At 32.3% G+C, this 288,358-nt stretch overlaps 13 protein-coding genes and 2 long non-coding RNA genes across 18 annotated transcripts; 9 read left to right on the forward strand and 6 right to left on the reverse strand.

Moving 5' to 3' along the window:
• Positions 1–1,449: 1,449 nt before the first annotated feature.
• On the reverse strand, positions 1,450–42,556 carry LOC134688438 (2'-5'-oligoadenylate synthase 1A-like). The gene is made up of 7 exons (XM_063549152.1): positions 42,504–42,556; positions 6,836–7,027; positions 5,718–5,876; positions 5,128–5,404; positions 3,267–3,442; positions 2,286–2,461; positions 1,450–1,783 (listed from the first exon to the last, which is right to left on the reverse strand). Exons 2-7 carry the CDS (start codon positions 6,986–6,988, stop codon positions 1,630–1,632), a joined length of 1,095 nt encoding a protein of 364 aa, XP_063405222.1. The 5' UTR covers positions 6,989–7,027; positions 42,504–42,556; the 3' UTR covers positions 1,450–1,629.
• An 11,889-nt stretch (positions 42,557–54,445) lies between these two features.
• Positions 54,446–103,504, reverse strand: LOC134688437 (2'-5'-oligoadenylate synthase 1A-like). Its single transcript, XM_063549151.1, has 7 exons — positions 103,256–103,504; positions 73,892–74,096; positions 73,314–73,502; positions 70,955–71,252; positions 70,489–70,664; positions 58,071–58,246; positions 54,446–57,532 (listed from the first exon to the last, which is right to left on the reverse strand). The coding sequence occupies exons 2-7, from the start codon at positions 74,048–74,050 to the stop codon at positions 57,382–57,384; spliced, it is 1,149 nt and encodes a 382-aa protein (XP_063405221.1). The 5' UTR covers positions 74,051–74,096; positions 103,256–103,504; the 3' UTR covers positions 54,446–57,381.
• LOC134686566 (uncharacterized) lies at positions 61,948–64,535 on the forward strand. Its single transcript, XR_010101623.1, has 3 exons — positions 61,948–62,348; positions 63,494–63,561; positions 64,004–64,535. It is a non-coding gene; the product is annotated as an uncharacterized LOC134686566 (long non-coding RNA).
• A 9,910-nt stretch (positions 103,505–113,414) lies between the features above and the next one.
• LOC134686568 (uncharacterized) lies at positions 113,415–116,674 on the reverse strand. The gene is made up of 4 exons (XR_010101624.1): positions 116,472–116,674; positions 115,628–115,698; positions 114,966–115,129; positions 113,415–113,634 (listed from the first exon to the last, which is right to left on the reverse strand). It is a non-coding gene; the product is annotated as an uncharacterized LOC134686568 (long non-coding RNA).
• An 885-nt stretch (positions 116,675–117,559) lies between these two features.
• Positions 117,560–142,883, reverse strand: LOC134688439 (2'-5'-oligoadenylate synthase 1A-like). 2 transcript variants are annotated; one of them, XM_063549153.1, is made up of 8 exons: positions 142,782–142,883; positions 141,290–141,486; positions 140,840–141,019; positions 137,833–138,021; positions 135,146–135,425; positions 124,267–124,436; positions 122,210–122,385; positions 117,560–119,029 (listed from the first exon to the last, which is right to left on the reverse strand). In XM_063549153.1, the coding sequence occupies exons 2-8, from the start codon at positions 141,446–141,448 to the stop codon at positions 118,882–118,884; spliced, it is 1,302 nt and encodes a 433-aa protein (XP_063405223.1). In that variant the 5' UTR covers positions 141,449–141,486; positions 142,782–142,883; the 3' UTR covers positions 117,560–118,881. The 2 variants fall into 2 exon arrangements, with proteins under 2 accessions (XP_063405223.1, XP_063405224.1); XM_063549154.1 differs by lacking the exons at positions 117,560–119,029; positions 122,210–122,385; positions 124,267–124,436 and adding exons at positions 128,285–130,468; positions 132,628–132,803; positions 134,140–134,309.
• Positions 142,884–148,751: 5,868 nt separating this feature from the next.
• On the forward strand, positions 148,752–152,588 carry LOC134686570 (uncharacterized). 2 transcript variants are annotated; one of them, XM_063546240.1, is made up of 5 exons: positions 148,752–148,861; positions 149,182–149,329; positions 149,698–149,819; positions 150,110–150,224; positions 152,403–152,588. In XM_063546240.1, exons 1-5 carry the CDS (start codon positions 148,822–148,824, stop codon positions 152,542–152,544), a joined length of 567 nt encoding a protein of 188 aa, XP_063402310.1. In that variant the 5' UTR covers positions 148,752–148,821; the 3' UTR covers positions 152,545–152,588. The 2 variants fall into 2 exon arrangements, with proteins under 2 accessions (XP_063402310.1, XP_063402311.1); XM_063546241.1 differs by having other exon boundaries at positions 148,758–148,861; positions 149,185–149,329.
• Positions 152,589–153,937: 1,349 nt separating this feature from the next.
• LOC134688440 (ATP-dependent RNA helicase DHX58-like) lies at positions 153,938–189,998 on the forward strand. 2 transcript variants are annotated; one of them, XM_063549155.1, is made up of 18 exons: positions 153,938–154,011; positions 165,514–165,810; positions 166,431–166,700; positions 167,815–167,913; positions 170,096–170,161; positions 171,566–171,640; positions 172,523–172,588; positions 173,599–173,664; positions 178,595–178,765; positions 179,156–179,238; positions 180,831–181,103; positions 181,536–181,698; positions 182,319–182,414; positions 182,830–183,020; positions 184,066–184,210; positions 185,714–185,947; positions 188,375–188,542; positions 188,878–189,998. In XM_063549155.1, the coding sequence occupies exons 1-18, from the start codon at positions 153,987–153,989 to the stop codon at positions 189,495–189,497; spliced, it is 3,108 nt and encodes a 1,035-aa protein (XP_063405225.1). In that variant the 5' UTR covers positions 153,938–153,986; the 3' UTR covers positions 189,498–189,998. The 2 variants fall into 2 exon arrangements, with proteins under 2 accessions (XP_063405225.1, XP_063405227.1); XM_063549157.1 differs by lacking the exon at positions 173,599–173,664.
• Positions 189,999–194,133: 4,135 nt separating this feature from the next.
• Positions 194,134–197,476, forward strand: LOC134688441 (toll-like receptor 4). Its single transcript, XM_063549158.1, has 2 exons — positions 194,134–194,347; positions 194,988–197,476. The coding sequence occupies exons 1-2, from the start codon at positions 194,299–194,301 to the stop codon at positions 197,360–197,362; spliced, it is 2,424 nt and encodes an 807-aa protein (XP_063405228.1). The 5' UTR covers positions 194,134–194,298; the 3' UTR covers positions 197,363–197,476.
• Positions 197,477–200,455: 2,979 nt separating this feature from the next.
• Positions 200,456–204,548, reverse strand: LOC134688442 (tumor necrosis factor ligand superfamily member 11-like). Its single transcript, XM_063549159.1, has 4 exons — positions 204,073–204,548; positions 203,648–203,711; positions 202,163–202,243; positions 200,456–201,657 (listed from the first exon to the last, which is right to left on the reverse strand). Exons 1-4 carry the CDS (start codon positions 204,295–204,297, stop codon positions 201,218–201,220), a joined length of 810 nt encoding a protein of 269 aa, XP_063405229.1. The 5' UTR covers positions 204,298–204,548; the 3' UTR covers positions 200,456–201,217.
• Positions 204,549–214,263: 9,715 nt separating this feature from the next.
• Positions 214,264–215,275, forward strand: LOC134688443 (uncharacterized). The gene is made up of 2 exons (XM_063549160.1): positions 214,264–214,377; positions 214,778–215,275. Exons 1-2 carry the CDS (start codon positions 214,323–214,325, stop codon positions 215,167–215,169), a joined length of 447 nt encoding a protein of 148 aa, XP_063405230.1. The 5' UTR covers positions 214,264–214,322; the 3' UTR covers positions 215,170–215,275.
• A 6,896-nt stretch (positions 215,276–222,171) lies between these two features.
• LOC134686573 (uncharacterized) lies at positions 222,172–223,423 on the forward strand. Its single transcript, XM_063546243.1, has 2 exons — positions 222,172–222,301; positions 222,940–223,423. The coding sequence occupies exons 1-2, from the start codon at positions 222,247–222,249 to the stop codon at positions 223,332–223,334; spliced, it is 450 nt and encodes a 149-aa protein (XP_063402313.1). The 5' UTR covers positions 222,172–222,246; the 3' UTR covers positions 223,335–223,423.
• An 11,105-nt stretch (positions 223,424–234,528) lies between these two features.
• Positions 234,529–254,433, reverse strand: LOC134688444 (junctional adhesion molecule A-like). Its single transcript, XM_063549161.1, has 11 exons — positions 254,422–254,433; positions 249,856–249,920; positions 247,877–247,951; positions 246,927–247,037; positions 245,801–245,941; positions 244,079–244,147; positions 242,366–242,467; positions 238,387–238,689; positions 237,686–237,994; positions 236,773–236,904; positions 234,529–234,908 (listed from the first exon to the last, which is right to left on the reverse strand). The coding sequence occupies exons 2-11, from the start codon at positions 249,899–249,901 to the stop codon at positions 234,850–234,852; spliced, it is 1,347 nt and encodes a 448-aa protein (XP_063405231.1). The 5' UTR covers positions 249,902–249,920; positions 254,422–254,433; the 3' UTR covers positions 234,529–234,849.
• Positions 254,434–259,349: 4,916 nt separating this feature from the next.
• Positions 259,350–264,411, forward strand: LOC134686574 (uncharacterized). Its single transcript, XM_063546244.1, has 4 exons — positions 259,350–259,481; positions 259,983–260,300; positions 262,396–262,479; positions 263,658–264,411. The coding sequence occupies exons 1-4, from the start codon at positions 259,412–259,414 to the stop codon at positions 264,182–264,184; spliced, it is 999 nt and encodes a 332-aa protein (XP_063402314.1). The 5' UTR covers positions 259,350–259,411; the 3' UTR covers positions 264,185–264,411.
• Positions 264,412–266,289: 1,878 nt separating this feature from the next.
• Positions 266,290–269,926, forward strand: LOC134686575 (uncharacterized). The gene is made up of 3 exons (XM_063546245.1): positions 266,290–266,379; positions 267,346–267,724; positions 269,466–269,926. Exons 1-3 carry the CDS (start codon positions 266,334–266,336, stop codon positions 269,905–269,907), a joined length of 867 nt encoding a protein of 288 aa, XP_063402315.1. The 5' UTR covers positions 266,290–266,333; the 3' UTR covers positions 269,908–269,926.
• Positions 269,927–275,443: 5,517 nt separating this feature from the next.
• LOC134688121 (snake venom 5'-nucleotidase-like) lies at positions 275,444–285,641 on the forward strand. Its single transcript, XM_063548593.1, has 9 exons — positions 275,444–275,755; positions 277,585–277,801; positions 278,566–278,751; positions 279,475–279,672; positions 279,837–279,968; positions 281,261–281,380; positions 282,756–282,911; positions 283,863–284,066; positions 285,262–285,641. The coding sequence occupies exons 1-9, from the start codon at positions 275,444–275,446 to the stop codon at positions 285,639–285,641; spliced, it is 1,905 nt and encodes a 634-aa protein (XP_063404663.1).
• Positions 285,642–288,358: the final 2,717 nt, after the last annotated feature.

Below are 288,358 nucleotides of genomic sequence, written 5' to 3' on the forward strand. Positions count from 1 at the left end.
CTCGTTATTTTAGTATTTAGATTGTGTTCCTTTGGCTTTAAAGATGGACTGATGGTAAGGTAAATGTGAAGTATGTTTGCTTAATAAACGTAGTCCTAACAGTATTTTTAAAATACGTCAAATATTTAACTTATCGAAAACACAATATCTCCATCACTAACACGGCTATATACGACCAATGACTATATAACGCCTACGCGAAAATGTTATACGTATCTTCATTACGCAAAGTGCGCAGATATAGTAAAAAATAGTTGGAGAGAAAACAAAATAAGTAGTATAGTAGTTAAACTAAGTCCTTAGGGTTCCCGATTAGCATGTATCCTGCATACAGATTCCAGACTGATACGTAAAAATTAAATAAAAAATTGTGCATAAATAGTATAATTCATTTGGGTTATGACCTGAAGCAGAAACTGATTCTGATTTTAGAGAACCTTTCCAAGTTGATCAACACTGTTTGAAAGGGATCGATCATGATGCTCAAACTTCGGTTGTCTGTATAACATGTTGCTATCGTTTTTGTTTTTCTTCTTTAATGTTTTTATGACGAGAATGAATGTTGCACGTTGATATAGTATATGCCTTGAAAGTAGGACTCTTTACAACATGTTTTTATGCCCCACCTACGATAGTACTTAACATAGAAAATGAAAGTGCGAAAGGGGCATTCGTGAACTGAGGACACATTCTTGTTCTTCAAATCTGTTTGACGTACATACGATCAAAGTTTGATCTGAACCATATCAAAAGTTTCTTTCCATTGATACTCAAACTTGATTTTCTTGCTTTCCAACATTTTATACACGTAAATTAATGCTTATATATAGAAAATAATAGTGCATTGACTGGACATTTTAACGATATAAGGATGAGGCTTAGAAACGGGGGAAATGCGAGGCTGTCCCCGTTTCGATCCTAATCCTTATATCGTTGATATGTCAAGTCAATGCACTATTATTTTCTTTATACTGTAACCTGAAAAAAAACATTTTCATTTGTTGTTTGATGCTTTAAGGTTATTTATTTGATTTAAATATGGGAGAAATCCCCTTTAAAAAGGTCTCATATCAAGCTAGCGGAGTAATATACAGCACAATGAAATATACATATACATGTTGAAACCCACACTCGATGGTGAACAAAATGGTTTGAGTATGGACTTAAATATCAGCCATAAGCAAACAAAACATTATTAAAAAATGAAATATGTTTTTCCAATAATTGCAAAAGAAACAAGGCTGAGTCGTTCCACGCATCGTTGTATGCATTGGAAACAAGAACAGGTTGAAGAGGTTGTATGAATAATTAAATATTATTTCGGCAACTGCTATTTAAATATTCATGAGGAAAAGTGATATCGGGTCAGTGACTGTATATGACATAGAAATATACAGTCAACATACAAGTTTACTGCTTAAATAGAACGAGTGCAATATAAATTTTATTACAATCATAAAAATATCAATTCAAATAATCAAAGTACAAAGAATACAACAAATTTTTAAAGGTGACCACGTCTTAATATGCCCCCAATATTTATTGATTACACCATCATTGTCTTTAGTGATGTCTAAAATGAATCCAAAATATTATTAAAGAAACTGCAGTTAATGGCTATAACTTTCCTTATAAGTCGCAGAATCGACTGGTAGCATTTCTCATATCTGCCTGTTGAAGATAGTTCCTGGCGTTTAGTGCTACCGCACTCCAATCAGAATTAGAAACGTCAAGAACATTAGAGAATGGATTCACAGGATCTATAATGTGGGGTCCAATGTGTCTAAAAAAAAAAGTTACATTAAAACTAACTATTTTTCATTAGAATGCAATTTACTACTGATTACAATATTTTATTCGATCTTACACCGACACAATGTTTTCTTCGATATGAATAAACTTAAAGTAAAGTAGATTATATAAGAAGTCATATGTCGCATTAACATCAAAGTTTTCATTTTTTAGGAGGGACAAATAACATACATAGACTGGCTGGTCATTGACATTGGGGTAAATTAAATGCTCATCACTTTTGTATTTTGTAATAGCTTAACCGATTCCGAATTACCTCACTGATTCTGTAGTCGTATGAACAAAATGTAGAAAGAACCTTTTTAAACGATGAGGTGCTATTTAATAATACATTTGTCGAAATCAGAACAAACAAACTTGATTCTTACTGAAAATCATTTATGTAGTTTTTAAACTAGTTTTATGTATTTTTGTGTTTGAAAACATGTTCTTTCACACACTTATACGTCTTATTCAAAATAAATTCGGCTTACCTCTGGTGCATGTTATGATTATAGTACTCGAAAAATTCTACTTTGATAGATTGATAATCTGCTAATTTTTCCATAACTCGACGCAGTCCGTTTTCAATCTTAAAGGTTTGTGGTTTACCATCCTGCTGCCATAAATAAATGGCAAGCAATTCGAAAGAATAAGATGAAGGTGGACTCTGAAAAAAGGTATATTGAATTAGATAATAACAGTTGACTTGAACTGTTTCGCCCAATTTTTTTAATTATGAAAAGCGTTCAATTTGAGTTAACAAGTCCATAAAATGCAAATCCGGGTAAGGAGTCTAGCTAAGAACGCACAGTGCACCTGCAATGCCGATCTTTATGTTTTAAAAAGTGATAATAGAGAGTTGAACAGCATTGGTTAATATACATCGAAGTACTATGAAGACCTCTATGGGTAGATACCTTACCTTAATAAAGTATGAATTATATAACACATTTTGCTAAATTTCAATCTGTCTCAATATTCACATCCTTTCCAACATAACACTATGTCATTTAGAATCATGATCTGAACAAAATGTCTAATTGAATTTTAATTGATAATTATAAGGATGAGACAATAACAAACATATAAACCACTAAACATGTTACCACTCTACAACATACATTTTCCCTTGAACAAGACCAATATACATATATAATAAGGATAAGGTTTAATAGGTCTTTATAACCATCAGAATAATTAGTCATATGAATGTTCTTAGAGCAGACTATATCAGTTCTCATCAAAAGCTATGTGTAAAATAAAATCCAACACAATGACTATTGCTGCTCTTGGTAAGTAAATGCAAAGTAAAACAATACTGTTTTTTTTAAATGTATAATAAAGTACACATTACATAAGGCTATTTATCGTTGTTGAAATTTTCATAGATCGAGTAGGAAGAGAAAAAGCAAGGTGGCACTCACATCTGCCGGAATCGCATGAACTATAAACTAAAACGTTATTGCATATACCTTAACTTTTATCATTGAGGTTTTCCAATGTTTAACATACTGAATTAAACGCTTCAGCTGGGCAGGTGTTTCACTTTTAACAAAACCTCGTTGAGTTTTTGTTAGCGATGGTGTGAAAAACTTTCGTTCAGCTACAGGACAATCTCTCATTTGCTGGAATATTTCCGGACGTGTATCTAAAACAACACCAATGACCTAGTTCAATTGTACAAATGGAATTCTTACAAATTTAAAATTTTCTGTTGGAAATGCATATAAAAAACAAAGACCACATCTTCATAACAGTAACTATTTTACTTGTGTATTTCTATAAAAAAAAAACATGTATAAAAACACGAATAAATGATATAATAGCATTTGTTATTTACGGCCGAACATTTTGTATTCTAAGCGTCTTAAACGGAATATCATTATGACATGTTAACAAAATGATATAACATCTCCATCAGCACAAATACTTTAATCTGATTTGACTACATTTTGATGTCCTTTGTGATTTCAAGAGCCTTACGTTATTCATTTGTAGACATAGCTGGGTTTCATTTACCTACATTTTGAACGTTTGTAGACTTGCTACAATTCACTTCCTTTTATTTCTTTCTCTCTAATTTATATGTTTACTGAAAACTGCCAATATACTGATTGCCCTTGCTATAATTCCCCATTGATTTTATTTCTCCTCCCTTATTGAGTATTCTTCGAGGCAAATTTAAAATAGGAAGGAACATGTAGCATGTATAGAGCGTTCCTGATGAAGGTAGATCCCCAAAAACGTTACTTGCATTCAATTTCTCATATTTATTCATATAAATGTAATCATGTTTATATATGTTTTCCTTTTACATACATAATATATTCAATTACATTTGAATAATCTCAGTACAAAAACAAAAGAAAATACTAACAATTAATACAAAATTGTTGTTACTTAGATATAGGAAGATGTGGTGTGAATGCCAATGAGACAACTCTCCATCCAAATAACAATTTAAAAAAAAGTAAACCATTATAGGTCAATGTACGGCTTTCAACACAGAACAACAAGCTATAAAGGGCACCAACATTACTAGTGTAAAACCATTTAAACGGGAAAACCAACGGTCAAATCTATATAAAAAAAACGAGAAACGAGAAACACGTATATATTACATAAACAAACGACAACTACTGTACATCAGATTCCTGATGTAGGACAGGTGCAAACATTTGCAGCGGAATTAAACGTTTTAATGGATCCAAACCTTCTCCCTTTTTCTGAAACAATAGCATAGCATCACAACATAGAAAAACACTTATTCATTAAACGTTAAATTATACTAAAATTTAAGACCCGATTTGATTCTCACTTTTTTGTGAAGTGTTCTTTCACTTCGTAATTGTTTTTTTTTTAGCGCACACTTGAGTCCTTTTATATTCAAAACGCATGTATAATGTGTATTTATCGCTATTTTGTGCATTTTTCCTTTGATCTTTTTTTGTGATAATTTTTCATATCATGCTACTCGTTCGAAATGGAAAATTACCGATAGAAACTAAGCAGGCACGTAGCGTTGCTAACGAAATTGACATGAAATTGACAACGTCGTCATAGCAGAAATAATGATAAACAGATTATCATTGGTCATCCAAACTCGATTGTCTTTCTCGCTTTCGCCAACCCGGCTCAAAGGAGAAAACCAATCTCGTTGAGATGATCAACGAAAATCTATTAGTCATAATACATGTACTAGAAAAGAAATTTGGTACTGTTGATGAATTGTTATAATATTTGTTTGGCATTGTAAGTTTTTAATAATACCAAAAGAGGTAGAATAGTTTCTATCGTGATATCGTCAGTTCAAAATGCTCGTTATAAACATACATTTTTCCAGATTTGCAGCAGGTAATATATCAACATCGATGTAGTGAGTTCTCCCAGAACCTGGCTCGTTACAGGTTACTCTCAACTGCAATGCCTTGGCAGATCTTCCTGTAACCGTGTACCCTGATGCTATTAGAGTACCCTTAATGTCATCCAAAATCTGTGTGTGGTCGACCAGCATTCTACTAACGGTGTTGTAAGTTCGTGCCGGCAAATCGAATACAATATCTACATCTGAAGATCCTTTAAGTGCAGTTCCCTTTCCAGTAGATCCAGCCTAGAGGATTTTTGTTAGAATTAAGTTATAAGTGTTTATTGATTGACCTGTTGTGAGTTATTTATGTAACCCCAAAATCGTCAGTCCTACGAAAATGACCATTCAATTAACTTTATCAGGTCTCGATTCCACAGCTGGGATAACAAAGGTATAAAAAATTAAAACATACCAATTCTTGGGGTCTAATTCTAGTTAGATGTATAACAAAAACAAAAGAACTTCGAAAGTATTAAACATCACTTTAGATTATTAACAAAATTCAAAAACGAATATATATAGAAATATTTTTTTTTTAAAAGACCGTGTTTCTTACCGTGATTACTTCTGCTGGTTGGTATTTAAGAGGTACATTATTCTTTAAAATATTTCCAATACGTTTGATTACAGCGTTGCGCTCATGTCTATAATTTTCATCCGGTAAAAGCAAATCAATAGTTTTGTTGATCTTGGACCTTTGTATTTGTCTTTGAACCTGTTATTAAAAACAAATCAGTCCCAAAAATTAACATAACATACATATCATACATAATCATACATTGCATCATATTCCGCATGCTCATCGTTTGTCGAGCTGATAACATTTTTATTCTTGTCGTTTTTTTTGTGCAAAGTTTTAAACTGCACTTACAGCCACCATGTATCATCGGTTAAGCAGAAATAAGTACTAAAAAAAAGTGAGATCAATTTTTATCTGACACAGTAAGAACATCTTTGAAAACATATGAATAGTCATATTATGTGATTAAGTGATATTATCTAATATATATATGATGTAAAAAATGTAATATGTATTTTGCAACTAATCACTACCCTGAGTGATTATTGGATTGTAACAGGGATAATCAGGAGGAGCTTGGACTCTTGAATGATATTGTAATAAGCCAATATTTAAAATAAATATTTATTTATGTTGTTAAAAAAAAAAAAAAAAAATCTTTGTTGTGTTTACATATCGGTAATAGCAATGTGTACTTCAATCTAAATATACTTTTTTGTTTTTAAAAATGAGTTGGGCGTAGGTTGATCATTAGAAAAGTTTTATAATTTTCCAAAACAAGAACGCTATCTGAAAATATGTGCAATTTTTTGTCAAAAATGTTGGCGCCCATCTCATCCGGTATGATTCTATATTCATTGCAACTGTTTTTCGGATAGAAGGCCACTGTGTGTGCGTAATAAGAATAGCTGTTTCAGTAAGTGACATTGACATCTTTCAAACATATATTATTTTTCGGTATTTTATCCCGCATAGAAGCGTTGTGTACGATGTATAGCTGAACACATAAATCCTCATGAACGGTATATAGTTTTTCAGCTATCTTTAATGGCTATATCCGCAATACCGATGATACACGGTGACAACATGTTATGAAAAAACAAGAACATTATTACGTTATGCAACCAACAAAATAATTTTAATTATCAACTTACAGAAACACGACCATGTCGACTTGTCATCTTATCGTGGCTTTCTTTGCTCAGTAGTTTTTTAAATCTTCTATTAGCAGGCTTACAAAGGTCGCAAACATAGGGGAACTCTGTTGGATGTTCCATTCTGTATGTCCACGAAAATTGCCTCCCCATGTTTACAGATACAGGATAGTTTACGAAAAGAGTATGATTCTGCAAAGTGTAAACAATACTTACAGGACAATAGTTTAAAGTGATAAGAGAAGTTATGATAATTTGATAAAGAAAATAAAAATAATTACAATTTCAATGGGTAATGGTTTAAAAAAAGTCATGTGAAATGTTGCGAACTATCTTGATACTTTTAAATACAATAGCAATGAATGGTAAAATTATTTATTACGCTATTCAACTACCAACACCTTTAAAGTCGAAACTTTTGACTAAAAAGTTGTTCCTGAACCGTTTAAAATAATCAGGTAAGTCACTTAAATAAATGTAGTTTTCTTTGATAGTTGCTATATAATAAACTGTTTTAACAGTTTTCACTCGATTTAATGTCAATATCAAGGGAAAAGGAAATTCACCAAATACTTGTCCTTCTGTTATCAGAATATTAATAATAATAGATAAATTAATTATAGATTTATAAAGTATAATCTCGCGAAAAGTCGCAAAGCGCTTCACAATATTATTACTGTATTTGACTTCCGTATGTTCAATTTGTTTAATATGTGAAAATCTTTTTGTCCGTCGTAACAAGTATCGAACTGAGGTTACATGTCATCATCAATATTTATAATTATAATGATAGGCATCAAACTTGATACGATTATGATTGGCAAATAAAATAATGCGGCTAAAGTTTAAACGTAAACGAAAAGGTATTAATTTGAATAATTTATCTAGTATTTTCATATTATAGAGCACCCGATGATTTCATATCAGTATTACCAACCAAGCAGAAGTTAATCGACTGAAATATAAAATATGGTGAATGAAAACTGGTTTAATAGCTATATAAACCAAACCTCCCACCTTTATAACAGACGCATACAACTCCACTACATTGACAACAGTGTGTGAACAAAACCAACAGACCTTATAGGTAAAGAAAATCAAAAATAGGGATACAGCATCGCATGCAACTTTACATTCCATCATTTCTATACATAATTCTATTATGCAACATGTCTGAACTATTAAGTTTTTCCACTTTATTTTTCATCCTCGTGAACTTTTGACTGACTTGGATCGAAGCAATTCGGTGAAATTTCATAGGAGCAATCTACTTTTACCAAAAAAGTGTGCCGTTATAATTTTGCAACTCATAATCTGTAGGCCACATATGCATAAACCAAGAGTCTATTTTCTTCAGGTCAATTGGTCCGGGATTCTAACATAGAAAATGACACAAGGCCAAAGACTAAGGTCACGTTCTCAATTTTGCTTTTTTTTTTGTTTTTGCATTTTCTTTGACGTTTTTGAAGTTATATTTACTATAGTGATAAATATTTGTTGCATACATGTAGTAATGATAATATTATATATGACTGTGTTCTAACACAATACAATGATTTCTGATAGGACTTATTGCCTCTAAAAATGTTAATTGATTACTGCTTCAGATAAATAAATGGTAAAGCCATAGGGCTTTACAAAATGATAAGTGACATATGACCTTAAACAATGTAAATCGGATTACCATATAAACACATTACATAAATGTATTCAAACATATGACTTAATCAACAGAGTTATTTGATGTTGACAATTGCTTTTGTGATACATGCCGTATTTGTTTTGTTATAATTTAAATAAAATCACACTGAATATTATTTGTATATACACATGCACATTGATAGCTCTAAAATATATCTTTATCTCTGTATTGCACAATGTACTGGTTTTCTCAGATTGCTTATCACATCTTTACCATAAAACCATTTAATGTTATATTTATACTAATTGATATTGCAGTCTTTATACAGGATATTTCTTATATAGTTTTTATGGGCTTTGAACTAATCATCAGTTTCTGTATTTAAAACACACTAATACCAAAACCAAGCTGGCGCGTTATGGCAATGCCAAATACACCGCTTCAATCTAATTTTAAGGACATATATCACCAGTGTCAATCAGAATTTTCCTAACTAAGTTTTTAAAGATGTTCAACAATTTTCAATTATCTCAATATTCTCTGTTTTCCCCCTGGGGCCTCAAATTTCACAAATTGTTCTGCTGTTTCTAGCAATATGAAATATTTAGTACACATTCAGATAAAACACGCTATTGTAAGTTTTTATGGGATATTTTTATATTTCTATCTTGTATTTTTTATGCCGCGGTGACAAAAAAAACATAGTTTGGTGTGACGTCTTACTTTTGGGTTATCGATAGGACGAAAACACCCAACTAATGAAAGTCAGGAAGAATCTATGAGTTTCAATGACTGCGAAGAGTAAACATAAGCACTTCTTAACAATTTAACTTACAAATACTATGATTTTTTTTGGCATTTAGGCCTTTAAATGAACTATGCATACTGTGAACTGTGACTTTATGCTGAGTCATCAATTTTCATGAAATATTTATAAAATTTCATATATGAGTTAATTTCATTAAAATCTGTGGGATAATCCAAATTTGGTTAAATTCTGTATGTTCTTTTATTTCATCCAATATAGGTTCGATTCTGTAAAAATTGACAATACATTTTCCCATAGGAACATCCTTTAAGGCTAAAACTGTACCACTTTGATTATGACTTTTGAGAGTTTAAACTAACACTAAATGTCCTACCTAACCCTACCTCGACTGTAGGGTTACCACGGATTTCAATATAAACAATATTCATATGTATATTAACTGGTAACATTCCCAATATATGTCTCTATAAGATGCAACCTACAACCAGAATGTAGACAAAATTAATTATCTATACTTTTCTTTTTCTCCCAAAAAGAGACGTGGTTTGAGAAACAGCTGTATTTCAAAGAGCAACCTACAGTCATAAAATTTTATCTGATCAAATCTGTAAACTTGATCCTGGTCCAAGAACTGTTCAGAGTACTCATAAAAACTGTAAAAATGTTTGAAAATCAAAATAATTTGCAACACAAGTATATATGCACCTATATGTAGTGACTAATGTTTTAAACTTCTATTTGAATATCATTCCTTGTAAGAAATGTATATATCGAATTTGTAATCTTGCCAACAAATGTTGTTAAATATTTGCTGTGTGTTAAGTGAATAATATGATTATTATATAATGTAAAACTTCCATAAATGTTCATAATAAATCCATACATGTCAAGTGTGCATTGGTATGAATATATATTGACTGCAAAACAAACTCTTTTGAATAGTTTAAGATCAATCGTTAATTGTAATATTTTGTTTGCCAGACTTTCGAAATCCTCTGGTTTTGTCCATGTATTTACATTAAACAGTTTTGCCTACTAGCCCCTAATTTTTTTTAATAATTTTATAACATTAAGTTTAAATAACCATATTTCAAAATTTTATAAAATTCTTGTAATTTTTTCATCGTTTAAAAAAAAAATAAGGTAATATATGAAAATTCTAGAGAGAATTATTTCCCGCCAAATTTTCAACGGCTTATATCTCGAAAACGAGCACACGGACCTTCCATTTTTTCTAGTTTCTTTACTTATATTATGTCAATTTATAATAGTCTTTTAAAAAGCTTGTTATTTTTTAACAAAGTAGCATTCATCCATGATTTATTTTTTGATCGACAGGAAAATTATATTAGCCATTTAAATTGATATCAACAAATATAAAAAAGAAGATGTGGTATGATTGCCAATGAAACAACTATCCACAAAAGACCAAAATGACACAAGCATTAACAACTATAGGTCACCGTACGGCCTTCAACAATGAGCAAAGCCCATACCGCATAGTCAGCTATAAAGTATAGGATTCCGCTCTGAGTATCTTGTTGCCGTTGACGATATTATGTTATCAAACTGTGAAACGGGTAAGAGATATATATATATTATATATAGACTTAACAGTAACGTTATACGTTAAACTCAAAGATGTTTTTGGTATAATATTTATTTGATGTGTTTATCCTTTCGGCAATGCTGCAAAATCATTCTTAAAAAGAAAGGATTTGGTAAATTTAATTTAGATGTGATAATATTCACAATATAAGTGTTTAGTCATAAACTTTAGATGAAAAGATAAATTGTCGAACAAAATTTAAAGCCTGATATCTTTGATGAGTTATTTCTTTCTATCTTTAGATAAACCCCCAAAGGTCTGCACAAAAACCGAATATTAACGTTAGTCTTGGCAGTGTATAAACAACCACAGGAAATGTGACATGCTCCAAGACCACCCTGTATAACCCCGATACAGATGAAACCGGACGTTGACGCGTTCGAATCGAACACACCGTGTAACACTGAGTTCAGACAGTAAATAATTCATACTTTTAAAGACAATCCATTATCTATTCTTCGGATATTTTACTCCTATATATTCTTTGCCATAATACTCATCAGTTGCTAAAAGGTTTTTTTTAAAATGTGACATTTCTATATACAAACATCAAAAAACGCACGACGATATCAACGATAAAACGTGCTTGGTATTTTTAAACATTCAAAACTTAATGTTTCTCGTACCTCATAGTTTTTAAAACATACATTTTTGAAAACTTCACTAGTATAAATTAACAAATTTTTAAAGATCGTTTGTTTATTTTGTATCTAGAAACAAAAAAAATACACGTTTTGAAGTGTCTTTATTTTCATGGTGTGTACGCTTCGTTGTCATTACACGTTTTTATACTGTACGCTGCGTTGACACAATATTGCGTTTGTTAATGATTTCGCATGTATTACATTATGCTTTGATATGATTATAACCAATAGGCATGTTTAAAAATAATAGTTTACCACCATTACATGCAGACAGCAACCCATAATGTCCGTTGTAGTGTCGAAAAACTCTTGGAGGAAATTTTTACATGTAAAAAAAAAATCCTCATGTATACGAAAGTGTGAATTGGTAGGAAAATACAATAACTCGACAGGTGCAACTATGGCTAAGCATACAGAGATACACACGTCCGATTTCTAATTTGATAGCATTTTTGAAAGTGTTAACGATACGAAAGTTTGAACGGTTAGGTGGTGGGTTGGGTGCCCGCTAACATGTTTAATCCCGCCATATTATGTATGTTCCTGTCATAAGCCAGGAGCGTGTAATTCAGCAGTTATATATATATTTTTATTCACTATTTTGTGCATAAACTGGACCGTTAGTTTTCTCGTATGAATTGTACTATATTTGTCATTTCGGTGTGTTTTATAGCGGTGTGGGCTTTGTTCATTGTTCAAGGCCGTACGGTGACCTATAGATGTTCATTTTTGTTTCGTTTGGTCTCTTGCGAAGAGCTGTTTCAATTCCACATCTTCTTTTTGATATAGAAAGCAATCAAAAACAATCAATGGATTATAGGTTAAGTCTTTTTGCCTGAATCTCAGGTCATAAATTACAACAGAGTTACATTACGGCTAAATAATGTGTATACAATGAACATCTTCTTTTTTATATGTTACTGATAGCCATCAATAGTAATACAGTTACTTTAATGTGAAGATATAAAGACGCAATTCTTAATATTAACTGGTTTCCTTTCTTCAATGATGTTTTTGTGTTTGTTTAATTTTTAAGGTATACAGATTATGCTTAAATTCCTCGAACATTACAGTCTTTCTACTGTGGTGCAAAAATCTAAATGATTAGTCAGGTCATTCTGGTTATTATAAGCACCTTAAAGTCTATACCCAACCATAATCATTTCATTCAAATTTTGATTTATTTCGCAGAAGACCACAGGGACCATATTTCTATTCCCCAAGTACCCTTGGCGTCATCGGTAAATTATGGGTTGAGCAAAGCATCAATCATCAACCTAACCTCAGACATTTGCTGTGTTTTTTCTTTCATGTTGGTACTGAACAATTTATGGACCCTTTTATTTATTTATTCATTACACGCGTACGTAATGGCTGATTGTTGGTTGCTTGACGTTGACTTGCAAATATGTAATGCGTGTTCAGGATAATCACAAAGTAGCAACACATACTACATGTAAGTCCTGGAAGGAGGCCCTTCGGAATTACGTCATGGACGTTTGAACTGCCACTGGATAAATTGATGATTATTGAATGACACAAATGTTGCCTTTCAACAGGCCCTTTATGGACCTCTCTTAAGAGTTTTTTCAGGGGTTCGTACAGTGTAGTTAGCGTGGTACTCTCTTTACACGAGACATGTGATTTTATATTCCCATTCGGACTGGACGTGACTGTGTACTTTTACATCCCACACAACTAAATGGGTGGCCAACTTCGGTCAGTTTTTACTGCCGGTCAGAATAAGACCAAAGTGATCATTTCTAATAGTATATTTACCAGTCACCCTTCACCAAATTCTTTCATAAATAAAAAAAAATGGCCACAATATAGAAAGTTTTGCTGTACCTGTTGAATCAAAACATCACTTGACATTATTACAATATATGCACACTTATGAGAACTAATAATAACGTACATCCTCTCGATACTGTGTATATTTGGCATTGCACAAGTTCATGCGTTTTATTACGTCTTTACCTAAAAGCGTAGGATATACTGATTAACACTTTAGATACATGATTTACTTCTTAGTTGTAATTCGCTTTGAAATAACTATCAGTTACTACAATTATGTATATGATTTTTGTGCATTGTACCGACATTTTGAGTTTAGCCAATTACAACTGAACTTTTTTATCATGTTGTGCTGTTACACCAGTGTTCTAGGTTAGGGAGAGGGTTGGGGGCAAACATGTTTAATCCCTCCGCACTTTTTGTTGTCGGTCCAACGTCAGGATCCTGTAGTACATTGGTTATATAGACTATGTCTTTTTTTTTCTTCTTTAACACATAATTCATAAATTATAAATAAATAACCGTTAGATTTGTCGTAGCATTCGGCAATTTAAGTTACGCCTCCTACATGTATGTCTGCTTTCGTCTAGGCGAAATTGGACCAACATCGGCATTTGGAAGAGCCTCAAATTCTGAAAAGGAAGTCATTAAAGTTTTAATGACTGTACTATACTTTTTGAAACTTTATTTCCTCTGGAATATATAAATCAACTGTTCATTTCATCTGGAACAACATTGAAAGTCTCAATTTTCAATAGAAACATTCCAAGCAGATGTACGCTGGTTAAATATTTCAATTTTGGCTTTGTATGACAGATATTTTACGTTCAACTACTTTGACTAAGTTAACAGATACACATTTACAATAAAATACAGAAAAAGGGTCGTCGACATTATCTCGAAAACCTTGACAAGAAAGTGATTTGTGACGGTTTTTGTCAACGAACTGTACAGTGATTATTTCAAAACGCACAACGAACGCGACACATTTGTTGGAACGAACAATACAGTAAGAAAAAAATTATTTTGCATGATATTGTGTTTATTCTAAGTTTTAGGGTACATTTGAAGGCACGTAGTAATTCAATGTATACATATGTAGTTATTTGGTATAGCTTAAGGTATTAAAACGCAAAGGCGTATGCACAAGAAGATATTCAGCATTGTTTATATCATAAACCGTATGAAATTGCACCATGTCTGGGCGTTTTGCATCGAGCAGTTTTATCGAACGTTTTATACTACATTGTATATCTAAAACTTACAACATCTGTATAATTGAATAAATAAACTAACATGCACATTGACATATTTATATACAATGTAGGACTCTAAAGTGCGATGGGGACGCTAAAGTCCGATGGTCACGCTAAAGTGCGATGGTCTACGCTAAAGTGCGATGCCTACACACGCTAAAGTGCGATTGTCCGCGAAAGTATAGACGTAATAAACGTACATCGAATTATGACGTGAACAGTCGTTTATAAATACAAACGAAAAATGAACAAGCCGAAAGATAAAAGCTAAAAATACAAGAAAAAATATTTTTGATTTTAAATAACTTTAAACGAAATGTCCATGCCTTTCTTAAGTTAAACCTAACCGTGCTTTGTTGGCTGAAGTATCGACCATTTTCCTTCGTTATTTAGTAGATTCATGCGTAAATCATAAATTCTAATGCAACAACGTTTGTAACGTTTATTTTGATTGGATAACGTCACTTATTTGCTATGGGACTTACGCGCAAGCGCAGACGGCATATAACAGATTTTAAATACATGTTTTAACGTTGTTTCCTGACAGTTTCATTAGAATGGAGATAACAATATTGTATTTTAAGCTCCGACGGCATCAATTGGGGATTTGATGGTCGCAAATACCCGTTTACTGTCTCCGCTAACGCGTCGCCAGTAAACTTAATTTGCGACCATCAAATCCCGAATTGATGCCGTCGGAGCCCAAAATACAATACAGTTATCTCCTAATTGTCCGCTAAAACATTATTTTGTACAGTGTAGATAAATATAACACGTAGTGATGCCTTTGTGTTGAAGGTCGTATCTTGACTTATAATCGTTTACTTTTATAAATTATTAATGCAGTTGGATGAAAAGTTGTCTCATTGGTACTCATACATCTACCTATATCCAGTTGTACTCATTACGAAGAAGAAAACTATGCGAATATTGCATATATGTAAGCAAGCTAACTAAAGTCTTACTCTACAAGCATTAGGAAATTAGCTCTAATCCCTCGAACCTTACTACATTGGTTCATTGCACTTAAGCGTGATATACAATCGTACGTTCGTAAACAAAACAACCATCGCACTTTAGCGTCGCGCCGTGATACACCATCGTACTTTAGCGTAGACCATCGTACTTTAGCGTGACCATCGCACTTTAGAGTACCATCGCACTTTAGAGTCCTACATAATATACTTAAATAAGTTCCAGAGAGGCATTAGAAATTGTTGTCATCCAAAATGTTGTCCTGATTATCGATTCGAACGCGTCAACGTCCGGATTCATTTGTATCGGGGTTATACGGGGTGAAGACTGTTTCAATGGAGATGACGAAGCTAAAGACTTATGCAATGGTAATTAAAACTTTAGGAATTTTGAAAGCTGTGTTTTGGCAAGGGAACAACTTTTAAGTCTTATGTCATGTAACTTGTCACTGTGTCCCTCAGCAGGCAATATCAACAATATGTTGGTAATATAAAAAAGAAGATGTGGTATGATTTCCAATGAGACAACTATCCACAAAAGACCAAAATGTCACAAACATAAACAACTATAGGTCACCGTACGGCCTTCAACAATGAGCAAAGCCCATACCGCATATAGTCAGCTATAAAAGTCCCCGATAAGACAATGTAAAACAATTCAAACGAGAAAACTAACGGCCTTATTTATGTAAAAATATGAACGAAAAACAAATATGTAACACATAAACAAACGACAACCACTGTATTACAGGCTCTTGACTTGAGACAGGCACATATACATGTATCAATAATGGATTTTTTTTTTAGAGAAATTCGTAATGAAATTATCAGTTTAGTTAGAAAGGCAAAAGATGATTACAAGTGTAAACTGACATCACAACTTATTGACAAAAATATTCCTCCTGGTAAATGGTGGCTCATTGCCAAATCTGTATCAAATTTTACTAAAAGATAGAGATTCCCCCCCTTTTTTGGAACATGATGGCCAAATTTTTATTCATCCATTGGACAAATCAGAGATCCGGAACAATAATTTTGCTGATATAGCTAATATTGATATAGAACCAGAAATTCCTGATAATAATGAGCCTTCTCCATGTCGTTTAAACAAATTTGTCATCACTGAGAAAGAAATTTATTTTAGACCAGTTAAAAATTGTAAAGGTTAATAAACCAGCTGGACCTGATGGTATCAGTCCTAGAATTTTAAAAGAGGTTGCTAGCTTTATTTCTAAACCATTAAGTAAGTTATTTAATATGTCGAAGAAACGGAAAAATACTAAATACTAAACTTGTTCAAAGGGTATCTACACGTCTCAATTTTCAAAATCGGTTATCTAAAAATACTACCATCGCTAACATTTTTAACAATAAAAATCGTGGTTACCCTTCTATTGATAAGTGTCATGCCAAAAAATGACTTACATGTCCCCGTCTTTCCACCAACAATACGGTAAGGTCCACGTTTAATGGTCGCACATTTTCTTTAAATTTTGAAACTGATATTACTTGAAAAACAAACAGTATTATTTATTTACTCACATGAAACAAACCGGGATGTGGTATTCAGTACGTAGGAGAAACTGGAAGATATTTATCAAAACGCACTCAAGAACATCTGTATCGTTTTAAAAGACCTAATAAATTCAAAAGTATCATTTACCAACACCTTAAGAAGCACAACCATCCAACACTGGACACTTTTAATTTGCAAAACACTCATTTGCAAATCCGCCGCCGCCTCAAACAAAAGCTACAATATCATGTATATAACCAAAATGTGCGGAATTACATGGGATTCAATAATTTCATTGGTTTTCTACTGTTTCTTTCATATTTATTTTGCAATTTGAATTATAAAAACATGGGATTTTCAATATCCCATGGGACAGGGCAAAATCCCATGGGATTGACCATTATCCCATGGGATTTTTTTTTGTCCCATGGGATAATTGTAGTCCCATGGGATATTTGTTGTCCCATGGGACAAAAAAAATCCCATGGGATTTTTATTATCCCATGGGATTTTCAATATCCCATGGGACAAAATAAAATCCTATGGGATTAAAATTATAAATATATATATATAAATATAAAGTTATGTGTATGTTACAATGAATGCTGTTTGGTAGTAAAATGTTTTAATTTTTAATATATTTTTTATATATACATATATATATATTTTTTTAATTTTGTCACATACATGTTTTTTATTTGTTTATATGATAATAAAGATTATTCTTATTTTGGAATGTATAATAATATTTACAGTCAAAGAATAAAGTCCCATTGTTCACTGAAACAAAATGATGAAATGTCTAAATAAATGAAAAAATATTGTTTTGAAATCTTTGTCTTATTTATTCTATTATGAAAAATAAAACTGAAAAAATATTTTATATTCTGACTGAATAGTTTACTCTTTTCATGAGGTAAGATTTTCTTTGTTATAGTTTCATTGCAATACTTGTATATGCAAACAATTTGAATTATATATACTTTTGTGGTGTACATAATAGTATGCTTATATTTGCAAATTTATAATATAAACACTTTTTGTTAAAGTTTTTGTTTTCTATATTCACAACTTGCTTTGTACAATTATTCAGTCCACTATATAAGAGTGAAGTCAATAAATAATTTCATTCACTAGAATATTCCTGCAATTCTTAGACAAAACATTTTTTCAATCTGTTCTTCAAAGATCTTCCTCTGTAGTGTACATCTTTATTGAATGGAGAGATTCAAATGAGAAAACAAAGCAAGTTTATTTGGACAACAACATTCTAATATTTTGTTCATTCATTCCATCTTTCATTTGAAAATTGCATTGTTGTATTTATATGATCAAGTTCTTGTGCATCAATGATCGTGATGATATGACTCCTTTTTGTTTATAGTCATCAAGACTCATCATGTTGAAATTTCCTCTTTCAAATAAATGTAGGAAAAACACGTTCCATTTCAAATTAATAAAAAAGTCGCACTATGGAGAAAAATATCAGCTTTAAGTTTTCTGTTCAGTATTGATCTGTGAATGATGACCATGAAAATCAAGATGTCTGACCTACAAATACACAAACTCAAAAATTATCAGTGAAGAGATCAATAAAATGGCTATTTATCATGCTTATGATTATTATGATAAACTTTCATTTGTACTAAAGTACTAAATTACAGAAATCGCTAAACTTTTATAAAAGTTTAGTTATAAAGTGCAGCTTAATTAAAAATTATAATAAACAAGAATTCGTCCAAAGTACACAAATGCCCCACTCGCACTATCATTTTCCATGTTCAATGGACCATGAAATTGGATAAAAAAAATAATAAGCCATTAAAATTAGAAAGACAATATCATAAGGAACATGTGTACTAAGTTTCAAGTTGATTGGACTTCAACTTCATCAAAAACTACCTTGACCAAAAACTTTAACCTGAAACATCCACTTTCATTTTCTATATTCAGTGGACCGTGAAATTGGGGTCAAAAGTTTAATTTGGTTTAAAAATTAGAAAGATCATATCATAAGGAACATGTGTACTAAGTTTCAAGTTAATTGGACTTCAACTTCATCAAAAACTACCTTGACCAAAAACTTTAACCTGAAGTGGGACAGATGGACGAACAGACAGACGAACGAACAGACGGACGCACTGACCAGAAAACATAATGCCCCTCTACTATCGTGGGTGGGGCATAAAAATAAAGGCCACTGATGAGTTAAAAAAAGATATTACATTTCAAATGCCAAAAAATGGCGTTTTTGCACCAAAGGGAGATAATTTAGAGCTTTTTCAATGATATATACATTTTAAAACTCATCTGGGGCCAAACCGAATTGATTGTTTTGAATGATTTGGTGTACCATATGATAAAGTTATAAATAAAATGAGTTATGAAAAAAAAATATTAAATATTTTTCTGAAATTGTTATACCCTAGAGCCTCCTTAAATGTCATTTGATCTCTACTGGAGAAATGTCTCATTGGAAATCAGACTGCTAAGTGTTTCTTATTTTTTTATCAACCCAGCCATATTATACCTGTCCAATATCAGGAGCTTGTACATAGTACAGTGGTTGATGTTGGTTCATATCCGTCATTTTTATTTTTCATAATTTTTTGTTTTTATAAATTAGTCTGGTATATTTGACGTTGGAATTGATGCTCTGTTTCAAATTTGGTTAGTGTTGTCTTTTATAGATTACTATAACATATATAGGGTATGGGTTTTCTCATTACTTACAGGTTATCAATGGCCTCTAATAAGTAATTACAATGGTTACATCCACTAAATTGAACTCTGATAGATAGTTTTCTCATTCATCATACCACATCTTATTTCAATAAATATTTAATCATTATTCACGGACAAAAACTTTTATAACAGTGGACTTACCATTTAGGCTTTGTTGACCTCTGTAAATCTTATTTTGTTGATAATTTCTTCTGTTTAAAGTTTCCCCTTTATCTTTAATGTTCTTGCCCTACACATAAAAGGGTAAACATCATTTAATGACAAAAATAACTACTATATCATAATTAGTAGGCAACTGAAAATTTTGCCTTATTTGTATATAACATCAACTTACTCATCATTCTTGCTGTTAAATATCATGAATATTATCATTATTCTATGAATCAGAGGTCACAGTAAAATTAACCTTGGCAGGCAGACATCTTTTTTTATATGATCATTGATGATACATTGTATTCATTCCATACAACAACAAGTAGACCTATGCTTAGAAAAACTGATAAAATGACAAAACCAAGAAAACTTATCATTGACCAAAGAACAATAAAATGCGGTCATGGTTTATATATGAATCTGCCATTCAGACATGCACAAAGGGCCTTATTGCTTACAGTATCCAGAAAAAAGACCAAAGCACAAAAACTAAACATTTTCAAAGTTCCTTATACCCTGCCATTTTGTTATGGATGTGCCTGTTCCAAGTCAGGATCCTATAATTCAGCACTTGATTGTCGTTTGTTTATGTGAAACATATCTGTTTGTTTTTTTTTGTACATAAATTAGGTTGTTAGTTTTCAATTCTCAACTTGGCTATCATGTGTAAATTCATACAAGTGTTCGGAAAACAGGAAGTTGTGGAGTGATGAATCTGAAAATGCATCACACGGTATAGCTGACTTATTTATTAAACCCTGAAACCAAATTTCAGAAATCCTCTTATTGTAGTTCCTGAGGAAAATGGGACGAAAAATGTTCATTTACTGACGCAAGGATGGATGGACAGACAGGGGTAAAACAGTATACCCCCCTTTTTTAAAGTGGGGGTATAATTTTAATACGGGGGTATAAAAACCCTTGCAAGATGTCAAAACAAAAAGAAGTAACCTAATTCTTACTTGTTAGGGGCTATTTATTTATTGTCTGTTATACAAATAACAATACAACATAAGCTCTGTAGAGCTTTTATCCGACATACATACATGACAAGCACAATACATTTGTACATGAAACATAAAGCTCATCAATGAGATAGTAGTCTCAGATAGAGGAAGACGGGGTCAACCAAACTCCCCTATTCAATCTGAATGTAGGACAGAAAGTCACATTTAAAAAGTCACACACTGTCACAGGAAAAAAGTCACAATTTAGTTTTGAGATTATTTTTCTTTGAACAAGAAAATACTCTTTTTGTATTTTTCTTGAAGTTTTATACATGAACATGATGTAGCAACTTTGTAATTAAAATTTATTAAAAAAAATAAATCAGTGCTTTAGGTTTGCGCACATTACCATTACATTTGCACACAAAAATCATTACGTACAATGTGTGCAGCTTTTGATTACATTTGCACGCATTTTTTGACATGTAAATATAAAAAAAAGATATGGTATGATTGCCTTTTACAGCTGACTACGCGGTATGGGCTTTACCTCGGCTTTGCTCATTGTTGAAGGCTGTATGGTGACCTACATGTATGGTTGTTAATGTCTGTGACGCAACGTTAGATATTGCTACCACTCCGAAAAATAGCGTTAAGTAAATATTTGACGGGAATTTTTTTATAGAAATGCTGAAATAAATATTTCAAATTATACATGAAAATAAAGATTGATTATTAAATTTTCACATTATGATAGAAAAAAGAATAAAAATATAATATTCATAGGCTTAGGAAGAAAAAAAAGAAATTGAAGTATCAGATGTTTATAAGTCTTCATGCCTATTTGATTAAAAAAAAACTTCTTCAAATCAGGACAATAAAAGAATTTGAGTAGGTGGCTTTTTTCTGGGTAGGTAGCGTTTGGGCAAACAAACCTATTATTTATTATGGCCTTAAGACTGTCAAATAGTAAGAACACTTCAGTATCATAAGTATAAGCTATTGTGTGTCACTGCTTGTATAAAATCATACTCGGGTTGAATATATAATGCAGCAATATTCCTCTAAAAACACATAATTACTAACAGTAAAATTGAATATCCTATGTTAATTATAAAATCATTGGATTCTCACGGCATTTATACCTGTGTGTTATAATTTGCATTTACCCAAAAAGGAAAGCAGGAAGAATTAGATAAAGCACGTTTCCAATTTAACGTCATTTTTATGTTACACTAAATGGTAGCAATATCTGACGTTGCGTCTGTGTCATTTTGGTCTCTTGTGGACAGTTGTCTCATTGGCAATCATACCACATCTTTTTTATATTGGCTCATTGTTGAAGGCCGTAAAGACCTATAGTTGTTAATGTCTGTGTATTTTGGTTTCTTGTGGACAGTTTTCTCATTGGCAATCATACCACATCTTCTTTTTTATAATATGAACAATTTCCTTAAATTAAAAATGAATATATGTAATAAAAAGAAGATATATTTCAAAATCTTTTTTCATTTACATTCAAACAATTGTCAACAAATTGTTTGTGACTTTTTGTCCGATCAACTTTATTACTTTATGTCTGAGTCTGACTTTTTGTCCTGTGACTTTTTGTCGGAATGTCCTGTGACTTTCTGTTCGTTTACCTTCCATCTTAATCAGTGAACTGTCCGGGGAATGTTTTAAAAAAGATCTTAAAAAATCACATGTGCAAATTAAGAGTCAACACTTACACAGGGACTACACAATACTTTTTCAGAATGTCAGCCAAAAAAGGATCACTGGTGACAGGGGAGTGTAACCGATGAATTGATTAAGAATCAGATCTATAAGATTTTCCCGGTACGTCTAAACACCGCTCAGGAGGACCTCCTGAGTGCACACATGCAGGGCATACAAAGTGCACTCATGACAGACCCTATCAGAGACATATAATACATGTCTCTCACCCTATATAGTCGTCGTATCTGCACACATGATGAATGTACATATTCGTTATAGATCGTTATACACTTCTCATTTTAGAGTTAAATTTGCAAGTAACGGCCGGGGAACCTCTTCAGATTTTAAAATAATAATGCTACTAAAAATTTATTATTTCCCCCAATTTTCGCAATTTTTTCGCTATAATTATTAAATCTTTATGCGACTGTGCTTTTAGTGAATATAAATGATGACGAGGGCCTCACGAATAAATATAAATATGAAATATACTGGAACATCGATTAGCAAAGATTGAGCAGAAGAGTAAACTTCCACAGAAATTTGATTCAAATGCTAATTACGCACCATTTGCTGAGCAGAGAATCATACTACGCCAGGAACAGTCTATACTAACTGATAACTGTAAGAATAGAAAGTCTCTGTAAAAAGGAAGTCACATCCTAACAGAGAACTGTAACTTAATGATACATGTACATCAAGTTCCAGCACCTCACCAAGCACCCTTGCCTTGCATACTGAGATGGCAAACTGGTGTGTGTCAGTATTTTGATATATAATTTTACAACGATCCTTAAAAAATAACCTAACAAACGTTGAATCAAACGATATGAACCTACGCAGTTTTATCTAAATCTTTGTTAAAATACGATTTTAAATTGTTCAATTCTTTCTATTTCATAATTTTGTCAAAGTCTACTTTTTAAAGTTTTAAATTTTAAAGAAAAAATGAATATTCCATTTTGATTTGAAGAAAATCTTTTTGAACTGTTATGACATGGTGTTGCAATGCTGATTACAGGTATACTAACATACAGTTATTTTCCATTAAGACAGTGCGTGTATTCTCGGGTGTGTATAACGTATAGTTTTCTAGAGAACATCCTGTCTACGTGTAATACAGATTGATGACATTAATATACAACATTTCTTTTGTTAAATGTGATAAGGTATCTGTGTCCATTCCCTATTTCAACACCACAAATTTTTCGACGAGAAAAAAATAATTTATAAGAAATTAAGAAGAAAAGTAGCAAATATATATAAACTTCAGTAATTACGCATTGAGTAAACATAATTTCAATATTGCATGAACAAATCCGTGAGAAAACGTATACATGTATGAATTAAGATGTGTTTAAAAAGACCCATTGGCTTTATTTCACACTAGGACCTAGGATAACTAGAACTACATGTAAGAAATGTTTGATGGTTAAGTGGGGACTCATTGCCTGCCTTAGAGGGGTCACGTCCAGTCATGCTTCCGTGATTCCCTATATAATCTACCATTTGTTTCCCAAGATTTAGGGGGGGGGCTGGAAAAAAACGAAATCCGCCTTTGCTAATTGGGAAGTCATTTGGTCTGATACACACATATATATATAAATATACCTCTGTGGCGGATCCAGCCATGTGAAAAAGGGGGGTCCCAACCCAGGACAAAAGAGGGAGGGGTGGTTCCAACCATATGTCCACATTCAAATGCATTGACCGTTCAAAAAAAAGGAGTGGTTCCAACCCCCGAAACCCTCCCCCTGGATCCGCCACTGATACCTAGTATGCATATGATTAAGAACAGCTTTAAATATATGCATATAAAATAATGGTACGTCTAAAAACCGTTCAGGATCTCTTGGTTGCACACAGGACATTAAGTAACTTAGGACATGTATATATAATAGTGAGAGTTCAGGGTATACATTCGATTGATATAAACTTATTTTATAATTTTGTAATTTTTGTTTTGGTTAAATCAGAGACATATAATACAAGTATTGAGACATATATAATACACGTACATATAATGCATGTGTCTCTGAAAAAATCAAACCATCTTTAAAGAAGTTATTTCAGTTTGAATCGACTGTCTTTTGCATTAGGACTGAGACTACTATGTGTTATAGTAGTCTCAGATTAGGATTCCAAAACGTTAATGTTATTTACAAATGCCAAAACCTGCAAATATATTTTAGGCAGAAAGAAACATTTATATTCGGTGATTTTAACACTAAACGTTTTCGTAATTTGTTTTAAAAATATTAAAAAGTGCATGTACATCGTTTTTTCCAGATTTGTATAGTACCTGGTTTAATTAAGTCCCCTTGATGAAATTTAAATTGCGAGACGCTAATTAATAAACTATCTATCTATCGGCATGCGCCGTTATTTGGGATACGTCACGGATGACCTATGGTCATATTCAATACGATATACCAATCATCATTTGAATTTGGTCAATTGATCTTTAATAATTAGGACTAATTGGTGATGGCAGAGATTATGTCGCTGGTGATGGTTAAAAACATATAGAAGTAAACTTTGTCAAAAAAAAGGTTTCCTGGGAAAAAATTGTGAAAATATATGAATATGCTAAATATTTTTTTTCTTTCCGAAATAATAATTAAAGACGTTTAGAAATAAAAAAGATTCACAGTTGGGAAATTTTCAATTCAAGTTATTTCATTTTGAAAACGTTGAAAATATAGATCTTATTCGATGTACAAAAATGTGGGCCGCTTGGATATCAACTTGTGAAAGCTTTTAAAAGTAGGGTTTGTCTACTTTCGTCTTTTTAAATTGCCAAACATTCTATAATCAAGTTTGTACAAGGCCTGGTTATAGTATAATGAATCTCATCGCCAATATCACCATAATTACATAAAGAACAGATACAATATTGTCCTAAAGAGTTTGCCATCTAACAATTCAAAAAGAAATGTTGAGTCGAAACTGAGATACAAAATCTATAAAAAGAATCACTATTTTAGTCGAAATTAAACTGTATATATTCTTTTTTCAAAACTCCTGAAATAATTTAATATTATCTATAAAGAGCTTACATATGCAAATCTTTTTAGAAGTATGTGAGCGTAAATATAATTTTTTTTTATCCCCCCCCCCCCCTTTTCCTTTTATAAAATTTAATTGTAAACGATTTTCTTTCTTAATTTGTGTTTGCTCATTAACTGGGGTTCATGCTGTCAAAAAACAAAAATATCTCCTTGTGTATAAGTTATTGATTTTTTTTTGAAGCCGCCAGAAGAATAACGGTACGCCTAAACACCGCTTGAAGGACCTCCTGATTGCACTAATGACATATATACGAAGTGCACTCAGGACCCTTTATAGTCATCGCACACAGGATGGATACATATATTCGTTATACCGTTATACGCTTCTTATTTTAGAGTTAAAGGTAGAATTTGAAATCGAACTTAGATAGATATGTTAATTCTTATAAAATAATGATGGCACGTGTCACTGATTACACAACTACTGAGCCATGAACTATCCAATCAACAAAATTGATTTGATTATCTTTATTGTTGTTTATAGATTGTGTTGTTAGTATAGTGTGACTGACCATGCGGGAAGTAATATTGTGACGTTTAAAATGAATATCACGATGTTTTAAGATTTTCGTATTTTATTAATATTTCGTTCCATAAATTTTTAAGTTTTATTCTTAATCTAATTATCCTGTTCTGGACCAGTAATTAATTAAAGAATTTATATTAATTAAAGTTTGTATATGGAATCCGTTCTTAACTGTAAAAGCCGTACTTTTCAAACAATCAAACTAATATACATGTAGTTAGATGTTATTTCTCATTTTTATCGAACTTGTCCAGGAATTTTATTTTTGAGAATGTTTTAAGAAATCCGCATTTATTAGGTTTTTTTCTCTAATTAAAGTCGTTTTGTCCAGTTTCACAAGCCTGAAACGAATTTCAATTTGAACATAAATTTTGAAAATGAACTTGTCTCCGTTTTCGTCTCCTTTTTTGAAAATTATGATATTTTGGGTATAATTATTTCTAATTCTAACATGACGTCCTTCAAACGCTTTGAGTACACACCCGTGGTAAAATATGAATATATTTCATGGGCTGTCCCCATTGTACCACCACGTCATATGTTTTTTAATGAATGAGGAATCCGACGTCATAGAACGATGACGTAAGAATATAAGCATTTTACGGGAAAATTCACGCTTGTGAATCCCAAAGTCATCACAACAAAGAAACGTAAACAAACGATGCTAAAATGTGGTATAAGCCATTTTTGTTATACATTTTAGACATATACGTAAATTATCATTTAAATTCATCCAAAACTATCTAAATACGTTATTCTAAATAGTTTAAACATGTCACTAATTTAGTTTGCTCCGTTTTTTTACGTTACTTTAATAGTGCGTTTATTTATGAGAACGGCAAATATTTGCCTCCACCTAGAGCGCTTTGATCCAAAAGAATTACCGTTTTTGTCCTATTAGAATTGAAATAATTCATGGGGGCTTGAATATATCTAGATTTTACCACGGGTTGTCCCTTTATGCCGATATTTTACCCCTCGCTAACGATCAGGGTAAAATATTTGTCATAAAGGGCCAACCCGTGGTAAAATCACGATATAAAAATTCTAACATGACGTCCTTCAAACGCTTTGAGTACACACCCGTGGTAAAATATGAATATATTGCATTGGCTGTTCCGATCGTACTCCCACGTCATATGTTTTTTTCATGAATGAAGTACACGACGTCATAGAATGATGACGTTATAATTTAAGCATTTTACGGGAAAATACACGCTTTTGATACCGAATATCATCACAACAAGGAAACGTAAACAAACGATGCTAAAATGTGGTATAAGCCCATCTTTTATATACATAGAAAACTTATAAGTAAGTTATCATTAAAATTCATCCAAATCTATCTAAATAAGTTTTGTGAATAGTTTGAGCATGTCACTTATTCTGTTTGCTCCGTTCTTTTACGCCAATCTAAAAGTGCGTAAATTTATGGGAACGGCAAATAATGGCCTCCACCTAGAGCGCTTCGATCTACAAAAAATGCCGTATTTGTCCTATTAGAATCGAAATAATTCATGGGGGCTTGAATATATCTAGATTTTACCACGGGTTGTCCCTTTATGCCGATATTTTACCCCTCGCTATCGCTCAGGGTAAAATATTTGTCATAAAGGGCCAACCCGTGGTAAAATAACGATATATTCAAGCCCCCATGAATTATTTCTTAAACAATATGTAAGTTACATTGTAGTAAGATTCTAACCAAATGATTTTTGTTACAGCGAGAAAGACTTTTTCGAAGACAGTCTATTGACACGAAATCCGTTCAAACCACAACTAAGTCTTCGTGCCCAGATTTCCGTTAAGTTAAACTGAATATTGTACATAATTGTCTTCTCTTGTATAATGGTTTGTTGAGAATGAAGATATACAAATTCAATAAAATTTGATATTGAGTCAACATTGTGTTTGTTTAAAAACTTGATTAAGAGAGAGAGAGAGAGAGAGAGAGAGAGAGAAAAGAATCACACTGAAAAACAAAATCGAGCTAAGTTCGATTCAGGCGGGGATCCAGAGGGGGGGGGGGGGGTTCCGGGGGTTGGAACCCCCCTTTTTTTTGGCCGATCAATGCATTTGAATGGGGGCATGTAGTTGACCCCCCCCCTCATTTTGTCCTGGGTTAGGACCCCCCTTTTTAAAATGGCTGGATCCGCCCTGCGATTTCAAATTCTACCGAAATTTAACTCTAAAATAAGAAGCGTATAACGAATATAAACATCCATCATGTGTGCAGATACGATGACGGTAATGGGTCCTGAGTGCACTTTGTATGTCCTGAGTCAGTCACTGAGTGCACTCAGTAGGTCCTGAGCGGTTGTTAAGACGTAACCGAAGAATAAATCATTTCCTGAACCAAAAATACATTTAACTGTAATTAAAGAAAATTCGCCTAAAATATTCTCTCATATATTTAAACAATTGTAAAATAATTAATTCAACGACTTTCTGTCTGTTTACTTATACTTTTCTTGTTCAGTTTTTGTTTATACCCCTAATAGATGAAGTATTTTTTTTTTGAAAATTTACAACTAGATGAACGGAATTAAGTACTTTTTTAAGGAAAATTTACAACTAAAATTTTCAAAAACAAAATTCTGCACTTTTTACCTAGATTTTTTTCTCTGTCTCGAAGCCACAACCGGTGACCCCGTATCAAACATAGCGACCAAAACCTCACATGACGTATTCTCGATGTTGAGGTATTGACAATATACAATCAAATTTATGGTAAATTTATCAATATACAGCAAGTAAGTAATTTGGTGTTGAATGCCAGTAGATCAGAATTTATTAATTGAACTTTACCTGTTTAAGGGGCACTAGCTGCCAAATTCATGTTCTTTATCGATTTTAATAAAATTCATATAACATGTATATAGTGTTGAATTGTTTATTAAAATGTGACGCACAATCTTGGCTGATATGCATAAAACCTTTATATTTCATGACACTGCATGAAAAAGAAATTAACTTATCGCATAATACCAGAACCAGAGACATATATATTGTATCTAATATCTCTGCCAGAACTAAAAAATAAACTACCGTAAGTCCACATAAGAGGGTATGGATGTCAATTAACAGAATAGAGAACAAAGGACAAAGAAAAAAAGGAATTAAGAATAGTGAAAGAAAGAGAATAATGGAAAAAAGTGTAAGTTATTAAAAATATAACTAAAAAAAAAGACAGAAAAAAAGACACCCCCGCCGAGACGAGCCTTACATGCAACTGTTATTTGCCGCTGCCGAGTTATTTTAAGATTAAGACATGTATTAGTAGTCAGCCCGTAAAGCCTCTTGCACCAATTTGAGGATTTCCCAAGGTTAATTTTACGGCGGCTCATTTTATTTTGGCTTAGAAATAATCATAATTGTTTATTAAAATGTGATTTCTTTCCCCTGCACTTTTGAGCCCACATGTAAATAGCACGGTGATTTCAAATAAGACATTGATACATTACAACACTTGCCCACAGGTACTTGAGGACAGGACCCTATAGGAGCCTTGTGATGCCCCCCTCCCCCTTTTTTTTTTTTTTTTTAATCGAGCAAAAATATCATTATTTTCGCTTATATTCAGCTCTCTGTATGCTATTTATCACTTCAAATGCAAGGAATACTATCAAATACCAGTTTCTAAAATTTGGGGTTTCTGATATATGTATAGGCGGACACATATATCAGAAACCCCAAATTTTAGAAACTGGTATTTGATAGTATTCCTTGCATTTGAAGTGATAAATAGCATACAGAGAGCTGAATATAAGCGAAAATAATGATATTTTTGCTCGATTAAAAAAAAAAAAAAAAAGGGGGAGGGGGGCATCACAAGGCTCCTATAGGGTCCTGTCCTCAAGTACCTGTGATAAAAACCCAGCACTTTGAACACAGCCACCGGCATGGTGTGAATCTGACTATCCAATTCTACCAAAACTTTTGCCTTTCATTTATCAAAAATGAGATATGTTGATATTAATGGTATACATGTATAAGAATTATTGGGGAATTCAAACCATTCCTTATCCTATTGTAAGTGATAAAACTAAATTTATATCAGGGTGATTGAAATGAGGGGAAAAAAGAGGGGATCAGGAGTTCAGGGCCCCCTGTTTGGGAAAAAAATTGATTGATTAAATATGGAATCACTGTGGCATGGCAGGAGCAGGCCCCTCTTAGGCAGTCGGTGGGCCCCCACTTATGAAAAATTCTGGATCCACTACTGTGGTCTTCAGTTGTATTATCTTTTAAAAAAAAATTACACCTGTGTAGTGTATATATATCTAAAGTGTAAATCAAGGGAAAATAATGTAAACTATCTGTGCATTGGGACCTATTAAAAGGGTTTTTAATTTTTTTTGGGGGGAAGAAAGAAGGGAGGGTGAGTCCATGGGAGGTAATCCCCACCCCCTTCAATTTGAGAATATGCTATTATCTTGTAAACAGTACAGATCCCCACCCCTAAATCATATAAATTCTTGAATGGGATGATAAAACAATTGAAATGAAATTAAAAGGAGGTCTTTGGGGGTTACCCCACCCTGTTCAATTTGAGAATGTGCTCTCATCTTGTGAACGATCCAGATCCCCACCCCTAAACATATATATTCTTGTCGGGGACAATAAAATTAATGAAATAAAATAAAAGGGAAGTCCCACCCCCTCTAGTTTGAAAACTTGTAAACGGTCAAGATCCCCACCCCTAAACCATATATATATATTCTTGTATAGAACAATAAAACAAATTAAATGAAATATAGGGAGAGTCCATTAGGGTCACCCACACCCCTACATGTTTGAGAAACTTTTAAATGGTTGAGATCCCAAGTGGTTAGGTGAAAAAAATTCCGGATCCCTGTTCCCCACCCTCAAACCATATATATTCTTGTATGAGACAATAAAACAAATCAAATGAATATAGGACCATCCCCTTTGTCTTGGGTTGGGAACCCCCACTTTTTAAAATGGTTGGATCCACCCCGGCATACCATCTAGCTAGCTATAAAGGCTTTAAAAATATGAAATCAAACAAGGAAATTAACAGTGTAGGCAACTGTTTTGAATTTTAAAAAAAGCCTTTTACATATATAAAAATGTTAAATTTTTTGTGCATTTATATTTGCTTACCGTATTTTCAATAATGGACAAAATTGCATGATTGAATATTGTAATTTAAGAAAAATCAGCATACATGTTATAAAATTGGAAGTGGAAACTGGGAATTTGACAAAGAGACAACAACTCAATCAAAGAGCAGACAACGGCCGAAGGTCACCTATCGGGCCTCAGGCGATATCTTTTTGCACTAAAAAGTAACTCATTTGCGCCACAACTGAATTGCGCCACCTAATTTTCAAAACTATAGGTATCATTTGCGCAAATAAAATAATCATCTAATTGCGCCAATTTTATTTATATATAACAACTAAATGATTGACTTCCCTCCTCCTTTATCCAGGCTTTGGACCAGCAGTTATCCGCAGTTCTCAAAATTTGACGTTCTAACTTCTTGACATTTGTTTTATGAATATGATATAGTTTTCTATTCAAAATAATTGTACACGATTCATCTGTGTATATAAACTTAGCACAACACGACTTAACTGTACATCTCCACTTTATTTCTCCAGTTTTCTTTACAAATGCCTGACGGAAGTTATATTCTACAACAATGATGACCGGTTTTCCTCTATCAGACTCTATTTTCTTGAATGCCGGGTATGATCAGACATCTTGACTCGTGAAAAAATATTCTATAATTACTAAACAATTTATTTTTTTGTGAGTTTTCTTAAATTTAATGAGTGTTCTGTTAAATCTTAAGTGGGAAGATTATTATAGCACATGTACGATATAGGTAAAACATGTACAGAAATGATATAGGTAAAAAAATATTAATACCATCAAAATAAAAGAGAGTGGCGCAATTAATACCTTTTCAAAACTGCAATTGGCGCAAATTGATTCTGCCCGGGTCTTCAATGCAGTGAGAAGATTTCGGCACTGGTCTTCAACTCATAAATATGTATCAGAAATGAAAATGAGATACAGCTTTCAGTTGTATTAATAAAAACCTCACAACAAGTTCTGAATATCAGAATATACAGTATTGCAAGATTCTCTCAAAATGTACACATAGAGCTGAAAAACTGTAAAATTAATCGTGCTTATTTAACATTCATACATTAAAGTCCATGGAGTCCATCTAAATATGCATCCTCTCGTACAAAGGAATATAAGTATGCAATAGACATCAAGTTTTCAAAAATAAGAGTATCTATGCCATTAATTTATGACAAGATTTTCCATCAAGTAATAATTTCGGTTTGTTTAAATATTTTGGAGGTTAGTATGACCTCCTTTTTGGTGATGATATTTTCGTTTTAAAGTTGAGAAAATTGTTTGTACCAACAAAAATAAAAACGCAAAGTCAATCTAGAATTATGTTTTTATCATTTTTTTATGTTTAGGTTGTCAGCAAGATGAAAAGGACAAGTATGCAGTTCAAAATTCAAAATGTGGATAAGCTGAGGTTCAAGGTCCTACCTTTGTAGATTTTCATATTTTGCATGAATGAATTCAAAGGTTATAGGATGGATGGCAGAGAAAGAAAAAAACAACTTTTCAATTATCCTGCTCCTGGATAAATGTAAAACATCTTGTTTTTCGGTAAGTTTATGCTCTGTTTTGATAGGGTTAGCGCATTCATCTGTCCAGTCTTTCCTCTAAATTGTATCCTCTTTAAGTTTTTGGTGAGTGTTCGCCATGAATTTCAGTAAGTAACTTGTGGATTTACATGTATATATACTCAAAATTTAGTACTAATATTAATGGGATTTTAGCATGACATCCTGCCAAATGCTTGTTAATCATGTTTATGTTCCAGAACATATAAGTATTTGGACTGTACGCATACAGTCTGCTCAATTTTAAGAAGTTGGTCAAGTTTATTAGAAACAAATGTACAGTACAGATCAACATAACTGAAATCTTTGACTTTAATAGATTAATACAAAAAGTTTAATTTCAAGTAAAATAAAAACACATGTTTGGTCGAGCTGGTACCAGACAGTACAAGTATACTTAAATGGTCTGACTGTACACATATGTAGGAACTGTAAGTTCTGGACCGTAAAAGTAAGATCCAAATACTGATATGGTCTGGAACATTGATACATGTCTCAAAATTAATATCAAACACATTGGTGTTTTTGAACTTGGTAATAAGTTATTTGATAGAACTATAATGTTTTGGGATATCAAAATCAAAAATATCCCATTTTCACTTATAATAAAGAAGAAGATTATTGATGTATGTATAAATGTATATTAAAATGAGACAGCAAGCCAACAACACAAAAAATAAGGATGAAACATACATAATTTTTTTGTATCAATGTTATAATTTCCAATATGTTCAAAGAGTTCAAGGTATTTTTTCATTGAAATAACACACAAATTGTAATCTGTCAGAACTTCAAAAGCTTAAAGAAATATTGTTTCAGTTGTCTACATTTGGTATAATATATTGCAAATTCTTGTGAATATTATGAATAATGGAATGTTATTATAGTTGTCAGTTTTAACATTGATCTTTATACTGTATATTCATAAATTATTGCGTGCATTTATTATTGCGATTCTGTCATTTTAGACTTAAATGCGATTTTAAATTTTACAATTTTGAGAAAAATCTTGTTTAATCCATATAAAATATTTCATAATGCGAGTTTTAATTTATATTGCGTTTACAACTCCCTTGCATTTTTCGCAATAAAAAAAAACTTGCATTAATTCTGAATTTACAGTATATATATTATGTATATAACTTAGGAAAATACCCAAATGTTATAAAGAAGAACAAATTAATTGATTGTTATATGGTATTAGAATAGGAAGATGTGGTATATTGCTAATTTGACAACCCTCCATCAGAGACCAAAGGATGTAGGCCGTTAGCAACTGATGACACTGGACAACCTTTAACAATCAGTAAAATCCATACCGCATAGCTATTTTTATTGAAAATCATATTATTGCTACATGTATGCAAACAATTTTGTATTATAATAATACAAAATTGTTTGCATACATGTAGCAATAATATGATTTTAACAGTATAATACATTACTTTAGATTTTATTGGTTCTTTTTCAGAAGGATTGAAATTCACCACCTAGAATAAATGGAGAAAACATAAAAACAAGACCAGAATAAATATAAAGACAAAAGTTGGATCAGTTATTATTTTCATCACTCAGTCAATGATTTGAAGTTCTTTTAAATACAAAAAAATATTGAAACCACAATAATGTCAAAGTTCTGTGCTGAATGACCAAAAAGTGGACTATACCACCAAACAATGCTGGATGATAAGAAACTAATAATGTTTTGTGTTGAGGTATATTGTGAAAAAATAGATTTACTTAAATAGCTACTAGTACATGTAGTATTTTAAGCCTAACAATAGAGTTTTTATTTATTTCAAATGGGAAATAATTGTGTTTCAAGAAAGTATTCTATAATTCATGAATAAACATATATTGATACTTACATTATCTGCTTTGTTGTTTAAAAGTTTAGTTTTGAACAGATATAGAACAATATGCTAAATTAACATTTCCCAAGAAAAAAAGATATTCAATGAAAAAGATTCATATTATAATAATTTACTACCAAATAGAATACATTGTAAAATACACATTACTGTATGTTTATATCTATATATTTACAATTAGAATCCCATAGGATTTTAATTAGTCCCATGGGATATTAAAAATCCCATGGGATAATAAAAATCCCATGGGATTTTTTTTGTCCCATGGGACAACAAATATCCCATGGGACTACAATTATCCCATGGGACCAAAAAAAATCCCATGGGATTTAACCAAAATCCCATGGGATAATGGTCAATCCCATGGGATTTTGCCCTGTCCCATGGGATATTGAAAATCCCATGTTTTTATAATTCAAATTGCAAAATAAATATGAAAGAAACAGTAGAAAACCAATGAAATTATTGAATCCCATGTAATTCCGCACATTTTGGTCATATACATGATATTGTAGCTTTTGTTTGAGGCGGCGGCGGATTTGCAAATGAGTGTTTTGCAAATTAAAAGTGTCCAGTGTTATCCTTTTAAATATTTAGCAGTTCAACCTTTAGAAGTAGTAAATAAGCAGCCTGGTGAATCGCATTCAAAGTTTGTACGATCACGGAAAATAATTGAATTAAATTGGATTAAAAAATTACAGACAGTTTACCCTCTCGGTCTAAATGATAATATCATGGGAATTGGTAATATATCTAGAACCAATTCCGTTAACATTTTGGATATTGTTTCTAAAACTGTTCGTAAAAACCGTTCTCACGGTTGTAGAACAAATCGCAATCAAAGAAAATTTCGGGCCAATCATACCAATATTTCGGACCTAATTTCTATTTCAAAAAACAACGGCAGACATTATCTGTTAACAAAACTCTGTTCGTTACCGGTTAATAAGTTAAATAAAATTTTGGAGGATTGCAACACAATTTCATATAGCAGTCCTAAGTATGAAAGTGTTCAAATTATTATGGCATATTGTTATTCTAAATTATTTCCCAAAATTGATCGCCCTGAAGATCATAAAAAACATTTTATTAAAATTAAGTATGTCAATAAAGGCTTTGATTTTGTAAATATTGCCGGTATATTTAACGACCATTCTGTTAAAGAACAAATTCCTGGATATTTTGACAATACTGAGCTACCTCTTATTTGTTATATTTACAAGAAATCTACCCGGAAATTTGTGTTTAATTATAGTCAATTGTGTAAAGATGTTAATATCAGTGAAAATACACCTACTTCATGTAATTGCAGTAATTCCGAATATATTTATGGACCCATTTCCCATGTTATAACAGGAGATCTTAACATCGTTCAAGACCGAGAGTTGAAATCATTTCTCAGTAAAGGACCTAAATATCGTCCCCCGTCAATTATTAATTGGAATGAGTGTCGTAATATCATCCACGACTCACTCCATACTTACTGTATGAAATGGATAAAACGGGAAAAAGCTGACAAAAAATCTTTGGACTCTTTTTTTAATTCAGTAATGAAGATAGTTGATATACGTATTCAACATTTTAAAGAACATTTTACTATAAACAATAACCACAATAAACCTATTTCGCGTATCAAACATAAACTAAAAGAACTAGCCAAGGAATTTGTTTTTGTCCCGGCCGATAAAGCTGCTAATAATATTATTATTGTTTGACGTAAATTTTACATCGAGGTTCTGAAAAAGGAAATCACCAATTCACCAACATTCCAACTGACTCCATTTTCAGAAAACGAAATCTGTAACAAACATAAACTTTTAGCCTCCGCTTTACAAGCAGAGCCAAATACAATGAAAGTTCCAACTATGTATTGGCTTCCGAAGCTACACAAAAGCCCTTACAAATATAGATTTATTTCGTCTTCAAGTCATTGTTCAACTACTAAATTGTCTATTATTCTTACCAGCACACTTGGTACAATTAAAAACCTTATAATAAATTGTTCAAATAAGGCCTTCGAAAATAGTGGAATAAATTACTTTTGGAGTGTCAAGAACTCGTTGGAAGTACTTGATAAATTGCATGCTTATATTGGTGATTTTGAATCTGTTCAAAGTTTTGATTTTTCTACCCTGTATACCACATTGCCTCACATTCTCATTAAGAAAAAATTCACACACCTAATTAAATGGGCATTCAAAAAATCAGAATGTGAATATATATGTTCAAACTCTTTTAGGTCATTTTTTAGTAGCAATAAACAAAAAAACTATGTTAATTGGACATGCTTTGATACTATATATGCCCTTGAATTTTTACTAGATAACATTTTTGTTCGCTTTGGGGATTCCGTATATCGTCAGATTATCGGAATTCCAATGGGGACTAACTGTGCACCACTTATTGCGGACCTCTTTTTGTATTGTTACGAGTTACAATTTATGACAAAAATAAGCAAAGACCCATCAAAACAACATCTGATAAACAAATTTAATAATACTTTTAGATATTTGGATGATATTTTGGCTCTCAATAATGACGACTTCAGTATGTATATTAATGAAATTTATCCTGGTGAACTCACTTTAAATAAAGCTAATACTAACAATGACCACTGCCCTTTCCTCGATCTTGATATCTATATCACTAACGGAAAGCTGAATACTAAAATTTATGATAAAAGGGATGATTTTTCATTTCCTATCGTTAATTATCCGTTTTTAGATGGTGACGTTCCCTTGTCACCATCTTACGGTGTTTATATATCTCAACTTGTACGATTCGCTCGTGTATGTAACAATGTTTTAGATTTTAACGAGAGAAATTTATGTATTACTGAAAATTTTTTACACCAGGGTTTTCGATATCACAAACTAGTCAAAACATTTACTAAATTTTATCATCGGTATAAAGACATCATTCGTAAATATAGCTCAACATGCAGACTTTTTATACGTTCAGGTATTTCACATCCAATTTTTTATGGAAATATTCTTTATAAAGCACAAAGGTGTCAGTATTCACCTCATAAACTTACAAAACCTTTGAATAGACTTATTAAGAAGGGATATAATTACGATACTGTTGTCAAGTCATTAAAGATTGCATATTTTGGCGTTAATATTGAGTCACTGATAAGGTCTTTGCGTCGGAACTAAACACATTGATTCTAAAAACAGTTGTTGGCATGACACGGGTTATGTTCTTCTCATATATGTTATGATGGTATGATACTAAACCCCTTACGGGAAGGATTGTGCCTGATGTTCATATGATGAAATCATAATCTTTCAGTCAGTTTAATTGAAGTCTGGAGCTGGCATGTCAGTTAACTGCTAGTAGTCTGTTGTTATTTATGTATTATTGTCATTTTGTTTATTTTCTTTGGTTACATCTTCTGACATCAGACTCGGACTTCTCTTGAACTGAATTTTAATGTGCGTATTGTTATGCTTTTACTTTTCTACACTGGTTAGAGGTATAGGGGGAGGGTTGAGATCTCACAAACATGTTTAACCCCGCCGCATTTTTGCGCCTGTCCCAAGTCAGGAGCCTCTGGCCTTTGTTAGTCTTGTATTATTTAAATTTTAGTTTCTTGTGTACAATTTGGAAATTAGTATGGCGTTCATTATCACTGAACTAGTATATATTTGTTTAGGGGCCAGCTGAAGGACGCCTCCGGGTGCGGGAATTTCTCGCTACATTGAAGACCTGTTGGTGACCTTCTGCTGTTGTGTTTTTTTATTTTGGTCGGGTTGTTGTCTCTTTGACACATTCCCCATTTCCATTCTCAATTTTACTCTATCAGTTAAACAGGTTCCACTGTTATGGAAAATTGCACATGTTAATCCTATCTTTAAAGGGAAAGGTAGTCCACATTCAGCTCTAAACTATCGTCCAATTGAATATCTGTTACTAGTATTGTTTGTAAGATTATGGAAAAAGTTTTATTTAAACATTTATATAATTATATGAGGAGTAATAACCTTTTGTCAAAGTTTCAATCTGGATTCCAACCAGGTGATTCTACTGTTAATCAGTTAATCGAAATATACAACATGTATCATAAAATTATTAGTAATATGGATAGTGGTAGGAATGTAAGGTTTGTTTTTTGTGATGTATCTAGAGCTTTCGATAAAGTTTGGCATAAAGGACTTTTATTTAAACTGAAACAATCTGGCTTAAATGACCAGCTCTTATCTCGGATAGAAAGTTATCTTTCGGATCGTCAACAAAAGGTAGTTTCAGAAGGCTTTTCGTCAACTCTAAGAAGCATACATGCAGGTGTCCCTCAGGGATCAGTTTTGGGACCCTTTCTGTTTCTTTTTTATATAAATGATATAGTAAATGACATTGCTAATGATATCAGACTTTTTGCAGATGACACCTCTTATTTGTCATAGTAGATGATGATCATGATGAAGCAGCTGCTTCTTTGACTGATGACTTAGATGTTATCTCAAATTGGGCAAAATCATGGGCTGTTCAATTTAACTCTAAGAAAACTAAAAATATTGTATTTACTAGAAGGGAAAGGGTGTATCCACCTGTATTTTTTGGTATAAATGGTGAAGAGGTTAAAAAAATAAATATTCACTGTCATATTGGGATAACATTTCAGTCATCAGCTTCATGGCACACATATATTGATTTTATTTATTAAAAAAAGCATGCTCTCGTCTTTCTGTGCTTCGTCAAGTTAAACACTTATTAGATAGGAGTTCACTTATACGCATTTATTATGCTTTAAAAATTTATTATACCTATATTATAATATGGTGATGTTATTTGGTGCAATTGTTCCCAGCATGAGACTGAGCTCCTTGAAAATATTCAGATAGAAGCTGCTAGAATTATTACAGGATTACGACGTAATTCCTTTAGACAAATACTTTATATTGAATTAGGTTTAGAAACTCTGGAGAATAGACGTAATAAACATAAGCTTATATAATTCTATAAAATATTAAATGGGATGAAACCTGCATACTAATATGAGTAAGTCCAGTCATATCTTCCAAGACAAACCCTTTATACTTTGAGGAATGAAAATAACACTTTTCATCCGCCTCTTGCTAGAACTAGCTCTTATTTTAATAGTTTCATTCCTTCCACTATAAGACTTTGAAATAGTCTTCCTTTGAGTTTACAAAAATCACCAAGTTTGGGTATATTTAGAAGTGGACTGGATAAGTTTTAAAGGACTGATGATAAATTTAAACCTTTCAACTATGGGATAAGGAAACTAAATATTAGTCATTGTCAACTCAGAAATAATGCTAGCAACCTTAAATCTCATTTGTTTAATCAGTTTTTATCCGAGAACACATTTTGCACAAACTGTAACCATCCTGTTGAGGATAACAAACATTTCCTTTTTATTTGCCCTAAGTATGATGATGTAAGACAGATCCTTTTTGATTCCATTTACTCCATTGTTGATAAATAAATAAATAAATAAATAAATAATCTTTATTTCAAGAGGATGATCCCATTAGTTAAAACTAATCTTCCTGAGAGTCCTCAAAATAATAATAACATAGTTATAAGTACAAACAGTATAATAAAGTTATATTATACACAATATACAATTGTATTGAAATAATAATGAAAATGCATATTAATTTGCACAATTGATGAAAAATTTGTAACATTTTGTTTTAAAAGATACAAGTGTATCACTCATTTTGATTTCATTTGGTAAACTGTTCCATATTTGAGAACCTGAATATGTAAATGTTTTCTTTAAAAAATTTGTTTTTGGTTTTGGAAGATTTAATAGTTTTTCATCAGCTGAACGTAAGTTATAGTTTTGATTATTAGTAAAATGAAAATTTTCTTCTAAATAGTTAGGAACCATGCCATTAACTGATTTAAATACAAGTATTGCCTTTTGGTATTGAATTCGTTTTTCCACATTTAACCAGTGTAAACTTTTAAACAATAAACTGGATGATGTCATTATGTCAGCTTCTACTATAACCCTAGCAGATTTCTTTAATAATTTATTAAGTTTATTTATTCCACTTTCACAACAACTTCCCCATATATTGCAACAATAATCAAATAATGGCAGAATATAAGCATTAAAATAGATAATACGTATATGCATAGGTAAATATTTTCTTATCTTTTGTAATAAGTTGATTCTATTTGATATAGTAATTGACATTTTATCTATTTGCTGATTCCAATTTAAGTTTTTGTCAATATATAAACCAAGTAGTTTTTCACAATCTACATTTTCTATTTGTTCATTTGAAATATTTATATCTAAACTGTTTCCAGTTAAACAAAGCCTTTGTTTTGAACCAATAATCATTGATTTACACTTTTTGGCATTTAATTTCATACAATTTTGCAAACACCAGTTTTCAATAACATGAATATCATTTTGAAGGTTAGAAGCTATCTGAATTACATCATTACCTCTACAATGTAATGTAGAATCATCTGCATATAAATCTATTAATGAATGTTCTATATTAAGTGGTAAATCATTGATATATAAAATAAATAATGTTGATATAACAGTAAAACTGTTGATAATGTTGATATAAATATTGAATTACTACTTTTTGGAAACAGATTATTTTCATATGATAAGAATATTTCTATTTTTAAATCTGTTCAGAAATATATCAGTGACACTCAACGTTTTGTTTGAAACTTACTTATTTTTTGTTTTGTCTAGTTTTATTATTTTTTATTCTACACTCCTGCATTGATTCATTTATTCCACTAAGCAAGCTTAGTGTCCCTTTCAAGCCATACTAATGACTAATAAAGGATATTTGCATGTTTCAAGGTACTTTAAATAACTGATGATTAATTGTCTATATATTTTTAATATACTTAGCATTTATTAAGTAACACTGTACACAAGTAGCATGCATGTTCCACTAAATTGCATTATTTTAAATACAGTTGTTGTAATTGAATTATACCTTGTACATGTATTATGGTGAGAGCTTTTATAGGCTGTGTCTGTTGCTCAATCCTTTTCATAATATGTTTAAAATCAAATCAATAATGTGGCGGGGTTAAACATGTTAGCGGGATCCCAACACTCCCCCTAACCTGGGACAGTGGTATAACAGTAAACCTGTTTACTTACTTCAAAATTTATGAGTAATAAATGTAAGGTTGAGAATGGAAACGTACATGTATTTTTCTGACGTATCTCAATTTCCTCAATAAATATATAATCAATTGTTTTGAACATCAAAATAGATATAGGAAGATGTGGTGTGAGTGCCAATGAGACAACTCTCCATCCAAATAACAATTTAAAAAGTAAACCATTATAGGTTAAAGTACGGCCTTCAACACGGAGCCTTGGCTCACTCCGAACAACAAGCTATAAAGGGCCCCACAATTACTAGTGTAAAACCATTCAAACGGGAAAACCAACGGTCTAATCTATATAAACAAAACGAGAAACGAGAAACACGTATATATTACATAAACAAACGACAACTACTGTACATCAGATTCTTAAAACATGTTTTATTTAGTGCTTTCCTAAACTGAAAACAACCTCCTCCGCGGCCATTCAGAAGTTATGACGACAGGTGTAATAATATATGGCCTGCCTGCAATCGAAATTAAATATTATATGTCGTTGTAAGTACTCACACTAACAAAATAGTATTCATTCTCTTATTTTCATGTGAATATTGAGGGAAAAATTGTGTTTATAGGAAATAAAAAGTTACAACAAATAATTAAAACACTTACCTGTTACTTTGCACCTTGATCAACGAAATTATCCAAAATAATACACTACTGTAACAGATTAAAGCTATATTTAGAATAAGTTATCAATACTTATAAATACAGAAATGTGTTTTTCCTTGACACAGATTGTGTTAATAAATTACAGATGGGTGATCAACTGTAATTTTTACTAGTCAAAGTTTATATTTGATAGCTTTAAAACAGGTACAATTGGTATGAGGGTTACAATCAAGTTAACTTTAAATGTTAAGTTTGTCATAGGACTGTTTTGTTAACTGCCAAAAAAGTAAATTTTAGACAGGTTCGTTACTGAATTTAACCTTGAAACTAGTCCTACAATTAGTTTACATTGACTGGTCTGCACAACACTAAATTAGTTTTTTTACATGAATAGTTGAAATAATTTTTTTTCAGTATCAACAATACATATTTTTTTGATTCAAATATCTACGTTCAACAAATCTTAAGTCAATAAAACCAACAAGCTAGCGTGCATTGTATATTTCAATAAGTATAAGATTGTTAATGCTTTGAGATTGTAATTATAATGTTTAAGGTTTGATCCGTACGTAGAGTGTATAAAGTATTCACAATATATAAAAGCAATATTATTGTCGCTTATTCAAATGTATGGTTGGCTTTAAATAAGAGTGCCCAACTTTCTCTTGTTTTATTTAAAAACTAAACAGCCACTTACAATCAGTAATACAAAATAAGAAAGATGAAACATGTATCTTAAGATGATTTGTGTAGAAAATATGTTTGCCAGCATATACCAACACTATCCATATTAGTAGTAAAACTATATGCCAATTTTAAAGGTTAAAGCGCCAGCAATTCTCATGTCATATAACCCTAGTTAAATGTGATGATTTATAACAGGACTCGTCACCGTTAACAATGAGAAGATCACAAAATGATACATTTATAGAATCTTAATTTTTGTCAAACTATCATAAGTTTTGATTCAGACATACCTGCGAAAAGGTTAAAGCACACTTTTAAAAACAGTTATGGTTGGTGTGATAACTTTTGTAAATACAACCAGGAAGATATTTTATATCAACATAATATAACACGTTTACGGAAGAGCTTTGAGTAGAAAAATTAAAAGGCCGAACAAGGTACAAAGTTAAGAACCATTTGCAAAATACAGTCACAGTCCTGGTAGAAACATGTTCAGTATTTATTAAAATAATGAAAGTAGTAAAAAAACGTTAATTTATAAATATTACCATATCAATTATAATAAGTTTTTCACGTGTAAAACCAGTTGTTTAATTAGAACATTTATTTTTTTTCAAATTGGAATCTATTTGAAATACATTATCAGTATGAGACATTGCGACATGTTTTATTCATGGTTTCTTTTTTCATTACGTAACCGAAAACAGTAAAATCACAAAGTCCAATTTGCCAATCTTTTCATTGCAAATTTGTTCCAAGCAATGAATAATAATGCTTTTTAAAAATCCAACTATATCATTGGCACGATGAACATAAATCGCTATATGTTGGAATAATACTGTTTTGTTCGTAACTTACTGTCATTGTGCAAAGTATTGTAGTTAGACTGTTTCACAACTAACATTTGATATTTCACATGCACAACATAATGAAGTTTGGTCATTGTTTTACTTTTTACAATGAATATGCTATACCATAAACCGAACCGTTCAATAAATATAAATAATAATCTTTTAAGTGAACTAATAGTGGTGAATATTGGTAAGAATATTATCAAAAATAGATATGTTTCAACTGGTAATATTTCTATGTTTCCCATTTAAAAGAAAGAGATGTAGTAGATCTATACGAATGATAAGCTATATGATCAACGAAGTTAAACTCATCTTAGATAAAACTTGCATAAAGGAGTAAGAACCTTAGTTTCGCAATGACATATTTGTATAACAATGCAGAATTCAAGACAACTCATTACACAAGATGTCAGTTCCAAGGTATTTCTATTGAGTTGATGATATCCTCAGAAACTTACAGTCAGCAGATTAGTAATCCAATATTCGTTATTGAAAATAACACTGTATATAATTCATTCGAAATGAGTTGAGGAAATTACTTTCATTGGTAAATCTGCGACCATTGGATTTTCCTTTCCTTATTCAATTTCCATTTCCTTATGAATATTGGAAAAGGAAAAAGAAACCGAATAAGGAAATGAAAATCAAATAAGGAAATAGAAACCGAATAAGGAAATAGAAACCGAAAAAGGAAATGAATATTGAAAAAGGAAAAAGAAACCGAATTAGAAAATGAAAATCAAATAAGGAAACAAAAATCCAATAAGGAAATAGAAACTGAATAAGGAAATAGAAACCGAATAAGGAAATGAAAATCGAATAAGGAAAAAATAACCGAATAAGGAAATGATAATCGAAAAAGGAAAAAGAAAACGAATAAGGAAACGAAAAAAACTTGTGTCTGGTCAAAACATTTAGGAATTTTGGTACTCAAAGAACTTCAACTTCGTACTTTATTTGGCTTTTTTTTTAATTTTTTGGATTCGAGCGTCACTGGTGATGCTTTTGTAGACGAAACGCGTGTATGGCGTACACTAAATTTAGTCCTCGTATCTATGATGTGTTTGTTTAGAATTGATATCAAATTATATAATACCAACTTTGTGTAAATACAAAAGATTTTATTGTAGAAAATGAATTAGGAAAACAGTTTTAATGATACTGACCCTAAACAGGGAGATTATAAATTGCATGGGATAAAATAAAAAAGAACAGAAGTGCAGTTAGAATTTTCCGTATTTTATCATGTTTATATTCGATGTTTAAAGCTGGATGGTAAAAGCGAGATAAACCTGTGATATGTATATATCTTTAATGGAGGAATGCCTTTATACATAAACCTGTTAAACCCCGCCGCATTTTTTGCGCATTTTTTGCGCCTGTATCAAGTCAGGAGCCTCTGGCCTTTGGAAATTAGTATGACGTTCATCATCACTGAACTAGTATATATTTGTTTAGGAGCAAGCTGAAGGTCGATTCCGGATGCGGGAATTACTCACTTCATTGAAGACCTGTTCGTGACCTTCTGCTGTTGTTTTTTTCTATGGTCGGGTTGTTGTCTCTTTGACACATTCCCCATTTCCATTCTCAATTTTATTAAATGAAAGTAAAACGATTAGTATTATTTAGTAAGTTAAAAATACGATATGTGCACGTCATTTCAAACTTGTCAGTGACTTTTAATAGCAATGACCGTTTCCATATGTCTGTTACCGTTAACAAAAGGAAGAAGATACAAATAATGACGGACAAATCAACATAAATAAACGATAAACTGACAACACTATGATAAAACATTCAACACGTATTAAACACATGTAGACAACAACGACTAAACAACACCAATTAACCCGACAAGAAAATAGAAGTTATCTTAAGTGTTCCAGGAGGGTGTCAGATGGTACATCACTTGCTTAGTTCAAGCTTATCCAATATAAAGAGATAAGGTATAATTGCAAATGAGACAACAATCTAGCGAAGTTCAGATAAAGTGGATGTAAGCAGTTATAGACAAATGTAAGTACCCATTTGGTAAAAAGTCTCATTATACGATTTATTCATTTTGTAGATACGATAATTGGAAAAACACATGCTTCAGACGTTACAAATATGTTTGATATGGAGTTTGTTTCATATGAATAAAGCAACAAGTTAGCCATAAGAAGAGCACGTTGGAATGCCGATATATGTTGTCTGTAACAATACACATGTTTCCCAATTAAAATTTATCGGGATTTCGATATATATATAGATTCTTACATTGATTCCAGTGGATTATCGGATTTATCCAATCGAGATAGTTAAATTATCAATTTTAACCGCTCGGCGAGGACTTTAAAATTTATAATTTAACTATCGAGATTGGATAAATCTGATAATCCACGAGTAAATATGTAAGAATCTGTTTCTCTAATGATTTAAAAGACATTTTCTTTTTTTGTTAAACGAAAATCCCCTTCGAGTGCCTTTCACATTGCACGAAGTTGTCAATTTCATTAACACCTGTTATCAAATTTTGATTCAGCCAGTTAGCTAAAAAGGTCATAACCCTTAAAATCATCCAATGATCATTTGAGATCACCAGCAACCACACGTTGATTAAATTTTTTTATACAATGGGTTCGGAAAGGGATAAATTTCCATAGAATTAGAGAAAACTGGTTACCGAACTGATGGACGGTGGTGATTTACGTTCATACCTTAGATGTTTGCGAACTAATTTAAAAGTAAGTAAAAAAAACCCGATATAATCTTACATAAGTTATGTCTAATAAATAGAGTACAGATTTCAGTAACTAAGGCGCCATGTTGACACAAAATACATAAACTTGGACACAAAAACAAAAAGTCAAGTGAGATTTGTAGTTCATTTGCTATTACATATCATATTTATAGATATGTATACGCATTCAAGTACATGCGGATTGAAATAGATGTTTTCATATCAGCAAGCAACGTTTAAAATATATGGAAAAGAGATGTCAAATAACATTTTAATGAGATGCTAGAATCAATTTTTATCATTTTTAATGCTGTAACGATACACTTGAAAGGTGGTTTACAATAGAAATTAAAGTAATCATATTAAAAGTTCAATTTATATTATAAAATGAACGCGTTAAAAAGCTAAGCACATATGTTGACTGGTATTAGCATTAAATTTGATGAGCATCAGGTAATTTCGTAAAATAATTAATTATGTATTTTATGGAAACTATTCATTCTTAGTTGGTAGAGATATATTCCTACTCCGTTACATGAGCATTGTAGGTTTTTGTTAACATTTGTAGTAATATGAGTATATATCTATTTTAAAATATGCCATTATTTAAACTCAAAAAACTTAACAAACAACAGTTTTTGTTTTATAAAATGTAACACGAGTCTGTTTTTAATCATAGGACATAGCTACACAGGAGCTCATTCTTCTTTGTATAAATGTTGCCAATGGATGTCAATATTTAGAGGAACACGGATGTATTCATAGATGATTGTATTTGAAGAGTCTTACTCCTGAAAAATATCATCTAACAAATAAGAACAAGGACGGGCTTAATATTTTTCCAGTGGCAATTTTAATGAACTACACAAAAAAGTAAAACTAGTATTAACAAAAAAGTATAACTGAGTTAAACCCATCCCATTCGGCACACTTAAGCAAATTTCGTTAACATACAGCTTACGGTAAGACACCATGCCCAGAGGCAGATTTAGAGGGGGACAAGGTGGAAGTCCCCTCCCTTTCTGAAGGTATAACATGTTAATTATATAGGGAATCAATTATGAATGACTATAGGGGTCCCTCTTAGGCAGTCGGTGGGTCCTACTTATGAAAGAGGGACGAAAGACACCAAAGGGACAGTCAAACTCGTAAATCTAAAACAAACTGACAACGCCATGGCTAAAAATGAAAAAGACAAACAGAAAAACAATAGTACACATGACACAACATAGAAAACTAAAGAATAAACAACACGAACCCCACCAAAAACTAGGGGTGATCTCAGGTGCTCCGGAAGAGTAAGCAGATCCTGCTCCACATGCGGCACCCGTCGTGTATGTGCGACTGAATCCAACCTACATTTGATCGAAACAAAAATTTGGAGGTGTTAAAACGATATCCAATGAAAGAAATTTCCCATATATATCTATTGACTGGATGTTTTTGCATTGTTTGCTGTAAAATAAACTCATCATAGATACCAGGACTAAATTTTATATATTTACAAGACGCGCGTTTCGTCTACAAAAGACTCATCAGTGATGCTCGAATAAAAAAAAAAACCAAAAAACAACCGCCAAATATAGTACGAAGTTGAAGAGCATTGAGATTCAAAATCCCTAAAAGTGTTGCCAAATACAGCTAACTTAGGTAATTTATGCATAAGTAAGAAAAGCCTTAGTATTTCAAAAAAATCAAAATTTTGTAAACAGTTAATTTATAAAAGTATTGCCATTTTAATATGAACATTTGTATTTTATTATAATTGATACATTTGAAAGCAAACATCTTTGTGACATCAGTTTATTAATCATATAAATTTGTTTTTTGCAAAACATTACTTCAAATCGATACAAATTGATTTCATTTGATGAGGCAATAAAAATAATCCACAGACATACTGAGGAAATTCAAAACGGAAAGTCCCTTATCAAATGACAAAATCAAAAGCTCAAACAAATTAAACGAATAGATAACAACTGTGATATCGCTGAAACTCTTTGCACGTTTATTTTAAAATCCTACACTTTCGCGAGTGTATCTTGCCACTGATGATGGAATTGTTTTCCCCCGAAGGTATCACCAACCCATTAGTCAGCTCTTCTGTGTTGCGGTATGGGTTTTTCTCAGTGTTGAAGGCCGTACGGTGACCTATAGTTGTTAATGTCTGTGTCATGTTGGTCATTTGTGGCAATCATACCACATTTTCTTTATATGAAGTATTACTATTGATATATTAATGATAATGAATTAATTCTAATCATTTGTTTTTGAAAATGTAGGGATTTCTACCCCAGGATTAGATTACTTTAGCTGCATTTGAAAAAAAGCTTAGGAATATTTGGTCCCAAATGATCTTAAACTTTGTACTTTATTTGGCTTTTTGAACGTTTTTTTTATTCGAGCGATGAGTCTTTTGTAGACGAAACCCGCGTCAGGCTCATACCCAAAATTTCTATACCGGTATCTATGATAAATTTATTGAATACCTACATTAGAAACTCTTGGCACATGTATCTTGAATATTTACAACAAGGCCTCACGGCAAGTGTATCGTGAGTACCTGAACCAGGTGATTGCGGCAACTTGAATACCTTCATCTGGTACTTTGGTCACGTGTTTCTCTAATACTGTCGTCATGTACACTTTTATCATTTCTTCATCAGGAAGATTCAAAAGCTTTACGGGTGATTGACAGTGACCAGAACAGTAAAACTAGAAACAACCAACAACCGTCTACGGTTTACCGTACAAGATGGAATTCCATCCTGAATGTTATACTGTACAACTCAATCGATAGAATAAAATAATAATCACTCTATGAACATATTGCTTGTTTTATAGTGACAACCGATATTTTAATGATAATATTTCAGTTTATGCGTATGTATATTCTAAATGCATTTTAATTACAGAGACCTTGCAACGAGAAATTGTCTTTTGTCAGAGAAAGGTTCCAGGAAAAAGTAAAAGTCGGCGATTTTGGGATGAACCGATTAACTGGAAGGTAGATTATTATTATTATTAAAAACCTAAAAAAAACATTGACATTGATCGAACATTTGTCAATGGGTAATTGTGAAAGCATGAAGGAATAACAGCACTGTATTTGAAGAGTCAATAGACGGTAGGACGGTCTAAAATGCAGTTTTACTGGCGATGCTTTTCTTTCTACTTCAAAATATCCCATGAAGCCATTCACTGTCAATATTAACAAAACGTATCTTATACTTCTACATCGGCTTCATACTAAATAAATTATCAAAGGTGTGTTTTATACAAATTGCAATTCTCATAATCGATTTTGCACTGTTTAAATTTACTTTCATTATTATTTAAATGAAATGTGTCTGTTTTCTATTGGTCAATTGACTATTTGACCCTTGTATTGTCTTACAACAATTAAAAAAATTACGTCACATTTCCAAGAAACCTGTATCTGTCAATATGGATAAGCATTTACTGAATACACATTCAGAAAAAAACAATCAACGACCACACATTCCGATTATTTAGCTGAACTTAGAAACCATCGGTTATTTCAGAACAAATTTCTACACGAAGAAAGGTACTGCATTAGTTCCTGTTAAATGGATGTCTCCAGAGGCTTTCATCGACGGAGGTTTTACATCAAAGACAGATGTTAGGTAAGTATTGGTTTTGGAGGTAATATAAGAAAAAGGTTTAAAGATTGCAGTCTGGCTATATTCTATTTCACTTGTATGGCTTCAACTTCAGAACAAAGAAGCGTTGTGTAAAAAAACTTGAGGCAAATCACTGTTATAGAAGTCGTAAACTGTGAAAATCGAATTAGCTGGAACAGTTATACACCATATACACGTACTGCTTTGAGGCTTCCTACATATGAATGGAAAGGTTACAATAGGAAAATCAAAATCAGCAGTTTTGTTTCAACTATCTATTTCTTGATATCTAACAAGATATGAACCTAACCGTCTCCTTTCAATTATTTTATTTCAATTTCAACCGGATAAATGCAACCGGCATCAATTAGGATATGTTCCTTATCCTGGAAAGTCAAGCGAAGAAGTGATGCAGTTTGTGAAACATGGTGAACGACTGCCGAAACCAACATTTTTTTTCACTGGTATAATTTATTTCAGAATATGTTTTTCAACTAGAGTTTGATAGTAAATTTATCATAATTTGGAATGAACAAAAATAAATAAAAGATTACATTGTAATATTACCTAAATAAAAATATTTTTTTAAACAATTTGGCGAAATTATGGTTGTCAGACACAAAATGGTATGCGTGAAGGAAGTTGGTCTTGAAAAAATAATACTCTTTGCTTAACAAGTTGAAGACCGTACATTGATCCATAATGGTTTACTTTTATAAATTTTGACTTGGATGGATAGTTCCACATCTTTTATATCTAAGGATTGTCAATAATCGTATTAATATACTGAATAAGGTGACTTTCATTTAATTTAATTTTGTATTGACCAGACATAAATGTTTAATTCCCATCTATATCTTTTTGTTATTATTCCCAATAACATTGCTTGATTAGGGATGTACAATTTTTACGACCAACGACAGAACAAGACGAAATTGACGATCACTTGATAACTTTTAAGTATGACTAGAAAATAGACTCTCTATAGATTCTGATAAAATTACCAGAACGTACGCAAACAATAATTCAATTCTTCCTCAGTTACGTCTCAATGGGGCTTGTAATGGATGCAGCTATGTTGAGAGACATACTATTTACATTATTCATTACATAGACTACCAAATGATCATATAAAGGAACGTAATATCATCTTGAGTTTGTCATGCTTAAAATATAAAAAAGATGAAACATTTTTACGCCATCTAATTCAAATACGCTCAATTTTCAGATATCAGCTTATGACCAATTGTTGGGCGGATGATTCTAGGTCCAGGTCAAATTTTACAACAATCAAAGAGACATTAACCAGTATTGAACAGGTATATTAAACGTATATGAATTTATTAATTCGATTAAAAAAACATTCTTATCCATAAAGGGTTTGTGTATACAAATCTACATAAATAAAGTGTAGTGACATACAAACCTAATACACAATATGGAAAATTCATTATTATTTTAGCTTTAAGATGAGATGGTTGTTTATTTTGGTTTATAGGATGTATTCTTGCTTTGTGCTGTTATACCACAGTCTTAAGTCTTAGGTTAGGGGAGGTTTCGCGGTATCTTATTAGTTTAACCTCGACACATTCTGTATGTGCCTGTCCCAAGCCAGGAGCGAGTTAATCAGTGGTTTTCGGTTAATGTGTTACATATCTGTTTTTCGTCCATTTTTTTATGTTCATAAACTAGGCCGTTAACTTTTTTTCTGTAATTGTTTTACAGTTGTCATTTTAAAGTCTTTTATAGTTTTCATAACGATATGGACTTTGCTCATTTTCAAAGGTCGATAAGAGTGGTCTCATTTGAAATCATACCACATCTTCTTATATCTTTATGTGGTTAAGAAAAAGAGCTCGCATTTAACTGAATTGTCTTTTTTTGTTGATATAAATGTTTGTTTTCTGAAAATCACGATCATGAAGATGGGTTACGTGTAAAGTACAAGAAAACGTATTTACAATTTTGAATTTTCTAAAATTAAATGACCTTTGTTTTATCTTTCAGTATGATAACAACAGTACCTCTAATCCGTATTTGTCAGTCACCTGTTGACACAGCAGCACCATTATATATATATATCACTTACATACAGAAATGTTATGTCAGACATATGAATGCACATTGTGTAATGAACAAGTCATGTTATGATAGAATTGTAATATTTGAAATGTAGATACTTTCAATAAGAATCTTGACATACGTATTGTACATACATGTATGCCATTTGTTGTTTGGAAAACAACATACAATTAATATAAACTACGACTTTGTTCCATTTATACTTTTATTTTTTTCATTACGTATTTAAAATGTTATGAAAGTTCGTTAATGTGTAAATAGAATGTTAAGTATATAAAGTATGAAACGAGTGACTATTGAAAAATAACATTAATCCAATTCTGGAACCAATGCATATCACAAAGTTAGTCCTATATGCACGATTTTATCATTTTGAACGTACACATACCGAATAGTCGTCAGTTAAAGATTTCACTCAGTCTGTTTTGATGACAAATTATAGCAGCTCATTATTTGTCGTGTTTTGAAGCTAAAATTTATCGATTTTTACCTCTGTTAACAATCAACAATGATTGGGGTATGTGCATAACATGTACAATAACATGTAGTTTATTATAATGACAGAGCGATGCGTACTGCCGTTGTTGGATGTATTTTTATTTGTATCTATTTGACGAGTTAATAGATATAAGAAAACGTTGTATGAGTGCAAATGAGACAACTCTCCATCCAAGCCACAATTTGTAAAAGTTAACCATTATAGATAACAGTACTGCCTTCAACACAGAGCCTGGGCTTACAACAAACAGCAAGGCATAAATGGCCTTAAAATGACTGGTGTAAAACCATTCAAACTAGAAACACAACGGACTTATCTATGTAACAAACGAGAAACACTTATAAACCACATCAACAAACGTCACAACAACTCAGCATCAAATTCCTGACTGAGCAAAGGTGGAAACAAATGCATCAAATTAAAACAGTTTTATAAGTACCAACCTTCACACCTACCTTAAACAATAGTGTTTTATTACAACATAGAAACCTACACTATAAAATATCAATGAAATGGCTCAACTCAATCAAATATATATTAACACAAAGATGTGAATGTTCACTGAACGAATATAATCTATGACACAAAATGTGAATACACGAAAATTGAAATAAGGGATGAGATGAAATTTCAAAAAGACAAACAATAACCTTGAACAATATGCCGCTAAATAGAATATTGACACAAGTAAATGATACCAATTTTTGTACAGTAATGGAGAACGGAAATATGTTTAACAAAGAAATTATTTTGTTGTTCATAGTTCGTGAAATGGAGTGCAAATTCAAAGTCATACTAAACAATTATCAAAGCTGGTAAATATTAAAAATAAAGAGACGAGATATAACTTTAAATAGGTAAACACTATACATTTTATCAACTCGTCAATTTAAAACAAAAGTACGATTTGAGAGGATTACTAAAAGCTAGTTGAAAGCCAAAAAAAATTAATACTCCATATTTTTTTAATAAAAAATTGTACATGAGAGACAAAAATCTACAAGAACGTATCATAAGGATTTAGTATTTTTTTTTAGTATTTAAACGTCATAGATAGACAATGTAACATGCCTTGTGCAATGCAAAAAATAAAATTATCGACAGGCAGTAGGATAGTTAGGAGTAAAACTATATAAAAAAAATAACGTGAGTGTGATTATATATCGTTTGAAAAGAATATAATTTTAAGATCTAATTATATCATTGGTAAGATAACCTTTATTGATAAGTTTGTTTCCGCGCTTTTAGTACAATATTACCGTACACGTTAGGATTTGGAATACAAATAATTGATGACCAGACCAGAACTGGACAGAATTTGACCGTTTCTAGTAACAGTTGTATTATCACGAATCATTTCGATACGAAAGAAGGAAAATGGTTTCATTTTTTGTTAAAAAAAAAAGACATCCAAACCAGTAAGTCAAAGATAGACAACCATATGGCTAGAAGAAAAGAAAAAAACTACAGTAAACAAAACATATATAAAACAAGACTTATCAACGGTAACATCAACAACACTGGGAGTGAATTTAGGTGCCCTGGAAGGGTAAGTAGATCATGTTCTATGCGTAAAACCCGTCGTGGTGCTCAAATAAGTGAAACCCCGGTGATTAGTCTAATTTGGTAGCTAACATTCTGGAAAATGGAGACGATATTGTATTTACGACAGTTGGAATATATTGGTCGTTATCTCAGAACAACTTTGTATATTATATTTGTTTTTTTATTGTATAATATTATTATTAATACTATAATTGTCATTGGGTTATTTATCAAAGACAATAATATACATTATACAATGTAAAAGACGAAAAGATGCTTCAAATAGATTGTAAATACAACTAAAATTGTCACGATACCATACTGAATATAACTTTCTTAAAAAGCTTTGATGTGCAGTATTATACACTTCAAAGGCATGGTTCTACATTTTATCATAACATTTTTTCAAGAACACGCCTTACGATACTTTGCTTTAAATTGTCCCTGGTTGGGTTCATGTTATCAACGATCCCATGTATCAAAACTGACAGTCGGAGAAATATTTGAAAACAAAATCGGCATTTCTTGGTGTATGGTCATCTTATTATAAGAAAATTATCAGTGATTTCTTCGTAAAAAAATAAATAATCTTCATTACAGTTTAAAGTCAAGTGTCATTTTTAAAAACAGAGGTCCATGTACTAATTTTCAAGCAAATGACCAAAACCACTCTAAAATGCATCTTTTCCCGATGTGTCGCAGTTGCGATCACGAGCCAGATGCTCCGCAGGGTGCAGCTTTATACGACCGTAGAGGTTGAACCCTGAACGGTTGGGGCAAGTATGGACACAACATTCAAGCTGGATTCAGCTCTAAATTGGATTGTGATTAAATAGTTGACACAGCATAGGTTTCTGACACAGAATGAATGTGGTCTAATGAACTAATTTTTTTTGTTTTGCCTTTGAGGACCAATTCACTATGCTGTTGAATATTAATCCTCTCAAAAAAATGTTTGAAAAATTTTCTTTTTATTTATGAAATTTCAAATGAGAAAAACTGAACCCCCTCCTCCCCAATTTCACATCCCCTATCCTTTATTCCAAAACCGATCTCAATTCAAATTTCTAATGGAGTTTGCAACAATAATCACTCATTTAAATACATCATAAAATATCAAAATGTAAAAAAAGTGCTTGTTATCACTGAATGGTAAAGATTGTTTTAATTTATCAGTTGGTAGTAAAAGTGAATATACATTGTATATTGTATAAAACATTGATTTAAGTTGATTCAACTACTATTCTGGACAAAGAAAGATAACTCCAATTGAAATTTCTTGCTATTGCACAATATTGTGAAATTAGATATTTCTTGCTATTGTGCAATACTGTGCAATTGAAATTACTTGCTATTGCACAATACTGTGCAATTGAAGATTTCTTGGTATTGCGCAATACTGTACAATTGAAAATTTCTTGCTATTGCACAATACTGTGCAATTGAAGATTTCTTGTAATTGCTGAGTACTGTGCAATTGAAAATTTCTTGCTATTGCACAATACATAATATTATAATTTTAGATCCTGATTTGGACTAACTTGAAAACTGGGCCCATAATCAAAAATCTAAGTACATGTTTGGATTCAGCATATCAAAGAACCCAAAGAATTCAATTTTTGTTAAAATCAAACTAAGTTTAAATTTGGACCCTTTGGACTTTAATGTAGACCAATTTAAAAACAGGACCAAAAATGAAGAATCTACATACACAGTTAGATTTGACATATCAAAGAACCCATTTATTCAATTTTTGATGAAATCAAAGAAAGTTTAATTTTGGACCCCGATTTGGACTAACTTGAAAACTGGGCCAATAATAAAAAATCTAAGTACAATTTTAGATTCAGCATATCAAAGAACCCAACCGATTCAATTTTTGTCAAAATCAAACTAAGTTTAATTTTGGACCCTTTGGACCTTAATGTAGACCAATTTGAAAACAGAACCAAAAATTAAGAATCTACATACACAGTAAGATTCGGCATATCAAAAAACCCCAATTATTCAATTTTTTATAAAATCAAAAAGTAAGTTTAATTTTGAACCCTTTGGGTCCCTTATTCCTAAACTGTTGGGATCAAAACTCCTAAAATCAATACCAACCTTCCTTTTATGGTCATAAACCTTGTGTTTAAATTTCATAGATTTCTATTTACTTATACTAAAGTTATGGTGCAAAAACCAAGAAAAATGCTTATTTGGGTCCCTTTTTTGGCCCCTAATTCCTAAACTGTTGGAACCAAAACTCCCAAAATCAATCCCAACCTTTCTTTTGTGGTCATAAACCTTGTGTCAAAATTTCATAGATTTCTTTTAACTTAAACTAAAGTTATAGTGCGAAAACCAAGAAAATGCATATTTGGGCCCTTTTTGGCCCATAATTCCTAAAATGTTGGGACTAAAACTCCCAAAATCAATCCCAACCTTTCTTTTGTGGTCATAAACCTTGTGTTAAAATTTTATAGATTTCTACCTCCCCTGTTACTCTATTATATACCCATAACCACTTAAGCAATACACTTAAATGTTGGACCCTTTGAGTTTGATGACGTACATAAAACACGTTTGAAATGAACCTTTAAGCTAACAAAAGTGTCTCTCCGTTCTAACTCGAATCTTGGTTTTAAAAATTGAATTGCCTAGATCAAGGATATCATTATTCTTACAATCCTACAATTTCAATAGTATAGATACACTAACCAATGTTTTAATGTTGTCAAGTTAAAGTGTCTTATCTGTCCCTTCATCGACCCTTTCGTTAGTGTATTTTAAGTGATGCTCATACTACAACAAAACTATAATTCGAGAAACTGTAGTACTTGTTCACATTCTGAGTTCATTATTAGCTGCAAAATCCACTTTTAGCAACTTTCATGTGTGCCTTTTCAAGGTACTTCTTGGCATGACTCGCCACAACACTCCAATCAGAATGAGTTTCATCAAGTACATTTGAGTAAGGGTTCACAGGATCTATTATGTAGGGTTTAGTATGCCTAAAAATATCATAAACTGACATCAGAAAAATCATGCTTTAGAAATCAAATATAAAAACACTACATCTAATAATTTTTGTATCATAGACAAAATAGAAGCTAGCATTTGTGTTCATGTTATTTTTTCTGTTGAAATAAAGTTAATATCGAAACAAATTTAAAACAAAATCACAGAAATTGCTTAAAGTTTATTAATCAATAAAAAATAGATCGCCGATGAGTTAAAAACAAAATATTTCAATTACAACAAAAAAAAAAAGATTAGCATGTTTGCACCCAAGGAGATCATTTGGAGCTTCTTCTTTTTTTAATGATATAAACATTGAAAAAATCATCTTGCACCAACACGAATTCATATGTGTTGTAGATTTTTTTTACAATATCATTAATTAACAACTTATAGTGTAATAAATAAAGTTTGTAATGAAAAAAAAAGATTGTTTAAATCTTTTATGAAATTTTTGTACCTCGAGCCTCCTGAAGACAGCATTTTATGATTACCGGTTATTCGTTAATATTTGCTATGTGATATACTTGCCTTTGTTTCATGCATTCATAATAGTACTCGAAAAATTCTACTTTGATAGATTTATAATCCGCCAATTGTTCCATAACTCGACGTAGTCCATTTTCAATAGTGAAGCTTTCTGGTTCCCCGTCTTGTTGCCATAAATCAATTAGAAGCAATTCAAAGCTATAAGAGGATGGTGGATTCTAGAGATGAAATATTAAAAGAGGTAAGTTTATTTTAAATGTTTCAATTTCAAGGACAAAATCAGAAAGTTGCAAAATATCTGTACGATCTTAATACGAGCCTACCACAATCAAACCACGAATTCACAACGTTTTTACTGCGATCTTCGATTGCTCATCTCTCTGAATGTAATACGGGTAGAAGTTTTTGCTTCCGCTTTTTATATCAACAGAAGAGGGTTCATTACTAGATATAATTATGGTTAATGATCAGAATATACAATTCTACTCAGAAGTTTGTGAAAACATCCTTGAAAAACAAGATGTCCTATGAGTGCAGTTATAAACATCGAAAAACAATTAATGAAATCCTTGAAAAAGAATTACCATTAGCACTTAGGAGATTATGATTTGTTGAAAAACTAACTCCTTAAAACAAACTGGGAAACTCTAATGGATAATCAAAACATAAATACCGCTGCAGTTAATATTGCGGAAAAAAGTAATAGTGTCAGAAAAAACAATCCCACACAAACTGGTTTAGGCTAGGAAACATGAACCACCGCGGATGAATTCGAATATAAGAAAATTGATTCGAACGCATGAGAGATTACATAAAAAAGCAAAATTAACAAACAATGAAATTCATTGGAGAAATTATTGACAAATAAAAAATAAATGCCTAAGCTTCGTTTGATCAAGTAAAAACTCATTCTGGGAAGAGAAAATTGATAGTATACACAAAATAAGCACAACAGAATGGTTGAAAACCATTAACAATTTGATTGGACTACCAAATAAAAGATCATTCTGTCCTACTTTAATTTTCAATAACCAATATTTACAAAGCTAATTATGTTAACGATTATTTCTGCGCACAGTCTTCTGTTGATATCGAAGTACTGGATTGCCAATAATAGAATATGATGAAATTAAAAAAAAACTAGAGGAACTGATTATAAGTGAGCAGGATATTGAAGATGTGCTTTTAAATCTTGATATTTCAAAAGCTACAGGGCCTGATTTAATCAGTCCAAGACTTCTGAGGTCGGCAGCAACTGTCGTGAAGTATCCGTTTACTAAATTTTGAAATATATCCCTTCTTACAGTGAAATTTCCTGATGTGTGGAAACTAGCAAATGTTATCCCGGTCTATAAAAAAAGGTGGGTAAGAATATGGAAAGCTGCTTTTTTAAATACCTTTTTAACTTTTATTATTATAACAAATTCTTTTGTTATTATAACAAATTCTTTTATTATTATAACAAATTCTTTTATCATTATAACTAATTCTTTTTTAACAAAATTAAAGTCTGGTTTTATCGCTTGGGATTCGACAGTAAACCAACTGCTATGTATAATAAAGATTTTGGTTAAGCATCAGGGAAAAAATAAGGGTGATTTTCTGCGACATAAGTAGAGCTTTTGACCGAGATTGGCATAAAGGCTTAATTTATAAGCTTAAAAAATGGAATTCATGGAAAATTGCTACATTGGTTTGAATGTATTTAAACTCAAGAAGGCAACAGGTTGTCATTGGCGGAGAAACGTCCACCATTGAACATGTCTCAGCTGGGATATCCCAAGGGTCTATATTAGGTCCTATTTTATTTCTCATTTATATTAATGACATAGTTAATGATATATAATGTAATATTAAACATTTTGGTGACGAAACTTCAATTTATTTAGTGTTTGATAACGAATGTGAAGCGGCATAAAAGCTAAATAAAGACGGAAAAGATACATAATTGGTCTAAGCAATGGCTTATCAATTTCAACCCAAACAAAACAGCAATAATAACCATTTTTCAAAAAGCCAAATGAAAATTATCAACCTACCAGTGTATATGAATATTAATATCATAAAAGAAGTTGAAAAAAGAATTTACTATGTGTTATTATAAATGAAGATGTAACCTGGAATGATCCTGTACAGTTGATTCTTGATAAAGCTATACAAAGATTAGCATTATTCCCATAGCTAACGTTAAAACAAAAATAATTTAGAAACTACTTTTTTAATTTTTATACGCCCAGTCTTAGAATATGGCGAAATTGTCTTGGATAACACACATCATTATTTAAAAACATCTCTGGAAAACTTACAACTAGAAGCAGCAAGAATTGTTAGGTAGTACTTAGATAACATCGAGACAGTTGCTGTGCGATGACACAGTTTGGAAACTCCCCAGTCTCGGCGTAATAAACATAAAATGTATCCATACATATAAAAACGATAAAAAATCGAGAGGACTGTCCGGCGTAAATGACGATTATATAACTTTTGTTTGTTTCACATTTTCTTTTTTTTTTTAAATTTATTTAATTTGTTGGTCGCATTTTGTGTGTGTGTCCGCATTTATTCAATTTATCATATGCTACATTAAACTGTATATACCGTTGGCACGTAATATTGTGTTTTAAATAGATGTTTAATTGGTTTTTTTTGGAAACGGATTTATATAAACTTTTCCAAAATTGTTTCCAATCCCATATTTAAAGTTCATGTAGCTTTGTAATATGTTATTCTTGTAATTTTTCATAATACATACTTTTTAGACTTATTATCGTGGTTTGGACGTAGTCGTATTGTAGTAAGAAGCTCATAGTAGCAACGTACTAATTGTCTTTCTCGTCGTAGTATAATCATACAAATTTAATTTCGACGTAGACATGTTATAAAGATGTTGTGAAATTGGGATAGTCGCAGGGAAATCGTAGTCCGGTCGCAACGATATCTTTTTCAATGGCTTCCAAAATGCACCACGTTTCAAATATATGCATCAACATCAATTCCGATAAACATTTCTACGTTTCAAGTATTATTAGTTTTGACCATGATTGCAATACGAACACTTTTAGCCTATTAAAATCACTTCCATTGTACGAATTTACGACGACCTCCAAGATCTTACAACGATGTTCAATAAACTTTTTATAACCTATGCAGTCATCACGAAATCATGGTCATAGTGTGATGGGGGGTATTACACCATTAGAGATTATTTTGATCTCAAATTTCCTTTATTTACTCTATTTATACATATGGTAAGATTATCAAGCAATTTCATTATAAAATTAAAAACATTTTATTTTTAGGTTATTGATGTGCGATTAAATCACCAACTGAATAAAAGTACATAGGAGGTTTATGTCAAGTTTGTAAAAGAGGGACAATTAATAGTACACAAGACAAAACAGAAAACTAAAGACTAAGCAACACAAACCCCACCAAAAACTGGGGGTGATCACAGGTGCCCTGGAAGGGTAAGCAGATCTTGCTCTACATATGGCATCTGTCGTGTTGTTCATGTTAATACAAATCCGGTAAAAATCTAATTCGGTAGCATATTCGTGGAAAAAGAACGGGGTTGTAATTGCGACATAAGGAACATATCCGATATCATCTGTGAAACAGAAATTACATAACGGTCAACCAACTCGCGACGGCGTCCATAAAATTAACGAACGGATGATTACAACCTCACTATTTGGAACTCCTGGTTTGATAGCTTCCATATGAGAAGCAACCCTCTATGAAGGAAATTATGATAGGAAATACTGGCCCGGTAATATAATCCGTATGCATGATAATACTTTAATGTGCGTATTGTTATGCGTTTACTTTTCTACATTGGTTAGAGGTATAGGGGGACGGTTGAGATCTCACAAACATGTTTAACCCCGCCGCATTTTTGCGCCTGTCCCAACGCGGGTAGGTTAATGCGGTTTCAAATCATTTTTGACGATTTTTGGTGATTGCATCGAAATCTCATCTATTACGTCATTTTCGAAACTATACGAATTTTGATTGGCTAAATCGGACGTTGGGAGAATTTGCCATGGAGTGGTGATTTTGTGGCTACACCGAGATCAAAGATTTATCAACTTGTGGTTTTTCGACAACATCATTGCGACATTAACAATATCTTCAAACGTGACCGTTGTTCCCTTGAACACTTACAGTTTTGAGTAAGAAAATCGCCAAAAACTAAGATTCGTCAACGTCCATGTTTAGCTTGTCACGTCACACTCATTATCATCAGCTGTTGAGCACCTTGTCAAAGAAGTCGGCACATGGAAATCACAATGGAAAGGAGGATTTTGCATACATTTTGAGGTAAATACGTTGTAAATTGTAACTCTTTATCATCGGTACCCATTTCTTCTCATTGAATTTGTTGAAGTGAATCAAAACATTCATAATTCGTCATTTATTTCGATAACCGACGACGAAAACCGTTGACCTATGAATCAATCAATGAAGCAATAAAGTTAGCTAAATGGAAAAAATGCTCGGAGAAAGGTTGTTTTAATATTAGTTATAGTAGACTTGATTTTTTCCGATTTTTCCCATGCCAACTGTTACATAATAATTACCTCCCCGGGCCCCCTTTAATTCCCCCTTGGTTCAGTGTATGCAATAAATTAAAACTATTCATTTATGTATACATAGCTCCTTAACTTTGGTAGTAAGGGGTGCACCCCTATATTATCATATATACCCAGTCTACCTCTCCTTAATAGGCTTAGTCCTTTTTTTTGATACTTTTATACACCACCCACACAAAGTCCACAAATGAGCAGTGTTGGTGTTTTTACATGTTAAACAGAAAATGACATTGCATGTTTCAATTCAGAATTATTTGTTTTTAACTGTGATTTAACTCAAGCATGAATGTATTTAAATATAAAACTTGGATTTGTTTCACAAATAGTATTATATATTCATTGTCATTTCTAAGTTTATGAGAAAATACCAGTCACACAAAGACAAAATAATTTATAAATGCATGTACAAACAAATAAAAGGTACTATTAAGTCATATTTCAGTTAACAGGCTACTGAGATTTTACAAAATGAGAGAATTGGCTCATCTCAGCTAATAGATATTATCTAATTTAATTTTTAGTTAAAGATATGAAAATTTTAAATTGATCACCACTTTCATTCAATTGACATTTTAAAGATTATTTATTACTTGTAGGATTTGCTTGATAACTATTAAAATGTTATAATCCAAATAAGTGACTTTAAAAGTTGTCAATCTACATTGATGTAAATATTTCAATATCATACAGATTAAATACCTTACAGGTTTTTTTTTAAATATTTGCCACTGGACGTTAAGCAACCAACAATCAATATTATTTGTTTTTAAATATCTCCTTTATTGCCTATATCTACATGTTTTAAAAAAATCTGTTGGTGTGTTTATTGCTTTTAAAGTTTTGGTTATGCAATTTTATATTTGTCTTTTGCAGAATTTGTATTCACTGGGTTTTTTTACTGCTTCCAAGTGACTTGACATGTAGGAAGTCTGCATTATCATGTAAGCATTCAATTATTATATTATTGTTAATGACACTAATTTTATAGTCACATGAAGTGATATGAAAGCTATTTAAAGATTAATTACTTATGAGTTTAGATTAATCTGTCTATATCTATATTTATGTGTGAAGAAAGTAAACAAACATGGCAATTATTTTATTACAAACATGTAAGTTTACTATTGGTTTTACCAACCACTGCTGATACTAAGGGCTTAGGCTTTTAAGCTTACTAAAATTTGATTATATTGAAGTTCTCTTTTTGTAACAGAATAAGAATAAGATGATTTTTATGTTCAAATATTAATAACAGGGCACTTTTAGAGCAATACATCAAGCACAATGATTGAAGTAATAGATATTATGCATATACTAGTATGTATAGCAATGGGGCTTATAAATTAAATATACTGTGTATAATAATATCATTTTTTTGTGCAGGATTTTAAGATGAATGAGAAACAATGGCTACTTCCAATACAATAGCACATTTGATAAAATGAATAAGACACAAGGACTGCACTTGTCATTCTAAGGAAGATCAACAAATGAAACACAAACAAGGATATTATTTTCATATTAGATTCCTGTACATGAGATATAAAGAGAAAATTAATTTTCCTGAAATGACTCTTTACTTATACATATGTGTGACAAAATGAATGGAACCAAGACTGTTTTAACTGTGCTAAAAGGAATACAAATTAGAAGTTAATTGACTGTATTAAAAATAAGTGAGAAAAAAATTTGCTGTATGAAAAAGCAGGTTCAACAAAAGGAAATAAGTTGAAATGAATGAATAACTAACTGCAATGATTCTGGAACATGTGTTTAATTCATGGTCATTAAAGGAAAAATTTATAAGAAAGTGGAATACAAATAGTATGTGATATTGTGTCCTAATTAACATCACTGAGGAGAGGATGTTTCACAGAACTTTTAATTCATAAATGTGTCACTGTGTACAAATTGTGATTTCGTTCGGCGGATAAAGTATATTTAGCTGCGCTTCATAGAATATTAAAATCAAAATTATTCATATTGTTTATTAATAATAATGTGAAATAAAAGCAAAAGTATTATGAATGGTGAAATTTTTTCACATACAAATCAGCAAATAGATTCATCAATAGGATCACCCAGTCCCTAATTTTTATGATTGTGAAACATGTTTTATAACTAAAACAAAAAAATCTTATGTTATTTGGTTATGATGCTAAGTTTTGTGACACATAGAAAAACATACATTTTGTAGCACATGAAGTAAAATAAGTCATGTTGGCTGCATTTAATACACAATTTCAAATCAATCAATCAGTGAATATATATATTTTAAATTACTTGGGTTAAGTGAAACAACTTTGAGATTGCCCTGTAGTGTTTTCTGTCAGACACTGACCATATATTCCCTTATAAAAACATTCACTCCACCTTTTTAAGAAAGTACCAAATAATGCTTATTGAAGAGCAATTATCAATAATTCAATTATCTAATTATATGAAGCTTAAAAAGATGATAAATATTATAACTTTAACTTTTCAACATGGTTTAAACTGATGTCTGCTAGTTTTATGCTGTTTATCCTTAAAAATAAACACCTCATTGATGGTTAGCATTGCAATTATAAAGATATTTATTATATTGATATAACTAAAATATAGATAATTAAAACAGTTGTCCAAGTTCATGATTTTTTCTAATTTATACAGATTTGGGCCACAGATACACAAATTGGGATCTGAACAGGGGGGGGGGGGGGGGGGGGGTCAATTAGTTGTTAAGATAATTTTTATTTATTAATTTTTATTCAAATATCATCTTTTCTTTACCCTGCAAAATTATTATTATATTTTCTTCAAAAAAACTTTACACCCTATATATACCTGTATTTCTGTGTATAATACCTTAAAAAGAAGGCACATATTACAGCTGATTTCCTATTGGTATGTAGAGCAAGACTTTGGTTACCTTGTTTGCTTTTTTGTATATTGTACAATGATAATTTAAATAACACCCAATTGCATTTAACTTTAATATTTACAGGTTTAAGTTTGTCTATATTTATTGTTTGAAGATGACAATCTTAAGTGCTTTAAGCTTGGGTAAATGTTTATACAAACAAAAAAAGCAGGCCAACCAAACTTTTACTCTACAAGCTTTAGGAAATTAGCTGTAAAAGAAATTTAAAATATTTTATTCTCATAAACTAAATACAAATTTAAGTTACAGAGATAATGGTACATATATATATATACATAGAATAAATACATATTCTGGAGTTTTAAGTATGCTTGATGAGACACAGAATGTTCATTGAATGTGTACATGGTGTAAAGGGAACATGTGTTATGAAAATGTTGCAGGATTTGAAATATAATTAAATTTCCATTAGCTCTTGGACTATCATATTTGGTATAAATTTATTTAATAGTCCCATACTTTAATACTGACCATCATAATTTTTTTTTTTATGAAATCAACATCTATTTTTCTTTAACTATGTTTTCTATCAGTATGTGGTAATTAAATGTATTGAGAGAAAAAATAAGCAGGACATTGAATATATATTCCAAGCTGTCATTATATATGGTGTGATTGCCACTGTGACCAACGACTGAATGATGTACAGAGTATGGGTCTGTATGATTTATGAAGAATGAGCAAGATTCAAGATTTTATTGTACACTCTGACAGTTTACACTGTTACAAGAGGCAAAACCCAAACATGAGAGGCACCTCATCTGACAAAATAGAAAACACAATTCAAAGAACTATCTGATTGATTGAATGGTGTTTAATAACACTTCCCACACTGTTGTGCGAATACACGGAGGTCATGTTTTATTGGTAGATAAAGCTAGTGTCCGTAGAAAAATTCAGTACATAATTTTTTGGCCAAAAAATACCAAACAGAAAGAAAAGGGGCTTCATACCAAGCCGATGTGTAGTTATAATCATTCTGATCTATTCTCCGAGTAAAATATATATTTCTTTTATTAAATAAATTGTTTATGGAGAAGATGCAACAGAAAGTACATTTAAATAAAGATCAGCAACAATTACCCGATGACTGAAAATTTTAGTTCTTTTGACAGAATTACTTCCCTTTGAAAGTCACTTGTGCGTTTGTAAACAATGACGGACCCGAAAACTTATGAAACAAGTTAACTTTGACTCAAAAGTGCTAGCGTGTAGAAATGATGAAATTTCGATTCAAATAAACGTACAGAAAGCTGAATAATAATATTTTACGAAAACTGCTACTCGGTCCATGTTGTTTATTCCGTTTAAGTGTTAGACGATGTAATATCTGAAGGTCATAGTTTTTTTGGCGCAATTTAGTCGAAAATCTCCGTTTATTTAATTAATATTTTCATTCAAAGGAGGCGAGTAGCACTTTTCTAATACTTTGGTATATAAGCTATCCACAGATAACAATACTTAGAAAAACAAGAGTGTCTACACGCTAGCACTTTTGAGTTTACTGTTTTCATGTATATAAATAGATTTTGAGTGTCACGTGATAACCACGTGATAATTTGAGAATGTTATTTTTGAAAATGAAAATTTATATTGTCAACATACTAGCAAAACTAAAAAATATAACACATTACACTAACAATGAGACAAAAAGTCTTTTTATTAAAAGTTGAAATTTAAGTATCATTTTTTCATTTTTTTGAAAATACAGCATTAACCTACCCGCGAAGTCAGGAGCCTCTGGCCTTTGTTAGTCTTGTATTATTTTAATTTTAGTTTCTTGTGTACAATTTGGAAATTAGTATGGCGTTCATAATCACTGAACTAGTAATATTTGTTTAGGGGCCAGCTGAAGGACGCCTCCGGATGCGGGAATTTCTCGCTACATTGAAGACCTGTGTTGGTGACCTTCTGCTGTTCTGCTACACATAAATAACCTATATAAAAATATGTCTAATCCTTATAATTCATGAGACAAATTTTTATATAACATTTTTTTTTGTGTTTGTAATAGCTACTACTATTACAACCAAATGCACAATTAACAGGTCGTTACTAAGGAATTGGCCGCCCTATTGACTTGCAAAATGCAACAGAATCTTAAATGAAATATCACCTACCTCAACAACTTTATGTTAATGATATATTATGCAAAATGTTAAGCGTGTAAGTATTGAAATACTATTTTGCTTAATCATATTCATTGGTTTGACGTCGTGTTTTGCCATGACGGAAATTAGCTCAATCATATATGAGATTTTGAAGACCTTATTTATAGGACCCTACACATGTACGTTTTTGATAATAAAATTAATTGAAGTGTCCTTTGGCATTATAAGGCTCGTCTATGAGGATTCATGGCGAAGTTTGATTTTATATAATCTTATACAACCGTATCTACTTAGTCATTTGTAATAACTTCAAATTGAAAAGAAACCGATGATTCTATCCTTTTCTCTTGATGTCACAAAAATAACGTAGAGAGTTTTAATTTGAAATTATTAAATTATAGTTTATGAACAAGCAAGTAGGTACATGTATATAGGATTTAACCTGCACGGCTCGCGTGACCCTAATTAACATGAACGACGTAGTAGTTCGTGTAAAGAGTCACATGAGCCGTGCCAATTAAATCCTATAAACCGATTTGATTGGTCAATAACTGTTTTAACCCATGACGCATTGCCAATCAGTTTACGTGAACGATTTAGAAATATGGACGATATTCCGCAATCTACAGATCATAGGAAAGTTTTCTTGTAGGGTAAAGAAAAGGAGTTTGGTAAGTTTTGAATTAATAACATTTTTTTTATGTTTACTTATTCTAAAATTGCGATTTAATGGTATTTTTGTTATGGTTTCTGTTAAATGTATTTCCAATTTTTATTTAATTTGGCTAAGTGACGATTAAGGTGGTACCCAACACCTTCACTAAAATTAATTTGGCTAGTTTAAAATTCATAAAACTTTAACAAAGTATTCACTCAAATTGACCCTTTGACAAAAAAAAATTAAAAAAATTGAACCAACCGTTTTATCAGAAAAATTACATTGGTTATATAGCAGTTTGACAAACACTTATTTTGATCGTTGAGAGGCTAAAAATTCCTTAACAACACAATGTAGTTAACACGTTTAGCTGTTTTACAGAGATATCTCCATGTAGTGTGTGGTTTCACCTTAAGATTTTGACAAATTGTGTACTTTCAAATCGATGTATGAAAAATATAATAACTGAAAGGTTTATTAAGTTTAGATTGATAGCTTTAAAATTTAAATTTCATTTTTCCTTCAATGTTATGCTTAGAGAAAGATGAACCGAGTTTTCTTTTGAACCCCCATTTTTTTTATCTACTGTGTTAATTTGTAAGGCACGTCCATTTGAATGAAGTTAGATAGATCTCCAGCTAATCCCCCAGTTTTGAAACAAACCTAAATATGATCCTCATTAAGTTCGATCCATCAATATTCAAAAAGTCGTTAAAAATTCCATTGAGACTAAAGCTAATCCAAATCAGATCTCTATTATTCGGATATTCTTAGTTTGATTTCATTTTTTTTGCAGACATTTTCAATAAATGTTTTAACCAGCTTCCTGACTTTAAAGCAGTAATTTAAGATTTTCGTTGCACACAAAATATCATTTTTTTTGTCTCAGCTTAGAAACGTCGTACGATATAGATACACAAAGGAACGAGAAACCTTTCTTTTGTCCTATTTTGAAACTATGATGTTTGTGCAGGTTCAACTTTGTCGTAATTTCAAAACAGATGGCGTATTCAGGATTTGGTGCGGATAGGTCATTCACCCTTGGATTGGACACAGTATCGTGTTTTAGCAAAACATCGTCAATATTGTTTTTGTCTCGCTACACTCGGTGATAAATTTTTTTTAAATTTTATAGACTGATGACGCCCCTTTCCAAATCCAGGAACCGCCCCTTAAGGTTAAAATCGATTTGAACTGTGCAGTATATCTGAGGTAGTTAATGCACACATTTGCTGTGCATTATCAAGTTTATAGCACAGTAAGAACCAGGAGATTTTACCCATGTCTATGTTTATTTTTAAGTTGTCATTTCGTTGTCATAGTCGATAGTTAATTAGATAGCGTCAAGATTAAACACACACGACAAGAAGATACACATTATCGAGTCCATGGCCTGTAAATTGCTTATTTCAGACTTTTTAGAATTTGGATAAATGTTTAACATGGATATAAATCAAATTTATGAATTTGAGTGAACATGAATTTGACAGCAAGTGTTCCTTCAAATTCCTTCCCTAACACGTCTTATAAATACGTATAATGTTATATATGGATAAGGCAATTTATATAAAGAACATAAACGTGGATGTATATTTACACATTCCAAAAAAAAACCAAAAAGAACAATTGAAAATATACAATTCTATAAAAAATAAAACGTGGTAATTTGTTGTTGACCAATTAGATATTTGGTACAAAGTGAAACCATTTTCAAAGATCTTATTATAACAACAGTAATACGATAACCTTGACTTTTTCGCACTTTTGTGCAATATTACAGTAAAATTTAGGGTTTGAAATACCGTTCTTAATACGTTTTCATCAGGTACAGTCAAATTAATTAATCAAATCGGTGTTTATATATAAAAAAAAAAGAATATTTAAAAAAAAATTGGATTATCAAACGAAAAAATATCATCAAGATAATGATAGGTATTATTGTTGAATGTGTCAACCAAATAAAACAATGACTCGTCGTTACTTAGATGTGTCATAAACTGAGTATTAAAGCAATACAGGAATACATCTGCTTTTAAAGGGGCGCAATTAGCGACCTTATGAGTACCTACTACCTGTCGATAAATGTTTTATATTATCGGTGAGGGTTTAATGAGGGAAATAATTAACTTGAAATGATTATGTAGACAACTTGTGCTGAGTATAATATTGTACATACCTTAACCTGAATACTTGTCTTTTTCCAGTATTTAACAAATCGAATCAACCGTTTCAAGGTTTCAGGTCTGTCTCTTTTCACAAACATTTTTTGCTGTTTTGTTAAGGATAGAGTATAAAACTTCCTTTCTGACAAAGGACCGCTTTTCATTTTATCGTATATTTCTTGAAGATCATCTACAACAAACAATCCGAATTAGTGTTATCGTCTTATTTCATATACTGTTTTAATCCTATGCATATAAAATAATGTAAAAGTACCATAGACTAATTAAATATGATAAGCTTTACAAGTTTGGAACCAACATCACCAACAACAATACTGAATAAAATACTAAACAAATTTCTAAACAGACACAATCGTTGACAGAACGATGACCTTCAACATTACAGTTTGTTAAACCAAATGGTTGCTGACTTATACGCACACATATGATGATTTATATCTAGTAAAATATTTTGTTTACCTTTTTCAATACTTGCGCCTAATTTTCCAAAATTTGCAGCAGGCAAGACATCAACATCGATACCATGAGATTTCCCAGAACCATGTTCATGACATTTTACTCTCAATTTCAAAGCCTTGGAAGTTGTACCAATAACATTGTAATCTGAGCTCTTCAGAGTTTTCTTGACGTCATCTAAAATTAATTTGTGTTCAGAAACCATGCTTTCCACCGTGCTGAAGTTTGTTTCCGGTAAGAAAAATACAATATCTACATCTGAATTGCCCTTTATTGCAGTCCCTTTTCCAGTTGATCCAGCCTGGAATATATTGAGAGAAAAAATAGGGGAGTTGTATTTTATTCCTTATTAGGGTCTTTTGGGTAAAACATTATATCACATCAAATCAACTCCAAATGTATTTGAAATTCTAAATTTCTGACACTATATAAAGTGGTCTAGATTTTTCTAAGTACATGAAAATTCAGTGCCAGACTTTTCTTATGCTTTGAACATCACAAATTAGACATATATTTAATAATAGTACGGACGCACATGTATTTGTTTTTAGTATACCTGATATGTTTACAACGTATTCCATTTGACGGAAGTCGCATTGGGAATTTGAAACAGGTATTCGATGTACCGTGTGACTTTGGCTCGTGTTACTCGTGGTTGCTGAAATTGATAAAAAAAAAAAAAAAGCACCCGCTCCCACCAATCATCACCAAGACCATCTATTGTTTTTATGTGGAAAGTAGTGATATAGTTTTAAGGATTTATTGAAGTTGTATTTCTTGTCTTTTAGATTGGTGTATATTTGTATGTATTAATGGATGGCTGACTGTGTTCGAGCCAGTATGACTGGTTTTATACATAATTAGTAACGAATGAATACAAGCCGATAAAAATGAATTTGGAAACGAACTGTTTGATCAAAGGTTTTTATACATTGGTTAATAAAAAGTATGCTACCCTCACAAAGAGAGCTCATTTCTGATACATGTGTTGATTTATATTGTATAAATATTTTACTATTTACACAAATGGGATGATGCCACTGCTGGAGGATGTTTCGTCCCAGAGGGTATCACCAGCCCAGTAGTCAACACTTCGGTGCTGACATGAATATTGATTTTGTGGTCATTTTTATAAATTTCCTGCTCACAAAACTTTTGTACTTGTTTTGCTTAATTTATAAATATTTTGATATGAGCGTCACTGATGAGTCTTATGTAGACGAAACGCGTGTACTAAATTAAAATCCTGGTACCTTTGATTACTATTATGTCTGGCGAATAACAAAAATAACAGGGTATGTGAATTTGGTTCTGATCTTAATTATCAGTGGATCGATCACCTAACTAAGTACATATACAAATAGTTTCAAAGATGTGAACCGCGCTCCCATCTTTATGTTTAAAGATTTTGGTTTAGTTGAGATCAGTATTAATTATATCAGACACCTGGTGGTATTTTTTTGTTCCTATATACTGTTAGTGTTTAAGTCAAAATTGATGATCGCATTAAATCGCATTTGAAAATTTAACGTTCTCGAATGGATAAAATTTATAAAGTTTTTAACGATATCGGTTGTGGAATCTGTTTCATTAATGATTTTCATTCATTTGTAATCCTTTTAAAGAAAAATCTGTGTTTTTGTCATTTGTAATTAATGTCATTAGACTGAGTCCTGTTTTACAGCGTACTAATTCATAATCCTGGTACTTTTAATAACTATTTAAACCACTGGGTCGATGCCACTTCTATTGGACGTTTCGTCTCCAAGAGTAATACCAGCCCAGTAGTCCACATTTCTATGTTGACAGGAATATCAATAATGCGGTCAGTTTTATAAATGTCCTGTTTACAAAACTTTGAATTGTTCGAAAAAACTGAGGATTTTCTTATTCCAGGATTAACTAAGCCGTATTTGGCAAAGCTTTTTGGAATTGTGGATCCTACATGTAAATGCTCTACAACTTTGTACTTGTTTGGCTTTATAAATATTTTGATATCAGCATCACGTCTGGCGTGCTAAATTATAATCCTGGTACTTTTGATAACTATTACAACGTCAAAAAAGGAAATTCAGTAGACAGCAAGAAAATTTTACGTCATAATCGAATATGAAACGATGAAGAGGATGAATCGGGTAACAATTGCAGAAATGTATTATATAACGAATTCTTTTATGCACCATTAGCTTCGGTTATTTCCACTAGCAAAAATTAATGTATTCTCATTCCAAAATAATCCCAGGGTTTCGGTAATGTTCCGACAATGATACTTTGTGCGCAAACACCGATAAAAATATCCTTGTACCCTGTATTGCATAGCAAATAATGATAAAGTGAGGAATGATTTACATAAAACTGCTACCTTAATGACTTCTGCAGGTCTATATCTTTCAGAAACGTTATTCTTCAGAATATCCCCGATACGTTTTAAAACAGCTTTACACTTTTTTCTATAATTTTCATCCGGTAAAACTTTTGAATCAATTATTTTGTTGACTTTGAACTTATTTTGTTTCTTCTTTTTCTTCCGTCGTGTCTGCTTTCTTTTGACCTGTAATAAATGACAAAAGTTTGAATAACTCAGACTGATTTTTTAAATATCAAAGGAATCAATAACAATATTATATAATATATTTTCTCATATTCCGTTTGTTTTCACGAAGAGATGCAGGTCTTTCGTTTGCATGCCGATTACAAATAAAGTTTTAATTATTGACGGTGTTTATACTATTTCACAAAACGTTCATCATTGTTCATGATATGTTATTTATATTAGACAACATATACATTTAAATTAAATGCATATATCAATTATAAACCTACAAAATTAGAATGTCTCTTCACTCCCAATACAACTTGATTCGTGTACCACAATAACAGGAAAATAAACTCAAACAAATTTAAACATAATAAATGTCTACTAGATACAAATGTACATACAGGCACGAAATTAGGATCATGGCTTTCTTTCATTTCATCGTGTGTCTGCTTGTCTTTTTCTGTTTTAAATCGTTTTTCCTTGGGTCCACAGATTTTACACCAAAAAGGGAAGTCAGTCGTATTGTTCCTTCGATCTTGCCATGAAGGCGTTCTCCCCATAATGCCACAAACATATACAATGTAAGCGAAAAGAGAGTGAAGTTTTCTGAAAATGTAAAATTGTATGTGAATAGTAGTGGTTATCCGACAATGCAACTAGTGAATTTTAGCCCAAATCAGTAATATTTGTCTTACAAGAAATGAAACTATATGATTGAAAAAAAAAAATGCCACAAACATCTATAATACTAAAATTACGATGTCCATTTTTTCAGCCGTCATCACGTAAAAACGACGAATCAAAGAATTCAACTTTATATATCACTAATATAGTACAAGGGTGTAGATTGAAAATTACACCACTCCAGGCCCTTTTGTTTACCACGTAATTAATATTGCCAATAATTAAGAAGTTCCGGGTCGAGTCCGATACCGATACCAATATTATTGTTAAGAATAACACTTGAGGTGTTCCCGCTACCGCTCTCTATTGTACACGACGTCACCGTTGTTGTGACGTTAGCTTTTCAGAGTTCCAATACAAGTATCATTGCAAGTAGACGTTCTTATTTCTAAGCCTTAATTTGTGTCCGATACAACCACTCTACGATATTGGTGCCGTGACCAGGATGAATCTGAAGCTACGTTCGATACGAGCAGGACATAGAAGTGCAGTTTCCAGATTGATAAAGAAATTTGAAGACCTTCAACGATCTCTGTTTCAATATCTCCGTCGTCCAGTTCCTGTACTATGTCCTCATCTAACTTGCGTAATACTTCTTGCTTCCGTTTCAGACTATCCAATATATTTGACAAATCCTCCGTGTCCACGGTTGCACCTTCTTCTTGTTGAAGGTCTTCAAATTCCTTTATCAATCTGGAAACTGCACTTCTATGTCCTGCTCATATCGAACGTAGCTTCAGATTCATCCTGGTCTCGGTACCAATATCGTAGAGTGGTTGTATCGGACACAAATTAAGGCTTAGAAATAAGAACGTCTACTTGCAATGATACTTATATTGGAACTCTGAAAAGCTTACGTCACAACAACGGTGACGTCGTGTACAATAGAGAGCGGTAGCGGGAACACCTCAAGTGTTATTCTTAACATTCATTTGCGGGCCCCCAGAATGTTAATTATATACCTTAATTCAGTCACGGACCCGCGATATCACGGGTGTGTTCTAGTCTATAATACTAAAATTACGAGGTCCAAATTGTCAGCCGTCATCACGTAAAAACGACGAATCAAAGAATTCAACTTTATATATAACTCATTCAGTACAAAGGTGTAGATTAAAAATCACACCACTCCAGGCCCTTTTGTTTTCCACGTAATTAATATTGCCAATAATTAAGAAGTTCCGGGGCGAGTCCGATACTGATACCAATAGTATATTCACCTGTTACCTATTACCTTATCTGTACGTTCCGCATCTGACAGGCACACCACCAAACGTTGTATTCATTATTAATATGCTATATACACGAGTCATAATCACGGGGTTGACACTACTTAATTGTCAAATTGTAACCTATTGTAGTATTTTAATCAGTAAGACTTTCTAAGATAACAATACGAATACTAAAATTCTGGACTAAAAATAAGGCGTATAGGTACAGTTTTCAATTTGTTAGTGGGCATGACGTCATACAACGATTCAAAGAATTCTAATATATCTATAACTAATACTAGGACAATGATGTTGATTAAAAAATACTCCATTCCAGGACCTTTTGTTTTCCAAATAATTAATATTATCAATAATTGATTCGACGGGTTAAAACAGAAAAATATGAAAGGACGGAAAAAAATGTGTATCTTATAATCGGAATGACTTTATCAGATGGCAATGCTACATGTTATACTAAAATAAGGCTAAATTGCGCATAGTTATTTACTTTAAGTCAGTCACGGACCCGCGATATCACGGGTGTGTTCTAGTATTATAATAAAAAGATGCAGGTATAGTCACTAAAGAATGCAAAAACATTAAAAAATAACAGTGACCGCAGAAGTCGAACCCTGAACAGTTAGGGCAATAATTGACCCTAAATTTCATCTTGATAACAGCTCTGAATTTGGGGTGTGATTAAATATTGGACCAGCATAGGTTTCTGACTCACAATTCCATTTTGAAACTTACAAAATTATTTGAATCGATGCTTCTTTTGTTGGGGAAATGATATTGACTAAATGTAATTATGTTTAGTAACATGGAGTCAATATCATTTTTAAAAATAGTAACGTAAAAATAAAGTGAACACTTTAAGTGCAGACTGTGTGTAATGTTACATGGCAGAAAAACTACGTCCATTTTTAACTTAAATACGGAAAAAATATTTTTTTCTTTTTTCAAAATTTATTTCTAAGTTAATACTATCTTATGATCATAAACACGTTTCTCAAGTTCTGTCCAAGTATGGTAGAAATCCAGGATAGTTTAAGAAAGTTATTAAAATTTTTAAATCTTTTACCACAGAGTGAATGTAAAGTTTCGTGCAGAAAAGCTAAATCCTCTTTTAAGTAAAATACGACACAAGTGGAATTTATTCTTACAAAATTTGCTTCTGTCCAAGTTTGGTAGAAATCCAGGATAGTTTAAAAAAGTTATTAAAAATTTTAAAAACTTAAACAACAGAGTGAATATTTGTGGAAGCCTCCGCCCGACGACGACACATACGACAAAAGTCGAGTGCTCGACAAAAATGATCCAAAAACAAATTTCTCAATTCTAAAATGAGTTCTGTTCATTAGAAAAGCTATGTTTTAAAACTCTAATGTATGTTGTCTGCTCTATGGTCGGGTTGTTGTCGCTTTGAAACATTTCCCATTTCCTTTCTAAATTTTAATAGTTCGTGTGCATGTTATTTAGATAATTTACACAGTTTAGTTCCTTTTTGTGATTTTATCATTATAAAATTATATAACAAAACATACCACATTGAATTGGTGTTGTCTAATAATGAATTAAGCTCGTATTTGTTCTTAAATGAAACAAATTTGAATAAACTTTATAATCGAAATAATTCCTTCACTAACGCTTAGTGTTAACTGTCGACAAATAAAATGTCTATCCATGCTAAAATAAACATTTTGCATGCTATAAAAGGCATCATTCCTTCAGATTGTTATAGAAACAAACAAAGAATATGGGATATATCCAACCATGACACAAAAATCAGTACATGTGCATGCACATACAAAAAAAACAACCAAACAATTGCAGCAAAACTCTTTTTAAAACCGAAAATCCTATCTGTCTTACTTATCATAATGTTAGATTTACCAGACTCAAGCTAGCGAACAATAAGCCAGCGAACAATAAGATGAATCAAGCTAGCGAACAATAAGCCAGCGAACAATAAGAAAACGCGCCAACATGATCATGCCTAAAAACCGAAGACTTGCAATAACACCAAACGTACTTTTAAATATGATGACAAATAAATAAATAGGATGACAAATAATTTCCAGTAGGAAGATGAAATGTAATTCCATTTTAACACATACAAAGTTTAATTATTTATTCGTGTATTAAATACAACTTTTTTTAAAGCCGGGATTCTAAAAAACGTTTTAGCTATTAACCCTTTCTCCTTTCTCTCTGATAAGGGATGGGTAATTATCTGTATAATAATAATAACAATTGATAACAACAGGTTACAATAAACTAGTGTAGCGATACAATTAGATCTTCAAGCTTATAGAAATTATTCGATTGAAAAGAAAAGCTGATAACCCTTATATTCACTTTTCGCCTTAGAACTAGCTATTCAGGTAATTATTCAAAAGTAAATAGTCACTCTAGTAATTTATTTATTACATTCTTATAAGAAAAGCGATAAGTGTAAGAACTACACACGTCAAATAGAACGAAACGATTTGACATAAATAAATTGGTTAATCTAAACAAAAAATTATTTAGATTCAAGCCTATGTAAAATAACTATAATCCGTAAACATTTCCCTACGCACAGTCCCGGATGGGGTAGGGTGACCCTACCATCCCCCTTCTTTCCTCCATCAAATTGTCCCTACGGCAAAGCTTATTTGCTCACCAGTTACAACTGATAGGCACTTGCCCAAGGTTGCCTGGGCCCAAAAACTCAGGTTGATAAAGATACGGAACTTTTTATTTTGAGGTCCAAAGTTGGGATCGGGTGACCCTACCATCCCCCTTATTTAATTCATAGCAAAGTCCCTACGGCAAAGCTTTTGTCCACACTAGGTACACTCGATAGGCAATTGCCTAAGCTTGGCTGGACCTAAAGACCCAGGTGGGTAAAGTTACGGAACGTTTTTTTTTAGGCCCAAAGTTGGGGTCGGGAGACCCTACCATCCCCCTTATTTAATCATAGCAAAGTCCCTACGACAAAGCTTTTGTCCACACTAGGTACACTCGATAGGCAATTATCTAAGCTTGCATGGACCCAAAGACCCGGGTGGGTAAAGTTACGTAACTTTTTATTTTGAGGTTCAAAGTTGGGGTCGGATGACCCTACCACCCCCCTTATTTAATTCATAGCAAAGTCCCTACGGCAAAGCTTTTGTCCACACTAGGTTCACTCGATATGCAATTGCCTAAGCTTGGTTGGACCCAAAGACCCAGGTGGGTAAAGTTACGGAACTTTTTTTTTAGGTCCAAAGTTGGGGCCGGTTGACCCTACCATCCCCCTTATTTAATTCATAGCAAAGTCCCTACGGCAAAGCTTTTGTCCACACTAGGTTCACTCGATAGGCAATTGCCTAAGCTTGCCTGGACCCAAAGATCCAGGTGGGTAAAGTTACGGAACTTTTTTTTTAGGTCCAAAGTTGGGGTCGGGTGACCCTACCATCCCCCTTATTTAATTCAAAGCAAAGTCCCTACGGCAAAGCTTTTGTCCACACTAGGTACACTCGATAGGCAATTATCTAAGCTTGGCTGGACCCAAAGACCCGGGTGGGTAAAGTTACGTAACTTTTTTTTTTAGGTCCAAAGTTGGGGCCGGTTGACCCTACCATCCCCCTTATTTAATTCATAGCAAAGTCTCTACGGTAAAGCTTTTGTCCACACTAGGTACACTCGATAGGCAATTGCCTAAGCTTGGTTGGACACAAAGACCCAGGTGGGTAAAGTTACGGAACTTTTTTTGTTAGGTCCAAAGTTGGGGCCGGTTGACCCTACCATCCCCCTTATTTAATTCATAGCAAAGTCCCTACGGCAAAGCTTTTGTCCACACTAGGTTCATTCGATAATCTGGATTGCCTAAGCTTGCCTGGACCCATAGATCCAGGTGGGTAAAGTTACGGAACTTTTTTTTTTAGGTCCAAAGTTGGGTTCGGGTGACCCTACCATCCCCCTTATTTAATTCATAGCAAAGTCCCTACGGCAAAGCTTTTGTCCACACTAGGTACACTCGATAGGCAATTGCCTAAGCTTGCCTGGACCCAAAGATCCAGGTGGGTAAAGTTACGGAACTTTTTTTTTAGGTCCAAAGTTGGGGTCGGGTGACCCTACCATCCCCCTTATTTAATTCATAGCAAAGTCCCTACGGCAAAGCTTTTGTCCACACTAGGTACAATTGGTAGGCAATTGCGTAAGCTTGCCTGGACCCAAAGACCCAGGTGGGTAAAGTTACGGAACTTTTTATTTTGAGGTCCAAAGTTGGGGTCGGGTGACCCTACCCTACCTCTTATTTAATTCATAGCAAAGTCCCTACAGCAAAGCTTTTATCCACACTAGGTACACTCGATAGGCAATTGCTTAAGCTTGCCTGGACCCAAAGACCCAGGTGGTTAAAGTTACGGAACTTTTTTTTTTAGGTCCAAAGTTGGGGTCGGGTGACCCTACCATCCCCCTTATTTAATTCATAGCAAAGTCCCTACGGCAAAGCTTTTGTCCACACTAGGTACACTCGGTAGGCAATTGCCTTAGCTTGCCTGGACCCAAAGACCCAGGTGGGTAAAGTTACGGAACTTTTTATTTTGAGGTCCAAAGTTGGGGTCGGGTGACCCTACCATCCCTCTTATTTAATTCATAGCAAAGTCCCTACGGCAAAGCTTTTGTCCACACTAGGTACACTCGATAGACAATTGCCTAAGCTTGCCTGGACCTAAAGACCCAGGTGGGTAAAGTTACGTAACTTTTTATTTTGAGCTTCAAAGTTGGGGTCGGATGACCCTACCACCCCCCTTATTTAATTCATAGCAAAGTCCCTACGGCAAAGCTTTTGTCCACACTAGGTTCACTCGATATGCAATTGCCTAAGCTTGGTTGGACCCAAAGACCCAGGTGGGTAAAGTTACGGAACTTTTTTTTTAGGTCCAAAGTTGGGGCCGGTTGACCCTACCATCCCCCTTATTTAATTCATAGCAAAGTCCCTACGGCAAAGCTTTTGTCCACACTAGGTTCACTCGATAGGCAATTGCCTAAGCTTGCCTGGACCCAAAGATCCAGGTGGGTAAAGTTACAGAACTTTTTTTTTAGGTCCAAAGTTGGGGTCGGGTGACCCTACCATCCCCCTTATTTAATTCAAAGCAAAGTCCCTACGGCAAAGCTTTTGTCCACACTAGGTACACTCGATAGGCAATTATCTAAGCTTGGCTGGACCCAAAGACCCGGGTGGGTAAAGTTACGTAACTTTTTTTTTTAGGTCCAAAGTTGGGGCCGGTTGACCCTACCATCCCCCTTATTTAATTCATAGCAAAGTCTCTACGGTAAAGCTTTTGTCCACACTAGGTACACTCGATAGGCAATTGCCTAAGCTTGGTTGGACACAAAGACCCAGGTGGGTAAAGTTACGGAACTTTTTTTTTAGGTCCAAAGTTGGGGCCGGTTGACCCTACCATCCCCCTTATTTAATTCATAGCAAAGTCCCTACGGCAAAGCTTTTGTCCACACTAGGTACACTCGATAGGCAATTGCCTAAGCTTGCCTGGACCCAAAGATCCAGGTGGGTAAAGTTACGGAACTTTTTTTTTAGGTCCAAAGTTGGGGTCGGGTGACCCTACCATCCCCCTTATTTAATTCATAGCAAAGTCCCTACGGCAAAGCTTTTGTCCACACTAGGTACAATTGGTAGGCAATTGCGTAAGCTTGCCTGGACCCAAAGACCCAGGTGGGTAAAGTTACGGAACTTTTTATTTTGAGGTCCAAAGTTGGGGTCGGGTGACCCTACCCTACCTCTTATTTAATTCATAGCAAAGTCCCTACAGCAAAGCTTTTATCCACACTAGGTACACTCGATAGGCAATTGCTTAAGCTTGCCTGGACCCAAAGACCCAGGTGGTTAAAGTTACGGAACTTTTTTTTTTAGGTCCAAAGTTGGGGTCGGGTGACCCTACCATCCCCCTTATTTAATTCATAGCAAAGTCCCTACGGCAAAGCTTTTGTCCACACTAGGTACACTCGGTAGGCAATTGCCTTAGCTTGCCTGGACCCAAAGACCCAGGTGGGTAAAGTTACGGAACTTTTTATTTTGAGGTCCAAAGTTGGGGTCGGGTGACCCTACCATCCCTCTTATTTAATTCATAGCAAAGTCCCTACGGCAAAGCTTTTGTCCACACTAGGTACACTCGATAGACAATTGCCTAAGCTTGCCTGGACCTAAAGACCCAGGTGGGTAAAGTTACGTAACTTTTTATTTTGAGCTTCAAAGTTGGGGTCGGATGACCCTACCACCCCCCTTATTTAATTCATAGCAAAGTCCCTACGGCAAAGCTTTTGTCCACACTAGGTTCACTCGATATGCAATTGCCTAAGCTTGGTTGGACCCAAAGACCCAGGTGGGTAAAGTTACGGAACTTTTTTTTTAGGTCCAAAGTTGGGGCCGGTTGACCCTACCATCCCCCTTATTTAATTCATAGCAAAGTCCCTACGGCAAAGCTTTTGTCCACACTAGGTTCACTCGATAGGCAATTGCCTAAGCTTGCCTGGACCCAAAGATCCAGGTGGGTAAAGTTACGGAACTTTTTTTTTAGGTCCAAAGTTGGGGTCGGGTGACCCTACCATCCCCCTTATTTAATTCAAAGCAAAGTCCCTACGGCAAAGCTTTTGTCCACACTAGGTACACTCGATAGGCAATTATCTAAGCTTGGCTGGACCCAAAGACCCGGGTGGGTAAAGTTACGTAACTTTTTTTTTTAGGTCCAAAGTTGGGGCCGGTTGACCCTACCATCCCCCTTATTTAATTCATAGCAAAGTCTCTACGGTAAAGCTTTTGTCCACACTAGGTACACTCGATAGGCAATTGCCTAAGCTTGGTTGGACACAAAGACCCAGGTGGGTAAAGTTACGGAACTTTTTTTGTTAGGTCCAAAGTTGGGGCCGGTTGACCCTACCATCCCCCTTATTTAATTCATAGCAAAGTCCCTACGGCAAAGCTTTTGTCCACACTAGGTTCATTCGATAATCTGGATTGCCTAAGCTTGCCTGGACCCAAAGATCCAGGTGGGTAAAGTTACGGAACTTTTTTTTTTAGGTCCAAAGTTGGGTTCGGGTGACCCTACCATCCCCCTTATTTAATTCATAGCAAAGTCCCTACGGCAAAGCTTTTGTCCACACTAGGTACACTCGATAGGCAATTGCCTAAGCTTGCCTGGACCCAAAGATCCAGGTGGGTAAAGTTACGGAACTTTTTTTTTAGGTCCAAAGTTGGGGTCGGGTGACCCTACCATCCCCCTTATTTAATTCATAGCAAAGTCCCTACGGCAAAGCTTTTGTCCACACTAGGTACAATTGGTAGGCAATTGCGTAAGCTTGCCTGGACCCAAAGACCCAGGTGGGTAAAGTTACGGAACTTTTTATTTTGAGGTCCAAAGTTGGGGTCGGGTGACCCTACCATACCTCTTATTTAATACATAGCAAAGTCCCTACAGCAAAGCTTTTATCCACACTAGGTACACTCGATAGGCAATTGCTTAAGCTTGCCTGGACCCAAAGACCCAGGTGGTTAAAGTTACGGAACTTTTTTTTTTAGGTCCAAAGTTGGGGTCGGGTGACCCTACCATCCCCCTTATTTAATTCATAGCAAAGTCCCTACGGCAAAGCTTTTGTCCACACTAGGTACACTCGGTAGGCAATTGCCTTAGCTTGCCTGGACCCAAAGACCCAGGTGGGTAAAGTTACGGAACTTTTTATTTTGAGGTCCAAAGTTGGGGTCGGGTGACCCTACCATCCCTCTTATTTAATTCATAGCAAAGTCCCTACGGCAAAGCTTTTGTCCACACTAGGTACACTCGATAGACAATTGCCTAAGCTTGCCTGGACCTAAAGACCCAGGTGGGTAAAGTTACGGAACGTTTTTTTTTAGGCCCAAAGTTGGGGTCGGGAGACCCTACCATCCCCCTTATTTAATCATAGCAAAGTCCCTACGGCAAAGCTTTTGTCCACACTAGGTACACTCGATAGACAATTATCTAAGCTTGCATGGACCCAAAGACCCGGGTGGGTAAAGTTACGTAACTTTTTATTTTGAGGTCCAAAGTTGGGGTCGGATGACCCTACCACCCCCCTTATTTAATTCATAGCAAAGTCCCTACGGCAAAGCTTTTGTCCACACTAGGTACACTCGATAGGCAATTGCCTAAGCTTGCCTGGACCCAAAGATCCAGGTGGGTAAAGTTACGGAACTTTTTTTTTAGGTCCAAAGTTGGGTTCGGGTGACCCTACCATCCCCCTTATTTAATTCATAGCAAAGTCCCTACGGCAAAGCTTTTGTCCACACTAGGTACACTCGATAGGCAATTGCCTAAGCTTGGTTGGACCCAAAGACCCAGGTGGGTAAAGTTACGAAACTTTTTTTTTAGGTCCAAAGTTGGGGCCAGTTGACCCTACCATCCCGCTTATTTAATTCATAGCAAAGTCCTTACGGCAAAGCTTTTGTCCACACTAGGTTCACTCGATAAGCAATTGCATAAGCTTGCCTGGACCCAAAGATCCAGGTGGGTCAAGTTACGGAACTTTTTTTTTTAAGGTCCAAAGTTGGGGCCGGTTGACCCTACCATCCCCCTTATTTAATTCATAGCAAAGTCTCTACGGTAAAGCTTTTGTCCACACTAGGTACACTCGATAAGCAATTGCCTAAGCTTGGTTGGACCCAAAGACCCAGGTGGGTAAAGTTACGGAACTTTTTTTGTTAGGTCCAAAGTTGGGGCCGGTTGACCCTACCACCCCCCTTATTTAATTCATAGCAAAGTCCCTACGGCAAAGCTTTTGTCCACACTAGGTTCACTCGATAATCTGGATTGCCTAAGCTTGCCTGGACCCAAAGATCCAGGTGGGTAAAGTTACGGAACTTTTTTTTTTAGGTCAAAAGTTGGGTTCGGGTGACCCTACCATCCCCCTTATTTAATTCATAGCAAAGTCCATACGGCAAAGCTTTTGTCCACACTAGGTACAATTGGTAGGCAATTGCGTAAGCTTGCCTGGACCCAAAGACCCAGGTAGTTAAAGTTACGGAACTTTTTTTTTTAGGTCAAAAGTTGGGTTCGGGTGACCCTACCATCCCCCTGATTTAACTCATAGCAAAGTCCCTACGGCAAATCTGTTATCCACACTAGGTACAATCGGTAGGTAATTGCGTAAGCTTGCCTGGACCCAAAGACCCAGGTGGGTAAAGTTACGGAACTTTTTATTTTGAGGTCCAAAGTTGGGGTCGGGTGACCCTACCATACCTCTTTTTTAATTCATAGCAAAGTCCCTACGGCAAAGCTTTTATCCACACTAGGTACACTCGATAGGCAATTGCCTAAGCTTGCCTGGACCCAAAGAACCAGGTGGTTAAAGTTACGGAACTTTTTTTTTAGGTCTAAAGTTTGGGTCGGGTGACCCTACCATCCCCCTTATTTAATTCATAGCAAAGTCCCTACGGCAAAGCTTTTGTCCACACTAGGTCCACTCGGTAGGCAATTGCCTTAGCTTGCCTGGACCCAAAGACCCAGGTGGGTAAAGTTACGGAACTTTTTATTTTGAGGTCCAAAGTTGGGGTTGTGTGGCCCTACCATCCCTCTTATTTAATTCATAGCAAAGTCCCTACGGCAAAGCTTTTGTCCACACTAGGTACACTCGATAGGCAATTGCCTAAGCTTGCCTGAACCCAAAGATCCAGGTGGGTAAAGTTACGGAACCTTTTTTTTAGGTCCAAAGTTGGGGTAGGATGACCCTACCATCCCTCTTCTTTCCTTCATTAAGTTTTCCCTTAGGCAATGTTTTTTTTACCACTACGTACAAATGATAGGCACTTGCCTAAGGTTGCCTGGGCCCAAATACCCAGGTGGTTATAGTTACGAAACCTTTTTTTAAAGTCCAAAGTTTGGGTAGGGTGACCCTACTAGCCCATTTATTTAATTCATAAAAAAAATCCCTACGGCAAAGGTTTTGTCCCCACTGGATACAATTGATTTGAACTTTTCCCAGATTGCCTGGCCTAAAAGAACCAGGTGGGTAAAGTTAATGAACTTTTTAAATTTAGTTCCAAAGTTGGGGTAGGATTACCCTACCATCCCCCTTCTTTTATTCATTAATCAATTCCCTATGGTAAAGCTTTTGTCCCCAATAGGTAAAATTGATAGGCACTTGGCTAAGGTTGCCAAGGTTCAAGGACCCAGGTGGGTAAAGTTACTGAACTTTTTTTTTAGGTCCAGTTTTGGGGTCGGGTGACCTTACCACCTCCCTTCTTTAATTCATAGCAAAGTCACTTTGGCAAAGCTTCTGTGCACACTAGGAACACTAGAAAGGCTCTTGCCCAAGGTTGCATGAACGCAAAGACCCCAGTTGGTATAGTGATGGACATTTTTAATTGAGGTCCAACTTTTGGGTATGGTGACCCTACAACCTCCCTTCTTTAATTCATAGAAAAATCCCTATGGCAAAGCTTTAATTCCTGAAAATAAATCTGTATGCGAAAACGCCCCGAACAACATCAGATACTTAAACAATTTAAGGCACAAAGTTGTCCTGATTAGATGATGCATTTGAGTCAATCATATCCAAGATGTACCAATAAATCAATATAGGCAATATAGGCAATGTTGACATGATATCGTATCGATATTGATGTTTGCTTCAAACATCCATGACACAACAAGACATACCCAGATGTAAATATCAACAATGTCGACATGATAGGAAATTTTCATAAGACATCTATGACAAACTCAGACATACCAGATGTCGATATCGACGATATCGACATACTCGAATAGATTTCGATTTGATATCGAAGCTAGCTCTATACATCCATCACATAACCATAATTCGATATTGCAAGAATGCTACATATTTGAAGATCCATCAAAGTGGAATGAAATGTGAACCACCACATTCTGGCAATCGACGCACAGTGATATCTGGTCAGACAATTCAGAAAGCAAATCACAGCGATCATAACCTCCATGCGAACTAGGGTTAGGATAAGATACAGATCAGCTTACAGAGATAAAACACCTCACGGAAGGAGAAGAGATCAACCTGATAAAAACAACAGTCAGAAGAGAAATGTTACAGCCAAGGAAGGAAAATATTAAGTAGTCCACTAGTGCAGACACAGTGATATGGAAAGCTTTCGATGATGATCTCGAAAACATCTTAAAAGCAATATTAGCAGGAAAAGGTAAGAGCAGTGACGTGCATTATTTACTTCGTAGGAAAGAAGAGATTTTGGGTTGATTACATCTGGGAAAAGAGAAAGAACACAACTTCAGAGTATCCGCAGACAGTAGAAGAAAAAGGAACTGACAGTGGACTTCAAAAGGTTAAAGAAGAGGTATAGAGATGCTATGGAGTAGGAAAGGTAACAACAGTTAAGGAAGGAAACCTGGGAAAATTTAAAACACTAACAAGAGCAAAACCACATCACATATACTGGTAACGTACAGAAAGAAAGGGGCAAAGGAAAGAGTTCAATTCACAGCACAACCTTTTCTGCATATGAAGAGATTATTTCGAGCAAGAGGATCTGGTTTATTGGGAAACTCAAAGGGTGAAGTCGAAAAACACCAAAGAAAGACACAAAGTGATGAAAGGCGGGAGGAAGATCTGGGAGAATGTGAGAAACTGGCAACACCAGAGAAACCAATATAACTTTTTGTAATTGATGAGTCAGAACTGAAGTTTAACGAAGTGCAGGATGTTTTGAAGAAAGCAAGAGCAGCATCAGTACCAGGGCCATATAGTATTCAGTATCGGGTACAAGAAATATCCCAAGTTAACCTACAGACGATTGTGGAAGTCTTTGAGAGAAGTTTGGAGAAGAAGAAAGATGATAGATGTATGGTATAAAACAGATGGATGTTTTATTCCGAAGGGAGATAACTCCATAAAAGTTAAGCTGTTTAGAACCATCTCTTTAATGAACATCGAGGGTAAAATCCTACCAGTTTTAGCAAAGAACAACAAGGTTTCTGCTAAGTAATGAATGCAAAGACTTATCGGTTCAGAAATGAGGCATGCCAGAGGTATCCGGATGTATTGAACATACTAGTGTTTTGACACAGATCTTAAGAGAATCAAATGAGAAGAAAAGCGACTTTGGCTACATGTATATCTTGCTTATGCGTACGGATTCATTCATCACAAACTGGTAAATTTGACATTGCAGAGGTACTTTGTGCCAACCACAACGTGTTAACAGGACAATGCTGCAGGAATATTTTGATCACAAAGAGAAGTATTTACAGTAGGAGATTTCAACACAGCTTGGCTGAGACTATGAGAAGGAATATAAACGGGACGTACATTGTCCTAATATTGTTTGCCGCAGCTGTGAATCTTCATTATGAAGTCAGTGGAAAAACCAAGAAGAGGACCATTAATGTCACCAGGTAGAAGACAACCACCAATAAGAGCATTTATAGATGACATGACTGTTACAGCAAAGCCAAAAAGAGAGGGGAAATGGACCTTACAGGAGTTGGCAGGAATGATAAGTTGGGCAACAATGAAATTCAAACCCAGTAAATTCAAGAAGTTAATTTATGAGTTAAGGCAAAGTGAGAGATGAAACTTTCGAATTAGCAGAGAAATTCTACCAACAGTTTGAAATAAAATGCTTGGGTAAAAGTTTGACACCAGTAGACAGAAAAACCACCATATAAATACAAAGGCAGCTGGTAAAGGTAGATTGGCTGTAGAAGACAGACCAAAGTGTCTGCCAGGAAGATACAAAGCTTGGATGTATCAACATGGTGTCTTGTCAAGAACACTATGGCCGTTCTTGGTATATGAGTTTTCCGTGTCCAAAGTTGAAGTTTAAGAAGAAAAAAAATAGAGACGTTGGTTTGGCGTAATAAGAAGTGTCAGCAGCCTTGACTTATACAATGCAGTGACTAAACAGCAATTACCACTCATTTAATGCGTGGACTTAAGAGTTTAAAGTTACAAAAACACGACAGGTCGTGATGTAGAGGAACAGCAAAGATGCCAAAGTTAGAGGAGCCAAAGTGAAGATCCGGACAAGAAGAAAGCAGGAAGCAGGAAGTTTGACAGATAAAATGATAGAGCAGGAATAGCAAGGTGGAAGTCATGAAGCAGCAAGGTAGATGGTTTAGTTGGCAAGGAACTAGAAGCGGGGCCTTTTGCCTGGAGCGATATTTGGAGTATGGAGGGATACCGTTTCAGCTTCAATCTGAGATCAGTGTATGATGTAATACCAAGTCCATCGAATCCCTATGGATAGGGGTAGAAGATTCAATGTGCACCTTTTGCAAAGACAAACCAGCATCTCTACAACATGTGTTGTCGTCATCTTGTCAAGTGGCACTGACATTTTTTAGGAACACATGGAGACATGATAAAGTGCACTGAACACATTAGCAGCGAGGTTGTACTTCATCAGGAGGAAGAAGAAAAAGGTAAAAATAACACATCACTTTTGAGAGCATGTCAGCACACCTGAAGGCCATGGGATCCATGCAAGAGCAACAGACTGGAAGTTTACTACAGATATCCAGCAATGTATGAGCTTTCTTGCAGCAATAGCAGCAACATCGCTAAGACCAGATATGGTTTAATGGTCACAGGGAACTGTTCAGACAGTCTTGCTGGAACTGACAGTCCTTTGTGAAGAAAGGATGTATGAGTTACACGAAAAGAAGAGGGTAAAATTCAAGCAGCTTGTATCAAATTGCCAACAGCAGGGATGGAGAACTTGGTGCTTTGCTATTGAAGAAGTGTGCAGGGGGCTTTCGGAATAGACAATATGACAAGCTCTCAGAACCTTAGGATTGGGAGGAGCAGATAGTGAGAAGTTTATTTCAGAATTGTATAGACAAGTGGAAGTGTCATCATAGTGAAGATAGGGGAGAGAGATGAGATCTGTAAAAGTGGCAATTAGAGATATTAAATGATTTGAAGACATTTAGTGGAAATAATGAACTAATGATAGAAGAGACTTTATAACAGCTCTGGTGAAAGCATCATTCAGTGACAGTGCAAAAGTTACATCAGCTGACATATCGGGTGCAGCGTAGGCCATCCAGTTTCAGAGTCAGACTGAGCCGGCACACCTCTGGAGGTTGGTGTTGAATAGCGCCGAAACAGCCGATGATGGAGGCTGCACCTGATAGTCCCCTGATAAAGGAACTGGATCATCGTTGTTACGATGTTTACAAGGTTAAAAAAATATGATTCTTGAAGTGCATTTTGTTGATAGACATTATTAGACTAGTTAAAAACTTCTAGGAGATCGTGCTTTGCAAGATGTTTGCAATTCTTTGTAAGTATCATGAATCAAGAATAGTAAAACTGTGGACCAAATATGTCATAAGGATCAACATCCAAACAACTACTTGATTCCTTCTACAACTCTGCAATATTAAACAGCGCGACAAATTCCCGCAGATGTATGCTTGTTTTCTGCTTGTTCTTTTTATTTCACATAACTTATTAGCATCATCTTTGTGTTTATTTTTACTTTTTGAAACATTAACTATGTTTAATGTCAAGATAGTTATCAAAAGTACCAGGATTATGATTTCATACGCCAGACGCGCGTTTCGTCTACATAAGACTCATCAGTGACGCTCACATCAAAATAGTTAAAAAGCCAAATAAATACAAAGTTGAAGAGCATTGAGAATCCAAAATTCCAAAAAGTTGTGCCAAATACGGCTAAGGTAATCTACTCCTGGGGTAAGAAAATCCATAGTTTTTCGAAAAATTCAAAGTTTTGTAAACAGGAAATTTATAAAATGACCATATAATTAATATTCATGTCAACACCGAAGTGCTGACTACTGGGCTGGTGATACCCTCGGGGACGAAACGTCCGCCAGCAGTGGCATCGACCCAGTGGTGTAAATAGTTATCAAAAGTACCATGATTATAATTTCATACGCCAGACGCGCGTTTCGTCTACATAAGACTCATCAGTGACGCTCACATCAAAATAGTTAAAAAGCCAAATAAATACAAAGTTGAAGAGCATTGAGAATCCAAAATTTCAAAAAGTTGTGCCAAATACGGCTAAGGTAATCTACTCCTGGGGTAAGAAAATCCATAGTTTTTCGAAAAATTCAAAGTTTTGTAAACAGGAAATTTATAAAATGACCATATAATTGATATTCATGTCAACACCGAAGTGCTGACTACTGGGCTGGTGATACCCTCGCGGACGAAACGTCCACCAGCAGTGGCATCGACCCAGTGGTGTAAATAGTTATCAAAAGTACCAGGATTATAATTTCATACGCCAGACGCGCGTTTCGTCTACCTAAGACTCATCAGTGACGCTCACATCAAAATAGTTAAAAAGCCAAATAAATACAAAGTTGAAGAGCATTGAGAATCCAAAATTCCAAAAAGTTGTGCCAAATACGGCTAAGGTAATCTACTCCTGGGGTAAGAAAATCCATAGTTTTCGAAAAATTCAAAGTTTTGTAAACAGGAAATTTATAAAATGACCATATAATTGATATTCATGTCAACACCGAAGTGCTGACTACTGGGCTGGTGATACCCTCGGGGACGAAACGTCCACCAGCAGTGGCATCGATCCAGTGGTGTAAATAGTTATCAAAAGTACCAGGATTATAATTTCATACGCCAGACGCGCGTTTCGTCTACATAAGACTCATCAGTGACGCTCACATCAAAATAGTTAAAAAGCCAAATAAATACAAAGTTGAAGAGCATTGAGAATCCAAAATTCCAAAAAGTTGTGCCAAATACGGCTAAGGTAATCTACTCCTGGGGTAAGAAAATCCATAGTTTTTCGAAAAAATTCAAAGTTTAGTAAACAGGAAATTTATAAAATGACCATATAATTGATATTCATGTCAACACCGAAGTGCTGACTACTGGGCTGGTGATACCCTCGGGGACGAAACGTCCACCAGCAGTGGCATCGACCCAGTGGTGTAAATAGTTATCAAAAGTACCAGGATTATAATCAAGATGTTTCCTGTTGTAGTAGATTTTTTCTGATTAGGAATTTTCGAATGCTGGTGTTGCGAGATGAACTAGACAAAATATATACACTTGCATAAAATGTTTGTGAAGTGAGCATATTAAGGAAGTTCGCTTGTCATGTTTTGGAATTTTTGTCAGAATTTCTGGTTTTATCCATTTGAATGTACTATCACATTTTGCTCATTGATCCCCATTTTTCTTTTTATAAATCTTTAACATTTATCATTATAAGCCATCTGTAAAAGTCTTATATCCCCGAGGGTATCACCAGCCCAGTAGTCAACACTTCGGTGTTGACATGAATATCAATAATGTGGTCATTTTTATAAATTTCCAGTTACAAAACATTGAATTTTTCGAAAAACTAAGGATTTTCTTATCCCAGGCATAGATTACCTTAGCAGTATTTGGCACAACTTTTTGGAATTTTGGATCCTCAATGCTCTTCAACTTTGTACTTGTTTGGCTTTATATATATTTTGATATGAGCGTCACTGATGAGTCTTATGTAGACGAAACGCGCGTCTGGCGTACTAAATTATAATCCTGGTACCTTTGATAACTATTATAAAATCGTTGTTATCTTTAATAGCTTTAGAGAACAATGATAAAGCTATGAAAAGCCAAGAGAGAACATTTTCCCGCTAAAATTTCAATGGCTTATATCTCGAAAGAAGCACATTGACCTTTATTTTATTTTTGCTCTTTTGTTTCCTTTGTCAATCTCCTATCAATATATACTAGTGTTATGAAAAGCTTATTATTTTGAAACCAAGTAACGAACCTCCTTAAGACGAGAATTCTTTTCACATTAATATACGAACTTAGCGAAACAAACATTCTGATTTTAAATCAATGTTGTTTATATTAACAGTTGTTTGATTCTTTGCATTGCCAAACATTTTGTTTCCAATTTGGAAATATAAAACAGAATATGTGATATGATTGCCAAAGAGACAACTCTCCACAAGAGACCAAATGACAAAATAAATAACAACTATAGGTCACCGTACGGCCTTCAACAATAAGCACATCCAATTACGCCTAGTCAGCTCTAAAGGGCCCCGAACTGACAATGTAAAAAAATCAAAAGAGAAAACTAACAGCTTAATTTATGTACAAAAAATGAACGAAAAAACAAATTTTGAAACACAAGAACAAACGACAATTACTGAATTACAGGTTCCTGTCGTGGGACAGGTACATCCATACAGAATGTGGCGGGGTTAAACATTTAAGCGGGATCCCAACCCTAACTAACCTGGGACATTGGTATAACAGTACAATATAAGAACGACCTATCAAAATCATTTAAACAAAGCTTAACTCATCAGATGGATAAAAATACAAATACTGAAAATACAATTGGACGTGGCCTGGTACTTGTACATCCTAAAAACAAGAAAAGACACTGAGTACATACCTTATAGTACTCGCAGTTTCTGACTGTTAGTTCAAAGCCACTAACAACTAATGAAAAAAAACATACATCTGAGACTAACTTATCAATCAGTACACATCCAACATCCAATGGATTTAGTGTAAAAACGTCATAAACGGTTAGAGAAAAACATGACTTTGTGTTATGACGATACAGGTATCGACAGATCGTAGATCTATGAATTGGTATATGTATATAACATACTAGTAATATTTAGTTTGCTTTTAATTTACTGATAATAAAATCGACATTGATACCCATGAAAACAATATACAGTGTTGATTTGGTAACTTTTTACAACAAGTTTATTTGACGGATCGATAAGTATACCAGGATCGTTTCTAAATTTCCGGGAACGGTAAACAATATTTCCGTAAAAATGAGGATGTTCTTTTCCGTTTGAAATAAGTTTCTACAGTTACAACAAAGCTTTTAATCTAGGGAAGAATTAAGTATAGGTTTTAAGTAATTTGGTAAAGAAATCACTGGCTTAATAATTTTACCAGTAATACATAAATGGCAAGTTTTTAAACATGTTCTGTTGTTATTCCCCACTACTGTATTTAAAAAAAAAATGTTTATGTCACATGAATCTTCAGTTCCATACTATAAAAGAAAAACAAATTAGTATTATCAGCTTCACTAACAACATGTTTTTTTTCAGTAACAAGAATGCTTAATCAAATATACGGGGTTATTGGCTAGCTTAGTGGAAAATAATAGTCTAAAGTAATATTATGTATTAATAAATACACATTCACTATCATATCTAACCTGCTCTACAGGGTCAGTGTGAGCTTTTTAAAAAAAATGGTGTCTGTCGTTTGTAATCCGTAGTCGTCCGCCGCCGACATTCGTTTACTTTTACAAAAGACTTTCCTCAAAAATAAATCGCTCATTAAGATCTACTTAGTATTTATTGTCGTCAGTTGACTGTTTATATTGTGCCGATACATTTCTGTGTTATGTTAATGCATCTAAAGTGTAAACGGTGTTCCTATTATTTATCAACTTTCCAACTAGAAATTATGTGTTATGTGAAATGGCTTTCCTTACTTTCGGCATCCTGTCAAGTAGTTCCTAAAATAACATTTTCTGTATATTAAACGTATAGACAATGTAAAAACTATTTAGACGATAGCCTTTCAAAAGAAAAGCGTTTGAGAAAATTTACCTCTGTTGAAAAAGCAGATTTCGTCCTTCTTTTTGTTTAATGACTGAGAACTATATTATGTATCAATGTAGGGTGCGCAACTTTGTACGTTGTTCACCTTACCCCAACTTTGGACCTCAAAAAAAAAGTTCCGTAACTTTACCCACCTGGGTATTTGGGCCCAGGCAACCTTAGGCAAGTGCCTATCATTTGTACCTAGTGGGCAAAAAAGCTTTGCCGTAGGGAAAATTTTATGAACGAAAGAAGGGGGATGGTAGGGTCACCCTACCCCAACTTTGGACCTCAAAAAAAAAAGTTCCGTAACTTTACCCACCTGGGTATTTGGGCCCAGGCAACCTTAGGCAAGTGCCTATCATTTGTACCTAGTGGGCAAAAAAGCTTTGCCGTAGGGAAAATTTTATGAACGAAAGAAGGGGGATGGTAGGGTCACCCTACCCCAACTTTGGACCTCAAAAAAAAAGTTCCGTAACTTTACCCACCTGGGTATTTGGGCCCAGGCAACCTTAGGCAAGTGCCTATCATTTGTACCTTGTGGGCAAAAAAGCTTTGCCGTAGGGAAAATTTGATGAACGAAAGAAGGGGGATGGTAGGGTCACCCTACCCCAACTTTGGACCTCAAAAAAAAAAGTTCCGTAACTTTACCCACCTGGGTATTTAGGCCCAGGCAACCTTAGGCAAGTGCCTATCATTTGTACCTAGTGGGCAAAAAAGCTTTGCCGTAGGGAAAATTTTATGAACGAAAGAAGGGGGATGGTAGGGTCACCCTACCCCAACTTTGGACCTCAAAAAAAAAAGTTCCGTAACTTTACCCACCTGGGTATTTGGGCCCAGGCAACCTTAGGCAAGTGCCTATCATTTGTACCTAGTGGGCAAAAAAGCTTTGCCGTAGGGAAAATTTTATGAACGAAAGAAGGGGGATGGTAGGGTCACCCTACCCCAACTTTGGACCTCAAAAAAAAAGTTCCGTAACTTTACCCACCTGGGTATTTGGGCCCAGGCAACCTTAGGCAAGTGCCTATCATTTGTACCTAGTGGGCAAAAAAGCTTTGCCGTAGGGAAAATTTTATGAACGAAAGAAGGGGGATGGTAGGGTCACCCTACCCCAACTTTGGACCTCAAAAAAAAAAGTTCCGTAACTTTACCCACCTGGGTATTTGGGCCCAGGCAACCTTAGGCAAGTGCCTATCATTTGTACCTAGTGGGCAAAAAAGCTTTGCCGTAGGGAAAATTTTATGAACGAAAGAAGGGGGATGGTAGGGTCACCCTACCCCAACTTTGGACCTCAAAAAAAAAAGTTCCGTAACTTTACCCACCTGGGTATTTGGGCCCAGGCAACCTTAGGCAAGTGCCTATCATTTGTACCTAGTGGGCAAAAAAGCTTTGCCGTAGGGAAAATTTTATGAACGAAAGAAGGGGGATGGTAGGGTCACCCTACCCCAACTTTGGACCTCAAAAAAAAAGTTCCGTAACTTTACCCACCTGGGTATTTGGGCCCAGGCAACCTTAGGCAAGTGCCTATCATTTGTACCTAGTGGGCAAAAAAGCTTTGCCGTAGGGAAAATTTGATGAACGAAAGAAGGGGGATGGTAGGGTCACCCTACCCCAACTTTGGACCTCAAAAAAAAAAGTTCCGTAACTTTACCCACCTGGGTATTTAGGCCCAGGCAACCTTAGGCAAGTGCCTATCATTTGTACCTAGTGGGCAAAAAAGCTTTGCCGTAGGGAAAATTTTATGAACGAAAGAAGGGGGATGGTAGGGTCACCCTACCCCAACTTTGGACCTCAAAAAAAAAAGTTCCGTAACTTTACCCACCTGGGTATTTGGGCCCAGGCAACCTTAGGCAAGTGCCTATCATTTGTACCTAGTGGGCAAAAAAGCTTTGCCGTAGGGAAAATTTTATGAACGAAAGAAGGGGGATGGTAGGGTCACCCTACCCCAACTTTGGACCTCAAAAAAAAAAGTTCCGTAACTTTACCCACCTGGGTATTTGGGCCCAGGCAACCTTAGGCAAGTGCCTATCATTTGTTCCTAGTGGGCAAAAAAGCTTTGCCGTAGGGAAAATTTTATGAACGAAAGAAGGGGGATGGTAGGGTCACCCTACCCCAACTTTGGACCTCAAAAAAAAAGTTCCGTAACTTTACCCACCTGGGTATTTGGGCCCAGGCAACCTTAGGCAAGTGCCTATCATTTGTACCTAGTGGGCAAAAAAGCTTTGCCGTAGGGAAAATTTTATGAACGAAAGAAGGGGGATGGTAGGGTCACCCTACCCCAACTTTGGACCTCAAAAAAAAAAGTTCCGTAACTTTACCCACCTGGGTATTTGGGCCCAGGCAACCTTAGGCAAGTGCCTATCATTTGTTCCTAGTGGGCAAAAAAGCTTTGCCGTAGGGAAAATTTTATGAACGAAAGAAGGGGGATGGTAGGGTCACCCTACCCCAACTTTGGACCTCAAAAAAAAAAGTTCCGTAACTTTACCCACCTGGGTATTTGGGCCCAGGCAACCTTAGGCAAGTGCCTATCATTTGTACCTAGTGGGCAAAAAAGCTTTGCCGTAGGGAAAATTTTATGAACGAAAGAAGGGGGATGGTAGGGTCACCCTACCCCAACTTTGGACCTCAAAAAAAAAAGTTCCGTAACTTTACCCACCTGGGTATTTGGGCCCAGGCAACCTTAGGCAAGTGCCTATCATTTGTACCTAGTGGGCAAAAAAGCTTTGCCGTAGGGAAAATTTTATGAACGAAAGAAGGGGGATGGTAGGGTCACCCTACCCCAACTTTGGACCTCAAAAAAAAAAGTTCCGTAACTTTACCCACCTGGGTATTTGGGCCCAGGCAACCTTAGGCAAGTGCCTATCATTTGTTCCTAGTGGGCAAAAAAGCTTTGCCGTAGGGAAAATTTTATGAACGAAAGAAGGGGGATGGTAGGGTCACCCTACCCCAACTTTGGACCTCAAAAAAAAAGTTCCGTAACTTTACCCACCTGGGTATTTGGGCCCAGGCAACCTTAGGCAAGTGCCTATCATTTGTACCTAGTGGGCAAAAAAGCTTTGCCGTAGGGAAAATTTTATGAACGAAAGAAGGGGGATGGTAGGGTCACCCTACCCCAACTTTGGACCTCAAAAAAAAAAGTTCCGTAACTTTACCCACCTGGGTATTTGGGCCCAGGCAACCTGAGGCAAGTGCCTATCATTTGTACCTAGTGGGCAAAAAAGCTTTGCCGTAGGGAAAATTTTATGAACGAAAGAAGGGGGATGGTAGGGTCACCCTACCCCAACTTTGGACCTCAAAAAAAAAAGTTCCGTAACTTGACCCACCTGGGTATTTGGGCCCAGGCAACCTTAGGCAAGTGCCTATCATTTGTACCTAGTGTACCTAGACCTAAAAAAAATGGGTGTTGGGGTCCAGGCAACCTTAGGCAATTGTCTATCATTCGTACCGACCTAGTGGAAAGAAAGGCAGGAGTTGGTTGGATCAAGATTTTACATAATCTTGGAGTCAATATATTTGTCGTTCAGATTAACAAAAATCTTTATCTTGACACCTTTCCTGTTCTTTTTGTATGTCACTCTTACACTTATCACTCTTCTTATCGAAATATAATAAATAAGTTACCAGTGTGATGACATGTTTTTGAATAATTATAAAATCGATCTTGACAAAAGAAGAAAACTGCGTGTAATATAGTTGTAAGCTTTTATTACTACAGAAAATCTAACAACAACAAAAATACTTGACGTTTTGAATTCTGTCTTGTTTTTTTTTCTTTTCTTTTCAAACATATATATAAGCTAGAAGGTTAAATTGTTTAGTTACACTAGTTAAGTGTGAACTATAATTGTTATTCATTGTTCAAACATAAAGACAACAAACCCATCTCTAATCAGAGAACACTTAAAAGAGAAAGGATAAGCTAAAAGGAATTGAAAAACAATGTTTTAAATACAAGAATAACTAATTAATTTTGTTTGTGTTAAAATGGTATTGCATTTCGTCTTCCTACTGGAAATAATTGTCATTATATTTAAAAGTACGTTTGGTGTTATTGCAAGTCTTCGGTTTTTAGGCATGATCATGTTGGCGCGTTTTCTTATTGTTCGCTGGCTTATTGTTCGCTAGCTTGATTCATCTTATTGTTCGCTGGCTTATTGTTCGCTAGCTTGAGTCTGGTGTTAGATTGATAAAAAATTATATCGAATAAATATAATCATGCATGATGTAAAAAAAAAAAGAACAAAAAGAGTGGAAAACTGATTATTTTAGTGAATATTCTAAATGCAAGGACAAAAGCAACAAAATTCGAAATCGGTCTGTAACTTGTCACGATAAAACCAATAAGTACATGTATATATACCAATTATAAAATCCAAATATAAAGTCAATATCTTCAAGTATAACGAAAAAAGCTGGAAATTCAAGTGAATTTTCTGTTTTGTATTCTCTCTCTTAGTTTAAAAAATTGAGACTTGAGTCTGAGTAGTACATTTAGTACTGCATATATTGTATGCTCCCATATTGTCCAAAATTAGATTTTATGACTTTCAAAAGACAACTTCTTTCCCAAACAGTGCAGTCTCATTGATAATTGTGCATGAATACAAACTGAAAAACTCTCATTTAAACAATTTTCTTGCCTAGAATTTATATATATGTGCACATTTGAGGGCCTATTTATGTATCATCACTGAAAAATGGGGTTGTAATTTAAAGCAGGGATTGACTCTTGGAAATGGGTTTGTAAATTTCAGTCAAATTCATGGTTTATGTTAAATTTCCTAATTTGATGAAAATGACGCATATTTTCCCAAAAAAAAAGGGCAGAGGTAGTTTTGAAAAAAGCCAGCAATATCACTCCAGGTGATCAACTCAAACATGTCTATTCAGCAGCAGTCTCTATCTACATATCTCTTAAGAGGCAGCCACCATTTGATTTTCTGGGGGGGGGGGGGGGGGGGGGCTTGGGTTTTTTTTCTGTGCAAACTTTAGTTTTCGCCTTCGGCGAAGAACAATCTATTTTTTTAGTGACAAACCGAAAACAATTTTTTTATTTCAATTTTAGCATTACATATAGTGTCAGCTGAGGGTGAAACAAGAAAATCAAATGGTTGCTGCCTTAATTTTATATGATAGTCTTTTTCTGTGAAAGCAGTACCTTTTTGGTCACTATTTATGTGTTGCATCTAAATAAAAATTGTAACACTTGTTAGTGACGGAACAGGTTAAACAAATACTTCTCAAGAAACAGAAAAAGAAGACAACTTGGAACAGCACCAGCCATGCCAGTATATGGACCATAATTTGCTATTGGGCTCCGTTTCCTATAACTATAGAAAAGTGATAAAATGTGAATTACTGTAAGAAAAGTTGCAAATACATCTAAAGATGCCATTATTTTTATCAACATACAAGTGTATGCTACTCTTCCCTAGAAAAAAAATTAAAATATACAAATTTCAAAGATTCTACAACCGTATTTTTGTGTCGTTTCTCGCGTTACTTATTGCTTCCGAAGAGCATAACGCTGACTGATTTATAGATAATCGTCACCGGCAAATTCGTAACTTTTGCTTTCAAATAACAAAGAATATCAACCAATAAGAATAGTGAGAAGAAAATGCCGAGAACTATAAGTATTTATGTAGCAGATGTAAGAACAGTGGCGTGATATTTGTGTCCGATTTCGTAACGCAATTTTTAGATGATGTAATCTGCTTTGTTGTAATAGAATTCTTAAAAACAATATGCAAATATGAACTCTCGCGAGATGTTCAAACAGGTAAATCCGAGGTGATTTACATTCTTGTTTTGATCTTCGTAATAATTAAGTAAGAAAATTACGTAGTCGTTATGCGTTACATTTCACACGAAACAGAAGTCCAGTTATTTATTAAAATTGTTTTTGTCCTTAAGTTCTAACCATTTCCGGTCATACGTGAAACATGTGACTAACATGTGATAACGCCATTACGGCTGGATGTACCAAATACTAGGTCTAAACATTGTTTTTGTTTCCAACGGGGTGTTAGCAAACATAATCTGTAGACTTGTTTCGTCTTGTTTAAAAGAGGAAAATACAATTGTCAAAGAGATTGCGCCAGTGGTCTGTTATTTTTCCTATGTGCATAATGTTACATACGATCCTGTGTGAAAATAAATGCCCAATGACTTGACAAAATCGATTTCATATTTGACAGACGTTAGAACACACTTCGTTTCCCGATAATGACGTGAAGAGTCCTTGGAAAAATCAATGGAAATTACGTCTCTTATCATTGTACCAATGCTCGTTGGATTGATTTAACTTCAGCAGTGAATGTTACTGGATATTTTAGGTGGATAAATATAATTTAATAAAAATTACATGTTAATATACCGTTACACTTGGAATGTACAAAGTTGGCATCTTGTCACAGTTTTTAATTAATATTTTTTATTCATGTTCTGCAAACACTTATCAGAAACGCAATAAACTTGTCAAAGGAGAAGTAAACTTTAACCATGCATGACTTGAAAGGAAGTACTTTATTGATTTTAGCCCACTAAAGTAGGTTAAAATGTGGAAACCATGTAGATGGTGTACAGGTCACAAGTATCACATTGTGCCTATTTTAAAGATTTTAATTCCAAGTTAAAAGTTTTTTTCTTTACTGGATTTAAAGAATGTTACATTGCCAATGATTTGGAATAAATTGTATATAACTGGAATATCAAAACAAAATATAAATACATTTTTTTGGCTTAAACATCAAGATACAACGATTATGGTATCCTGTATCAATGGAGAAAAAAATGGAAAATTCTGAATAAATTGTACTAATTGTTTTCAAAACAAGCACATATTTAGGAGTTTTATAATACTGTTACATTTAAGATGGATTTTAAGAAAAAGTATACTGTTCAGATTATTTTAAACAGATTTTGCAATAAAATAAAACTAAAAAAATGCTTTCGGTTTCTTATGGTTTCCTGTCAGGTTTAAAAAAAACTTTAATATAACATTGAAAATAGATTTTAAATATTAACATGAAGCAAGTAACACTAGTAATGGTGATTATTTATGCCTTTTGAATTATATTGTGCAAAATAAAGAAAATAAAGATTGGTTTCCTGTTTGGTTTCATGTCACGTAAACAGTGAATCAAAATGTATTAATTTTTTCTCGAAAAACTCAATTGTTCCATTCATACTATTCTAACACCAACACAACCCACAAAATAAAAGTTAAAATTTTAGAACTTATAAAAAAGGATACAAAAAGAAACCAAAGGCCGAATACCAAATTATGGTCCATATGTATGAATAAAAACTCAGATCAGAATAGCATGGACAATATGTTAGATATGTGTCCTTGTGAAAGGTAAGGAAAGTTATCAATAATTCTGCAGAGAATGCAATTTTTATATCAAGTGTTTTGTACATTTTCAGTGAAACATTCAAAAAGGTTTTAAACTAAATTTTGATAACTGAAAGTTTCAAAAAATGGCAAGTGATTTATTTACAAATAACTAATTAAATTGGAAAACAATCTTTTGACGAACACTGGCACATGTCAATTGTGAATATACTTACCAAATATATTTTTTTTTATCATGATACTATCAAGGAGTGCACATCATATGAAAAAATGCACAAATTACAGATAAAATAGTTAAACCACCCTTTTTTGCGTGCATCTCCTGCAAAATCAGTATTAGTTGAATCTATATACTAGATGAGTAATAATCAATGAAAATATGATAATTTTTTTAAGAAAAAAAAAGAATTGGTAAAAACCACCCCAAAAATGTTGTACCATAACCCCAAAATCAATTCGAACCTTCTTTTTGAGTATTGAACCTTCTAGCACAATTTCATAGAGATCCATTCACTTATACTAAAGCTATTGTCTGGAAACCAAATGTGTCTTCTTGAAAACAGAGACATATGTATAATTGTATTATATGTCCGTTGAAAACAACTATGACATGATTAAGCATTACTCGAAAGCATTATTGTATTTCCCATTTCTATTCTCAATTTTATTTTGCTGTCATAAAATAAAAAAATGAAAAGTAATCTAGCAAAAAATATATGCAAGAAATGACATAAAACTGACTCTGAATTAGTACATGCAATTGTTGTAGAACCCATAAACTGATAAACTGAAAATTATCAGGAATAAGAATGTTTTTTTTATTCGAGTTGGATTTTTTTCATCAAAGCCCTTCTGACAGCGCTATCAATATAAATCATTTAGTAAAAATCTAACACTATTATTAAGGTTCATCATAACAAATTGGCAAATACGACCGTATTTTCACCTAAAAAACTACTGTGTACAGACTTACCTGTGCAGTTTGGGATGTTTTAAATGTTTTACATATATAAAAGATAAATTTATTTTGCATGTCTGACATTGAAAGATAAAATCGTTTTTGGTGAAGATCTGGAAAAATATTTTTTTTGTCCTCTGCCTGAACAGATATTTTTTTCATCAATTTGGAAATTGAATATTATTTTTAATAAAAAAAAAGTACCATACCCCCTCCTGCCTTTTAAGGTTCAATGAAACATTGAAACATTTATCATTCCCTAAACATTTTCCATCTGCACTTTTTATTTTATTTTAGACCAAAACTATATGTTAATGTAGCCTAGGACTTTCGTCCTGAACATGCATGAAATATTTGCAACTGGACGTTAAGCAGTCAACAACCAATCGGTAGCGCCTTCCTCGTATTAATATGGTATACGTCAGTATTAAGATGATAAACTGACAATAGTTTAATTAATTATAATTATATTAGAGAGACAATGGTGAAAGACTTTAGATATGGGTGTATCGACAGATAACACATTATTAATGCTCAATCTAAATATAGAACGCATGCATACACATACACATATAAATAGTGATGTAAGCTATTTCTGGCCGTCGGAAAGCTTCGGCCTATCAATATAATAGGATGTAAGTTAACACAAATACCGCCCTATTACGCATTCCTGAATAGATATATTTCATTTATTTGCAGCTATATACGTTCGGAAATACGTATGAAATGGATGAAGAAAGCTACAACAAAAAAATGTTGATTACTAGCAACACAATAATTCAGAAAATATGTCACGACCCAATATTGAACCCCTGACACCAACATTGCGGTTTAGTGTGCTCCATATTGATATATTTAATAGATGATCGCAGGTTCAAGACGTACGAGTGTAAGACCACCAATCCTTTTATACCAATTTTGTAATTTTCACTGATTTCTTCATATTTTACCTTTAGTTTTTCTTCATATACAAAGGTATATCCTGATTCATTAATCTATCTCCTTTCTACAAAGTAATTTTCGAATCAATGATGAAAATGTTTTAACAATCTGTTACATTAGCGGAGAACTGATGTGCGTATTCGAATGTCAAGTTCATCTAAAAATAACTCCTGGTTTTCTGGAAATCTGAAATTTCTGGAAATTTGAAAAAAATACTATGATGCGCATCAATCTTCAATTTTAAACGTAAACTCATGGACAAGTAAATTTTAGCTTAAATGGTCTAAATGTTATTTCCTCTCACCAAAAGTTGTTTTTATCAGTTGAAATTAAAATTATGACCAAACAAAATTTTTGTCAGATAATTAAGGGCTTTATCGGGGGCTATATATATATATAGACTAATACATGATATTGGTCGAGTGGTATTACCGCATGCGATACGGATTTTTCCACGTATTATTCTGTTCATCACATATTTTAATAGAATCAAATTTTGGGATATCCATTTTTAGTTTTAAATCGACGGTCCACTGACGATACTGTCCAATATTAACATATATCAAATAATTACAAGATACGTATAAATGTTTAAGTTTTATTGTTAAGTTAAACATATTTATTTACAGGGGATTGGGAAACAAGTTTTTGCAACTTATGCCCTTTCCACTTTGCGGATGCGAGTACTGCCCTCTAGCGGCATCAGCATACTCTTTTTCGAAATCTACAAGGGTGTCTTTAACGTGAAAGAGATATAATATATCTCTCTTAACACGGGCCAGCCATTTATCGTCCCCTTACGGCGGACTATCATCGTTTCCTCAAGACCAAACTCGCAAATGGTGTCAAGGTAAAGGCGAAAATTGAGTTTATTGTTTATTTGGCGATGATATCATTCATGATCATTTCAATATGCAGAAGAGGTGAACGAACAGCAAGACAAATATTTCTACATGTATTCTAACCAAAATTTAAACCGTTAAATTTGCATTTGTATTTAATCCATAAGGAAATGAAAACAAACTTCACAAAAAATTTTGACCACATAAACAATAAAACTTCATATATTTCTACATCTAATATTGTGTCTTTTTTATATATATAAAAATCGATCTTAAATGTACTGGGTATTAAATAGTTTTTGGAAAAAAAGTCGATTAAGATAGGACATTTTGTTTTTTGGGACTCATTTTTTTCCTATGCCAGGATCTACAGCAACTGAACGTCATAGTTCAAACGCTGACGTCATTCGAATTGTGACGTCATGGCAGGTATGCGATACATGGTAGGTGATGCAGATTGAAAAAAAACACCTTTATTAGATATATAGAATTGTTGTATTTTGTACTGAACATATGTCTCTTGATAAATACTTTTACATACATTATAACTGGAATGGTAATTTTAAGCCATTTTTCGTAGCCAATGAGAGTTTTTTTTTTTCTAAAATACACACTTTTTTCTTTAGGATTGGATTGGAGTTCCGCGCAAAAAGTTTATTGGTAAACTGTGCAATAATTTCTGCTTCATGAACAATTTGTTTTACATTTGCATCTTTGAATTTGTTTTATTTTCAGAACTTTATATTGAGTATAGTTTTAATTGTAACGTAATTTTAATCCGAAAGCACTACCGTGCTCCACGCTTCGCAAAGTATTGCGTTGTAAGACGTACTATTTAAATATGAGCCAGGCATAACCTGTGAATGGGGACGAAGTCTGTATGGATTTTTTTTTTAATTCAATCATGTTTATAAAAGAAATCGAAATACCGTACGTAACGTTCCCGATTTTGATTCTGTTGTTAGGGAATTAGCTGTGACGTTCTTTAACAGTCGGAAAGCTGACCCCGGTTTGACTCCATTTCTTAAAGCAACAATGGACGTGATGTGATTACCAGATATGGGCATTTTTTTACCCCAAAAAGGGAAGCCCGTTTTTTTGAATTTGTAGCTGTTACAACGAATTAAAACTAATTTGCTTTTAAGTGAACATTCTTGAGTATATAAGGAATATTTTCATTAACTCAATTATGGATTTAACTCATTTTTTTCTTTCATAATATGTCTTCAAAGTGTAGGTGTTGACCAAAAAATGTGGTCAAAAAAAATTTAAATCGTAATTTTCTTTCTTAACTTCTCGGGAAGCTATGCTGAATTTAAATTATGTTATGTAACATAACTTTGACTATGATATATGTCAAATTTGTGCCAGTTGATATGCACAGATACGCAAATGTGCCAGTTAGAAGTGTCGATATTTCTGACGAAGCGGGGCCGACGGTAATTCACGAGTTACGTCCCTTTGTTTGACACTATCATGATAAACTATAATGTTATATGATATCAAACACCATATGCTGTTATTTACAAGTGGATATTATTAAAAATAATCTCTTATATACATTTTTATACAATAAACATGTGCCAAAAAATAGAGAAACACATTTTATCACTTTTCAGAACTCAGTCCCAGTGAAATAGGCCCTAGATGTGTCCCTATGTGCCATACTAGGGTTAATAATTTAATATTAATTTAATATTCCAAGAGTTAATTTAATATTCATGTTTTGGTAGGTATTTTTACTGCTGCAACCAAATTATTTTAACACAGAAATAAATGTCTACTCAATTTATACAAGGGGTATTCTAAATATTCATGTATAATGAATCAAGACAGTATGAAAATGATAAAAAAAAACAGGAGTTCCTTTTCATTTCTGACACTTGCAAGTAGGTCCTACCTTTTTCATTTAAACTTAAAAGAGATCATAATGAAAGTATTCTGAATGTAAAATCTTCATTGTTTTAAATAAAAGGAAAATTATTTGCAATCTTTGTATGAACAAACTAAATATATCAATAAATGTTTTCTCATTGATTTCATGCAAGTTATAGTTTTTGAATTAATGAATCATATTATAAAATGACACACTAAACCAATAAATAAATCATGAACTTGAAAATGAATAAGATTAAAATAGACTCAGTTATATATTTCTTTTTCTATTTGAAAAAAATAATAATTAATAACATTAAAAAAACTATGCATTTTTATATTTATATGAAAGTATTTCAGAGCAGTTATTGGGGGCTAAGTGGACAATTATGTTTTAGATCACAAGTCAAAATTAAGTCACACTTCATGTCAGTATGATAAAGCTTTGAATACGATTGATTAAAATGATACTCTGAAAGAGATTGTTTGGGCAGCAACCATTTGTTTTCAGGGAGGGGGAACTATGAATTCCCCCCCCTGACAAGTTGAAAACAATTCTTCTCTTTTCAATTTTAGCATTTCATTAAATATAAAAAATATGTCAAATAAATCAGATTTTCAGAAAAGGAGAAAAAAGAAAAAAAATGTGGTATGATGATGAATGTGAAGTTAAGTACAGACATGTGAAACAATTGGCAAGGAATTTAAGTAATAATCCTTGGGACAAAAATTTGAGACAAAAAGTTGCCTTAAATAAAAACGAATTTAACAAATTAACCAGAAAAAACCCATTGACTTTTTAAAAATAAATTATTAAAAAATATTTTAGAATCTGAGGACAAGAATCCTTCACAATTTTGGAAGTCAGTAAATCAATTAAAAGAAAAATCGAGTAATGACCCCAGTTGTAATATATCCCCAAAGGAATGGTTGAATTATTTTAATAAATTAATGAATATAGATCATATAAATAGTTATGAAAATGAAGATACTCACACATCTTCTTATAAAAATCAAAACATTGAAATTTTAAATTCTGAGGTTACAAATGAGGAGGTACAGAAGGCAGCAAAGAAGCTGAAGTTTGGAAAGGCAAGTGGGCCTGATTGTATATTGAATGAAATGTTAAAAATTACATGTACTATTAATCCTAAGGTGTTTGTCTGTTTTTTTCAATGCTATATTAAAATGTGAAACCTACCCTGATTTATGGAGAGAAAATTTTATAAAACCAATCTACAAAGGAGGTTGTTTCAATGACCCCTCTAATTATAGAGGAGTTGCATTATCTAGTTGTTTTGGAATTTTTTTTACTAAAATATTGTCAAACAGGTTGGATGATTTTCTTGAGGAAAATAATATTGTTTGTAGTGAACAAATTGGATTTAAAAAACACTGTAGAACTAGTGATCATATTTTAAGCTTAAAATGTCTTATTGATAAGGCCTTCAAGCTATCTAAATCATTGTATGTCTGTTTTATTGATTTCAAGAAGGCTTTTGATACAGTTAATTGTTATCAAAGGTACCAGGATTATAATTTAGTACGCAAGACGCGCGTTTCGTCTACATAAGACTCATCAGTGACGCTCATATCAAAATAGTAATAAACCAAACAAATACAAAGTTGAAGAGCATTGAGGATTCAAAATTCCAAAAAGTTGTGCCAAATACGGCTAAGGTATTAAAGAGAAGCATTATTGTATAAATTGTCCAATTTTCAATATCCCATGGGACAGGGCAAAATCCCATGGAATTTTTTTTTGTCCCATGGGATATTTGTTATCCCTTGGGACAAAAAAAATCCCATGGGATTTTTAATATCCCATGGGACAAATTAAAATCCTATGGGATTCTAATTGTAAATATATAGATAAATTAAGTCAGACTGGTATAGACTGGTATAGAATTAAAATTAAATAGACAGAGCTGATATTTCAAACTTTGTGAGAATTAGAATAAGTAATAGTATCCTGATGATTGAAAAGGGCAGACACAGAAAGATTGATTTAGAAAACAGAATATGCCCTCTATGTAAATTTGAAGTTGAGGATGAATTACACTTCACCATAAAATGTACCAAACTTAATGAGTTGAGAATTAATTTTTTTCAGAATATTTCAGATATTTTACCATCTTTCAATAATCTTTCAGACATAGAAAAATTTCACCTCATATTTCAAGGTAATGATTATGATGTCAGTAAATGTTGCATAAAGGGTATTAGTGAGATGTACAAGTTCAGACGTTCACTAACTTAATTTTTCGTTATTTAGTATATAAATTGTATAACTATGATGTAAAACTGTACCTCCTCAGTCAAATAGATAGATAAGAAAGAAAATATATATTACCATTTTATGTACATGTAATTGATTGTAATGATTACTGTTTGTTTGTTCTTTGTGTATGTGTTGACGACAATCCAGATTTTGGATTTTTATATCAATAAAATCTTATCTTATCTTATCTTATCTTAAATGGCAGCTGAGGGTAAAAGAAACATTTTTTTTCTCAGGGTAAAAAACAAATTATTTTTTATCCAAAAATTGGTTATAAACTTTTTTCTTCAAAACAATCAATACTCAATAGCCACCACCCCCTACCCCCACCAGAAAATCAAATGGTTTGTTGGCTGCCTAAGTTCAAATTTAGGACAATACTTTTTCATTTACCTTTGCAGGATTGAATTTCCTCAAAATCACAAAATGTGTTTTATGTCGGTCATCTAAAGCAGTTAGTGTTTTGCAAAGACAGTATACGATTTCCTTACCTTGTTTTAGTTAAGTCATACATTTCACTGACTTAGTCTAAAGAGAATATATTAATCCAGTCAAATATTCACAGCTGATCCCGCCATTACTTTTTCAAACAAACATACTAAACATGTGTACATTGACTGTGTTTAGATGCAAGGTGACATCAATGTGTAAGACCGAAAAACTACAATGTCAAAAAATGTCTTTATTTTGGAATTTAGTTAAAACGGGGTTTCCCAAGGGGTGATAGAACGTTATACTTGATGCTTTTTTTTTTATTTTGAAATACGTGTTATTAATTTTTTGTATAGAGATATAGTCTTTGTTATTAAATCTATGAAAAAAAAGAAGAAAATAATTTAAAACGACGATCAACGGCCTTACGGGATCGTTAAAAAACGGCCAATTTGACATGTTTGAGATTTTTTTTCCTGTTGATAATATAATACATGCTTAACAAATCGAAATAAATATATTCAAGACCCTAATGGCTAGTAGGAAACTGAAAAAGGGATAAACTTCCAAATTGGCGCCAAAAAAAAAATCCGCGAAATTAACGCAATTTCAGAATGGCGGGTTTTAATATCAGTTCCATTGTTGTCTTAAGAAAGTTGCAACAACGGTCGTTTCTATGGGCTTGCTTTCCGACTGTTAAGTTCAAACTCCGGACAGTGATCGTTTCCGTTCCGGAACTATTTTCCTTTACTCCATCAATCACTGCCACCGGCTTTCGAAATTCGTTCCAAATTTTGGAACGTTTATCTACGCATTAAATTTCCTCAGAACCATTAGTTACCGGTTTGAAAAACCTCAATTTTATAATTTCTTCCCAAAATTTAAATAACTTTTGCTAGATTTAAAAAATGAGCAATAAATTAACGTCCCACACCGGACCTTTATTATGTGTGCATTCTTATCTAAGTTATCTTCCCCAGCCCTTTGGAAAGTAAACATGGAGGGAAACGTGAATGAGATAAATGTATACATGCTAGGCGCATACTCCCTCCTAAGTCCAAAGAGAAAACAAGCCCAAATGCTGCAACATAAACTTGGACAGATACAAATGATGATTTGAATATGCGGTTGTCAACGGAGAAAGTACATTGAATTTGGTCTACCAAAAAATTTATGCAAGCCTTTCCATATGATGTTTCCTTTTCACAGGGACATCTTTTATCCATTATAGTCGGATCCAGGGTGGCCCAGTCCTTCTTTTTTCCCTGGAAAATGTTTGTTTATTAAATATATGGAATCACTGAAGCATAACTGGATCCAACAACTCCCCCTCCCCCTTTTTAGGTCAGTCAGTGCCCCTTCCCATAATATAAGACTTAAGGTTCATATCATTTCCTTTCAAGGTTTGACATTGTTAGTTAGATAACATAAAAATGTGTCATTTTCATTCTTTTCACACTACATCTATGTCAAGACATTCACAGTATGAACATGATGAAGTAAAGAGGTTTTCAGTTCTAGACTACAACCCTACATATATAAACTTTAAAGTTTGCATCATGGACATATAGTGAAACACATGTGTGACTAATTAACAAATGACCATGTTAACTTTCCCTTCAATATGTTCACTAACTTGATTTATAGCACATAGTATATTGGCCATTTGATTTTTACACAATCATTGGGACAGAAACTCTTAACACATTATGTGCTGTAATACATATATGATCATAATGATTAAAATATGGAGTTCAGGAATAATTGCTAATGTGGCTATCCACCAAAGTTAAAATGATATTGATTTAAGAAACTATAGGTTATTATGGTATAACCTGCATGTGCTACAGTCTTATTTAGTAATCTCCATCATTTTGTCATGTCAAACCTTACAAAATGTGACATATTTTCACACGTGTTCCAGATTTTCTTACCTACAATAGCAATTATATTGTTTATTCAGTTTTATTTTATTTGTGAACAACCACACATCCAAGAGTTATTGCAGGCTTGAACTTTTTTCTGACATCAACTCAAGTTTGAATATGGTCAGTCTTTCATTTCATCAATCATGACAGAGCTTGTGGTGTAATAAAAGTTAAAAACAAGAAAATCCATGAAATCAGCATTTATTTACGTTGCATCTATAATAATGTTTTCAAAAGTGAATTGTTAAAATAAGTTTGTTCCTTCCAAAATATAATGCTCTGTTGGCATGGTTGGTTGCTGCTATATATATATATATATACTACCCAGAGATCGAATCCTGAACAATAATGGACACAACATTCAAGCTTGATACAGCTCTCAATTTGGATTGTGATTATCATGATTATAAATATATATTTTACATAGCTTGATTTCTGGCACAGATTAAATGTGGACTAAGAACTTTAAATTTTAAAACTGGATATTTCCTTTATAATATGTATGTTATTTGGATGGAGAGTTGTCTCATTGGCACTCACACCACATCTTCCTTTATCTATGTAATATGGTATAATATCCAAAACATAAATACATGTTGAGATTCAGCTTATCAAAGAATCAGAAGTATTGAACTTTTAATGAAAGCTAACTAAGTTTAGTTTTGGACCCTTATGACTTCAATGTGGACTAATTTAATAATGGGGCTCAAAATCTAGATTCATGGTTAGATTCTGCATAACAAAAAAAACCTTAATATTTATTATTTTTTATAAAAATCAAACAAAAACTTTAATTTTGGACCGGTTGGACCATCTTACACAGATCTGTTCTCTTTTACACTGAGCCACAAATTTCAAGCAGTTGATTAAAAAAATTAATCAATGGAGTTTAAAGTTATGTTACGTTCAAGAGAGAAAACAAACCTGCCCCTTTTAATAGATGAATGGTACATGTAGATGTAATGGTCCTAATAATTATGAATCCTATTCTTGTTCAAGCATTTTACATAGACACCTATGAATTAATTCTTTGAAATACTGAACCTTGCTGCATTAATTTTTATTGTATTTTTATTACTGCTCATCAAAACATTATCTTGACCCCTTCTCTCTTACATTAATATTGTACATATACTCTTTACTTTTACTGCACATTAACCAATTTCAATTATTTAATATACATGATTGGGGACTGGGTTTTAAGCTAACAGATACCTTGGTAGCTGTTACACCCAAGTTATGTCCTGATACTCTTGGCATTAACAATAATTGATATTGTATTGTGTGCATTAAATTTAAACCAATAATGAATATATGTACTGTATATCAATTGCTTATATTTCAAAAACTTTGAGAAGGAATCTGGTCCAATTGCCTGTCTGTCACTGCTAAATTATTGTCTTAAAAGCAATTAAAATCTCATAATTTTTATTCAGTAAGGAAACACAAGAGTGCACACGCTGAAATGTCTCGCTTTCTTTACTAATCATTGATATTATGTTGATAGTCCTAAATATAAAGCTGTATTTAAACTGTCACATAAACTTATCATTAACCAAGAAAACCTAACATTGACCAATGAACCATGAAAATGAGGTCAAGGTCAGATGAACCATGCCAGGTAGACATGTACAGCTAACAATTCTTCCATACAACAAATATAGTTGACCTATTGCCTATAGTTTCAAAAAAAAAGACCAAAGCACAAACTTAAACACTGAGCAATGAACTGTGAAAATTAGGTCAAGGTCAAATAAAACCTGTCATGCCTGTGCAACTTATATTAAGATCATAAAATATTTCCATACACCAAAATAGTTGACCTATTGCATTATAGTATTAGAAAAAAAAGACCAAAACTCAAAAACTTAACTTTGACCACTGAACCATGAAAATGAGGTCAAGGTCAGATGACGCCTGCCAGCTAGACATGTACACCTTACTATCATACCATACACCGAATAAACTCGACCTAGTGCTTATAGTACCGGAGATATGGACTTGACCACCAAAACCTAACTTTGTTCACTGATCCATGAAATGAGGTCAAGGTCAAGTGAAAACTGTCTGACAGGCATGGTAACCTTGCAAGCTATGCACATACCAAATATAGTTATGATAACTAAAAGGATAACTTATAACAAGAGAGAATTTACATTACAAAAAATCTTTATTTTTTTTCAAGTAGTCACTGAACCATGAAAATGAGGTCAAGGACATTAGACATGTGACTGATGGAAACTTTGTAACATGAAGCATCTATATACAAAGTATGAAACATTCAGGTCTTCCATCTTTGTAGTAAAAGCAGTTGTAATACTGCATTGTTTTATGCATAAAATCTACTATTTAATCAAATGTGTTTATAATGTATCCATTTTGAGATCTGGTAAACCCGGTTAGCACAATAATAATTCATTTGTTGGATAATTTTATTCCTGTATTCTTTTTGTTGATAGCAGATCTTTATTTGTTGGGCTATAAATTTGAATATATTCACACCTTTTGATGAATGATGGCCAATTGAAAGTTTTAAACTATTCTGTTAATTGTATTCAACTTTAAGTATTGTGTTTTGTGTTGTTGGGATGCTGTCCAATGAACCTATACCCCACATCTCCTTGTATCACATGTTCATATATTTGGAAAAAATTTAAATCATATTTAACTGTATTATTTGGCTAAAAGTGAGTCTGAGATAAAACTATTCTTTATTTCAATTTTAATTAATAACAACAATACATGTATGTTCATGATTAATTTATGAAGACATGCAATTTTTTGAAAACAAAAATTTAATAAAACTAAAATAGATATTTAAAAATGCACACAAATTTCCATGTGCAGCTAGTATGCACTTCAATTAACTCATTGAAACATAAATTATCCTTGTTTGAGAGTGCATTAGTCTTGTTATTTGTAAGCGTGAGTCTATTCCATTTATGTATACATGTAGAATCTCTACAGGCTTTCAATGCGTCTCATATAACTTGGTAAACTTCCAATGATTAGGTTGACATAATTGTGATCTGAAAATATATAAACATTTTTTTTTACTTTGTAACTTCTGGTTTGATGTACAGTAGGTAAGGGATGTATATGGTATGCCATTGTTTGTCCATCCAACCTTTCAAATGACAACACTTTGTTCACTATCTCAAAGTAGAAGGGGCTAAATAAAAAAGGTTTTTATTTGGCCCAGATATTACTAAAAAAATAACAGTTATCCTTAATATTTCAAAATTTGTCCAAACTAGACTAAGGTACACCATTTTCAGAAAATAATGTTTTTTTTTTAAAACAATTTAAGAGTTACTATGGCAATAAACTTAGACAAAATTTTTCAAATTCTTGATTTTCCTTGTTTTTTTTGTCAAATAAAAATATATTTTAGACTTTATATGTGTGCATCCAAGAAAGTTATACATTTCCAAACATAATGTGTCTTTTTGAAATAGTTGAGAAACATTTTCTATTCTTGGACCAAAAATAGTCCTTAAACTATAGTCTTCTTTGCTTTGAACAATTTCTCATGAAATTTTAACACAAAATTTAGATTCAGTTCCCTTTTAATTTTAATTTTTTGGAGTCTATTGTTCAAAAGTTGCAGGACCTATCAGATTTAGGGTTATTTTTCACGCCTCATATTAAGCTTGAGTTTGCTAAAAGTCAATAATCTCATATCTGTACTGATTGTCTTTCAGTTGTGTGTATACTTGTACCTAGCATGTCCCCTCTTTTTTTAGGTTAAATCTATTTCTATTTGTATCCATCTGATGAGTTAATACTTTTTCAATTATTTTATAATTTGTTCTTATTTTGTACTGTTACACCACTGTTTCAGGTAAGGGGAGCTTTCATGTTTAACCCTGCCACATGTTTATGTCTGTCCCAATTCAGTGGTTGTTGTATCACATATTGGTTTTTTTTCTTTCATTATTTTGTACATAAACTAGGCCAAATTTCTTGTTTCAATTGTTTGACATTTGTCATTACAGGGTCTTTTATAGCTCTCTGTGTGGTATGGGATTTACTCATTGTTTAAGACTGTATGGTGTCCTACTTTAGGCTACAGTTGTTAATTGCTGTCATTTTGTCTATCATTGGATGAGTTTTCTCATTGGCAATCATACAACATCCTCTATTTTATACAGTGTAGTTGTATCTAACAATTTGACCATTAAATTAATATCACCATGATATATATAGGAAATATAGTAATATTTAGAAAAAAAAATTGTATTTGTTTTAATATATAATTTGATCTTGTATTTTATGCTCAAATATATCTAGCATTTGTCTAGTAAAAACTAAATTTTGTGAACAACCAATTTATAACTTTCATAGAAGATATACTTACGGTGTATCAATTGATTCATATTGAAGCTACATGTACACTGTACATGTATATGTAAACTTTCTCACAGTTTCATTCTGTCTGGTTCCAGGTCTTAACAATTACTGTTAAAGTCTCCAAGGAAACTAATTCAATAACTGTGTTCAAAGTCCTTCTGGTTGACATAGCTGAAATTAATAAAGAGATAATAAAATAAGTTTAACTAAAAATAAATTGTTGCATTATTTATTAAACATATATGAATAGATAGTTCGAAAAATATGGGGGAGGGAAGTATAATTGACAATTAAAAACTGAATCCAACCTTTTTTTATAATTCATTCACTCTGTATTATCTTACTATACGAATTAAAGAAAGTTATTGAGTGTTTAACTGCCACATACATTTGTAACTGTAAAAAAGATGTGTCTACATTAATTGATTTGATAAAATATGGCTTCTTGTCAAACTCAGTTTTCATTTTAAGAATTAATTTTAAACATTGAAGTATTAAATGTGAAGTCACCTTATTTACAAACATTTTTGAAGATCAATCTAAGTACATTTAATATATTTATTCCATATGACAGCGAGTCAGGATAATTTAAAACTATTTTTTTTTTATAATTTGATAAAGTAATTAAATAATCCATGCAAATAAAAATATCTAAAAATAAAATAATACCTAATATACACTTTTTGTTTTATTCATAATGATTATGATTCAGTCTAAATATTGTGCTGTTTTGTCACCATCTGTAAGATAAAAAAAAAACAAACATTAGAACTGATCACTGGCTGTCCTAGAATTATAGTCAACACTCAACAGTGCATTTTTTGCAGGTATAAAAGATTTATTAGGAGTACATGTATATATATAAGGCCAAATTAAATAATATCTATGAAAAAAATATGAAAGTAGGTAGGGAATTTATTTTATTCAACATTGGGAAAAGACGACAAAAAAACTCTAAAGCATACAGCTATTTGTAACCTTAAATTATAGGGTAAATGGGTAAATGGGAAACACACATATTTTCTTATTTGCCCTAAATGATTTTTCTTGGGGGGGGGGGGGGGGGGGGGGGGGGTATTATTACATTGTATAAATTGACCAGATACTAATTCAATAAAATATTCTTGAAATAAATAGTAATACCAGGGATTGAAGTAAAAATTTTAGCATTGTAGCCCACAGCTTAAATATACATATATATATGAATACTGAAATGAAAATGTTATTTTTCAAGTAAATACATCCTATAATAATTTTATGATTGTTTTATTTCTTTATTCCCTGAAATTATATATCATGTATATATCTGAATCGAATTTTGAGAAAATTTATCCATAATTTAATCCATATGGAGCAGCTTCTCGGGTAAATTTAACCACTCTCACAACATTTTATGCAAAGTCGATAGTTTTCAACTATAATTGACCACAATCGATTTCTTCGACCTAACGATACAGAATTTTGCAAAGTTTCTATTTAGTTAAATTATTTGGATTGAGTGTATTTTACTTACAGTTATCGTTTTTATTCATGTATAATGGTAAAGTTGATATCAGATATCCTCATTCATCAATGGTCGGCCATATTTGCTTCAGTAGCAACAAAAGGTCATCTCGGGTCAAACCACTTGAAGAGCGCGTAACGAAAAAAAGCCGAAGGCAGTGATTAGTGTAGAGTAGTATTCGGGCCCGTATGCGGATCGGAACTGGAACTGCCGGGGAGTTTGTGTTAAGTTATGACGTCATATTCGATGTAAACAAAAGAAACGCTTTTATCAGGAAACGTTTTTTTTTCATATCAAACAATTATTTTGAAAAATTGAATTTGTATTGAGATCCAATCTTATATTTTACTAGACTGATAAATATAATGTTTTTTTCAAAGTCTCATGCAAACAAGACAGATACCTGCGCAAATGCGGGAAAACCGGAACAGGAAGTAGATCTGAAAAAAAAGTTTACGATTTTGAGTTCATCAGTAGAATGAAAAATTCGTTGTCCATTAACGTTACTTATCAGAAAAGGGAAATTCACAAAGGTACTGAACTCCGATAAAAATACAAAATTGAAAGTCTCTTTTTAAATGGCTTGGTAAATGCATTTGTTTGCGAATTTGTATTGAAAAATTGATATTTATACCAAAAAATTGCAATTTACCTCCTCTATCGATTTTTATCAAATAAATACATACATTTATACAATTAAGATCGTTTGTTTTCCCGTTTGAATGTTTTTACAAAGTCTGGTAATTTGTTCGGGCCCTTAATCCTCTTGCTGCCGGAGGGACACATATGTCCAAACCGGCAGTGCCGGAGGGACACATATGTCCATGGATAAATTTATGCAAGCTTCTCATCAATGCTGTATTTCTTTCAAATAAAATACCAAATATTAAACAGGGTTATGTTTTTCTCCAATGGGTCCCAAATGTAGTGGTCATCATGTCGTGACGTCATATATCGAATGACGTCGTTGTTTGGCATTTTACGTCACAGACGTTGAGCTGTCGCATTTTCCGGCATATGAAATGCAACCTTGATAAACGGTCGGCAGCAAGAGGGTTAACTTGCGGTTCTGTATGAGCTAAGGCTCCGCCTGTTGAAATCTGTACTTTGACGATTTAAGGATTTATTAGAAAACACTCAGACACATAATATACGTGTAACATGAGGTCAAATATATAATACAATGTATGCAAACAACATGATAGAAAACGACTAAACATATTTAAATCAAAATATACAGTTCATTAGAACCAAACAGTGTGAATGACAAAAAAAAAGAGGAAAAGATGTACAAAATAATGGTCGATATGACATAAATCAAAGAAATACATTAACTTTTCTGATTAACAATGATAACTTTTTGTAAAGTTCAGTATTACAATAAGAGAGTAACCCTTCAAACTTGATAGTGCTCGGGTGAGCTGTGTAGTACATAGGTATGTTCTTGTTTCTTAAATATACCTTTTTTAATTTTTACATATAAATAAACACGTAATAGAAAACTTTCAACTTTAGCGGTTTCATTTGTATGACGCAATTTTTTGAAATGACTTAAATGCGCCAAAAAGATTCATAGACTTTCGCGGAATTTTATTTAAGTTTTATTTTTCGATTTCTCCGAGCTCTTGTGCATTACTTCTTTTTATTATGCATACGAATAAGAATACACGTTTTTTTGTCTTTTTTTAATTACTCTTTTTTGAAACAATAAAGTCGATAAAGGGTCTGCAAAAAGGTTCCAATAAGTGTATAGTTACGTTGGAAGTATATTGTAACAGCCATTATTATGTATATCTCTGAATCTGCGCTAAGTATATATTATCGAGAATTTGATCACAGTATGATTTTCAAAGCTAAAGAAGCACATCATATTATAATTAATGTTTCGTTTCGTTCACAGGTTAATCTACCACTATTGGACGTATCAAATGTTGACTAACCTACACACATAAAAACGATAGATTAGATGGCGTCTACGCTAAATTACTCACGAAACGAAGCTACATATTATCGATCCCATGCAGTTAACATTGTTTATTTTGGACTTTTTATGAAATAGATACATGTTTTACATTGTTAAAATCAAATATCAGAAATAAAGTCAAATCAGTGAATAAGATAATGAAATGTAAATATTGTTCTCCATGAAATTAGAATGGTATAATTCGATTCCATGGACAGGCGGATCTACTTTTATTTTTATTTTGATTTCTTATCTTCTTAATTTTAAGTAATTGAGGACAAAATTGTAATAAGAAATACATAATACAGCAGGCTGATGTATGAAATCATAGTTACCATGGTTACAGGCATATTGTCAATTAACTGAAACTAAAAAATATAATTACAAATCAAATGGAAGGTTTATATCAATGTTTTTCCAAATGAAAGTTATATATCAATAATGTATTATATTGAGTTATAGAATAAATTTCGAAGTAGCATTTTTCAACAATGGTTTCTGCAGGAACTTGTCCGCCTCCCGGCTTATCTCATCCCAGCGACATTTTGCAGCTTCATTTGAATACGGATTGACTGGATCAATGATATATGGAACAGAGTGATCCCTTTAAATATAAGAAAAATAGTGTTTTTGAAAGAAGTATCAAATGTAATGGAATGACATATGTCTTCACATACTAAAATAGTCGTCTGATCTATAAATTTGACCGATTTTGTCCAATTTCCAAATCTGATATTTTGACTGATGGTTGATGTGAATTGCGAGCAGTACCTGCACGACAGGAGACACTAACCCTGTAGACGCACCTTGTCTCGGCATTTAGTTTTCAATTTGTGCGATATCCGAAATGTTTTTTTTAGAATCGTTCCTTGTGTGTAGAGATTTTCGTATTGAACCGAGGAGAGGGTATTTATTGCTGTGTATATGTTCGATTTATGTATAGGAAGTTCCTATGGATAAATTGCGACAGTGATTATAGAGAAATCTTGATTAGGTACGAAAATTATCACAAAGATAATGTGTTTTAGAATTTATTCAACATAAGGAATTTAGACTGAGTTTGACCATAAATGGTGCTTCATAACAGAAATAAGTTTGCTATAAAACGGCCGCAATATGCCACAATATGTCCATTCTTTTTGTATCGGATAAGAATTTTAGATTTACTTCAGTGTTTGAATATATGTTCTTTTTTTATAAACATCAATTTGAATTGGTCCGTTGACTTGTCCCGTAGATGTCGATTCGATCTATTCCGGCTTGTCTCCTCAAAGAAGCTTAAGGTATATTAGTCAGCACTATATTGATCTAATTATTGCATTAATGGAGATCAATCTTAAATTCTAAAAACTAAATCAGTAGAGACATATATTATTTAATTATGAAAATTGAATTTCACCGTCACATAATGACTTATGTATTTTAAAAAATAAACTAAAATAATGTTCCATGCACATTTTTATGTTTCTGTGATAATAACAGCATTGTGGCCTTTTTAAGAAAAAGTAAAATAACCAACATATTGAACTCTGAACGGAACGTCCCTAATCAAATGGCAAAATCAATGGACTGTCACATTCCTGACAGAGTACAGACGTTGTCAAATGTAGAAAATGGTGGTTCAACCTGATTTTATAGCACTAAACCTCTCACTTGAATGACAGTCGATCAAAGGAGTAGGTCCAGTAAGACCCCTTTTTGGCCCCAACATAAAGCAGTTTTAAAAATTGTTGAAATGTAAACCTTTAGTTATTCATTGGACAGTAGAATGCTTCTGCTACATAAATTTGGGCTGATTTTGACAATACAATGCACATATATCGGGTACTAGCACCATTAAGTCATGCTAAATTACTGAAATCTTCATAATTTTAGCATTTTAGGTAAATTTTAGACGGTTTCCGTGTAAAACGAATTTCATTTTTGACAAAAACCATCTGAAAAATTACATTTTTCGGCATATTTGGTAGGTTTCTCATATTTTAGCTTGAATCAGTGCGTTTTTTATGACTTAATCAGTTAAAATCCTTCACATAAACTAATTGATTCAAATAAAATAGACACTAAAATGTTTAAAAAGTGGTCAAAATCTTTCGTCAGATGAACATGAAATTTGAGGCCAAAATCGGTCCTTACCGGACCTTCTCCTTTCCTTATTTTTATAACGATGCGTAAACAATTTACAGACATAATAGGTACACTTGTCAAAATAGGGATATAGCAATCATCTCCGTGTCACTTATCAATCGGAACAAAAACACACAAATATTAAACAAAGAATAGTAAATTTACCTGACGATATCGGGATATTGGTATTTAGTCGGATCTTAACATGTACTTGTGATTTGTTAAAACCGGTTTTAATATAAAAAAAAAAAAAAAAAAACCCGAAGAAATATCGAAATGTTCAGGAATTAATTAAATGTGTATTTGGGTAAAATGATGCAAGCATACGATTTTTATTGCGTCTTACACTTTGAGAAGCGAATAATCTTTAACTACTTTATTAAAATATTGTGTAAAAACGTTAATTATGAGCTATGAAAGTCAAGTGGCTTGTTCATTTTTCTGAGGAAGTTTTAAAAAATTGCAAAGAAATATTTGTGCAGTGGGTTAGTTTTCAATAGTTTCACTATCCTATAGATTAACAAGTTTTTGATATATCTATAATTTAGAATCATCATTGAAGGTGGAGCCCGAATGCCCGGTTAATTAATTATATTGATGTGCCATTTGTATGCAAGAGTGACATTCCTTTCTATTATGAGCTGATTCGAAAAAGTTAGGCGAGTAATGTCTCCCTTTAACGGGTTCATTATTTTAGAATTAAGTTTAGGTTTCTGATATAATTTTTGAATAATCACAAAATGTATCAATTCAATATATTTCAGTTTTTGATATTGGTGTATCAAAACATTTATGTACGAATATACTTTCATAAATTTGAAACGTTTAAAATGATAACATACCAATAATAAGAACCGTTCATAATTTTTGAAAAGAACTATAAATGTAAATCCAATTTGTTACCTCCCCTTCATGTTAGATTGATAGGAAAATCAACCAGAGTTATCAAATATTAATCACATAGAGGGACTAAGAAGCATTTTCTAATTGTAGCTTATTTAACGTTTAAATAACTTTCCACTATAAACGAATGTTACTTTATACAACTATAAGGACTTCGTACAAATTCTACAAATTTTATTAGAAATTATGAATTTTTATTGCAATAGATTAATATGCTACAAAGAAGCATAAAGAGTAAAATCACAAAAAAAAACCTGAACTCAGAGGAAAATCAATTCGAAAAGTCTATAATCACATGGCAAAATCAAACATCAAAACACTTAAAAAAACGAATGAACAAGAATTGTCATATTCCTGACTTGGTACAGACATTTTTAAATGTAGAAAATGGTGGATTAGACCTGGTTTTATAGCGCTAACCCTCTAACTTTAATGACAGTTTCATCAAATTCCGTTATATTTACAATGATACGTTAACAAATAACGAAGGATACAAAGGATATATAAAATTTAACAAGCACATGCCTTGTTTACTTATATATGTATTTAAAATCAAACCAAATAATTTAAGTCCTGTGACTGAATGGCAAGTTTAGAGTCGCATGTTTGACGTTAGAATATTACGTTACACAGAAAGAGATCTTTCATGTATTAAGTGATTAGGGAGAACTTGATTATTTGTCACAAACGAACATATTTATTTTAAAAAAACACCCTATTTGCAGTATATAAAATATAATAGCACTGTATTCACCTTTGCTGAAACTCCTGGTTGTAATATTCGAGGAATTCAACTCTTATATTTTGAGTATCAGCAATAGTTTCCATTACTTTCCTCAATGCATTTGTCAGTTTAAATTGTTGAGGTTTGTGATCCTTTTCCCAAAGAAAAATTATCAGTAGTTCAAGTCCAAAAGATGACGGAGACCTCTGGGAAAATAAAAACAAGAGCATTTTTTTTTCAGTTTTTTGTGTTTTTGTGCTTTTCTGTTTAAACTATTTAGAACTAAAAAGAAGCAGCATTCGTGAATAGAACGGTCTTTTTTTTTTTTTTTTTTAGCTCAGAATTGTCAATCTAATTTGTTTATAGTACACTAGCTGTACAGTAAAATTTGTTATTGCAAATTCTATTGATAATTGTGAATGGCTTCTATTTTCCACTGTAGATATTTCCGTTATAGCATTGAAAAAAATATTTTCCAGTGTCAAAAATGAATATTTTCACCACTTTAAAATTAGAAATTAAAAATTAAAGAATGACCTGCTTGTAAAAAATATGACACGTACATGTATGTTTATTTGTTTGGTCAGTTTATATGTATGTTGTGAAGGATGCCACATTCGTTGAACAATTTCTTTGTTGTGATTCGCATGTGTCAATATATGCACTTCAAAATTAACAAAAATGAACTTAAACTTTTCATCATGTAAAATATAGGTTTAAATAAGCGTTAAATGACGGAAAAGCTCTTAAACACACACGAAACCCTATAAATATGGTCAAAAACACATAATTCGGAATTTTGGACATTATCACGACTTTTGATCTTATGATTTGTCAAGTTCATTGATCCACGATGTCATAACAAGACCTCATGAATCAGGACCTTTTGAAGCTATTTCTGTATTTTCTAAAACAGTTAACAGGGGTTAGGCTCCTTAATGACTTGAACATTTTTCACTTTTTACTATTTCTGTACATATAATAGTTTTTGAGATATCGACTGAAACTATATAAGGTCAAAGGTCTAGGTCAACCTAAAGAACCTTTAAATAAAGTAAAAAACACATTTCGCTATCTGGGTAATAGCGTTACCTAGACCTTTGACCTTGTGACCTTTGTCAAGTTTATTGGTCCCAAATGTGTGTTTGTCATTGCTGAAGATCCCATGGATTTAGGACCTTCGGTTATATAGTAAAAGCTGGTGTTTTTTTTTAGAAAGGTCAAATCTTTTCGGTCATAATGTAACAAAGTTGCGCATCATTGATCCAAACATTTTTCACTATTCGATACTTCTGTGAGTATTAAGGTTGCTGACATTATTCCATAACAAGGGTTAAAGTCAAAGGTCAAGGTCAACATAAACATTTGACATTGAAGAACTTTCACATGAATTGATGATGATTGGTGAACATCCTAGTTGTCTACGACTTACGGTTTTTCAGTTTTGGTGGCAAACCATCTCCGGTTAAATTTTCAAAGGGGCATAACCCTACCAGTGAGTCGTTGAATCGTTTTGAACAAAATGTAACGAAGTCTGGTACTGAACAAATTTTACTATTCGCTTTTTTTCGAATATTAGGGTTACGGTGTTGGAACGATAACAAGGCTTTTTGGTTTCGGTGTGATTACTCCAAAACCGACATTTTTTTCTACCCACAGGGTGAGTTCCACGACCAGATAGGTATTCATGACACAGATACAAAGTGTGAACATGAAAGCGACACGTCTTACGGTTAAGTCTGCTAACTTCGTCAAAGTTTGGCGGAGAAAGAATAATAATAAACAGAAGAAATACAGTAAGGGTTTCCTTTTTGAAAAAAAAGACCCTTTAATTAGGAGGTTAAAGTACAAAAATCTGCACTTCATAACTACATGCAGGTTAATCAATTGCATGATAAAGGAAATAAAAAGACGAAACAGAATATAAAAATAGGGGCTAAAATGTTCGGTACTGCAGAAAAAACTACTAGAAAATATTATAAAAAAAGACATCTCCTTTATTTTGGCATGGCGTTGTCATCGTGTCTGAATATGCGCTCGATATCTGCCTTCCGCGTCTTTTTTTTATATAAATTAACTGACGTTACCTCAACACAAACAATCTGCCAGTACTTTACGAATCTGATCAGCTTTTTTAATTGCTCTGTTCTATCTTTCTTGATGAAATCTCTCTGCCATTTTGTTAAAGATAGGGTGTACAGATTTCGTTTGTCTTTTGTTGTTTCTCTCATTTTGGAATGGATACTCCTGATATCAGCTGAAACCAAATCATGATAATATATTATTTGTAAAATAAGCCATACAATCTTCATTAAAGATAAACATAATTGTTAATTGTAACATAAATTTAAAATAAAATGCACATGACTTTTATCCGAACGGATTTCATAAATAAAGAAGACCTCACTTGTAGTTTTACTTTATACAATACTTTCTTAACTTTGTAAGACATACATCTTCTTTGTCATTTGTCTTTGAGTTACAATATTATCTAGTATAAACTTAAGAGCAATAGATATTATTACGACTTTAGAACTGGTTTATATTTGAAAAATCTAACATTTATTGGGTACACTTTTCAGGTACAAATTATGCACTGTCTCTTAAATAATGTCATTCAAAGGTTTTATTTGCCCTTTGAGAAAGGCAATGAATAAAAGGAGAGTCTAATTACAATGCCACCCTAGTGACAATGACAATTAATCATCATGCTGGCTATCCTTCTAATGATTGAGGCTGATGCCTTACGTAAGAAATGGAACACATATTAATAATAGAAATCATTCTTACCATCTCCAAAGTTAACAGCGGGTAAGATGTCAACATCTACATTTATAACATGGGCGTGTCCAGTCCCAGGTTCTCTACAATCTGTCTGGAATGAAACTGCTCTTGGTTGCACACGCACATTCCTGAATTGGCGAAACCTGTGCAGTGCATCTTTGATATTATCCAAGATTGTCTGCAGGTCAGCGTGAAGATGATCAATAGATGGATATTCTCTTCTTGACAATAAGAAAACTAAATCTACATCTGATATCCTTTGACAGCCGTTCCTTTGGCAACCGATCCAGTCTATAAAAAATATTATAAAAGGGATATTTGCCTTCAGAATTATACTTTTATCGTATCAATTATACTTTTATAAGTACCTTTTATTTATAGATCACTGTAACTCTTTAGGTGTAATACCACAAATCATGGTACGTCACATTCGGTTGCATATGAAAGTAGGTCTAAAAAAATATTCCCTTGAATTTGACCGTTGTAGGTAATTAATCCTACATTTTATTGCAGTTAAACTATTTCTGTGTCATAAAAATATGTCTTGGGTATTTCAAAACACCAGGTAATACTTAAATAAATATATAGTTATAAGTTGATGAAAATATTTTTAATGTTGTAACGACAAGTTATTCACTAAAAGAGAAGCCTTTTATGTCCCTCTTTGGAACGCGGCGTAAATTTAATTTTTACGTAAGGACTTATTGAAACCTCCTTGGAGACAGTAAACTTTTATATGGATTGTTCATTCTGCTAAAATGCTTCAAATACTCATTTCTTATAACATTTCTACCATAAATGAGTGAAAGTTACCCCAATATTTTTATTTATTGGCCTAAAAAGTTGAAATTTTGAGGAAATGAGAGGTATAAATTGACCCAAAGAGACCTTATACAGAAGACAAAGAGGTTTATTAGTGGTATGTTATCTTCCTAAAATCATCTTGTGTATCATTTCCAACTGTTTATGGGCAGATAAGATAGATAATTGATCATTTATTGGTCCACACTCTATTCTATCTTGATGTGGCTTGGTTTGGATTTGTCGAAGGAATTTTGCTCGAATCGCTGTAGATGTCGTCTTTCATTATACTAAATTTTTCTCAAACTATTGAACTGATTATGACAAAACTTGACAGAAATGATTGATATAGCCAGTATTACAAAGGGAAAAGTCAAATTCAGTTTATTGAACAAAAAGGTCTTCTTGAGGTGTAATACCAACAAATCATGGTACGTCACATTCGGTTGCATACGAAAGTAGGTCTAAAAAAATATTCCCTTGAATTTGACCGTTGTACGTAATTAATCCTACATTGTATTGCAGTAAAACTATTTCTGTGTCATAAACATATGTCTTGGGTATTTCAAAACACCATTATTTTTTATTTGTGATTTCTATAGAAAATTTTGTAATCTTGAGGTTACATGGTGACTAAACCTTGTACACAGATAGAATAAGGGGAGAAATTTGATTGGTTAACTTCCAATGCTGGTTATTTTCTTATATGCAATGAAATGTTATGTGAAACTTTTTCTATAGAACTGGACAGGATAAAACTTTACTCATGCCAAGTATTTCTTTATTTGAAACAAAGATAAATTCTGCACAAAGTACAAATTTAACAAAGACTAATAGGGGAAAACCAATGGTGGTATTATGCCTGTACCAAGTCAGGAATATGACAGTTCTTGCCATTCTATTGTAATCTTGAGGTTACATGGTGACTAAACCTTGTACACAGATAGAATAAGGGGAGAAATTTGATTGGTTAACTTCCAATGCGTGTTATTTTCTTATATGCAATGAAATGTTATCTGAAAGATTTGGACGAGATAGTGGTTTATCAATTGTGGTAAAATTTCGCTTTATTAGTTTTTTTGTATTTTAGTGAAAAGTGGGAACATATGAAAAAATGTTGACGTCTAAAGACATAATTAAAAAATATCGATTAGAGTTAACTTTTATTTTAAAATGAATTTTTCATCATGCGTTTGAAGATAAAAGATCAAAATGTGGTTTTATTTATAACCTGCATATTATGAATCTTTTATTGTTGATGCGTTTTTCTGTGTATATCGTCATTGTATCATTTTTTATGCAAGCTGCAGGAGTATTCCTGAAATGGAGTCGACATATTTTCATTTGATTATGATTATATATGCTCACCTTTAAGTCTTCATCTGGTCTGTATTTTCCCTTTACATTATTCTTTAGAATATCACTGACATTCTTGATGACACCTTTAAATACTGTTCTGTATGCATCAGTCGTTTCAAAATGGTCTCTTATAAATACTTCTAAATCATGTTCACTCCGATTAGAATCAATTGGAACATTTGCCATTGCCATCGTGTACTAGTTTACATTAAAATAGGAAACACGATAACGATATAATTTAATACATTGATTTATATTCTCATGAATAGTCGATGGTAAACGCTTGTAATTTTTGCGTCGCTAACTAACCTATATTTAAATTTCTCGGAAAGACGATGTGATTTAAGTTTTACTTTCGATTTAAATATCTTAATATATACACAAGGTTACTAAATTTAAATATCAAGTTCGATCACTAGGTGAATAAAGAAACAAATTAAAGGTATACGTTGATCTATCTGCCAATAGTAATCACAATACTATAAACAGCTGAAACCCTGCTCCAGATGCTTGATTTTCTCTATGTGTTGAAGTCAAATTGGTGGCCTTCGACTGTCTTATGCTTCATTTATGGGCATGATGTTTTCTGGTATGTACGTCCGTTTGTCTCTTCCGTTCATCCGTTTTGCGTTCGTTCGACAGTCGCGCGTCAGATGAAAGTTTTTGGTCAAGGCTTTCTTTTAATGAAGTTGAAGTACAATCAATTTGAAACTTGGTACACATGTTTCCTATGATGATATCTTTTAATTTCAATGCCAAAATGAGAGGTTTTTGTCCCCAATTTCACGGTCCGCTGAACATAGAAAGTGATAGTGCGAGTGAGACATCCGTGTACTAGGAACACATCCTTGTTGCTCCTTTGTCAGGTTGGTGTCTCTTTGACATATCCCCCAATTAAATTCTCAATTTTAAAGGTATATTTTGTTTTACTGATTTTACAGCTTCGATCATAATATTTATATATTTCGAACAACACACAATGAGTCTAGGGTACTTTAGAAATCGTGAGATTTGACATGTTCTGGTTATGTCGACTCGTCATTGTATCAGGTTTTAAATATCTTGTTCGCTGGTCTACAAAGTAGCAAACAAAGAGAAACTCAGTTAAATGTCCACTGCTTTATTATCTTACGAAATCTGCATCAATATGTAGACATTCAGAAGATAGCTCACAAAAAAGAGTATTCTATGAATTGTTAACAATACGTGTTTGCCAATAGTACGTATAAAAAAAATTCTGACCACAAAGAAGCAATTGTGTAGCAATAGGGAGTACTTCGTTTTGTTTAGTTTTTCGTTAATAAATAACATAAACGGTACACGTATGTCTCTTCAGTGATGCTCAAGACATTTTAAAAATCCAAAACTCATAGGAACGGAAGAGTTGATGTTTTAAAATGATGGCGTATGATTGTCAATACGACCAATAAAGACTAAAACAACAAAGATTAAACAATAACAGGTCAGTGTACTGAGGGAGACCAAAACCGTATACATGTAGTTATCTATAATAAGCAATGAATGACAACATTTAAAAAGAGAAAACAAACTGACAGTTGTTTACCATATGTTTCCGTCTTAAGTATTTTTGTCATTTTACTTTCTGATTTATTGTAAGAATCCGCTCATTTAAGATCAGAGAAAAAACATTTAGTGACATTATATTATAAAGTATCATTTCCAATTTATAATGGCCATGATAACATGCTTGACCCGTAAATGTTCTTTGTTAATTGCATGTAAACAGTTCATCAAACTAGTAAGATACTATAAATGTAGTCAATTTAGTTTGATACGGTAAACCTCGGCAACAAAACTTGAACTTTATTTAGCTTGCGAAAAAAATTAATTCAACAAATGATATATTATGAGTTGATAATACTTTATAGATTCGCAATTAATACGAATACATGTCACCTACATGTCATAGGAATATTGAAAAAAATATATGTTGAAGTTTAGTCCAGTCATTGTAGCATAAATGTGATCCTAACCCGAAAGTAATTGCAACAGAAGATTTTTAAGTTTTAATCTTTAGCATTATACCCAAAATATACACAGAAAAAAAAACCATCAAATCTAACTTGAGGAAGACTAAAAAAATCACCATTTAAAATTCCTATGGAGATTTGCATTGAAAAGTGAGCTAACTCTTGCAAAAAAGGCAGAAATATCTATAAAAATTGATACAAAATAATGACTTTACCGCTTCTATTCATTAGAATGTATTGAATCTTGAATTTTTAATGGTCTTTAGAGTTTAACAAACAACTCTAAAGGTGTTTTCATACATTTTATCAAGCTATACTCTAGATTTCCATTGACCATTTATTGAATTTTTCAACATGTCCAGGTAAAGAATATCAAATTTAATAAAAAAAATTAAGCATCTATTCTTCTTTTTGTGGTTTAAAGTTTCTTCAGATAAGTAAATTGCTGAAAAAATACAATATACAGATATAAACATTACCAAATTTTCACATTATTTTTTCAAAAAGGTTACAAAGCTTAAAATTTGCAATTTATTTAATGAAAAATGCACTAAAAAATCAAACTACCCTTAACACTTCAGTTTTGAACATTTCCTGAGAAGAAGAGTATATAGTTTAGTCAAATACAAACTTATAACCCCATCAAAGTATCATACTTTACATAAATTTCAATAAAAACAACCGAAAACTGACCCAAAAAGACTCATTTTCGCAAGAGTTATCTCCCCTTCCAATGATAATTTCCATAGGAAATAAAAAATGCTGATTTTCAGCTTTCCTTAAGTTAGATTTTATGGGACTTTTTTCTGTGTATATAAAGAGCATAATGCTATAGATTAGAACTAAAATATTTTTTGTTGCAATTAGTTTGAGGTTAAATCTTAGTTTGACTGGACTAGTTGTGCACATGCTTATATAGAATTGTTTGAGGATTTATTTTTCATTTACCAGACTTGGGAATGTATTTTGTCCCACATAATATTTATTTTGTTCAATCTGTCATTGTCTTTCCATATTTCTATACACATACCACAGACAAAAATTAACGAAAGAAGTAAAAAATTTAGTTCCACTGTTTCATGTGCTTAATGCAGTTTATCGCAGCAGAACGCATATAGCCGATAATTTGATACATAGACGTTTAATACTATATCCAATTCATATCACTGTTTGTTTTAAATCCATGTCATATGTAAATCAAGACAAACAAGGTTAAATGAATTCCGAAGTAGCACTTCTCATCAAGGGTTTCTGTAGAAACTGGTTCGCTTCTCGACTTATCTCATCCCAGCGGCATTTTGCAGCTTCATTTGAATATGGATTGACAGGATCTATGATATATGGGGGGACATGCCTACAAATATAAAATTGTGTTAAATGAGGAAAACGACTGCATAAGTAATTTTACGGTCACCATCCCAAATTGTTTGAGCGGTACGATATGTTTACGTCAAAACTCCCCAATGATATTTATTCGCGGTTTTTATCGTTAGAAACACACACGTGCATGTGTCTTATTACTCATTATAAAAATATACTTTAAGATAGTTTTTGCCTTAGACATGTAAGACCATGCTGAAAGTCTTAAAAATATAATTGTTGCCAATATTTTAACGATTTTTTCTTTTTCAAGCCACAGGTGAAACAATATATTTTCAGTACACATTTGCTTAAACATGGTCGATATACATATAGAAATGCGTGTTATTAAACGATTAGCTTACGAACGCTTTCTTGTTTACAAAAGGATACGTATAAGCTTAACTTGTTCATATCATTCCTCATTTATTTGAGTTTCAACCTCCCTCGTGCCTACAATTGCATGCTCTTTGTAATGTAAACATTCACTCTTGTTGGTCTATTTACTTGTCTCGTTGCTTTCAAACGGTTTTGATTTATTCTTTGTCTTGATTTTGTTTATTTCAATTGTCTTATTTTTCGGTTCATAAATCACATTCGTCAATAGTATCTTATAGCTATAGATTTTGTGTGTGTCCAATTCAAAGTCAATAATATGACATAACCTGTTTGTTTTTGACTGATCATAGTTGTGAGTTTGAATATACATTTACGTTTCAGTCTCGTGGAAATCTCGTTCTGGGATAATTTCCAAAACATGTGATACAAGTGAAAAATATCAGTGTATTCTTGAAATATTATAATCAAACATAACTCTGTGAAAAAATTGTGTATTTACAATGAATGGTTTTAACGTAATCCGGTTTTTAAATTTTACGACCAATCAAGTCAGTCTTTTGAGCCAAAATTTGGGAAAAATTGGTGAGGGGAACTAATAATGATTTTACAAGAATCATTACATCCCATGTCTTTTTTATCTTTTCAAATTTCTTAGACATGTATTTTTTTAAATCATTTATTACAAAGAAGTTGAAATAATATGCATTTAGCTAAAAAAATTAAAAAATCACAAATTTATCATATTGACAGCATGGTAGATTTTACACAAAAAAGTATCAAAATATGATAAAACGTTCTTATATTAACACAAACCTATAGTTTTTTGTTTTAAGTTAAATGTATTCAGATTGGTCCACGTAATATGTATTGAAAGTATAAAAAAAAGTTTAATTGTGTAACTGTGATCATTGTAACTATTATAGCCCAAAAATAGGTAAAAATTGACGAAAATGGGAAAATCGTCAAAATTAGGTATTTTTAAAGAGCTGTAGCAAAAAAAGAAGTGCACCATCGTATGATTGTTTCTTCCCCAATTATTTGTTTACAGTAATATAAACCCAAAAAACAGGTTTAGATAAAAGTTTAATTCTAGAAATTTTTCTCCTCATGAGTGCACATTACACGACGGGTGCCGCATGTGGAGCAGGATCTGCTTACCCTTCCGGAGCAACTGAGATCACCCCTAGTTTTTGGTGGGGTACGTGTTGTTTATTCTTTAGTTTTCTATGTTGTGTCATGTGTATTATTGTTTTTCTGTTTGTCTTTTTCATTTTTAGCCATGGCGTTGTCAGTTTGTTTTAGATTTACGAGTTTGACTGTCCCTTTGGTATCTTTCGTCCCTCTTTTCTTAATAGAAAAATGAAATAAAGAAAATGGGGTCACCGTACATTAAAGCTCACAATCTGCTTTCAAAAAAGCAGACATTTTTGTAAAGAAACTTTTTTCTGTTGAACTAATAGGAGAAATAGAGGTAATATTGAGAGAAAAATAGTACACAGCTTTTCGAAAGTCATATATCGATTGAGAGAGAAAAAGTCCGGTTTACAAACTAAACCGAGGGAAACACATCAACTATAAGACGAAAACAACAAAACAAGAGAAGCATATTAGTGCAAAACAAAAAGGCAAAACAAACAGAAACGAACTTTAAGATAATAACTGCCATTTTCCTGACTTGGTACAGGACTTTTCAAGAAAAATGCTTTGTATTACCTGTTTTTTTGTCTAGTCAAACCTCGTGTTATTATGGCAATGTTAAATGTAACACTAAATTGACAACATGAAATGACAGGAGTGTCAAACAACTTTAGTCACCTTTGCTGAAGCTCCTTGCTGTAATATTCGAAGAACTCAGCCCGTATAGTATTAGGATCAGCAATAGTTTCCATCACTTTTTTCAACGCATTTGTCAACTGGAATTTTCTAGGATCATCTTCCTGGTTCCATAGATAAATAATCAGTAGTTCAAGTGCAAATGATGATGGTGACCTCTGGAAATAGACAACTGGACGATCCATTTCAATTTTTTCAATAAAGAAGATGGAAGCTGTATTTAATTTTTTTATCGTATTTGTGTCTAATGAAGTATTATTTGTTTGTTTGTATTTTTCATTTTGAGCCAAGGTATTGTCAGTTTATATTCGGTCTATAAGTTTGACTGTACCTCTTGTATCTTACGTCCCTCTTTTACAAATTCTGGGAAAAAAACAGTTTTAATTCATTTTTTTTCTTTGAAAATGTGTATTTTCCCCCTTCTAATATTAAAGAAATTAAAACATTAACCTTACTGATAAACAACTGTCACAGGTTAATGCAATCATCTTATCACTTACCCATACATATCATTTGAAAGAAAGGCATGCATTTCCTTCTTTGTGTCCATGTCCGTCTTGGATTTATATTGCTGGTTCTTTTTGTTTGATATTTCATTAGTATTTTCATTTCATGTTTTGGTTTTTCAAATTCTTCGACTACGAGAATCACTAATGCGACATTATAGTTCTCTAAATGCGTATCTTGATCACAAAACGGGTACTGCAAATGTCATTATACAATAGTGATTCAATGAGAAGAAGAAATAGTAAATAAGGATCGCTGTTATATAAAGGTTAAAATCAGTTTGTGGTAAATGATCAATAGCTTCTTAGTCCGATTTTATTTTGTAGTTCCAAGTTTAGTACGTTTTACGCACACACAGACACACTTTAGTTTGCCCATTGGAAGAATAAGGTGTGAAAATAAAAGAAACAAAATAATATTTGCACATTAAAACAACCAGAAGTTTAAAGTCATATGAAACGAGTGAGTGGTGAAAAATAATGCTTATCCAATTCTTGAAGCAACGCATGTATATATCATAAACTTAGTCCTACTCATTAAATGCCGTGTTTTGAAGCCGAAGTTTACCGATTGTCAGCCTATAGTCATCAAATAACAACAAGCATGGGTATTGAGGACGTGTTTAACATGTACAATCAGATTAATGTTTATTTTAATGACAGATCCATGCGTAGTGCGATCACCGGATGTTTACGAGGAAGGTTACGCTAAGGTCACTATGCATACGGAAAATATGTCGGCTAGTTGCTTCCGGGAAGGACGCATTAAAAAATAAATAAACGTCTTATAAATGAGGACACATTAAAGAATTTTCCTCAGAAATAAGAATATGTACATACGTTGTATAATGAAAACTATCCATTTAATTATAAAAAACATATTCATATTTTTTTTTTAATTTAAGGTTTTCTTATGACTTTAATTGATTTCTTGAAAAATGAATGTTCGTCCAACATATTTTTTTAATAATAAAGTAATTGATGATACCTGAACATTTTCGTTTTTCCAGTACTTTACAAATCTGATTAGTTTTTTCAGTTGCTCTGTTCTATCCTTCTTGATGAAATCTCTCTGCCATTTGGTTAAAGACGGGGTAAAAAGATTACGCTTTGCTTCTGATGCTCTACTCATTTTGGAGTGGATGATACTAATATCATCTGAAACCAAATCATGATGATGTTATCTAAGTTTAAGTAACAAGAAATAAAGGAATGGTGAAAGATACCAAATTTCGTTTTGTCAAACTCACATCCGAGGCTATGATGAGGATAAGCATAATCAATCTTAACCTGCCAAATTTACATATTTTTCATGAAGGTAGGACAAGTGTTTAGTGGTATTAATGGACACCTTTTACAATCAATTTCATGATGGACATTTTAAGAAAAAGAATTTTTATAGAACTGACAATTAATTTTTTTAATTCTAATTTGTATCAATGACCTCACATCCTTGATCCATTCGGAAAGTTTATCCACGTCATCTCATGTTGAATAAACCTTAACAGATCTTTGTTATTTTAGGTTAGAGTTAAGCAGTTTTTTGTATTGTTTCAATGAATTGATCGACAACTGAAAGAAAACTTGTCTGCAGTATAAACAGGAGTAATACATGTAGGTAAAAATACATAATTTCTATAAATATAAACATCGTATATGTATGTAGAAACGTATCATTTACCAGATATACTATAACGTTACAAAGGTGAATTGTGTTATATAGTCTCTTAAACAATTTGACTCAAAAATGTTTGCCAAATTTCATTAGAGAGAAGATGATTTCATTTAAAATCCCACCTAAATGGCGTATTTTTGACAATGATAAAAGGGGATTGTACCAGAATTTTAACTTAATATAAATGATTGGGGCTAAAATCTTAAGAAAGAAATGAACCAATCGTTTTATACTTAAGAAAAGATGGTTAGGTATACTACCGAGGAACTATTTGAGTGTTTGAAAAAAAAATCAAACTAATAATACAAATCATTCTTACCATCTCCAAAGTTAACAGCTGGTAAAAGATCGACATCTATAACATGGGCGTGTCCAGTCCCAGGTTCTCTACAATCTATTTGGAATGAAACTGCTCTTTGTTGTACACGAACATTCTTGAATTGTGAACACGTGTTTAGTGCATCATGAATATCTCCCAAGATTGATGGCAGGTCATTGTAAAAGTTGTCAATATCTTGATACTCTGTTCTTGACAACAAAAACACAAGATCTACATCTGATTTCCCCTTTATGGCGGTTCCCTTTGCAGTCGAACCAGTCTAAAAATATGAACAAGGAATTTGCATCAACTTAATATCAAGAAAGATTAATTATATTTCAATTAGTACTAACAACAAAATGATGTACGACAGATAATCGTAAATGTGAAACGACGTTATATTTCTGTAGTTGTTAAAGCAAAATAACAAAGAAAACAAAGGTTTAGGGAGGTGGGATTTAGACAACTTAGAAACATTTCATTCAGCAAAAAATAATTGTTTTTATAAAATTTTGTCATTGTTAAGGTGGTACCTAACACTTTCACTAAAATTAATTTGGCTCGTTTAATTTTCATAAAATTTTGACAAAGTATTTACTTTGATCCTTTAACAAAAATATAAAAAGAATCAAACATTTTCAACCAATTGTTTTGTCAGAAAAATTTCACTGGTTATATAGCAGTTTGTCAAACACCAATTTTTATCATTTAGAAGCTTAATATTCCCTTTACAACACAACGTAATTGAAACGTTTGGCTGACTTTACAGAGTTATCTCCCTGTAGTGTTAGGTACCACCTTAAGTAAGAAATGTAAAAAAAGTCGACCTGCAAAACAAAATTATTTAAAAAAAAAGAAAAAGCGTTGATCTATTTAAAAAACAACAACACTGAAAACATCAACCAGAAAACTGCGTTTAAAACTAAAGATCAGAATGTTTGCATTGATTACCATACAACAACAAAAATGCATTTGACACTAACAAATAGCACAGCATATAAAATACAGTTATTGGCAACTTGTCATGATATGTATACATTTGATCCCGGTTTAAGATGCAGTCAGTTTTAAAGTACAATGTAGCTTAAGGTTCCAAGCATGACTGGTATCGTATGTCATTTGTATGTTATGTTATTCATTATGCAGTGAGAAAACGTTATTGTTTGAGTCAGATCACGAAATAAAGGCTCTTGCCGAATATATGACACGTCTGCCGACGTTATGACTGAATTGCAATATCAACAGCATTATTACTGAAACAGCGAATAATACAATATAACGTTATACTTTATTCATACGGTTTGGTCTTGTCTGAGCGGGGGTGTCCAACGTATGCGGTACAATCAGACATTTGCAAAGTTGTTCCGAAATTATTTGTTTTTGGTACGAAGAGTCTCGGAAGTATTAGAATGAATATGTACAAGAGGAAAACAGGTGTAGAGAAAAAAAAGTCAACTTCTGACAATAATTGTAAACAAGTAGCTGCAATTTCTTTTTGTGATGTCGAATAACTCATATCAAAGATTAAACTTCATTAGCACACAAGGGTTACCACAGTCCAAATAGAATAATCTTGTAATGCAAAAATCACTAATTTCGTCAATATGTACTTGTAAATGAATGACTTTTGTAGAAAACTCAGCTGTCGTCAAATATGTCGGTTAAGTCAATTAGTTAATTTTGTTTTCCAACACATAGCAATAAATAATCCAAAGCGCTTAAAAATACATATAATGAAATAGTAGTTTGTTCATTTGTAGATCCATCAAATTGTCAGTCTGTTATTTCTCAGTAATCCAAAGTAACGTGAGTCGGGTAACAGAAATAAAGAAAAGGTACCTGTTTTATTACGGCGCAGCTAATTTATTTGATGTAGGCGAAACAGGCGAATCGTCAAGAGTGTCATTTTTTAAGCATGGCACTTCTAAGTGTTTTTTAACGGATGATGCAAATGTCAGTTAAAGTTTCGGCTTCGATGGTATCCTCACTGTTGTGTAACCATAAAAAAGGATTTATATGGTTCATTTTACATAAATTATCTTAAAGCAACTGGTTAAAGTATTCGGAACACTTAGCTTGTTCATCCCTGGTAAGATATTACCTAAACAGTATTTGGTACAATAATTTTGGTTTAAAACGCTTTTTTTAACTTCTTTTTTTAGAAGTTTTGTAAATTTTTACCACCACTGGAACGAGTTCCTCTGATAAGTTAAATGTAGAAGAATAGCACGTATAGGGTACAAAATTAAAGGTCGTTTGTATTCGTTCTACATGCTATCTCCAGTCTAGTTGTCGAAACGTTTATGTTGACGAGAAATATCCCTGTTAAATAAATCTGCAAAAAAACTTTTATTAAACTGTTAAACAATTAAGAAAGTACTAAGCTTTTTGTAGCGAAGGTGTAGAATGTCTAAGTTGTATTAAGCACAACTGTTCTATTTTTGTGAAAGATTTAAGGCTTTTGAAAGTCGTCCTTGATTTGTTTTTTTAATCAGATTTGCTTCGCATGACACTTATGTGGAGGAAACGCGCATCTGACTTACATATCATTAGCCTTAAATTGTGGATAAGGTATTACTGCTAATATCATTATTTTATCACTATTGGACTCTAGTTTTCACTTAGCGTACGGTGTATTCAGAAATGAAGTTAATATCTTTTGCTTGATTGTGATTGCATATTCTCACCTTTAAGACTTCATCTGGTCTGTATTTTCCCGTTATGTTATTCTTTAAAATATCACCGACATTCCTAATGACAGCTTTGCATACACTTCTGTAGGCATCATCTGTTTCAACATGGTCTCTGATAAACATTTCTAAATCATGGTCATTCCTAATAGAATTAATAGAACCACTTGTTGATGGCATGTTGTGCTGGAATACATTTAACAAATTATTATCATAGTATAACATTATTATCATGTACAGTCGATTGTTATAACTAACAGGCATATTTGTTTTTTACGTATTTGAAGTTATTGACAGAAAAACGTTATTATAGATTAAGAACTGTTTATGCTCTTCAACTTTTTACTTATTTGGCTTAGTAAATATTTTGATATGAGCGTCACTGATGAGTTTTATGTAGACGAAACGCGCGTCCGGCGTACTAAATTATAATCCTGGTACCTTTGATAACTATTATCTCTATATCCTCATCAAACCCTTTTTTAGTATATAATTTTAAAATCTGATACCTAGAATGGAAAGGACAAACACAAGAATGGACTCAATGTTCTAAAATTATAATATCTCAATACAAATATAAAACAAATAATCTTAACAAAACAGCAATGCAGTATTCCATGCTTGTCTATATTTTTCTCAGACATATTATTTTTCAAATTGAACGTCAAATGATTGTTAGAACACCAATTTTAATTATAATTTGGCAAAGACTGTTAGTAAAGGGTAATATTTATGTGGTTTAGTTTCCTCTAAACAAAATGAAACCATTTGGAATAATATATGAACGATGAAGTACGGGTGTTTGTTCATTGTTGTACCATCGGAGGGAACAGAAAAGAAATGAATCTCAATGAAAAGGTATGTTTATATTCTCTTAAACATTATATGCGTATGACAATATTTTTTTCAGTTATTGTTATGTCTTAAACTTATTCTCACATGAAACAGGTATACCTCTACTCAGAATAAATGTGGTGGTGTAGACACGGTCATCATTTTTAATGCTATCTGATGAAACTTTACTAAAATCACCCCGTCAGGATTGATCATTTAATCACAAAGTAATTGGATCAATTATGTCCTCAAATGATTGTTGTCAATAAAATTGGCCAAGGAAAAACAGATGTGTAAAGAATTAACAGTAAATTTGTATTGTCATTAAAATTCTTACAAATTATGCGTACTCAATTACCAAACATCCATCATGCCATTTATCCACTCTGTCATGCTTCAATGCAATAAGCTGATATTTGAAATGTTGATTATGCCGATTAAATGTTATTTTATGTGAAATCTCATTTAGACGTTTACAGTTGGGAAAAATTCATATGTCTATTAAAATTTTGTTAAAAATAGTTCTACCACATTTCGGATTTAGTTATATCCTTCAACTATTTTAAGGTATCAAAATCTGTTAATGGAAAGAACTGGCACGATCATCACTATGAACAGTAATAATCAGTTTCATTCTGGAATGGTTAAGAATTAATTTAATTCAAGAGCTTGCAGGTCCTACTAAGACTTTGTAAAACGTCATCAGTGTCTGAGTAGAAAGTTGATGAACCAGGAATATGTCAAAGAACGTCTCGTCGTTTTTATAAAAAAAAGTTCTTTGGAAGGTACCAAGACCTTGTTGACAAATATTCCGTATCAACGGGATCAACTTGACAAATAATACACGATAGTCTTGATGTATAGATCTTGCGTACTGATGTTTTTTATCATCTTAATAACGTGTTTTATAGTTGTTTCATTTGTCTTTGTTCTATTATTAATAACTCTTTTACTGTTGAATGGTTTTATGTGATGTCCGTTTTACGTGGCTCGGTACTTATACATCTGGTCAATGTATTTGTAGTGAGTTTCATATTTAGGTGGTGTGTTTTGAATATGCGACTTTGTGTATTACTTTGGTTCTTATAACGTGACTCTGTACTTTAAAAGATCCCGTCGGTATTATATTGAACTATTATATACGTCATTATAATATATTTCTATAATGAATTACAATATACGTTGAACCACAAACGACAAAATCATTCAATCACGTAGTGGAATTAACTATTTGTGAATTCTATTAATTATATATATAACTTTTGAACTAGTTTAAATCTCGGTCAGTTTCTGAAATTTGTTCTTACATATTTTTGATTTTTTAACCCTGTATGCTAACTTTGCCTATGTAAATTTAAAATTGTTTGTATGCACATTGAACGACAAATATATGTGACGTTTAAAATTTTCTGACGTCAGACACACAAATCAACAAATGTGTTTGTAAAACCAGGTTCAATCCACCATTTTCTACAGTTGAAAATGCCTGTACCAAGTCAGAAAGTTCAGTATTTTTGTGATTTCATTTTGTGATTAGTCATCAAGTTGTTCACTGATGGGTCTCAAAAGTATTTTTATCAATATATATTATAGGTTATCGTTTATTATATCAACGAGATTTTTTTCTCGCTTAAACCGGTACGGCGAAAGCGAAGCAAAAACAATCGAGTTGAGATGACCAATGATATTCTGTTTATCGCTATTGTACCTATGATGACGTTGTTAATTTTATGTCAATTTCATTACCAATCGCCTCCTTAGTTTCTAGAGGTAATTTTCAAACTCAAGCCAGTAGCATGATATGAAAATTATCACAAAAAAAGATAAAACGAAAAATGTACAAAATAGCAACAAATATAATTACGAGTCTTTTATATTCCTTCTATTGTAACAGTTAATTGTCTTTCTAATATCATATGACTCATCTTTTTCTACTGAGATGAAGCTGTGGTTTCTAAACTTGGCGGTTGACTGAAAATTTGGCAATTCTATCAACAAACGATCGGGCTTTTAAAGAAACCAATGGCCTCTATTTTATAATAACATAACGTATTTACACCCTCTTTGAAACACTGTAAATCAAAAAAATATGGATATGAATAGAAACACATTCATTAATTAGAATAATTTTCCTCTTTTAAACCTGCTTTTAGCTTTAGAGATGAGTTACCGTTTTTACATCTATCGGGCGGTATACAGGAGAAATACTAGTCCTCGTTGTACACGTATCTTGGATACTTCTTGCAACAGGACTGTATTCATTTCTATAATTCACATTGGGTAAAACTTTGGAGCCGATATTGCTGCTGACTTTAGCCTTCCTCCTTCGCCGTTTCCTTGGTCTTCGTACCTATAGTTACAATGGGTTTAAACTTACTTTTTTAGTTAAAAAAATAGCATTAAACAAAAAAACTTTAAAACAAAATTGATTTTTAATTTTTTTTTAATTAGAAGGTATGCTTTATGTCCTTCAACATATCAATTCCTGACAACGCATTTTTATAATATTTAACGTGTGAACATTGCTCCAAACTCTGGTAAGAACATGTTTCGTGTACTATAATAACCGGAATATAAACTCTTACAATTCACAAATAATAAATTTCTACTGGGTACCTACAGGTACAAAGTTAGGGTCATGTCTTTTTGTCATTTCGTCGTGTCTCTGCTGGTCTTTTGCACTTTTAAATCTTCTATCCTCGGGTCCACAAATGTTACACAAAAAAGGGAACTCAGCTGGATGTGCCCTTCGATATTCCCAGGAAAACTGTCTCACCATAATGATTTAGAATGAAGCCGAAACGAAAGTAAACGTTTCTGAAAAGTGAAAAACAACTTAAAATTGTAAATCAATAATATAGAAACATAATGAAAATCTAATAATAAAAATATTATTATTAATCTGCACATGGGTCAAAGTTGCCTATGCGGTATGGGCTTTGCTCATTGTTGAAGGCCGTACGGTGAAAATGTCTGTGTCATTTTGGTCTTTTGTGGATAGTTGTCTCATTGGCAATCATACCACATCTTTTTTTTTATATTCAAAGAAGGTTTCACGTCAAATAAATGCTACGAATACACAAAGACAAGATGCAGTTACAAATAATATTCAAACTTGCATACAAAAACACAAACACAAAGAAACACTTAAACGTATTAAAACTAGGAAGGTAAGTTTTCTGTTTTTGTCTTCATGTGATCAGTATGATTTTTACTCAATTGGTGTAATTCCTAAAAAAATTAAAATAGCAAAAATATCAAACATCAAGGGAAATTGAAAGCGGAAACTTCCTTATAAATGGCAGTATCAAAGTTCTGTCGAAATACTCAACTAACAGAACGATTATTTTTTCAGTTTATATTTTGATTTCCTTAGAACTTGAAAATTTTAAAACGGACAATTTTAAGAGAAGTTATCTTTATCATGCCAATTTGGAAGAACTGACTAAAGAAAGGATGATAACCTCGGGGACTAATAGTCAATCAGCGGTAGTATGTGCCCAGTACTTGGAAAAAATAAAACAACATTGTATAGATGTATTGCTTGTTACTTTGTACCCGTATAAAATAATTTAACATTCGTTTGAAGTTAAAAGATAAACATGTATATATAGAATATCGGTCATTTTATAGATATAATGCATGTTACTTCGTACCTGGATTAATGCAGTTACCCCTGAATGTGAAATAAAACATATGTATCTAGAATATATGTTGCTAACTACACTTTAAAGTGCAACACTTTAGTATAATTAGGGAAAGAGGGAAACCTTCAGAGGGAGCAATCGATACAGGATTGAGAAGTAAATGAGAACACCTTACATCTCAAAATGTTGTCGTGATGAACACTTTATGAACGGCAGCTGTTTAGAAACGTTACGTGGATAACAAAAAAAATTGATGAATGTTTGAATTGATTGGTGGTGGTAGTGGAACATATTGCATTCATGTTCAGGACGACAACGAATACATTTAAATATTTTATAGAATAAAACACTCATTGTGACATGTCCTTATTTTAATTTTAATATAAATAGTGTTAAAAATATTTTTAATTGTAACATTACAAAACCAATACAATTAATAGAATTTATTAACTCCATATTACTTACTGTCAAACTGTTTAAATCTAGTTTTCACCTGGAATGTTTATTTGTCGCTTCATAATTGTTGTGAGATATTGAATATATGGCGGGTTGTTCTAATTTATTTACTTAATAGATAACATAAAATAATCATACAAGAAGTCAATCATATGACTATTATATGTACGATTCTAATATTTGAGATCCGTCAGCCCCGAAATTTTATTGGGAATATTGTAAACAAATAAACTTATAAATAAATAAGTTGTAACGAGGGCAAAATATAATGTACATCAATATCAAATACTGCTAAATCGTTTAAATCAGCTGTTTACTCCAGACTATAATTTGAAACTGACTATATTTTCTGAAAACGTTTGCAAGGTGTCAAATCAATCAATAAACTTTAAACAAAGAATGTGTGTCCACAAGTGAAACTTAACCAAAATGACCTTAAAGTTGAAAGGTCGGATTTGGATTATTCTTGCCTTATATATATCAAAAGAATAAATGTGCATTTAATAGGATGATATCATATCCCAGTAAAGTAATAAAAAGATGATATCATATCCCAGTAAAGTAATAAAAGGATGATATCATATCCCAGTAAAGTAATAAAAGGATGATGTCATATCCCAGTAAAGTAATAATAAACATTTATTCTCTATAACAAGCAACTGCGTTAAAGTGAAAGTAAGTATGACGTAGCTTCGCAGAAAAGTATATGCCAGGAAAACGAATAAAATGAATGAAAGGAGGCTATAACTATTAAAATTACCGTCCATAATCGTGGTGCGACAGAAGGACGTCTAAATTAGTGTTGTTTTTATTTTCTTTCAAGCAAATACTCACAACTGTTAGTCCCGAGTGCATTGCATGTTATAAGAAGTTTACAAATGTTAGTCAAGAGTTGATAACCATATTATCCAGTACAATTTGAAATGAATTGTGATATCCAAAATTTTTGCAATACTGTAATCAGTCACATTAAGAAGCATCGCACCGAAAAAAGGCCCCCTGAGTTCTAGAAGATTTTCCAGCTCAAAAAAGAGATAAATTGAGTAAAACTGCAGTTAAGACAGAGGGCGGTTTGGGAATTGTTTTAATATCTTTTAAAATACACAGTAGTCAATAACACCAAAAAGGAGAGAAACTAGATAAACATAGCAGCTGCAAGTGTCTGGCAAAATCATCTGACACATCAACTCATATGGTACAAGTATTTCTGATGCTACATTTCACATCCAAACTTTTCAAGGTAGCACGGCAGACAACGGCAAAACATTCGGCCATCAAATATCTTGAAGACTTCGAACGTCTGTTTCAACTATGGCACACGATGAGATTGACGTTTTCAAGGTACAATCTTATTCAAACATTTTATGAATATGAAAAATAATTCGTTTCATATTTTCGTTTGAAATTATCTGTTAGCTTTTTAACAAATTAATTGGAACAATTAATGAGACAATTATTTTCTCAAGAATTACTTTCCATCCCTTGTATACATAAATAAATTGTTCAGTGATACACAATGTACATTGCTTTAAAGTATCAAGATAATAATGAAAAATGGTGTCAATTTAATTTGAAAAAGTAAAAAAAAAACATCGAATCTTTTTTCGTGATATTCGAAAATCGACCGTTGTATACTGAACGACATTCCTTTTTTTTATGGAATGGAAATGGGGAATGTGTCAAGAAGACAACAACCCGACCAAAGAAAAAACAACAGAAGAAGGTCACCAACAGGTCTTCAATGTAGCAAGAAATTCCCGCATCCGGAGGCGTCCATCAGCTGGCTCCTAAACAAATATATACTAGTTCAGTGATAATGAACGATAATAAAGGAATGATATATATTGTCTATGCAAATAAAACAAAGGGAACTGGTATGGAATCATTTTATTTTGTAAATACCCGCCGCATATTGTAAATTGATTTATCTTTGGAATAAAATGTATCGTCTTTGATTATATCGCTTACAAATATTTCCAAAATTTAAGATACAGCTCATGACATGCATGATTTTACACGTTAATAGTATGAACATTTGCTTTGTAGTTATCGTAGGCCCAATTTAAATTTGATCAAAGATTTAAAGTTCTAATATTATATAAGAATGCCACGATTTATTGTTGTAAACCGTATGTTTTCTTTCTTTAAATGTCTTATACATTGAAAGGAATATGATTTTATAAGTTGTAATTGAATTTGAACAAACTTTAACTGAATAAAGCGTACAATATAGTATCTAGGTGTATCCCTGCCGAATTGCTTTAATTTCGGCCTGGTAGTAAATGCATCACCATATCAAAATAAGCATTAATGAAATAAAGATTTATATGTGAAGGTTTAATTTGTCAATTATTTAAATTTATTAAACTTTCCACGATGTTATTATACTATATTACCATAATTTTCCATATTTATGTAAAATGATGAGACGATTATCACCTTAAGTTTAAACAAAGTAGATTTTGGTGTGTTATGAAACTCATTTTGGTATTATCATCAAACATGTCAAATGAAGTATATATCCTTTTTAATTAAAATAACATTATTACGCCATCTTCCCTATTCAAATATGATGATGTTTTTTTTAAATCGTAGCGTTGATATTTACACTGAAAGAGTGACATCATGCAATAAATCTTTTAATGGTAAATAAAAAGACAAAATGCAAGATATAATAGTAAATTAGTTGTCTTGTTTAAAGAGATGTGCTTACCTGTCACTTTGAACCAGGAACAGTTTTAAATTTCACATGTACAATAAAATCTATATTTATGAATGTCAATACCATTCAATGACGTAATAGGTTTCTCCGGTTAATGAAAATTGAAACCGAAACTCAATTGCAAGTGTCATTATTGTGAGAGGGATTCCATCACTGTAGAACACACAAACAAAAATTTGCAAATATTTCATTCTTTTTGAAAAATATTTTCACACCAAAGACATTTACAGCAGTTATATTTGAGGGATTCTAAAACATGACTACTACAACATAACTTTTTAACAATAAAAACACTTGCCGTTCAGAAATATGAGTAAAATATATTAACTTTATTATATCAAATCTTTCCAGAACATATTAATTCAAAAATAAATGATCTTAGATATTGACATATTTGTAGCTGTGTTAGTAGAACCCTATCACCAAAGTTGAAGGGGGCATTTAGTGTGTATTTTAGCCATTCTTCAGTCTGGCAAATCAGTTTTCATAACTTTATTCTTCGTGCTTGCAGATATTCATTTAAGTTTTGAATTTTCTAATAGTGCACAACTTAATTTTTCGTACTTGCAAATATAAATATTTGATCAACGGTTTTCTTTTGGTTTTTAAATATTTGGTTTCCTATGACTAAGAGGCATATCAATATTGATTAGGTTTGCAGTTACTGATTTTCTGCAATATTATAATCTTTGGAGTTTTCTACACTTTTTTTTTATGCTAAAAGATGTTAATTCATAGTTTTTTAATGACAAGTTTAAGATCAAGTGGTAATTTTGTATAGTTCAAATGATTGTTGTCCCCGGATTTTGAAAACTAAAGCAACAAATAAGTTTTCCCTTCTATTTTTCGTCATGCGTAAAGATCTTGCTTTGATATTTGTAATATAATAAACACCAAAAGTTGTAAGTTCTAGTACAATGCATTTTAACCAGTATGGGACTATGTATTGCAATGCAAATACTCTCATCATGCGCCTGTTTTTAAGGTTTTATACTTACCTCACTGTACAATCAAAAGCAAAACGCAATGCATAAGATATAACAAAGGAATTAGATTGTATTGTCCTAACCCACGTATTTTTTTCAAACATTTCAAGTTTTTAAATTAGTAAACATGTTGTCGCTCTAAAAGAGATGTTCAACAAAAACAAAACGTACATAAAAGAAGAGTGAATGATACAAGAGGGACAGTCAAACTCATTAATAGGAATAAACTGACAACGCCGTGGCAAAAAAGATAAGACAAACAAACAAATAATAGTATACAAAACACAACATATATAGAAACTGACGACAAAGCGAAACGAACCCCACCAACAACTTGGGGTTGATTGCGGGTGCCAAAGAAGGATAAGCAGAATATGCTCCACATGTGGCACATGTCGTGTTGCTCATGTTATTACAAACCAGGTTAATAGTTTATACTTTATTCTTGCCTGATACGTTTTTGCGGTTGAATGGAGTATACAATTCTGCGCTCTATATGATCGAAAAAAGAAGCGCTCTGTAATTTTCGTGTTGCCTTTTATGTCTTTCTTAAAATAATAGTTGGAAAGCGGATTCGATATTACCCTTATAGAACATCATCTAAAATCAAAATATTAGATTTAAACTTAGCTGAATGACGAAAATGAAATATCAGATATTTGCATACTTAAAGTTGCATCAAAACTCTGATATCATTTGATCCACTATGAAAAAAGACCAACAAGACTGTAGCGCTGTGTATAGGTTTGGACGAACGACAAATTGAACGTTAACACAATCTGTGATCAAACTACCTTGAAACTGGCCAAGTAAGTGAAGTTATGTCTTTTTTTTCCTTTTTCAATACATACACACAAACTACATAATCGTCCTTTGCCGTCAGGTAATAATTACACAGTAATGTAAATTTTATTAGAAAATTATTACCATGTTCAATAAACTGAGACATTCTTAATAATACAAAATATAACGATTTTATGCCTGTTTAAATCGCTCATCAATGTTTTGACACAATATCCGCATTACAAGTAAATCTGTCAATTTCAGCCTGGAGATACCTTTAACGTAACATGTCTCACAGATTTTATACATAATCATCGTCTACTCTTTTTGCATATGACGAGAGAGGTGTTTTGAAAATACGGGACAACAAACGTGTGACCAAAACATTTTATATATGATAAGTGCTTTGACTTTTAAATATGTTATAAATTATAGCAGTTCAACAGTTTACAAGGCCAACGCTGACAAATAATGGTAAATGAGGAAATTAAGTATACACTTGTCATTTATTCAAACAAATATAATACTTCGGTCTGTTTTTGGTGATGTATATTTGACTTGGCACTTTAACATTGTGTTATTGGTCTAAGATAATGTTTGTATGCTTGTCTTTAATGTTTGCAGATGTGCTTTGTAGATACTTATAAATGCCGTCATTGTGTTAATGTGCTATAATACGTTTTTGTATTCTTGTCTATTTGTTTTGCTAGTATGCTTTGTATATGTGCCTTTTTGTGTTGTTTGATATATATGATAGATGTACTTATACATCCCGTCATTGTGTTATTGTGCTATAGTACTTCTTTATATTCCTGTCTTTCATTTTAGTTAAGGTGCTTTATCTATTTGCCTTTTGTGCGTCTTTGATACATATGAATTTGTTTTATAGTGATTACAATGTTTTAACAGACTGTTTATTGCTGTACCCCTATGATTATTTTGTACCTATTATTTCTCTTTTTTTATGTAACATATTGTCAATATAATCGAATTTGATGCGACTGTCATATTAACGTGTTAATAAGGAATGTTTAAAATGTATTATTGATGATTTCAGTCAAAACACATTGTCAACTGAGATAATGATATCCTCCAAGACTTTCAACAGAGCTATCGAAAAGTAAAATAACCAAAGAAAAACCGAACTACGAGGACATTCAAAATAGAAAGTCCTTAAATAAATGCAGAATCCAAAGCTCAAACACATCAAACTAATGGATAACAAATGTCATATTCCAGACTTAACAAAAAGGGTCACACACAATACCCATGAGGATTTAGTTTTTAACACCAGTATTATCGACCAAGATAACAATAACCATACGAGTTTTGAAAAATTTAATGCGACCTTATCAGCGCAATAGTTAACATATGTTTGTACAAATTAAAAACCCATTATGCATTTTCAAAATTAATAATAATAGTTCATCATCTTCAAAATGTGGGAAGGAAATTGTCCAATTACATTTGATCTTCAACTTCATAAATGTCAAATATCTTTCATATAAAGTGCTGATATTTGGTCAAAGAAAACATTTTACAAATAACGTTATTCGAGATGTTTAAAATATTGCTAGGACTTCTTTGTATCTGTATTGGTAAGTTGCAATCTATTGTTTGTTAATTTTCATGATTTACATAATAGAAATTTAAATCGAAAACTGAAAAAGTTTAAGATGAATAATTATCTCATTAGATTACCTCTAAATTGATTCATAAGTAAAAATTAATATGCAAAGTTTACTCTTAGCTTGTCTTTGACGAAATTACTTAAAGCCTTTTGCCACTTTTTACTTAATAAATAAAAAAGAAAATCTGGTTTGAATCGAAAAAGTAGAAAGTTTTTAATTGGATTTACACAGTCGTAATGTAAATGTTTAAGATATAATACACTGATATTGGTTGTGCATATTTTCAGTAGGGTTGAATGCAGAATTCGTCATTCCAAAATGTTTAGGTGTATTTTTCTGTGCTGAAATTCCTGAACCTGATGGACACTTGACAATAAAGAACGGAACGTCTGGAGGCATCCAAATAAATAAAGATATTGTGACAGAAATTTGTAGGTAAGAAAATCCTTAGGTTCAAAATGTAAACTGATCAATATTTAACCGGAGTAAATAAACCATTCTTACTTTTTTAATCCTTTTTTTGTAGATGATGATAATAGCAGTTAGTTTTGCAAACTCCTTGAAATAAATCGTACTTTAATTATTCAATCATTTTTCTTGTGATGATTGCATAAACATTGATGTTATTTGTTTGTTTTGTCGATGTTTTTTGTTGCAATTGTATTCTCAACTTTGTTCATTCGTATACTTTTTTTTGCTTTACGCTATCTAGACATCTGTTCGCGATGGTAGTCTCAGACCTTTCTAAACAACTTATCATTTTTATAATAAAAGTAAATTTTATAAATGGCATTTCATTACAGTTATTTGTTGAGCATTTCAACATGTATAGATGCTGGTGTGCCTACAACGTGTACAGATTACACAAAGTTATATGCAAGCTTCCAGAATGTTGTCACGACAGCCTGCCATAAGAACATCCAAGGTTTGTTTTATTTATAAAAAGTCTTTTACATTTTATTGGTACATATATAATTCTATTTATGTCATTGAAGTATAGTATAAAGTTAGGATATCAATTAAACCATTTCAGTTGCTCAACGCATATAAACTATATATGCCATTATTTTCATAACCTGAACATCGGTACCAGTGGTAACCAACATAGGCAAAGCATAGCAAATTTTATTATTTGCCAAAGACATTCAGAATTACTAACCAATTTTGCAATCGTACAGTTAAGTTTGTGTTAATACAAAAATAACTTTTTTGTAGATGTTATGGCTGTGATAGACGGTTTCAATGAACTTGATGGCCCTGAACAGGAAGACTTTATGAATTGCATTGGAAAAAACGATAGTGACAACCCTGTCGATGGAAACAAGTGCAGGTAGAAGTTTCAATAATTCATTCGTTGTTTTATATCATAAAAATTATTAATTTGAGACCCATCTTTAAAGCAGGAATGCATTTTTAAACTGTATTGTTTAACGAAAATAATTACATTTAGATATATGTTTCATTATAATACGTTATTCTGAGTGGCTAACTGCACATCACGTGTTATTCCTGAAGCAGTTGCATTACACAATAATACTTATCATTCATAATGACAAGAGGTCCCATAATTAAGTGCACAGATAAATTGAATAAAAACTTGATGTAAATCGTGTTTTCATGACCCTAGCTAAAATGTAAAATATAAGTATTGAAGCTTCTGTTTGTAACTTCATAGAGTTGTAAAAGCGTTCACCGTGTGCACATTTTTAGAGAAAGCGCTTCCGCGCTTCATACAAAATGTACTTCGGTCAACGCTTTTACACCCCAAAAAAGTTACAAAAAGAAGCATTCAATTCTTAAGTAAAATAATCTATATTTGCAAGAAGGTAATGATATACTTTGCAAATTTTGTAAACAAACGTTTCAGTAATCTAAAGTACTTTAGAATGGTATTGAGATTCTTCCTCTCATGCTGCATCCCTCGCTTAGTTCAAATTCAGGTGATGAGATATGATTGCCAATGAGACAACAATCCAGCAAAGTTCAAATAAAGAGGATGTATGTTATTATAAACCAACGTAAATTCACATTTAGTGATAAGTCTCAATCTGCGATGAAATTTATTTATTGCTACGACAATTGGAAATACACATGCTTCAAACGTAACAAATATGTTCGTTTTGAAGTTTGCTTCATAGGAATAATGGAATAAGTCAGCCTAAGGAAGATTATTTTTTTTGAATAAGTTTTTAGACAGAGCTTAACATTTTCGCTTCATAGGAATTCTTTAACGTTAGACTTGATAAGTCTTATGTAGACTTGCGTATTAAATTATAATCCTTACACCTCTGATGACAATTTACACTACAAGGTCGATGCCAATGGTGGACGTTTTGTCCCTGAGGGTATCACCAGCCCAGAAGCCATCACTTCGGTATTGAAATGAATATTAATTTATGGTCATTTTTATAAGTTTCCTGTTTACAAAACTTTAAATATTCGAAAAAAATAAGTATTTGGCACAACTTTTTTTGAATTTTGGGTCGTCAATGCTCTTCAACTTTATACTAGTTTTTCTTTTATAACTATTTTGATCTGAGCGTCACTGATGAGTCTTGTGAAGACAAAACGCGCGTCTGGCGTATAAAATTATAACCCTGATAACTATTTGGCTTTCAGACTATTCTGATCTGAGAGTAACCAATGAGTCTTATTTAGATAAAAAAAAAACGCGCGTGTATCGTATTAATTAATAAGCATCGTATTTCTCTATCCTGAATGTACTTGCATGTATTTGGACTGTAGTCCTGTCATATAACGTTGTCCTTTCATTGTTATATGAAACATTGCCGACACAGCGCGAGGTTTGACTAGCTCCAAAACTAGGTTCAACTTTAATGATGCTGATGTTTCGTTGTTTTCCTCTTATCGTGGATGTTTTACCTATCTTATAGTTGCTGTGTTTCTCATGGTTGTAGTTTGTAACCTGGATTTCCCCCCTCTTAATTGAATTTCGAACAGCGGTATACTACTGTTGTCTTTCTTTACATAAAGTTAACAATTAAATTCATTTTTAAAATCATTGTAAATCACTAAAAACTGGTATCTGTTTAGAATGTGTATAACTCATTTTGGCTGACTAATACAGTTGATTGTCGATATCAATAATTTAATGTTATGTTATGGTGGTGGTAATTGTTGCAATTAGAGCAAATATCACTGAAGTGCTCTATGTTAGACGTTCTACTAAATGTTATTTGTACGCACTGACTAAATAAGTAGTTATACCATGTATTATATAACTTAATGACATGGATAATTTGAGAATTGGGAAAACATTTAACGACAGCGAAACTAAGTAATAATAATCTTCTTAAAAAGTTGAAGTAAGCTTTGGTTTACCAAATTTCTAAGGTTGTGCTATACTACAGGTCATACCTGACATGCTAAATGTTGCAGGGACAAAATTGATCTAATGTAGAAATATTTGTTGTATTGATGCAATATTTTTGTTTTCATTATCGATTACTCTAGATCTGTATATATTGTCAGTTTTTTTTTGTTTTAGTGTTTTACAGAAAATGAAGACATGCAATTATGCTTACTTTAGCTCTAGGAGTCCTGATGCTATGTCCAATATTGACAGCTTTATAGACCAATACAACGATGACATGTGCTACCTGATGTCCTTTTTAGACGGGAAGGAATAGTATTCACTGTATTCGATTTACCCCCTGAATAAAACAATGTTCAATTTAATGTCTTTTTGTAAAATAAAAAAAAAACATCAACTGGCAGCAATATAAAACATTAACTATATTTGAGTGCAGTCGCTGAGTTCAACTGTATCTCACATTCACATAAATTGTTCTGATTTTGTATTTGAAGAATGTAAATGTGTGACTGCAACATAATTAAATAATTTTCAGTATCTAAAACGAATGTTTATACTCAAGAATTGGTATTTTCAATGAAAATTTGTTTTAATTATATTATTATCAGATAATTATGATAGGCTTGGCAATAACTGCAACTTTTTTTAGTTCAATTGTGCATAGGGATAAAGAAAGGGCTTGAGACAAAAGTCATGATTTGTGAATCCAATTTCCCCATTAGTTAAGCGTGTAAATTTAAAAAGTAGTGTGTTTGTTTTCCTCCTTTGAGTTGTCTGAAGTTTCAATACGGTCAGGTTTTGGTAATTAATTTTTTGATCGAAGGAAGTCCAAATGGTGAACTATAGTTGTTTACATGCTCGTCTTTTGGTTCTTTTTGGAAAATTTCCTCAATAATAATCGTACACCCCATCGCTTCTTTTTTATTTATTGTGTAATAAGTTTACATGGAAATGAAATGACCAATAACGTCTTGTCATAATCATCTCAAAATTTGAATGTCCAAGTAAAACATATGATATTCCTATATAAATATATAAACGAAGATGTTGTATGATCATCATTGTCAATGAGACAATTCTCCACATGAGACCAAAATGACACAGATTTGACATCTATATGTCACCGTACGGCCTTCAACAATAAGCAAAGCCCATACCACAAAGTAAGTTATAAAAGGACCTGAAATGTCAATGTAAAACAATTTAAACGAAAACACTGACGACTTATTTTAAGTACAAAAAATGAACGAAAACCAATAATGTAAAACATAAACAAACAACAACTACTGAATTACTGGTAGAAAATCGACACTTTTCATGTTTCCGACTTTTGACTCCAGTTTGTATTATTTTTTGACAGTTTATACCTACGACACCCTGGTACTCGGTCAATTCAGAGCAACGTAAAGAACCAACATTAAACATTTAATCGTTACAATTCTTTGGAAAATATACTGCTTCATATTTTCTTTACACGACAAACTCATCGGAAAATAGTAAAATTTACCCTCAAATCACACCGATTAAATGTTTGATGTTACTTATTTACGTTGCTCTTTATTGACCGAATACCTTAATTGATGTCGTAGGTAACCTGTTAAAATGTCAAACATTTTATCGACTGGAGTCAATGACGCTACATTTTTTGTAATATAAAAATAGTCTATTAATAAATAAGTATATTACAGATTACGGCCCACCATAGATTTTAAATATTCTACTTTCGTTTCAATATTTTTGGAAAATACTGTTTAAAACATGGCGGCTCGATATCCGTTGTTTGGTAAGTTTATATAATCAGGTGAACAATGACGTTTTTTTTAAATACATACACACTTATAACTATTCAGACTTTCTTAATAGCTCCGAACTATTTGTTCAATAATTAAAATGATCGTAACCTATTGTTCATGTTGTCGTAAATGTACCCGGGTTCTAAATTAATTATGAGTTCATTATATAGAAATATAGGTTAAATAAAACGTATATATATATGAAAAGAACCATATGATTATGTTCACCATAGCAGTATGACCATGATCATCTGCGTGTATACTCATATGATATAGACCAAAACATACGGGTATGGTCCGGGTAATTAAGTCAACATTGTAAATGTGTCACATAAATTATGAATATCTAAAAATGAATTGTTGACTTGTTCAATAACATAAGCATTAGCGGATCGAAAGGGGGAGGGGGGACCCCCCGTTTTTTAGACGATCAATGCATTTCAATTGGAGCATATAGTTGGACCCCCCTTTACTCTAGGTTGGGACCCCCCTTTTTTTAAATGGCTGGATCCGCCCCTAGTAGTAATCATTGTAACAATAAAAATTTAATAAATTGAATATTACTTACAAGTAGTAATAACAAAGAACCACTTATACATGGTCATTATCGATTTGTTCGTAAGAAACGCAATACGTTGGATTTTGTCCGGAACATATTCATTTGTTATGGATCACAAGATGTTTGTTTGACTTTGTTAACATTCACAGACCAAAATGTATGGTTTTGCAAACACTAGTATATCTATAATACTAAAATAACGATGTCCAATTTGTCAGCCGTTATCGGGCAAAAACGACAAATCAAAGAGTTCAACTTTATATAAAGCTAATATAGGACAATGGTGTAGATTGAAAATTTCACCGCTCCAGACCCTTTTGTTTTCAACATAATTAAAATTGCCAATAATTAACAAGTTCCGGGTCGAATCCGATACCGATACCAATAGTATATTCATCTGTTACCTATTACCTTATCTGTACGTTCCGCATCTGACAGGCACACCACCAAACAGTGTATTTAAGATTTTGCTATTATACACGGGCCATAATCACAGGGTTAACACTACTCAATTTAATCATTGTCACATTGTTCTCTATTGCAGTATTTCAATCAGTAAGACTTTCTAAGATTTCAATACGAATTCTAAAAATCTGGACTTAAGATAAATTAAGGCATATATAGGTACAGTTTTCAATTTGTTAGCGGGCATGACGTAAAATAGCGAATAAAAAAATTCAGCTTTATTTATAACTTATATTGAACAATGGTTTAAAAAATACTCCATTCCAGAACCTTTTGTTTTCCAAACAATTAATATTTCCAATATAACTGATAAGTTCCAGGTCGACGGGTTCAAGGCTTACGCATAATATATATATTTTAATTCAGTCACGGACCGCGATATAACGGTTGTGTTCTAGTATTTAAATATTTATAATGTCAAACGCCGTAATTGATAACGTCAATGTGGGTGATATGAAAATTACAACAATATAATCAACACTTGCCGATCCACGTATCAATTAAGACACATTTGTTTTTGTTTTATAAAAGTACTTTAAAGAACGATTATGAGATACAATGAAATATACACATACGTATGTACAAATATTGTACACAATTTAATTTGTATTATGACTTTGTACAAATTGTAATTTGTACAAAAAAGTGCTTGTACAAATTACAATTTTTACAGGAATGGACAAAAATTCACTTATAACTTGTACAATAGTTTATAATATGGATTTTGGTGATAAAAGCATTGATAATGTAATAGATGTGCCTTGATTTGCCTAGGTTAATTCCCCTTAATTTGGACAGATTAATAATTTAGTATTTAAATGTTTATTTTAAGTTTAATTTTATTTTAACACAGTAAGATAAAAGTAAAGTTTGTTAATTTAACTGTTTTAGTATTTAACTTTCGATGTTTTTATAATGTTTTATGAATATTTATTTATTCAAATTTTCTTCAGTACCGTTTCAGTTAAAGTTATCCTGTTTAATGAAAAGTTTAGAATATGATTTGATATTCAGTTGGAGTCGGCCTTGCACAGGCCTCATAATACTCGCTGGATAGTATCAGTTCACTTGAGTTTAGAGTTAGCCACCAGCTCTCCAGAGTTAGTCACCCCTTTATGGTGCAAATTTTACTACTTTAAAACACAACGCGAAGCAAATTTACTCTACTTTTAAGACTAACTCTGGGAACACTTCATTTTCATTTTACCTTTGAAATTACTCTATTTTTTAACTTCAGTTTAGAAAGTCTTCTGACTCCTGTTTATATCCGACCTTGTTAAATACATGCAATTATTGTACTTTTGTGAATAAAATATAGTTTCGTTTGATTCATTGTCTGTTGTTCAGCCCTAATCTAATATCAGGTATCCCAATGGTCGAATAGGGGCGAAGTACTGGCCGCTACACGTCCCGGAAGGTGTCGTCACCGACCCCCTCCGTTACAACTGGTGCCGTGACCAGGATATCTGATCCCTCAGGTTTTGGTTTGAATATTATTTTGATTATTATTTCTTTTGATTTTCAAATTATTTAAATTTTTGATTTTCAAAATGATAAAGTTTGAACAGAAACCTTGTACTTTTGACGGTGTTAGTGCTGACGTACAAGAGTATTTTATTCAATTTGAAGCAGTTAGTCTGAGGAATAACTGGAATTTTTCTGAAATGGCTCTTCAGTTAGTTATAAATTTAAGAGAAGAAGCACGAACTATTTTACGTCTTCTTACTCCTGTTCAGTTGCAAAGCTACATTTTTTTGAAAAGTTTATTAATGCAACGCTTTAATCCTAAGGAAAGGATACCTTTTTATCAATTTCAACTGAATAATTGTACAATTTTGCCAGATGAATCTGTGTTTGATTTTGGACATAGATTAAAACTTTTATGCCATCGTGCATATCCAGATAATTTCCATAGTATGGAATTTAATTGTATGGAAATTTTTATTGGCAAATTAGAGAAGGAAATGGGAAAGTTTGTTCGTTTTAAGCATCCTGCAACTTTTGATGATTCTATATTTTTGGCTACAGAGTTAGAGTCTATTAATTTGACAGTGGAACCTGTTGAATGTGAAATTAAGGAAAGTGAAGAAAGTTTAGATTTTAGTTGTTTGAAGTCTGGTTTTGATCAAATTGTCAATGTTCTTAAGAAGCTTGTTTATAGGAGGTTTAAAGTTAAAAAATGTTTTAATTGTTTGGTAGTTGGATATATCAGAGCTTATTGTCCCAATAAAGTTTGTAAACGTGTCAATTCTGTTCATGTTGTTGAACCAGAAAAAAGTTCTACTTCAGTTCATAAGAATGTGAAAAAATCATGCAAAGTTGTGAAAAGAGTTCAAAGTTTATTTCCATCTGATTTGCATAGTTCTTTATCTGATTATTTGATTTCTAGCATGGATGATTTTTCTGAACAGAATGATAAGCCAGTTAAAGTTTTCATATACTATGTTTTATTTGTTTTAATTTGTATATTTAGTATTTTACTTATTTTGTCAGTTTATATTATTGTTTAGTAGGTAATGTTTCAAAGTTTTTGGATTTGTTCTTTTTCTTGGTCACGTTAATGAGCCGGTTTTGTTATCGAAACCACCCTCAAAAACGTTGTTTGATTAGATTGTGTTTTCTTTAGATGTTGGTTTGTTTAGATTGTAGCATAGTTTCTTGTTGGAATAGTTTTATTTATGAGTTTGCTCATTTATTTGGATTTTTAACCTCTCTGAACAAGTTTTATTGTTATAAATTTGCTTCATTGGGTTATGGTATTCCTTTTGTGACTTTTTAAAGTCATGGCAGAAATCTATTGAGTGGCAGATAGTTGAGGTGCGAAGACAACCAGCTGATATAGTAAGCCGTTCTTGTATCGTGAACACCTTTCTTACTTTTGGTACAACGTTTGATCATCTTGAACCCGGAATCACATGTTTAACGTGATTCTGTGAGATCTACAATGGTGGACTAAACCTGGTACAACGATGGACTTTAAGAACCCGAAAACACATGTTAAAAGTGTTTTTTGTGAGATCAACAATTGGTGGACTATACCTGGTACAACTTGAACCATGCAGATTAGCCGTATTTACATTCCGTTTCCGTTTGAAGGACTATTTGTGGAATGCTGTACATATGCTGTGTCCATTTACCGTTGGATATATATGCTATGGATTATTGTACTTTATAAACTGTGTTTACCGCCTATTCCTGGACGTTTATACCGTGTGGAACTTTCCCGACGGTTGGGCCGTGTGTTAGTTTGACATTTTTGTGACATTGTTTTATATTGTTTATTGTTTTCAACACATCTATTTTAAATATTTTTCTTCCCAAATATTAATTTCTTTAATATTTGTCCTAAGGGGGGAGGAATGTAATAGATGTGCCTTGATTTGCCTAGGTTAATTCCCCTTAAATTGGACAGATTAGTTATTTAGTATTTAAATGTTTATTTTAAGTTTAATTTTATTTAAACACATTAAGATAAAAGTAAGGATTGTTAATTCAACCGTTTGAGTATTTAACTTTCGATGTTTTTATAATGTTTAATGAATAGTTATGTATTCAAATTTTCTTCAGTACCGTTTCAGTTAAAGTTACCCTGTTTAATGACAAGTTTAGAATATCATTTGATATTCAGTCGGAGTCGGCCTTACACAGGCCTCCTAATACTCGCCGGACTGTATCAGTTCACTTGAGTTTAGAGTTAGCCACCACTTCGGTGCAGCTCGCCAGAGGTAGTCACCCCTTTATGGTGCAAATTTCACTACTTTAAAACACAACTCGAAGCAAATTTACTCTACTTTTATGACTAACTCTGGGAACACTTCATTTTCATTTTACCTTTGAAATTACTCTATTTTTTTAACTTCAGTTTAGAAAGTTTTCTGACTCCTGTTTATATCCGACCTTGTTTAATACATGCAATTATTGTACTTTTGTGAATAAAATATAGTTTCGTTTGATTCATTGTCTGTTGTTCAGCCATAATCTGATATCAGGTATCCCAATGGTCGAATAGGGGCGAAGTACTGGCCACTACACGTCCCGGAAGGTGTCGTCACCGACCCCCTCCGTTACAATACATATTATAGAATTGCTATTAAACAGGTCGGGACCACTACCTTATATAGAAATGCATAAATTAGCATACTTATGTTTTCGCACATGTAATTGTTTATTTACATGTGACACAATTTATTTTTACCTAGGTTTTTGACCAATCCACTAAATGAGTCACAATGCATGATGGACAATCAACCAAGAACACGTGTTATTTACTGAAATATAACACACTTTTTCGTGCAATGCGGGATTCACAATTTCGCTTAGTTTTTCATTTTGTGTATCCTCATTTATAGTTCGTGATATAAAGTATCAGATTAACGAAGAGTTGTTTCTATGCGAAGAAAAAAGGGTTTGAATTACCCGATATATAGCCACTGTATTTTTAGCATACTGAATATTATGATGTTCTTACTTTTAGTTCAGGTCCTGATAAACAAAATTACACATTCAGTACCGACAAAAGTGTTTAGGGCAATGAACGTTTTCGTGTTTTTCAAGGCAGAAATGATTTTGGAATGACATTATATCGGTTTAAAAGAGCTCAAATGATTTTCTTACTGGACAGTGGTCACTTAAGTAGTAATTTACTCGTAGCAGCCCACAATGCATTGTAGTTCATTGAGTCGATTGGTAAGTTTTTCAAGGCCATATTGGCCTTGTGTTTTGGAAATTACTATGCAAATATATTCTGACGTCAGAAAATCTAGAGTTCTCGACCTGTTAAATGACCACACATTACACCTTAGTTACAAAATTCAAAAAGAAGTTCTTGATCATTTTGTTTGAGCAGGTGATCCATTTGTTGAGTTAACCAATAACTCACCAAGTTTTCTTCATATATATAATCTATCGAACCAATAAATTGCAAATCTGTCTACAATTTTGCAGATTTGGTCAAATAGCTCGACCGATTTTTTATTGGTATAATTATAAATGTGTTTGAACGGGAAATTGAGTTGTGTTGTAAGTCTTTGGTGTATAATGCTGGATAGTTATGGCCACATTAACCATTAGTATGTCTCAGTAGTATTGCTCCCCTCAACAAAAAACAACGGTCATACAAATGAGCGTGTTAGCTAGAAAGAAAGCGAGACCAAACTTTCCATTTGCTAAGGAATGCCTTTGCCAGATCAGGAATATGTCAGTTGTTTTTCTACTATTTTATTAATGTTGTTTTTTTTTGCAAAAAATCAGCTAGGATCTTTGTTATAGAGATATGATAATGTATAAAACTTATAAGAAATCAGATAAGACAATCTAAACTTTAAAAATTACATAACATTTATGCAGAATGGACAACGAACGTTTATTGTTATATTAAAACTAGTCGGTTTAGAATTAATATCAAATAATCAGACTGGATGGCATTGAACCATCAACCTTGGTATTAACAAACAAAAGTGAAGGGGAATCAGTCATTTAAATCTAATCTTTTGATATACTGATCTCAATTGTAAATCATCATTTGTTTCATTAAAGAAATATTTGATGGTTTTCTTGGACTTTTTGAAATAATAGATTAGCGACAACAGATCTTTTAACGTCCTGTTCGTGATCATAAAAATGCTGTACACGATCTTTCACGATCCAAAATATAATTGTTTACAATCATTACTGTTTTTACAAAGTTTCTGAATAAAAAAAAAATCTATTAAATTAACGATAAGAACTATTTAAACAATAATATTGATTGATATTGTTAATAAATAAAGTTTATGCTCTAAAATTTGAGAAAACAAATGTTTGTTTAAAAAATGTTTGTTAACATTTTTTCTCTTCTAAATTTTGAAGAAAAATCTGCCGTTTGACATGTTTGAAGTTGTGAAAATTGATTATTAAAAAGGGTTACTGTGTGGTAATTAAATACAATTCCATCATGTGGATCAAAGCTATTTTTCAACAAAATCTATATTATAAATTATTGTACAAGTTATAAGTGAATTTTGGTCATATATTGTACAAATTGTAATTTGTACATGCACGTTTTTTACAAATAGTATTTTGTACAAAGTCAAAATACAAATTATAATTTTTACAAAATGTAAACTTGTACACAACATATATAACAAATAACTTACCACAACATACACAATGCGTTCGTTGGCGTTTATACAACTGTCAGTTTTCGCGTTCGTTGTCGTGTTCAAGTATATATGACAGTTCTTATCCAATCGTTTGGTGTGCTTGCACCTGTCCTAAGTCAGGAATCTAATGTACAGTAGTTGTCGTTTGTTTATGTAATATATACGTGTTTCTCGTTTCTCGTTTTGTTTATATAGATTAGACCGTTGGTTGTCCCGTTTGAATGGTTTTACACTAGTATTTTGGGGCCCTTTATAGCTTGTTGTTCGGTGTGAGCCAAGGCTCCGTGTTGAAGGCCGTACTTTAACCTATAATGGTTTAATTTTTAAATTGTTATTTGGATGGAGAGTTGTCTCATTGGCACTCACACCACATCTTCCTATATCTATTAACCCCGCCGCATTTTTGCGCCTGTCCCAAGTCAGGAGCCTCTGGCCTTTGTTAGTCTTGTATTATTTAAATGTTAGTTTCTTGTGTACAATTTGGAAATTAGTATGGCGTTCATTATCACTGAACTAGTATATATTTGTTAAGGGGCCAGCTGAAGGACGCCTCCGGGTGCGAGAATTTCTCGCTACATTGAAGACCTGTTGGTGACCTTCTGCTGTTGTTTTTTTATTTGGTCGGGTTGTTGTCTCTTTGACACATTCCCCATTTCCATTCTCAATTTTATTCAAACATTCAAAAGTAAAATCACAAAAATTCTGAAGAAAAAAATCAAAAAACGGAAATTACTTAATCAAAAAGCAAAATAAAAAGATAAATAGATATAGGAAGATGTGGTGTGAGTGCCAATGAGACAACTCTCCATCCAAATTGTTATCCCTTAAAACACAAATTACTTTTCCTAAATATATGGAAAAGTAGGATAGTAGGTAGTTCTAAACTTGATAATATTGAAAATAAATTAGTAGATAAAGTTAAAAAAGAACCTAAGTCTTGTAAATTTTTCTATAATTTATTTCTGGAGGATAATAAAGTATTATCTCTTTCTTCCCGTAACAAATGGGAAATAGACTTAAATTTACAGATTGAAGATTGGAATGCTATTTATTCCATGCCTTTCATTATAACCAAAAATTCGTTTTTACAAAATTTTCAATTTAAGATTGTTCATAGGATTTTACCATGTAATTCCTTTTTATATAAATGTAAATTAAAAGAAACTGAACTATGTACATTTTGTTCAGAAGTTAAAGAAAATATTTTTCACATTTTTTGGGAATGTAATGTAACACAAAACTTCTGGTTATCCATTATAGATTGGATTAGAAATTATGAAATCTTCTTGCCTTTTAGTGCAAAAGAGGTCATTTTAGGTGTGTCTAAGGATTCTGTCAACAGTAAAACAGTTAATAATATCTTGTTGTTATTTAAATACTATATATACAAATGTAGATGTAAGAGTGTATTGCCCACAAAATATGGTGGGATAGAATATTTAAAGTATTGGATTACAATAGAAAAATACTCTGTATGTTTCTTAACCCCTACACAAAAAATAAAAATGGATCAGAAGTGGCAATTGTTAGAAGCAGCATTTAATTAACAAAATCAATTGTAATATTTATATCTTGTTATACCATTATGATTTAATCGATCTGATAAGTATTAATTAACTTTTTATACCTTGTGTCTAATACTGTAATATGTAATTTCACATGTTTCATCTTGAAAAATAAAATAATTACAAAAAAAAAAAAAAAAAAAAAAAAAAAAAAAAAAAAAAAAAAAAACACAGGGTTTCCGATCTCTTCTTCAATGTGTTTTATGTTTAGTGATTTATCATTTGTTTTTGATTTTCATTAACAATGACCATTCCAAATCATAAACATTTATAGGGGTAAATTGGGTAAGGAGAAAATGTCAGATTTTTTATGTTCTTTATTTTGCAGTAACGAATAAAAATTTGTTAACCAATAGATTTGCTATAATTTCATAAACATGCCGTTATATATTGGTATAGTTTTTGAATCTTTTATTTGCGTATTTAAGGCTGTCGAAAGTTTTGCCTTCAAAAGTTAACATAAACATTGACTTTATACAGAAAATTTGCCAGTTTAAAACATTAAATGTTTTACAAATAATACGCGACAACAAAATAAAATCTTTTCTTTAAACACTGCCAAAAAATCGTTCTGATTGATTTAGTGGTATTGTCATAAATTGCGCTGGAGTGAACAGTGGTACAACAAACGTCGAATTCCTTCACACAATGTTACCACACACTATAGTAGTTGTTACTTTAATATATGATACAAATATTTTTCCAAAAAAACAATTTTTGTTGGCCCAAGGTGACTTTTAAAATGTAGATATCATTTAAAAAGCTCCAAATTATCTCCATTTTGGTGCATACTGCCATTTTTGTGCATTAAAATTGAAATATCTTTTTTAACTCATCGGTGACCTTTGGTTGTTAATTTGCTGTTTTTGAATAAGCTATACCTAAACTAAATAATTGTAAAATTTAAGCGATTTCTGTAATTTAGATGTTTTATTTCGATATTACCTCTGTTTCTCCTTTTAGTTCAACAGAAAAAATGGACATTTACAAAAATGTATGCTTCTTTCGATGGCAAATTGTAAGCGTAAATGAACGGTGACCACATTTTTTATTTCATTTTTCTATTTAGAATAAGATAAAGTTCATTTATAGAAAAATGTAGCGAAATCCTATATTTAATTTAGAAAAAAAACACGGATCTAGACCTGCGAGCCCCGTTAACATAAGGACACTATATTGTATACCATTTTTTTGGAATATTTAATTTTTACCAAGAGTCGAGACTGGTCAAGACTGAAATGAGACTAGTCCAGTATTTGTCGAGACCATATTCAGACTATACCAAAATTATCAAGAATGCCATCAGACTTTAATGTTGAAACAAAAGTGGAGTACAGTTAAGTACAGAAACGAACTTTCGAGATTTAGGTCGAGTCCTGTGAAGTTAAATTTGTTCTTAAATATGGTATTTTCAGACAATTACATTTTGAAGTGTATGCATCCTTGTCTTTTAAATTTCGGAATTAAGCTTTCCCAATACAAGCATATGTTGCAAGACGTTTTGTACACATACAATTTATAACGAGTTATTTTCAATCGAAATAACACTTGGTCGATGCATCTGTGGTTGACTATCAGTCATCATAAGCTTATCAGTCTGTATGTTGATGCTGGCTTGAGAAATAACCTTCCTAGAGTTGTCCGTTTACATATATTATAATTGTATAGAAACTACGGTTTCAACTTCCTCAGGCAAAGTTGACCTAACATGGATTTGGCTATTTTAGTTATGTCATGTTTGGTTATACAGCTTTTCAACTGTTCTGGTTCTTAAACATACCTGGCTTTGAAATATGTGGATTTGAGCGTTCCTTTAGCTTTAGCTTAAGAAAAGCGCGACAAACACACATCAATAATGTGTTGTTTAAGTTTGGACAAATTTTAGTATAACAGTTGCTATTACAAGTCTTTTGATATTCAAATTTGAGTCAACAAGGGTCTGGTTGTCTTTCTTATCAACGGATATACATGTCTTTATCTTCAACAGAGTTATGATAAAGAATGGTTTTGCACTACAATGGTTTTACACTAGTAATTATTGGGACCCTTTATAGCTTGCTTTTCGGTGTGAGCCTAGGTTCCGTGTTGATTGCCGTACCTTGATCTATTTTGGTTTCTTTTTATAAATTTTTACTAGGATGGAGAGTTGTCTCATTGGCACTCATACCACATCTTCCTATAAATATTATGAATATGTTTAGCTTAAATATGATTAACTGAATAGTTATGTGTTAACTTGTATATCACAGTATCAGGATACTAGATGGGTAGTAATTTATGTGTGTACTACATGAAGAATACGTGTATTTCTGTGAGTCCCTTTCTTTGCCTATTTATTGGCTTAATGCAGTATGGGAGTAAATATAATAATGAATGTTCTCATAACCGACCTTGACCATCAACAATGTAAACTTATTGACTTGGTATGAGTGTAATAGTAATTTGACTGTTCCCGAGATGCAACCATCGCCCTGAGACAAAGCCGAGGGCAAAAGTTGTATATGAGGTGACAATAAACTTACTATTCAACAAATATCCTGTCAGTAAGTTTGATTATACCGAAAGAGAAACAGACAATAAATGTCGGGACTATATCAACTATTGGGATTTAAACAGAAGAAACGCAGCCATTGTGTTTCATGTTTGATATTCTGAATGTGTGTGTTTGTACATTTCCTTTTAAATCAGCTTCACTTATTACATTCTGATTTCTAAAGAAGTATGAAGTAGAAATACTTTTAATTTTTTTTTTAATTTTTACAGATATACTAAATGAAGATTTTATTACTACAGTGGGACAGAATATTGGAAAAGACTGGGGATCTTTGTTCCTTGAGCTCGGATTAGAAGACGTGGATCTGCATCATTTTGAATATGACAATAGGGGCTTGTTGAATATAGTTCTAGAAGGTTTACATGTGTGGAAGAAAAAACCCTTAATAGACGAACATCAAAACTCTGAATGTATCAAAGAAATATTTGACTTGATTGTAGACAGATTACGAATAAAGGGATGCAATACTATAGCTGATGATCTCCTGTCAAAATTCCCGAGTTCTGGTATGATATAAACTTTCATATTATAAATATGCTTTATTGTAACAAATTGACTAGCCCAACAGAAGTATACAGACTGGAAAATTTACAACACGGGGGTTTTAAACTGAATCGTATTGAATACTTAGTATGCTAGTTTGAGTGACATACGATACAGATAGTTAGATAAGTAAATTCCGTATGAGGCGAGAGCAATACTCGAAACCATATATATAATTTTCTGACCACATGTATAGCGTATAAAGTCACTAGCACACTATGTAACGAATTTATCTTATCAATCACATAAACTTGTGGTATTGAGACTAGTTGCCTATTAAAGTGACCAATACCATTAGTATTAATAACGAACTTTCATTGTACTATATAAAAACAAATGCGAACAAAGAAAATAATTGTTATTAAACTTTAAATTTGTTTGAAGAATTAATTTTAATCGTTCATCATTTTTTTCGCCTGTTGACAAATTTGTACTATGAATACCATTGTTCATCATGGTAAATAATTGTATTTTTAATATATTTTTCATCTACCTGACAAAGGCTATTCGATTGAAAAAACATTTCATTCGACAATTTGACATGAACAAAATCAGAATCTAACAATGTTTGCCTTTCGTTTAGACATCAACCAAATTATTGCGCATCTCAGTCGCTATTTAACAAACGACCAAAGAAGTCTTGTGTTACGTTCTATTAGAATCCCACACGAAAAGATTCAAAGCGCACCAAAACAAGGCCAATCTTTGATGGACGAAACAAGGACTATACTTGAAAGTTGGTATAAAGACCAACATTTCAAGTACTGGAAATGCCAAGAGCTTTTCAAAGTATTCAGGAACAGAGGCGAGCTGTCTTCTATAGAAAATATCACAGACAAATTCATAATTTCAGGTATGTCAAATATTTTTGACAGGCTTTTTTTTTTAGTATACAAGCACACGAATTATCAATGACATCCAGAATGGCTTGACATTTGGTCAAATTCGAATATGCTAAGAATTAAAAGCAATTTAGCACAGAGACGTGAGTACGTATCTAAAGCAGTCTAGGCCTGGGATAAGGAACACTAGTAGTCGAAACAGTTTGTCATTAACAGATATACACATCAAAGGAAATCACCGGTCTAAAGTTTACAATATTATGTTTAGAGATCATTGATATATTATTTTTTTTATTTTATCAATGCATGTATTTATCAACTTATTTATTTATGTATGTCATTTAATAGCAAATTAAAAGTCTTTAATATTATAAACAAGACACACAACGATTTAAACTTGTTCTAACCATTAAAGAAAATCATAGCAACGTTGTTAGCTTTCTGCATATTATTAATAGTTATAAAAGGTACCAGACTAATAACTTTAAACGCCAGACGCACGTTTTGTCTACATGAGACTCATCAGGGACGCTCAGATCAAAATAAGATAATCTAAGCCTCGGATAAGGAAATCCTTGGTATTTTGAAAAATCTCATACTTTTATAAATAAGAAATCAATAAAAATTACCATATAAAGGAGGGACGAAAGATACCAGAAAGGCATTCTAACTCATAGATTGAAAATATACTGACAACGCCATGACTTTAATATAAAGACAAATTGACAAATAATAGTACACTAGACACAACATAGAAAACTAAAGACTTAGCTAACATGAACTCCAACAAAAAACTGTGGTGATCAGTGGTGCTCCGGAAGGATAAGCAGATCCTACTTCCCATGTGGCACCCGACGTGTTGCTTATAATTGATATGCATGTTATTTTGTAATACGCCAGACGCACGTTTTACCTGAGGCGCGTAAACGACTGAGACCGTCTTCAAAAACAGAAAATTGTGCTTTTGAATTGTCAAAGTTATTTTAAATGAGATTTATTTCAAAAGTCAATGAAGAATTGCTGTATGAAAGAATAATATGTTAATAAAAATAAGGCAAACAAGTAGGTCATATTGTATTGAAATATTTGCCACAACATATGTAAGAACATTTCGATTAATTTTAGATGAATCATATGACAGCAAAGTGAAAGCCAAAGTCCAAGTGAATACAGAAGTTTCCTCTCCCACAGAACACATAGGCAATTCAAAGAAACGATTGGTTGGTGAGTGTGCACAAATATGAAATATATAAAATTATTACATTATGTAACACTCTCATACGTGTCAATTCTCCCAAAGGTGGCAGATAATCCTAAAGGTTGCAGATAATAAAAAAACATGGCTACTTGCCCAAATGTGTCCTTGGTCCTCAAAAGTGGTCGATTTCACATCCTAAAAACCTGACCGATAACTGTTATTCGCCAAAACGTGTCCACTTTGATACTCCAGTACGTTTTAAAACTGTGTTTAGTAGAAAAATTTTCGAGGATATTTAGAGTGAACATAAGAATTGCAATTAATACGGTAAGTTCAGCGTTCACTGAGCGAATTATTTTGTACAAATATACTGCGGATATGTCAAACTACATAAATGTGGATATTGTACAGATTTTAATCAGTACTACAAAGTATATACTGGTATAAATATTTTAGTATTATGATAAAACCAACCTTTTAATTCGTAATCGTTCATTACCTTAACATGCTAAAGTTATTGTTAAAATATGTTAAAAGAGGGACGAAAGATACCAAAGGGACAGTCAAACTCATAAATCTAAAACAAACTGACAAAGCCATGGCTAAAAATGAAAAAGACAAACAGCAAAAAAATAGTACACATGACACAACATAGAAAACTAAAGAATAAACAACACGAACCTGTTTGTGATTTAAGCTTTTTCAGCTTCATATATGATGTTCTGAGAAACGTGCGCACCCCCTGTGTTTGTTGTAGGTTGCAATCAATTTTTACAATATATCCCAAATACTTTGTTCTTCTGTCATTATCATTTTAAACAATATCGATTTTCTACCGCACGGCATAGGTAACGTTAATATTTGGCAACACGTTTCAAAATATTGTCTGGTTTACAATGTTAAAAGGAGTATGCGTACATTGCAAGATGTGAATGTCAGTCACTCCAAATGCAATTATCGTTTTAACTGTCACATTAAGTTACATGAATTGTGAAAATTAGAATAAAAAAATACTGAACTCCGCGGACAATTCAAAACGGAAAGTCACTTAAAGGTTATAATCGACTTATATGAAGTAGTGAATTAATTGTCGCCGCTTTAACGTTTTCTGACAAATATTTGATGCATATTTAACACAATATATTGATAAATTGAGTGTTGGTTGCTTAACGTTCAGTGCTTATGCTTTATGTGGACATATCTGGGAGAAAATACACGTTTGGGTGTTTTTTTAGATAACTGTGGCGCCTTGCTCCATCCAGAAATAGTTTGCAGTTTAGTGGCGCTATCTAAGCACGTTTCGGGGAAATTGGACACGTTGAGGGTGTGTGCACGTTTCTCAGTACATCATATATAAAGCTGAAAAAGTTTAAACCACAAACCGTACACATATAAATGATAAGTATTGATTTTGGAAAAAAAAACTGATTGATTGTTGTTTGCTATTCGTCGCATCGACGCAAACAGGCCAGATCGAAGCGAGTTTTAATTGAAAAGATTTTCCTCAAAGTAATCTGATTGTAACTGAGCTTTCCTTGATCAGCAATAAAAAGCTTTTCAAACGCAATATACAATTATGATTGAAAAAGACACCGAACGACATAAATAGAGTCCCAACACATGGCCAAAAGCAAAAAATAAAGTTCATTAACAAAACAATGAATAAAACATGTACACTTGGACAACAAGATTACCATCGTAAACATGTTTGCTCATCTGTTGGAAAATAATTCCTGTTGTTGTATTAAGATATATCCAAACCTGTAAACTTCAAAGTGATTCACTCGTAAATCGACAAGCCAACTATACAATTTAAAACCACATGATTAATACCACTGCTGTCCTCACGTATCAAGTCCCCCAAATACTTCTTCTGTTACTATTTCTTATTGAAACGAGCGGATTTTTTGTAGGTTGCAATCAATTTTTACAATATATCCCACATACTTTGTTCTTCTGTCATTTTCATTTTAAACAATATCGATTTTCTACCGCACGGCAAAGGTAACGTTAATATTTGGCAACACGTTTTAAAATATGTTCTGGTTTACAATGTATTTTAACTTTGAACGTAATGTGCTGAGTCACATTATCAGCTTAATATTCTTCATAAGGTTTTCATCTAATAAAACTGATGGTTTGAACTTGCTCAATCACTAGTGAGCATTTTTAAAAAACGTTCAACCAAAGGTTATTACTAATTTACAGATGAATCTCTAGACGTTCAAGATTCAGGGAGTGAAAGAAAAAAATCAAAACATGGCGATGATATAGGTAAGCACAGGTACAAAGTAGTAGGATACTTTTTTTGTGAAACAGACTGGCTTTTAACTATTTAAATATTGGTAACAAGAAACTGATGATTTGCAATTTATCATCCTTGTAAAGTAACCAATTTCTTTGACATTCATTTAATCAGCTATAGATTTATTTACATTGTTAATATTCGTACTTGCTCAATATATGTTGCAACTTAGTTTAACGTTATGTTGCAATAATATCGACAGTACACATTTTGTTTGCACTGATGCGCGTTTTGGTTAAAAGATGTCTCTTCAGTAATGCTTGAGGCGAAAAAAGATGAAGAGCTGATAACCCAAAACGACAAAATTTTGAAAAAAAACCACAATAATTATTGTATTGCCGGACAAAAAAGAGGTTACAATTATTCTGAGTATTCTGGATTATACTGAGGAACTGTGTTGTTCAAACTAATAAAGAATTAAATATTACGTTGAATATATATATAAAAAAAACTGCTTTATTGATACAATAATACACTGCTGACAAAGTGATTTCTTGTTATTTTTTTGGTATACACCGTATAATTCATTTGTGTCTTGTGCTTTATGCAGCAAAAATACAGAAACATCAATTTCATAATACGTTTATTAAATGATTTTAATTATTCGATTAAACTAAGAAACTTACATTAAAGAAGGTATATAGACTTGTCAGTTTGCATTAAGGATGTTTTTTTGTCCTGTTGGCAGTTGTAATTTCGTATGGTATCATAAATGCATTTTATCAAACAGTATTAAATAGCAAGGAAGAAAACATCAGACAGTTTAACTTTATTTACTCTTGAATAGTCTGCGCTTTGGTGATTGATCAACCGAAATGAAACAGTGAAAGTCGTTCTCGAAATATTTCTGTGGCGAAACGTTACAAATGTATGTTTTGCATAACGATACGCCCAAGGTTCAGTAAGCTCAGGCGTGAGAAAACAAAAACCGAAAGGCCCACATATTAGCCTATGATCTAGTACAACTTTTTTTAGTATTGGCTTTGCCTGCAAAACAGTATTAACTCTTGATTTACATCTACAAGGCAACGCCATCAGTATTGCACATGCTGATTTATCCGTAGTTGGGCTGATTTGCTCAAATCATTGAATAATACAAATTACAAAGGGTGATAAAATAAAACGGACAAAACGTAGATACCAAAGAATTTTAGAGGATTCTATAAACATTCCTTCAGTACGAATGAAATAAAATCGGAGTCAAACGTGTCAGTCATGTCATTTATTTATTCTTTTCAGTCAAAATGGAAAGCTACTTTTTTAAAATAATGATTTCACTAGTCAGCTTCCATTAAATACGAAAATGTATAAACAAAAAATAACATTATAAAGGTATATATATTTATCTACGTATCTTTTTTATTGTATTTCAGACGACACAAATACTGAAGTTAGTTCATTATTAACAGTATCCACTGAACTAAACGTCAATCCAAAACAATGCGCTGGTATGCATAACTTTTTAAAAACAAATACAAGTCTTACATACATGTAGTAGAAAACAAAATCAAAACTCACAACAAAAGGGAAACTACAAAATCAAAATGATAGTTAATTTGAGTGTGAATTCACATTACTATAAGACTTATCACGGTCCTTTTCTATCCCAAATTCATGTATTTAGTTTAGATGTTGCATTTGTTATTCTCATCAGATTTTGTCTAATGCTGACAGCTTAGTTCGTTTCTGTGTGTTTTACATTTTATTGTTGTGTCGTTGTTCGCCTTTATGTTTAATGCGTGTCCCTCGGTTTTAGTTTGTAACCCGGATTTGTATTTTGTTCTATCGATTTATGAGTTTTGAATAGCGGTATACTACTGTTGCCTTTATTTGAATTTTATTGTTGTGTCGTTGTTCACCTCTTTTATTTAATGCGTTTCCCTTGGATTTAGTTTGTAACCTGGATTTGTTTTTTTCTATCGATATATGAGTTGTGAACAGCGGTATAATACTGTTGCCTGTATTAATGAAAAATATTGATTTAGAGATAGACACAAAAAATACAAAAGGACAACATATTATACCGAAGAAAAAATTGTCTAAATAAAACGTAAATTTAGAAACAAAAAGTCAGTGTATGCAATGTTGGTCTGAAGATTGAGTGATTCCTTAATAATTGTCAGTATAGTTTACAGATCATGTCCTTAAATGTGTCAGATTCTTTCACTATGCATGTGTCGCCTAATCCAGAGGTGACACACAGACCTGTAAATGTCATAATGATTAAGTAATGTCCTTATGTTCTTTTTATCTATCAAATGTTTAAATTGGCTTCGATAAAGAATGTATTCGCGAGAAATGCTAAGCTTTAATTTATTCCTTATTAACAGACGAAACAATAGATGTTCAAGATTCAGCAAGTGACAATGAAAAATCAAAAAACGTTGAAGATACAGGTAAGAAAAACTATAATATGCTAGTATTATTCAGTTTTTACTTTATGAAAAATATACTGCCGTATACTGTGGATTCATTAATATTCGTTGGATACCAATTTTCGTGGAATTCGTGGGTACTGGTGAACCACGAATTCAAATGCACAACGAATAGCATATTTTGAATAGGTTTTGTATACAGTAATTGATAAAACCACGAAATAAAATATCCACGAATATGCAAGTTTTCAGCAATTCACGAAAATTGATATCCACGAAAATAAATGATTCCACAGTAATGTATTGTTATAATTTGAACACATAGATTAAATTTGTAACAGTATTCAAATCACGCCTTTGTCAATTGAAAGCATTACAACGAATAAAAATAAAACCATACAAATACTGATAACAAGATATTTGTTAGGATTTGATATCAGCAAAATATTCGTTTCGTATACGTAATCAACAGATAAATCTTATCATCGTTTTCAATTTTCTATAAATAATTGGGCTTTTTATTAAAGATGAATTATTTAACACTTGTGTAATTTGTAATTTTATCGAGTATATTCTTAACCTGATTGTAAAATTTGACTCAGTATTCATTTGTATGGCGGTTGGTGCATGCGTTGCAGAAACCTTTTATAATACTGACACCCCCTCCTTCTTCTTAAACTTTTTATATATCATGTGATTTACTCAGTATATGTAACACTGATTGTTTCAATTTATATAAGAGTTTGAACATTGGTCATCTACTATTACCTATATCTAGGTAAATACTAAATTGCGTGTCAACGCATCCAATAGCGTGCTAAATGTTATTATCTGTACTTACTGATTCCTAATTTGAAATAGGCTTTTATGTCATATATCAAATAATGCAAAATACTCTTTTTCCTCAGATGTTAAAATAATTTCACATCTATTCGTTTGTCAATTATGCCATCATTTCATATAAAATCTGTAAGTCTCTCATATGTCCTTCTTGTCGTATGCATAAATGTTTAGTTATGACTAATTTACAGACGATAAATTAGATGATCAAGATTCAGCGAGTGACAAGAAAAATTCTAAACATGATGATGATAAAAGTAAGTCAAGTTAAAATATGTAAAAAAAAGTTCTCCATTCGTGAAACATACTGCCCTATTTTTCATCGGAATACTCTGAATAAATAGAGTAAATTAAGTAATTATTCAAATAAAGTCATTGTCAATTGTAGGTCTTACAAAAGATAGGTATAACAGTAACTAAACTTTTTGAAAATACTTAGAACAAGAAATTTTGATTTACATCAAGATATTACCGTTGTAATCAGCAAACTGAAACCTTTTAATTTTTTTCAATTTTCTAAAACACAAATGTATTTCTCAATTGAACATTTAAAGATAATCTAATGCTTTTGAAAATCAAATGGCCGTATAACTTGTAATCGTATTCCAAATCATGAAACTATGACCGAGTATTGATTCGCACATATCATTTGATGCGTGCATAGCTAGAAACTCTGCTCATGTCAACGCCCCCATATCGCTCCTTTCTAGCTCACCTGGCCTAAAAGGCCATGTGAGCTTTTCTCATCACTTGGCGTCCGTCGTCGTCGTCGTCGTCGTCTGTCGTCGTTAACAATTTTTCAAACATCTTCTTCTCTGAAACTACTGAATGGATTTAGATGAAACTTAGCATGATTGTTCCTTAGATTATCCTGCACAAAGTGTGTGCTTCGATTTTTGATCCGTCAAAAACATGGCCGCCGTTACTTAAAATAGAACATAAGGGTCAAATGCAGTTTTTGGCTTATATCTCAAAAACGAAAGCATTTAGAGCAAATCTGAAATGAGGTAAAATTATTCATAAGGTCAATCTCTATCAGCCCTGAAAATTTCAGATGAATCAAACAACCCATAATTGGGTTGCTGCCACTTAATTGGTAATTTTCAGGAAATTTTGCAATTTTTGGTCATTATCTTGAATATTAGTATAGATAAAGATAAACCCTAAACAGCAAAAATGATCAGCAAAGTAAGATCTACAAATAAGTTCATATGAACAAAATTGTCAATTGATCCCTTAAGGGGTTATTGTCCTTTAATGACAATTTTTCACAATTTATTCATCATATTTGCTAACTTTAAAAAATCTTCTACTCTAAAACTACTGAATGGATTTGGATGAAACTTAGCATGATTGTTCCTTAGATTATCCTGCACAAAGTGTGTGCTTCGATTTTTGATCCGTCAAAAAACATGGCCGCCGTTACTTAAAATATAACATAGGGTTCAAATGCAGTTTTTGGCTTATATCTCAAAAACGTATGCATTTAGAGGAAATCTGACATGGGGGTAAAAATGTTTATTAGGTCAATATCTATCTGCCCTGAAATTTTGAGATGAATCAAACAACCCATTGTTCGGTTGCTGCTACTTAATTGGTAATTTTAAGGAAAGTTTGCAGTTTTTGGTCATTATCTTGTATATTATTATAGATAAAGATAAACTGTAAACAGCAAAAATGATCAGCAAAGTAAGATCTACAAATAAAATCATATGACCAAAATTGTCAATTGACCCCTTAAGGGGTTATTGTCCTTTAATGACAATTTTTCAAAATTTTTTCATCATATTTGCTAACTTTAAAAAATCTTCTACTCTAAAACAACTGATGGATTTGGATGAAACTTAGCATGATTGTTCCTTAGATTATCCTGCACAAAGTGTGTGCTTCGATTTTTGATCCGTCAAAAAACATGGCCGCCGTTACTTAAAATAGAACATAGGGGTCAAATGCAGTTTTTGGCTTATATCTCAAAAACGAAAGCATTTAGAGCAAATCTGACATCGGGTAAAAATGTTCATTAGGTCAATATCTATCAGCCCATAAATTTTCAGATGAATCAAACAACCCATAATTGGGTTGCTGCCACTTAATTGGTAATTTTAAGGAAATTTTGCAGTTTTTGGTCATTATCCTGAATATTATTATAGATAAAAATAAACTTTTACAGTTTATCTTTATCTATAATAATAATTACAGCAAAAATGATCAGCAAAGTAAAAACTACAAATAAGTTAATATGACCAAAATTGTCAATTGACCCCTTAAGGGGTTATTGTCCTTTAATGACAATTTTGCACAATTTGTTCATCATATAGGCTAACTTTAAAAAATCTTCTCCTCTAAAACTACTCAACCAAATTCAACCAAATTTCATCCGAATGATCAGTAGGGTGTATAAAATAAAGTTTGTGCTTTATTTTTTATTTCGTCAAAAAACATGGCCTTCATGGCTAAAAAAAGAACACAGGGTAAAATGCAGTTTTTGGCTTATATCTCAAAACCTCCAGCAAATAAGACAAGAAGTTAAAGTATTTATTAGGTCAAGGTCTACCTGTCCTGAAATTTTCAGCCGAATTGGGTAACTGGTTTGTCAGGTATAATGCCCCTGAATTGATGATTTTAAAGAAATTTTGTAGTGTTTGGTTATTATCTTGAATATTATTATAGATACAGACAAACTGTTAATAGCAAAAATGTTAAGCAAAGTAAGATCTACAAATAAGTCAATTTGACCAAAATTGTCAATTGACCCCTTAAGAAGTTATTGCCCTTTAAAGACTTTTTTCACAATTTGTTCATCATGTTGACTTTCGTTAAAAAATCTTCTCCTTTGAAACTGCTGTATCAATTTCAGCCAAACTTAGGCTAAATGAGTTTCAGAGTATCTAGTATAAATTTTATATTTCATTTCCTTGTATGTCAAGAAACATAGCTCCTATGGCTAAAATAGAATATAGGAGAAAATGATTTTTTTTTTGCTTTTGAAGAAAATAGGACGATTCAAAGAACTTTTAAATAAATTGAAAAGCCAAAATAATCATTGATGAGAGATTTAACCAAAAAAAATAAGGTGAGCGATTCAGGCTCTTGAGAGCCTCTTGTTGGAGTTCATATGCGATTCACTAATTTTTCGCTTGTTACATTCATTTGTTTTCATCGATTTAGTTTCTTAAACTATACTGCATTTCTACTAAATTTGAACAGAAGCTTGTGTATGTTTATGAGATAGTATCCAGAAGTTAATTTTGTAAAAAAAAAATCCATGTTTTTCGTATTTTACTTATAAATAGACTGAATGTTTTTGCCGGGAAACATTACATTCACTCGGTGGTGAAAGTTTTAAAAATTTTAATAACTTTCTTGAACTACACTGAATTTCTACCAAACTTGGACAGAAGCTTGTTTATGATCATGAGATAGTATCCATAAGTAAATTTTGTAAAAATAAATTTTAGATTTTCTGCTAGGAAACAACACATTCACTCTGTGGTTAAAGTTTTTAAGATTTCAATAACTTTTTTATACTATTTTCGATTTGTACCAAAATTGGATAGAAGCTTTTTTTTAAACCCGGTCACATCAGATCGTACGATTTTTTGTCGTGGAAGATCTATTAAATAGTTGTCGTGCAGAATGTCAAAAAAATATTTCGAGTGGTCACATCAGCTACGACATGTCCACGATGATTCCACGATGCGTACACTACAGACAAATTTGTAATTGTACTGTCGTGGGTTTGTCTCATGTCGGTCGTGCGACAGCCGCACAACAATAGTGAGTTGTGTAGGGCTATGTTTTTAGGTTTTCATGGAATGGAATGCGCGTGCTACTGTCGTGCCACTGTCACTGTCATACGACTGTCGCAAAACAGTCGTGGGTCACATGGCTTAACCCACAAACGTCGGACGTTTCGCTGGTTCCTCTATATTCACGGTCTCGTATCAACGCTAACAGGACCATATTTTGGTCTTGTTGGATTCCGACAAGGCGCCTTTTTAGCAGGACCAAGCCTAATCGTTCCGGTGGAATAACCATCCTCTTTAAACGGCAGACTGTATGTTTTTTTTCCAACCAATCATTCCCGCCGAATTGTATTCTTCTAAATAAAATGGAAATATGTTGCACGACGAACATACCACTGTCGTTCGACAGACAATTAATGTTGTGCGAGCATCGTACGAAATTTGGTATTAGTGAGACAATCGTTCGACTTTTTCACGAGTGTCTTGCGACAGTTGTGAAATTGTCTTACGACTGTCGTACGACAGTCCGCCGTACAATTATTTTTTATTAAAATGATTTATGATGGTACACACGACAATGTGTTTGTCCCACGACTGTGGTAAGGCACTCTCACTACAGCCACAAGACGGGGACACAACAAAAAAATCGTAGAGCAAAAAAGGTGTATGTCCAATTTTCTTCCCACGACACACGACAGTGCCAATATGCACAAAATATCGTGCGACTGTCGTTCGACGATCACAGATGATCCGCGATTTGACAAAATTTATGTCGTGGAGCTGCATAGATGTGTCGTGGGTTCGTTGTGACCAGGGCTTTATGATCAAAAGCTTATATCTAGAAGGAAATTTTGTTAACATTTTGTACCTGTGTATCTGTATTTATTATAAATGGACTTAGTTTTTTTTAACATTACAAACAGACTGCAGTTAAAGTTTTTAAAACATTTTGTAGATTCATAAACTATCCTGGATTTTTACCAAACTTGGACAGAAGCTTCTTACAATCAAAAGATAGTATGAAGAGGACTAATTGTATTGGTTTTTTTACCTCATTTTTGTTGGGCCTGCGATTAACAGCAAAATAAGGCGAGACACTGGGTTCCGCGGAACTCTTACAATTTTTTTAAATTTGAATATACCTTTAAAATCATTCGCCTCTCTTTTACCGAAATGTTTAAAATAAAATAATTAAGGGCATATACGGAAAACAAAGGCTCTAATCAGAAATATTATATTTGTTTCGCATAGTTATGATTTTTGAAAATTAATAAGTAATAAATTCTAAAGTACAGTCAATTTAACAGATTACATGTACCATATTACCAAGAAATAAACGTAATAGATATAGATTCTTATTGCACAAAGATGATTAAAATTCCAGATCACAAAATAGATCTTCAACGATGGAATATTAAACGAGTCTAGTTCATATTTTCAGAAAAAGAGGAAACAACTCCAAAAACTTACGGCGGACTTCGTAAATACCAAGAAGAGTTAGCAGAGAATGCACTTCAAGGCAAAAACACCATAATTTGTGCAGTGACGAATGCGGGAAAAACAATTGTTGCCTTCCATATAATCGATGAGCATATCAAACGAAATCCAAATGGTATTGTCTTTAGATTTATCACATTTGATATAACCTTAATATACATGTTCATCTTGCTTTAAATATATTTTAAATATATAAGGTCATTTTACTACTTTTACTGTGGGTTATAAATACAAACAAGTTTATTGAAATATGATATTAAAACTTCAAACAATAATTGTACAGTGAAACCTGTCTAAACAGAACCTATTTGAGACATAAGATTTTGTTTGGATATTGTTTGGATTTGTCAGATGTTCGATTTATTCAGGTTCATAAACTATACAATTTGTTATGACTGGTCTGAAGAACAAGTTTAGTTTAGTTCAGTGTTTGTACAAGAAATCGGTTCAGACAGGTTGCACTTAAATATATTTACAGGAATGAATTATTTATTCTTTTTACTAGCAAAGGTTGTATTTTTGGCAAGAACCAATCCGTTGTTAGATCAACAATACAAAAAAGCATGCGACATCCTGAAGCGTTTGCAGGTATAGTTTTATTTAAATGCGTCGATAAATAACAGCCTTTGAACTTTGGAAAGCTATTACGAACTAGACTTGTTAGAGAAACATTAGAATATAGTATAAATATATATTAAGAAATTTCAAATCTTCACGGCTGTTTATCTTAAAAAAATGAAAAACACAAAACATGGAGAGGCGCAATAAATGGTAGTTTCTTACATACATATATAAAGAAATTTAGGCTTCTATATCAATGATCCCGTTATCAAACGACGCCAATTACGACAGGAGGTCAACACCAAAATAAAAAAAACAGAAGTATATTCAAAATGTCAAGCTTCAAATCACTCTTAATTTTTATCCCCTCCCCTCAATAAAATAAACAAACAGAAGAAATTTGTTTATCTCTGAAATTAAGAGTGAAACGAGGATGTGTCAAAGAGACAACAACTAGACCGAAGAGCAATACACAGCCTAAGGCCATGAATGGATCGTCAACACATAGCGTGTCTTATACCCGGACTTCAGCTGGCCATACACATAAAGTATAATAGTTCAGTTCTAAACTCCGAAACATGTAAATGAACCAAAATAACAAAAGAAACAAACATACATACAAGACTAACAATGGCCAGGTGTTCATGACTTCAGACAGGCGCAAAAATACAGCGGTTTTAACATGTTTTGTGATATCTCAACACTCCTCCTATACATAAAACCAATGTGGAATAAACAAACACACAGCAATACGCTCAGTAGAATTTAGATAAAAAGTCTGGGTCCTTTGTTTAAATGTTAAATGACAAAATGAAGTAAAATTACATCAATCAACATAAAGACACATGAATAAACTAAGTATTACTAACAGTTTGTATCAGCTTCAGACATCGACTTAACTGATTGAAAGATTACAATGTACGTCTTCGTCATGTGAAAATCCAGCAGAAACCCTCCCGAAAATATCCGAGAAGATCATAATCCGAATCCTGGCTTTGTATAGAATATTATCATAAAAGTTGGGATGCGGAATATCTGAAAGTATACGATGCCTGCACGTTGATTAATGTGTATACGTTTGATGCAATCTAAATAATCTTTCGACAGTTTTGGTATATATCGAGCGTCCTGGTATAATAATTTGTCTTTCTTTTGTTAAAAGAATATCTATATACAAAGTACAACATGTAATGTTGGAACCCCTTCCCCTTCTTGTTCTGTTATCTAAATCAGGATACGAAAGGTACAAAAACAACTCGTAAGATAAAATACATAAACAAGTGCATGTATTAATAAACATAAACTACTCCATATCAACGCATGAATGCAGTTTGTTTGAGGACACTCGTGACAAGTATCAAACTATGCTGTTCAACACTGTTTTATGATATTTTGGAGTGAATAGGGGAGGGAGAAATTACTGTTTATTAAGCATGTTCAAATGTTTAATGACAACTAATCACTTACAAGAAAATGTCTAGTATGTTTTTTTTCTGGTAAATAATGTTTGAAAATAAGGTATTATAGATCGTCAGATCAACTGTAAAGAGAGGTCTCAGTATTTATAATTCTACATATTTGTATTAATAGTTTTTAAATGATGATGATATATCCTTCAGAAAGATAACGACATCAAAACATTTCTGGTCGGCCAAGAAAGCACAGAGGAGTCAGCACGACGGCAGTTTGACAAAGGTCGTCTATTCTTTATGACGCCTCAATTGTTAATGAATAAAATGAAATTAGAAGAGAAGTTCCCTGTGCCAATAACTACATTTTCTATGTTGGTTTTGGACGAATGCCACCATGTTCATGGAAAAACACCATATAACGATATAATGGCTACTTATCGGAAAGCACAGAATGATGCACAGGATATGAAATTGCCACAGGTATGCAAACGATAATAGTCTGTCACTTTATGAGCGTAAATATCCATTTCACATTTTCCACCTATGATTTTATAAAGCATTCTCTTATTTCTATTTTTCCTTATAAAACTGTTCCGAAAGACTTTGCTGAAGTCCTGGTTTCTTTCGAAGTAATTCATCCCAGTTTTTAGTTTTTCTTTTTCATTATACTGGCAGGTGAAATTGTTTCGCCTTTTTGTCTCCTTTTGCAAGGCGTTGCAGCAGTTTTACTCTATTACAATACTATGTTCTCTTTTGAATCTTTAGCCTTGTATTTTATATCTGAAAAATTAACTAAATAACTCCGAAGTTTATAACTGTATTATCATCTTTTTCGATTGTATCAGATAGTTTTTGTCTTTCAGTTAATGTTGGCAGATCAATTTTGTTTATTACATGTATGATTAATTTCAGATAGTAGGTTTAACGGCCTCCCCAGGAACAAACAAAGCTAAAGACGAGTTTTCAGCAAACAAACACTTGATGAAAGTCATGACAATCATGGATGTTATACATCTGTCTACCGTCCGTAAGCATAAAGAGAACCTACAAGAATATACCACCGAGGCGGAACAAGGTAAGTAAAAGTGTATTTCCTTCTCAAAATAATTTTGAACACGATTCGGTTCAAAGGTATATAAGCACTCATTCAGGTCTGGTTCGAAAAAAACATACAAAGAACATATTTTGAAAAAATATAATTCATACGCATAACTGTATCGTTGACAATAGGTTACATATTTGGATAGTTGGAATCAAATAAAAGCTTAGGGACTGTGGATAACCGTACAAACCATTCATGAAAGTTCCTTTCGATAAATAAAGAAGTATATCATATTGTAATAGGAAGGCACATTCGTCCTGTTGTTTATATAAGAAGTATCTGTTGTTGTACTAACAAAATGGCGGAAACCAGTACGCCCTACTGTGCAATTGATATTTTTATCATAAGTGATTATAAGGTATAGTTTTGACGTGAACTGACTGCCATTTTAGTGTTACTAAAGATAAAAATAGACATTAAAACTTTGAATTGCATTTTAAATATAGAAATCAAATTGGGTTGTGAATTAGTAGTGGTCTACCTTAAATACATTGTTAAATTGTGATTTAAGTAATTAGTTGATCTGAACATATTGCTATATTTTGCAAAGTAATTTCCAATAGAACGTTAATTTTTTTTAACTTTCATTTCAGTTGTATTACAAATAAAAGTCCGAAAACACAATCCGATACAAGACAAATTAGAATCATCAATATCTGATGTTGAATTAGAGTTTCAGTCGGAAAAAGGTAAATATTGATTCACATAAACATGTTGAAAATAAAATATAGTATTCCACGAATGCAGTAATGGCTGTATCTCATCTCGTTTTAATTTTATATATTAAATAATTCTCTTATTTATCCTCACAGTGGCAAGATTGTTACTATTGGAAAAACACGATATAAATATTAAGACTCTTTTATCGACACAAAAAAATCGGTTTTCTTAAATGTCAAAGTTGTAGTATGAATGATAATTTTCATTGTTTACTCGAAAACTAACACACCTAAATTCTTTTCAAGTTCAAGGTTATGTATGACCTAGTTTTAAATGTCTCGCATTTAATTTCTTCTTTTTTAAACCTCAATTAAGTTGGGTTTCTCCTAACTATGCGTTTGTTTACTTGAACATTAAGTCAATAAATATTTTCTAAAATTTCAGTACAGACTTTCCTGTCTAACAGTATGCAAGCCATACATGATGTGAAACAAAGCCTGCTAAATATTCCTATTGAGAAATTAGAACAAACATACATTCAGTGGATAACAGAAACTAGATTGAAGGTTGAAAATGTCTTGAACAAAGATGAATATGTTCCAAGACTGATGTTGACATACTTATGTCATTTAGAGGTAAGGAAGTCATGTTAACTGATATAAAAGAATATATGACTTTTCTATGTGTGAAAATACCGGTACCAAACAGGAATGTGAAAGTGTTGCATTTTCCTCGGGAGTGAAGTTGTATGCAGAAATTCGTCCCGGTTCCATCTTTGTGTACGTCAGTTGGGCTATAGATATACAATAGCGTCCGTTGTTTTCGTAATTCGTTCATTTACTTTGTATCTTTAAAGCAAAAGAAAGGCAATATTTTGTTAATGATTGTTAAATTTTAAAAAAGAATTCTTTATAATTTCTAGTAAAATAGTTAAAAATAAAACAGAATCAATAATTATGAAAGTTTCTAAGCAGATTGACACTTAATATTGAACTAGTAAGAAACATGGACATCAAAGGCACATACATGTCGTTTACATTGATAGTGGACTAGAGTTCAATTTTAGTTTCCATGAATACTGTATTTGCAATCAAATTTAGTAGAAATAAAGTGATAAAGATTGATAAAATGTTCGTCATCATTAAAGTTGTGTTTTTATTAGGTGGACTCGAGATGTAATCTTTAATAATGACTTGCTAATTTCGAAATGGTAATGTTTTACTGCAAACATAGTAACAAATGATACCTTAGGAACATTCGAAAACTGCAGTTGGGATCCCGCTAACATTTTCAAACTCGTCACAGTGTGTATGTATGTATCTGTCCTAAGTCAAGAGTTTAGTGGTTGTCGTTTGTTTATGTGTTACATAATTGTTTTTCATTCATGTTTTGTACCTAAATGAGGCTATAAGTTTTCTCGTTTGATATGTTTCTGTCATTTTTGGGCCTTTTAAGCTGACTATGCGGTATGGGCTTTGATCATTGTTGACGGCTGTTCGATGACCTATAGTTGTTAATTTCTGTGACATTTGGTCGCTTGTGAAGAGTTTTCTAATTGACAATTACATCACCTCATCTTTTTTTTAATGAAACACCAAAATACTCCATTAAAATTGAGCTGTTACTTATATTTGTCCCATATGTATTGCAAATCTCATATATGTACATGTAATTGTTTAGATATATGCAGAATGTTTAGAAATGAATTCACTTCTCGACACACAAGCAGTTGTGGACTTGATAACATCAAGATCATCAGAGGAATCAATCCAAAGTCAAAATGCAAATACAACAGAAGAAAGGGACAATATGAAATATTTAGAGGGTGAGTATTGGATTGGATATACACTTGTATCGTATATATTATCTAATTATGAACTTTATCAGGATGTGTCATTCATTTATAAAAATAACACAATTACATTGATATTTGCGAAAACAGCAATGTTTTATACATTATTAAACGCCGATTTAACGTCAAATAAATAGTTGAAATTGAACACAAAATAAACGTATAAAAAAGAAGATGTGGTATGATTGCCAATGAGATAACTATCCACAAAAGACCAAAATGACACAAACATTAACAATTATAGGTCACCGTACGGCCTTCAACAATGAGCAAAGCCCATACCGCAAATAGTCAGCTATAAAAGGCCTCGATAAGACATTGTAAAACAATTCAAGCGAGAAAACTACCTGCCTTAATTATGTAAAAAACATGAACGAAAAACAAATATGTAACACATAAACATACGACAACCACTGAATTACAGGCTCCTGACTTGGGACAGGCACATACATAAATAATGTGGCGGGGTTAAACATGTTAGCGGGATCCCAAACCTCCCCCTAACCTATAGCTAGGACAGTGGTATAACAGTACAACATAAGAAAAAACTATAAAAATCAGTTGAAAAAGGCTCAACTCATCAGATAGACAAAAAATAAAAGTGGACGTGACCGGGTACTTATACATTCCGACACAAAAAGACACAATGAACAGATCTGAGAGTACTTGCCGTTATCTGACAGCTAGTTCAAAGCCATTAACAACTAATAAAAAAATCATGCCTCTAAGACTAAGCAATCAATCCGTACACATCCAACATACAATGTATTTAGTGTAAAGACGTCATAAATAGCCAGAGAAAAACATGACCTCGTGCAATGCCAAGTTGTAGGTATCGACAGATTGTAGATCCATGAAAATGTATATGTATATAACATACTAGTAATATTTAGTTAGCTTTTAATTTACCTATAACAAAGTCAATATTTATACCAATAAAAACAATATTCAATGATCTTATCACAGTGTTGAATATGTAACCTTTAGGAATAAGTTTATTTAAAGGAGCAACAAGTTTATATGGATCATTTTTAAATTTCCGGGCACGGTTAACAACATTTACGTAAAAATGAGGATGTGCTATCCCGTTTGAAATAAGTTTTCTACAGGTACAACCAAACTTCATTTTTACATTTTACATTTTTCATTTACAAATTATACATTTTTACAGTTTACAGTTTGCATTTACAAATTATAGCTGATAAGTGTTAACACAACTATCAATTTTGAAACACGCTAGTTTTATCTTAAAAACTACATTAGAAAAAGAACAATGATAAAATGCGTCTCAGTAAGTTACCTTAAAATACAAGACAAAATAATGACCCAATGCGCAAGTTCATGACGAATTTACTGATCGAGAAAGGTCAATATTACTGCCTTAATGATCAGTGAATGCTTTCGTTCAATAAACAGAGAAACTCAAGGGATTCACAGCTTTTCATGAATACAAAACTTGCAAAATATGGATTTCAGATGTGTGTAAATTCATGTGTTCCCTTGATCCCGAACAAGTTGAATGTAATCCAGATGTACAGGAAATTATCCATAGGCTAGAGAGAGAATATGAAAAACAGGGAGATAATTCTAGGTTCTTTATATTTGTGAAGACGAGAGCTACTGCAAGGGCACTTGCTAAAAGACTTGAACATCTGAAATATTTAAATTGTAAATACTTCACTGGGTCACAAGTTGGACTAGAAGACGGAGGTGAATATGTTTATAACCGCTTATCAAAACCACTGTTTATTTTAAATATTATCTGTTTCTTTATGCGATTATGTCACAGCTTTTTTTATGCTGCAAAATTACCGAAAAAATCATTTGTTAACATGCATTAAAAACAATATTGTGTAACTTTATATCTGACATCTGATAGTTTTTTTGATATTTTTGAATACGGATAGTATATGTATATGTCAATCCGACAGCCACTAAACGATAAAAATACATTAGATTATTTTAAAAGACATCACATGCCCCTCCCCTCTCCCAAAAAAAAAGAGTAAAAAAACAGTACAGTATTATTAGTATAAAATACAAGACTAAGTCTTAAATCTATTAAAATACAAAATTAAGAGAGATCCTAGATTCCGTGAAAACACTTTTGAAATTTAGTGTACACATTAAACAATTAGGAAAAATTGAGTCGTTCAAAAATTTATATAAGAAAAACCCGAAAATCATAATTGTAAAATAATGCTTATTGTGGTGTTGAAAATTATGCATTTATAATAATTTTTATTAAAAGGCAGAAAGATATATATGTCATTTTTTGTCAAACTAAAAACATGGAAACATGCTCTATGCCATACATTGTACAGTTTAAGCTATATTTTGCAAAGTATTTTTTTTCAAGAACAACTTTTAAGGTATGCCTTCATTTTTTTTTAACCTTAAATACAAATCATATACACAACTCAGCTACAACGTTGTTATTTCAAGAAACACATTTTGTTAGTATTATAGCTTTCTTAGAATTTGACGAAAGTTAAGTACCATTGACAAATCATACAGGTGACGAATCTAACATAAGGGACTTTATTTGACTTTTGTTTTTTAAATATGACATTTCTATGTGGTATTTATGAAAACACACGTATAGTTATGTGACTTCGATGACGTTCCTTCTCAACGTTTGCCTATAAAGAACCTTTGAAATGCATGCATGTTCCATTGGAATTGTAAACGAAGGAGATAGATACAAAATTAATTAGCTATTTAAAACATAATCAAGCTCTTCCATAAAATTGAAGTTATAAATCACTCTCCCGACACCAAAACTACAACTTCAACCGAAAAGAACAGACACCAATATACTACACCACCCTAAAAAAACACAAAAAAACCCAACATAAACTAAATATCTGAATTATAAATATAGAAACCTAAAAAATATTATGGTGCTCATTTTATAAGCCTTGTTGATATTTTCGGCTCATCACACATCGCGTTGCCACCCTGTGACGAACCTATTCACCGAGTTGGGTACACCGATGGCTTCTTTCGTCTCCTTTTGTTTTATTCCATAGTCACTGGTAGGTCTTTTGTAAACGAGTGTCGTCTGGCGTTTATACAACATTTTTATCCTGGTATTTATAATGATTTTTTTTTTGCAACCCCTGGATCGATGCCAATGATGGTGGACTTTTCATTCTCCGAGGGTATCACTAGCCAAGTAGTCAGCACTTCTGTTTTGACATGAAACATCATTGATATATATCGTCATATTCATACATTTACTGTTTACAAAACTTTGCATTTTTAAAATACTATGGTTTTTCTATCTCAGGACTACATTACCTTAGCTGTATTTTGCAAATCTTTAAGACATGTTTGGTCCTCAACGCTCTTCAACTTCGTACTTTGTTTTGCCTTTGTAATTTCATTCGATTCCAGCGTCACTGATGAGTCTTTTGTAGACGAAACGAGCGTCTAGCGCAAATACAAAATTTAAATCCTGGTATCTATGATAAGTTTATATTTCAGTGTGTAATTTCGTTTTCTGCCGAAATGTTTACTTAGGGCATTTATAGTATCAGAACTAGTAATATTGCCAGATTGTTCATGTGTTTTCTGCATACATTCTGTTGCGTGTTAAAATTGAATGTAAATACACAAAGACAAATCTATAATTAACTGATCTATAATTCGAGTTCAGGGTCACACCGAGATTTGGTAGTGGGACGTACTCAATATGTCCCTACGTATACTTTGAAGACATAGAACCAATCTCCTATTCCTTGTCGACGACATGGTATATTAAATAATGACATTTAAATAACGGTAACAGTAGTATACCGCTGTTTGAAACTCATAAATCGATTGTGAAAAAAAAACAAATACGGGTTACAAACTAAAACTGAGGGAAACGCAACAAATATAAGAGGAGAACAAATTAAAAGGCTTGTGAATTTTGTTATTGTAAACAAAATATATGAAAAGTGTGTGGTACTCGATGTCTCAGCTGCTCACCCCTACCCAAAATATATTTCGGCAAACTATCAGAAAGCTATATTGTAAGACTATCATAATTGTTAAATGCGTATGTACAGTATACATGATTATTTATATTCATTACCTCAAAGTTAAATTAATTCATTTTGGTAATTCAATTTCCTTTTTTTATATTATAAGGTCTTACCAAACATAAACAACTTGACGTCTTAAAAAGATTCAAAACTGGTGAACACAAGTGTCTTGTGGCTACTGCAGTGGCAAGCGAAGGAATTGATATCCCTGAATGTAACATGACGATAAGATACCGGTTTACAGCAAATGAAATTACAAGTTGCCAAATGAGAGGTTAGTTTATAATTCGTTTTATATTCTAAAAGAAAAAGAAAGAAACCCATGAATAATTAGACCTTTTTATATTCATATTTCAGGGTATATGATACATGTATAATAGTTACAGTATATTTAAATTTAAACAGATGTCGGTATTAGAATCATATCGTATCAACCTTTTAAACAATCTTTGTTACATGCACAAATGCAAATTGTAAGTTGTCAATGTTAGTCCTCTAAGTTTCCTCAACAAACTAACTTTTAACTGATGCTTTTATATACATTATGATATATCATTATCTTTTTACTCTTATTTGAAATTGACACATTTATGATTATATTTCTTTCAGGTAGAATTAGAAGAGCCGGAGGAAAGGAAGTTATCATAGGATCAGAAAAAGAAAACTTACGTGAAACCATTAATGTAGAGAGGATGGTGTTGATGGAAAAGGCAGTGGATGCTGTACTTGCAATGAAAGAGAATGACATTCGAGAAAAGATAGATGAAGGAAAACAACTTCTCTTTAAAGCTGAAGAAGCTGAACGGATGAAAGCGCTCGAAATTAGCAAAAATAAAATTGTCGAACAATTCAAAGTAAGCTGTAGAAAATGTTCAAAAAATATTGTCGAAGGACACAATTTGAAAATACTTAAAGGTTCACTCCATGTCGTGTTTGATAATTCTATTTTTGGACGTATTTCACGCAAGCCAATAAAACACGTTGTTACTGAAGACATACAGCTGACTGATAGAGTGTTCGGCGAATGTGGGCATGAATGGGGACATTTAAACGTGTACAATGACTGTGAATTAGTTGTTTTGGGTCAGAAGTATATTAAAGTATTTAATGTGGCAAAGCAAGTAGCTGTAAATGTAAAGAAATGGAAGGATGTTCCATATAAGATTGACACCATTGATGACGATGATATACTTGCCTTTAAAGCTAGTCAGCTTCCGACTGCAGAATGACACAGCTTGAATAAAAAGGACGGTTACAGTTTTAAAATTCAAATATTTTATGTTTCAAAGATCAAAATCTATTTTCATCTGCTACAAACTTTTGGTAAGGAATCGCACTGTGTGTAGAATGAAATCAAGCGAATACTAAGTCTAATAACTTGCATGCCATCATAGTTGTTAGATAAGATAAATTATAAAGCTCATATGTAGTATAACGTAATCAGAGATCAATATTTTAAATAGATTGTACTGTTTCTACATTAATCCTTTTTTCAAGTTTTGGCTGGTCATTTTGGATAGAAAGTACAGTCACCAATGTTACAGAGCAGGTTACATGATATAATATCATTATTAGTCAAGTATTTTGAACTTGATTGCTTTTAGTAATGTAAGCATGACGTGTGCATCTGGTGAAATAAGGTAACCTATCAATATGGTTTGATATATACCATGCGTTGTTGTCGATATGGAAAAAAAAGTAATTATTAATAAACTTTAAGGCAGTTGAGACTAACAGTTGAGTTGTCCTTGATGAATTAATTTATTTTGAAAAATGTTTTGAAAGTAACGTTATAACCTTTATAGGTATGAATACTCTCGTATGTCAAAACACATTGAAAAATGTTGAGCAACTAACAAAATTTGGGAAGAGTTGAAAACGTTTTGATATGTACGAACATTATTACACTTTCACAGATTGTGTAGACGGATTGTTGATGTCTCTTTAACGTCCCATGGCAAATTCTTCATACATATTTAGGGAACCGAATGTTTAAAAAAATACATAAAAAAGAATTTACTGTGTTCAATGTTTGAACCTAGGCTGTCACTTGGAAATAAGGTATGAGAAAGGACGTAAAAAGTTCTCTTTTAAAAAACCAACAGCGGATCCCTCAATAAGAGTTGCATGGGCTACTTATCAAACCTACTTTTGTATATTGACTAGAGGTATAGGAGGAGAGTTGCAATCTCATAAACATGTTTAACACCACCGTATTTTTGCGCCTGTCTCAAGTCAAGAGCCTTTGGTCTTGGTTAGTGTTGTATTATTTTAATTTTAGTTTCTTGTGTATAATTTGGAGATTGGTTTGACGTTCATTATCACTGAACTAGTATATATTTGTTTAGGGGACGGCTAGGGGACGCCTCCGGGTGCGGGAATTTCTCGTTACATTGAAGACCTGTTGGTGACCTTCTGCTGTTGTTTTTTCTATGGTCGGGTTGTTTTCTCTTTGATACATTCCCCATTTCCATTCTCAATTTTACTAGTACAAAACACTCCCCTCACAAGCATTATGTCAAACACTACATTTTGATCGAAGGCAGCTGTGTAATTATATATCCACTACAATTGACTGACGTCCGATTAAGGTTTGTGTGTTTGTGTTGGTGGATTGGATTGGGTTGGAAGGTGTTGATGTGGTGCCATTCAATCCGAAAACAAAATCGTAGATATAATATCGAGCTCTAATTATAAGATGGAGATTAAATTTATGTATTTTCGTGCTGGCTCATATACGTGTCTTTCATCATTATGCATATAGATCAATGTAGATCCACCATACTGAAATGAGCAAGACTTTAAACACGTATTAATTTAATTAATTGGTCTTGTTGTAACTTCATAACTTTCTTTGCAATTATAACCATCAAACCACGGGTTCCAAGTGGTAAGGTCATCATACGGACGCAATATCCATCATGCGTTGGTTAACGCTATGAAATAGTTTTTTTTACATCGATGGCGACACATATGGTCAATTGTAGAAAAAAAACATGACAAGTATCTTCTTCTGAAAATATATCTTCTCGAAAAAGATTTATCAGCGACTGTGTATTTGCATGAGCAACATGACGCATGTGAAGTCAGGAGCACCTGGGATCACCTTCCTTTTTTTTGGATAGATTTTAGTACCTACAATGTAAGGGCTGTGTTATTATGTTGGAGTGTGTGTATTTGTTTGTCTTGTAATCCTCTTTGCCATGGCATTTGCAGTAGAAAATATGGAGATGTTCTATGATTGCCAATGATAATACTATTCAAATGAAGCGGATTTTAATAGTGTTGTAACAGCACATAAATACCAACTGCAAGTACAAAATCGTTACTACTAGTGAAATATTACCATGAATATAAACATTTAATGTGAAACAAACCCTTCCCTAGTTTTCAGATATAATTACCCATCCGGAGCACATGAGATAACCCCCAGTTTTTGATGTGCTTCGTGTTGATTTATCTTCAGATTTCTATGTTGTGTATTGTGTACTATTGTTTGTCTGTTGGTCTTTTTCTTTTTCAGCGTTGTTTATAGTTTTTCGAATTTTGAGTTTGAATGTCTCCTGGTATATGTCGCCTCTCTTCCTCTCTTTAAAAGCATAAACAAAAAAGTTTTTAAAACAAGCAGCATAAAAACGTAAATAAAAGAATGGCAAAAAGATTTATACATTTACAGCAGAATTAATTAAAAAAAACATATTAAGTAGCAAACAGCTCGGCAAAATCAGAAAAACAAATTCAGTTAAAGCCAGAACAATTTTAAAGCGTTTACGATGAGATACACAATTCTTGCCGGAAGACAGAACACTTGTGACTCAGCACTGATTAAAACCCGCATGGATCTTATTTGCATTTTGTCCAAATAAAATAGAAAATGGGAATGTGTCAAAGAGACACCAAACAACCCGACCAAAGAATAGAAAACAGCCGATGCCAAAATCATTTTTTCCGTGTTATTCTAACTTGAAATAATTCCTTCAGAATACAGAAATTTTAACCAGATGATCTGTACATAGACTTTATATAATGACAGTAAAAGCGTCGCTTAAAATAACAATAAAATCTTGAGATAAAATAACCCTTGGTATGATTTATTTTGTGTTGAACTTGACGCTTTCCAAACAATTGTGCGCACCTGGAGGGTTTGAAAAGCGGACAGATTAAAGAGTTCACAAGTTTACAACTGTTAAATAGTACGGAAGCGTATTAGCGCCACACATTTTTTTTTTTTTAATTTTTCTTTCTATGTTTGCGTTATAACGCAAACCTTTGCGTTATAACGCAAACCTTTGCGTTATAACGCAAACCTTTGCGTTATAACGCAAACCTTTGCGTTATAACGCAAACCTTTGCGTTATAACGCAAACATTTGCGATATAACGCAAACATTTGTTTTATCTTATTTCTTATTTAAGATTCAAAGGAAACAGTAGTTATTAATGGAGGAGGCTGGATATAATAAAATTTATCACCTTTGTAGTAATTGCAAAGTAAACTACTTGAATAATTAGATCATATCAATGACTAATAATGAGCATAATAATATAAGAAGATGTGGTATGAGTGCCAATAAGAAAACTCTCCATCTAAGTCACTATTCGTAAAAGTAAACCATCATAGGCCGAATTACGGTCTTCAACACGGAGCATTGGCTCACACTAAACAACAAACTATAAGGTCCCCAAAAACGATATCCAAGTTACTACTAGTATATATATTACAAAGAAAATTGAGTAAATTGAGGTTATACCTAAGAAAAAAATCAACCCTGCTAATATAGCTATAACCGAATATAAATATACTTACAAAGTAAGCTCTCGTTTGAGAACTGTGTAAAGTAGGTTACATTCAAACAAGCTACCCTTTGGCAATAAATGTATAGAATGAAGATGTTTCATTAATAAAATTATGTTCTCTCTTTTCAAATTGCTACCCAAGCATCTTAAAAATACTTCATTATATTGAAATGAAAATTAAATGACTTTCTATCAAAGAATCTTGATCATATTCTGAGATTTAAAAAAAATGTTTCCTTATTAATAATTCATTTTAAAGCAGAAAGATCATTTTGTCTATTTGACTTGGAGGTTTCACAATTGAATGACATTATTTTTGATCTTTCAATTTTAATATGACTATATACTATATCTATTTTCTTGTTAAATTATATACTTTTCTGATGCACAAATCAGTCTTAATTTATGTATAATTGCACTTCAATTATTCCATTATTCCTATGCATATTTATTATAATGATTTGGCCTTGTATGTATGTTTCTTTTTTTATCTACTAGTAAATCACATCCGAAATGAATGACAGACGGACATATATACAAAACTTAATGAATAATTGAAATAAAGATGTTTGCGTTATAACGCAAAGGTTTGCGTTATATCGCAAAGGTTTGCGTTATATCGCAAAGGTTTGCGTTATAACGCAAAGGTTTGCGTTATATCGCAAAGGTTTGCGTTATAACGCAAATGTTTGCGTTATAACGCAAACATAGGAAGAAAAATAAAAAAAAAATGTGTGGCGCTAATACGCTTCCGTAAAATAGATCATTTGATTGCGTTGAAGCTTTCTTTAAACCTATTGGGATGTTGTGTGCTAAAAATAAATTAAACTAAGGAAAGGAAAGGAAAAAGATATTGAACTGAAAGTGTGTTACGTAAATATTTATATATCAATTTCAAGATTAAAATAACATTGAAAATTATCAACAAAATAGGGAAATACAGAACCAGGTCAAGGTTTTTCTAAATATTTGCCCATTGGACGGAAATAAAATAAACTTAATTTTTATCTACTTAAGTGTTCAAACGTTTATTGATCATGGCATTAACAAATGTACTATCACATTCTATTCAACAGATAATGACACAAATCGATACAACTAAAAAATTCTAAATTGATAAATGATCACAAATTGACAGCTACAGGAAGAAAAAGAATTTCCGTTGTGCTTTCGGTTCTCCCAATTATACAAATTTTAACTTGCCATCAGATAAGCTGCACACAAACTATTAAGCATGATTGCTGCTGAGAGTGGTTTTAGAGGTTTCATCTTGCTTATAGTCGGTGAGTTTTTTTTTCTGAAATGAATATTTGGTTTTCCCGTTTGAATGGTTTTACACTAGTAATTTTGGGGCCCTTTATAGCTTGTTGTTCGGTGTGAGCCAAGGCTCCGTGTTGAAGGCCGTACTTTAACCTATAATGGTTTACTTTTTAAATTGTTATTTGGATGGAGAGTTGTCTCATTGGCACTCACACCACATCTTTGAATATCTATGTTAGTTTTCTCGTTTTAATTGTTTTACATTTGTCATTTCAGGCCCTTTTATAGCTGACTATGTGGTATAAGCTTTGCTCATTGTTGAAGGCCATCTTTCTCATTGGCAATTTTTCTTTTAATTGTTAGCTAGCAGAGTTTGTTGTTTTTATCCTATAAAAATCCAATAATGCTATTTTCATTCAATGGTCTTTGAACTGTGGCGTTGACCAATCGTATGATAGATAAAAAAAATTATCATGACTTTTAAATTATAACTTTATCACTAGTATAACTTAGTTAAATCAATAATTTAGATAAAGAAGTAGTTTTAACTGCCAGAAATTTTATAGTTTAGTACTCATAAAACAATTACATATTAAATGTCTGAATCATGAATTTGAGTGACAATGAAAACAAAAATGTTTAATTTCCAATGAATAATTGTAGGTATCAGCCATGCATCGACTAAGTACAGTCCGAAAACGTCTTCAATTTCAAACACCATATATGTTGATTATTCCAAGAGAAATTTGACAGAAATACCCAGAAATATTCCACGTAACAGTACAATGTTAGACTTTCACAGGAATATAATAACTGACATTCCATCAAATATTTTCCGAAACATGTCGGACGTTACATGGATGGATTTATCCCAGAATTGGTTGAACCAAATTAGAAACGAATCTTTTGCTGGTCTAAACAACTTAACAACACTGAATGTGAGCCATAACCACCTACACATTTCAGACCTTGAACACAATGCTTTTGTTCCTATACAGCAGCTGAGGACTTTGCGTATTGATCATTTAAAGTTTCCACCAAGGAGCAAGTTTCCAGAGCAACTTGTTAACATTAAACAACTTGAAATCTTGGAACTAGCCGCTTTCATTGGCATGACATTTGATGAAAGATTCAAATCCTGGACATGTTTGCATACATTTATCTCAAAAAGTTCATATGGGCTTCATTTGCAAAACTATACGTTTGCAGGTTTAGCAAACTCTCCACTAAGGACTCTTTCAATAAAGATTAAACAAGCTGACGATGACGCTTTGGAACACCTGCCAAATTTACAAATTTTAAATTTATATTTTGGAATTGCAACATTGCAAAATACAATAGAAAATTCGTTTAAAATGGTGTCAAACTTCACAATTTTAACTAGGATACTAATGCAAAGAGTTAATGCCAGAGCGTACATCTTTATCGTAACTGGTAAATATCTGCATTATTTCGAAAACATATGTCTGAAAGAACTTGTCTTTAGACACATGTATTTAGCAGATATTGATGGTACAAGCTTTAAGGAATTTGCTATCAATTCTGTTTGCCTTGAAAGTCTTGAGGTTTCAGGAAATATTGGTTCTCCATGGATAACACTTTTAGTCTTATTCAAAAATTTGAAGCATCTGAAACTATCATCGATCGAAAACAACGCATTTTTAAAACAAGTGCGCATGCTCCCTGCAATGTATCTTAGCCTGCCAAAAACCTTAGAAACCATTGATTTACAAGATATCAATCTTAAAATGCCGTTACCAAATATAACATTTATAAACGGAGATAACGTTTGGTTCCTCACGTGTAGAGCGTTCACCTTAATTGAATGTAACGGGTCATTACGTGGTTTGAAGAATTTACGGTATCTAGATGTTTCAGAAAATCGTTGCGGTAATATGATAAATGAGTACATTTTTCAAAATTTTTCAAAACTTGAGTATTTAATAGCAACACATTCCGACCTTGGAACGGCATTCAGAAATAATAAACGATTGGACATTTTACTTAAACCTCTAAAAAATCTCAAACATTTAGATATTTCTTATAACAATTTTAGAATTGCTGACATTGCCAACTTAGACTTACAGAATCAATACAATGTATTACATTCCTTCAATGGTTCTAACAATGGTTTTAATCAAGTTCCGTCTGTTTTCCGGCATTTCAGAAATTTGTCTTTTATTGATATTTCCTACAATAACTTATCTACTTTCAACCGTGGCGAAAGAGATATAATTGACTCTTTGATTGGTAAAGCAAAAGTGGTTTTGGTAGGTAATCCCTTTAAATGTTCGTGTTCAAATTTAGATTTTCTAAAATGGGCTAAACAAACAAAAGCTAGTTATTTCGGACATCTTTATTGTCAACTAGAAAGCGGTGAAAACACAACATTTTCTGATCTTTTTGTATATCTGGATCGTTTTGAAAACCGTTGCCATGACAAGATATGGTTGATATTCTCGTTATCATTCACAACACTTGTTGTAATACTTGTGGTATTCGTTGTCATTTATCTTCGCTACAGATCTGCATTTCAATATTTCTATCTCAGAATTAAACTGAGATTAAAACGATACGAGGAACTGGACGGTGATTCTTACCTGTACGATGTCTTTATATGTTACAACCATAACGATGTTCCCTGGGTTGTTAATTTCAATCGCAGACTTACTGCTGAAAACTTCAAGACGTGCCTTGACGCTAAAGATTTTATTGCTGGAGAGGCCATCGCTGAAAACATTTTACGTGCTATTGATAGTAGCAGGAAAATTATCTTTATTATCACCGAACATTTTCTCCAGAGTACCTGGGGTAACTACGAAATGGAGTTAACCCGGATGCATGCTTTCCAGGAAGGGCGGGAAAACATGGTCATTGTGATAATGAAGGATGACTTATCAATTCATCAAATGCCTAAAGTTCTGAAAAGATTTTGGTATAAAGTTACATGCATAAAGTGGTATGACCAAGGAATACAACCATTTCAAACAGAAGAAATATTTTATGAAAATGTGTTCAGTTCACTTTCTATTGCATAAGTTCTACATGTAACTAGATTGTTTGGAATATTAGTTCACGTGTTAAAATACAAAATCAAATATACAATGTTCTAGATGATCTCCAACTTCGCTTGACATATTAACCGAATACTTGTGACATTTTTTTAGTTAAACATTATTCACAGTATTATTATACAAATAAAATATAGTAAACAATAATTTTCTTTTCTTTTTTGCGATTCTGCTCTTAGTGTTTGGCATGAGTTTTCGACAATGTGAATAGAATGAAGAAACATAACGCATTTATCGATGTTAACACTTTCAATAATTAGACAATATTTATACAAATCCCGGAGTATCAAACCGTTTGATAAGTACTGTCCTTATTATCAGCACAACTATTTTCAACCGGAAGTAATTGGTATGAATACACCCAGATAAAGGACTCACTCGACAAGTGTTTAAAGCTGGTATCCTTTTTATAGATAAAAGTTGTAGTTCACGAATAACACCTGTTGTTGATCGGGAAGTGTGGTGCTTCAAAATCTCATCCGGAAAGTATCAGTTTCAGTTTCCTTTTGCGAAGTTGTATGATTTGGCATATTCCACTTTAGTATATAATTATGATCTATTTACCAATGTTTTTTTAACTAAATGATTCTGATCATAAAGGCTTCGTCTGATATTAATATAAAAAAAGAAGATTTGGTATGATTGCCATTGAGAAAACTCTCCACAAGAGACCAAAATGACACAGAAACAACTATAGGTCACCGTTCGGCCGTAAACAGTGAGCATAGCCCATACCGCATAGTCAGCTATAAAACAATTCCAATTCATGCATGGTATTGACTTATGTTCCTTTCATCTTTAGAAAGAGTTCTAGAGCATGGAGCCTGGTCAGCTGATAGAACATTTTTTAAAATGCATAATTTTAGTACCCCATGTAGACGTTATGGGAGGGGTTCATAATGTTTTGAGTGCTGAACTCTCATTCTAACTTTGAACATCACAACATAGCAACAAACTGTAAAATCTGTTTGGAATGGAAATATATCTTATCAATTTTAAAGAGCTCACAGAAATATCTAGATGAAAAAAGTCAAATCCTATTAAAATATATAATAAACAAGAATGTGTCCATAGTACACGGATGCCCCACTCGCACTATCATTTTCTGTGTTCAGTGGACCGTGAAAATTGGGGTCAGAACTTTAATTTGGAATTAAAATTAGAAAATCATGTCATAGGGAACATATGTACTAAGTTTCAATTTGATGTAACTTTAACTTCATCAAAAACTACCTTGACCAGAAACTTTAACCTGAACTTCGCACTATCATTTTTTATGTTCAGTGGACCATGTAATCGGGGTCAAAACTATAATTTGGCATTAAAATAAGAAAGATTATATCATGGGGAACATGTGTACATGTTTCAAATTGATTGGACTTCAACTTCATCAAAAACTACCTCGACCAAAAACTTTAACCTGAAGCGGGACGAACGGACGCAAAGACGGACGAACGGAGGCACAGACCAGAAAAAATAATGCCCCTCTACTATCGTAGGTGGGGCATAATAAATACTGTTTTCCAAGACTTAAAGTAAAAATCAGTGTATTAACTAAGTGTACAGAGGCGTGTCTTTTCTAGAGGGTCATTTCCTAAACTTTGAATTTCTTCAGACTATTTGATACGAGATAGTTTAACGTATATATACACATGAAATAATAGAATCAGCATAATTTTATTTTACGCAACACAATTCAGTCGCGATATCGGCTTTTGTGACAATAAGCAATCAACAATCAATCATCACACACAAGTGACTCGTTGTCATTGTTGGGTCTTAATTTTTTTTAGTTAGTTCAGGTATTGTGCTGTTGCAGTCGCTCTTTTACCGATTTTACGGTGTTTGTTGTATTGTCTTTAAAATAAACCCTATATGCAGTACAACAAAACTCAGGTTTTTAAGAACCTCATACATCGATTACATCAAAAACTGTAACGTTATGAATGTCGTTATCATAAATAGATAAATACACATTTTGGTAAATATTATCATAAATGTATAGGTCACAGATAAACAATGACGTGTTCGTCTGACCTTTCTTTCTCTTGTTTCATTTTAACACTGAAAACATAAGGGTATGGGCTTTGTTCATTGTTGAAGGTCGTAAACGCTGATATATAGTTGTTAATCTTTGTGTTATTTTAGTCTATTGTGGAGAGTTGTCTCATTGGTTATCATACCCAATTTTCTTTTTTAAAACACTTAAAGACATAAAGATCAGTCTTTTGTTTATGTGATATTGATGATTATATTTTAAACAGACACAAATCTGACAATAATACTTTTTGGGATAAATTCCACGAATACATAGAAAAAACATTGAGATATTCTCCAAATGTTGCAATAATTTGTGATGTAAATGTAAAATTTCATGCACATATTTGACATTATAAGACTATATGAACATTTTTCTTACGTTGTAATATTACACCACTGTCCCAGGTTAAGGGGAGGGTTGGGATCCCGCCACATTCTGTATGTATGGTCTTTATTCAGGAGCCTGTAATTCAGTTGTGTCGTTTGTTTATGTGTAACATTTGTTTTTCGTTCATTTTATTTCCATAAATTAGGCAATTAGTTTTTTCATGTTCATCCAGCCAAATTCTACATGTGTCTGTCAAAAGATTCATTCAAAGGCCTGTAACTCATTGGTTGTCGTTTTTCGTTTATTGTTTAAAATAATTGTTTTTGTTGTTGTTGTGATTTTGCATCACTGACCAAGGTGAGCAGAAGGTTTCGGAGACCGCTTCGATGGTTAACCCCTCCACATTATGAGGGATTTCTGGTGCGGGGAAATATCTGCATATAAGAAATCTGCGACATATTTTGTAATGCCAAACTGGATTATGTTGGTAGTGAGTATAACAAATCAAGGAAGAAAATGGGTAAAAATGAACACCAACTATTGAAATAATAATGCAACAAATTTCATTCAGAAATACATAAAGAACTTTTTTAATATGAATTGATGAATTAAGAGATAAAGTAGGATGTTTAGTGGGGGGAAGTGAACCTTGCCCTCTATATTCACCTCAAGATCAGAATTAAACACATGAATTGTAAGAAATTTAACTTTATTTAAAAGAAACATGAAAAAAACTGTTAAATGAATAATTGTTGTCTTATTTATAATCATTTTTTTCAATGTAGATAGTCCTAGATTAGTCTGACGCCCAACGGCTGTTTTGCCAGACAAGCTGGGTCCCACGGCACCAGTTGTCTGGCAAAACAGCCGTTGGACGTCAGGGTAATCTCGGACTACAATAAAGAGTACTGTATAATAATATAAATAGTTATTAAAGCACATGAACACAACATAACACTTCGTAAAATATAACTTGTAACACAAACAGTCCTTTACATCCATGTGTTACATTTAAAACAATCGTTTAGGAACTAAACACGATAATTATTAAAGTTTTAAAAATATCTCGTCCTTCTGTAAGTGTGAATGTTTTTTAAACATGTATTGAAAGTTTTACGCTCCCTGTGTTTGTGTTTTTGAAAAATGTAAATAGTACTCTCCGTGTGTGTTTTTAAAACATATAAAGCTTAACCCTCCGTAATCTGTTTTAGAACATGCACAGCATAAATCTACGTGTGTGTTTTTGAAACATATACATCATAAACGGTATGTGTGTGTTTTTGTACAAAGTAAATAATAACTGTCCGTGTGTATATTTTTGTAATTTGTGTATATTATAAAGTCAATCATATATTTATTTTTTATTGTTGTATAGAATGAAAATCATAACTGTCCACTCCGTATGTATGTTTTATAGAGTCATGACCAGTACGTGTTTTCTCTTATTATCATGATTAAATCAAATGTATTCCAAAAACATTCTTTGGTGGACTTGAAGCATATGAAATGTTGGCTACTTTAACATAAATTTCTTCTCCTGCTTCCAGATGAATATCTGCGGAGATGTACGTATCGTATCTGGAAAATATTGCGTTTTCCGATCGCTCATATGGGTGGTGGGTACACATCACTTCCTTCTCGCCACTGTTCTCGTCTCTAATGTTTGATTTATATATTGAATGAATTAAACATGAACTCTTCGACTGTACATCAATGGTATTTTGTGTTGTGTTTCGGATAAACTGGTAGTTAAAGTCTATGGCACTATATACATGATAATATCCACTGACAGGAACACGCACACGGCCATTGTTTAATGTTACACCATTTAAAAGCAGACAGTTGTTTCCCCTATACCACTTCCTGATTGGGAGAATGTTCTTGTTTATTTCATCTACAACGAGATTGTTCATGATACATAACCATGATAACTGTTGTTGAAAAATAATAATGTCGTTATCCTACATGTATATCATATGTGACTATACATGTATGCTCATGTACATTGTAAACACTTATGCGTTGTTCTTACAGAATTCATGTTTTCGTGTACTCAAAACGACTAACGCTGTTTTAGCGAAGATTTTTTATGACCACTGTTTTTGCCATTACAAATACGGACTAATCCTTTTTAACAAATACATATTAAAAGTTGGGCGAGTTGGTTAAAAAGTGTGGCGATTTGGTGTGGAACGTTTTGTCCTGCTTCCGTGGTTAATTAAATAAATCAATAATTTGAAAAATGTATCTCATATTAATTACCAACTCTTATATCTAACTTTATCTATTTCAAATGTTTCGAAAGGTTAAAAACGATTGCTTATAATTACATTCTAGACGAAAGTATAAATTTTGGGAAATCAAGGAAGAACATCAAATCCTGAAGTTCGTACACTCACCTGTAGCTGGCATGTCTCTGTCCTCTCCGATCAAATGTGCAACCGGTTTCACGTCTCCTATGTAACCTTTGTGAATTTTAACTATAAAATATTGATTTTAATACAATTGAAATGCTGCTGCAATGTTAATGAATTTATACGTTAAGGAGTCATATTATATATACATAAACTCATCATAGATACCAGGACCAAATTTAGTATATACGCCAGACGCGCGTTTTGTCTACTAAAGACTCATCAGTGACGCTCGAATCCCAAAAAGTTTAAAATGCCAAATAAAGTACAAAGTTAAAATGAGAATATTCTAAAGTACAATGATAATTGTAAGCGAGATTTCCGACTTGTTTAATAAATAATGTGTAAATTTTCCAAGTAAAAGTTCAACAAATATATTACCCTTACAAAAAAAATGTAAGTCATGCCTCTGTGTCCCCAGTCACTGCTTGTCACACCACAACAGTGGAAGCCTAAATAATTATATTTTCTCTCTCTCTTTTCGAAAAGGTTATGCTTGTTTGTTAATAAGAAAAATAAAAGCTAATGGTTTGTTTTGATAGTTTCTTTGTTAGTCTTGTATGATTTTTAACTTTAGTTTCTTGTGTAAAATTCGGAGTTAAGTATGACGTCCATTATCACTGAACTAGTCTACAATCTTTGTTAGGGGCCAACTGAAAGACGCCTCCGGGTCCGTGAGTTTCTCGCTGCATTGAAGGCCCATTGGTGGCCTTCGGCTGTTGTCTGCTCTATGGTCGGGTTGTTGTCTCTTTGACATATTCCCCATTTCCATTCTCAAATGTATCTCTTAACTTAAACATTTATAAAACGAAGATTGGAGTCCGACAATACTACCTTTAATTCGAGATACATTATGACTATTATGGAGTAGATGTCAAATTGAAGAATATCTACATTGCATTGTATTGTTTAGTAACATAGCAGGATACAAAACGAATTTTCCTCACTTGGAAACTACTGCACGTTCTGTAAACTGAATTAGCTTTACGCAACACTGTGTGTTTGATCTTATTCGTAAAATAAACACGATGAAAAATACATGTTTTTTTTTCTTTTCTCTGACAGTATCTTTCTTAAATTATCTCTGTTCTTTTCATAATTTTGCAACCATGCAGTGTTTAAACGAAAGTGTTTAAACGAAAGTGATTATTGGGGATGGCTTTAGTCCGACTAAGCGTTTCTGGACCAAAGGAGAGTTACACGTTTTATCAGTCAACATGAAGCAATCTAGTTGACGTTAAAAAAAAATTGGAGACAATGAAGTCTGATAGTGTTATATGAGGGAGGCATGTGGTCAAAATATCAGTGATTGAAACAACAATTACATAACCCCAACATCCTCATCAAAGACTTGGATATTGGCCTGTGATAGCTGTCGATAGAAGTGCCTGACGGTACTAACAAAAATAAGGATGTACTTTGACCAGTGAATGCATTTATCCAGTGATACTGTACTATGTCTATACGTACCAACTGTTCTTTCAAACATTGCTGCATATTCGGCAGAAATCTCATTGTGTTTTTTATCGAAGGTCTGAAATTGATAAAAATTGTATTTACAAATGGTTGATCCATTGGTTATAGTCAAAGATCATTTATTCTTTTTTCAACAAAAATTAGTTCAATACATGGTTATATAGTTATCATGGTTATAATTTCTACCACTGACAGGTAGACATTTTATTTAAACATTCCTGTTTCTATGTTGGAAAATCTTGTGGCGCATACGACATAATTATTACTATTTAAATTAATTCAATTGAACTAAATCATTCACTATCATTGAATATCGGTAATTCAATATTTACCTTACAACATTTACAAGGTTCTAAAAATAACTTGCCCCACTTAGTGTTAAGTGCACTTCCTAGTAAACAAACACATTACGAACTTACCTTTTCCATATAGTTTTGTAGAATTACATCTCGGCAACCACAACATATCCCACTAGAGTCGGTCGTGCACTGCAGGCACATATAACCACAGTCCTCCCCGGGGGTACGGGGCTCCGGCATCGCCCATAAAATTATTAAAACTATTATTAAGATAACTACGTCAGCAGTAAACACAAACAAAGTAATTCCTTTTGTCCTCTTCTTCAAACGCTCAAAAAGCGGCATTGTCACATAAACTCAGAGTCAACACAAATAAAACTCAGTATTTTTTCACTTTTGCTTTGAACAATGTTGAAAAATCATTAATTTATATCACTTTCGCAATCAAGTTTTGAATTCGCTATCGCAACTAACATAATTAAGCCTACTGCGAAAAAGCAGCACTGCAAAAGATGCTGTAAACAATAGTTTGATAATGTATTTCACAGGTTCAATGGCTCCATAGCCTGGATAGGCCACATTCAAATTAGTTTGCACAAACAAAGCGCACGCATGCGTGGTCTATATGATATAATATTTTACTTTCGTTTTCCAAAAGAGATCAAAAGAGAAAACAAAAGTAGCAATGATAAAATAATTCAGGTGAAATACCACCATGTTGAGTTGTTCAAAATAAGTGTAATGGATAATAGCGGGATAAACCGTTTAGTTTTATTAACTATCAACACCGGAAACTATACAAGGATGTTTTAATAACACAATGTTATCTTAGCAAACCAATGCATGTGATTTATATGACGCACCCCAAATGAGCGGTTAATTTTCTTGTTTAATACTAGAAATACCCAATACGACACGAAAAATCACAAAAAAAAAAATGAAGCCCAAAAACAGACTGCTTATTTCGAGAGAATATCCGTTTCAAACAGAAACAAATTGAAAATTTATAATAATGACTTTGAATTTATTCATATACAAACATTATTTAAGTTAAAGGAATTAAATCTTGTTTGTATTATACATAAATATAAAGTCACATTTTAAACATGTTTAATGAAATTTTAAACTGACCACAACTTTTTACAATTGATTTTATCTAATATAACAGTTTATTTTCTTTACAATTCCGAAATTCAACTTGACTGATTGAAAAGATCTGAAAAGATGCATGACATTCCTTTGCGATGTATAAACGGTTAAATTATTTCTTTTTGTAGATTGTATGCAATCCAAAATTGTCAGACTAATTGGGCATTTTGGGATGAACAAAAATATAATCAACAATTCATAATAAACTAAATAACTGCATCTTAAGAAACAAATAAAGCAAAAGGGGAAAAATAAGAAGCAGATTTGCCTACACACGACACAAATTACTGGAACAATACACATTGATATTAAGGGCATGCCTACATGTATGGATGTATGTTCACACGATACAAGTTACTAGAACAATACATCTTGATACGGAAGCCCTGGAGTGCCATGCAAAAAAAAATTTCAACTTGTGCGCACAAGTTACTAACTTGCGCGCACAAGTTACTAACTTGCGCGCACAAGTTACTATCTTGTGCGCACAAGTTACACAACTTGTGCGCACAAGTTACACAACTTGTGCGCACGAGTTATTAACTTGTGCGCACAAGTTGTACGTATTCTTATAGACATGCGCTGTTTGGCTAAAGAGACTACTTTATGGAACGCCGTAGCTGCCGAATACAAACGTTTATATACATGAATGCAAATACTTTTCAATGTTTATTTTTATATATGTATTTTCTACTTATACACATACTTTGCATATGTATGAACACAGTTTACTTTATATGCACTTTTATATATATATGCACATACTTTTCCTACATATGCACATCGTTTACCTTATATGCATATACTTTTCTATATATGCACATTTTTTATATATCTATTTCCACATAGTTAACCTCATATGCATATACTGTTTTCTTATTCTACATATGAATGTACAAATGAAGTTCTGCATGTGAATACTTTACTCAGTATATATGAACATAGTTTTTCAACGTGAGAATTACAATTCATATTAATGTTATCTGTGTTTTTTTCCAAACTGAACTAAGCCTAAGGGTTCCAATATCATAAAAGGAATGTTTATTAAGAATTTCATAATGTTGTATGTTGTTCAATTAAGCAACTGTTGGAATCATTTTTATATGAATTCAATATTATTTTGGTATGTATGATGGTATGGCGCTGTTGTCTTCATCTATATATAGTCACTTGGTTTTTATGTCGTTGAAACGTTGAAGGAGTCGATTTGTTTTTATCGGACCACAGATAAATTATCACGTTGTGATTGGTTAAACACCGTCACGTGGTGACCCCCTATGAGACCGTATGGGGTTAGTAAGTTTCATACGGGGTTCGTGACGCGTTAATGGCGACGTCATCCATTAATGTTGTTGTGTTTCATTGCTCATTTTTCATCAAAACGCCGCAGAAAAAGTCCAGCGGCCGATAAATTTGTTATACGGTTAACTTCTGACCCCCTACGGATCCATAGAGGGTGAATAAAATTCATAGGGGACTCGGCCTCCGGCCTCACCCCCTATGGATTTTACTAACCCTCTATGGATCCGTATGGGGTCAGTAGCGAACCATATAACTTATAGTATTAAATTTTAACACATGGATTATTACCACTAACGGGTCAAAAGTTGAAAAATGCATTCTTATAAAACTTAATTCAAATTGCAATTTTCCTTACCAAGTTTAATGTGTTTTCAAAGTATTCAGTATAGTCTAAGATCTCAAAATGTGAATTGTTTTCTATTATTATGGTGTTATAGAAAGGACCAAAGACAGGGATTTTTTTATGCCCTGTCGATAGGCGTTTGGGGCATTATACATGTATTACCCTTAATCGTCCGTTTTACCGTCTGTCATTCCATCTTTCCATTTTATTTTGCAGCACTCTAATTCAACTTTGCCTCTATTTAATTTGATAAAGCTCATACACAAAGGTAAAAAAACTATAAAACGCAAAAGTCACCTGCTGTACTACAGTTCTGCTCCTTTATGACTAGGAAAATTTCATTTCTTTTTTGTTTGTTTTTGCACTCTCACCTTAATCCCTAAATGCTGAAAATGTAGACGCAAAACAAGAAATGCAGAGCTAATCAGACAAATCATAATTTAGAACTGCAGCCCGTCATATCATATTTGATATTCACTCCTTTTTAAAAGCTTTTCAAAACGTTTACTATACATTTTATTTTTACGGCGTCGGCGTTGGCTACGCAATGTATAAGTTTGTGATTAGGTCTAGTTTATGTTGAATCACAAGTGGTGGTTCAATAATATGTTTTATGCAGTTGTATAAGTATTAGAACATCTCATTTCCATAGATAATATTTAGCCCTGTCCCCTTGGTAATTGTCTATTGACTTTGAAAATTTATTGGCATTTGCAAGTCATATTTTTATTTTGGTTTCAACATTTGCATTTTCAAAATTACAAAAAGTCGTTACATAACCATTTCAGTTTATTTTTTTTAATATTTTAAGGAAGTTATATATATACAGCGCCCTCGTGGGAAAATCGTTGACTACTATTCAGACGTTTTATATATATATAATATAATTATTTTCTGTGACTGTATCTTACATTAATTTGTAGGTTCCTTTACTATAGATAATTTAGCTGATCTGTAACAATAACATCTTCATGCCTTATATATCATGTACTGTAGTACGCCGCTAGATTAAAACTGTCGTTGAAAGGTAACACATAGCCAGCGAAAGCTTCATAATTGTAGAGCCCAGGTGGTCGTGTGGTCTAGCGGGACGACTGCAGTGCAGGCGATTTGGTGTCACGATGTCACAGAAGCATGGGTTCGAATCCCGGCGAGGGAAAACCCAAAAATTTGCGAAAGCAAATTTACAGATCTAACATTGTTGGGTTGATGTTTAGACGAGTTGTATATATATATATATTTGACCTACTGCATTATTACATAGAACATATGACAGACGGAAAATTCGAAACATAAGGCTATTACAAACAAAGTATGAAGCATCCAGGTATTCTATGTTAATACCGAATACAAAGCTCTATAGAAATAGTTTTCGCCATCGCTGGACAGTAATACCTTTGTCTCACTCTATAAAATTTTACATTCACTGTTTATAGACTATTCCCACACCGACAAAGTTCAGGGATAAAGAACGCCATACTAATTTTCAAATTGTACACACGAAACTAAAATTAAATAATACACGACTAACAAAGGCCAGAGGCTCCTGACTTGGGACAGGCGCAAAAATGCGACGGGGTTAAACATGTTTGTGAGATCTCAACCCTCCCCCTATACCTCTAGCCAATGTAGAAAAGTGAACGCATAACAATACGCACATTAAAATTCAGTTCAAGAGAAGTCCGCGTCTGATGTCAGAAGATGTAACCAAAGAAAATAAACAAAATGACAATAATACATAAATAACAACAGACTACTAGCAGTTAACTGACATGCCAGCTCCAGACTGACAGAAAGATCATGATTTAATCATATGAACATCAGGCACAATCCTTCCCGTTAGGGGTTTAGTCTCATACCATCATGACATATATGAGAAGAACATAGCCCGTGTCATGCCAACAACTTGTTTTTGAATAAATGTTTTTAGTTCCGACGCAAAGACCCTATAAGTGAATCAATATTAATGCCAAAATATGCAATCTTTAATGACCTGACAACAGTATCGTAGCTATATCCCTTCTTAATAAGTCTATTCAAAAGTTTTGTTAGTTTCTGAGGTGAATATTGACACCTTTGTGCTTTATAAAGAATATTTCCATAAAAAAATGGATGTGAAATACCTAAACGTATAAGAAGTCTGCATGTTGAGCTATATTTACGAATGATACCGATGATAAATTTTAGTTTATGTTTTGACTAGTTTGTGATATCGAAAACTCTGGTGTAATAATTTTTCAGTAATACATAAATTTCTCTCGTTAAAATCTAAAATATTGTTACATACACGAGCGAATCGTACAAGTTGAGATATATAAACACACTAAGATGGTGACAAGGGAACGTCACCATCTAAAAATGGATAATAACGATAGGAAATAAAAAATCATCTCTTCTATCATAAATTGTAGTATTTAGCTTTCCGTTAGTGATATAGATATCAAGGTCGAGGAAAGGACAGTGGTCATTGTTAGTTTAAACATATTTTATTGTCCAAAAACATTGACAATAGGATTAGACACAAGTTTTGCAACTTAGAACGTCTTCTCCATTACATACAAATAATAAATAACCGAACAAAAATGAAATACATAATAATAACATCATAAACAATATTAATATGAAGACATGAAACTAACGAGAATTTAAACGACATGACTCATCTATTTCTAAAAGTCGAATTGACCGTAAATTTTTATGATAGACCTACCTGGTAGGTTGTATTAATCTTGGAATAAATATTCCCTCAAAAGGTAAGTGTTTACTGTATTTTAAACAAATAAGTTAAATTGTTGTTGTCAACTGATGAATTATATACTAAAATCAAATTGATGATCCATGTCTTAGGAAAAAATGAACAATTTCATTCGAAGTCAACAAAAAGTAATAACATTGTTATTGGTATATATTTAACCATAATGTCTATAAACTATGAAAAGCGATTGGTCTCTTTAATATAATTCTGCACTTTTATAAAAATTAGCCTGTTTATGTTAAAAGTAAACAAAGCATTGCCGTACATTAAATTTTCAAAGTCGGTAGGTATATTTTCTTTTCTAAGTTCAAAAAATAAGGTATTCCTTTGCACTGTATAATTTTTACACGAGAGGAAATAATGTTGGGCATTTTCGTATAAATAACCACATTGACACATTGCGTTAGTTTTAATATTAGCGTGATACAGATCCATGTTCAGGGCACTGCATTTGTTCCTTAATCTTGCGTGTAAAACATTTAAATATCTATCGCCAATATTGAAATATGTAGGGGGTGATTTGTTTTTATAATATTTCTGTTTAATTTTCAATTTAAACATATTTAAAGAAAGTTCATTTCTAACACTTAAATCAAGCGAATTCCACAGTTTGATACTAGATGGAATAAATGATTCCTGATAAAGAGACAGTCTGCTAGAGGTTTGGTATATATTTTGACTGCTTCGTAGATTGTAATTGTTTGTTTCTGCAACTGTAGGGGGTATTAAATCTAATAAATATTCTGGGGCATCCTCTTTCATAATTTTGTAAAATAAAGTTAATTTCTTAACTTCCCGTCTAATCCTTAATGTTTCCCATCCCGTCTCTAAATAAAGTGATTGAGTGCTAGCATAGCTTGTTAGATCAGTGACAATACGTGCTGCTTCCAGTTGTAATTTTTCTAATCTTTCAGAAGTCAACTGTCCGCAATTATCCCAAACTTCAGAAGAATATTCTAGAACAGGCCTTATAAAAGTTAAATATATTTTTTCTAAATATTCCCTTTTTAGTCGGAATTTCAAACGTCGAAGAACATTTAATTGTTTTTCTATTAAAGAATCGACATGATTTGTCCACTTACAATCACTGCTAAAAAATATGCCTAAATGTTGATGACTAGTACCTGTATCTACCTGAACTCCGCCAAAATTAAAACTCAAGTTATTTTTTGATTTTTTGTTACTAAATAACATGATATTATTTTTATTTGGATTGAATTTTTGTTATTGTTAGTATTAGCTTTATTTAAAGTAAGTTCAACAGGATATATTTCTTTAATATACATACTGAAGTCGTCATTATTGAGAGCAAAAAGATCATCCAAACATCTAAAAGTATTATTAAATTTATGTATCAGATGTTGTTTCGATGGGTTTTTGCTTATTTTTGTCATAAATTGTTACTCATAGCAATACAAAAACAGGTCCGCAATAAGTGGTGCACAGTTAGTCCCCATTGGAATTCCGATAACCTGACGATATACGGAATCCCCAAAGCGAACAAAAATTTTATCTAGTAAAAATTCAAGGGCATATATAGTATCAAAGCATGTCCAATTGACAAAGTTTTTTTGTGTATTGCTACAAAAAAATGACCAAAAGAGTTTGAACATATATATTCACATTCTGACTTTTTAAATGCCCATTTAATTAGGTGTTTGATTTTTTTCTTAATGAGAATGTGAGGCAATGCGGTATACAGGGTAGACAAATCAAAACTTTGAACAGATTCAAAATCACCAATATAAGCATGCAATTTATCAACTACTTCCAACGAGTTCTTGACACTCCAAAAGTAATTAATTCCACTATTTTCGAAAGCCTTATTTGAATAATTTATTATCAGGTTTTTAATTGTACCAAGTGTGCTGGTAAGAAGAATAGACAATTAGTTGTGGAACAATGGCTTGAAGACGAAACAAATCTATATGTGTAAGGTGTTTTGTGTAGCTTCGGAAGCCAATACATAGTTGGAACGTTCATTGTATTTGGCTCTGCTTGTAAAGCGGTAGCTAAAATGCATTAATATAACTTGTGACCCGTTATCACTGAATTGTTGGGACAAAAACCACTGAATTCAACACGCCATAAGTGATAATAATCCTTGTGTTAAAATGTAATACAAACGACTCATACAAAATACAAAATTATGGCATTAAAACAAGTGACTGTAGATGAAGACAACAGCGCCATACCATCATACATGCCAAAATAGTATTGCATTCATATGAAAATGATTTCAAAAGTTGCTTAATTGAACAACATACATCATTAAGAAATTCTTATAATTCACATTTTTTTTATGATATTGGAACCCTTAGGCTTAGTTCAGTTTGAAAAAACAACAGAAAAGCATAATATGAGTTGTAATTCTCACTTTGAAAAACTATGTCCATATATACTGAGTAAAGTATTCACATGCAGAACTACATTTGTACATTCCTATGTAGAATAAGTCTGTGCATATATAGAAAAAAAGTATATTCACATGAGGTTAACTATGTTCAAATAGATATATAGAAAAGTATGTGCATATAAGGTAAACGATGTGCATATTTAGGAAAAGTATGTGCATATAAGGTAAACGATGTGCATATGTAGGAAAAGTATGTGCATATATATATATAAAAATAAGTGCATATAAAGTAAACTATGTTCATATATATGCAAAGTATGTGTTTACATAGAAAATACATGTGCAACATTGAAAAGTATGTGCATTCATGTATATAAACGTTTGTATTCGGCAGCTACGGCGTTCCATAAATAGGCTCTTTAGCAAAACAGCGCATGTATATAAGAATACGAGCAACTTGTGCGCACAAGTTGTACAACTCGTGCGCACAAGTTTATAACTCGTGCGCACAAGTTGTGTAACTCGTGCGCACAAGTTGTGTAACTTGTGCGCACAAGTTGAATTTTTTTTTTTGCATGGCACTCCAGGGCTTCCGTACCTTGATAAGATATGCTCGGGGATTTACGTTCACTTGACCCACGGAAAGCCAGCTTTATTTACATGTATGTAACCAACGGCATTTCTAGAAAGAAGTGCTTTTCAATATAGCAAAAAGAAATCTGATGTTCATGCAGTGGTTGTCGTCTGTTTATGTGGTTCATACGTGTTTCTCGTTTGTGTGTTGTTTTTTTATAGATTAGATCGCTGGTTTTCCCGTTTTAATGGTTTTACACGTCTAGTAATTTTTTGAACTCTTTATAGCTTGCTGTTCGGTGTGAGCCAAGGCTCCGTGTTGAAGACCGTACCTTAACTATAATGCTTTACTTTTGTAAATTGTGACTTGGATGGAGAGTTGTCTCATTGGTGTATATATATACTGTTCTCTGTTCCTGGAACAAGGCGCGTCTATATAGCTAAGTTTCATCAAGTTTCTAAACTCAAAGAAATAATTCAGATATCGAATACTGTCAACATGGACTGGTATAAATTACAAATAAAGATTAATATAAGTAAAGTTTTAAAATTTACTGACACAAACATGACAAATAAATGACGTAATCCATGCGTGTATCAAATTTCAGGCTTTTTTGTGGTGAGGAATATTCTTGGAACGAGAGGCCAATTTCGCCCTTAGTACAATGGTGTAATGCAGATCGCAAGTCTATTAATACAATGGTTGATAATGAAATTGAAATGAATATAAAATTACTACTTTACGGAAATAAATAAGAATAATTGACAGTCATCGATTCGTTTCATAAAAATCAATTTTTAATTCCTTTTCTTTCATATTTTACGCTGTTTCGTTATGTCAAATATAATTGCTTTATTTGTGTAAATGCAAGTTGAAAATATGATGCCTATATGTATGTCTCGTTAGTTGAATTTTCCTAAATTCAGTCGCTGTTTAATGTACATGCATGTGCTGTCTTTTTTACGAATTGCGTTATGATATTATTATCTTCTTTTGTGAAACGAACAGGAGAATTGGTAAGCAATCGGTTCATCTAATGCTGTGTTAAATTGAACACCGATTAAAATGCTTACTTTTTGCATATTTTTCAATCATTATGATATTTTTTTTTTATATAGATTTGATTGTTGATTTTCCAGTTTGAATGTTTTTTACACTGTCATTGTTGGGGACCTTTGTGGCTTGCTGTTCGGTTTGAGCCAAGGCTCCATGTTGAAGACCGTACTAAAATGGTTTACTGTTACAACAATGTGACTTGGATGGAGATTTGTCTCATTGACATTCTTACCACATCTTCTTATATCCATAGTATGGTAAAACGAGTGTTTGATAGTTATCATTTGAAAAAGAATTAACTTGCACAATTAACATTTAACTATGTTGATGATATTTTTGTTTCGCCTATTTCCAACTGATGAACACAAGCAACAGTTTATATTCAAAGTTTCTGTAAAGAGAAATATACTTGAATCGAAAAGATGCAATTAAAAATATTAAACGAAATGAATAAACGCAAGAGCTATAAAATTTGGCAGGTTTGATTTAAAAAAAAATATATATAAACTAGACAGTGCAAAAGATTTCTAATACATTTACTGTCAAGAAGATGAGATAAAACACGTCAATCGAGAAATATCGTCAAATGACCATCACGTGATTCACAAAACATGACATATCACTTCATGTTTGCAGTTTTATGTTCAAATAGCCATTATAAATGACTATATGTACGTCAGGTCATAATGTCATGGTCAATGTAACTGACCTAAACAATTGTTACAACCAATCGTCTATAGCCGATAATTCCAATAAGGAAATCCTCAACTATATAAATGAAAACTTTGTTGGTTGTTATCATTCATAAAATCTACACGCATTGGTCTACATCAGGATGAAGTCTATTATCTATTCTATCGTTCTCTTACTTTCAATTTATTCTACTCAAGGTATGTAAAATGCATAGAGTTTAGAGAACAACTAAGATACGTCTTATAACATTACTACTTTGTTTCCTTAGCTCTTCGTTTCTTCAAGATGGTTATAGACGAGACTAGTTTGATGGCAAATTATATAAATATTATTTTTTTTTCTATTTTTTTCTTCTTTTATTTTGGTTTTTTAAATACCACATTTATCAGATTAATTCCGTATCAAACGAGCTGTATCCCCTAAAATAATGACAGTCAATTGCAAAAGATATTAAGCATGAAAAGAAAGAATTCGCAATGCATATTTAAACCATGGATAAACGATTAAAGAAGAAAAAAATAGAAATTCAAATTGACTTGTGTAGGCTTCATCTACCTAAAAAAAAAGGAGTCGAACTAATTTTGAACTATTTTGTAGGTCGCAGCTATGGCTACCACAAGAAGACGAAAAAGGCACCAGTTGTGTTACCCAGCATCAAAATTCCACACTGTAACGTCGGATGTACAAGACAGTTTATATCTCTAGAATGTAGACAGGAAACATTCGGATTTGAGAATGGCGTGAGATGTAAGGGATGCGACATTGATATTTGCAGAGGCAGGGGAGATAATTTCAACAGATGGCAGGACAATGAAAGAAGAGAAAATAATGGTCGCTGGAGAAAAAAGGATCAAGGAATCGATGTTGGATTCATTGATAACATTCAAAATGACATTTTAAATCAAGGACAAGGGCTAGATCAAGGTGATAGGTCAAGAAGTAGATTCGATACTAGAATAAATAGACAATCCAGAAATGAATGGAATTGATAATCGGACTTTCGTGTTAGGAAAATATGTTATCACCTAGCATGTTATAATTAGTCATGAAATCCACGTTATATAAGTGAAACATTGTGTCAATGTTTTAATATATTTTTGCAAATAAAATTATGTTTTTTATCAAATATATATCGATTATTTTTGTTTACTGATAACGCAGTATAAACCTCGCTAAATATTCTAGATATTAAGAACTTCCAGACTGTTGGACTTCTCATGGTGGGAGAAGGCAGTGTGTTAGCTCCTTGAACTAGAAATTGAAACAAATTACATTGTTTCTGTGGTGTGACGGATACCAATTTTAAGAGTTTAGTTAAAAAGTTCTTAAATGCTGTATCGTTAAAAATCACTTGCTTTGTGTTTCTGTTAAAAGTTAAATCACAAAAATATTGAACTCAGAGGAAAATTCAAAATAGAAAGTAATCAAAACGCAAAATCAAATGATTAAACACATCAAACGAATGGACAACAACTGTCATATTCCTGATTTTATATCAACCTATAAAGGATTGAAATATGTGAAGTCCTTGACTGCATTTACATCAACTCTTATTCATGTTTATCATTCTATACGATCATTATATAGTTCTGTTTTATTTTGTTAGATTTTTATATTGAATACACAAATTTGAATACGTTAAATGATTGCCAATGAGACAAATATCCACAGTTTCTTAATATTCCTATTGGATCTTTACATTCTGTACACAAAAACAAAAATAGAAAAAAGAATAACAAGAATACATTTTTTCTTCTAATTTAATATATAGCATATTATATATAGAGAATAATACATGGCAAAATCCGTATCTTATGTCGTATCATCCCGAGACATCAATATCAGCCCAAGGGCCTTTAGGCCCGAGGGATGATATTGGTCGAGGTTGATACGGCATGTGATACGGATTTTGCCATGTATTATAGGCTTTATCATATATTTCAACAGAAGAGTATTATATTATATGAACTGTTTTCTGATCCATAGCACTGGGTTACCTTCAGTTCTACTTTTGTCTTGTTTTAAAGGCCTAAACAGAATTGCTCAATTACTTAATATCCGAAGCACCTTACAATTTGCATGCTGTTGTTTTAAAAGAATATTTTGTTTATTATTGTATTTATTTGTGTGTTTTGTAATTTTTATAGTTGCATTTAGTGTGCCAAAAATATGAAAACTTGACGTTCGTGACGTCACATACCAAACAATGACGTCATTAAAAAAAATGACCTATTTTGAGGAAATTTTTCTTGAGCAAAACAAAGAAAACACTTTTTGTAAAAAAAAAAAAAAAAAGTAGGGTGTGTGATAAAGGGTAGGGGTGCGATAAAGGGTATGCGATAAAGGGTAAGGGTGTGATAAAGGGTATGCGATAAAGGGTGTACATCAAAGTTGCGCGATATGGATTTTAACAACAGGCTATTTATCACATAGATGCAAAACTACTGTATTTACTAATAATTCTAATGCAATTTGGATGTAACAATTTTTTTCATTGGCTAACAGTTGCCGTCAAATCCACAGTTGACCAGGCGTAACTAAGGAGAGACCCGCCATTTTGAATTGATGAATCAACAAATGTTCGATTACTACTATATAATCAAAAATAAAACAACACCTACCTCGAATTTGACGTTTTAATGTAATGTTATCCAAATTTGAAGCGTACAGGTAACGAAATAACCTCCAGTTTGTAAGTTTTCGTTTGTATGACGTCACGTTTAGCCATGACGTCTTTGTGCCAAAATTATTCATGAAGTTTCGCGGATTTTTTTTTATTTGACAAATTTAGACATTTTTTCAAGTTTTATCGGATTTTTTTCTTTTTGTAATGCATTAGAATCGGAATAACAGGACTGTAGTTGAAGAGTTGCCACCGTCAATTTTGATTTGACGGTCGCAAATCTGCGTTTTACTGTCTCCGCTCCGCGTCGCCAGTAAAACTGCATTTGCAACCGTCAAATTAAGGAATAACAGTACTGTAGTTGAAGAGTTGCCACCGTCAATTGTAGATTTGACGGTCGCAAATGCAGTTTTACTGGCGACGCGGATTGGAGACAGTAAAACGGAGATTTGCGACCGTCAAATCAAAATTGACGGTGGCAACTCTTCAACTACAGTACTGTTATTCCGATTCTAATGCATTACAAAAAGAAAAAAATCCGATAAAACTTGAAAAAATGTCTAAATTTGTCAAATAAAAAAAAATCCGCGAAACTTCATGAATAATTTTGGCACAAAGACGTCATGGCTAAACGTGACGTCATACAAACGAAAACTTACAAACTGGAGGTTATTTCGTTACCTGTACGCTTCAAATTTGGATAAAATTACATTAAAACGTCAAATTCGAGGTAGGTGTTGTTTTATTTTTGATTATATAGTAGTAATCGAACATTTGTTGATTCATCAATTCAAAATGGCGGGTCTCTCCTTAGTTACGCCTGGTCAACTGTGGATTTGACGGCAACTGTTAGCCAATGAAAAAAATTGTTACATTCAAATTGCATTAGAATCTACAATTGACGGTGGCAACTCTTCAACTACAGTACTGTTATTCCTTAATTATACGATAAACTTTTTATATTGTCAATAGACACAAGTATATTAAAAAGTGAAACAGATATACATTAATTTTGTAATCGAACTCGAAATGACCTCGGTAAGTAACTATGTTTAACATTTGTTTAGGGGCCAGCTGGAGGACAACTACGGGTGCGGGAATTTCTCGCTACATTGAAGACCTATTGGTGACCTTCTGCTGTTGTTTTTTTTATTTGGTCGGGTTGTTGTCTCTTTGACACATTCCCCATTTCCATTCTCAATTTTATTTTCTAATTTTAAATGGATAATTCCTCATTAAATTTGAAAAAACGTTATGGTAGGTAGCTATGACTACGTTAAACGAAGTCGCTGAAATGGTGGTCTTCATTAAAATCTTTCAAAAACAGGTCAGGCAAAGAACGAACGACATGAATATACGTCCCGGCTATTAGGCAAAGTGACGTTTGGGGTATTTCAAAGGACATAATTTTGTAAAACTGACCAATGATTGCATAAGCAATAAATTAACCATAAATAACTCAAACCTTTGTCAAATTCTTTCACATATACAGATATACAAAGATTTGCTATGCCAGTTTGACTGTACCTGTAGCAGTCGTATTACAAACAATACATCACATCCTAATTTGACCGTGATGTTGTTATAAGAGCCTGTCAATATAGATACGACGAACGTAAATGATTGATTGATACATTTTTTTTAATCTTTAAATACAAGTATTGTTTCTCTGGAACCATCATTGAATTTGATTTTTTTATATTTTTTTTAGATAATAAACAAATGCATATGGCTAAAGGTGCATTTATTTATGACGTTCTGACATGAAATGTTTGTCAATCAAAATTTAAGTTAATAATTTAGTTGATTTTAGGGCCACTAGCTGTCAAATTCATGTTCACCGATTTGACTCAAAGTTAAATGTTAAAAAGACAATTAATATCAGAGGGCTGTTTTGTTTTAAACCACTGAACGATAAGGCTCCCAACTTGTTACAACAATATAAAATAGTTTACAAGGTAATCAAAATTATCATTTACTTTGAGCTAATAAAAAACTACTACATGTATACATCAACCATATATTAAAAACATCTAGCTTAGAAATCATTTATGTATCAAAGCCTTGTATATTGGAATGCTATAGGTTGCATTTTGTAAATAAAGCTGTTTCATAAACCATGACTCTTCTGGGGAAATAAATACCATTCATATATATTTTGCTTTATTTACGTACTCAGGCACTGGTTCCGAGATATGATTTATCTCATAGAAACATTACTATGGAAATGACCGGCAATGGAATTGAAATATTAGTAAGACATAAGGTAAAGGAAGGGGTAGTGCAGAGCTTTAGTACAAGTTTAAACTCTAAGTTCGGGACATGTAACTATTGATCTAAGCCACACAGCCCTATGTTTTGATCTTTGAGTAAAACAGTAATCAACTTTCCGTTCTAGGATACACTTATAAATTTAAAAAAAACAATGGGAAATAAAGCATTTAATGACACTTCATTTATTTATACTTGGTGCATGAAAATCTACTTGGTGCACTGCATTTATATACTTTCACCATGCAACTTTACTTGGTGCAGCAAATCTACTTGGTGCACTGCATTATCACCAAGTTCTCTTACTTGGTGCAGCAAATTCTAGTTTAATTTGTAATTTTTGATTTTTATCTAAAATGACAGTTTATTATGAAGTTTCTTTAGAAGTAAACATACATATATTACCTAATTGAAAAGGGTGACATTCCTTTACAATGTATGGATTGTTAAATTATTTCTTTTTAGAGATTTTATGCAACCTAAAATTGTCAGAGTAAGTTGGATGATCAAAATAAAACCGGCGATTCATAATGATTTTCAGTATCTATATATGCATCTTAAGAAAATGTAAGACAAAAAAGGGAATACGAACTTGACCAGATAAGCTCGCTATAAAGTTTGGAAAGCCAACAATATATATAAACAACGGGAATTCTATCCGGAACTAGTGATATTAACAAACATGTACAGTTCTTTTTTTTTGGAGCAAGACGCGTCCCTTTACAGATGAGTTCGATCAATTTTTTTGAACCCCCTCCCCCCAACACAATTCTGATGTCAAAAACTGTCAATATGATCTGAGGAAATCCCTAAGTAAAAGTGACAGCAATCGATTTGCTTAACCATGTGTTCAGTTTTACTTCCTTTTCAGTAATCTTTTATGCTATTTCGTTATATTAAATATACATTTTCCTGTGTGTTAAATGCAAGTTGATAATATAAACTTATAAAGCCTATACACGTGCAGCATAAGTCTGCGTTGATTGGATTTTTCTAATTTCAGACGCTGTTTGGTGGACATCATGTGCATGTCTTTTAAGAAGTTTGTTATGATATTTATATTGTCTTCTTCTGTGAACGTAGATGAGATTAAGTAAGCACTCGGTTGATCTTGTACTATGACAAATGGAACACCGATTTCAATGCTTACTCTTTGCAAATTTTTCAGTCATGGTAATTTTTTTTTATAAAGATTTAAGACCGTTGTTTTTTCAGTTGGAAAGATTTTACACTAGTCATTGTTGGGGACCTAAATAGCTTGCTGTTATGTGTGAGCCAAGGCTCCATGTTAAAGATCGTACTTTTACCTATAATGGTTTACTTTTACAACATGTGACTTGGATGGAGAGTTATCTCATTGGCACTCATACCACATCTTCTTATATCTAAAAGAGGGACGAAAGATACCAAAGGGACAGTCAAACTCGTAAATCTAAAACAAACTGACAACGCCATGGCTGAAAATGAAAAAGACAAACAGAAAAACAATAGTACACATGACACAACATAGAAAACTAAAGAATAAACAACACGAACCCCACCAAAAGCTAGGGGTGATCTCAGGTGCTCCGGAAGGGTAAGCAGATCCTGCTCCACATGCGGCACCCGTCGTGTTGCTTATTACAAATCCGGTAAATAGTCTAATTCGGTAGGTCAAATTCATGAAAGGGAAGGGGATTGTAGTTACGACGTAAGGAACATATCCGATATCATTTGTGAAACGGTTATTCCATAACGGTCAACCAACTCGTGATGGCGTCCGTAAAATTTACGAAGGGATGATTTCAACTTCACCATTTGGAACTCTTGGTTAAATAGCTTCCTTGTGAGCAGTAACCCTCTATCAAGAAAATCATGATAGGAAATGCAAGCACGGGAATATCGTATCAATTGGGAGATATATACCCCGTATGCAGGTGCTGCTGGAATGTTGCTACTTAGAAATGGAAAGTTCACAATTGGAAAGCTGAAATCATCTCTTTTGTCGTAAAGTTTTGTCTTCAACCGACCCTCATTGTCAATTTCTAGATGTAAGTCAAGATATGAAGCCGACTTAACTGTATCTGTAGTATCCTTTATCTCCAATTCGATGGGATAGATGCGATCCACATAGTCACCAAATTTTGAATTGTTTAGTGAAAGAACGTCATCTATATAGCGGAAAGTAGAGTTAAAGGATATTGCTAACTTCTTATCTTTCTTCCTAAGAAGTTCCTGCATGAAGTCAGCCTCATAAAAATAAAGAAACAAGTCAGCAAGTAGAGGGGCACAGTTTGTTCCCATTGGGATGCCGACAGTCTGTTAAAAAACACGTCCTCCGAACGTAACAAATATGTTGTCAATCAAGAAATCAAGCATCTAGATAATATCTGTTTCAGAGAATTTTTTGTTTGAATCAGAATGATTCTTTACAAAGTATGATTTATCCCTCCCCAAGACAAGATACTTGTATCTACGTTGGCCATTCTTTTTTATGAAGCAAAGTAATACCAACTCTTTTAATTTTAAGGTATGGTAAAAGGGTGTTTGGTTGTTATCATTTAAAATAGATTGCCATCGGACTTGCACATGTTACATGTATCGTGGATGCAGATATTATTTTAGTTTCGCATATTTCCAACTGATATACAACAGCAAAAGTTTATATTGAAAATTATTGTTAAGAGAAATACAAGGTATATATAAATGGAACGAAAAGCTGAAATATATTTTTTTATACGAAATGAATAAACGTAAGAGCTAAACAATTTGGTAGGTTTTATTTTTAATATGATGTAAATAAAAGAAAAATCAATAAACTTCACAACAAAAAATGGAAAGAACAGTTGATTTCTAATCCATTGACCTTCAAAAAGATAAAATAAAACACATTTATTGAGAAATATCGTCCAATGACCATCACGTGATTAACAAAACATGACAGATTTATTCATGTTTGCAGTTTTATGTTCAAATAGCCATTATAAATGACTATATGTACGTCAGGTCATAACGTCATGGTCACTGATATAAATTATATATACACATCATTTTTAATAATCAATCGTTTAATTGATAATTCTAATAAGGAAACTATCAACCATATAAAAGAAAGCTTTGATACGTTGATATCATTCATAAAATCTACACACATTGGTCTACACCAGTATGAAGCACATTGGTCTGCACCAGTATGAAGTCTATTATCTATTCTATCGTTCTCTTACTTTCTATTTATTCCACTCAAGGTATGTAAAATGCATAGAGTTTAGAGAACAACGAAGATACGTCTTATAACATTTCTACTTTTATTTCATTTGTAAATTTCCTTCGCTCTTCGTTACTTCAATATGGCTATAAACTAGACTAGTTTAAAGGCAAATCAAATTAAAGTTAAAATTATTTTTCAGTTATATTTGAATCTATTCAGCATAATAAAAATAGCCCGAATAATTCATCGGGTTTATTTTCTGTAGCATATTATAATAAGATAAATTATAGTTTATAAGTGTCACATATTGATCTTAATGTACATTAAAATACATAACAACCTCATAAAAAAGGATCAATACCCAACCTATAAAGACTTACCAGACACTGTTTACACACAGAATAAACGGTGAACATTACACAATATTTATTGTTTTCTTTCATTTCGGTTGATAAAACACCGCTTCCGTATTAAACGAATTGTCTCCCCTGTAATAATGACGATCAATTGCAAAAGAGATTGAGCGTAAAAACCAGAATTACGGGAATACATAGAAAGCATGATTGAATATCATAACCATGAATAAACGAAGAAAATTATGAAATTTTAAATTGACTTTGTGTATGCGTCTTCTAAATAAAAAAGGAGTCGAACTAATTTTGAACTCTTTTGTAGGTCGCAGCTATGGCCACCACAAGAAGACAAAAAAGGTTTCAGTTGTGTTACCTAGCATCAAAATTCCACTCTGTAACGTCGGATGTACAAGACAATTTATATCTCTAGAATGTAGACAGGAAACATTCGGATTTGAGAATGGCGTGAGATGTAAGGGATGCGACATTGATATTTGCAGTGGTAGGGGAGATAATGTCAAGAGATGGCAGGGCAATGAAAGAAGAGAAAATAATGGTCGCTGGAGAAAAAAGGATCAAGGAATCGATGTTGGATTCATTGATAACATTCAAAATGACATTTTAAATCAAGGACAAGGGCTAGATCAAGGTGAATGGTCAAAAAATAGATTCGATACTAGAACAACCAGACAATTCAGAAATGAATGGAATTTGTAATCGGACTTTTTCAAAAATACGCTGTCAGCTACTAGTATCATGTTATAATTAGCCATGAAATCCATGTTAATTGAAACAATATGTCAATATAAATGTTTTTTTTATATTTTTGCAAATAAAAATGTTTTTATCAAATATATATAATAGACTTTTTTTTTAATTGACAATCCAGTATAAAAAAATGTAATATTCTCGATTTTAAATACTCTCAGACTTTCAAACTTATCTTGAATATACAGTTAGTTTGTCGGATATCAGTTTTGAGATTTTAATTATAACATCGAGCATTCTTTAAGGCTATATTATCAACCATCACTTGTTTCGTTTTCATGTTTTCTGTCAATTGTGTATAATTACTTTACAGACATACATTACTTTTGATAGTTTTTTATATTGAATATACAAATTAGACGTAGAATGATTGCCAATGAGACAACTTTTCCACATAGTCAATATATTACTATTGGATCTGTAAATCATGTTTTAGCCTTCTTGTCGAGACGCAAAATGTGGGAGTTTATTAAACCCCATCATATTTGTATGTGTCTGTCCAAAGCCAGGATCCTCGATAGTAGTTGTTATATCATATATTGGAATGTCTTGTGATTTGGAACTTAGTATTGAAACTGGTGAAATAGATAGATCTGTTATAGTCTCTATAGTATTCTCCAAACTTGCTAGGCTTGTAGTGATCTAGAGCTTGTGGTATTTTATATACATTGGTCTATGACTGAACACATTGTTCTGAATGTTAAGTATTTGTGTTGTCGGGCTGCTGTCTCATTGACAAATACTTATAGATTTTTTTTATTTAGAATCCTAATTGTACATTATGGGTGTTTATTGTAATTACAGGGTTACAACTGGATAATCGCAACTTGTAAGAGCAATACAAAATGACAACACAATGACAAACAACGGTTAAGGGGGCTCCTGGGTATAAATCTTTTTTTTAACATAGGATTTCGCAATATTTTTTTATAAATGAACTTTATCATTAAAAAAAAATTATACTTAAAAGAAAAATTGAATTAAAAAATGGGGTCACCGTTCATTTAAGCTCACAATCTGCCTCCGAAAGAAGCATACATTTTTGTTTATGTCTTTTTTTTCTGTTGAACTAATAGGAGAAATAGAGGTAATATCGAAATTAAAAAAATAACCTAATTACAGAAATCGCTTAAATTTTACAATTATTTAGTTTATGTACAGCTTATTTGAAAACGTTAATAAAAAGTATAGGTCTCCGATGAGTTAAAAAAGATATTTCAAATGAAAGGCAAAAAAATTGCATTTTTGCTCCAAAGTGAGATAATTTGGTGCTTTTTCAATGATATAAACATTTTCAAAATCATCTGTGGCCAAACCGAATCGATTTTTTGAGTTAATGTTTTACCATATCATAAAGTAATAACTAATAGTGTAGTAAGTAAAATTTGTAATGAAAAAATAGTGGTTTAGTTTTTATCTGATTTTTTTTTACACACGAGCCACCTTAAGCAACTAAATGACAAAAACAAATGTCTAAATATAGCATATACACTTTAACATTGTAAAAAGATAAGATTATTTAATTATAAATGAGATATATTCAAACTGTAAATGACCTGGTTTAGTAACTATAATGTGCTTATTTTCAATTAATGATTCCTTTTTTCAATACGGACAAAGTCATGGTAGTTCTCACCCAGACACATTGCTACGCTGTAAATGGTCTTCAGTAAAATTTTGCAAGAATATGGCAGACATAGAATGACCGACGTGTATACGTCCCGCTCTTTCGTATAGAGATGTTTGGGATATTTCTAGGGACATCATTTTGTATAACTTGTAATGATTGCATTAGCGATTTAGTCACCATCCCTAAAACCTATTCTAAATTATTTTACAGATACAAAGATTTGCTATTGGAGTTTGATTGTAATTTTAGCATTACAAACAAAATAGCACTTTCAAATATGACGGTGGTGTTGTATTTTAGGACAGTAATTATAGATACGATGAATGTTAACATACTGATGAATATAGCTTTTCTGTCAATACCTATATGTTATGGGGTGGCATTTTTCTATGTGCTTTTCTAGTCAGACTCTTTATGACTTTCTGACACGAAATCGTGTTCTGATTGCTTAAGTAAGTCAAGCAAAATTTGATTCAATCATTTAGTCAAAATTGGATATCTATAAGTACGTCTGAATGAAGCAGGGACGACTCTTCAACATATTTTATCATCCGGATAACCAGCAGTGATGGCGACACAAGGCTGACAGTGCATTATGCATATATAATTCGTCTAATTAAAATATCAATACAACAATATTAGATCTGTAAATTTGCGTAAACAATCTTTTATTTTTTCCCTCGCCTGGATTCAAACTCATGCTAATGAGATATCGTGGCATAACAATCGCATTGGCAATTTGTACTATGCCCGACGCGCTATATATATGTAGTGACGATTGAACGAGTCAAGATTTAATAGTTCTTTTGATTGTATGATATTTCTCCCCTTTACATGGTTAAGGAAACCACATTCTTAAAGTGTCTGACTGAAGCAAGGATCCTGTCATTCGCAAATTGGTTGCTTTCAGCCTTTTTTTGTGTTACGTTTGTTCCTTTATTATTAATCAAGCTATTCTTTCGATAGTTTTGCATTTTGTCATGACGGGGTCTTTTATAGCTATAATACGACATAGGTTTTGCTCATTGCTGCAACAGTGGTCAACAGCCTAATGATCTCCAAAGTGTAAACATTCATATACCACAATTACCAACGTTTATCGAATATACAATGTACTTGTATTAGAATTTAAAGAAAAACAAATAAATCGATTATATACTCTTCTTTTTTTTTTAAACTTCGAATATTATAAGTATTAATATTGATTCACTCTGATGTTCCATAGTCTTAAATTGTACATGAATAGTAATTCATAGGTAGATATTTAACAGAGAACAGATGTTTTTTGTTAATTGAATCAGATGAATAAACACTAAATTAATATTCACAACAATAGCAAATACGACCTATTTTGATTGCACACATCATTGACAAATAAGAGTTTATTAAACACGTCACTTAGGACATACTCATTTGCAACCTTCGTCCAATGACCATCACTTGATTAAACTTTAAAATAGTGGTGAAAAAAGAGTTTGGACACGAAGCAATAATTTATGAAATACGATTTTAATTTTAACCAGCATTATTAACGAGGAATAAAATACAATTCTTTTATCCAGTCTGAATATGCGTCCTTAAAAAAAAAGTGTCGAAGTAATATTTTAACCCTTTTCAAGGTCAAAGCTATGGCTACCACAAGACTTATACAAAGAAAGTAAGAAAGTAGACGTTTAGCGTCTTTCATAAAACGAAGAGGATGCATTGGTAAGCTCATACTGTGTATTCATATTTTTTCAATGAAGACCAATCTTAGTGGATTTCGATGGAACACGAAATCTTTTATCTACGAAAGTGCAAGTTTTCCTTAATCCGCGAACATTGATAACAGCAAAAATAAAAGAAATCCACAGTAGTTAATTTGTCCTTGTAAGGGTTAGTATTAAACAACGAATACGAATTTAATTCAGGGGGTGATCCAGGATTTTGGAAAGGGGGGGCGAAGATTATAAATTTCTCCGAGCGGAGCGAGGCGAAAAATTTTTGAGACCTTTTTTGGGCTAAAAAACATAAAAATAAGTGTAATATGCACTATTTAAACGGTTCCTGGCGTGGGGCATGTATATTTCATAGTTGCTGTAAAGTGTAAGGGTTGGACATTTTTCATGCTGTTTTCTCCCTATTTTAAAATTGTCTATCATAAAATGATAGTATTGATCTAAAGCTATGTACTGATATATTTGTTGGAGGACTTGTCAGTAAAAAATAGTCATGGAAATTCGTTGAAATTTACAATACGACCGACACGAGTTAAAAAAGACCAACAAGCAGTTTTTATCAAAATATGTGACTAATTATGTTTCACCCAACATAACTAAGGGAACCGAAGTGAGGGGTCCCAAATCCACCAAAGACTACGAAAGTGTCTGAAATGACAACAAAGTTATGAATGACGGTCGACAAATGGAGACATAAAGGTCACATCCAGCAGGCAGGTTACAGTCTGGTCTTGAAAAAAAGTATTCAATATATATAAGTCCGGCGAAACAGACATTCCGGTCAGACATGCAAACCCCGGCCACAAAAAATTCGCCCGTCTTTATTCATCATGTTCATTAAATGCTAAATAATTATGTTTGAAATTTTCGTTTTTAATAGCAAAAAAGTGGAGAAGCCTGTTTTTTCAATCCAGATACGGCCAGAATTTTTGTTTAAGGCAAGAATCCGAGTCATTTTTTTTCTCTCTCAAATATCTCAGACTGCCTCCTCAAATCAAATGCTTCGTACCTAAGACTTGAAATCTTTCTAATACTGACTGGGGATCCTTATTCAACTTTGTTATTTATAAAATATAAAATAGGCTGGGGCATTTGGGGTGAGACATGTTTTTGTATGTAAATAATATTGTGGAACATTTTTTTCATGAGAGTATAATAGTCTATAGAGTATTTACTATTACTTTCTTTTTGGTGGAATGTGAAACAGAAGTCAATACGTTCTTGCTCAATCCTGTGTCGCTTTGAAGGTGTCCTGATTGTCATGACATCCTCAGTCTAAGTCCGAGCAAAGGGGGCTCCCCCTGAATCCGCCACTGTAATTTACTATATTTCGTGGCAAACTGTGTATAATAAAATTGTGCTTTAACAAAATGATTATCAATTTTAATTCTTTAATCTTACATGCATAATTATAGTGATTATATGTAGAAATAAAATGGTGAAATGAAATGCTTGTCTGAATGTTTGCGTACATAGTCATACAGATGGATACGCTCTAAATTGTTATTCACAAAACTAACAAATACAAAATATTTCGATTGCACACATCAATGATAAACAATGGAATATTATAAATGACCATTACGTGATTTACAAAACGATGCCACTGCTGGTGGACGTTTCGTCCCCGAGGGTATCACCAGCCCAGTAGTCAGCACTTCGGTGTTGACATGAATATCAATTATATGGTCATTTTTATAAATTTTCTGTTTACAAAACTTTGAATTTTTCGAAAAACTAAGGATTTTCTTACCCCAGGAGTAGATTACCTTAGCCGTATTTGGCACAACTTTTTGGAATTTTGGATCCTCAATGCTCTTCAACTTTGTTTTTATTTGGCTTTTTAACTATTTCGATCTGAGCGTCACTGATGAGTCTTATGTAGACGAAACGCGCGTCTGGCGTATAAATTATAATCCTGGTACTTTTGATAACTATTTACACCATTGGGTCGATGCCACTGCTGGTGGACGTTTCGTCCCCGAGGGTATCACCAGCCCAGTAGTCAGCACTTCGGTGTTGACATGAATATCAATTATATGGTCATTTTTATAAATTTTCTGTTTACAAAACTTTGAATTTTTCGAAAAACTAAGGATTTTCTTACCCCAGGAGTAGATTACCTTAGCCGTATTTGGCACAACTTTTTGGAATTTTGGATCCTCAATGCTCTTCAACTTTGTTTTTATTTGGCTTTTTAACTATTTCGATCTGAGCGTCACTGATGAGTCTTATGTAGACGAAACGCGCGTCTGGCGTATAAATTATAATCCTGGTACTTTTGATAACTATCATTCATGTTTGCACTTGTCTATGTAAATGTTCATAATAAATGACTATGTGTACGTCAGGTCATAACGTCATGGTCATTGTTACTGAGATAAACAAAAAACACACATCATTTCTTATAGCCAATCGTCTAGCTGTTAATTCCAATAAGGACATTCTCAACCATATAAAAGAAAACTTTGGCGATTTTTTATCATTTAAAAAATCTAAAGGAGTATGAAGTCTATTCTTTATTCTGTGGTTATCTTAATTTCCATTTATTCCACTTAAGGTATATAAAATATATAGTATAATAGAAGACAAATATTTCCTTAATATATATCGAATGTGTTTTTATTGACAACCCAGTAAAAAAACCCGCACGTTAAAAGCTTTTCTTTGAGGGAGGTGGCAACATAAAGCCCTTTTGTGGATCTTTGTATTAGAAATTAAATCAAGTTTCATTTCTCAGACGTTCCGATAGATGGAAATCAGTTTTTAGAGTGTAGATAATAACTGCGACCATTCTTAAAAAATCCTGTATCGTTTATTATCACTTGTTTCGTGTTCTTGTTATCTATCATTCATATATACGATTATTATACAGTTATTTTTGTTAGTTTTTCTATATTGAATATACAAGTTAGGAGACGTTGAATGATTGTCAAAAAGTCTGGCGCAAATATAACATTCAATCATAGTATTTATAAAGTATTTATTTACAACCACTGGGGCGATGACACTGTTGGTGCAGTTTTAATTTCCCGATGGTCTCATCAGCCCAGTAGTCAGAAGATGAATTATTATTGACATGGTCACTTATAAATCAACTGTATACATAGATTTTTTGAAATACTGAAGCTTTTCTACTTAAAGTAAAGATTACTTTAGCTGTATTTGGTAACCCTTATAGGAATTTTTGGTACAAAAATAAATGCCCTTCAACTTCTATCTTCATTTGGCCTTCATCATTTTTTGATAGGAGCGTCACTGATGTGACTTTTTGTAGACGAAACGCGTGCGTGTCTGGCGCAAATATAATGTCAATCCTGGTATCCATGATGAGTGTATAGTACTTCGGTGTTATCAACTGGGCAATCAAAACTTGAAGTTCTTAAGAGCCTGTGTCGCTCACCTTGGTCTATGCGCATATTCAACAAAAGACACAGATGGATTAATGACAAAATTGTGTTTTGGTGATGTGTTTGTAGAATTTACTTTACTGAACATTCTTGCTACTTACAATTATATTCATCTTAAATGAACTTGGTCCATTAGTTACAAAGGAAAATATTTTGTTAAAAACAAAACTTAACAAAATTTATGAAAATTATTAAAAATTTACTGTAAAGGACTGTAACTCTTTAAGGGGTCGACTGACCATTTTTTCATGTTGACTTATCTGTAGCTCTTACTTTGCTGATCATTATTGCTGTTTCTCTATCTACAATAATATTCAAGATAATAACCAAAAAACGGCAAAATTTCCTTCAAAATCACCAATGCAGGGACAGCAACCCAACAACCGATTGTCCAATTAGTCTGACAATTTCAGGGCAGCTAGATCTTGACTTTATAACAATTTATTCCCATGTCAGATTTGCTCTAAATGCTTCGGTTTCAGAGTTATAAGCCAAAATCTACATTTTACCCCCTATAAATAATGTTCTATTTTAGCCATGGTGGTCATCTTGGTTGGTTGGCCGAGTCATGCCACACATCTTTTAAACTATATACCCCAATGATGATTGTGTCCAAGTATTGTTAAATTTGGCCTTGTAGTTTCAGAGAAGATTTTTGTAAAAGATAACAAAAATTAACGAAATATTGGTAACAAATGACTATTCAAGGACAATAACTCCTGAAGGGGTCAATTGACCAATTCGATCATGACTTATTTGTAGATCTTACTTTGCTGATCATTATTGCTGTTTACAGTTTATCTTTATCTATAATAATTTTAAAGAAATTAACCAAAAACTGCAAATTTCCTTAAAATTTCCAATTCAGGGACAGCAATCCAACAACTTATTGTTCAATTTGTCTGAACATAACAGGGTATCTAGATCTAGACTTGATAAACAATTTAACCCCTTGACAGATTTGCTCTAAATGGTTCGGTTTTAGAGTTATAAGCCAACATCTACATTATACCCCTATGTTCTATTTTTAGCCTGGTGGCCATATTGGTTGGTTGGTCGGATAACGCCACACATTTTTTTAAACTAGATACCCCAATGATGATTGTGGCCAAGTTTTGTTAAATTTGGCCCAGTAGTTTCAGATGAGAAGATTTTTGTAAAAGATCACAAAATTTTACGAAAAATTGGTAAAAAATTACTATACAGGGCAATAACTCCTTAAGGGGTACATATTTGTAGATCTTACTTTGCTGATCATTATTGCTGCTTACAGTTTATCTCTATCTATAATAATATTCAAGATATTAACCAAAAACTGCAAAATTTCCTTAAAATTGCCAATTCAGGGACAGCAACCCAACAACCTATTGTTCAATTTGGCTGAATATTCAGGGAAGCTAGATCTTGACTTGATACACAAGTTAACCCCTTGTCAGATTTGTTTTAAATGCCTCGGTTTCAGAGTTATAAGCCAAAATCTACATTTTACCCCTATGTTCTTATAAGCCATGGCGGCCATCTTGGTTGGTTGGCCGGGTCACCAGACACATTTTTAAACTAGATACCCAATAATTATTGAGGCCAAGTATGGTTAAATTTGGCCCCGTAGTTTCGGAGGAGAAGATTTTTTTAAAAGTTAAGGACGACGGACACCGGACGCCAAGTGATGAGAAAAGCTCACTTGGCCTGTTAGGCCAGGTGAGCTAAACAAATAGTTGCAATATAAAAAGACAACAATAAAAACAACGAAGAGAAAAAAAAACAAATGTCAAAATATAGCATATACACTTTTACATTGTAAATAGACGCAATATTATTGAATTGTGAAAGATATATTCCAACTGGAAATTACCTAGATAAGCAACTACGTTGTCCCAATTATTAATTCCTGATTCCGGATTTAATTAGGAATAAGTCATAGTAGTTATCACTTAGACATATTAGTTCATATAAGTGGTATTCAGTAAAATCTTGCAAGCATAGAATAGACAAAGAATGAATAAACGACATGTATACATCGCACCTCTTTCACATAATGACATCTGGGATATTTCTTAAAACCTTTACTAAATTCTTTCAGATACAAACATTTGCTTTTGGAGTTTGGTTGGACCTATAGATATCGTATTTCAAGCAAGATATCACATCACAATTTGAAGGTGATGTTGTTTTAGAGCTAGATAATATAGATACAATTAATGTAAGCATACTGATGAATAAAATAGGTTATCAATTTAACACTTTTATCTTGGAATATTGTCTTTTTCTGAGCTAATACTGAATTTGTTTTTTGTTAAGAAATAACCAAATACGAATGGCTACACATTGTTGAACATTTTGGAACCTTTATTCTGTCAATACTTATATGTTACAGTGTGGCATTTTATAGGTTCTTTTCTGATCAAACTGTTTTGACTTTTTGAAATTAAATCTTTGGTTACATGTATAGGATGATCAAGTAAAACGTGGTTTCATTATTATATAAAATTCGCTTAGCTTTAGTTTGTCAACAAATTCTGCATTCCTATGGGAACGAAATATGCAACTCTCGTTGCCGACCGTTTCTTTCACACGAGTCGAAGGTCCATCAGACATTTGTCAAAAAACAGAAAGATAAGATTCCCTTATTTTGCATTCAGATATATTGATGATGTTCTTTCCATTAACATTCCAAATTTTTCTGATTGGGTTCCAATAATATATCCCTCAGAACTAGAAATTAAAAAAACAATAAAAATAAACATGTCTTCAAATTCCCTTTTTTTTTTTACGAATACCTTAAATTTGACAAGACACCGCCAACTCAGTACCAGAACTTCTGACCAACGAGACAATTTCAATTTTGAAATTATCAAATTCTTCCACCTTAGAACTTTATCTGCATATGGGCTATATATTTTCAAATTTGTTTTCGGTAATATCATGAATATAGAGCTTGGACTAGTAAAACATCACCAGTGTATGAGAAGTAAGTTGAAGAACCAGGGTATACCTAGGAACCTATCAACTTTTTTATAAGCAATTTGATCCAATATAACAAGACCGTGTTGATAAATATTCTGTATCAACCTCACAAATAATATACCATGGTCTTAAATAGATTATGGGTACTGATGTTGTTTGTCATCTTATTAATGTGTTAAAGTCTTCTTTATTTTTCTTTATCCATATTTCTTTTACTGTTGAGTCAATTGTTGGTGACATGCATTGTAGGATATGTATTTATACATCATTGAGTTATTGTGCTATGGTATATCATTTTGTATTATCTTTCATTTTAGATCATCTCCTTTGTCTATATGTTTTTTTATGTTTCCTTGTTGCATATTACGTTTGTTTTAATAGTGATAAAGATTATTACTCAATGTTGACTGCTGTATCTGTATTATTTTTTTTACATGTTTACCGATTAGTGTGTCTGTTTGTTTTGTTCACACATCATTGTCACTATAATGGAATTGTTTGTGACTGTCATACAGGTAAGAGGTTTGGATAGCTATAAAACCAGGTTTTATCCACCATTTTCTACATTAGAAATCCCTGGTATTTTGAAATAACATATTTTCTAGCTATATACATGATATATAGATTAACAAACACAAGTAAAATAAATAATATATTACAAATATCTTCTGATTCATTTTCATTTTAATATACAAGTAAATATATAAACAGAACAATAGATATTAATACAAATGAGACAAAACAGAAAACATAACACAATAAGTTAACAAATAATATGATACACAAATCAATCAAACAAGTTTCTTTAATCATTTAACAAATGTGCGTTAATGCTGTTTTTTTGGCTTATTCCAGCAATCTTATAAAATATAGATATTAAGATACTTTGTATAGCTCTGTATTTACATTTCCAAATTGATGATATTCTTCTTGACAAGATATAAATTATGCAAACAATTCACCTTTAATTAAAGAAATACCTAAAGGATAACAATAATTTCAAATAAAAATGTGCAAACTAGAAAAAAAATTAACAGAATATATACAACTTAACAAGAATTTGACCATGTTTAGTTCACTTACAATGCCCAGCCAGTAATATCATATTTATAAATGTTGTTTTGAATACCATTTTAAAAGTTCACATCATAAATATCAAGTGACCTAAGTTTTAAGTTAAAGTGACCACAACTTCCTAGTTAACTACCTAAACAAAAAATTTTACTCTGAGAATTTGCGTGTTTCAATTTTCTGTTAGATAAACCATTCAATCCAAATCAAAACTATCAATTAGCAGAAAATTTACAAATTGTACTACATTTGTACATTTCAAAATTATGTAAGCATAACTTTATTGTAAATTACTTTAACCAAAACTTAACCCTGCATAAGAAACAGACAATATGAACAATGGGAAACAAACACATAATGCCTGATTGTATTCTTAAAAAAATCTGAAGTGCTTTAACCTAGTCAGTAAAGGAAATACTGCCATTCTTCACTCAATTCCCTATATGCATTAGAATTTTCATACTTAATTAAAGTCATAAAAAAAAATAAGAAAACATTTAAACAAATTGACGATAATTGAGAAATTGATATGGCTATCCAATTAAAGAACTGTTGAAGGTCTCTGTTGTGTTGAATTAGAAATAATAGTTACATTCAATATGTTATATCTTTGTATAAAAGCTACTTTAGACACTGGATATATCACAGCACTGATCAAAACATCTTATTACTTAAGGGTTCTCATTATTTTCTAACATTCGAATACCAGATTGATCATGGTTTCCCTCATCTGAAATAATGAAATTAAAAATAAATAAGATAATTTATTAACAGAACTTTAAGTTTCTTATCTAGTTTTAATAAATATAAACAAAACTAAAATATTCATTTAATATATTCTTACTTTCATATAAACACCTCATAGTGCATTCTGCATATTTCTGAACTTCTATCTGGTTACTGATATACAAAAATGGTGTACATGTGCAAAGTATACCCGAGTATAATAAATGTACATTTAATTTCCTTTTACAGTCATATGTAATTAATTAATTGTTGTTTGTTAACGTCCAAAAGGAACTTTTTGATATAAATTGAAAACTTGTACAAATCAAATCAACGTTGAATATATTAGGTGGGTTATACCAGTATGGTAAACCAGGATAAAGAATTGGAAATTTGGACAGCGATACGCCAATAGTACATTTAAATAAAAATAAAGATCCTGTACTCTCAATTTATATCCTCTGAAATGTATTTAATTAATGACAGAGCACTAGTTTAAATAAAATGTTAATGAGACAGGAACCCAACAGCACATTAAAACCAGTTCAGAGGATACAAGAGCATATTTCTCTAACCTAGGTTTAAACCCTGTGTTAACAATGGCAAACAGTTTATAATCTGTTACAATGAGAAATCTGTTTCATAGATTGCCTGAAAAGAAGGTCCGGTAAATACTTATTTTGGCCTAAAATTTAAAAGAACATCTAATGAAAGATTTTTTTTATCAATTTTCAAACACTTAAGGGTCTTCTTTGGTTTATTTAATTGGTTTTTGTAAAAGATTTGAACTGATTTGGTCCTTAAAGATGCCTTATTTCAAGTTTAAAAATGAAAATTCTATCAAATATGCAACAAAACCATTGAAAATGTAACTTTACATACATTTTTTTACTAAAATGGAAGTGGTTGCATTCCTGTCCAGTCTCAACCTTCATATAATCATATATATTTTATATCATCATCAAATACTACATACATTTAAATATCAAGACATGTTCGGCCACTTTCATTTTACGGCAATAACTTCTATAAGGAGCTGTCTGACACAATTAGCATGTTCAGCTATGATAACTTACTGTAAACCAACTTGTTTTCGTGGATACTTTATTTCTCGTTTTTCTTCTTTCTAGTCAACTTCACAGCTATTTAATTTCGCTATTTTCTAATATACTTGATGTAGTTTGGTAAGGATCCAAGATTTATACATTCACAACAATTAATTTTCGAGTTATTTTTCTACTTGCCAAAGTTGCAAAAGTAAATCGCTCACCAAAATAAGTTGGTTTACAGTATCTGTTGATTTTATCTTTTGCAGTTTTCTTTAACTAATGTTAATCTTGCCAAAAATGGCTAAAAATAATTTTAAGGTTGGCAATAAATAACTCCTATATAAGAAGTTGATGGACAATTTCAGCAATGTGATTATGTCTATATTTTTAATGATTTCAAATTATCGTGATTGTTATTCATATGTTATAGTATCAAAGATGATAAACAAAAACACAAGCAGATGGAATAAACATTACCAAAAACTTGTAGTTGACCAATTATCAATGAAAATGAACCAATTACAAATGAACCTTGTCAGATGGCCTTGAACAAATTAAATTTAAACACCTGAAAATCATGATTTTGTAGACATTCTAAATTGTATCAATGGGATCTGATGACAAGTCCCTAAAGATTATTGAAAGTTCTAGACACTAAGTAAAAAGACACTTTTAATCACTTAGTATTGTTTTTTCATAAATATATAAGTCTCTGCATCTGAATTAACTTGTTTACCTATATATAAAATATGAACTTCATTTTTAACAAGCCTAATTTTTTTTTTTTAACTTGTACATATAATAGATAAAAATCCTTACTCTTTTTATTCCTCAAATTTGGGCATTTTCCACTTTTATATATATAAATAATCAATACTATAATTGCTGACAACCCTACACATGTTACACCTACTGCTAGCCCAGCTTTGGTGTTTCCAACAACATTGAGGTCTGAAAAAGAAAATGAACAAACACAAACTTGCAATATGAATTTCTATGTTCGGTGGAACCAGGAATTGGTGTGAACACTTTAATTTGGAATTAAAATTAGAAAGATCATATCATGAGGAACATGTGCACTAAGTTTCAAGTTGATTTGACTTTAACTTGAACAAAAAACTTGAACCTGAAGCGGGACAAACAGACAGAAAAACACAATGCTCATAAATGGGGCATACAAAAATTTGCTGGACTGACTGACTGACTGACAGACAAACAGAGTGCAACCTAAAGTCCTCTTTGATATCCTAGGAACAGGGCTTATTAGAAAGAGAGGTCTAGGGCAACTGTATCAACAGACTATCATAATATAAATCAAGCTATAAATTTTTCTGAGTCAATAAAAGTATTGGATAAATAAACAAAAACATATCAACCATTTGCTATAAACACAATCTCTCCAAATAATAAAAAACAATAAGATTTGACATACCACAACTACAGATGAATTCAATTTACTTGAAGGCTGGATTGAGCATTGATGGTCTTCTTATGGACATTTAACAATTTTGAATGACCTCCATACTCCCTCCATACTCATAATAATGTTGTAAGTTACAAAACTTTTAGAAAACTAAAAGACTTAATAATTACTATAAACCACTTCAAAATTAACTTTATACAATACTGTTTAAGTATTTGAATACAATGAAATAATTTTAAGATTAAACAAAAATGTGTAATAGGTTTTTGTTTATAATCTATGATTGAAATGTCAATCATGTAAACCTACCAATGACTGTTAGTGTTATGTAAGAACTTGTCCCAGTCCCATATTCATTTCTAGCATTACATGTGTAGACTCCTGTGTCATTTTCGTCTGTTATCAAAATGGTCAGAGATGATGTGTTGTAATTTCCACCACTGTATTTCATTATTAAACTGGAGTTAATAACTTCTGAAGTTACATTATCATGTCCAGTCTTTTTTGTCCAGTAAACATCATAGAATACCAGGTCTGAGGTTATGTTACTCAACAAAGTCACAGAGCTTCCAATGTTAACATCGTATGAAGACTGAGAAATAGTTACGTTTGGTGGAGCTAAAAAGCAGAAATCATAGAGGTGAATATATTTTACAAGTATCAGTATACTGTATACAGGAAAGGTAACTCAAAACAAATTTAAAGTCTTTTCGGTTGTTCATATTCTCAAATTCTAACCAGAGGATCTGATGAGGCGTATAAAATTGATGTGATAATCACAAATTAAAGAGATAATTGAACAAATAATTTAAAACAGTATCATTACATAGGGTTCATTATAGGCATTCAGATGATCTTATTTTTGTGTCTTTTAAGTTAGGGTAGCAACCTCAAAACAATAAGTTATGAAACTAAAACACAAGTTTCTTAAAAACTGAATCTTTCATTTGAAATTCAAAACAATGACAATGATTTTAGAATTACAATTTACCATGATTAAATGTACCTACCTAATGTATTGTCATCATTGGCAACCAATGGTTTGCTCAATGAATTATAATGACCAAATGAGCAGGTATACAGGTGGTTTGTGTCACTTTGAGTTAAATTATATATCAGTAAGGCAAAACCATTTTTCTGCCTCTGAATGCCATATTTAGAAATATTTGACGAAGTATTGCCGAAAGCCAAAACTTCATTGTCAGGTCCACCAGTGAATTTCCAGGTTTTACCCAGGTATTTCTTGTAATTTGTACAACATGATAGCCTAACTGTCTTCCCAAACTCAAGCGGCAGAGAAGCTTTCCATTTAACTACAAATACCAAATAAATAATACACTTATTTCCCACATGATTTTTTTTATTGCATAGGTGACATCAGGGCTGTCCCCTCCCCTTTCACTGGACAAATTTGTTTGATTTTGATAATTGTGATATTCCAAATCAATAAAATTAAAGTGTTTTTTTTAGAAAGCACAGGAACATGTGCAAACTGGGCGTTGAATAATAAGGTAGAGCAGAGTTAGAAATTCTTAAATTGGATTGTGTTTACAAAAACAAAAATGCAAAAGGAACTATATTGTAAAGGGAATATAATCTGTATAGTGTTTGGTTATCATGGTTATGGTTTCAAACTAATTAAATACACAACTGTTCAACATACATGTGAGATGTGTCATATAGAAAATAACCTTATATATAAATGCAAATAAATATTAAAAATTTATAAAAACCTCGCAATAATTTCTGAATTTACAGTATATAATGCAAATAAATATCAAAAAATCTCTACGGAAAGTCTGTGACTGTTTGAAAATTAAGTTGTTATAATAACTCTTGAAAACAGACCACAATTCATCTTTCATTTTGTATCTGAACATTCCAAAATCAAATACATTGTAGTCTTATACATGCCAAATGTACACTTGCATAAGGTAATTTTCTATCCAACGCAGCCTGTTACAAGAGCAAAAAGCAACAGAAATTAATAAACTCAGGAAAAAACACATATGCATACAATGATGAGACATTCTATTCATACAAAGGCAAAAAAACATGCAGTATATTATTATGATTATACATTTGTAGTACTAGATTTTGTGTAATACATGTACAATACATCTAAGGTGTTCCCACAGAAACTGCAAAGGCAATGGTACACATAGACAGAAAATGTGTGTGAGAGGGCAATTTTTGAAGCAACACATGAAATTTATCATATTTTGTATATATTATACATGAAAACTAACTTATGTGAGATAAAAAAGAAAACTAAACATTAAACTTGAAGTTATATATCTGCTATAGGAGGACACTTGATTGATTTTCACTTGTGAGGGAACATGTACAGAAACAGTCATGTTTACTAATAACAACAACTTCTAGTGTCTAAAATGATCTAATAAAATAAATATTCCTTTTGCTTTGCTAAAAATAAATTATAATTTACAAACTCTCCTAAAAGCTAGCAAACTTTACATTTAGCCCCTGATTTATCACAAATTCATATCATGGTGATGATGCCTACACCATGCAAAGGGCCATCTCCAATTGCCAGATTTAGATAAACTTACACAATTTGCTATAAAATTAGAGAAAAAAGAACTAGAATAGCTTGCTCAAACAAAACATTGATAACGCTCACCTGAAATTCAACTGTTTGCTCTAAACATCAATACATTTTAATCAAAAAAGTTTTCCATCAAATGTAATATAAAGTAATGCAGAAGGTAATATGATACCAAATGTATGTTTTCCCCCTTTTAGAGAACGCTACATATGGTCCTTGTATGTTCACAGTAAAACAATTGTAGCACAATAAAAAGTTCCTTTCAACAATAAATACAGAAACACCTTGAATGAGTGCCAATAAGACAACTCTCCATCCAAGTCACACTCATAAAAGTAAAATTATAGATCAAAGAACTTAAACACAGAGCCTTGGCTCACACCCAACAGCAATCTATAAAGGGGCCCATAAGGGTTTGATTTTGAAATTTTTAAGAAAGTCGAATAAATGTATTAAACACATTTTTATCCTATTTGAACTCAAAATTTGGACATGTACAAACATGCATTAAATTCATCATGCTATCTAAGGATTAAGCTTATTCATGCATGTTTTTCAAAAAATGCGGGAAAACAAAACTACAATAAACAGCTGCGCCATGAGCGCATGATACGCCCGACGTCTTGTGTGGAAGTTTTATGCAATAATCATAAATAGTTTCTGAGAAAGTGTTAAGCAATAACCATATATTGTTTTTGAGACACGGCGGGACATGTGAAACCCCCTACCCTGTTTTTTTTTTTACAAAAAACTAAACATCACTAAAATAAAATTTTGAATCAAAACCAAAAAGTATACAGATCTTTAGATTAATATAACAAAGAAGTGTGTAAAGTTTTAAGCAATAATCATAAATTATTTTGAGATACGGCGCAACATGTAAAAAAAACCTCCCCTGTTTAACAAAATACTCAATAACTCCAAAATGAAGTTTTAAATCATCACCAAAAAGTATACAGATCTTTAGATTAATATAACAAAGAAGTGTGTAAAGTTTTAAGCAATAATCATAAATTGTTTTTGAGATACGGCACAAAATGTAAAAAAAAACTCCCCCTTTTTTTACAAAATACTCAATAACTCAAAAATGAAATTTTGAATCATCACCAAAATGTATACAGATCTTTAGATTAATATAACAAAGACATGTGTAAAGTTTTAAGCAATAATCATAAATCGTTTTTGAGATATGGTGCGACATGTAAAAAAACCCTCCCCCTTTTTTACAAAATACTCAATAACTCAAAAATAAAATTTTGAATCATCACCAAAAAGTATACAGATATTTAGATTAATATAACTAAGAAGTGTTTAAAGTTTTAAGCCATAATCAAGAATCGTTTTTGAGATACGGTGCGACATGTGAAAAAAACACACCCCTGTTTTAGTTACAAAGTGCCGTAACTCAAAAAGTTTTAATCTTATTTTCACCAAAAAGTATACAGATCATTTGACCATCATAAGAAACAACTATGTTAAGTTTCATGAAATTTGGATGAGTCGTTCTCAAGTTACGGTGCGACATGTTTACGCCGGACAGACGGACGGACGGACTGACCGACGGACAATGGGCATTTGTATACCATAATACGTCCCGTCAAAATTTTGACGGGCGTATACAAAATTTTGACGGGCGTATAAAAACAAATTAGGCACACACTAAAAAATAAACTAGCAATGTACAAGTGATGCAAAAAAAAAAACCCAGCTTTATAGATAAAACAAAAGACCCCATTAAGACTCTATCACTCACCTGTTATTTTTACCCAAAAAAAATTGGTCAGAAACTGTCTTTTCATTATTATTTGTTACATACCAATTTTTGTGGGTTTTGTGGGAACAGGTGAACAAGTTCTGATGTTCAATAAATAACAAATCTTCTATTTGCTTTGTATACAGATATTGGCAAAACCATGAAATAAAATATTCACAAAATTTCATATGCCTCCAAAAATAAAAGAATTTCACAGAAGAAGTTTGCTTAAATGTTTCAAAGGTTTACAACAATATTGGATGACAACCATGGATGGCAATGCAAGTGTTGGCAATAACTTTCAATGCCTTTTGGGCCAGATGAGAAAACATCGGGAAAATAGTAAGGCCTATGACATTTCTCAGTTTGTCAATTTATACATCATTTATACAGTTCATTAAAAATTGACATGGCATATATGCTTTTTTGGTAAAACAGCTGAAGATTTTCCCTATTGTAAAATAAATCACTTTAAGTCATTACCATTCTATAAATAACATAGAATAATTCATTCAGAGGTCTTACAATGATAAACCCTACAAATTCTAGATATTTAGATGCACATAATATTACACACTTTTTTTTCACTTATTTAGCATGTTTAGAGACATGATAATATTTCAAAGAGCAACTTTATAACTAAAATACAAGTTATTAGTATACAAACCTTTATTAGATCTTTTAGTTCTTCTGACTGTAGCATCAGAGTTTAAGCAACATGCAGCAATAATTGTAAATACAAATATCAGCACATGTCGTAATGAAATGCCTGAAATATACCCAAACGTAGCAGTTCAGTGAGACAATAAAGACAAAAGTGCACAAGCTGAAATGTCTTACCTGCTTTACATATTACGTTTCAATTAAATCTAAATTGTGTAATATGGAGGTTTTACTTTCAAGTAAAATTAACATTAGCAATGATGAATGTTACTGAGGTCAAGATCAGGGTCAAGGTCAGATAAACCCAGCCAGACATGTTCACCTTGACTCACAATCTTACTATACACCAAATAAATAGTTAACCTTTTGTTTATGGTAACCAAGACACTTTATTAAAAAACTGATATTGACCAATAAACCATGAAAATGAGGTCTAGGTCAACTAGACCATGCCAGACAGACATGTGTACCTTGAAATAATTCCATACAGTAAATAAATTTGACCTATTGCATAAACTTTATGAGAAAAAATATGACAATGAAAATTTAACATTGACTTACATGAATAATGAACCATGAAAATGAAGTTGAGGTCTTATGAATCCTCTAAGGATCACATACATGCATAAATTTGGTATACTCAACCTCTTCAAGACCAAATATAGTTGATATGTTGATATGGTACCGTATTTAACAAATAAGCCAAATCCAAGAAAAATAACATAGACCAATGAACCATGAAAATAACCTCAAGGTCAGATGACACCAGTCATGGAGACATGTAGCAGGTGTAGAAGTTGAAGTCATTTCATACACCTATATAATTGACCTATTGCTTATAGTATCTGTGATTAAGACAACGCACTAAACATTGATCACAGGTACATATATAGACCCTACAATGAACATATGTACAAAATATTGTTACACTATTAGTCATAGTAAGTGAGAAATTAACAAGAAAATATAAACTTAAAGATGTAAATGACAACAGGAATATCACAGACTGAAACTTTGTACAATAAGGCATCTGCATACAAGGTATGAATCATCAAGGTCTTCATCATTTTGAAATATAAAGCTTTTTAAAAATAGTTAACGCCACCACTGCTGCCAGATCATAATCCATGTTTCACCTTCTGCAATTTTACATCACTTGAATTGCACATAAATTACATAGTATGTTCTAATTCCTCTGTATGCTTTCTTTCTTGAAGACTTGGTTTAGTCTAGTGTGTAGAGGTGTCAAAACTAACAAGATGATAATCTAGATTGGGGATTAGGGTCCAGTGGCAAATATTCCAAACATGTGTTTAAATAATGACAATCTAGTGTTATTTTAAACAATTACTTTTATATTACATGAGATATCTTATCTTATAAATATTGTTTTATAAAATATTTTTTATGCTTTATAAGTTATCTTATCTTATAAATATTTTTAAATAAAAATCTTACATGCTTAATATCTTATATAGTTTCTAAGAGATCTCATATAGTTTATAAGATATCTCATATAGTTTATAAGATATCTCATATACTATAGTTTATTAGATATCTCATATAATTTATAAGATATCTTGAAACTAGAATAAATAGTAAAACAGCTTGTCATGATCATAAGCCAGTTAGTAAGACATGCTAAATTTTACTGGATATAGTCTACTTTTCACTGTATATTTCTATCACAAAAGAAGGACTTTAGTACAGGCATTACCTTTTAGGCATTTAGAAACCTCACACACTTTTCTATTGGTCACTTTATCTTTCTTTTCGCTATAATGCTCTGTAAAAATAAATACAAGTTTAAGCACATTTATATCTCTTGTCTCCTGAAAACTTTTATCATTCTAAACGCATTTTGAAGCAGAGGTCAATGTCAAGAGTGTATATATTTACATAATATACCATCAGTTTGCTTATGGTGTGGTTTGAAGCATTACTGAAATGATTTTTTTCTGTAAAGGAATAGGGGCATTAAGGCCCTGTTTTGGCCAAAAAAAACAAAATATTAAACAACTATTTCAAATTTGCACATATTGTTTGGGAATGCACAAAGTGAAAAATTATAAATGAAATAAATTGCTTCACTGAGCACAGCTGGATACTACTGCAGAGGTTCAACCCTGAACAGTTGGTGTCAAATTGAATCCCTTGTTACATGTCTGAATTAAGATTTTTATTAAATATTTGACACATATTAGGTTTCTGACACAGAATAAATGTAGTCAAAGAACTTAGAATTGGTTATATATGAAACTTATATTCAATTTTTTGCTTGTGGGCAATACACTAAGCTGTTGCAAATTGACCCCCCCCCCCCCTTTTTTGGACTTTAGTGCAAAACACTATGCTTATGCTTAATTGAAACCCCCCATAGATTCCTATTTTTCTAAAATAAAGTTATCGTCCGAAATCAAATGTCTTCGGAACAATGCTGTTTTACATGTTGCCCTGTAGATGTCTTCATGTGTATCTTCTGTTGCTAGGTTGCTATCTCACTGACATTGACATGCACACATTATTTTCTTTTTTTCAGGAAGTTATTGCAAGGCAGAATTGAAAATCTTAAACAATAAAACTCAACACTACTATAAAATTCTAGACCAACTATCAAATCATTCTTTATTACAGATGTGCAATAAATTTATTTACATTATATATAAATGCCATGTTCTGATGTAGGTATTATTTTTACTGTTTATGTTCATTTGTTCTTTTTATCAAATAATTACAGAATCAGATTTACAATATGATTATTTGAAAGGGAAAGACATTTCTCTAATTCTATGGAAATTTATCCCTTTCCGAACCCATTGTTTAAAAAAATTTAATCAACGAGTGGTTGTTGGTGATCTCAAAAGATCATTGGATGATTTTAAGGGTCATGACCTTTTTAGCTAACTGGATGAATCAACATATGATAACAGGTGTTAATGAAATTGACAACTTCGTGTAATGTGTAAGGCACTCGAAGGGGATTTTTCGGTTAACAAAAAAAAAGAAAATGTCTTTTAAATCATTAGAGAAACAGATTCTTACATAGGTACTCGTGATTTATCGGATTTATCCAATCTCGATAGTTAAATTATAAATTTTAAAGTCCTCGCTGAGGCGGCTCGGACTTTAAAATTGATAATTTAACTATCTCGATTGGATAAATCCGATAATCGACTGATATCAATGTAAGAATCTATATGTATCTAATTGGCTATTAACATGATAAATCAATTATTTGAAGTTTAAATTATGGCAAACATTTTGCCAAAAATTAACATGCAGAAAACCAATAGACAATATTAAAGTCATTGCAATCATGGCCTAATTGCACCGGCCCTCTAACATGTCTTAAGTACTATATGTGAATCATGTAATTTTTATCCATAACATTTTATTTCTATACCTATATTGCTATCTCATATACATATACATATTATACCTTTATCATGTATATTGCTATCTCCAATATCCTCAAACTGTTCTTTCCCGGTCATGATTGTACTGGCATTTGAATTTGACTGCATACACAACTTCTTGTCAGATGTTTCAGGAGGATGTACTTTGATCCCATTTCTAAAAGCTACGAAGGAATATAAAACTAAGTAGAATGTTGATGGGTAAAGAATATTTCACTTTAAAGTAGATGTAAAGTACATTTTTGTACATATGCAATATTCAAGTATTGCAGTAACAATATTTTATTTCATTTGAAACTCTCTTCATGAAAATAAAATAGAATATTTGTCAGGTGACATAATAACATGACAACAGCAATTGTTGCCTCATAAACCATGTACATATAAAAATAAGTAAATGTGGTATAACTGCCAATAAGACAATTCTCCATCATAATCAGTTTACCTTAAATTGAGAATGGAAATGGGTGATGTGTCAAAGCGATAAAAAGTACCGGTAGGTTACCGTGCTATTTTCCAACCTATGGGTTGTTGAAAATTGCCTAAATTTGGTTAGATTGTTCATGAAAAAACACATTTGAGTGCATAAAAAAAAATCTGTGAGATAGAATTTTTAATAAATAAATTGTGAGATAGAATTTTTAATAAATAAATTGTGAGAAGATAGTTTTTATAATATGTTTTAAGAAAATAAAAATAAAAATGGTGTTACCAAACTTGTTTTCTTAAAATTGAGAATGGAAATGGGGAATGTGTCAAAGAGACAACAACCCAACCAAAATAAAAAAACACAACAGCAGAAGGTTCTTGCTTTTATTAGAAAAAAAATATTCTAAAAACACAAAATTTGATCTTTGTTTAAACATTTTGTTAAATATTTTGTATTATACAATAAATCACTAAGTTTTCTTTATATTTATAAAATGAAGAAGAAGAAGAAATCTCCAAATTTGCAGATTTAAAAATTAGAATTAACTTTAAACTAATATATTCTGTTTTTTAACATTCCTGATGAAGGCAAATCTAGAAATGCATTTCAGATGCATATCATGAGGCTAGATTTGGAAATTCATTTTGAAAATCAAGGGTGACATAAATTTCTGATTGGTTCTGTAGAGCAAAATAGGAATTATAGGGCTATACGCTTACTCTCTCTATTGGTTGTGGTCTTCCCTGTACATGAAACACTAGCATGACAATCTAAGTAAGCCAACTCATCTATATCTTCATGATCTTCAACTGCTGTTGGAGATGCTTTGCCTGTAGAAAAACCAAAAAACAATTAAGTTTTTACACATCAAAGACTGTATATAAGATGACAACATGGTATTGTTGTTATTTTGATCTGAAAGCATGTTTCATGTGATGTACCATTGTTTACAGAAAGAAGTTTCATAATTAGGTATTGACATGATATCACAATGAATGGTTTACATAATATTAAAATTTTGTGAAGAAAGTGAAAGTAATAGATAAATTCAATTTATTGTCAGTAACATTTCCCAAATAAACAACAGGTCAAAGGTCATTCTCGAACATTTCTATCCAGCTTCGATCTGAAGGAAGAAATGCTTAAAGTTAAAGAGCTACATGTGTCAACAGTTTTTTATACAAACGCACAGGAATAGCTGAGTCTCAGATTTAAACTACAACTTTGTCCATTAATTTGAATGTATGGCTTTCTTTCTTGCATCCATCACAGCTTTTAGTAGTGGCGAATAATCATGAAGGATACATGGACAGACAAGGTGGTATATAAGTATAGGTCTACTATTGATTAATCAGCACACATTTAATAATTTCTTCAGCAATGTCAAGGAGGGGAAGTCAATATAAAGATGGATGTGCTATAACACCTAGTAAGATGCATGCACTATCTTATTTCCATATACGTGATATATGCATGTAGAAATATCATTTATTGTCATACATGTCATATCATGTTTGGGATATCAAATTGTTCACTATTGAAAATCTGCAACCAACTTTTCAGAGAAAGCACCGCCAGTAAAATAATATGTTTATTTGTTCATTTCACATGTTAGATAATTTTTAAACTATTGTCATGATTTTTAACCGAAATAAATTATTTAACATACCTAATCTTATGGGAGGTTCCTGTTTGAGGTGATTTTTGTAATCACTTGCTGGCCATGCATCTGTGTTACTCGTTTCTGGAAAATGATTTTAATATGATTAAAATAAACAAATTTACAATCATTAATCTATATCATGTATAAAGACACTCCTATCATCATGATCATTTTGTGACATCCTTCAATAAACTGAAGCTTATGTCACAAGGGGGTTATCTATAAATGTACAAGACAGATTAATACTTAACAAATACAAATAGTGGAACCAACTTTTAACACTAGGATATATATCTCCCATTTTTTGTAATTGTGATGGTAAAATGCAAATGTTGAAATTATAACATTGTATAACAGTAATACTTTTATTATTATAGTCATGAATATTGAAACCTTGCTTGTTTTGCTTGTAACATATGAGTTAGTTGTGACATTTAAGAAGAAAATAGAATTTTGACCGGACAGAAATTTGTAGCATACTTATCATGCTTATATAAATACAAGAAAATTTTATTTACTTGTAAAAGTAAAACTGAAAAATAAATTGGCTAAGTTATGTCCTTTGGACGTTCATATTTTTTTACTTATATACATAAGAGTGAAAAAGTCATCTTTGCTTTAATAGAATTCTAAGTTGTCTAGATCTGCCCTTTGCAGACATCTTTGCCCAATCATTTTTTTTGATGAATTAATGAGATGAAACATTGAGCTTGATATAAAAGTTATGAGCTGACCTGGGAAAACTAATTAAAGGCATGTTTTTACATCTCAAAACTTGAGAATTTTTGTGGGATTATAAAAATAATTCACTTACATGTATACAAGTGAATTTTTGAGAATACATGTATCAAGGGGAGATTATTCAAACATTATAATCAACTTAATATATAAGTACCGGGTATATATTTTTTTTTACTTCGTGAAGTAAATAAAGATTACTTGTCCAAGTATTACTCCTGACCCTGCTGACTGACTGAGAATTTCATGAATTGTAATAAAAAAAAAATTACAAATCAGTCAGCCTGGTCAGAAGTTCTACTTTAGCAAGTAATCACTTGTCCAATTCACCAAGTCAAAGAATATTTTTTTCTTCTTAAATTACATTTTTGTACTTATAAATTTCAGCAAAGCATGAAAGAATTACTGTAAATCTAGAAATTATTGCTTGCATTCATTATTGCGATTTTGTCAATATAAATTTAACTTAAATGCTATTTTAATTTTTACGATTTTGGGAAAAAGTCATGCTTTATTTAGTTAAAAATATATTACAAAATGTGAGTTTTAATTATTGTGTTTACAACTCTGTCACATTATTCGCAATAATAAAAACCTCGCAATAATTTCTGAATTTACAGTACCCATTAAAATTAAATAAATATATAAGCAATTAAAAAAGAAAAAAAATAATCTTGGACTTGGTTATATTGGTGAATTGAACAAGTGATTACTTGCTAAACATGCTTAAGTTGAACTTCTGACCAGGCTGACTGGTCTGGTGCCTCCTAACAAGTTCAATTCCTCTCTATTCTGAATGTCCCTATCCTAAGCTAGGACCCTATAATTCAGTGGTTGTTGTTTGTTTTTGTATAATTATATATATATCATATTTGTTTTTCATTCATTCAAAAAAATTCCATAATTTCATTGTTGTATATATAAATCATTCAGGCCATTAGTTTTTTCCTTTGAATTGTTTTGAATTTGTCATTTCAAGGCCTATTACAGCTTACTATATGGTATGGGTTTTGCTGAATGTTAAAGGCCTTACTTTGACCTATAGTGGTTAAATTCCATTCTATTTGGTCTCAAGTGTAGACTAAATCATTGGAAATCCTGCCACATCTTCTTATTTTTATATATATCATTTATCATTAATTTATATACAATGTATATGTAAATGTTTTATTGCCTTTTGAATGATAAAGTATTGATTATCATGATTATGTTGATATTGGGCCATATCTTCATAAAAAATATCTTACCAATACATGCTAACGAGATGTCAGCTTCTTCCATGACTTCAATCATGTTAACTGCTGTGAGCTTTCTAAAAAATAAAGACAATCTTAACACTGTTGCAGTTAAGTGCCAAGCCTCCTACGCTTAATGCCGTCTGCTAACCTTTTTATTTTTTTATCATATACATATGATATACATATATTTATATTTTCTCTATAATCACATTCAATTTGATAATACATTTATTGTACAAAAATGTATGTTCCCCCCCGCACATGTACAGTTCCTCTCACATATATATGTTCCTCAATATAATCATGATAATATACATGTATTAGATTATTATTTAGAAGATAATGTTTAAAACTTCTTTTTTGTATCATGTGTATTGACAATTTGTAATTAAAAAAATATATATTTTTCCTTGATTGAAGTTTTGTATATTTTTGGGGACTTTTATAGCTGACCATGCTGTATGGGCTTTGCTCATTGTTAAAGGCCCTAGGGTAATCTATTATAGTTGTTAATTGCTGTGTCATTTGGTCTCTTGTAATAGTCATAAGCAAGAGTCTGGCCAAATTTCATCCTCTTTTGACAATGTTTGAGGTCAAAGTTATTGATGACCAATTATAAAAATATTCTCCAACCACAGACCAACTAGTCCAAATAATTCTGTCGTCTTGTATGGCCATTGTTCCTAGGTAGGCTTAAATGCAAGACAGCATATCATTATTTGGAGAAAAAAAAAACCAAAACTGGCAAAAGCTTGATGATGCCTTAGTGTTAATGTAACGAAAAGGGATACTAACAATGACTAAGAATGCCATGTCCATAGATAGTAACAGCTGTATTCAAAACCCTCAATCTCAGGATCTTGAGGCAGTGCAATATTGCCAATAACCAATTGAGCCAAAGACTATTACCCCTAACTCAAAGCCTACTCCAAAAGTTAGACAAATGTTAGACATGTGACTGTTAGACTAAGACCTAAAATAGGTTTATACATGTTCCAGACCATATGAGTATTTGGACTGTACGCGTACCGTCTGACTAATATTAAGAAGTTGGTCACATTTATCAGATACAAATGTATATGTTCCAGACCATATGAGTATTTGGACCGTAGTACGCATAAGGTCTGGACTGTATGTGTACTTTTTCAAAATACTCATACGGTTGGACGGGTCCTACTAAAATGCGCCCGGGAGCGCCCTGGTGAAGAAAAAGCGCCCGTGGAAGAAAAAATAGCCCCGGGGAAAAGAAAAAGTGCCTGGGGAATATATAAAAAATATTTTATTGGCATGAGACAACTTTTTGTCGATGAAATCAGTTATTGATTTTTTTTTAAATTTTAGACAAGTTATTTGCAAATTCAGATAATAGACATTTATTTGTAATACAGCACAAAAACAAGTATGAATGTTTCAATTTTAACAATAATATATGAATACTGTTTCGAGAGACAAACAATACTGGATTACAGTTAATGCGGTAGATGTATAAAATGTGAGACCACGTTCACACTAGGACATTTTTATCGATTTAAACTAGACCGGTTCAATTTAGATCGGTTTGAAGGCTTATGTGAACGCATATTGTCTTCACCGTAGCATATATAGACTTGATAAATCTATGTCTTCTTTTCTTATGATGATTTTTTTTGCAGGAACGGCAGTGAATCCGGTGTCATGTTGTAACGTTGTTACTACCGTTATTTTGTTCAAAATTCAAGAAAACTGCAATAACATAGGTATCAAAATTTTAACTTGTGATTCAAGAGAAACAAGAACTTTATCCATTTTTTTCAAGTGTGTGTATCAGTGTATCAACACATGAATTTGATAAATCAGTTCTATTTATACACAATGTTTACAGTTTTACGGGTAAAAAGGTTAGATCGATTGCTTTTTAATTGTAGTGTGAACGCAGTGGTTTAGTTTAGGCCGATAGAGATCGTTATGATTAAAGATAATGTGAACGCTTACTGGTTTTATTTAGATCAGTTCAAATTAAATCGATAAAAAAAAATGCTAGTGTGATCGGTGTCTAAGACGTCAAAAGACATGTTTTTAAAAAACGATATCAACATGAAAAATGTGAGAAAAAAAAAACTTAAATTCAAGTCACAGATAAATATTAATTTAATCAAAATTAAAAGAGTTACACTTAATAAATCAGCAAATAAAGCAGTACTATACATGTACCATAGTTAAAACACGGGGATAAAGAGCAGGAGTTTGGTGTAAATTTAAAACTTTGCATTAAAACCCTGATAAGCATAGCCATTGGAAGTTTTAGCTTGATGAAAAGATATAATAAATCTGTATCAGTATCTGAATAAGAAAGTGTTCTTCATGCAGTTACGAAAATATTACACCTCAGGCACTGATTATTTTTAAATACCAAATATACATTTTGATCGAGGACAATATCGTTCCGCATGATTCTTCTATATACTCTTATCTATATTTAAAGAAAAAAATATTGTTAAAAATTTTTATTCTTATTTATAATTTTCTCCTTCGGGCGCTAATTTCCCTTCTCCGGGCGCTTTTTCTTCTCCCTGGGCGCCTTTACTTTTTCCGGGCGCTCCCGGGCGCTTTTTAGTAGGTATGCGTACGGTCTGACTAATATTAAAAAAGATCGTCAGGTTTATTAGATAAAAATGCATAAGCAGATAAACATAACTTAACTATCAAATCAATATAAAAAAAGTTCAATTGTAATTGAAACAAAAACTTTATATTTTAACTTTTTTTAAATTCACGCTAATTAAATCTGTTAATCTCTTGTATCTAGCATGTTGATCAGTAATACATTAATTGAATTATGATCACTGAAATTGAAGATATCGGAAGTAAATATCATGTGGGAGGTCAATTGTTTTGGAATATTTAGCAACTTTACCACAAAATGCAAATGCAAAGGAACATGCATGAAATGCATACATGAAAATGTAAAATATATTTCGTTACTTGAATTGTTTCATCTTGGGCGATAGTATCAAAATAGAATTCAGATTTACATTAAACAAATACTTAATTTCAGTTGTTCGTTTGTTCATTTTATCTAATTGTAATAAATTATCAATAACAATTTGTAAAACTAAAAATCACTAGTAAAATAAAGATTGTGATAAATGCTTGAAATATCATGAAATACTAGTATTTATTTTTCAAATGTAATTTTTAAATGTTTGGGACTATTGGCTGTGTAGCTTTTAAACTTTCAACCGTTTGATTTAGAAGGAAATTAGTTTATGATAAAATATAGTAATACAGTTAAAGAAGTAAAATGTAAAAAATAATTTTCAACTTTCAACAAACAAAATTGTATAAAGGTATAAACATAATAAAAAGTTATTTTTCAATATGTATTTGAATTTTATATTTTCATGATTTTATCTTTTTCACCCATAAAACGTAAATATAAGGAATAATTTTGAATGGTGACAAATAAGGGGAAGTAACTCTATAGTTGAAATATTGCAATTTATTTACGACCTTAAGCTTAAGCTAAGGTAATTAGTGTTAATTAACAGTGTGTTTGACACCAAAGCTGTCAAGTGAAGCCATGCACTTAATGGGTCACTTAATTTGACAGTTTACATAGCTAGTACTAAGCTAGATGAACTTCCTGTTTATGGAAGAATTACGAATTTGCCGGTATTTCAAAGGAATATTACTTATGAAATCAATCTCAAGGCTTAGAAATATTAGTGAAATCAGGTCATTTTCGGAATTCCCGGGTTATTTCAATGACCCGGCAGGGGTTCCGGTGATCCCTCAGAATACACCTTATCGCTATTTGTCCGCCATTACTGGATATCACACAGGTTCCCGTAAAATTTTGACGTCATACAACAAAACATCTGACGCCACAATGGAAAAGTGATTGTTGTATGCGTCAAAATTAAGGTCAAGCTTCCGGTTCGGCCGGCCGATTATGGTAATAGTGAGTGTGTATTGTGAAAATCTCGGGTCACATCCGCAGAATACACCTTATCGCTATTTGTCGACCATTACTGGATATCACACAGGTTCCCGTAAAATTTTGACGTCATAAAACAAAACATCTGACGCCACAATGGAAATTTAAGTGATTGTTGTATGCGTCAAAAGGTCAAGCGGCCAGGTCGGCTGGCAGAGTAGGGTAATTGCGATAACGTGTATACGGGTCAGTTGACAGGTATGCCTATGCCTATACAACACTGCAGTAGACAGTGTGATGTGTCCCGCCCAGTCTAGACTGGTTCCGATCCAATATTAAGTATGTTAGTTGTTACACATATACCAATATATAATATTTTTTTTCTGGGACACCTTCCGAAATAAAAATAGCCTTGCCAGACGTCATTATTATTTGGACTAATATATCTCGTGAGAGGGTATGCTAATGGCTAATACTTGGAACGTAGTCCCGGGGACCAGGATACGCCCAGTCCATCGACATCACTACACCTTGACACTAGACAGATATCAAAAGCAAAGGACCCAAATTTTGTAAACTTAAAGCGAAGCTACGTAAAACATGCTAAAAGAACCAAGCAACCCGATTTGCTCATAGCTGCAAAACATATAAACGCCAACCTTTCACAAATCTTTTAGGTGGGACTTGTTTCAAGCAAACGGCTTACGCCGTTAGCCGTCGGCAAACCGGCATGACACTTGTTTGTAAAAATATTTTGCACTGCGCATGCCCGGCTTACGCCGCTCGAGCCGGTTTGATTTGACCGGCTAAGCGGCGAAAAACATGGCCGACTATTGTTAGAACCAAATTTGTGCATTTAAAACTATTATAAATCATCGCGAAGTAGCCAAAATGCGCTAAAACGGCATAAAACCTAACTAAACAAACTAACATGTGTATTTTTATACTGTACTAGAATTGCCGAGGTTTCAGGGAAGATAAATATTTGTTCATAATTGAGATTACTTTAATAAAATATTTCGTTTTTCGTAACTCTTTATAAATAAATTATTTATTGTTATTATTATTATCATATTTATCCTGTTGTTAATTGTTAATAATTTATCAACGTATATCAATGCTTTCTAGCTCTTGAGAACGTTTTTGTTAAAAGAAGGACGAAAGATACCAAAGGGACAGTCAAACCCTTTAATCTAAAACAAACTGACAACGCCATGGTTAAAATGAAACAGACAAACAGAAAACAATAGTACACATGACACAACATAGAAAACTAAAGAAAAAACAACACGAACCCCACCAAAATCTAGGGTTAAGTTGCGAACGTTTAATAAAAATATCACAATTCAGTCTGTGAGAGATATAGTTGCAATTTTCCTTCTTCATCGTCCTCAAACAGCTGGAATAGGCCATTACCTATTATAGCTGGTAGTTATTGTCCTTAAGCAGCCATGTTAGATTTGCCGGTATATAAGCCGTTCCACTTGTTTCTCGCACAAATAGGCGTACGCCGTTCACATGACCGGCGCATGACCGGCTTACAAGAAACAAGTGCACCCTAGAGAACCGGCGCAGCGGAAGTAGCCTGGAAATGAAGGACAACTCGGCCCGAAAACAACTAGGACCGTATTAACTCGGACTGTATTTAATCATTCATGATCATTATGACATCTCAGACAATATGCTGAAAGCGGATTGAACTATATAAATGATTGTTCTATGCATTCTAAATAGGTGTATTTTACATGACTTTGGAAAGCCTTTAAGCATATGAATCATAAGATAAGGCAGCAACCATTTGATTGTCTGCTGGGGGCGGGGGGTCCGTATGGATTTTTTTGGAACAAAAAAGTTTGTTTCCAGTTTTTGGAGAAAAACAATTTTTTTCTGACCCTGTTTGTCAGGGGAAAAAATCCATAGCCCCCCCTCTAAAATCAAATGGTTGCTGCCTACGATAAGAAAACTTTATTTTGATTCGGCACTTGTGTAAATATACCGTGAACACAAGCTCTAACTTGAAGGAGCTTTTGGCCGAAAATACAAACATAAGATTTATGTTTTTCATAGTTGATGATGTATCCTTAGTTTTCATTCGCTTTGATGATGTAAATTGATCTTTTGTGAATGTGCTTTTTTTCAGAGAATGCAGATTGAAATTGGGCATAGACTAAGAGGATGTTTGCTTTATCCACTTGTTCAGTGATCAGTTTTCCTTCTTTCATAAGTGATGTTACGCCAATCTTTTCTGGCTACAGAATAGAATAGAATAGAATATTTTTATTTACCAAATTAGGGCCCCAGGAGGGCATAAAACATACAGACAAAATTATTATAAACAATAACATATGCAATACACAAACAAATTATACTTTCATTAAATGTATCAATTTAAGTCAATAAGTTGAATTTATATATGACTTTTAACTATTCAAATAATAATGAACAATTTTAAAAGTTCACAAATTAATGTACATATGTAATATTTGTTCATTTATGACATCCTCAATTTTATAAGGAAAAAATGGAACATGCAGGTTCTACTGCATATACATGTATTTATAATAAAAAGAAAATTATATATGTTATATGAATAATGAACAATATATATATATATATATGTGTAGAATAAAATTACATTATCATCAATGTACAAAGTTACTACATAAAAATAAGCAAAAAAATTAGAATGAAGTAAAACATGCTGGACCAGAGCAACCAAACGCAAAAAAAAATTAATAAACTGCGCAAGAAAGAGGATGGGTCTTTTCACCACTGAACACCACCGCACACCACGTGCATCGAACACCAAAAAAAAAAACAGCAACCACTAAGACAATCAGTAATTTTATACAAAAAATGATAAAATAATCAAATTACATATTATTTAACATTTTTTTTTTATTTCTATGTGCATCATTTTTCTGAAAAAGGCCATAATCAACATAATAAATGACCATCAATATACAGAAAACCTTCTCCGGATTCATCTCTTTCCAGATTACATTGTCTGTGAAAAATCACATCTATAACCTCGGACTTTTATTATAGGATTAAACACATTTTTTCTAGAGGTTATTGATGTGTAAACCGGGGCGATTAACTCACATACTGAATAAAAGTCGCAATCATTTTGTTCTTTCCTCCCCTTGATTCGAACCGATGCTACTGAGATATTGTGACATCAAATCGCCTACACTGGAGCCGTCCCGATAGACCACACGACCACCTGGGCTTCTCAATAATAAAGCCTCGGTGGCCGTGTGTTACCTTTCCTCGTCAGTTTTAATCTAGCGACGTACTACAGTACATGATATATATTATACATGATATGTTATTGTTACAAATCAGCTAAATTATCTATAGTCAAGGATCCTACACATTAATGCCAGATACAGTCACAGAAAATAATCATATTTAATATATATATCAGCTTTGATAAGTATTACTATAAATTTGCATTTCTTCGTATTATGAACATCATTATTATTTATTTTGTAAACAGTATTTCCATTCTGCGTTTGAACTATATTTGGCATCTCACTGCGGTATAAATATTACTCATAGCCTTTATTATTCGCACTTTATTTTGATGTTTATTTATAGTGTTTATTTTAACACTTTTGATTCAGATAAGGGAGAAAGTTGGTACTTGTTTAAACGTTGAAACCCGCTGCATTTGTTAGACCTGTCCTAAGTCAGGAATCTAATGTTCATGATCTATCGTGTTTTTCGTTTCTCGTGTTTACAAAACTTTGAATATTTCGAAAAACTAAGGATTTTCTTATCCCAGGCATATATTACCTCAGCCGTATTTGACACAACTTTTTGGAATTTTGTATCCTCAATGCTCTTCAACTTTGACTTTGTTTGGTTTATAACTATTTTGATATGAGCGTCAATGGTGAGTCTGATGTAGACGAAACGCGTGTCTGGCGTACAAAATTATAATCCTGGTACCTTTGATAAATGTTTACACCACTGGCCATGGTCGATGCCTCTGCTGGTGGACGTTTCGTCCCCGAGGGTATCACCAGCCCAGTAGTCAACACTTCGGTGTTGACATGAATATCAATTATGTGGTAATTTTTATAAATTTCCTGTTTACAAAACTTTGAATATTTCGAAAAACTAAGGATTTTCTTATCCCAGGCATAGATTACCTGAGCCGTATTTGGCACAACTTTTTTGGAATTTTGGATTCTCAATGCTCTTCAACTTTGACTTTGTTTGGTTTATAACTATTTTGATATGAGCGTCACTGATGAGTCTTATGTAGACGAAACGCGCTTCTCATGTGAGTCTCTAAAACTCAGAAAACTCAGTAACGTTTAAACAGTCTGCTGACCCCACATACGTTTAGAGTGAAACAAAACTCAAAAGATATACAACTATCATGGTTCCTATATTTAAACAAGTTTGCTGCTCAGTTTTTGCCATTGACCTTTTTTTTTTTTAGAAATTCAAAGGGATAAAACCAGAAGATTTCGAAAATCTGACAAAAAATCCGAAACATGACAAGCAAACAATCTTAAGACTAATTTGATATTTCTTTTGTCAAATCTGATTCGAGAATTAGATTTTTATACTTATATGATGTACATTTACAATTGTTATTGAGATCAAGTTACAGTAATGGTATTAAGTGAAACACATTATGATAACGGGAAATGACCTCGATGAATATCTAGTTTGTCCTAAGGTTCAAGTTATATTTCATCACTTTGATAAATTATGTCAATTGGAATTAGTCATGGTAACCAATTGAGTGACTCTATTTAAAATCATATGGTACTTCAAGTTAAAACAAACAATATTTTAGATCCTATAATAGTATAATGTCTAAGTTTAACTATAGATGTATATCATCTTTTCACATTTAATCCTTTTTGTTATCCAAGACTTCAGAAATTAATTGCTTTTGAATAAATGTCTTCCCGTACCCTAAATCTCCGAAACCTTTCCGTATGCATGGTAAGGTATGACATTAACCATGACACCTTTCGTTAGAATGCAACAAGTGAACAACGCACGAGTTAATGAAACTTTTGATAAAAAAAAACGATACATGAACACACACCCTGACTACTATACGAAGATCTTAGAGACATATTAGTTCATGAAGCTGCAAAGTTTTTGTGGATTTTATCGTTTATAATGAAAAATTAATTGTCTTATTCAATAATGATGAACAATTGAAAGTGTTACCAGCACCGGCACTCATTACCAACCCTCATTACATATGATATGTACAATATCGTTTTTTTTTAAAGATATAATAAATTAAGATATTGAATCTTGAATACGATATTATGTAATTACAACTCGTCTAAACATCAACCCAACAATGTTAGATCTGTAAATTTGCTTTCGCAAATATTTTGTTCTTCCCTCGCCGGGATTCGAAACCATGCTACTGAGATATCGTGTCACCAAATCGCCTGCTCTGTATATATATATCTACATGAAGGTACTTGTATTCTTATACTCATTTTTTTCACAAATGAAATGACCTACACTTACTCATATATACAAATAGCTATTGTATACAATTGAATCAATTTCCGGATTTAAGGAAATAATAAAAAATCTAATATTATCATAATAAATGCGGACTTAATATGATTATTATATTTACACAAAGAATCTATAATGGTTCTTTACTTCCAAGACATATCATTACTGTTGAAAATAGTGTGGATCTGTGTCGCTACAACTAAAGGTAAATAAAATTTGTATTACATGTAGTATCAATCGTGTGTATTTAATTGTTTCAACAAAAACTATCTTTACATTTGGACAACAATGAGGGTTTCTGATAAAAGGTAAAATCACAAAAATACTGAACTTAGAGGAAAATCTAATTAAAAAGACCATAATCACATGGCAAAATCAAATAACAAAACATATCAATAACAATTGGACAAGAACTGTCTTATTCCTGTCTTGGTACAGGCATTTTAAAATGTGGAAAATTGTGGATTAAACCTGGTTTTGTATAGGATAAATTAGCTTTAGCTTGATTACTTAATGAATGCAATCATTTTTGTTTTGTTTTGTGTTGCATTGCTGCCTAACATACACTCTATCTATGTTCAGCTTAAAATAGATGAACAATAACTCTCAATCTTAAAGCACTTGGTATATGCACGAATGCAGTTAAATATGTTCCTTTTATTTCTAATTTCTTTGTATGCATATATTGTCTTATTTTGTTTTACAGACACGAGCAAAATATTGACGATACATATTATATGTGGTGAAACTGCAGTGCTACCTTGTCAAAATATACCAGGTAACAACGTTATCCAATGGCTTCGTCTTAACCCTAGTAAAAATGTGACAGAAAGCACATACACAGACGGACAGACCGTAAATACTGAATTACATTTCCATAGAAGAATTAGTATTTCTAATTCCCCCGAGGATAGATACGACTTGACTATTGTGAATGTGTCTAAGGAAGATGAAGGGACGTACAGATGTGCGTTTATACAAAAAACCACAGTAAAGTCACAAGATGTTCGTTTGTTTGTTCAAGGTGAGCAAAATCAACATGATATATTTTTATTTTAATTCGCTTAATTGCACATCGTTTTTCCGTGGCTTAACAATATACGTTTTTTTTTTGTTTTTTTTTTTTTTTATATATATTCACTTTTTTGGAATTTTGGGTCCTCAATGCTCTTCAACTTTGTATTTATTTGGCTTTTTCAACTATTTTGATCTGAGCGTCACTGATGAGTCTTATGTAGACGAAACACGCGTCTGGCGTACAAAATTATAATCCTGGTACTTTTGATAACTTTTCACAGATACAAATCTAGATATAAATCACGGTAGGGTTTATATATTTTTTTCGTTTGATACAGAATTTTTGTCGCGTGTAAAAACAAATCCGGTTTACAAACTAAAACCGAGGGAAACACTTTCACTATAAGAGAAAAACAACGAAACAATAGAACAAAAAACAAACAAGTAACAATGCATCATAAATAGAAACGAAATATTAAATAACAACTATGATGATACTTCTGATTTTATACAGGACATTTTAAGAAAAAATGGTGGGTTGAACCTGAATTTATGACTAGCCAAACCTCCGGGTTTTATGACAATATGAAATATACCGCCAAAATGACAAAATTACATGAAGGGAATACAGTACAAATATATGTAAGATCATCCAAGACCGAGAAATAAATAAATAAATAATATAACCGTAGTAGAACATTTATACATGCTAGCCACAGAATAACAACGAATAACTAAAATTAATTTCGGACATTACACAAAAGCAGCTTATTAGAATTACAAAAGGAGAAACATACAGTAAAGGTACTCTTTTGAAGTGGATTAAGGTTGTGTGGTCATTGATATAAATCAAAATTAAGAAATTAAATGGATTATTATTACCAATGTTACCTCAATCTTTAAAAATAAAAATGTTGCCAAACACTTGTTCTATCTCCATGACAAATATGATGAACCCCAAACAACATAATTTTTGTGTTTAAGTCACATTACATAAATTGCAAGATAAATGAATTAGGTATTGACAATTTACTTGAAAACTCAACATATAACCCCGTGGCACATACTAAAGAGAAAATCCCGGTTTATCATAAGTCTCTTCTATGTTTCTTTGGAATTTCATCTGGATCTTCCAGGTGCTCCAAGAAACTTTTTTTCTAAATTATTTACAGCATTCAAAGCTGGGTTTTAAAGTTTTTGTGAAATTACCTATTCTAGAGGTGGTGTGAATCAGATGTGGAGACTAAGAAATCCTAACGTTCTTTTAGAGTACATACAATTTTTGACTCATTTATCTTGCAACAGGATTAAAACATTTGACTTTTCTATACTTTAAGCAAGTATTCAAGACAAAATGTGTATCTGAAACTGATATTAATAAGATGCTTAACTTCTTGATTAACAACATATTTTTCGCGTTTGGGAGAAACGTTTCTTAACAAACAATCGACATTCTCATGAGAGCCAACTGTACCACTCTTCTTGCGTGTGACGTATTAAATTATAAGCCTGGTATCTTTGATAACTATTAGCATGTCGAAATGTACTATTCCATTATTTATTTGTGTATTTCTATGTCCTGAATGTTCTTGCATTAAATTTATTTGCAATGTAGCCCTGTCCTGAGTTAGATGGTAGATAGTATTGCAATTGTTCCAGTACCGGAAAAGTAGTATACTATACAAGTTTGATTATCCCGAAGGGGAATCCGATTTAGCTTATCATGTTATGATTCGATCGATTGCAGTGCAGATGATTAAGAATAACTTCGAATTTTGTGAACTTATCTGATATAGATGAAAAATGTACTTCCGAATTGTTAGCATGTAAGTTTTCTCTATAACAACACACATACTCTGCTCCAAAGAAATCAACAAAATATTATTACGCAATAAAAGCAAATCTCACAAGATATTTGAGCCTCCTTTGCTCAAATACCACTTCAACTGTTTCAGTTTTGATACAACCTTTCAAATGCTTGGCTTTCAGAATTCACGAATTAGATACGTTCAGACAAACTTGTCAGGTACATTCCTGGCTAAGTATTGTTTTCATTAATAAGTGTTGAAGTTTAGGTTAAACTTTGTTCCTTTTTTGTACAGAACAAGATGATATTCCACCAGTGAATTTACAGATATGTGGAAATTCGACCTGTTCATCAATAGTGCCTGCAAAGGCCGAATTAGGTATACATATAAGTGTCAGTTATTTTTTATTAATTTGTTTTTTGCAATGTTTTTCATCTCAAAACCTGATAAATGCAGGCTTAATATAGCAATTTAGTTTTTCCAAGATGGTGTTGTAATAACAAAATTCTTTAATGGCCTATTTCAATCCAGTTGGTATTCAAACAGAGGTTAGTTCATTTCTGTAAATATTTGGCAATCCATCCCTTTTTGGACCCGTGGTATAAAATAATTAAACCAACGTGTTGTTGCCGATGAACTCATAAGTTTAAGGTCATAAACTTTATTAAGACAAGTTAAGACAATTTTATTCTTTAACACCACTGTATACACATTTGTACAAAGAATGAAATAGTAATACATAGTATACAAAATAAATTGTGCACATGACAAGATGAAAATGGTACATCTACTATACCAGATCGTTTAGTTATTATAATAGAAAAACAAATAGACAAAGACTAATCAGGAAGACCTGCTAGTGAATTCATTACCTTTATAAATTTACATAATATATTTTTTCAATTATTTCTGTGTGTTGTTTGTAATAATTTACAAAAAATAATTTCATTTACTCTGTTACTTTAACAATTATTCAAAAACAGTTTTCTTGAGTCATTTATATAGCTAGGGATCTACAATTTATTAGCTCAGTGAAACAAAACAAAAGGATCTAACAGGTGTTAATGAAATTGAGACCTTGTGGAATTTGGAAGGCACTCGAAGGAATTTTTGCTTATCACAAATAGAAATTTATTTAATAATCATTAGAGAAACAGATTTTTACATAGTGTGTAGTAGATTATAGGATTTATTCAATCTCGATAGTAAAGTTATCATTCTAAAAGTCCTCGCCAAGGCTCAGACTTAAAAAAAATTATAATTACCAATGTACGAGGTGTCCATTGCCGTCATTATAAAAAAAAATATTGATGTTTTACAGTTTACAAGTTTTAACTCATTGTGCTCGAATTTTGATTTCGATTTATTAAATTGAGGAGATGGCTATTTATTGAAAAAATAAAAATAGTTATTGAATATAAGTTTAGAATAGGAAAGAATTATTATCATATTCTATTTCAATTATAAAACGTATGTCATAAAAATATTCATAATAACTCCTTTGTCCACCAGTCAAATAATGTGTTTATTTCAAACTAATATGATAACTATTTCAGGTTTTACTATCAATACACTTTTTGTAATATCTGGCACAATTGGCGGTTGTCTGATTTTGGTTGCAGCATCTGTTGCACTGCACGTATTGTTTATGAGATGTAAAGCTATCCCACGAGACAAAGGTACGACCATTGCAAGTGTAGATGCCTTCTGGAGTTCCCCGACATTGCCATCTGACACTTATGATTTTGATAATGACTTAACACTACGAACCTGCCCGGAAAATGTACAAGAGGCGGAGAATGAACGTTTACGCAGCATCCAAAGACATTTGACCAACATAACTAATAAAGGGGCAACTAGTATAGACCAGACTGAAGATAGTCCTCAACAAAGTACTTCAGGTGACACTATAATGATAATCGCGGACAATCCTTATGAGGCAAACCCTGATCAAAGATTACAAATACATGATGACATTCCACATGTGTATGATGAATGTGGAAGAGTGGTGTTGTCTATAGCGACTAATACATACCAATCTTTGACAAGAAACTGGAAAGATACTCCACATCTTTATCATTGAAGTGCACTTGGAGTTAAATTTGTTTTGTACATTTGATATTTTGCCTATTATATTTGTAACAATCATCTTAATGAATCATGAGTTATAACTAAGGTTATATTTTATCAGTATCGTGCTTTGTAAAAGTATCCCTTCCTATATTTATGTAAATAGATGTTCATTTCTTCATTATAAATTAAATAGTCAAAGCAAAAAAAAAATGGCAATGATTAATTCCATTTTCTGTATAGATAAATGAAAACATCGTTATTATTATTTTATTTGTCTGATTTTTTCAATGTATAAATTATGTATAATATGTATTACAAGTTGTAAGATTCTAATAAAATATTGAATCTAAATTTAAATCTGAATATGTCTTGTCAATTAGGAAGGACACAGTTACTGATCAGTTTCACGGTTTGGTGTACGATTTTGAGAATAAGAACAGGCGATTTATTAAAAAAACATCTGGAGTAAACACACTGATACGTCATGAGCTTTTCAGTATAACGTACGATTATTCTAAACAAAATGGTATTTCAAATAACAAAATGACGCCTTCACCAAAATATTACACAGCACGAATGTCTACATTATCTTGAGAGATCAACTAGTATAACTTATTTTCAAATTATGTTTAAAACATTTTTTAAGTCCGCTATGTACAGCGTGGATTGAAATTTTGAGCATTCAACTTCCTGTGTGTGGAGGAAACTCAACCTCTTTTAAAACACTTAACTCAGCATGTTTGATTGGTTACTCTGAAAGTGGTAAATTTGCACGAAAGTGTATCCGTGATGAAAAAGACATGGTAATAGAAAAACACTCCAAAAAAATCGAGTGTTAAGTTCTTAAAACATTTCCTTGTTATATACAGGTACCATATCCATTTGTAAATCATTATACATGTACATTTATATAATAAATAATAATAAGTGTTATGCCAAAATATAAGTTATGATAATTCTACTGTTGTAAAAGTGCATATGTGCGTACATGTAACAGTAGTATTTAATTTACTAGCTATAATATACTGATATCAAAATCAATATTTATTACAATGAAAACAATATCAAATATATAATAATTACTAGGTTGATTGTATTTTGTATGTATTTACCTCTTGTGTCACATGTGAATGTGACGGATTGTTTTTAAATTAAGCAAATTGTATTGGTTGAATTGGTACCCTTTTAGAATAAGTTTAACTAAAGGAATGTCACGTCCTGATTAGTTTAACTTGATCGTATTTAAATTTTCAGGCTCGCAAATTCCTTATACCGTCATACTCAATGCGGTCATTTTCTTTTACTGTTGACGTAATCATAGTTATTTGTCGAAATAACCGTTTCGTGATTCATTACCGCTATAGCAAATCATCAATTACTGCTATTTTTTTGAAAAGGATTTATCGTAATTGGTCAAACTCATTCCTTTTATTTTATCGTTATAAAGAAAATGAACATTTCATCGTCGTACATCAAACATAACCTTTAATGTCATTTGGCAAGATTTTGAACCGTAATTCGAAACAGCCACAACTCCACTACAGGCTCCTAATGTGGGATAACACATTAGGAATTTGGTGGAGTTAAACATTTTTAAAGGCGCCATCCATTCCATACCTTGCAGGGACAGTACAACATAAGAACAAATTATATTAACAATCGACTGGAGAGGGCATACGATATATACAAAGCAGGAAAACAACAAAACAAATACCGGATGCTGCAATGAACATGTGATTTAAAATAAAAAAACGAAATTTATCCTTACCAATCTTATTTTAGGAGTACTATTTGTAACCAAAAACAAGATTACATTGAACAACTAAAGAATTGTCGCATTACACCACTTCAAGAATTTTTAGAAACATGATTAATTCCACATATTTATTATGAGACATTTGTAGTTGTAGAATTATAATATTGATCATTTACAGCTATAAATGAATTTATGGAAATCAAGAAACGAAAAAAATAAATGAAAGTAACTATATTCATCTGAAGCTCATTTCTTGATTCCATACATCAGTAACGCTCAGATCCGAATATTTCAAAACACAGACACGTGATATTGTGTGAGCAGCACTGATACGTCTTACAATTGTAAAGGACCGTGACCCTATTAGATAGCATACGATTTGTCACAGATATACTTCACAATCATGTATGTTGGATATATTCCACTCGTCTGTTTATTTTATATATCTGGTAAGTTTTTTGTAGTTAATAATATTTGCGTTCACTTCGATACGAATATTTTTAAATACAAAACTATGGAAAACCCTCTGGGAGTAATTTAAACAAATCATATCTGAAAACCGCCTAACCATTCTCTATTAATGTCGTCTGGGTTACTGAAAGGATGCAATCGTATAATATAAGGTTACAGGTATGGTTCAAACGTAAATTACCATAACGAAGTATTCACGTCAGCAAGAGGATTTTTAAATCATTACATTGTAGGTCGATACCTAGCAAAATTAAGTAAGAAAAAGAGTATACAGTTTCCAAAAGCTAGTTTAAGGTCAAAGCTAATCTTAAAAATGGACCATGGTTTTCTAGAAATAATTCAAATTCCAAAACCATGAAACCTCAGACAAATCATAATATGTCTATTTCCTAATAATCCGTACGTTTTATTGGCTGACAACAATCGATAGCTTTCCAAAGTTATATCTATTTTCTTAATAAAATTCAACATTCATGACTAAACATGCTTCCCAATACAGCGCTAGCGTCAGAACAATGCATGGGAAAAAGTAAAATCATAACATTACTGAAATCAGAGGAAAATCTAATCGGAAAGTTTATAAACAAACTCAGACTTGATGTCACATGTTAGTGTTCGGTGACGTAAAACATCAATGTTATTATAATAATTTAACTATTCTTTTTGATTTTATTAGGTACCAAATCATTTATCTTGTGCTCATTTTAAGGGCATCTCTTCAAACATAATGCAATTTATATGGAAACAATCGACTTATTTTTTTAATATAAATATAAGGCTGTAAGAATTGTTTTGGGTGTTTCCGACGGCTTCGCTTCATGTATGTGTTTTAGTGTGGTACAAATATTTTATACGTAAAATACCTTTTGTCCAAAGACTTGTATTTAAAAGTTTATTTTAATATTGTACTAATTATCTCTCACTTCATATACTTATTTTGGTAGCAAATGCTCAGTCACCATTTGGTTCTGGTATTACTGTTGGCACTTTAGACTCCACTGATTTAGATGAAGCGTCTGGTCTGGCCGCTAGTAGAGTACACCCGAATGTCCTATATTCACATAACGATGGTGGAGATTTATCTCGGATATTCGCCGTAGATTCTACTGATGCCTCTGTTATAGCTGAGTTTGGTATCTCTGGTGCAGATCATTATGACTGGGAGGACATTGCAATGGGACCGTGTCCAGATAAATCATCATGTATCTACATAGCAGACGCAGGATTGAATCACCACAGGCCAGTCAATATGATCTATAGAGTACGAGAACCAGGGGCAGTCAAGGATCAGACGTTGACCATTATAGACAAGCTACCATTTATGTATGTTTTTTATGTGAACGAATGCTAGATATCATTTTCATCTGGATTGTTTGGTAATTGTCTCATTTGAAAACCACATCTCCATATTTTAAAAAAAATGTCATATTCAATGTTAATTGAATTGTGTTTGATATTTGCACTATACTGATAAATAAGCAAATATGTTCCAGTTAATGAATGGAGTTTTGATTTAAAAAAATGTAAAAAGACACTTTCATTTAAAACCAGTAGAAAGAAAATAATGACAGAAAACTTATCACCGCAAATTCAACTTTTTGCATTAAATGAGTGTCATGAAAGTTCAAACTTTTATTTATGTTAATTTGCTTTTTACATATGTTTTGTATGGTGCGCATTCACATTTGTTTGGTGTGCATTCCCATGTATATGGTGCGCATTCCCATTAAATACTTACTATATATAATTCATTTACATATATTACGGATTACAAATGTGTCGAGGTTTGTGATTGGATAACAACACAGAGATGTCAGTATATATTCGGGAAACTGCCGGGGTATATAAGACGTTTTTATCCCCAATTGGAACCTCAATAACGTCATCATAAACCGGTTACTATGTGACGTAGTCAAAAGATAAATAGAACACTAAGGAATGTCAGAGGCTCTCAGAAGGAAAATAATGACGTGCTTCAGTAAATAATACCTTTTATGATACAAAATCACGCAATTTACACTTTAAATACTTAAATTTAATGTTAAAAGTGTTATAATAAATTATAACATACACGATAAAATTATATTAACAGCAAATTAGAATATCCTTTACGTATGCCGAACATATATATCAGGTTGAGTTTTCAATATGTGTGTTGTAAATAAAATACAAAGCAAGACACACATACAAACACAAAATATGATTTAAAAACTTTATTAAAACTATTTTTTAACGGATAAAAATTTGTCAAGATTGAAAAAAAGGTGCATTTAAATGGATTACTCAAAATATTTAAGAAACAGTAAACATGTAATGAATATACATGCTGCATTGTGAATGTTCAACAAATACCTGCACTAGAAAATAACATTAAGTCAGGGGTAATCCGTAATAAATGTGTAATTCAGGTCTCAGACAGGGTATATACTGTGACATTCCCGGCTAAGGGGTTATATCCCCTTCGCCTTCAGCTCAGGGGATATAAACTGTAAGCCGGGAATGTCACAGTATATATCCTGTCTGAGACCTGAATAACATATAATGTACGCAAAAGTCATTGTACGAAACGAAGTAAAAACAAACGAAAACCAAGCAAACACACGTATGTCTCCTTTACAGTCAAGATACAGCTGGTGTCTGTATATTCACTATAGGTGTATTCAGTTTTAGATGATAAAAATAGCATGCATGCGAAGCGTTTCAAAACCTATATATATATAATTATACGAATGACAGAGCTGTACACATACGTACAAACGGTACGAGCGATGGGACCAAGAAGAACCAAAATAATATTATAAAAATCTGCTCCTTGGATTTGAAACTTTCTTTCTTGATAATTTCATTATAAATCACTTATTTTTTTTTAATACTTACGAAGCACTGACAACGAAGCAGAGGTCAATTGAATAAATTTTCTAGAAGTTTGCTTAGTAATTAACTTAACATTTTATATCTGTAGAATGTTCTATTATCATTGTGATTGATAATACTTCCTATTTTTTTTTAATGAAGTAATGTCATATATATTGATCTTAAATTGTATTTGATTTATATTTTTCAGATGGACAGAAGTTGACGGTCAAACATTACTAGTAGATAACCATGGGGAAATATACATGGTTTCCAATGTTAATGGCGGGAAAGGTCTAATGGTACATATTCCGGCCTCGGCCTGGGGATCAACGACACCTTTTAATGCAACATCATCTGTACATCTGAACATCACCACATCCCACCACGACCCAGGGGCAGGCGACATATCTCCAGACGGGACGGAGCTTATCATTAAAGCAAGAAATCACGTATATTATTGGAAAGTTAAAAACAATGATTATCTATCTGCAGTGGAAACTCCTCCTACTGAAATACCTCATCACAGTGAACGTCTTGGGGAGGCAATATGCTGGGATATCAATGGTACAAACTATTATACACTCAGTGAAGGCAGACATGCACCATTGTATGAATTTGTAAGACTACCAACTGGTCCTGCTGTAGGATAATAAAACAGATTGACTGATATATTATTTAGTTTGACAATTTTCTTTAATATATTTACTTTTTGATGGCGTCATTAGCAGAAAATCTTTTATGCCACCTTATTTTTTTTTTAATGACACTTTGAAATTGTGTGCGTCTGCAGTGCTTACTGGATTTATAAATTTCACTAAAACACTCAAACCTAAACATGTGAATGCGAGGAATGTAAAAACCAAATTATTTCACTTTATGTATGAATCTTAAATTCATTTTTTAAATTGCTCTAGGATCATGCCAGTTTTCTGGATTTTTTTTAATTGTATTGTATCTTAATATTTTAATATTTCCTTGCCTGTTGATTAATTAAAACCTATGTAGAATAAAATACCAATTATTAAGATAGATGAAAATCAATCAAATTTCCTACATGTATCTTATGATTATATAATAAAAAGAGAAAATTTAGTAAATGAGACAGTTATCAAATAACAAAAGCAAAAGACGTACACTCTTTCAAGATTATCAATCGTCCAGAATTTTAGCCTTTGGATTAATTCGAATAATGTAGCGCCCTCTTTCCACCACTTTTCTCGAGGGAGTGATCGAAGTGATCGAGGGATTATTTGGGTTACTCTTGGATAATATAAAAAAAAGAAGATGTGGTATGATTGCCAATGAGACAATTATCCACAAAAGACCAAAATGACACAAACATTAACAACTATAGGTCACCGTACGGCCTTCAACAATGAGCAAAACCCATACCGCATAGTCAGCTATTAAAGGCCCCGATAGGACAATGTAAAACAATTCAAACGAGAAAACTATCAAATGAATATTCTTTAACCATGCATATGATTTGTTTTACACACAATTACTGGTATGAACTTGTCGTTATGATTATGTGTTGTCATCAATATGAAAAAAGAAGATGTAGTATGATTGCTTATACGACAACACTGCACAAGAGACCAAAATGACACAGCAATTAACAACTTTAGGCCTTCAACAATGAGCAAGTCCATACGCATAATCAGCGAAATAGAAAATGTAAAACAATTCAAACGAAAAAACTTACGACCTTGTTAATGTATTAATTATGAACAAAAAAACAACTATATAACACATCAACAAATAACAACCACTGAATTACAGGCTACTGACTTGAGACAGGTACAGTAAGAATGTGGTGGTGGTAAAATGCACATGTTTTTATGTTAATTAGTATTTTTACAGTACATAACAATTGTTTCGTTTATTAAGTTATTCACCTAAAATGATTGTCTATTATGTTTAACACTGGTTCGTCTGTCCTTTTATCCTTGTTATACCGTGTGATTCTTTTTCTAAATCTTTTAACGATTTAAGGGGATTTCCTGGCTCCCCGTACATGTTGTTTATATTAATTTGGATAATTTGATTTATAGGAATTTTCCCATTGTGGTACATTTTTTGTACATGTAAATTCCGATAATTTTATATATTAACTTGTTTTCCGTTAAAAAACAACAGATGTCTTTAAAACAGTGATTTTTCAACAAAATAATTTTATAATGGTTTACATTGGCTTGATAAATATTTAGTTTGCATGTAATTATTAAAACAAAATAGAAAAATCTAAATTTTATCTAATTTGGAGCATCAAACAAGTAAAGACGAATTGAAGAAAATTATATAATGACCGTTATACATTTAATAAAGTAAATATCACGTCATTCCATGCCTATCTATAAAATACCCGACGACGAACTACGTTTTTATTGTGTGATCGTTACCTCACTTGAACTTAAATCAGTTTCATTATATTTTAGCTTATTTTCTTCAGTAAGAGGTGTTTTAAAAAAAAAGATTAATCATTCATTTATAAAACTGAGATTGAAAATGGGAAATTTATACATCTTTTATGGGGTATCATGGATTATATTTTTTCAGCAAATAATCTTATTCGACGTTATTAAACACTTATTTTCTTATGTTATATGTACAAAGGCCTTATTTTTTTTTCAACTCAATGGCTTGTTTATTTTCTTTAATAGACGCAATTGTTTTTTTTACTTCACTTCTGAAACTTTAAAAAAAATTGTATCTAACAAATTTCGATGTATGTAATAATTAAACCCCTTTAAGTCATTTGCCTTTATTCGCCATGCAACTTGTATTAATTGAACTATAACCAATGCCTTATATTGTGTATACATCATATTAGGTTACTGATACATGTATAGACTGTGTAATAATTACATTAGATGTATGTTTCATTATAATACGTTATTCTGATTGTTTAACTGCACAGCACGTGTTATTCCGTAAGCAATTGCATTACACTATAACATTTATCATTCATGATGACACGAGGTCCCACAATAAAGTGCACTGGTGAATAAAATAAAAAATCGTGTTTTCATTATCCTAGCTAAAAAAATGTAATTATATGTATTGAATGCTTTTTTTTGGTATTTTTATAGGGTTGTAAAAGCGTTGACCGTGCGCAAATTTTTAGAATAAAGCGCTTCCCCGCTTCATACAAAATGTACTTCGGTCAACGCTTTTACACCCCAATAAATTTACAAAAAGAAACATTCAATTCTTAAATAATCATTTCATGTCCACTAATACTTTAACCTAAATACAGCTGAACTTGGTGTAAATAGTTATTATTATGATTGAGTTAAGTCTGCCAATTGATACTTTGTCGTGTGTTTTTCTATGTTGTGATGTTATGCTATTGTTTCAGAAAAAGGGAGAAGGTTTGGATGCATTAAAACGTTTAATCCCGCTGCAAATGTTTGCACCTATCCTAAGTCAGGAATCTGATGTACAGTACTTGTCGTTTGTTTATGTAATATATACGTGTTTCTCGTTTCTCGTTTTTTTTTTAGATTAGACCGTTGATTTTCCCGTTTGAATGGTTTAACACTAGTAATTTTGGGGCCCTTTATAGCTTGTTGCTCGGGGTGAGCCAAGGCTCCGTGTTGAAGGCCGTACATTGACCTATAATGGTTTACTTTTTTAAAATTGTTATTTGGATGGAGAGTTCTCTCATTGGCACTCACACTACATCTTCCTATATCTATTAGAAATTTATGACAGATGCTTTTTGAGTATTTTAAATATCTGATTGAAGATTAGTTGCTAAAATAGCACAGGTTTAGTTAAAAGATAATAAACAAATACCACGTGATAGGGGTAATAAAAAAAACCAAGAAAACAGAATAGCATAACAAATAATATAAAAAAAAAAAAAAAAAAGTAAACCAAAAAGCACAGAAAAAAATCGTAGAACTAGGGGAGACTCAGGGCAACACGTGATCTTGAACACACACAAAAAAAAGGAGCAAATACAAACACGTATTAACATAAACACCAAAAACGCAAAATGAAATCATTTGCGTGAAATTGCCTACGCTAGCGATTTTGTTGCACCGAATGACTATCAATTTGTTCGTTATTATTCTTAATTCAATCGAATCAGATGAGTTCATCTTCTCATTTGTAGGGATTTCCGATACCAAAAACTTGAATTCAAATTTATGTAAATAGTCTTTTCATTTCCTTTATTCTATAGATCTTTTTCCCTAGAAAAATACCTAATATTAAAATCTGCCTTATATTTGCAGAAAACAAAAATAAACTGCCCGAGATGTATGATTTGTTTTGCGTTTTTTTGACGTCATATTTACCATATATAAGATTAGAGTACTTCATTTATGTTACATATAATTTGCATTTGACATACTAATACATGAAAGTTCATGGTTAACATGCATCATTAAACTAAATATGTTACACATAATATACATTTCAAATAGTAAAAAAATAAACACGATGTCATTTGGTATATCGAGAAAATGATTGTTAAATAATTACTAATGGTGGTCAAGTATTTCGATCGGGCCAGGCATGACCTGGTAAAAGAACTTGAAAAATAAAGTTCACTGTTATTCTACTTCACTTCAAAATATGTGACACAAATTTTGCTATAAAAAAGACCATGTTTGTCAAAATGATATAACTTCCTGATTTGTTTTTTGTCTTGTTGTATACGTTTGTACTTATATGTTATATTTTATTTATTATTATGCATTTTGTATACCCCCTTATGTTAGCAGCCCCTTCAATGAGCCCCTTAAATACCATGTAATTGTACATATTAGCATTTGCCTGAGATTTAATTCTTTGTAGTTTGTTGTTTGTAGTGGTGAGCAGGACTTTTAATCTCGTGCACAAGACATTTAAAAACTTGAAAAATAGATGCCCAAGACTTTCAAATAGTGTGAATGAGTTTCCAGTTTTTAAAAGACATTCGCACCATTTTATAAGTCCCTATGAATGAACATTTTGAAAAATTAAGAGCAGAAAAGTTAGTTTATAAACCTCTAGGATTACGTTATGTGGTTTGAAGCAAGCGGTTTAAAAGTCTTCACGATTATTTCAAGCTAGCTTGCTCTGAAATTTCCCTCGGGAGTGGTCGCAGCCTCTCGACCATGTAGCTTGTAACTGGTCTGGTGACTTCGGTGTTTCGGAGACTATGTGTTTTAAAACTAGTTGTCCCAAGAACTAGGTGTCTTTCGGGGACGGACTAGCTGCCTAGGAAAGAAGACGTCTCAGAGACTAGGTGTCTCAGATCTAAGTGTCCCTGAAACCTATTGTTTTGGTACAGGTTCTTCCTCGATAGTTTTTGAACGTTTATAAATGTTGAGCAAATCAGTTTGGACCTCGGAGTCAGTGAAAGGATTAAGGATACATTGCAATCTCATTAAAATCCGATGTTATGAGTTTAGCGTACCAGAACATCGGATTTTAATGAGATTGGATACATTGAGTATATAGCTTTTATACTACTTTTTGAAACAAAATTACATGAATTGTGTAAATAAATTGTGCTATTTCAAAGTTCAAAGATTGGTCCCGTAGTTTTCAGTAAAATCTCTATGATATAGTTATATGTTTTGATTTTATGCAAAGATTTATGTTGGAGTATCTCAGATTCTGTAAAAACGGATACGAACACATAAATTATTAGACAAACCCGTTACAGTAAAGCAGTTAACGATATGTGTGGTCGTATAAGTACAACATGGATCTCGTTTTGTTAAATAACCAAATAGTAATACATTTTACATTTTTTTGTTAATGTATAGAACCATTATATGAAGGTATGAAATGTAAATGGTACCAATGCACGGGTATCAGCTAGACTAGATTGTTAATCATCTTTTTAACTATATTTTTTATGAATTACATTTCAAATCATTTGGGATTGTCAAAATGTAATGTTGTTATGTTTAAGTAACGTAATTTAAGAAAATAAACTATAAAAAAGGAGAACGAGTTCAAAAAAACAATTGTAAATTTGTTTATATTTGTTAAAAAAATGATTATTCGTGTGTAACATATTAACTCGGCATTTGTAAATTCATAATGCGTCGATTTATTTGAAACATTATTATCCGTCCTTGAGTTGATCATGCGCATGCGTTAGTATATATTACAAAAAGCAATTTTTATATTAGGTTTTTCTTCTTCAATGAAATAGTACATGATTTCAACAGTTTCAAGATGAACGTGGTTTTATTTTTTTATCTTGTGTTTATATCTTGTGTGACGACTTTTGATTTAACTATTTTGCATACAAATGACGTCCATGCGCATTATGATGAAATAAACACCTCTGGTGGTCGGTGCAATAACATAGGAAATTGCTACGGTGGAATGGCGAGAATTAAGCACAAAGTGGATGAAATAAAGAGACTGTATCCAAATACATTATTTTTGGATGCCGGAGACCAGTACCAGGGAACAGTCTGGTTCACAGAGTTTGGTGGGACCATTGTTCACACGTACATGAACCTCCTGGGATATGATGCCATGGTAAGTACAATAAAATGTTGTCAGGGCAGTTTGTTTCAGCATCTATAAACAATAACGAAGCAGTGTTGTAAAGCGAAACGTTCACCAAGTACATATTTCAAAATTGACTATTGAATGAAATTTTTGACCATATATAAAGATGAACCAAGTTACAACCTGTTCTATATATACTACACGATGGTCTTAAAGTATAGATTTTGGCTACTTGCTTGTGTATCATCTTAATAACGTGTTTTAGTATTCTTTTATTTTATTCTAATTTTACTGTTTATTGTTTTTGTGGTATCCATTTGACGTGGATCTGTACTTATACATCGCGTCACTATTCTTGACTTTATTTTTGCTCATATGAGTCGTTTACATGCTTTGTTTGTGCTTGTTTGATACATATGACGTTGCTCTGTACTTATACATCCCGTACATTTGTTATTGTTCCACTAATATTTTCTAAATTCTTGTCTTTTATTTTTGCCGGTTTATGAGCTTTTCTTTAGTTTTTTTTGTGTTTCGTTTTTACATATGGCGCGGCTCTGTATTTATACATCCCGTCAAAGTGATATTGTGTCCTGGAAAATGTGTGTTTAAATAGTTGTTTGTTTTATAGTGAATAAGATAATGACAGAATGTTGACGGCTGTACCCCTATTCATTTTTACCTTTTATTTCTGTTTGTTTTGTTACCACATTTTCAATATAATTGGATTTTAAGCGACTGTCATACAAGTGAAAGGTTAAACTAGCCACAAAACCAGGTTTTATCCACCGTTTTCTACATAAGATAATGCCTATATCAAGACAGGGATATGACAGTTGTTATTCATTCATTTGATTTAGTCATTTGATTCGCGACTTTCCGTTTTGAAATTCCTCATAGTTCAGTATTTTTGTAATTTTCATCTAGATTAACTTTATTTTATTGCACTAGCATGAGCTGATAACCACTATCAGTAGTTATATTAAAGTCAACAAAGTTTCCTTCGCAATTGACAATAAGTACACTTGTACCACCAACACATCAACATCGGTCCATATATGACAATAACAGAGCATGTACAAAAATAGTAAATATCTTTTCACTTGAAAAAATATATATGCTGACTCAATTTGGCAAATATATAACCATATAACCAAGTCCGTTTATAGCACGGGGTTAATTATTTCGCGAGACTTCCGGAAAACTGCAATTGATTGTTTTTCTGATCGTTCGAATAGCGCACTATTCTCAGATATTTAATTTGTTAATGATTTGTGTTGTATATTTGTCTTGACCTCACATATATTTTTTTAGTTTTAAGTTTTTTAATTGTTAGTCCAACGTTTTTAAGTTACAGACAAGTCTGAAAAATAATTGTACGTCAGATACTTCAAAATACATTTAATAATTTAAAGGACTATGTATTTTGAAAACGGGAAACTGTATAGCTATTTTTTTTTTATAAATCAAGTGTTATTATCTGTTTATTTCTGATCGGAACTGTTTGCTCAATAACGTATTAGAACGAAATGGCAATGCTCTGGTAATTGCCTGTACCAAGTCAGGAATATGATAGTTGTTTTCCTTATGCGTATGATGTCTTGTAGCTTTTTGATTTTGCCATTTGGTAACGAACTTTCCGTTATGAATTTTAAATGAGTTCAGTTTTTTTAAAGACATTTACTTATGTTCAAACAATAGAGTTTCATAGGAATGTTTGTCAGTTTTAATAACGTCACAATATTTTATCAGATCACAAACCTGTTAATATTTTAAATATAACACAACATATACATTTCTTACTAAACTGCTGAATCCTTCTAAATATGCAAATTAATATTTTACTATGATTACAGGCTCTAGGAAACCATGAATTCGATGATGGCATTAAAGGGCTCTTGCCGCTTGTAGAAAACAGTGATGATTTTAAAATTCTTAGCTGTAACATCGATACATCTGGAGAGCCTTTGATTCAAAACAAGTTTCTTAAAAGTGTCATCATAGACGTAAATGGGGAAAAAATCGGCATTGTCGGTTACACAACAAAGGATACACCTATACTATCCAAACCAGGTACATACAAACATATCATAAATACCAGAATTGAAATTTGCGGCGCCAGATACGCGTTTCGTCTACATAAGACTCACCACTCGAATCAAAAAGTGGTAAAAAGGCCAAATAAAGTACTTAGTTGAAAAGGAAAAAAAATCCTAAAAGTTTTGGCAAATACAACTTATGTAGAAAAGCCTTAGTATTTCAAAAATTCAAAGCTTTGTAAACAGTAAAGTTATTATTATGTCCATATCAATTATAATTCATGTCAACACCGACGTGCTGACTTCTTGGCTGGTGATACCCTATAGAAAAAAAACTCCACCAGCGATGACATCTACGCAATGGTCGTAAATATACTCATCGTAGATACCAGGTTTGTAATGTTAAATTTACGATAAAAAGTATTCTTTGAAAAAATAAAGTTTCATACAAACTTTTTTTTACATTATGAATCAAAGGTGTCTTCCTTAACTAGCACACATACATTAGTTTAACATAAATGTGTTATAATGATTATAATAAAGTCTCCATTTACTCTTTAATTATCTGTACGGTTTTTTTTTTTAAAGTTTTTCAATGAGGTATAATGAAATATATATAAAAAAAGAAGATGTGGTATGGTATGATTGTCAATCAGACAAATCTTCACAAGAGACAAATTGACATCGAAATGAACAACTATATGTCACCGTACGGCCTTCAACAATTAACAAAAATAAATATTTGTAAATCATGTGCTCAAATACGATAATATATCATTACCCATTGTTTATGTACAGGTAATTTGGTGTTTTTGGACGAGGTCACATCCATTCAGACACAGGTCACCGTGCTTAAAAACCAAGGAGTGAAGAAAATCATAGCTCTGGGACATGCCGGATTTAATGTTGACAAGAAAATAGCACTTCAAGTGGAAGATATCGATATTGTTGTTGGTGGTCATACAAATACATTTTTATATACAGGTATACTTATATCTATACTATAATATGGTATTAATAAATATCATAGATATAGGAAGATGTGGTGTGAGTGCCAATGAGACAACTCTCCATCCATGATTATCTATTTTACATAGTTTACATACATGATTTAAAACAACCTTATCTAAATGACAAGTAAATGGTCATGAATTCTTCTGAAATATCTTTAATATGGCGTTTGCATGATATGGAATGAGAGTACACTATGTAACGAATTTATCTTAACTTGTGGTATTTAGACTAGTGGCCTATCAAAAGTGATGAAGTCTTCAATGTCATTAGTATAAAGAACCTACTATCATTAGTCTTACCAAAAGCAAATACCAGCAATGTCAACTTTCTAGCTTTGAATAGGTTTAAAGAACTCTTTTCAATCAACGTCTGTTGAAACCTTTAATATTTCCCCTCAAAGCCGTATTGTTTTAATAAAGGTAAGTAACACCAATACTAACCACTGTTTCCACGCGGTTGCTTGTTCCTAGAAACATAAGAGGTAACATAAATATTTATATTCGTCTCAATATTAGCCCAACAATGTTAGAACTGTAAATTGGCAAAATCAAATTTGCTTGTAATGTGCCCAAAGTGCTAGACCACTCGACCACTTATGTTCTACAAATTAAGCTTTATATATAAAAGTTTGGAAGCGTTCCAATGTTTTATAATGAATACCATACCTTATAAATATTATTTTTTAATATCTAGGATCACCGCCATCCAATGATAACCCTGTAGATGTTTATCCCACAGTTGTCAGAAATAAAAATGGTGACAAAGTTTTAGTGGTACAAGATTATGCCTTTGGTAAATACCTCGGATTTCTGCAAGTGGAATTTGATAACAACGGAAAAATCATACGTTATAACGGAAACCCTATATTACTGGATAACTCTATTCCTAAAAGTAAGTAATTTTATTTGTACTCCATATTTCTTTGCATCAAAATTTATCAGAGATACTAGACTGATTTTGTGTATACGAGGCGCGCGTTTCGTCTAAGACTTAACAGTAACACCCAATATCGTACATTACAACTGGTTTTTTGTTCATTGAATATGATTTTTTAGATGCACAAGTGCAGACTGTTACTGATGAATTTGGAAAAAGATTGGGAGCCAGAATAAACAATGTGATAGGACGCACATTGGTTTTCTTAAATGGCAGTAGACTTGTCTGTAGATTACAAGAATGTAACTTAGGTATGATAAATATAAAATAACAAATGCCATACTATAATGGTTTACGCTTTTTAAATTGTTATTTGGATGGAGAGTTGTCTCATTGGCACCCACACCACATCTTCCTATATCTAAGTTCATTGTTAGAATTAGCTTTATTTAAAATCAGCTCAGCTGGATAAATCTCTTTAGTGTACATACTGAAGTCATAACTATTGAGAGCCAGTATATTAACCCAATTTCTAAAAATGTTATTTTTATATATATATATAATTATTTTTTATCGGATCGTTTTTCGATGGATCTGATTTTAGTCATAAATGTAGAAATTGGTCCGCAATAAGTGGTATATAGTTGGTCCTGATTAGATTTGGAATAACTTGACGATATACAGAATCTTCAAAGCAAACAAATATCTTATCTAATAAATTTCTTGTGCCTTTCTATTATAAAACCAGGTCAAATTGACATAGTTGTATTGTTTGGTATTTCTTTTAAAAGACATACAAAAATTTAAAAGTTTGATCATATGTATTTGCATTCTGTCCATTTAATCATGCGTGTGAACTTTTCCTTAATACGATTATGAGGAAAGTGGTATATAGGGAAGAAAACAAATAAACTTTGATTAGATTCGAACTCATTAATATGGCATGTACGTGAATGCAATCGATCCATTAATTCTAAAATAATGCTTCCACCATTTAAAGACCTTTTTTTTAGAATAAATCAAAACAAGATACCAGTCAACCTAATGCTTGTGACGATTACACATTTGAAGGTCAATAAAATGTGAACATGCACGAAAATTACAAGATATTAATCAAGATATGTAAACGCTATGGGATGATACAGATGTATGTTTCTTATTAGCAATTTAGAAGTTGAATTAATTACGTTTGTTAGATTGTAGTCGTTCAATTGTGTCAACATCAAAATCAATGAAAAGATCATGATATGATGAAGACCGTCTTTTTCAATTGTCTGGAATATATAATAGGTAAGCATTCATTGCAATGAACGAACGAGTGACACAGACGTATCAACAACCATAACCAGCAGCATATGAACTATAACACCTTGCTGGTACACCAGAACTTTCAAAAACTGGTATCAATCTATCAATCAATATTGAATTTCAATTTTGGTTAAATCAATTGAGAATTTTACGCATCTATACCACAAAACGTTTATATATTTCGCTGACCTCTTAAAGAAGCACCAAACTGATTACATCGATACACACTGGTTTTTTTCATTGAAATTTACATTATGCAGTATAAAGTTAATATTCTTCCTTGTCATGATTTCAGGGAATTTGATTGCAGACGGCATGGTGCATCAGAATCTTTTACACGCAGACAGCGTAGATGGAACTAAAGTTTTTATATCCATAATCAACTCAGGATCAATACGATCATCAATTGAAAAAGGTACCGTTTTAATCGGATGAAACAACCCTTCAACAAGACACTTATATCGAAATTATGACATGAACGAAAACTTGATTGTATTTAAGAAGCTATACCGACACTGGAGTATATACTAAATTTAGTCCTGGTATCTATGATGAGTTTATTTGTTACTTTTTATAGCATTACATATTCAAATTATGACCGAATATGCAGTAAAATAAAAAAAAGAACGCATTATATTAATTAAGGTTAATATAGCTTCAATAAAAAGTAAAATCACAGAAATACTGAACTTAGAGGAAAATCTAATCGGAAAGTCCATAATCACATGGCAAAATCAAATAACAAAATAAACCAAAAACGAATGGACAAGAACTTTTATACTCCTGACTTGGTACAGGCATTTTCAAATGTACAAAAATGTTCAAACGTGGATTAAACCTAGTTTTATAGCGCTAAGCCTCTCACTTTGATGACATTCTCATCCAATTCCGTTATACTTACAACGATGCGTGAACTAAACAAACATACTAATACGTGACTGGGGTTTTCACTAAACAAAAAATCAAATTTTGACAATGTTAGAGTATTATAGCGTCTAATAAAAGTACAATGGAAACTATTTTAAAAAATAGATAAAATATCTCAATTCATTTTTACGCCTGAGTTTGTGATTAAAATCTTCAAAATGAATATATTTAAAGTAATGTGGTATATTGTTGGTTTTTTATACAATTGTTTAGCAAACGATGAAATCAATTCCATCTGTAGTGAATCATACGTAATGTGTTTTTGTACTGAAAAAAAAAGGTTTAAGGGATTATTGAATTACATGATACGCATTCCATCACAATTACAATAGTAATCAATTCTTTTCATAAAAAAAATAATTTTTTGTTAAATCCTTGTAGGCAATCAAAGAAGTTAAATCTACTTGAATCCTACTGGTGTCGAAAAAAATGAATACATTGTATATAACAATAGTTAATATAAAGAATTGTTTTCGTTTCAGTTATCTTATACGTAATGTAGTGTCAGCTCGATAAAGATTATTACCGATAGTAAACTTATTTGTAGGAACATTATGTATTTGACTTATTATCTAACACAGAGATATTACCGATAGTAACCTTATTTGTAGGAACATTATGTATTTGACTTATTATCTAACACAGAGAAATTGACATGACAGTTCACGCGCATGCTTGTTAGATATGAATTTTACGTGAGATTGATTTAAAATTTACGTATAATTCTTCATCAGAATTTCATGTAACATTCATCTGAAATTCACGTCTGCAATATTAAACTGTGTAAACCACCAATCAATCATTCAAAGTTGAAAGAAGGATTACAGGATACAGTTATTCTTAATTCATATTTGTTTTTCAAGGCAACATTACAATCGGCAATGTGTTAGAGGTGAGCCCCTTTAGGGAGACAATTGACACAATCAAACTTAGGGGAGACTTCTTACTGCAAGCATTAGAACATAGTGTAGCAAACTATGACGTTGATGGACCAGAAGGTGCATTCTTACAATATTCAGGTGAGTTTTATTACATGATTACCATATGCCTGTCTCCATACTAGATGGAAAAAAGAGAAAACAACGTGATTCAGATAATATATTCTTATATGTTTCTGTTTTAATTGAATACGAGTGAATCGTATATCTGTTTGATCTTTAAGAAAAGCTTTATTCATCTATGTTACAATTAAGCTGTTATGTTAAATATAGATAAATGTGTTCATCTTTTAGACTAATTTTTAGTTTTAGTGCAATATGGTCATTTCGGTTTGATAAAAAATGTCAAAAAAAGTTGAATGCCACATCTCAAATTAAACGACAACTGATGTAAGGTTATACTAGTACTATATAGTTACCTGTACACACGTGTGCATGATTTTGCAGGTGTGGTTTTCAAAATTATCTTAACTCCATGGTGGTAACTGCAGAATAATAAATAGAATAAGTATAGAAACCTGACTTGAGGAAATAAATTTGAATTCCGTATTGTCGGGATATTTTGACCGTCGTAATATTCAATTAAACTGGCCCGCCTATGGACACAATCAGCATCAAATTAGTCAGCCATTGTTCTCCATGGATTATGTTAGCCGTTGAATCGATAATTCATCCTTTTAAATAAAGTACGTGTATCTTAATTTTAGAGGTTTAGCTAGTAGATAGATAAAGGAAGATGTGGTATGAGTGCCAATGTAAAAACTATCCATCTGCAAATAACAATTTAAAAAAAGGAAACCATTATAGTTCGAGGTACTACCTATGAAACCAAGTGTTTTGTATCTATCATTTACTTCATAAGAAAATGCTTGTACAAAGTCAAGAATATGACAGTTGTTGTCGATTCGTTGATGTGTTTGAGCTTTTGATTTTGCCATTTGATTAGGGAATTTCCGTTCTAACTTTTTTCTCGAAGTTCAGTATTCTTGTGATATTAAGTGTTGATAAAATTAGCTTATGAACTTCTTTCAGGAATAAAAGTAAAATATAATCTCGCCAAACCAGTACAACAAAGAGTAGTTGAAGCCTTAGCTATCTGTCAGAACTGTACCATTCCTACATATGAACCAATTGACGAGAACGTAATGTTCAGTCTGATATTACCTAATTTCTTACGTAATGGTGGCGACGGATATTTCATGATCAGAGACAATGCGGTGCAGTCACATATTATCGGTAAACACTTGAGTGCTATTTGATTATGCATACATAAACCAACTGTAGATACTGATCCGACGACTAATTTATTAAAGTTAACAACATCATATCAGATGCCAAATATGAGATATTAAGGAACTATATGTCTCCAAAAACATAAACACAAATCATACAAGCATTTTCAATATTCCCTAATTTCATACATCGTCAACAAAATCTCTGTGTTTTTGCAAACATGGAATATCATTGATTCGTCATGTATGATAAATTTATTATTCGTAATTTTTGGTCAATATGTCTTTTCGTAAACTTTATAAAGTGTTCCAAATACCAAGATCTTTTTAATGTGACAAATCGTCAATTGTTGTATAAATCCAAAATAAATGTTTATTTAATTTCTGTAAATGAATGTTATATTTATTTTAACAACCAGATGAAACATATTTAATTGGAATAACAAAATAATGTTAAAAGACAGTTAAAATTGTTGAGAACATTTTTTCTCTCATTGTGTGCGGGTTTTTTTTACATTTCATGATCGTTGTGAGAGATACAAGTGAAACAATCGTTTTCGGCGAATGATTGGTCAACATCTAATTATGACGTTAAATTTTCTTAGTTTCTTTTGTATCATTTATTTGTTATTGTCTCGTTATAAAAAAAGCAACCATGACTAATGAAGAACATATAAAGAACAGAAATGTGATAAAGAAAGATAAAAGTCATTATAACTATAATTATGACTCGTGTATAACGATAGTTCACCACTGTCAACGTTTAAATGTTAATCATTAAAAAGCTCACCAAGAATCGCGCTTTAGATAATAAAATTTAACTGTCTCGAGTAGGGATATATCGTAACATACTTGTTGAAGTGGTGGACGAAGAACGCACAATATATTACAATATTTTTGTTATGTCAAAATAAAGAAAACAAATGTTAATAGTTTCGACATAAAAAAAAAGAACATTATCAGGTTATATATTTGGCAGCAGTAGTTTACCGGTTGACATTACAATATCAAAAATGAACAACTCTGGGAATTTTAGTCACGTATATATCATGTATATGATACACAGAGTCTGTAATATTACAGCATTACATTACAATACATTACGTTTTATATATAAGTGTCGTGCCTAAAAAAAATGAAATTGAGACAGAATTTTACATTCTAATAATATTATTTACACATATAATATTGTTTTACAGGAGATCTGGTGTCGGATGTTTTAATGGAATACATTAAAAACGCGTCACCGTTTTACAACGGCATTGAAGGGAGGATAACTCTGGATAACTCCACAAAGACTATTGATAAATTAATTTGTAATGACGGAAAAGTGATAGCATGTGACGACGTTGATACAAACACCTGTGACAGTTTAACGTGCGAGCCTGGAAATGTAATAACATGTGATAGCGTTATAAATTTAAAGCAGTACAAATACTCTGGGCGAGCAAAAAAGACACAAGGAAAACGAAAACGAACCAAAAATTCACTGTTTCTAAGAAAAAAGAGAAGAAATAAGGCAAGAATGAACAATTATCATGCGGAAAGCATGCGTTTTATTAAACGAAATTATAACTGATAATTTACAATTTTTAAAGTTTCAATGTATATACATTTGTTACTATAAATAAAGTTTATGTATCAATCAAGTATTTTTGTATGGACTAAATATCTGAAATCATTAAAATTACAGAATTGGAACTTGCATTAACGCCTGTTTTGTGCTTTTCTAAACCTGATTTTAATTGTTTCTGATGTCAAATTTGTTAGTCATCTGTTAGAGATTCAAAAGAAGAAGGGTTTGTCAGTTATAGTAGATCAGCCCCTACAACGAAATGTATGTTCAATCAAGTTTTTGAAGTATTGACTTCTTTGGGGCTCATGTTGTTTAGTCTTTGGTGTTCTATGTTGTGTCTTCTGTACTATTGTTAGTCTGTCTGTCTTTTATGTTTAGCTAAGGCGTTGTGAGTTTATTTTCAATCTATGAGTTTGACTGTCCTTCTGGTGTCTTTCGTCCCTCTTTTATTGTGTTATTGTAGAACCCTCTGCAATGTTTTATTGATTGACTAAAATTGACAATTAGATTGACTAAAATTCTGTCCGCAGTTAAATAGGGTCTTCAGATATACTGTGAAACTGTTTACTCACGTAGTGGTATTAATCATATGTGGATTCTTAAAATCTCTAAAGAACTTCTGGATAACTTTAAATCTCGATCTTTTTCTGAAATTAGTTCTATTAAAACTTTTGATTTTTCAACCTTGTATACAACCATTCCCCATGTGAAACCGTCTAAAAGAAATAATCCACAATGCTTTTCATCATAAAAATGGTACCATACGCTATAAATTTATCACGTTGGGATACCATAAGGCATATTTTGTTAATAAGGAACAAATGGGTAAAACATACTACACAGTAGAACAAGTGATCAGTATGCTAGAGTTTCTTTTTGACAATATATTTGTTGAATTAGGAGGTAGACTTTTTCAACAAATTGTCGGCATTCCTATGGGAACGAACTGTGCGCCTCTCCTTGCCGACCTCTTCTTATTTTCATATGAATCGGAGTTCCTTCAGACACTTGTTAAAACAAGAAGATCAAAGAAGCCAGGTTATGTAATTTAACTTTCAGATATATTGATGATGTTCTTTCCATTAACTTTTCTGATTTGGTTCCATTAATATACCAACCAGAACTAGACATTAAAGAGACCACAGACACGGCTTCCTCCGCCTCATTTTAGACTTATACCTCGAATTTGACATACACAGTCATCTCAGTACCAGAATCTATGACAACCGAGACGACTTTAATTTTGAAATTATCAATTTCCCCCACCTTAGTAGTAATATACCAACTTCACCTGCATATGGAATATACATTTCCCAACTTATTAGGTATTCAAGAGCTTGCAGCTCCTATTCAGACTTTGTAAAACGTCACCAGTGTCTGAGCAGAAAGTTGATGAACCAGGGGTATGTCAAAGAACGTCTCGTCCTTTTTCTAAAAAAGTTCATCGGAAGATACCCAGAACTCGTTGATAAATATTCCGTATCAACTTCAGAAATAATACAAGATTGTCTTGAAGTATAGATTTTGCGTACTGACGTTGGTTATCATCTTAATAACGTGTTATAGTATTCTTTCATTAGTTTTATTAATATTACTTGTACTGTTAAGTCAATTTGTGAGATATTCTTTTGAATAGACTCTGTGGTTATATAAAAACATCATACTTTGAACGACAAAATTATTTCATTAACTTAAATTACTTTTACTTATGGATCTTGACATACTATGAATGACAAAATTATTTTATTCAATAATAATACTTTTTCTGTTAAGTCTGTTTTTTATGTTATACATTTGACGTGAAACTGTACGTATGTATCCCGTCATACTTTGAACCACACATTATTTTATTTATTATTATTACATTTACTGTTGAGTCTGTTTGTTATATCAACTTAACGTGACTATGCATGTATGTATGCCTTCATACTTTGAACGACAAAATTATTTTTATGTCAACCTGTGCGTATTTCAAACGCGCAATTTTACACCAGCAATGAAAACCTTCTATCCTTTACGGGTAGACTTTATATACATAAATTAAGTGGTACAAGAAAAGCAAAATGAGTATGTTAAATTTGATGTATGCCTTTTTGTGATTCTTCGTTACATTTGTTGTTTTTATAGTGATATTAAGATGATAACACAATATTGACTGCTGTACCCCTATTTTTTACATTTTTACTCTTGTTTTGTTCATACATCGTTGACAATGTAATGGAATTTGATGCGACTGTCATACAAGTGAGAGGTTAAGCTAGCTACAAAACCAGGTTCAATCCACCATGTTCTACATTAGAAAATGCCTGTACCAAGTCAGGAATATGACAGTTGTTATCCATTCGTTTGATTTTGCCTTTTGATTTAGGATTTTCCTTTTTGAATTTTTCTCGGAGTTCAGTATTTTTGTGTTTTTACTTTTTTTTGTATATATCAATATTATATTATTTATTGAATTCAATGTTGTTAACAACATTTTTGATAATCCTCTGTTAGTTTATTTAGATCATTTTAGACTCTACGGATTACCAGCATGGCTTGATAATCAAATACTTTCTGTTAATTTAAGATGCGTTTTATTAGTTTTTCGATTGGTTGCTGTCTATTTGACGTACCATCTAACAATGTGTTTATTTGGAAAATAGACTATTACGTCAAGCAAATAACATAAACTTTGAAAAAGAGCACACAAATCACCCTTGTGTTTATGTGGTGCTCGT

This window comes from Mytilus trossulus, chromosome 10, assembly GCF_036588685.1.
Source record: "Mytilus trossulus isolate FHL-02 chromosome 10, PNRI_Mtr1.1.1.hap1, whole genome shotgun sequence".
Classification (NCBI taxonomy): domain Eukaryota; kingdom Metazoa; phylum Mollusca; class Bivalvia; order Mytilida; family Mytilidae; genus Mytilus; species Mytilus trossulus.

What these genes read in the sequence shown, in the direction of transcription:
- LOC134688440 (XM_063549155.1), top strand. Translation starts at nt 153,987, where the DNA reads ATGGCGGCTCGATATCCGTTGTTTG. An exon ending in AGACAAATTCATAATTTCAG is followed by an intron (nt 166,701 to 167,814) that starts GTATGTCAAATA and finishes GATTAATTTTAG; the next exon opens with ATGAATCATATGACAGCAAA. An exon ending in AAAAAACGTTGAAGATACAG is followed by an intron (nt 172,589 to 173,598) that starts GTAAGAAAAACT and finishes ACTAATTTACAG; the next exon opens with ACGATAAATTAGATGATCAA.
- LOC134688439 (XM_063549153.1), bottom strand. Translation starts at nt 141,448, where the DNA reads ATGGTGAGACAGTTTTCCTGGGAATATCGAAGGGCACATCCAGCTGAG. An exon ending in GCCCGATAGATGTAAAAACG is followed by an intron (nt 138,022 to 140,839) that starts GTAACTCATCTC and finishes AATGTATTCCAG; the next exon opens with CACAACATGCCATCAACAAG. An exon ending in AGCTGTTAACTTTGGAGATG is followed by an intron (nt 124,437 to 135,145) that starts GTAAGAATGATT and finishes ATTTGGTTTCAG; the next exon opens with CTGATATCAGGAGTATCCAT.
- LOC134686570 (XM_063546240.1), top strand. Translation starts at nt 148,822, where the DNA reads ATGTTTAAAATATTGCTAGGACTTCTTTGTATCTGTATTG. An exon ending in CTGCCATAAGAACATCCAAG is followed by an intron (nt 149,820 to 150,109) that starts GTTTGTTTTATT and finishes ACTTTTTTGTAG; the next exon opens with ATGTTATGGCTGTGATAGAC. An exon ending in GTCGATGGAAACAAGTGCAG is followed by an intron (nt 150,225 to 152,402) that starts GTAGAAGTTTCA and finishes TTTTTGTTTTAG; the next exon opens with TGTTTTACAGAAAATGAAGA.
- LOC134688437 (XM_063549151.1), bottom strand. Translation starts at nt 74,050, where the DNA reads ATGGGGAGAACGCCTTCATGGCAAGATCGAAGGAACAATACGACTGAC. An exon ending in ATGATCCTAATTTCGTGCCT is followed by an intron (nt 73,503 to 73,891) that starts GTATGTACATTT and finishes CATTTATTACAG; the next exon opens with GTCAAAAGAAAGCAGACACG. An exon ending in AGGCGCAAGTATTGAAAAAG is followed by an intron (nt 70,665 to 70,954) that starts GTAAACAAAATA and finishes TGTTTGTTGTAG; the next exon opens with ATGATCTTCAAGAAATATAC.
- LOC134688443 (XM_063549160.1), top strand. Translation starts at nt 214,323, where the DNA reads ATGAAGTCTATTATCTATTCTATCGTTCTCTTACTTTCAATTTATTCT. An exon ending in TTCAATTTATTCTACTCAAG is followed by an intron (nt 214,378 to 214,777) that starts GTATGTAAAATG and finishes ACTATTTTGTAG; the next exon opens with GTCGCAGCTATGGCTACCAC.
- LOC134688442 (XM_063549159.1), bottom strand. Translation starts at nt 204,297, where the DNA reads ATGCCGCTTTTTGAGCGTTTGAAGAAGAGGACAAAAGGAATTACTTTG. An exon ending in TACAAAACTATATGGAAAAG is followed by an intron (nt 203,712 to 204,072) that starts GTAAGTTCGTAA and finishes TATCAATTTCAG; the next exon opens with ACCTTCGATAAAAAACACAA. An exon ending in AATGTTTGAAAGAACAGTTG is followed by an intron (nt 202,244 to 203,647) that starts GTACGTATAGAC and finishes AATATTTTATAG; the next exon opens with TTAAAATTCACAAAGGTTAC.
- LOC134686573 (XM_063546243.1), top strand. Translation starts at nt 222,247, where the DNA reads ATGAAGTCTATTATCTATTCTATCGTTCTCTTACTTTCTATTTATTCC. An exon ending in TTCTATTTATTCCACTCAAG is followed by an intron (nt 222,302 to 222,939) that starts GTATGTAAAATG and finishes ACTCTTTTGTAG; the next exon opens with GTCGCAGCTATGGCCACCAC.
- LOC134688444 (XM_063549161.1), bottom strand. Translation starts at nt 249,901, where the DNA reads ATGATTGAAGTCATGGAAGAAGCTGACATCTCGTTAGCATGTATTG. An exon ending in CATCTCGTTAGCATGTATTG is followed by an intron (nt 247,952 to 249,855) that starts GTAAGATATTTT and finishes ATCATTTTCCAG; the next exon opens with AAACGAGTAACACAGATGCA. An exon ending in AACTAAAAGATCTAATAAAG is followed by an intron (nt 238,690 to 242,365) that starts GTTTGTATACTA and finishes TGGTATTTGTAG; the next exon opens with TTAAATGGAAAGCTTCTCTG.
- LOC134688441 (XM_063549158.1), top strand. Translation starts at nt 194,299, where the DNA reads ATGATTGCTGCTGAGAGTGGTTTTAGAGGTTTCATCTTGCTTATAGTC. An exon ending in TTTCATCTTGCTTATAGTCG is followed by an intron (nt 194,348 to 194,987) that starts GTGAGTTTTTTT and finishes GAATAATTGTAG; the next exon opens with GTATCAGCCATGCATCGACT.
- LOC134686575 (XM_063546245.1), top strand. Translation starts at nt 266,334, where the DNA reads ATGTATGTTGGATATATTCCACTCGTCTGTTTATTTTATATATCTG. An exon ending in CTGTTTATTTTATATATCTG is followed by an intron (nt 266,380 to 267,345) that starts GTAAGTTTTTTG and finishes TTATTTTGGTAG; the next exon opens with CAAATGCTCAGTCACCATTT. An exon ending in ATAGACAAGCTACCATTTAT is followed by an intron (nt 267,725 to 269,465) that starts GTATGTTTTTTA and finishes TATATTTTTCAG; the next exon opens with ATGGACAGAAGTTGACGGTC.
- LOC134688121 (XM_063548593.1), top strand. Translation starts at nt 275,444, where the DNA reads ATGAACGTGGTTTTATTTTTTTATCTTGTGTTTATATCTTGTGTGACG. An exon ending in AAATACATTTTTATATACAG is followed by an intron (nt 278,752 to 279,474) that starts GTATACTTATAT and finishes TTTAATATCTAG; the next exon opens with GATCACCGCCATCCAATGAT. An exon ending in ACGATCATCAATTGAAAAAG is followed by an intron (nt 281,381 to 282,755) that starts GTACCGTTTTAA and finishes TTGTTTTTCAAG; the next exon opens with GCAACATTACAATCGGCAAT.
- LOC134686574 (XM_063546244.1), top strand. Translation starts at nt 259,412, where the DNA reads ATGGTTCTTTACTTCCAAGACATATCATTACTGTTGAAAATAGTGTGG. An exon ending in CTGTGTCGCTACAACTAAAG is followed by an intron (nt 259,482 to 259,982) that starts GTAAATAAAATT and finishes TTTGTTTTACAG; the next exon opens with ACACGAGCAAAATATTGACG. An exon ending in TGTTCGTTTGTTTGTTCAAG is followed by an intron (nt 260,301 to 262,395) that starts GTGAGCAAAATC and finishes TTTTTTGTACAG; the next exon opens with AACAAGATGATATTCCACCA.
- LOC134688438 (XM_063549152.1), bottom strand. Translation starts at nt 6,988, where the DNA reads ATGGGGAGGCAATTTTCGTGGACATACAGAATGGAACATCCAACAGAG. An exon ending in TGCTGCAAATCTGGAAAAAT is followed by an intron (nt 3,443 to 5,127) that starts GTATGTTTATAA and finishes GTGTTGTTTTAG; the next exon opens with ATACACGTCCGGAAATATTC. An exon ending in AATCATAACATGCACCAGAG is followed by an intron (nt 1,784 to 2,285) that starts GTAAGCCGAATT and finishes TTTTTTTTTTAG; the next exon opens with ACACATTGGACCCCACATTA.